Raw genomic sequence first — 288,358 nt, 5'->3', positions numbered from 1 at the left:
AAGCATTTCAAAGCAAAGTCTGATTTTGAAGCTGACTTAGTTGTAATAAACTGATGTCTTACTGGCTCGTTTTTAAGGCTAGCTTTAATACCAAGTATCTCTTTAAAAAGAAGGCATTTTACAAGCTTGGTAGCATATAATGTGCTCCTGGGCCCTGATGCTATGAACTGACTACAGTTGACTTTCCTTCCCCTGGTGCCTGGAATAGAGATCATTAGAATTAAGGTCACACCATCACAGAAGCTGCAAGCAACCACGAAGGGCCTTCCAATCCTTACCTGTGCAAATGAAGGAACTGAGGCCCAGGACCAGAGTGAACATTTTTGTTTTCCAGGACACACAGCACCCTGGGGAGGGTTACAACCACATGGGGAGCACCCAGGATCCTTGAAGATATTTAGGCCGGGGCTCCTTTCCCCCCTACAGAGCCTTTGGTCTTCAGACTAGCAAGTCTGAGGCCCAGCAACTTGGCATTATTTAGAAACTTCTCACAGATGCAGAATCTCAGGTTCTGGCCCAGTCCAGAATCAAAATCTGCATTTGGCCTCATTGGCCACTTCCATGATACTAAAAAAGAGACAAAAACCAGTGACGCCAACTTCTAATTTGTTTCCAGTTTAATTTTGTGAAATTAATTGTTTGTCTTTAACTCTACACAAAGTAACCCTCCCCTTCCCCCACCATACACATCCATTCATACAGCCATGCCTTGGAGACACTGCATGTGTGGGTCTAGACCACTGCAGCAAAATGAATATTGCAGTAAAGGGAGTTACATACATGTTTTGGTTTGAGTGTATATAAAAGTTGTTTTCACCATATTGTATTCTATTAAACACGCAGTAACATCACATCTAGAAAAAAGGACATATCTTTTTTTTTTTTTTGAGATGGAGTCTCACTCTGTTAGCGTGATCTTTGCTCACTGTAGCCTCTGCCTCCCTGGTTCAAGCAATTCTCCTGCCTCAGACTCCTGGGTAGCTGGGATTACAGGTGTGTGCCACCACATCTGGCTAATATTTGTATTTTTAGTAGAGACAGGGTTTTGACATGTTGGCTAGGCTGGTCTCAAACTCCTGGCCTCAAGTGATTCACCTGTTTCAGCTTCCCAGAGTGCTGGGATTACAGGCGTGAGCCACCATGCCCGGCCAAAAATGGGCATATCTTAATTAAATAAATACTTTATTGCTAAGTATTGCTACTAAATCTGTGCCTTAAGTGAGCTGTAATTTTTTGCTGGTGGAGGGTTTTGCCTCAATATTAGTGGCTGCTAGTTGACCAGTATGGCAGCTGCTGAAGGTAGGGGTAATTTCTTAAAATGACAATTTCTTTAAATAAGACAATAATAAAGTTTAACACATCAATAGTTTTTTTCCCCCCTTTTCATACAAAAGTTCTCTGGAGCAGGTGATGCTGTTTGATAGCATTTCATCCACAGTAGAATCTTCTTTCAGAACTGGAGTCCATCCCCTCAAACCTAAAATGTAGCGTATTAACTACATTTATGTAATATTCTAAAACCTTTGTTGTCATTTTAGTGATGTTGACAGAATCTTCATTAGGAGTATTTTCCATCCCAAGAAACCACTTTCTTTACTCATCCATAAGAAACAACTCCTAATTTATTCACGTTTTATCAAGAGATTGCAGCAATTGAGTCATGTCTCAAGCTCCACTTCTAATTCTCTTGCTGCTCCTACCACATCTGCAGTTACCTTGTCCACTGAAGTCTCGAACTCCTCGAAGTCATCCATGAGGGTTAGAATAAACTTCTTGCAAACTCCTACTAATCTTGATGTTTTGACTTTCTCTCATGAATAACAAATGTTCTCCATGGTATCTAGAGTGATAACTCTTTTCCTGAAGGTTTTCAATTTACTTAGTCCATATTCATCATGGGAATCACTATGGCAGCTATAGCCTTACAAAATATAATCCTTGAATAATAAGACGTGGAAGTCGAAATTACTTCTTGACTCATGGGCTACAGAATGGATATTGTGTTAGCAGGCAGGAAAACAACATTAATCGCTTTGTAAGTTTCCATCAGAGCTCTTGGGTGTCCAAATACATTATCAATGCCCAGTCATATTTGGAAAGGAATCTTTTTTTTTTCCCTTCTGAGCAGTACATCTCAACAGTGGGCTGAAAATATTCAGTAAACCATGCTGAAAACAGAGGTGTTCTCATCAGAACTTCAGAGTTCCATTTCTAGAGCACAGGTGGAGTTGATTTATTACAATTCTTAAAGGCCCCAGGATTTTTGGATTGATAAATGATCATTGGCTTCAAACTGAAAGTCACCAGCTGCAATAGCTCTTTTCTCATAGCTCATTGATCAACTTGAACGCATTAGCATTTAACAAGAGTCAGCTTATCCTGTGAAGCTTTGAAGCCGGGCATTGACTTCTCTTGCCTAGCTATAGAAGGTCTAAATGGCATCTTCTTCTAATAGAAGGATATTTTGTCTACGTTAAACATCTGTTGTTAGGTGTAGCCACCTTCTCCAGTGATCTCAGCTAGATCTTCTGGATAACTTGCTGCAGCTTCTCCATCATCATTTGCTGCTTTGCCTTTCACTTTTATGTTCTGGAGATGGCTTCTTTCCTTAAACCTCACGAACCAACCTCTGTTAGCACCAAGCTTTCCTTCTGCAGCTTCTTCGGCTTTCTCAGATTGTATGGAATTGAAGAGAGTTAGGGCCTTGCTCTGGATTAGGCTGTGGCATAAGGGAATTCTGTGGCTCCTTTGATCTTCCTTCCAGACCACTAAAACTTTCTTCATATCAGCAATAAGCTTGTTTTGCTATCTTATTGTGTGTTCACTGGAGTAGCATTTTAATTTCCCTCAAAAACTTTTCCTTTCTATACAGAACTTGGCTAAGTGTTTAGTGAAAGAGCCTAGCTTTGAGCCTATCTCAGCTTTGAACATACCTTCCTCACTAAGCTTAATCATTTCTAGTTTTTTGTTTTAAGTGAGATATGTGCAACTCTTTCTTTTGCTTGGACACTTAAAGGCCATTTTTGGCTTATTGATTGGTCTAAATTCAATACTATTGTGTCTCAGGGAATAGGGAGGTATGGGGACAGGGAGAGAGAAGGGGAAACAGCCAGTCTGTGGAGCAGGTGAGAACACACACAACACAACATTTATTAAGTTATCTGTCTTACAAAGGCCTGATTTGTGGTCCCCTCAAAAATAGGAACATCGAAGATCACTGATCACAGATCGCTATAACAGAGATACTAATCATCAAAAATTGTAAAATATTGTGAGCGTTGCCAAAATGTGATGCAGAGACATAAAGTGAGTCATGCTATTGGAAAACGTGGCTTCAACAGACTGGCTCAATGCAGGGTTGCCACAAAACTTCAATTTGTAAAAAATGCAGCATCTGTGAAATGCAATAAAGGTAAATGCAACAAAATACTGTATGCTTGTAACACATCAACTAAACTTTTTTTTTTTTTTTTGCAATGGAATCTTGCTCTGTCACCAGGCTGGAGTGCAGTGGTGTGATCTCAGTTCACTGCAACCTCTGCCTCCCGGGTTCAAGCGATTCTCTTGCCTTAGCCTCCTGAGTAGCTGGGATTACAGGTGTGTGCCACCACACCCAGCTAATTTTTGTATTTTTAGAGATGGAGTTTCACCATGTTAACCAGTATGGTCTCAATCTCTTGACCTCGTGATCTGCCCACCTCAGCCTCCCAAAGTGCTGGGATTACAGGCGTGAGCCACCACACCTGGTGACACCAAACTTTTAATTGACTACTAAGTGCTTTGGATATTTTCCCTTAAAGATTCCTGTGCTGTGCAACCTGCTCCTACTCCTCAGCCCCATACCTAAAGTTCCTTTGCCTCTGGTCTTCTTATTAACATTATTCCCCACAGACACTAGAGTGGCTTTTACAAAACCTGATCTGCTCTACTTAAATCTCAACTTAAATCTTCCATGGGGTCCTCTATGGACTGAATTACATCCCCCAAAGTTGCTATGTTGAAGTCTTCACCCTCAATGTGATGAAATTTGGAAGTAGAGCCTTTAGGAGATAATCAGGTATACATGAAATCATGAGGACTGTGCCCACATTATGGGATTTGTGTCCTTCTAAGAAGAGACACCAGAGAACTTGCCTCCTTTCTCTCTGCCATGTGAGGACATAGCAAGAAGGCAGCTGCCTGCAAACCAGGAAGAGAACCTTCACCAGAACCAGTCCATGCTGGCATCCTGATCTCGGTTTTTCAGCTTCCAGAACTGTGATAAATAAATGTCTCTTATTTAACCATGATATTTTGCTATGGTAGCCCAAGCAGACTAAGATAGGTTCTATTGTTTTCAAAATGGAATGTACTGTACAAACTCCCTAAAATGATGTCAGGATCATTTGTAATTTGGGCACCTTGTAAGTGTCCAGCAGATGTTTTCTGATTGTAACTAAATTGCTCAGTTCTGTGTGTTAGAAATTGATCCAAAGGTTGAAATGGTGGTGGAGGAGGGAGAGCTTGTTCTGGGAATTATACAAAGCAGTGTTTGATGTCATGCTGCTTCACTGTCTGTACGGGCTGTACTGGTTAATTTCATATATCATCTTGACTGAGACAGGCTGCCCAAACATTTGGTCAATCATTATTCTGGCTGTGTCTGTGAAGGTGTTTTGGATGACATTAACATTTAAGTTGCTAGACTAAGTAAAGAAATTTGACCTTCCTAAAGTGAGTGGGCCTCATCCAATCTATTGAAGACCCGAATAGAACAAAAAGGCTGAGTAAACAAGAACTCCTGCCTGACTGCTTGAGCTGGGACACCAGTCTTTTCTCTCTTTGGACTTGAATTGAAATGTTGGCCCTTTCTGGGTCCCAAGGCTGCTGCTTTCCAGAATAAAACTTACACCACTGGTCTTTGTCAGTTGGAGCTGCTATAACAAAAAAATATGGTAGACTGGAAGGCTCAAACAATAGACACTTATTTCTCACAGTTCTGGAGGCTGGGAAGTCCAAGAGCAAGGTGCTGGCAGATGCAGTGTGTGGCGAGGGCCTGCTTCTTGGCTTGTAGACAGCCGCCTTCTCACTGCATCCTCAAGTGACAGAGAGAGCTGCAGTCTCTTTCTCTTCTTATAAGGACACTAATTCCATCATGGGGACTCTGTCTTCATGAACTCGCCTAAACCTAATGATGGCCCAGAGGCCCCACCTCCTGATACCATCCTATTGGGAGTTAGGGTTTCAGCATGGGAATTTGGGGGCAATACAAACGTGTAATTTTGTGAAAGCATTCAGTTTTTCTCCTTCTTTCCTCCTTCCTAAGCAGACTCAGACTCAGACTAGAATGATCAGATTTCATGGTTCTCCAGCTTGTCAACTGCAGATCTTGGGAACTCCAAAGCTTCATCATCACATGAGCAAATTCCTTATGATAAATCTATTTGGTTCTGCTTGTTCTGCTTCTGTTGGTTCTGTTTCTCAGTGGAACCCTGACTAACGAATACAGTGGCTTTAAGACAGCAGCACCAGGGCAGCAGGCAGTAACATGGTGTAGCCTCAGCCCTCTCAGCACTTCTGCTCCTCTACTTGGCCCAGCTGAAAACAATGCCCCTGGGAGAGGGGTCTGGTGATGCTATGGGATTCCAGGAGCAGATCAAGCAATAATTAGACAGAGGCAAAACACGGCCTTCCCCAGAGACACACTGGAGCTGAGCAGGAGGCATCTTTGCTCCTGCTGAGAGTAACAGCCATGCCCAAAGTGTGGGAGGCGGCATTGCCGGGGACACCCTGATGTCTGGTGCCCACTCTTGCCCTCCTGAGCCCCCAGACTCTACTCTCTTGAGAGTCTGATGGAAGGCAGCCACCCTCCTCAGACCCTGCATGCCTCCACTACAGAGTGACCACTGAAGAGTCTTCACTAGGATTTAATCTCTTCGAATTTTCTCACTGAATTTTGATATTAAAGAGGATAGCATCACCATCTAGAAAATGAGTTCCTGCAAAATTTGGGCCAGAAGTTAGTAACTCCTTGAACAATTTTGCATTTATCTTTATTTAGTTATTTGCCATTTTTAAATTTGGATGTTATAGAATCTTGAGTTGAATAGTGGAGGCCAGGGGAGGGCCAGCTTTTGTAAACTGAAGCATATGCCATTTTGGGGCTCTCTTTAAGAAAAATAATAAAAATTATCGCACAAAATGATACTTACTTAGTATGAGAAAAGAAACCAAATTTTAAAAAGCTGTGACGTAGCACAAATACAAAAAAATCTAGAAAAATAGCATATTACTTTTGATAATTAACTGCTTGATACAGATGTATAATACTTTCATTCCTATGATTTTGGCTGCATAGCTTACCTCTTCTCTGGATAATGGTATTTTTGAAATTCTATTTTGCAATAACGAATATTTACCTTCAGAAAAGACCTCCATGTGTTGACACCCAGGGAAAGGGAGCTGAGTCTGAGACTCCAGGAAGAAGGGCTGAACAATAGTTAGTAATATTTTCATAGAGAAAGGAGAAGAATAACTTGATCTTCTTTTAGCATCATTGATTAGCATTATTTTAGTTATTGATAGTTGAGATATGTAAAATTTGCAACTCTATACACAGATCTCCTTGATGTCTATACTCTAGTTGCATACATGGCTATTTAGATAAAGTTCATTTTGTTGCATTTACATGAACAAATGCATGGTATATGCACTACTGCATTTGCTGAATTGTTGATTGTATTCTTAGAGGAGAGAGCTTCTATTTTTCCATAAGCATTGATGGAAACTGATCTCTCTGTGAAATTTTACATGACTGATAATTAGAAGAATTTTCCACAGACTAGCTTCTGACTCTGTACATGTCAAACCTTATTTCTGTTCCATGATCCACATACTTTTGGTACCAGATGACATAAGATGCATTTATATTGCCATAGGATCTCTGGGCCCGGACTTTCATGTTACCATACCATGAGAGTTGGGCAGCAGGAATTCTCCTGGAAGCCTTCACTACACTGGGACAGAAGACAATAACTTGCTTACACTTAATTACATAAATATATCCCAATAAGCCCAAACTAAGTGCATCCCTAATTGTTCTTCTTTTTATCCAAAACTCAAGTATGTACAAACCATGCCAAGAGAACCTGAGAGCAGAGGACATAAGATGTAGAGGATCTGGGAGTGGAGAGATGGAGCAAGCTGGCTCAACAGACTGCAGACAAAGTCATAGAAATATGAGCATCAACCATATCAATGCATTGTGGGGTTCCCTTCCAAGGGTCTTAGAAAAAACCCGTGGAGAACAGAAGTCCTAAAACTTCAGCTTTTTGGTGAATCTGTCTCTCATGGAGACTTTGAAAATACACTATAGAAAAGTTGGATTGGGAGGAGGGACCAAGATGGCCAAAAGGGAGCTTCTCCACAGTGCAGCTCCCACTGAGTGAGACACAGAACCAGAGTGATATCCATGTCTCCGAGTGAGGTACCCGGTTCATTCCAAAGGGACTGGTTGAACAGCGAGATTAACCCAAAAAAAGGTGGTGAAAGCAGCCCAAAGCGGGCAAGATGAGGCAAGGAGGGGCACTGCTCCACCTGGGAACCATATCTGGCATGGAGGATTGAAGGGGACATCACCTCCTTAGTACTCAGAAAAAGATACAGTGCTTCACTCCAAGACTTTGGCAGCACACAGCCAAGGAAAACACCGTCTGGCTGAGAACTGCCCCAAGTTGCAGACCCGGGTGACAGCCCAGGCCAGCAGACCCAGCCAGACTGGTGCCTTGTCTGTGCAGACCAGGGTGAAGACTTGGACTAATACAGAGAGGCCTTGCAAGAAGGAACTGCCCATCCCACAGAAGGGAGAGTTGAAAGCGGGGAGGAGGATATGGCCAGACAGGTCCCACCTCCACAAGATCCAGCAACCAGAATCCCTCTCCCAGGAGAGTTTTGCAGTTAACACATCAGACAGAGCTCCATCAGGAGCAGCGGGAAAGAAGTCTTCCATTTGGAAGGCAGGGCTAATCTCACCAGGATAAGCAGAAACCAGGCAAAGAATAAACAGCAGCCTGGCTGAGAAGAGGGCAGCCCAGCAGTGCCTCCACAGGCAGACAACAGACAGACTGTCTCAAGTAGCACACTGATACCTGCATTAAAAAAAAACAAAAGGCTTATACAGGAGAAATAACCACAACTTTAACAGAAAGGACATCCACTCAGAGATCCCACCCGAAATCACCAACTTCAAAGATCAAAGATAGATAAAGCCATGAAGATGGGAAGAAACCAGCACAAAAAGGATGAAAACATAAAAGTCCAGAATGCCTCCCCTCCCCAGAGAGATCACAGCAACTCACCAGCAAGGCAACAAAACAGGTCAGAGAATTATTTCGATGAGCTGACAAAAGCAGGCTTCAGAAGATGGATAATAAACTTCTCTTAGCTAAAAGAACATATTCTAACCCAATGCAAAGAAACTAAGAACATTGAAAAAAAATTAGACGAAATGCTAACTAAAATAACCAGCCTAGAGAAGAACATAAACAACTTGATGGAGCTGAAAAACACAGCACAAGAACTTTGTGAAGCATACGCAAGTTTCAATAGCCAAATTGATTAAGCAAAGAAAGGATATCAGAGATTGATGGTCAACTCAACAAAATAAAAAGAGAAGGCAAGAAAAGAGAAAAAAGAGTGAAAAGAAATGAACAAAGCCTCCAAGAAATATGGGATTATGTGAAAAGACCTAATCTATGTTTGATCGGTGTACCTGAAGAGGACGGGGAAAATGAATCCAAGCTGGAAAATACTCTTCAAAATATTATCCAGGAGAACTTCCCCAACCTAGCAAAGCAGGTGAACATTCAAATAGAGGAAAGACAAAGAACACTACAGAGATACTCCTCAAGAAGAGCAACCCCAAGGAACATAATTGTCTGATTCATCAGGGTTGAAATGAAGGAAAAAATGCTAAGGGTAGCCAGACAGAAAGGTCATACCACCCACAAAGGAAAGCCCAGCAGACTCACAGTGTATCTCTTGGCAGAAACCCTACAAGCCAGAAGACAGTGGGGGCCAATATCCTTACAGAAAAGAACTTTCAACCCAGAATCTAATATCCAACCAAACTAAGCTTCATAAGTGAAGGAGAAATAAAATCCTTTATGGACAAGCAATTACTGAGAGATTTCATTGCCCCAAGACCTGCCATACAAGAGTTCCTGAAGGAAGCACTAAACACAGAAAAAACATCCAGCACAGCAACTGCAAAAATGAACCAAATGGTAAAGACCAATGATGCAATGAGGAAACTGCATTGACCAACAGGCAAAACAACCAGTAACAACATGACGGATCAAGTTCACACATAACGATATTAACATTAAATGTAAGTGACCTAAATGCCCCAATCAAAAGACACAGACTGGCAAATTGGGTAAAAAGTCAAGACCCATTGGTGTGCTGTATTCAGGAGACCCATTTCACAAGCAAAGACACACATAGTCTCAAAATAAAGGGATGGACGAATATCTACCAGGCAAATGGAGTGCAAAAAAAAAAAAAAAAGCAAGTGTTGCAATTTTAGTCTCTGATAAAATGGACTTTAAACCAACAAAGATCAAAAGAGACAAAGAAGGGCATTACATAATGGTGAAAGGCTCAATACAACAAGAAGAGCTAACTATCCTAAATATATATGCACCCAACAGAGGAGCACCCAGATACATAAAGCAAGTTCTTTATGACTTACAAAGAGATTTAGACTCCTGCACAATAATGTGAGACTTTAACACTCATTTGTCAATATTAGACAGATCAACGAGACAGAAAATCAACAAGGATATCCAGGACTTGAACACAACTGGAACAAGCAGACCTAATACACATCTACAGAACTCTCCACCCCAAAGCCACAGAATATACATTCTTCTCAGCACCACATCACACTTACTCTAAAACTGACTATGTAATTGGAAGTAAATCACTCCACAGCAAATGCAAAAGAACAGAAATCATAACAAACAGTCTCTCAGACCACAGTGCAATCAAATTAGATCTCAGGATTAAGAAACTGACTCAAAACTGCACAACTTCATGGAAACTGAAAAACTGGCTCCTGAATGTTGACTGGATAAACAATGAAATGAAGGCAGAAATAAAGATGTTCTTCAAATCCAGCAAAAATGATGACACAATGTACCAGAATCTCTGGAACACATTCAAAGCAGTGTCTAGAGGGAAATTTATAGCAATAAATGCCCACATGAGAAGTGAGGAAAGATCTAAAATAAATACCCTATCATCAAAGTTGAAAGATCTAGAGGAGCAAGATAAAAAAAAAAAAAAAAAAAAAAAAAACTCAAAAGCTAGCAGAAGACAAGAAATAACTGAGATCAGAGCAGAAATGAAGGAGATAGAGACACAAGACATCATTCAAAATGTCAATAAATCCAGGAGCTGGTTTTTTGAAAAGATCAACAAAATAGACAGAATGCTAGCCAGATGAATAAAAAGGAAAAGAGAGAAGAATTAAATAGATGCAATAAAAAATGATAAAGGGGATATCACCACCAATCCCACAGAAATACGAACTACCATCAGAGATTACTACAAACAACTCTATGAACATACACCAGTAAACCTGGAAGAAATGGATAAATTCCTGGACACTTGCACCCCCCAAGACTAAACCAGGAAGAAGTTGAAACCCTGAATAGACCAATAACAATGGCTGAAGTTGAGGCAGCAATTAATAGCCTACCAACCAAAAAAAGCCCAGGTCCAGACAGGTTTACAGCCGAATTCTACCAGACATACAAAGAGGAGCTGGTACCATTCTTTCTGAAACCATTCCAAACAACACAAAAAGAGGAAATCCTCCCCAACTCATTTTATGAGACCAACATCATCCTGATACCAAAATCTGGCAGATACTCAACAAAAAAAGAAAACTTCTGGCCTATCTCCGTGATGAACATAGATGCAAAAATCTTCAATAAAATACTGGCAAACCAATTGCAACAGCACATCAAAGCTTATCCATCGTGATCAAATAGGCTTCATCCCGGGGATGCAAGTCTGGTTCAACATATGCAAGCAAGTCCATAAACATAATCCACCACATAAATAGAACCAAAGACAAAAACCACATGATTATCTCAATAGATGCAGAGAAGGACTTTGACAAAATTCAACAGCCCTTTATGTTAACAACTCTCAATAAACTAGGTATCGATGAAACATATCACAAATTAATAAAGGCTATGACAAATCCACTGCCAATATCTTACTGAATGGGCAAAAACTGGAAGCATTCCCTTTGAAATCTGGCACTAGACAAGGATGCCCTCTCTCACCACTCTTATTCAATATAGTATTGGAAGTTCTAGCCAGAGCAATCAGGCAAGAAAAAGAAATAAAGGACATTCAGTTAGGAAAGGAGGAAGTCAAATTGTCTCTATTTGCAGACAACATGATTGTATATTTAGAAGATCCCATCGTCTCAGCCCAAATTCTCCTTAAGCTGATAAGCAACTTCAGCAAAGTCTCTGGATACAAAATCAATGTGCAGAATCACAAGCATTCCTATACACCAATAACAGACAGAGAGCCAAATCAAGAGTGAACTCCCATTCACAATTGCTACAAGGAGAATAAAATATCTAATAATTAAACTAACAAAGGAGGTAAAGGACCTTCTCAAGGAGAACTACAAACCACTGCTCAAGGAAATAAGAGAAGACTCAAACAGGTGGAAAAACATTCCTTGCTCATGGTTAGGAAGAATCAATATCATGAAAATGGCCATATTGCCCAAAATAATTTATAGATTTAATGCTATCCCCATCAAACCACTGTTGACCTTCTTCACAGAACTGGAAAAAACCACTTTAAACTTCATATGGAACCAAAAAAGAGCCCGCATAGCCAAGACAATCCTAAACAAACAAAAAAAATACCAACAAAGCTGGTGGCATCACACTGCTGGACTTCAAGTTATACTACAAGGCAACAGTAATCAAAACAGAATGGTACTGTTGGGGTTCAGGGGTTTAGGGGAGCCCTTAGCTCCCCTGAGAGGATGTTTCTCCAAGGTTCTTGGTCTTCTGCTCTCTCAAAAATGAGAGAAAGGACCAAAATGCACTTGCAAAGTAAATACCAGACCCCAAACAGTGTTTTTGCAGAAAGTGAATTTATTTGTAGAGAAAGAGAAACAAAAAAGGAGAGGAAGAGGGTGTGTGTGGAAGGGGTTCCAAACATGGAGTCCAAAGGGGTGTGGAAGAAGGGGACTTTTAAGCTGGAAGGAATTCCCTCCTTCTCCAGCCTCCCTGGCCAATGAAAGGAGTTCTTTAGAACTTCCACTGGAGTGATTGATTTTTGGATTTTTTCCGTGCCCTAAAAAATTAAAACAGAGACCATTAAATCTCCCAGATGGAGAGAGATGGGAGAGGGGCATGGCTCTGGGAAATTCTTGCCCTTAAACCTATGCCCCCTCAAGGACCTGGAAAGAGAACACCTTCCCTCAGTACTGGTACCAAAACAGAGACATGGACCAATGAAACAGATCAGAGGTCTCCAGGGCAACACCATACATCTACAACCATCTAATCTTTGACAAACCTGACAAAAACAAGCAATGGGGAAAAGATCCCCTGTTTAATAAATGGTGTTGGGAAAATTGGCTACCAGTGTGCAGAAAGCAGAAACTGGACCCCTTCCTGACACCTTACACTAAAATTAACTCCAGATGGATTAAGGACCTAAACATAAGATTTAACACTATAAAAACCCTGGAAGAAAACATAGGCAAAACCATCCAGGACATAGGCATAGGCAAGGACTTTATGACTAAAACACCAAAAGCAATGGCAACAAAAGCCAAAATAGACAAATAGGAGCTAATTAATTCAGAGCTTCTATACAGCAAAAGAAACAATCATTAGAGTGAACTGGCAACCAACAGAATGGGAAACATTTTTGCAATCTACCTATCAGGCAAAGGGCTAATATCCAGAATCTACAAAGAATGAAAACAGATTTACAAGAAAAAAACAAACAAACCCATCTAAAAGTGGGCGAAGGATATGAACAGACACTTTTCAAAAGAAGACATATATGAAGCCAACAAACATATGAAAAAATGCTCATCATCACTGGTCATTAGAGAAATGCAAATCAAAACCACATTAAGATACTATCTCATGCCAGTTAGAATGGCGATCATTAAAAAATCTGGAGACAACAGATGCTGGAGAGGATGTGAAGAAATAGGAACACTTTTACACTGTTGGTGGAAGTGTAAATTAGTTCAACCATTGTGAAAGACAGTGTGACAATTCCTCAAGGATCTAGAAATAGAAATTCCATTTGACCCAGCAATTCCATTACTGAGTGTACACCCAAAGGACCATTAAGCATTCTATTATAAAGACACATGCACACACATGTTCGTCATGGCCCTGTTTACAATAGAAAAGATCTGGTAACAATCCAAATTCCCATTAATGATAGACTGGACAAAGAAAATGTGGCACATATACACTATGGAATACTATGCAGCTATAAAAAATTATGAGTTAGTGTCATTTGTAGGGACATGGATGAACCTGGAAACCATCATTCTCAGCAAACTGGTAGAAGAACAGAAAATCAAACACTGCATGTTTTCACTCATAGGCAGATATTTAACAGCGAGAACATGTGGAAACAGAGAGGGGAGCATCACACACTGGGGTCCATTGTGGGGGGCAGGGGAGGGATATTGGGAGAGAAGATGTGGAGGGATAATGTGGGAAAAATATCAGGTATAGGTGATGGGGGTATGGAGGCAGCAAACCACCTTGCCATGAATGTACCTGTGCAACAATCTTGCATGATCTGCACATGTACCCCAGAATCTAAAGTTCTATAAAAATTAATAATAACTATTTGTGTCCTCTCTTATTTAGTTGAGCAGTGGTTTGTAGTTCTCCTTGAAGAGGTCCTTTACGTTCCTTGTTAGTTGTATTCCTAGGTATTTTATTCTCTTTGTAGTAATTGTGAATGGCAGTTTGTTCTTGATTTGGCTCTCTTTAAGTCTGTTATTGGTGTATAGGAATGCTTGTGATTTTTGCACATTGATTTTGTATCCTGAGACTTTGCTGAAGTTGCTTATCAGTTTCAGAAGATTTTGGGCTGAGACGATGGGGTCTTCTAGATATACAATCATGTCATCTGCATATAGAGACAATTTGACTTCCTCCTTTCCTATTTGAATACCCTTTATTTCTTTTTCTTGCCTGATTGCTTTGGCTAGAACTTCCAGTACTATATTGAATAAGAGTGGTGAGAGAGGGCATCCTTGTCTAGTGCCAGATTTCAAAGAGAATGCTTCCAGTTTTTGCCCATTCAGTATGATGTTGGTTTGTCGTAAATAGCTTTTATTATTTTGAGATACGTTCTGTCAATACCTAGTTCATTGAGGGTTTTTAGCATAAAGGGCTGTTGAATCAAGTCAATTCTAAGCAAAAAGAACAAAGCGGGGCGCATCACACTACTGGACATCAAACTATACTACAAGGCTACAGTAATCAAAGCAGTATGGTACTGGTACCAAAAACAGAGATATAGACCAATGGAACAGAACAGAGGCCTCAGAGGCAACATAACATATCTACAACCATCCGATCTTTGACAAAACTGACAAAAACAAGCAATGGGGAAAGGATTCCCTTTTTAATAAATGGTGTTGAGAAAACTGGCTAGCCATATGAAGAAAGCAGAAACTGGACCCCTTCCTGACACCTTACACTAAAATTAACTCCAGATGGATTAAAGACTTAAACATAAGACCTAACACCATTAAAACCCTAGAAGAAAATCTAGGCAAAACCATTCAGGAGATAGGCGTAGGCAAGGACTTCATGACCAAAACACCAAAAGCATTGGCAACAAAAGCCAAAATAGACAAATGGGACCTAATCAAACTCCACAGCTTCTGCACAGCAAAAGAAACAATCATTAGAGTGAATTGGCAACCAACAGAATGGGAAAAAATTTTTGCAGCTTACCCATCTGACAAAGGGCTGATATCCAGAATTTACAACGAACTAAAACAGATTTACAAGAAAAAAACAAACAAGCCCATTCAAAAGTGGGCGAAGGATATGAACAGATACTTTACAAAAGAAGACATATATGAGGCCAACAAACATATGAAAAAATACTCATCATCACTGGTCATTAGAGAAATGCAAATCAAAACTACATTGAGATACCATCTCATGCCAGTTAGAATGGCGATCATTAAAAAATCTGGAGACAACAGATGCTGAAGAGGATGTGGAGAAATAGCAACACTTTTACACTGTTGTTGGGAGTGTAAATTAGTTCAACCATTGTCGAAGATAGTGTGGTGATTCCTCAAGGACCTAGAAATAGAAATTCCATTTGACCCAGAAATCCCATTATTGGGTATATATCCAAAGGATTATAAATTGTTCTACTATAAGGACACATGCACATGAATGTTCATTGCAGCACAGTTTACAATAGCAAAGACCTGGAACTAACCCAAATGCCCATCGATGATAGACTGGACAGGGAAAATGTGGCACATATACACCATGGAATATTATGCAACCGTCAAAAACGATGAGTTCGCGTCCTTTGTAGGGACATGGATGAACCTGGAAACCATCATTCTCAGCAAACTGAGAGAAGAACATAAAATCAAACACCGCATGTTCTCACTCATAGGTGGGTGTTAAACAATGGGAACACATGGACACAGGGAAGGGAGCACTACACACTGGGGTCTGTTGCGGGGAAATAGGGTAGGGACAGTGGGGGGTGGGGAGTTGGGGAGGGATAGCATGAGGAGAAATGCCAGATATGGGTGACGGGGAGGAAGGCAGCAAATCACACTGCCACGTGTGCACCTATGCAACAATCTTGCATGTTCTTCACATGTACCCCAAAACCTAAAATGCAACAAAAAAAATTAAAAAAATTAAAAAAAGTAATAAAAAAATAAAAAAAAAAATAACTAAATAAAGTTGGATTGAAGTTGATGTTTGCTCAGTAGAAGTTTTCTATGTGGGAAAGTTGATAATTCAGAAAAATATGTAAATTATCTGGTCAAAGCAAACTTTTAAAGCTCTTTAGGAGTTCTATTTATGTAACAATAGTTGATATGCTAATTTCAACTCATTCTCCACCAGCCTTTGGAGCAAGCCCTTCGCAGATTTCTGCATTCACCTAAAAATGAATGTGAGTGCATACCATAGCAGAAAGGTTTGTTTAAAAGGTTTGTTTAAATAGAAACACAGGATGTTGGTACTGAAAATGTCCTGAGAAGGAACAACCCACAGGAAAAAAGATTGAGGCCCATGTATTTTTGAAGATCTATTTTGAAACAATAAATATTTATCTTCAGAAAACAGCTCCACTCTGCTGATACCTAGGGAAAGGAGGCTGGGTCTCAGGCAGGAGGAAGAAGAGCTGCTGCATGCACAGGTGCCCTGAACCTCCCAGGCAGAAATTGCTTTTACCAGCACAGTTGGCTGTGTTTACGAGGGGAAAACCACCACCATGAAACCAGATCCTGTATGATTTGTAGTGCCTTTGTGGTTAGGTGTATAGGAACCAGGTGGGTGGTGGATGACACTCTCCATCTTAGCACATTGGCTCTTGCCGAATGCAGTGAGTCAGCGGGGGGTGGGGGGTGGGGGGTGGGGCACGTCCTGAGGCCACGGGGACACAATGCTGAGGCTCAGCCGGATTCCAGTGCCAAAGTAACACAGTTATGTCCCTTCTGGATGTGTGCACGCATGTGTGCCTGGGTCAGATGGGGCAGTTACTGAGAAGTCTGAGATTTCCTTCCTCCTTATGTAGACTGTCTTCCTCTTGACTCCTCTTTCTCTTTATTTTCTCTCCTCTTTATTCTTTCTGGAGTAATTGGGACAAGGACAAGGTCCTGGACATACGGTTGTTACCAGAAGAGGAGTCCCAATCCAGACCCCAAGAGAGGGTTATTGGATCTTGCACAAGAAAGAATTCAAGACAAGTCCATACAGTAAAGTGAAATCAAGTGTATTAAGAAAGTGAAGGAATAACGGAATAGCTACTCCATAGGTAGAGCAGTGGCTTCAGCTGCTGGCCTGAGAATATTTACAGTTATTTATCCATCACATGCCAAACAAGGGGTGGATTATTCATGAGTTTTCTGAGAAGGGGGTGGGCAATTCCTGGAGCTGAGGGTTTCTCCCTTTTAGGGCATATAGGGCAACTTTCTGACGTTGCTATGGCATCTGTCAACTGTCATGGCACTGGTAGGAGTGTCTCTTAGCATGCTAATGGATTATAAGTAGCTCTCCTTGGTTTTGGTGGGTTTTGGCTTCTTTACTGCAACCTGTTGTATCAGCCAGGTCTTTATGAGCTGTATCATGGGTTGATCTCCCATCTCATCCTGTGGCTTAGAATGCTTGACCTCCTGGGAATGCAGTACGGCTGGTCTCAGCACTGTTTTATCCAGCACCTATCCAAATGGAGTTGCTCTGCTTTAAATGCCTCAGACCCGGGACATGGTCTTTTCTGGCCTCTTCACAGTGTGCTTCTAGCTTTGACAACAAAATTCCTCCTGGCAGTAGAGACCTTGTAAGCTTCCATTTTGTTCATGGAAATGTCATTCTGTCTGGGAAATTCAAGCACCTCAGCACTTAACACTACTAAGTAGTGTATGCTAATTTCAACTTATTTATATAATACTAATAGTCAGAAGTAGTGTATGCTAATTTTAACTTACTCTCAAACTAAGAAAACCTAATTTATACTAAGTATAACTGTTGAAAAGGAAAGCATAAAAATGACATGTTAATGATTTTTAAGGCTCTTTCCTTCTGACAGGAATTATACCTGGCAGTTTGGATATTATAGATAAGGTATTTGTAGAAAATGAAGAGGGGGAAGCTAACAGTCTTTGAGTTCCTCACACATCCAGATGCTGTGTTGGGTGGCCTCCCTGTGAGATCTTACTTGTTTCAACTATCCTTGCTGGATGTGGTATGTCCTCTGCCTTTGCAAAAGAAGAACATAAAAGGTGAAATAATTAGTCATGTAATTTTGGAAATATCCTTAAGTTTCCTCGAAGAATTAGTAGTTTGAGTATTATGAAGTCAACGTAAAGGAAAGCTAATATAGACAGGTTTGCAACTTACACATCATTGTGAATATAAGGCATTACTTTTATAATACGGGCCATTAACACCATAAAACATATAAATAACTTTCCTTTTCATGCATAAGCATGTGTTCACAGTAGGGACAGTCTCTCTTTGACAGAGGCACTTGCCTGGGGTGATGTGTGCAGCCCTTATCTTTAAGCACCTGATGCTCTTCCATTGCACCCCACAGATAAGGTGACCATATATTCTGGTCTGCCCAAAATATACAGGTTCATTTTTATGATCCCATTGAAATTGTGATAGCACTGCCTGTCACTCTCAGAAATGTCCTGGCCTAAGACAGTAAGTTATATAGTCCCTCAATGTATTGTCCTGCCAGCATTTGTGTTTCATTTTAAACCCTGAGTTAGAGCTTGAAGTTAAAAGATTATCTTTGCAACCCACATATCTTACAGATGAGGGATCAAGAGATGTTATCCAGTCAATCTATGCAGTTCAAAGGGTAGAAAAAGGAAGACCCAGCCAAGGCTTTTGGATTGGCAGTCCCCAGGTGGGATCTGTTTTTTCTGTCCCCTGAAGGTAGAACAGCATTGGAATATAGGTGTCAGGGTGCCTGACAGATAACGTGTGGCAAAGTGTGCTGAAATATGATAGTTTCGGTTCTGGGAAGTGCTGATTCCTGTTCTATTTATTTTAGAAATTTTAAATCAGAGAAAAAATAGCAATCCTCACGGGGGAGAGAAAGAGGGGGAAAAGGAGGAAGGAAAAAAGAACAGAATAGGAGGAAAGGATGGAAGGAGAAGTGAACAAATGAAGATGTTGGGCAGATGTAGCCAGTGTCATACTGCCAAGGAGTGATTCTTATTTGGACATTGCGTTACATAATTGCAGATCCTCAGAAAGACACTACAGTGGACCATGTCTGAGATATCAAAATACCAACAAGGGTGAGCAATCTGAGAACAAAGTTTTGCAAAACTGTGACACCTCAGTGTGAATTAAGAAGTTCCCATAGGCAGGTGAGCCAACCAAATGTTTTCCTGGTAGGGGTAGCATGATTACACACAGATCACATTGCTTTATCTGCAAAGATTTACCTAGAAGCTCAACATTTGCATTTGGACAATATTTCTCTCTTGAAAAATGGACAATTCCACATGTTCACGAAACAAATAGAACACAAGTGATGTATTACTATGATCTGGATTTCACACCATTGCAGCTAATCATTTTTTTGTTAAGTTTATGGGCAGTGTTATTTTGTTTGTTCTGTCTTGTTTCTGTGGGCCTGGGATCTCTTATGCTTTTTGTCTATGCTTTTTCTGGCCTCTATGAACCATTCATTTCTAAGCAGCCATGTGCTTTAAGAAAAATGAATCTCAACATTACGGTTATGTCATTGGAACAGCGGTCTCTGTCTGCCTCAAAGTTTGCTCACAGAGGAACACACCCCTCCAACCAGGGATTAGCCAGATTGATCAGACCACTTCTGTTTGGGACAATTACAGAGAAGCGGATTCTGAGCAGTGGGGTAGAACAGGTCTTAGCATGGCAACAGAGGACAAAAGAGGAGAAGAGAGGTAGAGGGAAAATATGTGAGGTCTGTGGGACCCATCTCTATTTCTGCAGACACGAAAGAGCCAAGCAGAGCATTTCACTTCTGGAAATAAATGAAGACAATCCAAATGAGAAGAAGCAAAGTATATATATCCTGAGCTTGCTCTTGCAAGGGAGTCAACCACCATCACTTTCATTTTGGCAGAGATTCAAAGGCAGGCAGAGGAGCGGAAAAACTTCCCGTTAGAATAGAGAGGCTTCAGGTGTGCCCTGACTGGAGGCTGTTGGCAGGAAGAAGCCAGAGGTGGCTCACTAGAGGCAGGGCCTCCTATGGGATTGGTCTGGGGGCACATAATTGGTTTCCTCTGGTTGGTGTTAAATTGAAAGAAGGGACAAAAATTAAGGAAGCTGTCAGTTCTTTAATCAAGTCTTGGCCATTTGGGGCCAACTGTTATGAAAGTTATTATTTAGATCCCTGGATTGTTCCTAGGAATAGCTATCTGGCTTCCTGTAAGTCTGACTTCCAACAGGCTGGCTTCTTGGGCTCTTTACTGTTGAGAAGGGGCTGCTTTCTTGTTTCTTGGGCTGGCCACTGCAGGCTGTAGTCAGAGTTCTGTTTTTGTATATGCTTTGGCCGTTGTCTGTGTTTCAGTTCCCCCGCTCTTCTGCAGTGGCCTCTCTTGTCTATAAAGAGCCACTCCCTTTGCTTGCTGGAAACTGCCCATTGGGAAAGTTAGTTTGCCTTTTTGTTTTTCCTGAAGCCTACATTGCTTGCAAATGTGCTTCTGAATAACTTGACAGTATTTCTTCTCTGGAGTCAATTGGCTGGGTGGCCTTATGGGGAGCAGGTGTTTTGCATCAGGATATACTTCTTAGTATGGAGGAAAATAGCAAAAAAAAAAAGCTTCATAAAATAGCAAATATGGAAGCATAATGACTGTTTAATTTGGAAGAATCTCTATTTGTAAGTTTTAGGCCAGTCTTGGAGATACAGGGTAAGAAGCCAAATTACGGAGTCTCTAGCTTTTATCTATGTTATATAACACAGAATTCCCTTCTCCATGCTCCTGGCCTCACAGCACAGGCAGGTGAAGTACATCTTCATGAAATTAGGGAAAATCACGTTGTTACTTAAAATGTAAACTGTGCAAGAAATAAATTATTTCTGATCGGGTCCTATTAAAGAGCTCAAACTTGATTCATTCCTGGCTTGGATAAGCACTTACCTCTACCAATTACATGCCACTATTACAGTGATTATTTTATAAATGCTAATAAACACTATCTCGAGTTAATATTTGCTCCTGAGGAAAGTTTGCCAAGAGCTTAGAATATGCTTATGGAAGATTTTTGCCTGCTAGGTTTGTGTACAAAGCTTGAAACATCAAAATCCTTTTAGCATCATTAATTAAAACAAAATCAGTGTACAAATAGTTGTAGCCAGTAAAGCTGAAATCTGATACAGAAATAGAAAAACCTTAGGAATTTTGCATAATCAGGCAAATACTGTTCATCCCTAATGAATTTCCGCCAACTAACTTTGCTGTTGATTTAGTCTCTGAGATGACCTCTACTTAAATCTGTACCACGTGCCCTTGTGCATAGTGGTGCATTGGATCCAACTGTCATCACCACTGCCTAACACAGCACTAGAGGTGATGGTTAATGCTATTGGTAAGAAAAATAAGGCGTATAAGGAAAAGGAAAGCTGTCGTTATTTGTAGTTGGTATTATCATAGACACAGAAAAACAAAGAACAAGAGAACCAAACAATTGCAAAAACTAATAAGAGTTCTTAGCAAGATGTCCAGATACAAGATAGAAAATCAACACTATTTTTAATTTGCTAGCAATTACCAAGTGGAAAACTTCATCAATAAAAGCTACCAGCTTTAGTCACAATAGCAAAACCACTGATGATTAAACAAGAGTATTCCAGGCAGATTATAGAGTCCAAAAATATTATTTGGATAAGTAGGAAGGCATTATATGCATTTAATGGGACTTTTTTTTTTTTTTTTTGAAACAGAGTCTCTCGCTCTGTCAGGCTGGAGTGCAGTGGTGCGATCTCGGCTTACTGCAACCTCTGCCTCCCAGTTTCAAGCATTCCCCTGCCTCAGTCTCCCGAGTAGCTGGGACTACAAGCACATGCCACCACACTCAACTAATTTTTGTATTTTTTGTGGAAATGGGATTTCACTATGCTGGCCAGGATGATCTCGATCTCTTGACTTTGTGATCCACCTGTCTTAGCCTCCGAAAGTGCTGGGATTACAGGTGTGAGCCACCTCACCCAACCTTTGATGGGACATTTATATCTACCAGCCCTTAAAAGGCCATGTAGAGACTTGAAAACCTCCTATTCTGTTCTTTTCCAGAAAGAAATTGCATTGTGTCTCCAAAAAAACAGGCTGGGGCGTGGAGCATGGTTGTGCTGTGTTTACCATACTTCTAAAAATTCATTGCTGGGAGCTAGGGTTCAGAGAGTTATTAAAGTGTCCTTGCTAGAGTAGAAAGACCAAACTTGTTTTCTTGTTTTCTCTCTGCTCAAATGTCACCTCTTTTTGAAGGCTTTTTCTACACACGTGGCTCTCAATCTGTGCTCACACTGCTGTGCACCTCCATCCAGTCACCCTCACCCAATCGTGTTTAGATTGTGTGTTTGTGTGTGTGTGTGTGCACCCATGCCTGTGTTTCTTCTGCTAGACTGTGAGCTCTTTAAGGTCACGTCCCATGTCTTCATTCAATTTTGGATCTTCATGGCAAAGCACAAAATCTGAGATAGGGCAAGTAATTAACAAACTGTTGTTGAATTGAATTCATAGAAAAAAGTATTGTTTTCTTTTAATTTGGCTAACTGGGCAATAGATTTCTATTATTTTTATGGATATAAGTTTAACAGTTTCATTTAAAAATGTCACATGAGCGATCCAAAAATCGAGGTTGTCATGGTCGTTGCCATCGTTATCAGTCCCAGAGCTGAAAGGGACTTAGAAATCCTACATCAAATCTGGCTGTGGATAGAGCCTGTAGCTCTCCTTAGCACATGACGGCTACGTAGGCATTTCTAGCAGGATGGGAGCATGTTCCAGGAGGATGGACTTGGAATGGCACACAGCCTGAGAAGTGTTCTTTCCTGGAGGTTGTTGCTTTCCCGGAGGGATTTTTGACTGCTTAGCCTCCGCCTCCTAGTCACAAATTCACTGCTCTCCTGTCTACCTGGGAACCTCCCATCTCCATGCTGATGGGAGGTCTTAGGTGAGAATCAACAGGACTCAGTCATGAGCAAGACTCCACCTGTGGATAGACTCATGGTCTGCTTTATGTGCACAACGTGGACCCACATTTTGGTGTAGGAAACACAAACGTCAGTCATGGGCTTGGAGTTAGAAGACTGAGAATCAGCCCGTTCATTCCCTGATGGCTGTGTGACTGGAGCCAAGCGGCGTAACTCATCTGAAATGATGGTTAATGAGCAGCTTTGCAGTGGCTGAAAGAGCAGAGGAGACTCACTTTTCCACTTTGTTTATGACAGTGAGAGTGTTTTGCAATTTCTATTGCTGTGAACATGCGTTTTTATTAATATGTGTAACCGAGAATGGAGGAGAAGCTCAGGTTGTTGACCGGGGCCCAGGAGGAAAATGATGAGAGTTGGCAAGCGGGCTCTTGCCTGGATCCTGTGTGACTTGGCAGACCCAGTGCAAACTTGCTCAGTCCTCACAGATGCCTGGCTCTCTGTGGAAACCCATGAACTAGAAGATGCTAAAGAGGTGGGAGGCAGCCCGTGAAGGGCAGGGCATGCTGTGCCTGTACTTCAGACCTTTGGTCTGTTCCCACTTGGATAAAAAGTGCATGATGGATGGGGAATTTGGAGCCCTGGATAAATGTTTTTACTGAACAGAAATGAAGGAACAGCCCCAGAGATGAGAGGCCCAGGCATAAGAATCCTGCTTAAGGGAAATCTTTAGATGGAAATATTCTCTGGAAAATAGTAAATTATGGAGCAGTTACTCCCGACCCGCCCTCATCCCAACTTGCCCTGCAGTACAGCAGAGGTGGCCACAACCTGAACACAAATGCTGGAGAAACCAGAATGTCCATCCACTCTTTGCTGACAAACTTGGTGCACATTTCAGGAGCCCTGGCATGGGTCAAGAGGATGTGGAGGTGAGGAGGCAGAGCTCTGGGGTGAGTTTTCACTCTGCTACTGCAAGCGAGGGACCACAGAAAAGGAAGTTCCTTATGCTGGGCTTTGGTCTTTTCATCTAGAAAATGCCTGGGCTGATGGAGAGGGTTCTCCACCCTGGAATCTTGTGATCCTGGGCAGGATAAAACAATCTCTCTCTCTCTTTGGATGGTTTTAATAGTCTACAAATATGTCTTAATCCAGGAGACCTCACTGGCTGGAGAGGCAAGAATGCATTTTCTTGTCACAGATATTCTCCTCCGAGATGGTATGGTTATAAAATTTGTGTGTTCTCTAGGGACATTGTTATTGTTTACCAGGAAATTTATACTTCATCTAAATATTTGAATTTCAGATTTGGTGCACTGGGTATTTTCCGATGGGAACACCTGCCCAGTTTCTTGGACACTAGGATTAAACTATCAGAAAAGTTGTTTAGGGCCTTGTTTTCAGAATCTGTCCTATCGTATTTTCTCCAAAGATCAGAGCGTTGCAACGTTTGAAAAATACCTTCTTTAGTTTTTTCTCTTCTGTGGTTTTCGGATTATCTTTTTTGATTAATGGTTTTTTGAAATATAATTCACATGCCATACAATTTTCCCATTTAAAGTATATAGTTTCTTTGTTTTTAGTATATTTATAGACTCATGGACTATCAAAATCAGTATTAGAAAATGTTTATCACCCCCAAATTAAACTGGTGCCCTTTAGCAATCTCATCAAGAAACCCCACCCCCTCTTCCAATCTCTGAAAACAACTAATAGGCTTTCTGTCTCTATAGATTTGCCTGTTTTACATGCTACATAGAATGGAATCTATGTGGCCTTTGGTGTTTAGCTTCTTTCATTTAGCATAGTGCTTTCAAGGTTCATTCATATCGTAGCATGTATTAGTATTACATCTCTTTTACACCCATATAATATTCTGTCTTTTTATATACCACATTCTGTTTGTCTATTCATCAGTTGGTGGTCAGTTGGAATTATTTCTACCTTTTGGCTGTTATAAAGAATGCTGCTATCAATATTTGTGTATAAGTGCTTTTTTTAGTGGACATATTTTCATTTCTCTTGGATATCTACCCAAGAGTGAAATTGCTAGATTAAATGGTAACTCTCTGTGTAATCATTTAAAGAAATGCCCAGCTGCACCATATTACATTCTCACAGCAGTGCAGGGAATCAAATTACCTCTGATTTCCCCATATCCTTGTCAACACTTGTTATTATCTGTCTTTTGATTACAGCCATCCAAGTGGGTTGTGAAGTGGTAGCTAATTGAGGTTTTCATTTGCATTCCACTGATGACTAGTGATGTTGAGCATCTTTATATGTGGTCATTGACACTTTATGTATCTTCTTTGGAGAAATCTGGCTATTCTTTAAGCTTGTGCTATTGGGACATCATTGTTCCTTCGTCTTCAGCTGTCTCGTGGCCTTCTAGAATATAGGGAAATTGACAAATAATTTGTAATCTCAAGATTTGGGGAACTACAAAATAGGATGGTTAATAACACATCAGAATTGTACTGTTATTACTCCCCACCTTTATTTTAAGCTACTTTTATGTAGTATCATAGCTACTTTCATGATACAATATAATCTGTTATTACATATACTCAATGCAACATGATACAATTCAGCTTTGAACGTTAATGTCTTTATTTTATGTACTTGCTTGGGATAATTTTGGTTTTCATAACATTGTCTTTATATATAATGACATCCTACTGGTTCAGGATAAATAAGCTTTAAGTATAAACACTCTAGTTTATCTTAGAAATACTAGCACTCAAATTAGAGAATTACAGTCAAACAAATGATCAAGATTATGTTTCTTCTGCTTCAAGGGACAACATTTCTATTCTCTTTCTTTGCATCTCCTACCAAAAGTTCTCTGCAAATATGCCATGTGTTTTTCATATAAGGAGAGCTCATGGTGGTACCTCAGGCTGAGTTCTCACCTCTGTAGACTGATCTCTTTTAAAAGCGTGTCACCACCTGCTCTCACTCATAAGTGGTTGTTGAACAATGAGAACACATGGTCACAGGGAGGGGAATATCACACACTGGGGCCTGGGGATGGGGGGCTAGGGAAGGAATAGCAGAAGGTGGGGATATTGGGGAGGGACAGCATTAGGAGAAATATCTAATGTAGATGACAGGGTGATGGATGCAGCAAACCACTACCATGGCACATGTATACCTATGTAACAAACCTGTATGATCTGCATATGTACCCCAGAACTTATAATAAAAAAAAGTGTGTCATTAGTCATATCTTAACACCTTTTCTAAGGGTGAAGCTTCTAGCTTGGTTCTTACTCCTGATTTGGTTTACATCTCTGAGGTGTAAGTAAATTAGCTATGGCTCCTAGACTAATTCTTTTTCTATATCTCTTTCTTTATTTCTCTCTGCATTTCCTAAGGTTCTGTTTGGTGCTAGGTATAAGGAAATCAGTAAGGCCTAGTTGTACCTCAGTGAATGAAGCAGGAGTGTGCACAGTTGTTCACCTACCAGGGGAGGTGGCTGTGATGAAGTCTGTGGGGCCTGGGGGTACACAGAGGATGACACCTCAGTGGCAGTCTTCGTGTTGTAGGTGTTGGTGCCAAGATTTCACAGAGGAGGAGAGAATCAAGCCCTCAATACCGTGTAGATGTCAGCCAGGTAGACAGATAAGAGAGCCTATTCCAGTAGAAGGGCCAGGGTGGCGAGGGCCTGGAGGAAGGAGCCCTCACAGATGACTTATCTGTGAGATGGGAACAGGGCATGTGCAGGGAGCACCGTCACAAAGGTGAGGTGGGGAGCACAGGTCAGCACTGCTCTCAGTTGCGTTACGGTTTATATTATTATCCCCATCAACCTCAGTTTTACTCTTTGGAACAACAAAGAGTGAATTGAATTATTCTTTCATGAGTGCTTTTCATAGATTTGACAGCAGCTAATTTATCTCCCAACTCCTCTATTTTCCAGGCTAAAGATTCCTCATTCCTTCACTTTTCCTCATAGGAAATGGTTTTCAAGGCCTTTACCATCAAAATTTTCACTATTGGATGAGTCTCAATTTGAAATTTTTTTCTTAAAATGTGGCTCTCAACACAGAGTCCAGCACTCCAGGTGTGGAGTGCACAGCCTGATGTATTGGGGCCATTCTTTTTTCTGTCATGAGCACTAAATGCTGGCATGCAATCCTATCTGTCTAGGTGACTTAATTTCAAACTTCTGGGCCTTGTTTACCTGCTAAAGCAGGTGCTTTCATCCTTGAGCATGCCACTATTTGACTTACAATACAGAACTGGATATTTATACATATTTATTTTTATCTGGTTAGCTTTGATCTGCTGTTTCCAATATGCCAGAACCTTTTAAATTCCTGATTCTGCCATTTGATGTTTTGGTTATCTCATTCTGCCTGGGGCATCTGAAGATTTCAGTCATAATATCTAGTTTTCTCCATCCAACTCTTTAATAAAAATATTGATGGCAATACGTTCAATTTAGAACCAGCAACATCAGCTTTATTAAGAACTGGTGTTAGTTCCTCATATTTGTGAAACTGATAATAATTTAAAAAGTTTTGTTCACTGATTAAGTGATAAACAGATAGCCCAGAGCAGCATTTCTTAGTTCAATCTCTGGATTTCCTCTATCCTAATGAATGGAGATGCTTATTAAAATGAAAATTCCTGGGCCTCTTTTGGGGTCTACAGCTCAGACACTAAAGGATAGGCATCAATCAGGTTGTTTCTCACGAGGACTAGAATTTGAATGAGTGAAGTAGTTATGCTGTCTTTAGCATGAATGATGAACAGTGGTTGAGAACAGGCAGTTGGCATCTCGCTTAGTGTAATGGTCTGTGGCTTTATATATGGACAAACATGTTTAAAGTGATGTGTTGGTGAAATGATGCCAGAGAGATTTTTTGTGCATCTTATAAAAAAATCCTACATCTATAACACCCTCCCCTCTGATGCAGCCTTAAGCCTGGACCAAGGAGCATGTTGGCGTTCTCCCAGAGGTGCCAGCATCTTCCCGGCATTATCACCGCGTTAGTCAGTCCCTGCTATATTGGGAGAGTGACTGTTCTGCACTGGCTGCATGAAGTGGCTGATCTCATCCGTGAGCGGCACCACCTACAGCCGCGTCAGACTCTGGGGCCTCGAGACTGAGGGAGACTGACTCGCAGTTCCTTCCGCCACGCTGCGGCTCTGAATTCACACCAGGGTAGACAGTGTGGGTTTGGCGGTGTGCTGTGCTAGGGAAGAGCCTCCTGAAACACACACTTACTGAATCACAACTCTTTAGACGCTCGCTCTATATTCTCCCATGTAAACGTGGCTGCCAAGGCTCCACCTATTCTCATGTGACTGTGATGCTACTCAGGATTTAAAGATCACTATTTTTAAAGCTAGTCGTGAATGTCACATTTCCCCTCTCCTTAGAAGATTCTAATTATCTGTTTGTCAGACATCCCTCTGTTTTCTGCAACTTTATTCAGTTCTGCAGTCTCTCTCTTTATTTTAGGAGTCAGTGCAAATTGATGTTCAGGATTTCTTTGGGAATGTCATACAGTTGAGATTCTTCTCTCTCCTGGCAACTGGAAGGGTGTCTGCAGGTCATTCTAGAATTTTCAAACATCTGACCACGCAGATTGAACTATTGCTTGCTACTTAACTTTCTTACGTCAACATGTCTTTTGAGATATGTCTCAAAGTCTTTCTTTTGCTTCTGATTTATAAAGCTAATATCTTTCAATTTCTACTATTCTCTTTTGTCTATAATATCAGCAAGGAAAAGCTCTTTAAACAATAAAGTTTTTTTCTGAGTATAAAAACAAACATCGTCATTGTTTAAAAAATTTTAGATGTAGAAATGTAGAAAACAATCTATTATTTATCATACCACCCTAACACTTCTACATTTTGATGTAGTTTAATTAAATCTTCCCCAGTGCATACTAATTTTCAGTTTTCATAATCCACCTACAATTTTTTATCCTTCTTTTGTCACTTACCACCAAAAGTTACCTGCTTCGTGTCGTTATACAAACTTTGAAATAAACATTTCTATCTGGAGGTAACCTTTTGTTCATCATTTACAATGTTTTTATAAATAATCCATGATGAGTATTTTTGATATGAAGGTGTTATCTCCCTATCTCTCTTGGGTAATTTTCTCAGGATAAAGTCAAAGAAGTGTTATTATTGTACCAAAGTGACATTTTTAAAGTTCTTGATACATATTTCCAATTTGCCTTCCAAAATGGTTGAATCCATTTATACTCCTACCAGCAATATGTGAAAGTATTTATTGGCATGATTTAGTCTATGAAAACCATAGTTACACATTCTAAGGGGAAAAATAGCAACTTATATTAGGATAAAGGTGAAAGCATTTTCGTAGTTGAAGCAAATCTTAAGACAGGTTCTATGAGCACATGAAGGCTCAGCAAATCCCTTATCCATCGGGCATGATACGGTGAGCTTCCCAAAGAGAGTGAGGGGCACCAGCAACAGGTGAAAAGGCTATTGTGTAGACTTTGTGCTTTTCTTTTGACTTTTTGAGTGTTAAACCAGACATTCTCACCAATTGCCTATAAAGCGAGAGAGAAAGTCAAATGTTGTATGACTACTTTACTTCATATATACTACCCAGGAACCAGTTCATGTACACAAATCCCTAAAAATTCAACAGAGAACAATCCAAAAACTTTACTCCTTGGTCCATGGAATGAAAAATGGTCTAATTGTAACTATTCAAGGCTAGGAGCCATGGCTCTTGCCTGTAATCCCAGCACTTTGGGAGGCCAAGGTGGGTGGATTATCTGAGGTTAGAAATTTGAGACCAGCCTGGGCAACATGGTGAAACCCCATCTACAAAAATACACACGCAAAAAAATTAGCTGGATATGGTGGCATGCACCTGTAATCCCACCTACTCTGGAGGCTGACGCAAGTGAATTGCTTGAACTCAGGAGGCGGAGGTTACAGTGAGCTGAGGTCACACCACTGCACTCCAGTCTGGGTGACAGAGTGAAACACCATCTCAAAAAAAAAAAAAAAAAAAAATTCGTGACTATTCAGAGGACTCAGATATTGTTCTCAAGCCATTAAAGTGGAAATGGGAATCAGATGGGGGAAAATGGCCATAACAGAGGCCATTTTCTCCAGTATGGGCTCCCCAGCTGTGATTCAACGTTAACTCCCACCATCATCCCATACAAAATCTTTGCCAGTCTAGGCTTTCACCTGCTAGAAGAAAGGAATAAACTTGGAGTCAAAGGAGTTGGGGTTGAAATCCTAGTCCTGCAACTTTTGGAGGCTCCTGTGAAATTTACTGAACTTCTCAGAGCTTCATTTTTTTTTATTTGTCAAAACAGGGCAATTTTTAGAATATATAACATTTCTTTTTAATCTAGTGCATTAAATTAAACAATGTGAGTAATTCGCATGAAATTGTAATGTGCACATAGGCATTATTCAAAAATGTCTATTTTTTCTCTTTTCCTTCTCTGTACAGCCCCCAAATGTGTGACACTTATTCCTGCCTTGTCTTGCTGTTTCCAAAACGTGGCTTCCTAATCCTAGAATATATTTCAATGCAAACTGATTTCTTTTCACTCCAGTCTGCTAACTACTGTCATGTCTTGGAGAATTTATCCCTTTTCTTCCCCTTCCCCTTCCCTTTCTTTTCCTCTCCTGCTTTTTTTTTTTTTTTTTTTTTTTTTTTTTTGAGACAGAGTCTCACTCTATCACCAGGCTGGAGTGCAGTGGGGCGATCCCAGCTCACTGCAACTTCCGTTTTCCGGTTTCAAGCAATTCTCCTGCCTCAGCCGCTGGAGTAGCTGGGACTACAGGCATGCACCACCACGCCTGGCTATTATTATTATTATTATTTTGTATTTTTAGTAGAGACAGGGTTTCACCATGTTGGCCAGGATGGCCTCGATCTCTTGACCTCGTGATCTGCCAGCCTCGGCCTCCCAAAGTGCTGGGATTATGGGCATGAGCCACCGTGCATGACCCTTCCTTTCTTTCTTTCCTTCCTTCCTCCCTCCTTCCCTCCCTCTCTCCCTCCCTCTCTCCTTCCTTCCTTCCTTGCTTCTTTCCTTCCTTCCTTCCTTCAACACAGGACTCTGTTGCACAGGCTAATGTGCAGTGGCATGATCTTGGCTCACTGCACCCTCTGCCTCCTGGGCAACTATGACTACAGGTGTGCTCCACTACACCTGACTAATTTTTGTACTTTTTTGGTAGAGACAGGTTTTTGTCATGTTGCCCTGGCCGGTCTTGAGCTCCAGAGAGCAAGTACTCTATCTACCTCAGCCTTCCAAAATGCTGGAATTACAAGCAAGAGCCACTGAGCCTGGCCACTTTTTTTTTCTTTTTGAATTTTCAAGCACCAAGCAAGTCTTTCTTACAGATTCTCTGGGACAATGTTCTGCACTACAGTAATATTCTTTTTATGTGTTTCTGTGTCTTCTCAATCTGATCCTACCCTTCTCATGGATGGGGAATGTCTTTGTATTCCCCTAGGATCTTAACACCATTTCTGAAATGTTACAGGTCCTTGATAAGTGTCTGTTCATTAGTCAAGTGTGTAATATTCATTCAATGTCCTATACATATTCCTTAAGTAGTACAGATGGGTCTCAAGGTGTGAGAGAATTGCCTTGACTCAGTGCATCACAGAGCACTTAGTGTTAGACTGAAAATTTATTAATCACTTGCATCAAAGGAAAAGGCTCACATGAAAGTTACTTGATGATCAACATCTCCAAACACACACATTATCCTGATCCTTCATCTAATGGTTAAGTTATGGTTCTCAGAGTGGTAGAAAAGACCTATTACCAGAAAACTATAATCACGTGATAAGTGCTATCATTCCTGTGTAAGAGGAAGTGTAGGAAGCACATGTGAGAGGCCCCAACCCAGTGGGCAGGGGAGGCTTCTTATAGGAGGTGATAGATCCCCTGAGCCAAGGGGCATGCAGGCTGTATAGGCAGAATGAGGGAGGGTGTTTCACAATGAAAGAGCCATATGTGAGTCAGCCTGGAGCCCCAGACAACAGCCTGTCTTTGAAGAGCTGAAAGCGGTTTAACACGATTGGGGATTATGGGGACAGAAGGCAGTGAGTTATCAGGTTCAAGGCTGAGTGGTGAAGGATCAGGAAGGGCACCGTAAACTTTTTAAAAGAGTTTGGCCTTTAGCCAGAGGACACTGGAAAACAACTGAAGGGTTTTAATCACTGGGGTGAGCTCATTGTGAAATAGGAGCCTGGCTGGTGGGTGGACAGTAGATTTGAGCAGGAAAAATGCAAGCAGTGAGACCAGGAGACAACGGAAATCACCCAGGAGAGCCAGAGTTGTTTCCCAGGCTAGAGTAATGCCAGTGCATTTAGAGGGAGCCTGGTATAGCATGAGATATTTATAAGGTAGACATACTAGGGCTGGATAGGTGGACATTTGAAGGTTGGAGTAATAAGGATTGCACTTATAGAAATGATTCCTTTCATTGATAAACGAAACACAGATAACTGAGTTATAGAAGAAAGTTCATGAATTTGGGACATTCTGAGTTTTAAGTGTCTGTGGAACATCCACATGGGGATATACAACTATGAAAGTGCACGTTTGAGTCTGAAACTCATGAGCTCGTTCCCTGGAAATAGAGATTATTAGAGGTGAGAACCCATAGGAGACCATGAATGCAAAGAAGTGGATGAAGCTGCCCAGGGTTAATTCAGGCAGTGAGAAGAAGCCCAAGGCTGCAGTATTTACATGCAACAGAAAACCAGCCACAGAGCTGGCTAAAGGGCTGTGCTGTGCTGTCACTCAGTTTTCACTTCCTCATTCCTTTGCCCAGTTACTTATTCATACATTGTTATATTCATTCTTTTCTTTCTCTATTCATCTATGCACCCGGTAATCATTTATTGAGCCAGACACTGGGCTAAGCTCTGAGTAGTCACAGATGAATGAGATACAATTTCTGATCTAAAAGGGGCAAGTGTCCGGTTTAATAACAGCCAAGGCAGTCAATAAGATTCATACTGACAACACAAGGTAATAAGTACTTTAATGTTAGTAGAGAATTATTTGAATGTAGATTCCCCTACTCTGGGAATGCTTTCACAAGGAGAAAATGCTTGAGTGGAGACTTGAAGGACAGACAGAGCCCTGAGAAGTAGGTGTACAGGTGGTGGAGTGTTGCAGAGCAAGAACTGTTGTATAAAATGCATGGACCTCAAGAAATTCCTAATTGGTCAACGTGACTCAGCCAACGGGTGTTGAGATAAGAAGTGTCTCTAGGAGCTCATGATGAAGGACCTTGTGCATTGTGATAAGTAATTTAAACAAATCTTGGAAGCAGTGGGAAGCAACAGCTTGACTTTAATCTACACGGTTTTAAGAAGCATGATGGATTGGAGGTTTGGTTGATGAATCACTCAGTGCAGAAGTAGACGAAAAGGCAAGATGGGGTTGTGCTCAAAACTTCACTGGAATGATGAGGGTGTGACTGCAGTCACAGGAGTGATGGAGAGATGTAACACCATCTGAGAGATGCGAAGTGGTAAGAATTCGTAAGGCTTGGGGGGCACTGTTTTGAGGGGCTGAGGAAGAAGGAAGGAAGGAAGAATCAAAGATCATGATTAAATCTGGATTTCTGATTCGTGTTAGAGGACAGCAGATGGTGAGGCCATTCATAGCCTCAGGTCATAGAAAGAGGAGGTGTTTAGTTCTGTTTTGGAGCCAGAGCAGATCCTTTCATTACATGTAATTTCAGCCTTGAGAGTGATTTAGTACCATGGAATTACAGTCGCTCTGGCTACAGTGTACCCTACATCTACATGGGTCAGCCAACCCATAGGCCTTCTTGAGAACATACAGTGTGTTTTGAACTGTTCCCATTGCTGAGGAAGAGAGAAAGGTACTCTTCTGTAGCTGGCAATCCTTTTGTAACAGGGCTTTCTCCTCTAGAACAATTAGAACAGCCTAAAACAGAATTCACCAAGTGCTGAATTGTAAGACACACCTCAAGAGTGTTAGGATTTGAAAAGAGGAGGGATCAGAAAAGCATCTAGGAACAATAAGGGGTAGTTTTCTGAAGAGGCAGGATTTGAGCTAGGTTTGGCGAAGTATAGGTTATAAACCCTGGGTCTCATGGGCATACGACGGTGAAACCAAATATCAAACCAGGCAGTGGGCTCTGAGATTCTGCATGTCTTCCCAAACCTTCATGCTGGTTTAGGAGTTTGGACTTTGGGTGAGATTATCATAATTAGAGAGTCTGTTTTGTGCATCATGAGTACCACTGAAAATCTCTCCCACCTCATTCTTCACTCTGTATACATGTTTATGGCATTATTGGATGGTGCTTAAAGAGTTTCTGTCTCTCAAGGGATTAGGTGCTAGGGACACCTGCCTCCTTCCCTATGGAATGCTAGGGCCTGATAGCTAAAGAAACTCTATAGACCAAAGTCTGGGCCAGTGGACGCTTCTTCATACCATGCCCAAACCTGGCCATGCTGACAGCCTCCCCTTGCTTGGGGGCCCATGGTCCACAAAACCTCCATCTGGAGCTACATATGTGGTTAGAGCAGCCCAACCCTGAGCAGTCACCCATACTGCATCTTCATCTGAGGCGTTTCTAGACTGAAGACTAATGGTTTGATTATCACCTGGAGAAACCAGCCTCTACATTTTTGGTGTGATATTTATTTCTTGCATTGACAGGGAAGCTAAAAACTTTGTAAAGGAAGGCTGGATGCTCACCCCAAAGTTGTGGCAATACAAGGAGACACTGTAGGTGGCCACCCTGTAAGCTGCATGGGGGTTGTTAGCCAGGGAACCCAGTGAAGCCCATGTAAACCCATGTCCCTCCACTGCAGATCATATTTTTGTTGAAAACACCCCTGGTTTAGTGCTCTGTCTTCATATCTGTCTCCAGTCCCTTGATGTTAGCAACTCATTAAGACTTTCTTCTTGGGTAAAGTGAATTTAGCTTTTCCCTGGGGGCTCAGTTCTTAGCTCTGCTCACTCCCTGCCCCCACTGACTCTGCTTTTTTGGTATCTTCATGAATCTCCATGTGATGCTCTTTTTCTTCACCCCACATTCAGGTCCTACCAGGTGGACCACCTCCTCAGTAGCACACCAGACCCATCTTAGATAGTCTGAATAGAGATGATAGTAAAAGCTCTGATTTTCCCTTCCTAGAGACCAGTTAGATGCTCATACTTAACATATAGGAAGGAACACCAGCAGCTGGGTGGCAGTGTTGGAAGGTGTTGGCTGGAGCATGGGCGTCCAGAGCTGGGGCAGAGTTGTCCTACCCAGATTCTTGTCTGGTCATCCTATTCAGCCTGGGGAGCTTTCAGAGCCAGTCACCCCCTGCTGGGAAGGGAGTGGCAGCAGACCCGTCATTTCTCTTCTTCTCTAGGGCCTGAATAATTGTACTGGGAGAGCAGAGCCAGCTAAATGACTTTGGAACGCTTCTTGGCAAGAGCTGGGCTCCAAGGTGCAGAGGACATTTCCCATTTCTCCCCTGACTGCTTAGAGAATTCTGAAAAGCCCGATGAGTATTTTCCCCAGCAGAGGAGTCTTGTGGAAGCTCTCAAACTTGGTGTGCATGGACGCGTCGGCCGTGAGTCTTGCCTTTGCAAAAGGAAGTGAAGGCTCTCTGCTGGCTGGGTCTTCAGCGTGGCGTGTCTGCTTGTTACCTGTCACTAGATTGCCAGGCATTTCTGCTGTCCAGTGGGCAGGGAAGAGTTAGCAGACCCTCGGGAATGGTGAGCTGTGGTCTATGGCTTCATGCATACTTAGGTTCCTGCAATTCTGTGACTCACCATGGGCTATACACCAAGTACACCAAGAAGTCACGAAGTCATACTTTACATAGTAATTTTAGAGCTGTCTTCTTTTTCCTTATTTTTAAAAATTACATATGTTACATGCATGGTGAGAAAAACAATAAATAACTAAGTCAGATACAGTTTCTTAACCTAGACATAAGATCTATGGAGACAGCCATTACAGATTCACTGAAAAATAATCAAATAATTGTGTGTGTGTGTGTGTGTGTGTGTGTGAGAGAGAGAGAGAGAGAGAGAGAGACAGAGAGACAGAGAGACAGAGACACAAAGCAGAGTGGTGTTGCCAGTAATGGCAGCAGAACCTCCCAGGGGCTGGTAGTGGCTGGAGAAAGTTGCCTTGTGGAGTGCCACTGAAGACAGGCAAAGAGCCTCCCACTGCATCTGAGATGAGGGGCCTGGACATCCTATCATGACATTCAAGGACTCCATGGCATGGGCCCAACATGCCTCTCCTAGGGCCTGTCCCCATTGCTGCCTCTTTCTCACCCCTCCAGCCTCTTCTCCTCCCCACCCTCTCCCCAACCCACCCATTAATCACACAGAGCATCCAAGGACTCACCATTCTCCGAGTCAGGGTCTTCTGGCCCTAGTTCCTGTTTATGCTTTTACTCCCCCTGAGTGTTGTCATGGTGTCTATCATATCTGGGGCCAGATGGCATTTCTGTTCTTCCAATAGCAATGGGCTAGCACTTCCGGGACTTAAGAGACACAAGTCATTTGAAAGGTTTCAGTATACCCCTCTTCCCTCTCAAAATGTAGTGTCCCAATGATGTCCAGACATGACCCACATGGTGTCAGCAGGGTTGTGAAGCTGCAAAGACTGACAGCCTCTTTAGGACTCCATCCTAAGCTTCAGGAATCCCATGCTTTTCTTTCCACTTGGTAAAATACATCATTCATCAAAGTTGAGGTTTACCATATGACACAGTGATTTCACTTCTGGGTACATTTCCAAAAGAATTGAAATCAGGATCCCAAAGAGATATCTGCATTTCCATGTTCATCATCTACAAATGAGTGGGTAAAGAAGATGTGCTGCATCTATGCAATAGAATATTACTCAGCCTTTGAAAAGAAAGAGATCTTGCCATTTACAACAGCATGGATGAAACTGTGAAACAATTTGTTAAGTAAAATAAGCCAAGAACAGAAGGACAAACACTGCATGATTACACTTATATGAGGAATCTAAACAGTCAAACTCTAGGACCAGGCACAGGGGCTCATACCTGTCATCCTAGCACTTTGAGAGGCCAAAGTGGAAGGATAGCTTGAGCCCAGGAGTTCAAGACAAGACTGGGCAACATAGTAAGATTCTGTCTTCACAAAAAAATAATTTTAAAAAATTAGCCTGGCATGGTGGCATGTGCCTGTAGTCCCAGCTACTTGGGAGGCTGAGGTGGGAGGATCACTTAAGCCCAGGAGGTGGAGGCTGCAGTGAGCTGTGATTGCCCTACGGCACACCATCCTGGGCAAGAGAGTGAGACCCTATCTCAAAAAAAAAAGTAAAACAAAACAAAGACAAAACAGTCAAATTCATAGAAATAGAGAATACAGTAGTGGTTGCCAGGAGCTGGGGTGGGGGGCTGGGTGGAGAAAATGAATTGTTTCATGAGTATAAAGTTTTAGTTATAGAAGATGAGTAAGTTCTACAGATCTGTGCTGCTCTACACAGTACAATGCCTTTAGTTAACATAGTATTGTGAACTCAAAATTTGTTAAGAGAGCAGATATCATGTTACATGTCCTTACCATAAACACAAAAGGGACACAGGCACCTTTGGGATGTGTTGGCTATGTCTATTACCTCAATTTTGGTGATGGTATTACAGGTGTTTACATATATTCAAACTCATTTGATTTAAATTGTCCACATTAAATACATGCAGCTTTTGTACATAAATCACACTTCAAAAAAGCTGTTATAAAAGTTACTTTCTGTGTGAAGTCTCCCTGATCCTGCCTCCTCTCCCCTGTCATGGGGTAGACTTACTCATACCCTTCGGAGTTCCTGCAGTCTGAGGTCAAGCATTTTAATAATGTTTTCTCAAATGTCACTGCAGTCACTTGGGTGCACATCCTTTCATCCCTCACAGGACTGCATGTACGTTTGAGGGGAGGGTCTAAGCTTTGTTCATCTCAGAGTCTTTATCAGGGCACCTAGCTCAGTGGACACTAGTAGAAGGTGCCCCCTCCATGAATGAATGAGTTCCCCAGGGCTGGGAGGCTGGGAGTGAAGGAAGAATGACACAGCTGGAAGATTCTCTGTCCAGAGATCAAGAATGGAGAGTGAGGTGAAAATGGGCAGACAGGGCGGTGATCACAGACTCCACACTTTCTCCATTTCTACAAGTCATAAGGAGGGGAGAGAGCAAAAGAATCTGATGTCAGTATTAGCCCTTGTGGCCAGGCGTGGTGGCTCATGCCTGTAATCCTAGCACTTTGGGAGGGTGAGGCCAACATGGTAAAAACAGCCTGGCCAACATGGTGAAACCCCATCTCTACTAATAATACAATTAGCCAGGCATGGTGGCACATGCCTGTAATCTCAGCTACTCGGGAGGCTGAGGCAGGAGAATCACTTGAACCCAGGAAGTGGAGTTTGCAGTGAGCTGATATTGTGCCACTGCACTCCAAACTCCAGCCTAGGTGACAGAGCAAGACTCCGTCTTAAAAACAAAACAAAACAAAACAAGAAAACTTAGCCCTTCCATAGTGGCATAAGAAAAATACATGGCACTTTATTCAGATGGTATGTGTGTGTGTTGGAATTGGGTGGGGAAGCCAACTGGGTGGGAAGGAATTGGGTGAAGGGAACCCTGCCTTCACCTTAGGACCAGGGCGAAGAGCCAAGTGCAGAGCAGGGCTGCTCCAGGCCCCTGTGTGCTCCTGCCAATCAGACCACCAGGACCAGGGCGAAGAGGCGAGTGCAGAGCAGGGCCGCTTTGAGGATAAAATGTGCTGACTCACGTTCACCCTCCACTTTCATTGCAGCCCCTGAGATCCTGACCCTGAAATAGGGGCTGTCTGGCTTGCTCCGTTTGAGAAGGCTGTGTTGTTGCTGCTGATGCTGAAAGGCAGAGACTGAAAACCCACTAAGGTCCACGGGGATAAGCGTGTGAGAAGGTGGCTGTGGCCTCAGCCCGGGCCGTCTGTGCATCTGCAGGGTGCAGGCACAACAGTGCGCTGAAGCCAGCGGACAGGTCCCTGAGCCCACCCAGTCCTGAACATGTTCATCAGCTGTGTGTTCTCTCTGACCCTTGGTTCCTCACCAGCCACATGAATATTTCAAGATGCACACCATGGGGTTGTTATGATGGTTAACTAGGATGGGCTCATGGAAGCATCCAAGGACATAGCTGGTGTTTGGTCAATGTTTGCAATTGATTGATACTGACACTGTATCATTCTTGGGGGAGGGCAGTAAGACTTTCAATTTATCAAGTGCCTACCTTGTTCCAGGCACTATACTAGTCCCGTGTATGCATTATATTCAATACTTCCAACAAATGGACAAGGACAATACCTTGCTGCTACAAAGACCAAGGCTCAGATATTAACAGAATTGCTCCAGAAGGAACAGTCTGAGTGATGGGATTGGTAGAGAAGAGTGTGAGCTTAAATCCTGCCCTGCACTACAGGGAAACAATTCATTTTACTGCATGGTGGCTTGGCTCTCTTACCCCATTTCACCTCCTCTGTTGGGAGAAGTCAGGAAGCTGCAAAGGATACTTGTGAGTAGCTGGAGATTTGACTGAGAATTGCCTGCCACAGTCAGAAAATCCTGTGGAAGATTTGGAAGGCAGATCTGGAGTAGCAGCTGTGGGCCACCTCCTTCAGCTTCTGAAAGCAAGGAGGTGGGTCTCATGGGAGTGCTTTTTGAGTCCAGACGCTGAGTTCCAGGGAGCCAGCAGAGCCAGTGGAGTCAGCGGCAGCCTCCTCTCCTCTGTCTCCTTCTCTATAGTCCTGTGAATAGCTCAGCAGCAGCCCCCTCACGCCCGTTCCTTGATCTGTCCAGTGTTTTATGAGCATCTACTTCCTTGTGTATTAAACCTATTTGTGTTCCAAATACCTGGAGCAGTTCTTCTCTCTTGCACTGGATCCTCACACACAATCACAGAGCAGAGGTAGATTGGAACTCTTGAGTAATGAGTTCCAAGAATATGATTATGACATAATCATAACATCATTTGAATATAGTTACTCTCTCATCACCCTACCTCCTCTTTTTACCCTTAACAGAATAGACTTTTAAAAATAGATAATAGATGTTATCTATTTTTTTTCCTTCTCTGGTACATGTTTTTTGAAACATAAGAATAAATGAAGGGTTGCGCTAGGATGTTGAGGAAAAGCCTCACCTACGTGAATGTGTGTGGTCTGTCATATCTGAGCGTGTGTTACAGATGGATGTGAGCTCTAGGACCACGAATATAAGCACAGTTCATTGAACGGACTCTTCTAGCTATGAAATTAATAATATAATGATTGTGATTGTGAATGACATAAGACAGAACATGGCAGCTTGAACTCCTTGGTTTGTTTCAGGCCAGGAAAGGATGATGGAAAAGGTAATCTTTAAAGACATTAAAGTTGGACTTGCAGACTAATTTATATTTATAAATATGGTCTATCCCTGGACATAATATGAATGCATGATAATGTTACAGAACCACAGCAGCAAGAGTGTATTCACGTGAGGGTCTCCTCCCCTCCCCACCACAGCTCTGATCACAGCAGAGCATTGAAGGGTCATCTATTTCATTTGGTTTCCTCCCTGGAATTTCAAAGCAAGAAAGCACAGTCAAGGCTGGGAACATTCTCTCCGTAAAAGCAGCCAGGCAGAATAAGAACTAAACTCTCAGGGAATCTGTACCTCGAGTGACCTAGGAAAACTGAAGGCTTTGGACAAAGAGAAAGGTGAGGTTCAGATGTCTTGTGGCAGAGGAGAAATGAAGAGGCAGACAAGACGCCGAGACGCCCATGCCCGGTTGGTGTAGGTGAGGGATACATTGTACCTGGGTCGGGGGAATTTTAAGGAGGATAAGAGAGTCCCTGACATTTATGGGTTTAGATAATAAAACAAAAAGAAAATTAGTAAGAATTGTGCCATCCTCTTCACTGAAACAGGCATGAATCATTATTTGGGCTTTTTCTTTTTTAAAAAAACTATAATGTCTCTAGACTGGACATCGTGAAGTTTTATAAGGGTTACAGACAAAAGTAACTTTCTTATAAGAATTTTTCCATGGGGGGATTTTTAAAATTTGGTTTATTTTTCTTTTCTTTTTTTTCGGATTAGAAAAAAAAAAAGAAGAAAAGGAAAAAAGAAGGAAGACATTCACACAACATAGATATCTTGAACACCTGTTCTGTTCTAGGCCTGGCCCCAGATCCTGGTAAAAGAGATGACTAATATAATAGTTCTTGCTCTCAGACAGCACACAGACAACAGAGACATGAATCTGTTCATATAAGAAACTGCTAGGCATAAGTGTTATAAAATCACTGTTAGCAAAGTGCTTAGGGATTCTTAAGATTACAGCATTCGCTCCCATCACAGGCACAGCTGAGTAAGATGTCTTTATGGAGATGCTAAGGGGGAGTGGCCAAGTGAATCCCGACCTTAATATTTGGGGAATAACAGGATGCTCAATTTGGCTGAACTAATACATATGTATATAAGCCTTCAGTTTTCGTAGGTCACTCAAGTACAGATTTTCTCTCTCTCAACAAGTTTCACTCTTGTTGCCCAGGCTGGAGTGCAATGGCGTGATCTCAGCTTACCACAACTTCCTCCTCCTGGATTCAAGCAACTCTCCTGCCTCAGCCTCACAAGTAGCTGGGATTACAGGCATGTACCACCACGCCTGGCTAATTTCTTTCTTTCTTTCTTTTTCTCCTTCTTTTTTTTTTTCAGTAGAGATTCGGTTTCTTCATGTCGGTCAGGTTGGTCTCGAGCTCCCGACCTCAGGTGATCCACCCGCCTTGGCCTCCCAAAGTGCTGGGTTTATAGGCGTGAGCCACTGTGTCTGGCCTGAAGTGCAGTAGGCACAAGAAAACAACAAACATTTATTGACTGTTACTTTGCAGACATTGTACTGAACATTGAAAAAACATTACTTCACTTCATCCCCCCATGGACCCTGTATGCCTTTGAGATAGTCACTGGCATTGTCCTTCTTTTATGGAAGGAAAAAAACAAGCTTTCATCAGGGTATGTGATTGACTTACATGTCATGCATCTTCCAAGTGCTCAGGCTGGGACAGTTACGGATGTCAAAGCTCAGGCCCTGAGGCTCCATGCTTATGGGAGGCAGGAGCAGGGATGCCTGGGAAGGAAGGCCAGGGCGGGGCAGGACTGAGGCATTGTGACTTCATTTGTACTAGTAGATAATGAAGAGGGGAGTCTGGGATCAGTGCACAGGCTGCACTGAGAAAGAAAGAGACTGGAAGCAGGAGCCCACTGGAAATCAGCAAAGGTGTTGGTGAGGGGCAACAGGGTGGTGTCAGTGGGATCGGTCAAGGTGAGTGTTATACTGTCATTCATTTTAGGCATATATATGTAAACATACTATACAAATTAAACCAATTAACTATAGCCAAGGGGCACTTAGCTAACTGTTTACTAGACACCAACTGGGGATATGAACTCAACGCAGGCTGGTATTACCGGGGAGGCCACTGTAAGCCCTTCTGTTTTGCTTAAACTCCCGTGATAGTCAGATGGTTTGTTAAATAATGTAATGGCTACTATGAAAATGTGGATTTTTTTTATTGGTGAAATTAATAGTGTTTAAGTTATACAGAGTCATGTCAAACATGTATAAAGCTCTTTAAAATTATTAAGAACCTAGCCCAAGAGAAAAATAGTCAAAAGTTAAAAACATATTTTATAGTCTATAATAAATACTTGATTTGTATAGGATCATAGTAATGCAAATCAAGACAACACTGAGATGTTATTTCATACCATACGCTTGGCAATAATTTAAAAATGGACAGCACCAAGTGATGTAGAAATATGTGTCACAAAACAACTCTTTTACATTGCTGGAAAAAGAGTCCATGTTTACAACCATGATGGAGGACAATCTGACATTTTCTCTTAAACCTTTATTTACCCTGTTGGCCCAGTATTTCTACAACTCAATTTGTACTCAAGAAAAACTTTCATATATTTTAACAAAAGACTTGTACAAGAATGTTTGTAGCAATATCAAGAGTAACCTAAATTTGTCCATTAACTAGAAAGTGAATGAATACATAGATATAAAATAGAGCAAACTACTGCCATATGCAACAATGTGGAGAAATATTAGTAACTTACTATAGGTAAAAACAGTAAGTCCCAGAGACCACATTCAACATATCTTTAAGTTAAAAATAATTAAAACTAAAATATGCATGGTAGGTATATATATTTGTGGGATACATGACATTTGATACAGGCATAGTATCTACACTCATAAATATACACATATATGTACTCACAAAAATTAAAAGTTAAAAGAAGGTGTTTCAATACTCTCAAATAATCTCCTTTAAGACATATATTAGTTACAAAACAAAGTAATTTTAAATGGGAGAAACAGGGCAGATACCACCTCAACCAAGTAATTGAGGTCAACAGCACCAGTAGTATGACATTTAGATATCTTGAACTCCTTGATGTAATACACCTAAATGATTATGTTACTTGCATGATATCCTTACTATATATATCCATATATATGTGTGCGTGTGTGTGTGTATGTGTATATGTGTGTGTATGTGTGTTTACGTGTGTGTGTGTATGTGTCTGTGTTCTCAATATCAGACCAAACTATATCAAAGTAAATTTTGTAAAATGACTTGACAAGTACTCTTTAAAAAGCCATACTCATGAGATACAAGGGAAAACTGAGGAATGGTCTTGGAGCATTTTAGAGGTGACTAGGAGACATGAAAATTGAATGCAAAATAAAAAACCCAGATTAGATCCTGGAACAGAAAAAAAAAATTTAGGAAAACCAGGAAAAATCAGAACAAAGTGTGTAGTAGAGTTAACACAATGGCACTGATGAAATTAGTTCTGTTCATTTATTATGTGTTTAGGGTGAAATATTAGGGAAAACTGATTGAAAGATGTATGGAAACTCTGTATGATTTTTGTAACTTTTATGTAACTCTAAAATTATTACAAAATACAAAATTCTAAAAAGCAATATGCATACATGCTGTTTTTTGGGAACACATGCGGGTACGAATGTCAACAGGAAAGCAAAGGAACGTTGATCCCACAGGGCCGGGTATTCTGGGTGAAATTGGTTTGAAATGGAAGCACCATTGATGTGGCTTACTTTCAAGGTATTAGCCTGTTTATTGTTTATTAGCCTTTTTATTGTTCGGCTGGTGGCTCATCAGTCCTTAATACATTATTAAAATACTTCCTATATAAAACTAATGAAGAAATATATGTAGACTGGCTTGAAATATTATGCAGTCAATCCTGCTCTTCTGTGAACAAGGGAGAAAAATCCAGTGAGCCTAATTGCTGGCATCCTCTGAAATAGGCTCCTCAGCTTAGGGTTCCAAGCCTGACTGTTTTTAGCTGATTCTGGAAGGATTTTTGTCACCTGACTTGAACTAGAATGTCAGCTGAATGGTGCTGCTAGAATATTGTCACGTCAGCACCAAGTGAATATTTCACACAAAACAGTGTTGGAAAGGACGGAGAGCTGAGCTTCATGACTCCAACACAACAGGTTGTCGGATGCCACTTGCGCCTACTTACTGATAAGTGTGTATGTGTCAGAATTCAGTCCAAGGCTTATTTTCCTTATGATATGCCATCTGAGGTTATGAGAGAAAAACCTTAGAGCCTTTGCTAACTCCAACCGCTGGAGGCTCAGACGTAACCAGAAAGCAGGATGTAGCTGTGGATGCAATGAACCTGGCTTTGGGAGGTTTGCAACAATGGGCTTTTTATAAGAGTTAATGTATGCTGACTAAAGAATAGATTGGATGAGAGAAGTAACCATCAGAAATATTTCAGAAATCATACTGAAGTGTGGGTCTCATATACAATGACAGTTTCACTGATCAAAGAAAGAAATCTGTAGAAAGCACCAGTTTAACGAGGGCAGTGATGAGTAGGATCTTCTATCTGCTGAGTTCGATTTGCTGGGGAGAGTTGAGTTTAAGCAAAGCAGCACCGGGAACTTTAGGGTTAACGTGGTGGAGAGAAAAGTTGTGGAAAACACAATTTTTAAAAAAGTCAGTCACATTGAGGTGAGAGATGCAGCTTTCGGAGTAGTGTGAACTACAAAAAGAGAACAAAGAGAAAGAAAAGGCCAGTATGGAAGCATGGGACTGCCTTAGGGCAAAACTAGGCAAAGCAAAGGAGAGGGATGCGGGGCAGCAGTGCTGTGGGAGTTAGAGGAGATCTGTGATGCCAAACTGTTCCAGAAGGAGAACAGAGAAACAAACGGAACACAACAGCGGCAAAGGAGGCTCAGGAGCAGTGGCTGACCGCGTGAGTATTCCAGAGACTTGCCAGCAAAGAACCCAAGACAGGGACAGCCAGGTGGGGAATCGTGACCAGCCCGGAAGTGGGTGATGGCTCTAGACTAGTGGGCAAGTTTGAGTACAGGGCAAAACAAAAATTTGTAGGACTTTTTAGATGGTGACAGCCAAGTGAGTATTAAACTAAGCCCAGGACCCTCCTAGGTACAGAGCCTTGTGTGATGGTAGAGCTCCTATGTCTACAAGCCAGCCTCACACACAGCTGACATCCAGCCAGGATACCGCTACATTCCAGGGTTCCAAGAGAGGATATTAATATGTGAACTATGAAAAGAGAGAATCAGAATGGCAGGTATAGGAGCATCTGAGCAAGTAAGAATTCCTTTTTGAGACGGGGCTTTTGGAGAATGGTTTCGTTGTTTATTTGTTTTCCGAAAAGAAAGCAGGCATGATACAAAGCTTGGAAATGCTGGAGAAAGAGCCTGATATGGTTTGGCTGTGTCCCCACCCAAATCTCACCTTGAATTATAGCTTCCACAATTTCCACGTGTTGTGGGAGGGGCCTGGTGGGAGGTAATGGAATCATAGATGTGGGTCTTTCCCATGCTGTTCTGGTGATAGTGAATAAGTCTCATGAGATCTGATGGTTTTAAAAAGGGGAATTTTTCTGTACAAGCTCTCTTCTCTTGTCTGCCACCATGTGTGATGTGCCTTTTGCCTTCTGCCATGATTGTGAGGTCTCCCAGCTATGTGGAACTGTGAGTCAATTAAACCTCTTTTTCCTTATAAATTAGTCTCACATAAGTCTTTATCAGCAGCATGAAAATGGACTAACACAGAGCCATAGTCCATTCAAATCCAGAACTAGCATGCAAACCTAGGTAGTTTCATTTCAGGAAAACTACCTGATGTCTCCAGACAGGGCAAGAGGCTTAGACATGCTTTGATCTGGGAAGCCCAGGGACTGTGCTCCAGGCCCACACATGGTAAAAGACAGTAAACTTGAATGTCTGTGTTCAAGTGTGCCAAATCCCAGACATCAGCAATCAGAAAACACACCTTTAAACAAAAGGGATGCGAGTTTAATGAAACTGAAAGGAAGGAGCTCTTCATGCAGTGGTTAGAAATCTTAAGGAAGAATATACCCACTGGCTGGGGCAATCTGATGTTGAGTAAGTCTGATCTTTTAAACTGGTTTGGTGTTATTTTATTTTTCTTTTCTACTTCATAATACATTTAACTGTTTAAGTTATGAAAGCTGATTGTGGAAGTAGGCTGAGAGGATTAGGTAAATTGATGGGTGACTGATACGCATTGGGTTGTATTTGAACTTGGGAAACATGCTCTGTTTGCTGAAGTTCACACCAATGTCCCCCTACAGTGGGTCTTTTAAGTCCAATATCAGAGACACAACATGGAAAACATGGGAGAAGAATTGATTCACTTAGTCAGCTGGGATTTAGACAGACAGATCTGAAATCTAAATTTCTACTATGTCCCTAATAGCAGGTTAGCTTTGGACAAACTCCCTTTGCCTTTATCTGTTCATCCTTTTCTTTTTTCTGAGGCAGGATCTCACTGTGTTGCCCAGGTTGGAGTGCAGTGGTACCATCATGGCTCATTGCAGCCTCAGCCTCCTGGGCTCGGGCACCATCATGGCTCATTGCAGCCTCAGCCTCCTGGGCTCGGGCACCATCATGGCTCATTGCAGCCTCAGCTTCCTGGGCTTGGGCACAATCATGGTTCATTGCAGCCTCAGCCTCCTGAGGTCAAGCATTTCTCTTGTCTCAGCCTCCTGAGTAGCTGTGAGTACAGGCATGTGCTACAACACTTAGCTAATGTTTTATATTTTTTGTAGCGATGGGGTCTCACCATGTTGCCCAGGCTGGCATCGGACTCCTAGGCTCAAGAGATCCTTGTGCCCCAGCCTCCCAAAGTGCTGGGATTACAAGTGTGAGCAACCACTCTGGGACTTCTGCTCACCTTTAAAATGGGCTTATGATAACAATTCCTCATGAATGGAGTGAAGATGGAAAGATTTCACAAGACTGAATGTCACTGGGCACATTGAAGGAACTCAATAGAGTTCCGTTCTCCCTCTTTCATTACACATTATGGAGCGATAAAGGCCTAAGGAGCAGATGTGGAGGCTTGGAGGAAAATAAGAAACATACACACATACACAGACCAGGAGAAAGACTCAAGCAAAAGAGAGACAAACTGTGTTGAAACAGCACAGGCTGCACCAGAGCCAGGGGCGTCTCTGTTAGTACTCTCTTCTTCTTTTTGTCTTTTGAGACAGAGTCTCACTCTGTCATCCAGGCTGGAGCGCAATGGGGCGATCTCGGCTCACTGCAACCTCCATCTCCCAGCTTCAAGTGATTCCCCTGCCTCAGCCTCCCGAGTAGCTGGGATTACAGGTGTGCGCCACCGCACTCAGCCTTATCTTCCTTTTCTTAAAGAACAAATATAGTTAGACTTGGGACACAGGCTTTAAACCTTGGAATCCTCCCATGCGTATTTTAGCAGACTGGTAGAAAGTGGACCAGAGACACAGCTAAACTTTCGTCATAGAAAATGTTTGGTTACTTGAGTCAGTTGTCAGAAAGCAAGATGCCAGCCATCCACAATAGAGCTAAGCAACTCCAATTGTGTCGTTATGAGGGACATTGAGATTGGTTATAGTTTTAAAAATACCCTTTATTGAACCTGAAATTTGTACATGTTTATTATAGAAAATTTGGAAAATACATTTAACTAACAAGAATAAAATGAAATCTATCTATATCCTTTTCCCTAATTTAATCACTTTAAATATTTTGATGTATTTCCTCTGATCAATTATACTTTCATATATATGCAGTTGAGATTTTATTGTGTCATTCATCCCACTTTTATTCATTAATATTGTATAGTAAACATTCCTCCAAATCATTATAAACTTTTAGACAACAAATATATTACGGCTGTCAGATATTCCACTGAATATGCCTGCCATAAATTATTTCACCATTTCCCTATAGCTGGACATTTGAGGACCTTCCATTTTTATTTTATGACAATAGTAAACAATATTATAAATCTCTTGCTGGATTAAAGTTATTTTATCGATGCTTTTTGAGTTTTCTTTGTAATTATTTGTACTATTGGAATTACCAGGTCAAAGGGCATTACTATTATTAGACTTGCTCTTTTATTCTGTGTGTGTGTGTGTTTCAAATTAAGATCATTTTCTAAAGCATTGCAGCACTGCATACTCTCAGGAGCAGTATATGAGCTGTACATATATCTTCTAAAACAAAGTGCTGTTTGATATATATGACCCTTTCTGTGCCAAGGCTGAATCTTAGCAAACAATGTTTTTTTTTCCTATCCAGTGTTTGGGATTTCATGACTTCTGGATGGTCAAGAAGATTTAAAAACATTTTCTGCAAATGACAGCTTTGAAGCATTGAGATGGGAGAAGGATTTCAGGTAAGAGTTACGGGAATTTTTGAGAGCAAAGATTGGCCTTCTTGGGAAATGTCCAAGGGTTTAGGCAGATTTTACTGGAACATGAGAAATTCCTTTTTCTGCTGTGATAAGTGTTGTAGGTTTCTTTTTGTCTGCCAGCAACTTCTATAGTACCGTCAGATGATCTCTACTATCTACTAATTTGATCTGTCACACTCTGTGTCCCCATACACTGCTGCTTATATTTAGAATCAGCTCTCTCCAAATCCCAGGCATGTTTTAAACCCTACTAAGCCACAGAATGTATGTTATAACCCTGTTGTTATATAAAACACATACACACATACATTTTAAGAACCCATCCTGAAAAATATGGCCTTTGCTTAAAAAAATAGGAAAAGAAGACAGTTTACACTGCTGTGTAGCAAAGACCATATTTTCTCGTATTTAGGAACAAAGACATGTCAGGCTTTATTGAGCACATCACTAACTATATAACTAGCGTTAAACACTCTATTTGCAACTGTTGCTGTGTATTTTGTGTGTGATTATCACCCCTAGATCTGCATCCTATAAAAAGATATTTCTGTTTGCTTAATTATAAAGCTCTTTATGAACAGGCTCATCTGTAAATAGCTTGGTGCAGCTGAAATAGAAATATAATTATAATGAAGGCAGATGTTTGTGAGATACTGGCTCATGAAACTTGTTCAGAATCTACAAAGGAGAAACGCTGTGAGCGTGTGTTTACTGGTGGGCCAAGGCTGAGATCAAGGAGTGTTTGCCTCCGTACTTATTTTAGAGTCTTCTTGTTTCCTCTCCACCTTTGCCTTGCTAGGCCTCTGTAATTTGGAAAAGATATGGCTTACCTCATCTCATTACTGAGTTGTAGGGAAAATTGATCCATAGAAGAGACTGAGACAAGGCTCTGTATATATCGGACACTAAGCTGAGTTTTCGGGGAGGAAGCAGAGTTGATGGCCATTGTTGCCTCGTTTCTATAACCTGGGTCATGTTTGAATGACTTGGGATTTGGAGTGAAAGATTTTGGTATGGTTAAGAGGGTGTTTCTCCAAGTGATTAAAATTTCCTTTCTCTAAATGCAAATTTTCTATAAGACACACACAAGAAAGGCCTAATGTGTAGAAAGGAGAAGGTTAAAAAAATGCTGATGTAACAGCTTCCCCCCGCCGACCTCGCCCCCCATTCTGGAAAGTGGATAGATATACTGATAAATGACTCTGGTAAACACAGGATAACATTGTAGTTCATATGAGGTTTTAAAATGAAAAACATTTGATCAAAGCATTATTTTCATTCTGGTAGTCAGTTGTTTGATTTAAATCTTTTTGAATCAAATTAAATTCTTTCTGAATTCCTTTGTAAATGGCTATGGTTTTAAAGTCACTGTATTTATTTGTCCAAGCTTTCTGAGTTATTATTGTGTTGGGGCCTTTTTAGCACTTGAAAATTTTAGTACTGAATTTTTAAGATTCTAATAACTGAATAAATTGAAAAAGCATGTTAATCTCCCTAAGATAATCCGCCTATGGGCACATTCTTTGTGGTCACACTTTCAGGCTATCTACGGCTAGGTGTTGGTATTTCAGAATTTGTGTAGGGAGATTAGCAGGCATTAATAACTATGACTTTCAAATTTAAATAAACGTGTCATGTCTACTTCACGTATTGAAATATATGTGTCCCTGAGATACTGAATATGAATTGTACCTTTAAAAGTCCAATTAATTACATTTTAGCTATTAGGTAAGATTTGGAGTCTTACAGGGGACCATGAATTCTTTCATAAAGTGACTAATTGTCTTCATTTCTGTCTACATCTTTATATGCAATTAATTAGATATAATATATATCTGTATAAATCTATGTATTTATATATCTCATATATATTTTCACCCTGTATGTCTGTGTGTGTGTGTGTGTATATATATATATTATATTTATCTTGTATCTTTATGTTTCTCACACTTGAGCACACATCATCCCCCAAAATTATTTTGCCACATGTACTGGCAATCGGAAATCAGTGATTATGAATGTAAATATCTATTATAAAAATAGCATTCCTCAATTATCTACCATCTTAAGGGAATAGTCTCAATAAGTGAATTTGTTATATATGTATGTATTCCTTCAAATCCCTCTGCTTTCAAAATTGTCAATGTTTGAGTGGAAACAGTTCTCTTGTGGCCTGCTGGGAGCTGCGAGTGTCCTACATCTATCAGGTGCTACTTAGCAGGAGACTCACGGTGAGATAGCAGCCAGAAATTGCTGTCAGAATTTTGCTGGAACAGCAAAAGATGGTAAAAACAGTTATGCACTGGGCTGGATGCAGTGGCTCATGCCTGTAATTCCAGCACTTTGAAAGGCTGAGGCGGGTGCATCACCTGAAGTCGGGAGTTCGAGACCAGCCTGATCAACATGGTGAAACCCTGTCTCTACTACAGGTGTATGCCCGTAATACCAGTTACTCCGAAGGCTGAGGCAGGAGAACTGCTTAAACACAGGAGGTGGAGGTTGCAGTGAGCTGAGATTGTGCCACTGCATTCTGGCCTGGGCATCACATTGAGACTTTCTTCTCAAACAAACAAACAAACAAACAAGAATTATTAAGTGCCCGCTCTATGCCAAGCTCTAGTTCAAGTGCTTTCCATATATAATATATACACAAGTGGGTTACTATTCCTGGTGTTCACTGGAGGAATTGAGACTGGGAGATACTAAGCATTGTCTAGGTTTGCAATGATAATGCTGTGGGGCGCATTCCTGCACGTAATAAACTTAGCTTCTCTATCTGATTAACAATGTTTTTTTTTGAATTCTAAGTCTTCATAAAGATTCTTGATGTGTACTTCCAGATTTGCCTCATGAAGGAAAATATAGGGTGCTCTTTTTAATGTATTCTTGCTAGCACTGGAAGCTGCCATCCACAGATCCTTAGTGCACGGATGGGTAAAACATGCTTTCTTATTTTACCGATCGGTGAGGTTCAACCTGATTTCAGATGTGTTAATCACTTGTATTAGTTCTGTGAATTTTCTGTTTAGTCATTTTCATATTTTAAAAGGATTTTGAGTCTTTCTGGATTTCACTCTTGAACAGGTGGTCTTTATCTATGAAGACACTTTACCTTATATCATGCTTACTATGAATGTTGCCAGTTTTTTGCCTTATTTTTTGCTATATAACGTGGCTATTATATTATGTTTCAACATTCAAACTTAACAATATTTTTTCTTTTATTTTTTGTTGTTTAAATGTTTAGAAAGTCCTTTTCTGTAAGGATTGAGTAAAGATTCACACATACTTTCTTTTGTGTTTTATTTAAAAAATATTTAACTATCCAGTACATATAGAACTTATCTTTGGTGTAAAGTGTAAGGTAAAGTTCTAACTTTAGTTAACATTGAAATGTTTTAAACACTAGTCACACTGAATCATCTTTACCTTTTGGTTTGCGGTGTATTCTGTGTTGAAAATATCATGTACATTTCCATGAGTGGTGTGGAGGGGTATGTGTCTTCTATAACTCTTTTCTATTAACTTATCTGTCAATTCTTCTCACAAAAATACCAACTGTCCTTTTCCTTAATTTTGTTTTAAAACAAGTTTTACTACTTAGGTAACCTTCTCTGCATTATTCTCCTAAGAAGATTTAAGGATAGGGCCAGGCACAGTGGCTCACCCACGTAATCTCAGGGCTTTGGGAGGCTGAGGGAGATTAGCTTGAGGCCACGAGTTTGTGACCAGCTTGAGCAACACAGCACGACACCAGCTCTTGAAAAATAAAAGTAAAAGAAATTAGCCAAGAGGGGGTTGTATGCTCCTTTAGTCCTAGCTACTCGGGAGGCTGAGGCAGGAAGATCACTTGAGCCCAGAAGATCAAGGCTGCAGTGAGCTATGATTGTGCCACTGCGCTCCAGCCTGGGCAACACTGTAAGACCCTGTTGCTAAACAACAAGAATATTTAAAAGCTTTATTATTTAAATATATTCCTCATCATGAATTTAGAATTAGTTTGTACAGATACAGAAATTGTCAGTTGGAATTTGATTAGAATTTAGATAATAATTAAGTAGAAAAATAAGTTTACTGACATTTTCAGTGAAATCTTGCTGAAGTGAACTAATTTGTAAGAGAGCTGGTGGCAGCTTGGGGAAATTGAATATAGTTTGTGTTAATTAATGACAAATGGCTGTCTCAGAAGAAAAATGGTGACTTCACCACCCATCCACTCTCCCTTCGGGCTTGATGCATGGATTTTCTAAAAGCTGTTTCACCATGCTTGGAGGCAAAAAAAAAAAAAAAAAAAAAAAAAAAAAAAAAGAAAGAAAACAAAAATACTCTTCCTAGTTCAGGACTATTGGAAGTAGTGGAGATAATAGCTGGGCGTCTGAGTCTTTAATAAGAGTGTATATTCTCAAGCCTTCTTCCTGTGCGTCTTCTTCCTAATAATTGGTTTTGCTGTAGCCTGTTGGGGTGTTAGCTCTTCATTAATGTGGCCGTTCTGATGTTCTCTAAACCTTCGCTTTTTGGGATTGTGGAGCTTGAGTGGGTTCTGTCTAGAGGCAGAGACAAGGGTCCCCTCCCACCTCTGAACACACATTTGTCACTTGGAGTCCTCCCAAATCTCTCTAGGGTGAAGAGATTCTCCAACTCTCTGGAAGCAGGAACTTCTCACACTCTTGACAATTATTATGGTCCCCACAGGACTTTTGTTTATTTGGGTTGCATATACTGATATTGACTGTGCTAATTAAAAGAGAGGATGTGCAATTTTTTGCACGAGGATGACATGAGAATTAGTGAAATATTTTATATATATATATATATATTTTAAGAGATGTTTTTAGTTGCTGAAGAATGTACCGCTTTTACATGCTGTCAGAACAGTGAGGCCATGAGGTTCCTGCAGGCTCGGAAACTGCACTGAGAGAATGAAAATGGAAACAGCGAAAGCATGTCTTAGTATCACTATGAAAAAAGCTTTCAATCCTCGGACCCCTCGCAAAGGTCTCTGGGATCCCAAGGCCTCGAACTCGCCTTTGATAGCTGCTGCCCTGGAGGAGCCTGGCCACTTTTGCCTCCAGTTTCTCTCTGTCTGGGTATTTAAAATCAATCTAAGGGATGAAGAGTGGGAAGGTGCTTTTTCATCTCTTTCTCTTTTCTCTGTTTAAAAATAAAAGCTCTTGTGCTTGTCAAGCAACACAAAGAGAGGTTTGGTGTGTTGGGAGCAAGAGAAGGGCCCTGGGCATGCGGGCACCACCCTCTCACCCGCAGCAGGCCCCACACAACGCTGGCCTGAAGGAAACTCAGCCTGGTGGGGCTTAAGCCTAAGCGGGTGCCAGGAGAGCCACCCAGATGTCACTGCAGAAGGGAGCCAGGAAAGGATGGGAGCAGGGAGAAGGAAGCCCTGAGCTGGTCTCAGAAAGTGCTCAGGGAAAGTCTTCTGGAAGTGGCCACACTTCAACTTAGTTCTGGAGATGTGGTGAGCATTTTCTAGGAAACATGCCTGTTTGCAAAGGGGGAAGGGCCATCAGGAGCCTCGGGACACACAAAGAACGTGAAGAGAATGAAACATTGTGAGACCTCAGATGTTCATTATGGTGAGAGGCTAGAGTGCAGGCAGGGAGTGAGAGAGCAGGGAGGGATAGGCAAAGAAGCCAGATTCTATGTCTAGCAAGCTCACTGGGCCAGGAGCACGTGCTCCTGCGGATGGGAGCACAGGCAGCCAGTGGCCAGGACGGGTCGGTGCTGTGTGCCAGCCTCTCATTTTTGAATATTTGGATTGGGTTCTCCCCCCCAGATTGGTCATAAGCTTTCTTGAAGAATAACACTGAGTCTTTGAACGTCTATAAATGCCTGGGAACAGTGTTGAGTAGGTCACGGGTTGATAGATAGGGCTCCGTCAGGTTCAACGTATTTTGTGTTCCTGGGTTCACTTGCTAGGGCTGCAAAATACCTGGACAGGGTGACTGAAACAACGGAAACATGTTGGCCCAGTTTTGGAGGCCAGGAATTCGAGATCATGGCATGGGCAGGGTGGGGCAGGTGGTGGCTGAGGGTCTGCTCCAGGCCTCTCTGTGGCTTGTCTTCTCCCAGGGTCTTCCTGGCATTTTCTCTCTGCATATCCACATTTCTCCTCCTCCTCCTCCTCCTCCTCCTCATTTTTCTTTCTTTTCTTTTTCTATTTCTTGAGACAAAGTGTTGCTTTGTACCCCATGCTGGAGTGCAGTGCCACAGTCTTGGCTCACTGCAACCTCCACCTCCCAGGTCCCGGTTCAAGCAATTCTCCTGCTTCAGCCTCCCAACTAGCTGGGATTACAGAAACGTGCCACCACGTCCAGCTAATTTTTGTATCTTTAGTAGAGATGGTGTTTTACCATGTTGGCCGGGCTGGTTCTGAACTCCAGATCTTGTGATCTGCCTGCCTCGGCCTCCCAAGGTGCTGGGATTACAGGCGTGAGCCACCGAGCCCAGCCATTTCTTCTTCTTATAGGGACACTAGTTATATTGAATTAGGGCCCACCCTAATGACCTCATCTTACCTTAATTACCTCTTTAAGGACTCTCTCTCCTCATATGATCGTGTTCTAAGGTAAGGGGAGTTAGGTCTTTACCATAGGAAGTTTGGGGTGTGGGGCGGAGGTCCGGCAGCTCAGCACAACATTGCCCTACCAGTTTGCTGCCATTGTTGACAGAGATTCAATTTAATTTTTATAAGCTTGCGAGTCTTGATTTTAAAGGCTTCGGTTGGGTGGCTTTTTTCTATTCTCATTCAACATGGCTTTTTGACTTGAGTGTGTGCTTGTTACTACAATTCTCTTGTTTTCAAGTAACAGGGTCCAGTTGAACCCTAGTTCTGGAGTTGCCTTACATATCCTCCTCATTTGCAAAGAAGTGAGTTCAATGCAATTCACTCTGGTTTTTATTTATGGACAGAATGTGGCCTTATCAGTTTAGTTGTGAGAAAAACACCAGAGCCAATGTGGTATGGCAGATAGACTGCAGGGTCTAGGGTGAGAGTCTTGGGTTGACATGGGGCTTGCACTGTTTCTTACTGGGATGTCTCCAGGCTGATCTTACTTCTGTGGGTCTCAGTTTTCTCATTTGCAATATGTGGATATTTGTGGAGTACTTGAAAAATTAACACAGATTAATATCAGTGACTGTAAGTTAAAACTAAAAAAGCACTATATATTTTTTTATTGCATTTTAGGTTTTGGGGTACATGTGAAGAACATGCAAGATTGTTGCATAGGTGCATATGTGGCAGTGTGATTTCCTGCCTTCCTCCCCTACACCTGTATGTGGCATTTCTCCCCATGTTATCTCTCCCCAACTCCCCACCCCCCACTGTCCCTTCCCTATTTCCCCCCAACAGACCCCAGTGTGTAGTGCTCCCCTCCCTGTGTCCATGTGTTCTCATTGTTCAACGCCCACCTATGAGTGAGAACATGCGGTGTTTGATTTTGTGTTCTTCTGTCAGTTTGCTGAGAATGATGGTTTCCAGGTTCAACCATGTCCCTACAAAGGACATGAACTCATTGTTTTTGATGGCTGCATACTATTCCATGGTGTATATGTGCCACATTTTCCCTGTCCAGTCTATCATCGATGGGCATTTGGGTTGGTTCCAGGTCTTTGCTATTGTAAACAGTGCTGCAATGAAAATTCATGTGCATGTGTCCTTATAGTAGAACGATTTATAATCCTTTGGATATATACCCAGTAATGGGACCACTGGGTCAAATGGAATTTCTATTTCTAGGTCCTTGAGGAATCGCCATACTGTCTTCCACAATGGTTGAACTAAGATATACTCCCACCAACAGTGTAAAAGTGTTCCTATTTCTCCACATCCTCTCCAGCATCTGTTGTGTTGAGAAAACTGGCTAGCCATATGCAGAAAGCAGAAACTGGACCCCTTCCTGACACCTTACACTAAAATTAACTCCAGATGGATTAAAGACTTAAACGTAAGACCTAACACCATAAAAACCCTAGAAGAAAATCTAGGCAAAACCATTCAGGACATAGGCATAGGCAAGGACTTCCTGACCAAAACACCAAAAGCATTGGCAACAAAAGCCAAAATAGACAAATGGGACCTAATCAAACTTCACAGCTTCTGCACGGCAAAAGAAACAGTCATTAGAGTGAATCGGCAACCAACAGGATGGGAAAAAATTTTTGCAGCTTACCCATCTGACAAAGGGCTGATATCCAGAATTTACAAAGAACTAAAACAGATTTACAAGAAAAAAACAAACAAGCCCATTCAAAAGTAGGCAAAGGATATGAACAGATACTTTACAAAAGAAGACATACATGAGGCCAACAAACATATGAAAAAATGCTCATCATCACTGGTCATTAGAGAAATGCAAATCAAAACTACATTGAGATACCATCTCACACCAGTTAGAATGGTGATCATTAAAAAGTCTGGAGCACTATACATTTTTAAGTCATTATAATTATTACCATTATTTTATCTGAATGAATCCTTTCATATATTTCTTTTTGTTTTGTTGTTTTTTCTTTTAGCGACAGGGTCTCACTCTATTGCTCAGGCTGGAGTGCCGTGGTATGATCATAGCTCACTGCAGCCTCGAACTCCTGGGCTCCAGCCATCCTCCTGCCCCAACCTTCCTAGTAGCTGGGGCTTAGGTGCACGCCACTCTGCCTGGCTATTTTTAATATTTTTTTGTAGAGATGAGATCTCACTGTGTTGGACAGGCTGGCCTCAAACTCCTGGCCTTAAGCAATACTTCTGTGACTGAATTGCAGATGATGGGCTCAGGTTGTTCTTCCAGGCCCTTGGTCCCTCACTCACCCAAGAATAGGGGAGAGGACCCCACCAGGCACATTGAGCTTGTTCAAGTAAATATCAGACTCCAAAGAGTTCTGCAGAAAGTGATTTACTTAGGCAGAGAAAGAAAAAAAGAAATAGATGGAGTGAGTGAGTGAGCTCCCATGCTGTTGTGGGAGGGGATCCAGAGATAGAGTCTGCACAGATGAGAAAGAAGGGGACTTTTAACCTGGGAGTTATTCCCACCCCATTTAAGTTTTTTATCCTATGAAAGGAGTTTCTTTTAACTTCTGCTGGAGTGAATGGTCTTTGATTTCTGACATCTGATTTATTGTTTGGCCCACAGTCCTCCCATAGCTTTTCATGGGATTTTCTAAACAAAGGAGGCCTACCTGGGCAGTCTATCTTCCCAAGCACGTGAAGGTTAAACAGAGACCTCTAAGCTCCCAGATGGAGACATGAAAGAAGGCAGGTCAGGTATGTCGCTAGGAAGTTCTTGCCTTTGAAACCACGCCCCTTGAGGATCCGGGAAGAGAAGTTAATTACATTCCCTCACTTCCACCTCAGCCTCTCAAAATACTGGGATTATAGGTGTGAACCAGTACACCTAGCTCAAATGTTTGTTTTAACAGAAGCAGGATTATAGACACCTTAGTCTCACTAGAAACTGGCCTGGACTTTAGAGTTAAGTACCTAACCAAAGAAAAAGTTAGGATGGCATGAAAATATTGATTCCATTTCTAACTTTGCTGATATTTCTTTATGTTTTTTTGAGGGGGATGAGGAGGAGGATGTGGTGGTATCAGGGGAATGTATCCATGAAGAAATAGAAGTATTTTCAAAATAAAGGCAGAAGAGGTAAGATTAATTTCGGTCCTTCTGTTTATAGGCAAATTGAACACTCACGTTTGCTTCAGATTACTCCAAGAATTCCATGAACACATCAGCAAAAACAACTTTTAAGGCATTAACCCATAAAAATAAAGATAATAAGAGTTCTCTAAGTTCCACAGCAAGAACTTAGGAAGCTAGAAAGCAGAAAAATAGGTAGTTGCTGACTTAGCAGTAAGAAAAGTCATGTCTAAATCGTCTGTGACAAAAAGATTTTACAGCTTTACCAAAGTCTCAGGATTTGGCTAATCCAGTGCCTCCAAAAGTTGGAGTACAGAGGGAGTGGAAGCTGGAGGGGTCTCTGAAAGGCTGTCTGAGAGGTATCAAAGCCCTCATTTCCATTACCCTGAAAGATAGGGAAACTCCTCTTAACCTCAAGAAGAGACCATAATTTTATTTTCTGAAGAGATAAAGACAGAGTTTCTGAATTGACAGACATGAGTCAAATTAGATCACAAGGAGACCCCATGGAACACAGGAAATAAAGGCAATTTTATGTGCTGCATATTGAGACTGTTCCAGCCCTCCTAACCCCAGAGGGCAGGTAGACAGATCTGTAGCTTTCAGGTAGATTCAAGGATTCTTCTCTGGGAAATCTGATCAGCCCAAGAGAAGACACCTGATATGGTTTGGCTGTGTCCCCACGCAAATCTTATCCTGAATTGTAGCTCCCATAATTCCTGAGTGTTGTGGGAGGGACACAGTGGGAGATAGTTGAGTCATGATTTTCCCCTATACTGTATATATATATAGGCTTCCCTTATATACACATACTGTTCTCATGGTAGTGACTAAGTCTCACAAGATCTGATGATTTTACAAAGAGAAACCTCTCTGCTCATCTCTCATTCTCTCTTGTCTGCCACCATGTAAGACATGCCTTTCACCTGCCGTGATTGTGAGCCCCCACCCAGCCACATGGAACTGTGAGTCCATTAAGCCTTTTTTGTTCTTTTATAAATTATCCAGTATTGGGTATGTCTTTATCAGCAGTGTGAAAATGGACTAATACAACACCTAAAGCCACTGATATGAAGATATTCCTCCAAAATGATCCAATCATTTACTCCGCCAGCAAACCCACACTTGAAAATTTCCATACACAGCAAAGCTTCCAAAAATCTTTTAATGTCCCGTTCTTAAATATGAGCAGCTACAAAAGTCCACCAGTTAACTTAGGAAATCCTCTGCCATAAAAACAAGAGATAAAACAAAACAAAAAGAAAAAAAATAACTAAAAGGACACAGAGTGTATGCAGGAAGATGATAACTGAAAATACACATTACTAACATCATCAAAGAGCTTACCAAATTCTTTTTTTCTTTGTGTGATAAGAACAGAATTTTTAGAAAGAGAAAAGAAATTGAGAATATGAGATAAATTTGGGGAATTAAGTATATGATAGGAGAAATGGATAACTTATTAGCAAGACTAAAAGATAAAGTTGCAGGAATCTCTAAGATAGTGAAGCAAAAAGATAAAGAACTGAAAATTAAGAGGGGAACATAATAAATATAGACAAACATTTTAGGAAGTCTAACATTCAAAGAGAAATTGAACTCCATATGAAACAAGAAAATAAAAGAAAATAATAAATAAATAATTTGAGAAACTGTCCTAGGATTGAGGATCTTTTGTTTTTGTTTAAGTGATCACACCACTGCATGCTAGCCTGGGCAACAGAATGAGACCCTATAGCTAAAAGAAAAAAAAAAAAAAACGCAAAACAAAAACAAATATATGGAAGGATTCATTCAGATAAAACAACAGTAATAATGATAACAAACATGTCTAGTGCTTTTTCGGATTTCACTTAGAGTCACTGATATTAATGTTTTAATTTTTCGAGTACCATAAATATCATCCACATTTTGCAAACAAGAAATCTGAGAGCCATAGAAGTAGGATCGTCCTTTCCTGGAGACATCCAGGTGAGAAACTGGTGGGAGGAAAACATTTTATTGAGGATCTTGTATTTTCAAGAGTAGGGGATACAAATTATCCTGTATCTGATGGGGCCATTGTGAAATTTCAGAACTCTAGGGTTAAATATAAGATCCTAAATGCCCCCCCGCAAAAAAGTATTTTACTAAAGATAAAAATTAGTATGGCTTCAGATTTCTCTAGAGCACACTGTAAGATGAGAGTCAAGAAGAAATTCCTTCAAGTATCTGAGCAAAATTATGTCCAACTTAGAATTCTATATCCCACCAAACTACAATGTCATATCATATTTTATAAATTATATGAAGGTAGACAAAATACAGTTTCAGGCATGTAAAGTCTGAAAAACTTATTTTCTATGACTGCTTTTTCAGGAGGGTATGAGGGAATTATTTTGTCAAAATAAGTGAGAAACTTGGAATCCAGGGAACAGAGGACTCAATCCTAGAAAGAATCCTCAGCGTGACACTGCACTGGGATCTCAGGCTAACAACACAAGGCCTAAGGGACCCATTAGAAGGCTCTGAAAGAAAGGCCTTTAAGACAATGACAGAGATAAATACCTGGTGTGCGTCTGTGTATGAGAAGGGAATTTAAACAATTGGGAGACAATCTGGGAGTGAATAAATGAAAACTGCTTTTAACATAGCAGACAAACAATACAATTCTTAATTTCAGAGCTTAAAAATTGTTCAAGAATGGAAAAGTAATCATAGTGTATTATATGGCTCAGCTATGAACAGAGTTTACATGGTCATAATTAAGTAAACATTGACTATGATGTAACTATATTGGGAAGATGGAGATACAGGAAGTGATAGTTTAAATCTTCGTCTCCTGCTGTAGGACACTAATAGATACAGTCTAAAACAGAAAAGCAAAAGTTGCACTCTAAGCGACTTACAGAGAGAAATAATTGTACGTACCAACAGAGTCAGCTGACGGGGCTAAAAGTGCTTTTGAACAGTTGAAGAGAGTCGGAGATTATATTCCATAATAAGTATTACAGAATGATCTGCCCTTTTGAAAGGTGTTAGCACATATTTGATAAATACATAAAGACCAAATTAAAAACAAAAGCAAAAACGGACCCAAGCAGTGTAACTAAAAGACCATCTATCCCAGGGGGAAATGTCTGAGTCCAGGAAAGTGACCTGGGAAAAGAGCTGGGAGTCTGAGAGCCCAGTGGGAGCTGGGGAGCCTTCTGAAGTCCAGCACACGTGAAGTCACCAGCAGGGTGATGCCGAGAGGCCCAGCACGCGGCAAGGTGGCAATTACTCTGAAGGTTTTCACCTTTTCTGTGAAAGTTTGGACAATGATGAGATGGCACTACTGATGATAAAAAGAAAGCCAACAGATTATAGCACTTACTTTGTAAAAGCACATTTTTGAAAATCTTTCTAGAGCTCTGCAGTTGGGAAGGTTTAAAAAGGAAAGCTCATAGAGTATGAATGTGGGCATGCCGCCTTCAGCTACATGGGTGCTTGTCCCCGGACCCAGGCTGCTGTAGAAGAGACTAGGAGCCAGGCACTATCCTTCTCAGAGCACAGCAGGCCTGGTCCCAGGCTCTCCGCTCCTGCTGTTTCCCTGAGAGAAAGTATTTCAGACAGAGGATCTAACATCGCCCTTTATTCTCTAAAGTTAAACTGTCATATTTGGAATCTTCTTGCTGGAGCAGAGTGTATACTTAATCACACTTAACCCATGCTAGCAGATCCCTAAACATCTACCCAACTAACAACCTAGAGGAAAAATTGAAATAGTCGCAGTTGAGGGCTGGAACTCACTTGCACCAGCTCACAAGCGTGGACTGCAAAGTTTTCGGAAATTTTGTGACCCAGTTGTTATACACAGATATTAGTTAAAAATTAACTAACAAACTAATATTAACTAACATGTAAAAAGTTATATTTAAAAAGAGAATATTCGAAATTCACCACTTGCTAATTATCTGACTGCATGTTCCCCTGTCCCACAATCTAGTGGTTGCTCCTGTTTCTGTATGGTGAAAATACTACCCAGTGTGTGCCACTGTTCATTTCTTCCCAACTTGCAGTCTGTGATGACATATTTCGGGTTTTGAATCCATCACGGTCATTGTATTTACACCATGGAAACTGGCAAATACCACAAATCAGGACCTGTTTTTCTCCAAAGACCTGGCTGTTAGACATTTAGCGGCACACTACCATGTATTGGTGACATCTTCTGACAAGTTGCACAGGCCGTTTAGACTTTTTCTGTGGACATTCTTGTGGTTGGAGTAACCACAAAAAACAGAGATGTGTCCTGTCTCTCGTGTTCATGAAGGAGTTATGGTAGTCTGAAAATACCCAAGAGAAAACTTCGGGTACGCAGAACACGTTACCTAAATCTGTAAACTTTCCCTCTCCTGCCAGTTTCCACCAATGGTTAGCTACTCATGTCTTAATATTTTCTTTATCTCTGATGAATTTATCTGACATGTTTTATACTAGTTGGACCAAAGCCACTATGTGTTAGAGACTGGTTAATATCCTGAAAACTTCGGGAAGTGAATATACAGAAAAATATGAATTTCCTTTAGAATTTAATAATGTCACTACCAAACATTGTAAACTTACTGAATATTTCTTTGGTGTGGCTGACAAAGAGGTAAAAGAGCAAGTCCATAAGCTTTGGGATCACATATGGATTCAAATCTCAGCACTGACATGGTTCTTCATTTAGCTTATTTGTTGAACTCAGGAAAGTCACATAGCTCTCCTGAGCTTGTTTCATCTTTGAAATGAAGGTAATAATGGCGTCCTCGCATACCAGTGGGTAAAGGTAAATGCAGTAAGGTTTGTGAAAGAAATGAAGGCATATGTGTCATAGAAATAATTGCAATATATTAGGTATGAGTGTGAGTAAACATTCCCCCTTCTTTCATTTTTTGTTTGTTTGTCATGCTCATCAGAGAATTTTCAGATAATTCAAGTCTATTATAAAATATCTTGGTAATTTGGAACAAATTATAAAATTAAAAAATAACAGGGTTGGCTTAAATGAAACATTTTTCCAGTGCGAAAATTTATATGAATTTAAGTGAATCCTTGCATTTTATTTCCAATATATTCTACCTTAGAAACAAAGAAGTGAATAGCTTAGGGAGGGAGGATAGAAGAGTTTCACAAAACATGTACATTGACTTTAAAATCTCACTGTTTCCTTGGTTTAGATTTTGTGAACAATTTGGCATGGGGAGAGAAAGGAACCTGAAATTTTTAGCAAGGAGGATCAGTTTCAGTGGGTTTGATTTCAGTGGGGGGCCACTGGCAGCTTGGTGGGGTGGTTCACTTTCATTTTGACTTCTTCCAGGTGAACTCCCAACTCAGAGAACATTTTAGAAGGCATAAATATGTGTGAACTGAAACTAGAAAGCAGTCTCAAGAACACAATGAAAAATAATATTGAGGGTGTTTAATGAAAAAGCCATCTGGAAAAGAGTGGTGAAGTTTTCCACAGTAAAAAACAAATTATTATTATTGATTCTGAAACTACATACATCCTCAGCCCTCCAAATCTTTACTCTGATTGTAAGGACTCTAGAGTTCTTTCCAAACGCATCACACCTTTCTAAGAACTTTTGAAATCACCTACTCCAGCAGCTTCTTTTCATGCATGAGCAAACTGAGGCTGAGAATTGGAAGTGATTTCCTCTTAGGGTCCAGAGGAAAATTAGGATTACAACTAGGGGCTTCTGTTTCTTAGTCCAGGGCTCTTTCCATTGAACCATACCTCTGCACCTCAGGTAGACCTGTATGCCTTAAATTTACTGGTGTTTACTTGCCTACTTGGTTCTGGATTGAAGGAGGAATAGAAAGAAGAAAAAAGAAAGAAAGGGAAAAAAGACAGATTTCAGATGTCCCCCTCCCACCCTTTTTTTTACCCACCTCTCAAAGGCCAAAGTTGTTTACTCATATTTTAGTATTTTGTTTAAGCAATTTAAAAAAGTGTTTTTATTAAAGGTCAGGTAAATAGAATTTTAAAAATATCAGTCTCATTGTATAGGCGTCTTTTATTTCTGCACTTTGTATAGTGCTGGCTGGATCAGTACATTCAGAGGTGCTGGGCACATGTTCTAGCCTCTGGACCGTTCACTCCTTTTGAACTGACTGAGGGATGTGCATGGGTGGGAGGAGTCCTTGATGTTGACACAGGTGTTGTCTTTCTGGATCAGTATTTTTTTTGTTTTTTTAAAATCTAGAGAGTTTCTGAAAAGAAGAGGGATTTAATTCATTGTGTACCTACAGACTGTGTGTCAATATCTGTTTATCAACTGCTTACTTTGGATTTAGAGTTAATCTTTGTATTTGCATGCGTTAGCTTAGGGACCTGAGTAACTAATTGAACATGTGACATCTTTTTCAGTCATTGAGTTGATGTTGATTCTTATTGGTTTATTTGATCTAAATATATTACACATGTGGAATGTATAAAATGATACAAAAATTCATGCATACCCTCAAGAGAGGATTTAGTTTTCCAAGTACAATCTAATCATTCATTTATTTATTCATCCAATCAGTGACATTAACTGAGAGTCTACTATATGCCAGGTTCTCTTCTAGGTGTTATAGGTTGCCAGAGAGGAATAAAACATCCTTCATTCACTTCCAGCAAATCTTAGGAATGACAAGGCAGATGTACAAAGAGCTTAAGAAAAGGCAGATAATGGTAACAACTCTGGAAGAGGCATTGATGTTGCACAACCGGATCAGAGGAGAGAAAGAGCACTTCCTCTCAAAAGGCAGGACATAAGCATATGACAAAGTTAATGTTGGACACGCTGTGTTAAGTGCCAAAGCAGTGTAACAACAATAACAATAGCAAAAACAAATGGCTAATTTTAGCATTGTTTCATTGAATTGTCAGTGGGGGGAAAGGCCATTACACTTGGGAGTGAAATAAGAAATACTTGTTGTCTGTGTTTAGACTTCTCTATCAGAAAGTCTAGTCTTTTGCTAGGACAGTTGTTGGTTTTCTACTGTCTGAATCTTCCCCAGAGAAGCACAGGAGGGCCTACATGACAATACTCCAACAGTGATATCTTTTCTAATTTACATGTTAAATATTTTCTAATGCTTCTTACCAAGAGAGTTTCAAAGAAAGAGTTTAAATGCTGTGGCAGACAGGCCTTAGAGTGGCCCTATGGTCTTGCCACTTAATCTTGTCCTGTGATCAGGTTATTTTATATGGTAACAGTGATGGGATGTTACAACACAGACAAACACACATGCATGCACACACACACACACCCCATCTTTATAGCACACATAAGAAGACTTCTCTCCCTTGGAGGCTGGAACAAGGAAGCTGCCATATTGCAAGAGATAATGGTAGTGCCATGCAACGAGGAGCCACAAGATACCTCTAGAGTTGAGAGCTGCCTTAGCCAATAGCCAATAAGAAGTTGGGAATGTCAGTCCTGCAAATGCAAAAACATGAATTATTTCAACAATTCATTGTGAGGGGCTAAGCAGAGGATAGAGTAAGCCATGCCAAGACTCTTAACCCACAGAAACAGTAAGATAATAAAGGAGCTGTTTTAATCCACTGTTTTGTGGCAATTTGTTATGTAGCATAGAAAATGAATACAAATGTGAGAGCCAGATACATGAGGAATATTTCTGTGAAATCAATAAAAGCGGTTGATCCCTTCCTACCTGTAAAAAAAGAATACAAATATGACTCATTTGAAAGAAGCCCAGAGACAACTGAGAAACCAATTGATCACTCATGATTCATTATCATTCTAAAAAACTGAAGAGAAAGGAATACTTTCAAAATCATTTTAAGAGGTCAGCATTAACAATAATAATTAATTAATATTGTTAAAACATCCATACTATGCAAATTATTTTACAGACTCAATGCCATCTCTATCAAAATTCTAAGTTCATTTTTTGTAGAAATAGAAAAAAAGATCCAAAATTTGTATCAAACCACAAAAGATCCTGAACAGCCAAAAGAATCTTGAGAAGGAACAGAGATGGAGGCATCACATTACCTAATTTTAAAATATATTACAAAGCTATGCTAATAAAAACAGTATGACTGGCACAAAAAAACAGACACACCAACAGAACAGAATAGAGAGTCTAGAAATAAACCTGCACATATACAATCAATAATCTTTGACAAAGGCACCAAGAATACACAATGGGAAAATGATAGTCTCTTTAATAAATATATTGGAAAAATTACCTGAAACTATAAAACTCTTAGACAAAACACTTTGGGAAAAGACTCTCTGACATTGGTCTTGCCAATGACTTTTTAGAAATGATACCAAAAGCACAAGCAACAAAAGCAACAATAAACAATTGGGACAAATAAAACAAAATACTGCTGCATGACAAATGAAACAATCACCAAAATTAAAAGACAACTCTATGGAATGGGAGAAAATATTTGCAAACCATCTCTCTGATAAGGGGTTAATATCCAAAACACTACTCCATAGAAAAGGCCCAAACAATCCAATGAAAAAGTGGTCAAAAGACCTGAATAGATATCTCTCCAAAGAAGATATACAAATAGCCAACAGATACATGGAAAGTGTTCAACATCACTAATCATCAGGGAAATCCATGTCAAAACCACAGTGAGATATCATCTACCTCTTAGAATGCTATTATTGAGAAGACAGAAGATTATAAGTATTGGCAAGGATATGGAGAAAAGGAAATGCTTGTACGCTGTTGGTGGGGATGCAAATTGGTACAGATATTCATTAAAACAGTATGAAGACTCCATAAAAAATTAAAATAGAATTACCACGACCCATCAATCCCACTTTTGGGTCTATATCAGAAGGAAGCACAAAAATCAGTAGCTAGAAGAGGTATCTGCACTTCCATGTTTATTGTGGCATTATTCACAATAACCAAAACATGGAAATAACTGACATGTTCATTAATAAGTGAATGGATAAATACATTGTGGTATACATGTACAGTAGAATACTATGCAGCCTTATTAAAGGAATGAAAGCTTGCCCTCTGCAACAACTTAGATAAACCTTGAGGACTTTATACTAAGTAACATAAGCCAGTTACAAAAAGGACAAATAATGCATGATTATACTTGTATGAGGTATCAAAAATAAACTCACAGAAGTGAATAATGCAATCATGGTTTCCAGGGGCTGGTAGTGGTAGAAATAGATGTTGATCAAAGGGTACAAATTTTTAGTCACATGATGAACAAGTTCTGGGGATCTAATAGCCAGTATGGATGGTGATAGATGTGTCTGATATAGGTATTTATAATAAATACATAGATGTATAGGAATATATAATACATAGATGTATAGGTATATATAATACATAGATGTATAGGTATATATAATACATCTATTATATATACCTATATCAGATCATCACATTATATGCCTTTATGTATACCATCTTTATTCTTTGTTTAAATATTAATGAAAAAAAAGAATTCCGACCTCATTTTGTCTGTTGCCCAGGCTGGAGTGCAGTGGCCCGATCTTGGCTCACTGCAACCTCTACCTCCCGGGTTTAAGCTATTCTCCCACCTTAGCCTCCTGAGTAGCTGAAATTACATGTGTGAGCCACCATGCCTGGCTAATTTTTTTTTTTTTGTATTTTATTAGAGATAAGATTTTGCCATGTTGGCCAGGCTGGTCTCGAACTCCTGACCTCAAGTGATCCACCCACCTCAGCTCCTCAAAGTGCTAGGATTACAGGCGTGAGCTACCATGCCCAGTCTTAAATCTTAGGAGCATATAAAAATGAAATGATGCCTTGAATTAGGGGTGGCAGCTCTTTCTAATTGAAGGAAATAAAGACATGAAGTGTGGCAGTCTGAGGGGGAAGATGTTACAATCCTACAGCAGTTATTCTCTTATAATGTGAACATTCAAATATACATTAAATAAATTATTTTTATAAATAAGTATGATATATATTTTTAAAGTAGGAAATCATCTCAGAGAGATTATCTCTTGCATTAAAAAATATTAATAAGGAATGAGGACGAGGCTTATGTTCTTTTTAAAAACACAACAAATGGTGTTGCTCAGAAGAAACCTTAAGAATTTTTTAGTTTGCTTTAAATGCCAAATGTGTGTGTGTCCAACAATAACACATAGAAACACCTGCACAGGTGCCATGTTCCGCCTGGAGACCGCCCTCTTCTTGGGTGCTCACAGATACAGCCTGAAGCCAGCAGAGAGACTCAGGGGGCCTTGACTTTCTCATTTGATTAAGAAAAGGCACAACTGTAAAACCAAACTAATCCCACCTGCCAAACAAATTACTTGCCAGCCGTCCTTTTCCTGAAATTGGAAGCAAACACAGTGTTAATCATGGAAAGAGGTACCCTGTTGCTGAAAGGTGACTGCTGGCTTTTGTCAGCACATGGGTGCAGGTCCACTGGACTGGAAAGTGCACTAGCAAACACTCTTGGCAGAGTGTTTTGAAGAGAACAGAGAGGGTGTGATAGTGATATATTAACTGTTTGTCTTCATTTAAAAAGATAAATATATTTGTCAAGTTTTGGAAGAACTGTAGGTATATTTTCACTTGTCTGTCCCAAATATGTCAATATCAGAGTCAGTTAATATGTCCAAATGCCTTAATATATGGAAATGCAGCCTCTTCATTTATTATGCACACATCATTATCTCTAAAAATGGTAATCTCACAATTACTTTTAATTTTCATCCTTGTAGCCTCTGGGTTCTTTGGCAAAGGGAAACGATTGCTATTAAATTGCCCTTGCATTTCCCAAAACTTGACTACACTGACAGATTTTGCAATGTATATAGATCATGGTCAAAAATTGTATATCCTTTCAGGTGCTGTAGGAATTTTGACCTTTCTCATATTTCTTTCTATATCATACCCTTTCTGTCACATACCCTTTCTTTGAAGAGGGTTATTAAGCTGGCTTTAGAATCATGATCTGAAAAACAAAAGTCAGACACAGAAGAGTGACAGAGTCAATTCTAATGTAATTTGAATGTCCTTAAATGTCGATAAGAAGACAGGGAGGAATCGGGCAGTAGATAGGTCAGGGGATCTAAAGGGCTAGTGAAAAGAGGGTGTGTGCATGTGCACGTGTGTGTGTGTGTGAATGTGTGTAGGAACACACGCAGGTTTGTGCAGAATGAGGTAATGTGTGACTTGAACCTAGATAATTTGGGCTTTCCCACTTGTAGGGAGTAGATTTGGGGTCTCTGTTACCGTAACGGTTTCAGAAGGGGTCAATGTGTCTTTTTGTTGTGAGATACACTGCTACAGGTGTGTGCATATTAAAGTCCCATATTCTGGCTAGAATATGAGCCCCCTAAGAGGGGAACCTCGCTTAGCTTTGGATGGTGGCCTCAGTTTGCGTGTCATGGTGTAATCATTTTCTTAGTGAGCAAACATCTTAATCCAAAACGATGTAGAATTAAGCATAGAGATGGTAAAGAAAATTATAATAGTATTAATATTATAGCAATAAGTATAGGAATATTATTTGTATAGTTGATATTTGAATTTGTAAAAGTTTTCTTAGTTTGTCACAGTGGATCTGACATATGGGATTGAAAATGTGCAAGTGATGTTATATTTGTTGCTTTATTTCTTAAAAATAATGTTTCTTGTGAAAAAGTCCCAAACTTACTGAAAAACTTGCCAACACAGTACAATTTCTTTTTCTCCGGTGCCATTTAAGAGTAAGTAGCTAACCTAATGCCCTGTTATACATGGACACTTCAGTGTGAATTTTCTACAAACGAGCATTTTCTCCAAAACCATAGTACAGCTATCAAAACTAAAAAATTAACATTCTCACCCAGCTAGTCCTCAGACCCTATTTGTTTTTGTTAACCATCTCAACAGTGTCCAAAGGAACTGGTTCAGAATTGTGTGCTGAATTTAGTTGCCGCGCATAGCTAGTCTCTTTCTTCCTGAGTCAGTTTCTCAGTCTTTCTTTGATTTGTGTTCTTAATGCTTGAAGATTACAGGCCAGATTGTAGAAACTTACCCAATGTTGGCTAATCTGCCATTTCCTTAAGGTTAGATTCAGGTAACATATTTTTGACAGAAGAACATTTGTCTCATTGCCTTCTACAAAGTTTCAAAGTTCCCCTTTATTAATGATGTATGGTTTGATTAACACTTTATGGAGTAACATTTTTAGAATATATTGTATCTCATCACATTTTCAATTTATTGATTTATTGATATATATAATTAAGGACTTACGGTTTCCTATTTAATTCGATGGATTATAATCTGTTATGATCTTTATTTTGCTGCTTAAATTATTCCAAATGTTACTAGTGGAAAGACTTCAAGCTGGCTTCTGCGTCCATTGACATGTCCTCATCATTCTTGGAGCAGGTCCTTAAATTTTGGCATGAGATGGCCCAGACCCATCTACTTTTTTGTCTCCAGCCTGGAACTAGCCTCTTCCCCCGGTGGAATGTGGCACTTAGAAAACAAGATTTGAGCTGTGATTGTGGTATGCTACCCCAGAACTTCCCAGATGACAGGGAAAGGAAATCTATTCTGTGTATTCATGTATATACAAATATACACAGGCAAACGCGACCATAAACATGCACACCTACAGTTATTTCTCTATACATACAAGTCTATATTGTTGAAATATAGACTTGAAAAACATCTGGTAATTGAATTAATATCTCTGATTCCATCCCAACACAAAGGGTTCATGTTAGTTTCCTCTCTTTTCTATATTTGTAACCCTTACTGTTAAGGTGAGAAACCTGGTGTCCATCATCCTGAGGCTATTTGTTTGTTTCATCAACCTCCCTGTAGGAGCCAACCTCCCACCATGGCCTCAGCCTCTGTGCACACCCTCCTCAGCCTGCTTGGTCTCTGATATCTGTGAAGTCACCGTCATGTCTAATTTTATGAGTCACCTTGACTAGGCCAAGGGATACTTAGATAGCTGGTAAAATATTGGTCCTGGATGTGTCTGGGAGGGAGTTTATGGAAGAGATCAGCATTCGAATCAGTGGAGTGAGTAAGAAAGGTCCACCCTCACCAGCATGGGCAGGCATCACATCTCTGGAGGACCCCCATAGAACAGAAAGGTGGCAGAGGGGTGAGTCCCCCACCTCTGAGTTGGGAAATCTGTCTTCTTCTGCCCTCAGACATCAAAGGTCCTGGTTGTTGGGCCTTTGTACTCAAACCCTGACTCATATCCTGGGCTCCACTGGTTCTCCTTTCAGGATTGGACTGAAACTCCACCAATGGCTTTCCTAAGACTAGCTTGCAGGAGGCAGATCTTGGGATTTCTCAGCCTCCACAATCAAGTGAGTCGATTCCTCATGAGAAATCTATTTCTATTTATCTCTATCCCTTGGTGTATTTCTTTGAAGAAATCTGATTAACACAATTACCCCTCCACAGAGACCCCTTCTCATTCATTCTGGCTCCAACACTACAAACCACACTGGCTTGCTCCCATGAGGGTGTCCTCCTCACTACCACCTGCCTCCCTGAGCCCCCATGGCAGACCACCTTTGCACGGAGTCACTGTCCTAACCCTCCTGCAGGGCCCTTACATCCTGTGCTAGGACCCCTCCTGCACCCTCTCACCACACATAGATACCCTCATCACCAGCTTGGCCTCAGACCCTGCTCTGAAGCCCCTATCCCAGCTTGTCCCAGTGCAGACCCGTGCCACATTTGTGCCACCAAGTAACTTTAGTACTGAATTGTTTAGGAAGGGAAGGAAAAAGAAAAGGGATGTGTGATTCTGAAATTGAAAAAGACATGAAAATTTTACCAAGTTTGCATTTGGTGTTAGAATTATTAGTTTTTGTCAGAATTATTGAAATAATGAAATTTTCACAATCGAAATCCTATAAAAATATCTAATATTAAAATTATAAATAAATTTGAAAATGTTTAAGAAAATATAATTAGAATAGGACTAAACATTCATCAAAATCTCTCTTGAAAGTGATATAATAGAGAAGATTAGTGAGACAGATAATAAGATATTCAAGTTGAAATTAATAGCTTTAGAAAGACCAGTTTTTTTGACTTTGTCAATCAACAGACTTACTTATGTAAAATTCTGAAGTGACAGTAAGACTTACATTCCCTTTGGGAATTCCATCCCCAGGGACATGAAAAAGGACGAGGGAGAGGAGGGGAGGGGTCGTCCTCCTGCCTGCTGTATTAGTTCATTCTCACACTGCTATAAAGAACTACCTGAGACCGGGTAATTTATAAAGAAAAGAGGTTTCATTGACTCACAGTTCTGCAGGCTTAATAGGAAGCATGACTGGGAGGTCTCAGGAAACTTACAACCATGGCAGAAGGTGAAGGGAGGCAAGCACGTCTTACCATGGCAGAGCAGAAGGAAGAGAGTGAAGGAAGAGGTGCTACACACTTAAACCAGCAGAGCTCCTGAGAGTTCTATCAAGAGAACAGCAAGGGAGAAGTCTGCTCCCATGATTCAGTCGCCTCCCACCGGGAGCCTCCTTCAACATGTGGGAATTACAATTCGACATGAGATTTGGGTGGGGATGCAGCCAAACCATATAACCTGCCTCTCCCTGCCAGGTGAGCCTTGGGATGCCAGATCCATCTTCACAGTTGGTCAAGGTCTCAGCCCTGGAGCTGCTGAGGATCCAGAGGCACTGGGCTCTGGAGGGTGTCACTAATGTGCCACCTGCCTGCATTTTCTTTTCCCTCCCACACTGGTGAAGATGAATCTTCTTTACTCAGTCCACTGATTCAAATGCTGATCTCTTCCAGAAACTCCCTCCCAGACACACCCAGGAACAATGTTTTACCAGCTCTCTGGGTATCATTTAGCCTAGTCAAGGTGACTCATAAAATTAGCTATCATTGTGACCTCACAGGCATCAGAGCCCAAGAGGACTGAGGAGGGTGTGTGTGAGGTTGAGGCCATGGTGGTGGCTGGCTAATACAGTCAGGTTGCTGAAACAAGTAAACAGCCTCAGGATGATGGATGCCAAGTTTCTCACTGTAACAGTAAGGGTTACAAATACAGAAGGGGAGGAAACTAAAATGAACACTTTTGTGTTGGGTTGAAATCACAAATGTATGTATGAACTAATGTTTTTCAACCTGTTAGATGTGCATGTATATAGAAATAACTCTAGGTGTGCATGCTTGTGGTTGAGTTTGTGTATTCATGTGTGTGTGTGTGTACATGATTGTTGGACACTGCTGTGTGGAGGTTGGTCAAGGCCACAGTGGTCAGGAAGCACCATCTCACCATGGCTGGGAGGTCCCGCCACCTCTTGTTCTGTGGCACTCTTCTTTAGCTCAAAATCTAGATTAAAAGTCATTATCTTTTTGATGTCTTCTCTAACAATCATGAGCAGTATGTTTTTTCTCAGCTTTAACTCCTCTTGGGCTGGGCTTGATTTTATTATAAAACTTAAAACACTTTTATTACCAATTTACTGATTATATCATTCCCTTTGGATGAATGTTCCCAAGGGAAGGCTCTGAGCTTCACTTGTTTGTATATGTTCTCAGTGCCTAGAATAGGGGAGGATGTGCAGAAGTAGTTTACTACAAGACGAGATGGATGAAGGAAGAAAGGAAAGTGTTAATGCATTGAGAGAAGACTATAGCCTAATGCCTTTGACTGAGAGTGAGTTTTGAAATTATCCTACACTTTACAATAAAGAATTCTCTACTTTCCGAAGTTATAAGAATAAAGATTCAAGGCTGTGTGTTCATGGATTTATGCACTGGAAGGGTGTCATCAGAGTCCCTGGGCTTCAGCCAGAGCATTGCAATGAGAGTCTAGAGGCAACACTGGGGAGACCAATTTGAGCACTGAAACTCTGGAAAGTAGATGTATTTGCATGTGTGCAAATCGGGCTGCAGCTGTGTGTATATGTGTGTGTGTTGTGCACATCCCTCCTTAAGCAGGCCGTGTGGGGGCCCAGGGGCTGCTGTTAGCCTCCAGCTTGACAGACTCCAGAGGAAGCTCTGGAATGTGCAGTTCTGGGGCTCCATTTTGCTATTATGCAGGATTCTTGTAGGGGCCCCGGTGCTCCAGCTGCATATGGGAATTTGTCACCCAGGCACCCCATCCAGATTTGCAGCATAGCACAGCCTCAGTCTGTAAATTTCACGCCCAAAGGTGACTGGGCATCCATTCTCTCCTCTTGTGCTTATGGCGTGGGGCCTTGTGCAGGGACCCTGTCCCTGTGGCTCTACTACACCAAACGAGTGAGCAGAGGCACTGCTCTCCTGCCACGCAGCTCAACACATCTCTGTGTTGGAATCCATCTTCCAAGTGGAGAAGATGGAGGGGGCATGGAGATGCTCCTGTTGTTTGGCCCTCCCCAGCTTGGGATTCCTGCATCTTCCTCTGCCTCAGAGGTGTCCAGTGTGTCAGTGGCATCTGCTTAGAACTCGCAGCTCTCCTGGCCTTGGATGCTCCCACTCAGAGTAGACTCCAGCATTGGGGGTTTGCACTCAGAGCATACATCCTGTCCACCTCTGGTTCCACCTGCACTGTGACAGGAAGTAGGGGATGGAGAACAGGAAGTGGATCTGATCAACTGGTGCCCAATCAAAAGGAGCTTCCAGTCCTCACCAACCCAGGTATCTGTTTCTCTCCCACTCCAATTAGATTCAAGTCTTCAGCCATCTGAGGACCTGCCCTGAAAGTTGTGAGGTTATGCTTTTGTTCTCCCTTCTAACATACTCAAAATAATTATTTGAGCTAAAAAGCACCTAAACAAATTGCTGTACAACTATAAATGTATATGTGTGTCGGGGGAACAGGGGGAGGTAGAGATAAAAGTAAAAAAAGTCTTATAGTGTTAGCTTGAGCTTGTCTGTGCATTAATGACTAATGACATGGGGGTGTGTTTTCAGAGGCCAAAATTGGACTTTTTTGTTTATGTTGCAAAGCACAATGACTGTCATTGGCCTCAGTTTTCTGCAAGTTTTATAATTCTCATTTCTCTAATCTTTGAAATTCTAGGTTATCTAGGTTAGTTGGAAATTCATATTAAGGTAGTAAAATGAACTCTGCCATTTGACAAATGCCAGACAAACATTCCACATGCTGTAGCTGAAATAAATGTGAGCCACAGACAGTTATACTCCCTTACAAATTAATTTTATTCTTTGGAATCTCCTTCCTATCTGGTCACAGCCTGATCTCAATTATTTATGCTTCATCAAGGCTTAATTTACCCTCTCTTTTCATATGCTCCGGAGTTTCCATTGGATCAAGGAGTGTTGGGCAGGGTAAATATCACCCCTAACATGGGTTTTCATTTTTAGAGTGTTGAATTGCAGGGGTCTGCTGGTCAGTGTGTGTGTGTGTGTGTGTGTGCACGCGCGTTTGTGTATGTGTATTAGTCAGCATTCTCTAGGGGTTCAGGACTAATAGGATAGATGTATATATGAAAGGGAGTTTATTAAGGAGAATTGACTCACGATCACAAGGTGAACTCCTGGAAGAGGCTCTCTGCAAGCTGAGGAGCAAGGAAGCCAGTCCAAGTCCCAAAACCTCAAAAGTAGGGATGCCAACAATGCAGCCTTCAGTCTGTGGCCCAAGAGCCCCTGGTCAACTGCTGGTGTAAAGTCCGAGAGTCCAAAAGCGGAAGAAGTTGGAGTCTGATGTTGGAGGGCAGGAAGCATCCAGCACAGGAGAAAGACGAGGCCAGAACACTCAGCCAGTCTGATCCTTTTATGTTCCTCTGCCTACTTTATCCTAGCTGCACTGGCAGCTGATTAGCCGGTGCCCACCCAGATTGGTGGGGGGTCTGCCTCTCCCAGTCCACCGATTCAAATGTTAATCTCTTTTGGCAGCACCCTCACAGACACACCTAGGAATAATATTTTGCATCCTTCAATCCAATCAAGTTGACACTTAATATTAACCATCACAATATATATGTGTGTGTTTTGCTCATGTTAAACATTAAATATTAAAAATTGGCTTCATTTTACTTATGATCTATAAATGGAGTCTATCACTATTACCTCATTTTTGCTCGTAACTTGCATCAACATAGAAAGGGACTTAGTACTAAGTAGTGAGCCTAGTCTCGGGGAGAGTTGGAGAAGCTCTTTAAGGAAATATCACTAAGAAGCAGGGACTTACAGCTCAGGACTCATCCTTGCTTCCTTCAGAAGTGCAGGAGCCTCCTCACCATCTCCTGGTTCCCCACAGAGAAAACGCTTGGCAGGTGTTTGTTGAATGGACACATGCATGGAGTATGAATGAATGTGTGGTGTGCTTGGGACTCACAGAAGTCAAGACTTATGATTCTCTTCTATAACATTATTGAGACTTACTTTTTACAAGCTGGTTTTCTTGAATGCAGTAACTTAAACAGGGATCAGGGCATCAGCAGATTTAGGAAGATTATCTAGTCACTTCCGTGAAGGTGGAGCCAGGCGTAGGGGATACCCATAATCCCTGTGGATCTGTTATGTGTCAGCCACTTCATACATATCTGCCACATCATTTAGATTGTGCACTATTCAATATCATAGCTACTAGCCACATTTGGCTATTTAAGTTTAATTTAAATTAAATGCAATTAGAATTCAGTTCCTCAGTCCCAGTAGCCACATTTTAAGTGCTAATAGCCACATTGGCCAGGAGCTCCTATTTTGGACAGCACAGATATTCACATTTCCCTTATCATGGAAAGTTCTGTTAGACAGCAGTGGCTTAGATGCACATCCTGGTTTTATACCCTGTTTATCAATGATCTCATTAGTAATTAAAGAAACTGACCCGTGGTTATTCAGTTAATAAACACCTGCTGTTCTTGGATTCACTTGAACATCAGGTTTTCTGGAGATTAGGCTGTAAGTGAAATCAAGGGGGTTAACTGGAAACCAAGAGATAGATTGACAGGCGTGCCTTGTGTGCTGGGCTCCTTTATATGGCATTGAAAAGTTCCATGAGCCACTGGGATTTCAGCTCTTGCAACATTTCACCAAGGTTCCCATGGGTGGTGTTGACTGAAAAGATGATACCCCAGGGCTTTATAAATCCCAGCCTGGAGCATCTTAGAATGCCCTGGCTCTTCTGGTCCAGGTTACCCAACTGTGCATCAAATGCTTTATGTCCATTCTGAGGCAAATCAGGAAATCCCTTAATACCAACTCGACAGAACCTCATGGGTCAGCTGAGCAATAGATTTATGTCATCGACGAGGAAACTGGCAGTGGAAGGGACTCACCTACAGCCACACAGCAAGACACCCAAAGAGTTGAGGCTCGAAGCCACATCTGTTCCTTCCCAACCCATTGTGACTTTTGCAATGCCATGCCAATTGATGTAAAGATATGAAAACTAATCTGTGACATAGCATCATTCACTGGTTCATTTGTTTATTCAGATGTGTTTCTATTAAGCATCTACCACTGTGCCAGGCACTGTGATATGTCAGCAACTTCAGACATAGTCCCTGCCCTGACAGAACATTAGTAAGAGAGAGAATGCCTAATTAAATAGCAGGCAACGAACAGAGAATTGCAAAATGAAAGCCTCATGAAAGAGAAGAACAGAGCTTTTGGGGTGCTCCTAACCAGGTACTCAACAGAAGCATTGTCCCCTAGGAAACTTGTAGAGCTGAGATGTGAAGGGTGGATGGGATTTACCCAGGTGAGGAGGAGGAAGGAGAAGGATTTCTGTCTGAAGAATGAGCATGAGCAGTGCCCACAGGAGAGGTCACACAGTCCTGGATACTGCGAGTGACAGTGTGCTTGGAGTGGGGGAGAGTCAGGGTGGTCTCTTTCAAGATGAGGCTGGGCAGTTGGGGGCCCAGACCTTATAAAGCCTATAGACATGCCAGCTTCATTGTAAGAGCAGTGAGCAGGGAAGGCCGGGAGTGGCAAGATATGGACTTCTGGCAGCAGACTCGGGTGGCCTGTTTTGGGGAGAAGGGGTCTGTGTGAACACATTGGAGGATGATTGCTCAGGTCCACAACACCAACACTGGTGGCTGGGCCTGGGGTGTGAGGTGGAAAGGCAGAGGTGGGTGGTTTTTAAAGATATTTATGAGGTTACATCAGTAGGATTCTGTGAGATGTCGAATATGAGAGTTGAGGAAAAGGAGGGTAGGAAAGATCACTTCTAGGTTTCTGACTTATGTCAAAGGATGACTGGTGATGCTTCAGTGACATGAGAAACACTGGAAGTGGACCAGGTGTGCAGGGAAAGGATTTATGAAGCTGGTGTCTGATGTGTTGATGTGTTGGATTTTAAAACATCCTACTAAATTTCTTCAGTAGGAAACTGGCTTTGTGAATTCAGAGGAGAGATCCAAGTTGGAGCTATGATGTGACGAGCATTTGATGTTATCTAGAATGAAAGGCAAAGGTCTGGGCAAATTATCTAGGGAGAGAATAGAAACTAAAAGGAGGTGAGAAAATGAACACTCAAGTCCAAGCGCCATGGCCACATCAGGGAGAGTGGGCCTGTAGAGCTGGGAGGGAAGACCGGGTTTCATCCTGAAAGCCATGGGAATGGGCTATTTTAAGAAGGAGGGAGCGAGCAGTTTTAAATGCTGCTGAGAGCTCAAATTAGAAGAGGATTGAAATATGTCCACTGGATTTAGCAACGCGGAGGTAATTGATGGCCTTTGTAAAAGTTGGTTTGGTATGAAGATGGGGCAGATGCCAGATTGAAGTGAGCCTCAGAGTGTGGAGCTCAGAGAGTATCTCAACCATCCACTCCCTCGTCTTTCAGGTGGGGACACCCAGGCCCAGGTGGAGAGAAAGCAGAGCTCAAAGTGTGAGGAAACACCCAGGGAGCTGCTCCTCCCTGGGGCAGGATCCACAGATGTGTGCATCAGCCTGCCTGCAGGATGCTGGGGCTCCAGATTCTCACTGGGGGTGTGGGGTGGGAGGGATCTGAGGGGAACCCAGAACGATGCTGGTTTCTGGGCATCTTCAGCATGCATGGGTGCGCCATTGGCTGAGTGGAGGGGCTTTGGGAAGTGGAGCTGGCCTGAGGCTCTCAACAGAGAGGGGAAGGGAGGAAGAGGAAGGGGAATAGAGCCTGTTCTGAGGGGCGCTGAGAGCGCTTCCTCTTCTGCTTCTCCTGCCTGGCCCATGCCTCCAAGGTGAGTGGGGTGCAAGGAGCCTGTGGGCCTGATTTCAACTGCAGCAAGGACAGAGAGCTAGCTAGATGGACATCTCCATCCCAATTGTCTTGGGATGAAGGAATCTGAGATGACAAAAGAGTAGGGTCAGAGTTGCCATTGGGGGTAGAAGTGTGGGGCTGAGCTGCCGTGGAAAAGGGCAGGGTCCCAGGAAGACCCTCTGAGCCTCAGGAGAGACTCCTGTGTGTCTTAGTCCCTTTGGGCTGTTATATATAAAAAAAGCTGTAGACTGAGGAGCTTATAAACAACAGAAATTTATTTCTTACAGTCCTGGAGGCCAGGAAATCTCAGATCAAGGCCCTGGTGGTCTCTTCTGAGGATCCACTTTGTGTTCATGGATGGCACCTTTTCACTGCATCCCGCGGTGATAGTGACAAATGCTCTCCCTTGGGCCTATTTTAAAAGGGCATAAATCTTATTTGTGGGGTTCTACCCTTAGGATCTGATGCCCCCAGAGTCCTCACCTCTTAATGCCATCACACTTGGAGTCAGGATTTCACCATGAATTTTGGGGACCCCCTCCCAGCTTGCAAAAACCACCCTAAAGTATAACTTCTGTAACTTTCCACTGCCTACCCCAAACCTATAAAACAAACTCCTATCCCACCACCCTCCACTGACTCTCTTTTCGGATTCAGCCTGCCCGCACCTGGGTGAATAAACAGCCATGTTGCTCACACAGAAGCCTGTTTAGGGGGTCTCTTCATTCAGAGTGCACTTTTTTTTTTTTTTTGAGACGGAGTTTCGCTCGTTACCCAGGTTGGAGTGCAATGGCGCGATCTCGGCTCATGGCAACCTCCGCCTCCCAGGTTCAGGCAATTCTCCTGCCTCAGCCTCTTGAGTAGCTGGGATTACAGGCATGCATCACCATGCCCAGCTAATTTTTTGTATTTTTAGTAGAGATGGGGTTTCACCATGTTGACCAGGATGGTCTCGATCTCTTGACCTCATGATTCACCCACCTCGGCCTCCCAAAGTGCTGGGATTACAGGCTTGAGCCACCACGCCCGGCCCAGAGTGCACTTTTTAACTGTAAAATATAGCTTTTTGATCACTAATTTCATAAGTGTATAAAGAAGGTTTTATCGACTGCCTACTATTGCCAGCCACTGTTTCAGGTGTCGGGTGTTCAGGGATTTAAAGACAGAATGAAACAACCACAGGTAGACAACAAACCAAAGGAAAAGCAACAACAGCAAAAAACAGACAAGATCCTGGACTTCACAGAGCTTACAGTCCAGAGGGAAAGATGTTCCTCGAGTAAACACAAAACAAACGCATGATTTTAAATTGTGATGCGGTTTATGAAAGAAAAGGGTAGAATGCTAAGAGAAAGGGAAGAAGGGGCCTGCTCTATGTGGGTGGTCAGGAAATCCATCATCAGGAAGGCGATATTTAAACTGTGACCCGAGAGATGAAGAAGGAGAGCAAGAGTATTGTGGACAGATAAACCATGTGTAGGCTTTGGGCTGCGGAAAACACCAGCACGCTTTAGAAACTGCAGGACTGTCAGGGAAGGAAACAGGGGTTGGTGCAAGATGGATTGTGGATTTGTGGATTTAGCAAGGGTGTGCCTTGCAGAGTTCTAAGTAGGAGGCTGATGTCATCTGTTTACATTTTAAAAAGATCATCCCAGAGAAGGACTTTGTATAATTAATTAATAATAATAAAAATATCACTTCAAACATTTTAAATCTGTTTAGCATAAAAGCCTAAACATGATAGGGGGCTTGAAGTCGTGGGTTTGATTTGTCATTGGGCGGGTCACTGCCTGAGTGCATTGCAGGGATCCATGCCCTCTGGTATTACCTTGTGGGTAGGTGGTGGATGCTGTCTCTGATGGCTTTCTCATGTTTGTGTCACACTGGGTGTCCATCTCCTCTTGGATTCTCTCTCCATGCTCTAGATCCTGCCTGGGGAGCCGTCTGTCACTCATGACAGTGGTGGGGGCAGGCAGGTGTTTTCTCTGTCATCCTAGGTCAGCCTCAATTGTGGGCAGGTCCTGTGTCCCTAGTCTCAGGGGTGGGGCCTCTCAGCAATCGTCTCCTCCCCAGCAGTAGGGCATGTCTAATTTTCTAAGCCCTGGGTTTTCTCTTGTACTTCCTTTCAAGTAAGAGCAGGTTTGTTTTTGTTTGTTTGTTTTCTGTGTCTTTCTCTAGCTGCAGTGAATTTTCACCTGGTCAATCAGGTTTGTGTCTTTCTGCCAGTGGCGTTAGCCTTTTATTCCATGAAGGAGAAAGATCTGGGTGGGGCTCTGTGTCTCTTGTGCTGCTGTTTCCCTCTCAGGAGCTGCCAAGGTGGCTTCCTCGGCTTCCTGCTCTTCCCCCAGCTTTCTTGAGCACCCGGAGAGGTTCATAGAGAAGCAAGTGGGATTGACCTCTGAGCTTGTGGCCCCCAGGATTCTAGCCTCATTTTAGTCCTTAGTTTTCAATGATTGCTGAATTCCTCTTATTGGCCTGTCTGGCATTGGTCTCTGCTCCAGGAAGTAAGTACCCACGTCCACTCTCACTTCTAGTTGCCAGGCTTTCCTTTCGTTTTTGATTAATTGATTGTACTGAGATCTCAGGTCTCTAATGAGTTTTAGCAGTATTGTGAACCTGCAGGTTTTCTACCTTTCTGGTTGTACTGAGGAGATGAGCAGTGCTCTTTCCAGCTTTCTGCAACCTAAGTGGTAATAGCCACAAGACCCTCACCTTTTAAATCCAACATTAAATGCAGAGAGTCGATTTTTTTTTCTTTATTCCTTTTTCTGTTAAATCTAATCTGACCATCTCTATCCTTTACTAGTAAACTTAGACCATTTATATTTAATGTAATTATTTATATAATTGGATCATAAAAATTATAGAATTGCAGTTATGATGGAACTAACTGTATGTTGTAAAGAGAAAAATGCTGTACTTGAAGTTTAAGGTCCAAGGTTAACTATTTCATTGTGATAGTTCTTAGCTATGTGGCTTTGATAGTCCCTTATTCTGCATCTCAATTTGTTTGCTCTTAAAAGGATGATCATTGTACTGAATACAGGAAATTACTTTGGGGATTATAAAAATTGGTGATTGTAGCTCATATCACATTGAAAACTCTACATTATATACAAATATTTAATGATTTTGTGACGAATGAGAAAATAATAGGCAAATGTTTTCATAAAACTTAATAATTTTGTAATTTGGTTCTGCCTCATATCTGCACTGATGGTGAAAAGGTGGTACTTTGAAGCATCTCACTTCATTTCTATAATTCTCTTGCAATACTTGTCACATGCTTATACTTATTTGCTTATATTTCTCTTGCTAGACTAGGTTCTCAGGAAATAGAATGTATTTCTTTCTAGATTTCTGTGTCTTGCAGAGCACCTGGCACACAATAGATGCTCAATATGGGTTTGTGGGATAGAATCGTGTTTCAAAAACAGCCCTGAAGTACTCTGCACTGGTCTGAAAACAGAGTATATCCCAGCTAAGCGCGTCGCTAGGTCACTAGGTGTTCGAGCATTTGCCAACCTTGAGGCTCTTCCTGTAGGGCCCCGATGGTGGTTGCCATCAACATTGCCTCAACACTCGACATCCAAGACAGCCCCAGCTTGGCAACTAGAATCATAGGTGGGGAAAATTTTTTCTCAAGCACATGTAAAATTTTGTCTGTCAGGCCACCTTCATCTGCACACAAAGCTAAATGCATTGCTGAGTTTTGCAACTTCATATGACTGGTCTCCAAACTGGAATAACTGTTGCATTTGTCTGTGACTTCTCAGTATTCCTATGGCATTACCACCATAGCATCCAATGTCAAATGGTGAAAGACTTAGGTTGGATTTTGCAAACTTTTAGAGTAACTTTGTTTTTTGGTATCGACATTCAAGAAGGACTCCTTCCCTTCCACTGTAGTAGAACCTTGAGGTCCCTTTCAGATTTCTGTGGGGTGTCTGTGGTCTGCTGGAGCATGGCCAGGTCTGGGCAGCTGTCACTTTCCTTCTGCTTTCCAGTGCAGAAGCCTATCTAGTGCTCAGAAAAGCTTTCTAAGTAAGAATACATGTGTCTCACGTCAAGAAGGTAATGTTCTGTCCATCCCCAGCTTAAATACCAACTTCTCTAGCAGCTCCAAGCCTGTCTTAACCTTATTCATTCTTCCCCACTTTGTTTTCATAATTTGACCACACAACTGAGTGTCAACTATATATGAACCCAAGTTGTTTGTTCTCTTGTGGTTTGTTTTAGTATTGTTCTTTCAGATTATAATATCAGGGTAGGAGTTCTGTCTTAAAATTCTCAGTTGATCTTAAAGAGCCAACTACAGGGAAAGGTGAAAAATGGCTTCTTAGTAAACATTTGCTAGCTCAATACTTGACTCCACTCCTGCCTATAGAAGACATTTCACCTGAAAGTATGCAATGGTTAGAAGCATCTAGAAAGTTGAGGTCTGATGATTTCACATACATATTTTGGGGTGCTAAATTAAGTTATCCTTTGTAAAGTACTGCCTGATGTCCTGGTGCTCCCAGGGTTGAATGGTGAACAGGCTGGCAGAGGCAATTCCAGATCTGACTGAAAAACAGTTTTCACCTGCTGGTAAGGGCAGATGTGTATTGAAACACAACAATCCAGGGCTGTCTTCTTTGTACCACAAGCTTAATAATTTACACCACTTTGCTCTCTTTTTAGCTGCTTGCTGGTGGGAAGCTCAGTTATTTTCACTGGCTGATTGACAGTTAGCCAGCACTAACCCTTCTGAAGACCTGGATTTATTTCTTGGAGGGGGTACCCTTGGTTTTATTTTATTCCTCAAGTGCCCCCACCCTACTTCATGCCTTGCTGGGAATAGGAACAGAGATGTAGACTTAAGAGGCCAAGGAAGAGCTAGTGAAACCTGCTGGTCACTGTAGATTTAAGCCCTCAGGAGGCAGGGTTGTGTTTCTCCTCCTGGCAGAGTTGCAATGAGACAATGCCTATCAAATACAAGAGGAGTGGCTGAATTGAAGGAGGGGTAGAAATCTGTCAATGAAAAATTCTATATCACACTGAAGTTTGGTCATAGAAGGTAGCTTCTGATGTTCTTCACCCTGACTGTGGCATGCCATGATTTAGTTGGTAAAGGGAACGGCTTAGTGGAGTTTGTTTCATCTCCAAACTTCACTCATTGTTTAAAGATACTAGCTCGGCATCAGCACAGCCTGGGCCAGGGAGAGCAGTTGACCCATTAGCCATCATCTGTCATGACCAAGGCATTTACACTCAGAATCACAGAGAGAATTAGCACATTGATGCCATTGTTCCTAACCACTAAGGCCATTCACCTGTCCCCAACCTCACTTTAAGGCCTTTGGGGCTCTCCCAGCCTCACAGTCTTCCCACCGCTTTGTTCTAAGAATCCTACTCAACAGTGGGGTCTTGCATTTTCTGCTTCTAGGTGGCTTTGTGGTTGTGCAGAAATCCAGGGCATAATTTTGCCCTGATTAAAGAGCATCACTTGGCATAAGGCCTGTGTATGCCTATTCCGTTTGAGCTGTGCATATTTCAATAAAGTGGGAGTGTGGTCTCAACTTAATTCAATTTTTTTTTTCTATTGCTTTTACTGCACCATGATGGAGCTAAAGAGAAATGCCTCTTTCATGATTATCAGCTATGCAAGGAGTGCTCCTTGTAATGTCTATGCTAAGCTGAGTTTACAAGGAAAGAGTAAAATTTTCCTCATGATCTCTCCTTCCCCAGCACTTGCATGCTTGGCTGTCAGCTGCATTTCTTGCAACGTGTGAGACTGGCACATCTGGAAAAACCCTCGCTGGCCTCTTAACAACACCTTTATGAAGTATAACATTATCATTCCTCTTTAGAGGTGGAGAAATTGAAATTTAGGTTCAGAGAGGTTGCACGACATACTCAAAGTGCCAGACACAGAAGAAAAGTAAATTTCCCAAGGACATGAAAACTGTAAATGATGGAGCCAGGACCGAACACAGGCCTCTGGGGCTCTACAGTCATAGCCCTTAATACAGAAGGCTGGCTAACTACTGAGGCCATTCACTTTGCAAAATTAAGGAATGAATGATCTATGCCACATGTTAGATGACTTTGCAATATATTTGTAGAGCTAGGATATATAGACCTTAGACATAAACAAGATAGGATAATATATAATTAAGTACTAAAGTTGATCAGGAATAATGGATTTTATGCTACAAGAAGCCTTTGTCATCCAATCCCATTCCATTATCCTCATATAATCAATGAGGATACTAAGGATTATTGAAGTACCAAATCTTGTCCAAAGCCACAAAACCTCTACCAAATGGCCAAGCCACCACACGATTCTAGGTTACCTTACTGCCAATTCATTATTCATTTTGATACAGGCTGCTGCCTTGATGGTTTCTCAGAATCAAACATTATTAGTGTTCTAGTATTCTATGCAAAGATTATGGCCAAAGAATGTGTAGTTAGTTCATCTCAATCTAAGGGAACAAAACTGGCTTACTTACGACAATACAGCAAATTGTCCCTCCATTCATTGTTCAACAAATAATGCAACCATCTGTGTTAGTAGTTGATAGGGTTTGGCTGTGTCCCTACCCAAATCTCACCTTGAATTGTAGCTCCTACAATTCTTATGTGTCATGGGAGGGATTGCAGGGTGGGTAATTGAATCATAGGGACAGGTCTTTCCTGTGCTATTCTCTTGATAGTGAATAAGTCTCATGAGATCTGTTGGTTTTATAAAGAGGTGTTCCTTTGCCTGGTGCCATGTAGGACATCCCTTTGCTCTTCCTTCATCTCCTGCCATGACTGTGAGGCATCCCCAGCCATGTGGAACTGTGAGTCCATTAAACTTCTTTCCTTTATAAATTACTCAGTCTCCAGCATGTCATTATTAGCAGCATGAGAACAGATGATGCAGTAGTAATGCTGAGGCTTAGGTTCACAGTGATGATGAAGACAGCTACAGCCTAGTGAAGAGGTAATGCAGAAACAACAAGTATCCTGAAGGGGATGCAGAAGGAGCCAAATGGATTGGATCCAGAAAGGATTCATAGTGGTTTGATTCCAAAGCCAAATCTTGAAAGATGAAGTTGGACTCACCAGAGGATCCAAAGGAGAAGAGAATGAGAGGCAAGAAGAAAAGGTATTTGCAGCAGAATTGTAAACCATAGCAGTAGGATATGGGAGCACATACACAACAGTGCGTGAATGGAACTGTGGGCCGTTCCATATGGCTGGGCTCTCTGAACAAGTGGGGTGTTGACTCATCATTTCCAGCCTTAGGAGTGGCTCTCATTTCTCCCATTGGCATAGCCGCCACAGTTCCTAGGAGTTCCTGGAAAGAGGTGTTTCTATGTTATTGCTAAATAACTGAATTCTTCATACTTTTGATGATTTGATTAATTCCAGTGTAGCAAACTTTACAAAACAGCTGCAGGTCGGACTTTCCCTCCTTAATTCCTATTTGGAGTTCATCTTATTCCCTTTATATATATGGTCTTGTATTTTTATTTTTCCCTTTAAAGGGGGAACAAATCTCATCATGCTCAAAACACTGTGTCTTTATTGCCTCTGTATCTTCTAGTTGTCTATGGTGATTTTAACGTAACATTTTTAAATGCCAGTATATTTTAATAACATAGTATACCTTTTGCTCTTGCAAAAACATCACATTATTCAATGTATACAACTGCAAAAGGATTTGACTCTTATATAATTTACGTGTCCTTGTGGTGTGTTATTAATGTGTGCACTTCATAAGGGTATAATTTTGGAAGCGATTTTCCATAAAATTGTTATAAGTGTTATCTTATAAATTTGAGATAATTTGGCACAATATTCATTTAACAAAATTGCTCCACTAATAACATCTCTTCATTTATAAATACCAGTTCAGACTGACATTGCAAATTTTAGGTAATATATTGAGCCTTGTAGGCTCATCCACATATCGTTGCATGATTTAGTGAGAGGAACAAGTTGCTCTATTATCAGGAGTAAACCACCTTTGTTACCCTAGATTGAAATGCACTAACCAGACAATCTTCGGCCAAAACCTATACCTTTATATGGAATGCTAGAACACTAATAATATTTGATTCTGAGAAGCCATCAAGGCATGAATGAAGAGTGAATGAGTGAGTGAATGGAAAGTAAAGCAAAAAGCTGAATGAAACCCCAAAGGGCATAAAAGGTATAACTCTCAACATCAGTGCTACCAATGCTGCTCTCAATTCTCTGTGGACATTTGGGTGGGACTATGGTGTTTGTATGTGTGTGAGGTAGATCAGATGTCTTTCTGCCTTCTGGTACCTTCTTACTGCTCCATAATTAAGGCATTTTTCTGATAGGCTTCAATTTTGGATCAGCTGACTTTATTTTTCAGAGTGAATATGGTAACAGCTATAACTGGGTTTTTATTTTGTTATAAAAATTTATAAAAAAGACCTCTGCTCAAATCACACCACTTAAGCAGACATTTTCTATACCTGTGTAAAAAACCAGCTTTGGTTCTACAAAAACAGCCTTCTCTCTCTTCCTCAATCCTTCTGTCCCTCCTTCTCCTTCCTTTCTCCTTCCTCAAAGATTTACTGAGGGCCTACTGTTCAGGTTATAAAGCTAAACTACGTCCAAATATTAACAAAATCAATACAGGCGCAACAACAACAATAATAAAATTCTTTTTCTCTGTAACAGAGAAAGCAAGTGCTCAGCAATATCTATGCGCCTTCCCTTCCTGGGTCCACAGCTAGAAAACATTCCTAGTGCTCTTGCAGCGGTTTTGGGGAAATGATTGGGTTTTGTCCAGTGCAATTGTTGGCAGAAATGATGAATGCCATTTTTCAAGTGTAACTTTTAAATCTCCCTGCAACAGCCTCTGACTACTCTTTTCTGTCTGTGGACTGGATTTAGCAGATCCAAGGAAGAGTTCTGGGGGCCCCAAAGGGTCTTCTTGGGGCTCCGGTTGGAGCACTGTGATGCACACCACCTTCAGTCCTAACAACCAACACTGGACTGTGATGAGAGCCAAGAAAGCAAAGAGAAGCCAGTGAGATTGAGGGATTCTTGTTAAAACACTTAGTCTACTCTGAGTGATGCAGTCTCCTCAATGGATTGAAAACAGACTCTAACATTTACTTTAATAAGCATCGCTATTTTCCCTCCTTTTCCATTATATTTAAGAGCTATCATTCTCCTGGTGTTGTACCATCTCTCCCCACTTACCAGGGAAACTTATTCTCTCTTCAACCTCTCCTTCTATTGGCATTGAAGCTTGTCTAAACTTTCATCATCATAAAAAAAAAAAAAAAAAAAGAAAGAAAAACGAAGAGAGGAGCTGGGCTTGGTGCTGCAGTTCCAGCTACTCAGGAGGCTGAGGAGGCAGGAGGATCACTTGAGCCCAGGAATTTGAGACTGCAGTGAGCTATGATCGCACCACTGCACTTCAGCCTAGGCAATAGAGTGAGACCCAGTTCTAAAACAAGAAAACAAGCAGACAAAAGAGCCCCCAAAACAACAGCAAAAAACAGTCTAACAAACAAACACTCCCTGTTTGTACCCCTTTCACCCTCGGCTCCTGTCCTGCCACTCTCCTCCCCTTCACAGCTCAACTTGCGTTTCTCACCATCCACTAACTTCCATGCCTGCTGTCAGTGGCTTCTCAGAGCCCTCCTCCCTTCCCTGCTGTGAGACTGCTTGCACTCAGCCACCACCAACCTCACTGTTCTTAAAAAAGAAAAAAAACTTGTTCTTTTTGCAAACTCAAAAAAATATGTCTGTACTTACTTCACTTGAGTTTTCTACACATTTGGCTTTGTCAGGCTTTCCTCTTTCCCGACAAAAGTTTATTTCCTTGGCCTCCAAGACACCCTGTTCTTCAGGCTTTCTCCCCAATTCCCTGGTCTTTCTTGGTTTTCTCCGAGGGTCCATCTCCTTTCCCTGTCCCTTTAACGTTGACAGGCTAACCCAGGCAGCCTAGTTCCTCGTGTGCAGTTGAAGCTTGAAAGTATTCTATACGGAGTACACAATGCCAGGTGGCTCTAATTCCTCATTCCCACTAAAGCCAGGTGACACTTTAAAACACATCCATCCATCCCCTCAGCCCCTGCTTAAAAATCTCCAGGGAGTGTGGGTATCTGCCCTCCTTAAAGATATCCCATAGTCCCCTAGGTCAGTGGTACCCAACCTTTATGGCACCTGAGACTGATTTTGCGGAAGACAATTTTTCCATGGTTTAGGGGTTCAGGGATGGTTTGAGGATATTTCAAGTGCATTACATTTATCATTAGATTCTCACAAAGAGGATACAACGTAGATTCCTCACATGCAGAGTTCACAGCAGGACTCTCGTTCCTGTGACTCTAATGCTGCTGCTGACCTGACAGGAGGTGGAGCTCCAGTGGTAAGGCTGGCTCACGGCTCACGGCTCACGGCACACGGCTCACGGCTCACGGCACACGGCTCACGGCACACGGCTCACGGCTCACGGCTCACGGCACACGGCTCACGGCTCATGGCTCACGGCTCATGGGTGCTCACCTCCTGCTGTGTGGCCTGGTTCCTAACAGGCCATGTACAAGTACCAGTCCACAGCCCCAGAGGCTGGGAACCCCTGCACTAGGGTGTTTAAGTATAAAGACTATACTTCCTGCCCCACACCAAATAAATATAGTGTTATATTGCTTTTTCCCCCTGAATATCAAGTTACTGTGTTAAATATAATGTTTTTTTTTTTTTGTATATGAAAACTTAAAAGAAAGAAATAAAAACCAACCCTAAATCTTATTTCATAAATATAACTACCATTAAGCAGACAGTGATCTTTGTTCTAGGTTTTCCATCTGCACTCACACTCACACAAATTGACAAACACACACACGCGCGCGCACACACACACACACCCAGACCCATGCTAAGCATAATCAAAAACCTGATAGATTCAGATCACTTTTGAGCTAGGGCTAGTGACCCTCCCTGTGGAAGTAGATTTGGATAGCAAGGCAGCTCTCACGAGGTGAAGTCACATGAGAGAGGCTTTGCATACGTGTGTGTGCATTTCCCAGAGTTTCCCAGAATGGCTCCATAGCAGATACAGTCCTAATTGTTATGCTCTTTAAGTCAATGATATGTTCTACTGAGACAGAGATGCCTTCCTTTCCACTGCAATTCAATCCCTCCCCTCCCTTTCAATAAGGTGAAGTCACAGTGGAGAGGCAGCCGCCAAGCCAGGGGCTGTTTCTCAGCACCTTGTATCTAGCTGGGCCCGGGGACTGAGCTCTGGTTGATGAATTGTAGGTGAAGATGGTGCATGTTACTTTTATGGCCATTAAATAACAATTGCCCTCATGACCCTCTCCTTTTCCTCTCTTTTCTCTTATTTACTGAGTGGATATCCATTCTGAGTGTCCCAAGAGCCATATGGTGAGGGTGAGGGGCCTCTGGGAAGCTGGGGCCCATGGGGCTGTGTAGAGGGAACCTCCCACTCCTGCCCTCCTGCTGTTGAGTTTGTGTGAGTGAAAAATAAATTTCTATCTTCTTAAATCACGAAAGTGTCGTGCATTAACCTAATTAACACAGTTGAGCTTGTTCCATATCCATGAACACAGATTTATATTATTATTTTTATTAGTTGTTTTCTACTTCCTTTAGGAATATACCATAATTTTTTAATCCCATTATTGATAGACATTTCAGTTATTAATGTTTCTTTTATTTTCTTCTTCTGTAATAGCACTACAGTGAATTTTTGAAATTTTTATTTATATTTTATTTTATTTATTAATTTTTTTTGAGACAGAGTTTCATTCTAATTGCCCAGTCTGGAGTACAATTGTGTCATCTCGGCTCACTGCAACATCCATCTCCCGGGTTCAAGCGATTCTCCTGCCTCAACCTCCTGAGTAGCTGAGATTACAGGCATCTGCCACCACGGCAGGCTAATTTTGTATTTTTAGTAGACATGAGGTTTCACCATTTTGGCCAGGCTGGTCTTGAACTCCCGACCTCAGGTGATCTGCCTGCCTCAACCTCCCAAAGTGCTGAGATCACAGGCATGAGACGTGGTGCCTGGTCTACACTGAATATTTTTAAACAGAACTCTTTTAAAATGTATTCACTATCTTTTTGGATAAATGAACATAATAAAATCACTGGGCCATGTGGTATACATGTTTTAAATGCTGATATAATTTTATCAAACAAACATCCAGACTTGAAGCAATGGTTGGTGAATGTGTTAATGTTTTGAATCATTTCCCAGCATTGTCAAGACTCTCTGATATAGAAAATTCTATTATCTGAATTGTATTTCTTTAATTAGAGGAGGAGTTGAAGATCTTTTTACATATTTATTGTCTATTTAATTTTTATTTTCTTCAGGAATTATTCATCTTTTTGAAAATATCTTGTTATTTTTAAAGCACTCATGGCATATTAAGAATATTATCTTTTTAGACAAATACTTTTTCCAATAGTCATTTTTCTCTAAGCTCTTTTGTTGTGTTTTCTGCTATGTAGATTAAAAATACATATATTCAAGCTTATAAATTTTTTCCTAAAATATGTTTCTAGCTATTTCTAGCTATGATAGCGTTATCATGTCTTTTTATATCACAAGATTATAAGCACATTCACCCACATTTTTAGGAATGATTTTAATGTATTTTTTTTTACATTATTGTTTAGGTCCATATGAAATTTATTTTGGTAAAATGGATTACGAAATGATACAGCTTTTTTTTTTTTCCCAAATGGTTAACCACATTTTTTTTTTTTTTTTTTTTTTTGATATGGGGTTTTGCTTTTGTCACCAAGACTGGAGTGCAGTGGTGTGACCTTGTCTCACTCTGCAACCTCTGCCTCCCGGGTTCAAGCAATTCTTGTTCCTCGGCCTCAAGAGGAGAAGCTGGGGCCACAGGCACACACCACCACACCCGGTTCATTTTTGTGTTTTTAGTGGAGATGGGGTTTTGCTATGTTGGCCATGCTGGTCTCGAACTCCAGACCTCAAGTGATCCACTCACCTTGGCCTCCCAAAGTGCTGGGATTATAGGCATGAGCCACCATACCCCGTCTGGTTAACCGCATTTTCTTTTCTTTTTCTTTTGGTTTTCGTTTTTAGACAGAGTCTCACTCTGTTGCCAGGCTGGAGTGTAGTGGTGCTATCTCAGCTCACTGCAACCTTTGCCTCCCGGGTTCAGGCGATTCTCCTGCCTTAGCCTCCAGAGCAGCTGGGACTACAGGAGAGCGCCACCACACCCAGCTAATTTTTTTTTTTTTTTTTTTTTGTATTTTTAGTAGAGATGGGGTTTCACCATGTTGGCCAGGATGGTCTTGATCTCTTGATTTTGTGATTCACCTACCTCAGCCTCCCAAAGTGGTGGGATTACAGGCGTAAGCCACCATGCTCGGTCCCACCCCATTTTCTTCTTCTTCTTGTTTTTTTTTTTTTTTTTTTTTTTTTTTTTATCATTTTCTAATAATAATTTTCTAGTGACTAAAAGTGGTCAAATGCAATGCAAGTTTCCGGTCAGTGTCCTAACCTGTGCTGCTGAACTAGCAGTTTCCTGAGCTGCTGTCGGGATTTGATAGGCGCCGTGCAGAGGGGCCCTGCTGCCCGGCAGAGGACGGCTGATCTGCTCCGCCCCTCCCCCACCCACCACACCACCCTCTGTCTCTTGCTTGTGAAACTTGGGCTCATCGTTGTGACTCTGGAGCTCACTGCATCATCACAGAAGTCAGAAGATCGGGAGAGGCGGCTTTGGATATTCTTCAGTTCTGTAATTAACAGTGAGCGTGTCTCAGAGTGGGGTGGGTAGGGCTGGAGTGTGCACTGAGACATGTTTTGTGCAGCATAAGGGGGTCCTGGGGGTCAGTGCAGATGCGGCTCTGAGGACGACTCACTTCTGCTACTTACTCTGAGTCATAGGGGCTTCTTTGAGCTTCATTCTCTGAGGGCGGTCATCAGGTGACTAGGGAGGCAGTGTGGAGTGATGAGGTCACAAGCCAAGGAAGGCCTGGGGTACCAGGAGCAGGAGGAGGCTGAAAGGTTCCTGTCTCAGAGGCTTCAGAGGAGGTGCAGCCCTGCCGACACTTGGATTTGGGGCTCGTGGCCTCTGGAGCTGTGAGAAAGTAAGTTCCTGATGTTCAAGCCACTCAGTTTGCCCCACTTTGCTAGGACAGCTCGGAAAGCTCGCAGGACACCTGGCTGGGAGCTGCTCCTTCCCCAGCTCTCTTCCCACTCCCAGTCCATGTTTCCTTCACCTCCCAAATCCATCTTCTGTCCCAGATCTGCTTTGGAAGTAGGTGTAAATAACACAGTAATAGTGACAGGACTTGTTGCTATTTCTGCAGTTGTTCATGTTTGATTATTTTCACCATTGTTGGAATTGCTGGGAGGAATGGGGAATTCTGCCCTTGACATGTAGCTCCTCCTGGAGAATGCCATCTCAGCCATTAGCCACTGGAGGCCTGCTTTCGCCTCCACCGTTCTGGAACATTCTCAGGCAGGCTGATAGCTCAGGGTGGATGTGGCTCTCAGTGCAGCTCAACAGAGAATGTGATTGAGCATTTCTGGTTTCTATTTGAGGCTGTCACAAGCCATGCCAAACCATGCTACAGCCCGGTGGTGGGAGCCCCATCTTGGACCGAGAGTGGCTTGATCCAGGTGGAGCAATGGGTTAGAGGTGGGGCACCAGGCAAGCTGGCAAGATGCAGTTCTGCTTGGGATTGGCAAGTCCTCGAGGCCGTTGGAGCATGCTTTAAGTCATAGCAATGCTTACAGACATAGAGGCAGAAGGAGCCTTTAAATGTAGTCTTTGCAATGAAGAAGGTACCACGTGGGTCTGTGCTGAGCTGGAAGATGATGAATATAGCCTTCCTTACAGGTGTGGGTGTTAGGTGAGCAGACCTCCTTCCCTGGCAGGCAATAACCACCATCCCCCTCCAATTGTCCTGAGGATGAAAACTGTCCCACCGCTGTGACTTCAGGCCAAACACACTGCCTGCCCATAGGAGATGCTCGGGACAGGGAAGGACATGGCCCAATTATTAAATGGGTAAACAAATGAATTGCGAAACAAACTAAAAACAAATGATGCAACAACAAATGTAAATTGTGGATTCCAACACTTAGGTGGCAAGTAAACGATTTCCTCATCACTCTAAAATAGCTGAATAAAATGTGTGCTTTTTTTTTTCTCAGCCCTTTGTGTCCTTTGCCATAGCTGTCTCTCCCCTTCGGTAAGTGACATTCTGCCCATTCATTTGAGCTGGGACTTAGGGAATCTTCCCATGCATACATACATGCTGATCTTTTCACTGAATTTGACAATCCTCCATCATTCTTTCCCCAGGAACGTCAAGGACTCAGTCCCATCATTAACTCCAGTGAGCATATCCTTGGCTCATGACATTACAGGTTCTCCCTGAAAAGACTAGAAGGCATTTGGAATAATGATGTCGAAGGGTTCCCAATATAGAACCTTCGAGTTTAGGGACCCACAGAACAGAAGAAGTGGCTTAGAAAGAGATCTCATGATGAGGCTTTGGGCTAATCAAGCCATTGGTTCCCGTTTGCATTTGGACAGAATTCCGTAACCTCAGTGTGGCCTCATGACTCCCCTCAGAGACAGACGAGGGGTGTCTTTAAGGACCCAGACCTTCTTGACAGCCTTCAACTTGGCACTTGAGTGTCCAGATAGTAGAGGTGATTATTTTTCCTGATTTGAATAAGGATGCTGAGATTCAGGTAGGTTAAGCAAAATTTCCAGATTCAAGCAGCCTGTTAGCAGGTCTGCTCACCTTAATGCCCACAGCTGCAAGGAAGGCTATATTCATCATATATATACATATATATGGGGCTGGAAACTGTAAATGCTCAGGGCTTTATGGAATAGGCTATGCTGCCTCTACCCAGAGCCAATCCTTTGAACGTAGAAGATTCTTTTAAGGTACTTAAACCCTTTTCATTCATAATAACAGGGGTTTGGAAGTGAGAGTTAGGGAAGAGGTGCCAGTCTGAATCAGTAAGAAGTTTTTATCACAAAGCACTTCCTCATTGACAAAATACAACTGTATAGCACTTAGGCAGGTAGACAGGATGTCGAGAAATTCGTAACAAAGAACTGTATGTTCCAAACTGATATGGGACAGTAATGACCACATAATCAATGAGTTCTCACGTGGATAGGTGCTTCTGTGGGGCCTGAGCCACGAGACATCTGCCAGTTTAATCCATACAGAAACTAAACTTGGTTATGTTTTTAGCCTTCTTGTGACAGGCTGGGAGCATAGTAGGTTCTTTGTAAATAAGCACTGGGTGGAATTGTTAAGAATGGTCATCTCCAGACACCTCTGATCTGGACAGCTTCTGCCTTTAGTTCCTCCAGTGACAACTGGCAGCCCCCAGGCCAATCTCCCAAAGCTTTAGAGCTAAATTCAAGGCTCTTGCAAATCAGCCACAGATGCCTTTTCTAGCCTCCTCTTCAGGTTCTGGAGGATCCTCATCCTGTTGTCTAGCCATGCTCACAGCTGCTCCTCACCCTGGGCCACGCCTTCTCTGCTGCTGTGCCTCCAGCCGTGCCGCGGCTCCTTCTGCCTCGCTTGACCTTGGCCAGGGAGGCAGGGAAGGGAAGTGATGCCTCTGAAGTCAAGGCTCTTGGGAGGAAGAGCTGGGGCTCCAGCACCCCCATGAAGGGTTGAGGAGGACAGGTGATTCTGGGTCTGTGAGGCAGTTGTCATGGGCAAGTGGCCTTTTAGTGCAGGGCTCACCCTCAGGCTGTCAGAGTGATTAAATCCAAAAGGCTGTGAGGTGGAACCCAAGCCACTGAGCAGGGTCCTAGCCAGCTAGAGGGATGGTCCTCTTCCCCAAACTCTGCATATCAGAGAGGGTAGCCGGAACAACCCAGGGGGAGCCAGGGCTGTGCTGTCTGGGGTTCAGTGGCTTCTGGCTTAGTGGCTTTCTGCTGTTTCCTGAGCCATGTGGAGTCCATGCTTCCACGTGGAGTCCACCTGAGCTCCAACTCTCATGGGTAGGAACCGGGCTTAGGATGTGCCTGTGAGATATCAGAGCCTGGAGGCAGCATAGGAGACAAAGGTCCTGGGTGCTGCCCGGTTACAGCCCCTTGCTCTGTCCCCTGGAGCCAGCTCCTGCAGCTGTGGCAGAGAAGCTGGGCCTCAACGTGCCTCCCTGGGTCATGACTTCAGCAGTAAGCAGGGACAAGCCCAGTCAGCCCAGAGTGTGATGGCGTGGTGGGGGGACCCAGCCTAGGGTGTGACTGCGTGGCCCAGGGACCCAGCCCAGAATGTGACTATGTGGCCCAGGGTCCCAGCCCAGAATGTGACTACGTGGCTTGGGGAACCAGCCCAGAATGTGATGGCACAGCTGGGGGACCCAGCCCAGTATGTGACAGCGTGGCCTGGGGACCCAGCCCAGAGTGTGATGTTGTGGCCTGGGGCCCTAGCCCAGAGTATGATGGCATGGCCCAGGGACCCAGCCCAGAGTATGTTGGCGCAGCTAGGGGACCTAGCCCAGAGTGTGATGGTGCAGCCGGGGGACCCAGCTTAGGGTATGATGGCGTGGCCAGGGAACCCAGCCCTGAGTGTGATGACACAGCCGGGGAACCCAGCAGGCAGGAGGAATCCTAGACTTCCCATCAGTCCCAGCATGGGAGCACTGGAGAGCCACAATTTGGAACACATTTCCAGACCCTAAAGTGGGACACCCAGTTATACCCGCACATTTATTGATGCATGGGCAGTAGTTACATCCTGCTGCCTAATCTATTATCCTAGCACCCAGTGCCTGAAGGCATCACACACTTACCTCCTCGCAGTTTGTGTGGCTGGGGGTTGGGGAGACTCCAGGGGTGGTTCAGGCTCTGGAGGACGAGGCACACCCTCGTGGTTGACAGGCCTCGGGTCCTCAGGGATGTTGTCGGGGCGGCGGCTCAGTGTCACATGGCCATCTCTGTAGGGATGCTCAGGACGTGGTAGTTTGCTTCTCGTGGAGGGAGGTTTGAGTGAGAAAGAGGGAGGATGAGAGTGCCTCTTCCAAGACAGAGTCATAGTCTTTTTACAACCTTATCTTTGAAGTGACGTCTTATCACTTTGCCATGGTAATAGTCACCGGAAGCTGGTCATGTGGGCCTCCCACACCCAAGGGGAGCAGGTCAGGGGAAGGCACGAAAGCAGGAGGTGGGATCGCAGGGCGTCTACAGCAGCAAGCATTGACTAAGCAGGAATCCTGCCCGGGAAGGACATCTACTTCTAAGGATAAGACATGAAAAGACCTCGTCTCTGCTGACAAGGGGTACTCAGTGTGGACAGGAGAGAGGTGCAAACACACTCTCAGGGTGTCCCAAGGCTCGCTGTGATGAGGGCCTGTCTTGAGTACAGTGAAGGCAACAGAAGCATCTGGGTCTGAACCAGTGGAGGGTCAGGTCTGGACTCCGGAGAAAGCAGCCTGTAAGAGGAGCATTGGCAACGCCACAGTGTTAACCCAGTGGATTGCTCTTGCCTGAAAGGATGGATGAAGATTCACAGCTCCACTTTTCACCAGCTCAACCTGAAAGGCTCTGCCTTTTGAACCAAAGGTGTGACGATTCGTGAGGAGCGTCTCTAGAATTAAATAGTCCCTGATTGTGGCTGGGAGAGGGACCCACAGTAGCACGGACCACCCTGGCTATGGATCTCTAAGGCCAATGTGTCCCCCGTGGTGTACCCCGGGGGCTCTGATCCCACTCTATCTTCACCACTGTCTCCAAATCCAAAGTTTGGGTTTACAAACACAGCAAACTGCACACACAGCTGGTCTGTGCTTGGCTGAGAGCTGACATTTGAAGTCCGGGTCTTCTTAGTAACTGCTTCCATCTGGGCTCCCTTTCCATCCTCACCCTGCATGCGGAGCTGTGCATTCCGAGTTACATAGAGAGGATGGCCTTGGCGAAGGCTAAGGCTTCCAGCACACGTGGTGCAACCCCTTGGACTCAGGGTGAATAATCCACTGACCAGTGCCAGGAGGTGGGTCTCAGGTGCAGTTCTCTGGAGGCAGGTGAAAGCTACGGGAAATTGCAAAGAGGCTCAAAATCGAAGTAGGGATGTAGATGGTGAGAGCGCGGGCTGTGGTTTCCAGGTGGGGCCTGATTGCAACTCTGCTCCGCTGCAGGCCACCCTTGTGCCCACCCTCTGTTCCTCCATGTGCTGTGAAAGGGCGGGATAAGGAAACTCCGCAGACCTGCTGTGGAAGAGGCTGAGGCCGAGGGCACCGGCAACCAGGATGTAGCTGATGCTTTAGTAACACGATTCCTCCTGCCTAGAAGACAGGATCGAGTTTAAATCTGCGTTTTGATTCCACTCTTTTACCTGCAGATTCCTTCCAGGTATCGGAACACAGCTGGGCAAAGAGAGGTCTTCGGTCTGCCGTCATCTCACTGCCTACATTTCCCAGAAGTCCCAAACAGTGTGTGGTTTGCTCATTGTACCAAAAGCTAGTTAGAGTGGTAAACAAACCTTTATCTCCATAGTTCCAGATTTGCAAAGTTTTTTTTTTTTAAAGAAACTTTAATTCTAACAATGAACTCTCCTCAGAGGCCATTCTGTCAGATAATTCTCCCTCCACTCCTTATAAAATACATATTCAGTGAAATTCTAAAATTGTACATATTATTATGGTTTATTTTGGGTGAGTATTCCATTTGTTTTAGCATCAGCTGACATGCAGCTTTCTTGATTGTGGCTGATATGTGTATTATCAAGAAAACCACCACAGGCATTTCTGTCCGGTCTTTTTCAAAATGATGGTACACAGGTAATCACTATGCCTCTGTACTTGAACAAGGACTCTTTTGATCTGGAAGAGCTTGTTTTAAATTGTATTAAATATGCAACAAAAATGGTCATGAATCCGTTGATATTAATATAATCTGGGGTAATTAACTCAGATGGCTTCAGGGCACAGGGAGTGGTGGGAGTGGCGGGATTTCGGGAAATTGCTGCAGGTAGGATGGTGGGGACGGGAACCAGAAAGTGCAAATCCTACCTAGAAACATCCAGATTTGATTTGAAAATAAAATGCAACACCGGTGAAAACATCTGCAAGCCAGGAGCCAGAGGGCTTCTGGTCTGTAAAGACTGTTGGAATCTATCACATGGGAGAGGCTGCTGCTTGCCTTGCGTTACTGCGGATTTGGAGTGACTCAGTTCCACAGACAAGGATACCTCTAGACTACACACATGCATCTCAGTAATGGCTCTGGCCTTAGAGGCACAGCCATGCAGCCAGTTATGAGACCTCAATGAAGTACAGTTGGTATCTGAAGGGAACAGTGGAGGGCTCCTCTCAAAGGCGCAAGAACTAACCGAGTAGCATGCAGAGTGTTAACTAAAGGTCGATTGGGCTCTGGGACAAATTAGGTCTCATTCCTGTGCCTCTGTTAACTGGGGCCCCAGTGAAATTTGTGAATCCCGTGTAGCCTCAGCTTCCTCACTGGAAAGCAGCTAGCTGTACCACCAGTAGCTCCCTCATGGACTTGCCGAGAGGGCTCAGCTGGGCGATGCAGCTGGTGGTCAGCGCTCAGCAAAAGGAAGTCTCTGTGACTGGGGTTCTTCCCTCTGTGCTTCCAGGGGACCTGAGAGGCCAGCGGAAAGTGGAGGTGGTGGGAAGGCATGGAGACGATACCCGGGGGGGTCACTGGATACCCAAGATACCCAGAGGTTCACACCAAAGGCTGTCCGCCATTCTCTAGATGGCTCAAACCCTCTTCCCAGCTGCCTGGGTTTTCTTTCTCAGGGTTGCCCAACCCCTTTGCCTTTCTGCTGTGTCACTCGTTGGTTTCCTGGCTCTGGTCCTCACCCACATTAGCCGCAACCAGCAAATGGCTCGCATGGTATTTGCTGGATGAATCCATGAGCCAAATACAGTCTTCTTGGGGGCCCTTTCTCTCTGCAGCTGCCGAAGACGTGCCATTTCTCCCTGTCTTGTGAGGCGCTCTCAGCCTGGGTGCTGTGTCCTTCCTGCCTTTCCTTGTCGTCCTGAACCTCGAGCTTCAGACAGCTTCAGGCTTACACTACCAGTGCCTCCACTTACCCCTCAGTGCCTGACAGTCACCTCCCATAACTTCTCAAGTGAAGTGGCTCAAACAAGTCACATGCATCTGTCCTCACCTCCACCCAGCCCTTCATTCTCTGGGAGACGTACACTGCCCACCCTGTCCTCACTCCTCAAGGCCATCCGGTCACCCTCTCTGAGCTTTCCAGCCTGCCTGAACTGGGACCTCTGCACATGGCCATTCTGCCTCAAACTCCCCCAGCCTACTAGTCTCATTGCTTCCCACCCTACCTGCACCCCATGTCATCTACATCCCCTCTCAACTGGCCATGGTCTGTGTCTCACCAGGGAGCTGCACACACACTGTCCCTGCGAGACCTTTGCAATTACAGAAAACACACCATGTGACTTCATGGAGAGTCAAATTTACTTTAATTTGGGGGAAATGCAATGCCACTAATTTTAAATTTAAAAATATATATATACGCACACACACACACACACACACACACACACACACATACACCTACCCACACAAGTATATATAGAATACACTGATTCAGACTATTTTTTAAAGTAAAAAAAGATTGAAGTAATGTCATGCTTATAGTTTCCAGTTTGGGCTGTGCACCCCGATTCTTAGAGCTGGACATTTACTCTGCTGTGCTGGGGGTGGGGGAGCTTCAGACACACAAGGTATGGGGTGCCTCATCTTGCAAATTAACACCAAAAATCAAAAAAGTAATGTCCTGCCTATAAGGGAGCCCTCCACCCACTCACCGTCACCTCTAAGGCCACCATGCCTTGAGGCTCACTCTCCCGTGTTTGAGCCGCTTGGACACACTTCCCCTTTTCTGCCCCTAATGTATGACAAATGCTAGTGATCCTTCATCACCTTATTGCTCTAGGATTTGCCCATTTATTTTTCACTCCCCAAACTGCCCAAGTTCAGGCCTTCAGAATCTCACTGTATTAGTCTGTTTCCACACTGCTGATAAAGACATACCTCTGACTGGGCAAATTACAAATGAAAGAGGTTTATTGGGCTCACAGTTCCAAGTGGCTGTGGAGGTCTCACAGTCATGGCAGAAGGTGAAAGGCACGTCTCACATGGCAGCAGACAAGAGAAGAGGGCTCATGCAGGGAAACTCCCATTTTTAAAACCTTCAGATCTCGTGAGGCTTATTCACCATCATGAGAGCAGCATTGGAAAGATCTGCCCCCAAGATTCAATTACCTCCCGCCGGGTCTCTTCCATAACACATGGGAACTCAAGACGAGATTTGGGTGGGGACACAGCCAAACCTCACACATGCATGGATCCCTTCAGCTTCATGCTTTCCAGTCTCTCTGCTCCTTCTCAATCCACGTCACCCTAAAACTTGTTTTATGTTCTGTTCTGGGTTGAAACCAAAAGACACAAAAAGAGCAGATATATATATATATTTTTAGATATCTTGAGGAAAGGGTTAATGAGTTTTATTTCCTCCCTCAAGGTTTTACAATCATACAGGTGAAGCCCAGCTTTTAATAGAAAAAGATGGTAGATTGTAGCAAAGCTGAGAATGCTCTGCTCTCCCAGAGCTTCTGATTCAATTCTAGGCTCCCAGTAGAAGAGGAGTGCTAACTGGAATTTGTGTAAGGACTGAGAAAACAATTTTGGTCAAGATAGTTCCTGTCTTCATGAAGCATCTATGGTTATTATCTTCTCTCTCCCAGTGACACTCTGTGATAGTCATGTCTGATTCCATCCAGAAACTGAGGCTCAGAGAGCTTGAGTCACATGTTCCTGGCCACAAAAACTGTTCAAGCTCCAAGCCCATTCTCTTCCCTTGGAATTGTGTCCTCTCTCCTGTGTGACTAGGATAGTTACCTTAGCACCCAGTCAAGTGTCTATCCCACGTAAGTTGCCAATATTTGTTTACCGAGTGAGTAATTTAGTTCACATAAAGTCCTACATGCACATGGATGTGTATACTGACACATTTCGATCTTTTAAGAATTTTTCTTAACTGGATTGGAAAAGTAGGTAAGTTCAAATCTGTGGCAATTTGAGAAGGCTAAATGTTTTCCTTGTTTCATTTTCTTATAACCAGAAGGATATGAACATGGCCATAGGAACACATTTTTCATAGAATTGTTCACGTTATTCTTTGCTTTGACATTTGCCAAATACTTAAAAAAATCTAGGGTGATTATGCATGTGGACCATTCTGTCTTAATCAAGATCTGTTCATCACTGTTGTGATGGAAAATACAATCTGGCCAAAGAAAAGATTACTAACCAGTTTTGATAAATGGCTTGTGGCTGTCAGCAACATTGATTCCAGCAGATCTCAGACAATAATTTGAGGGTGTTTTATCTTTGTTGGATATTGGAAACTTTAAATTATTTGACCAGGACACTTACGTGGCACACCCTACTGGATGTAATATATCTCTAATTTGGTAGGAAAGAGTCAAGTTTCCAAAAATTTGGAAAATCGAATCTTTGCTACGAAACGTAAATTTCACTTAATCTGCAATTTTTGGAGCTCCGTGGGGCTGAGAAAGCACTTGTGAAGCATATACTACAGACAGTCAAAGCCAAAACAGACAGGACTTCACCTTTCAGGGTCACTGCTTTGCGAAGGAGACGCTCCTGAATGTCTTGCAGGTGGGTTGTGGGGTGAGTGGCCAGAGGCTGCCTGGGTTACACATGTTTCTAATACTGAGTTCTATGCTTGACTTTAAACTGGTTCCCACATTTTAAAATCACAGGCAGATGTAGCAGACATGTTCCAGCAGTAAGGAAAAATGTGGTTTTCTCCACTGCAGACTTTATGGTGGCTTACCTGGCTCCATATTCATTTTTTTCAGAGACCAGTGAATTAATGAAGTGTGATGAGTTTTTCTTAGGTAACCCCATGGCAAGGTCCAAGCCATCCTGAATATTAGAAATGAAGCCCAGATGACACCCAAGAGCATCAGTGTGGTCTTATCTCCCTGTTCCTCACTCAGCAATGTATTCAAATGTTGCTGAGTCTCAAACGCATGGGCAGGCGCATGAGTGCGCTTCTCTATGGAGTTACGGTGACTTCCACACTGCATTAACAGCCTCCTGACAGCCTCTCAGGCACCCTCATTCCATCAGTGTTTATTTCACTTTCTTGCCTTGGCTTTTGCTCTTTGCTGCTCCTGGTTTGAGCAGTACATTCCTTTGGCCCAGGTAAGAGAGTCACCTATTCTGTCTCCTGCATTTAGAGAATCCCACTCCAGCTTCTCCTGCTATGCCCCTCCCCACCTGACAAGACAAACATGTGAACCTGGACCCGCTGGGAGCCCACTCCATCCTCGTCACTTTCTAGACAATGCTCTGAGTACCTGTGACCCCAGAATTCCCTAACCAACCGGCCCCAAATCTCCTCTGAGTCATATGTCAGCTCATCCCAAGGGGGAGCCACAGTATTCGTGCAACTCCATGGTAGTGTATTTCTAAAATTCTACATGCAGGCTGCATGCCCCTCATCACAGGGCAGGGGCAGCTGCAGGGGTGGTTATGGGGAAGGGGAGGCTGCAGCTTGACTCCCAGGCTTGATGGTCCACACTCAGGCTCAGGGGGCCCACCCGGCAGGTGAGAAGCACCAGGACCTCTGGTCCTTGTGCCAGTCACACCTGAGGAGGCTCTGTGGGGCTTGGCCCCTCCCTACGAGGGCATCAGGAAAGTGGAACCTCTGGGCAGGGTCTTCCCTCTGGGGTCAATGCCAGGCTAACTCAGGACTCTCCCACGGTCTCAAACTCTGGACTAGGGAGTGTGATATGCCATCGTTATTCCAGATGTGGCTTATCACAGCATTTGCTGAGGGCTGGCAATAAAGTCACTCCCAGCACCTCCCCTACTTAACCATGTCTCCCTTCATCCCACACTCCCATTGATTCCACAGGGAAGCAGCTGAGAAAGATGGGCACTGCTCCTGACTGTCCAGGCCCCTATCAGCAGAGAACAGGCAGGACAGGGAGTAAGGATGTAAGGACTCTTGCTAAGAGCCAGGAGCCCTCTGCAGACAGAGCTGCTCTCGCTCTGCACAGCTCCCTCGTGGCAGTGCTTTCCTGCTGCTTTACATGTAGGTAAGTGGAGGCCCAGGTAGTTGCCCAGACTTCTCTGGGATCTGCTGTTTGGGAGCAGTTGGAGTTTGAATGCAGCTCTGTTTTGTTCCATATATCTGTTCTTCCTATTGCTTTAAACATGTGCATGACATTGTCCTTCTAAAATTCTACATGTCCCAGGACACAGGCATTCCTTTCTTTCTCCAGACCCTGCTGTGGGTCACACATTAGGCTGGGTGACTCACTCATCGGATAAGGCAATCTTAAGTGGGACAATGGTATGTCGTGTTTATAGGGTAAAGCACAGGAATGCAGAGATGGCACACAGCACAGGCATGCATGCATATAAACACATGAACATGCACACATGCATACACATATACACATACACACACATGCACACACGCACACTCACAAACCCTACTGCTTGATTGACAGAGAGGTCATCGGTTCTGAGTATTGGTTGACAGAGTGGTCATCAGTTCTGAGGTCAGAGATGTTGGTATATATTTGTCCTAATCAATCAATTTGCAAAAATCCCAGACTTTCTGACCAAATGTGGCAGTAAGATCAGGTCTCACCAAATTTTTACTGGATTCCATTTATTAAGATCCAGAATGGTTTCTACAAAGAGTATGATTAAGATGTCAGCCTTCTCTGTCCATGTTCTGGTACTTTCCAGCCACATCGAAGCCAGTAAGCTCCATTGCTGTGACCATGATTTTAGAGAATATCGAACACATTCCTGAGCCGCATCCCCATGAGTGAATGTATGGCAAGCATTTGGGTGGCCCTAATGGAACACAATTGCCGCCCTCCACTCCCACTCCCGCCAAGGCAGGCTCCACCCACCCTGCGGTGCTGTTCGAAATTGCATTCCCAAAGCTATCACCGTCTTGTGGTTGGCAGGACATTGGCGGCTGCCCTTGACTTCCATTTGGGATTTCTCAGAGGTCACCATTGTGAGGAGCCATTAGGATTGCGGTTCCTCTCTCTAGCCACGCCTCTCCCAAGCCCTGGGGTTTGAGCCTTGTGCCCTCAGCCCCCTTTTCGTCCTGCTTTGGCAAAGTCCTCTTTCTTCTCACATAGATCTTTTGAGTTCAACAAAGTGGAAGCTCACATTCTTCTCTCTCCACTTTCCAGTTGCCAATTCCCAAGCCAGCTCTTACCTCATTTGAATAACAGCGTCCCTGGAACGTCTACCTACTCCTTCAGCGCCTCCTTCCTCAAGCAGTGTCTCAATTGCAGGTGGCACCCTCTGGCCTTCAGCTCCTGTCCCAAGTCCACCCCTCTTCCTGGGAGGTGCACACAAGCTGTACAAACTTCAAATAAGAAATTATTATATCTGGTAGGGATCTTATTGACAACCTAAATAACTCTTCCATTTTTACTGGCAAAACTGGGTTCAGGAGAGATGAGATGATCAGTCCAACGCTGCAGGCATCTGGTCACTCAACTGGGAACAGGACAAAAGTGTCTCGGTACCCCACACTCTCCTTCTCATGTCCTGTTTTTGGGTTCCAGTTGCATTTAGAGCACTCATTCCTGCCTTTTATTTTCAAATCTTGCTGGCCTACATGTATGTATTTCTGTCCTGCTTTGTTCCAAAAAATTTTTGATGCAGCTTGTGCGACTATAATACAATAAAATACCAGTATGTAGATGGATGTTTTAAGTCAATATTTGAGAAAATATAGATAAAATGGTATGATAAAACCAGAGGGAGAGTTTGTTATAGGAATTTATCCCATAAGGTGTTACTTGCTTAGTGAAGTGAATTGCATATTAAAGCATGGGCTTCCTGGCAACCAAAGCAAAAAGGGAAAGCCTACAGTTGAAGATTCACATTGTCCATAGAAGAAAAATCAATTACTCAGAAGTAAGCTTTTCCTGGTCACATTTTACCTTATTTCTGACTCTTTTTCTTCTCTCTGAGGACATACATGTCATGTCTATCATTCAACCAAAGGTATGTTTATTTTCCTCCCATTCATTCCATCCAGGCTGCTGAACTATTCCCTGGCATTCTTCCAAAGCAAGGCCAATCTCCGTGGACAATGACTGGTAGCTCTTCTTTGGTAACACGGCCTCCGGAACTTTCCTTGCTGTTCTCCCTCCTCGTTTCTGCCCAAGGTGTGTTCCTTCCTCAGAGACTAGCCAAGGGTGAACTGAGGGATGGCAGCTGCCACATGACATGTTTGTCATGGTGCATTTACATTTGCCTGGTGCCTGAGCAGCTGGACACGCAGGCAAGAACCTCCCATCGCTTGTGTTCATATGCCGTTCCCTGCTCCCTGGCAGCTGGAGAGGAAGACAAGGCAGGGAATCGGGGTCTCCTGTCATATCCACCTCCTGCCGCCATCGCCGTCTGCACACAAGGCTGCAGGGAAGCCCTGTCTCCCCGCCCGTCACCAGGAGCCAAGGACAAACACTCCAGGTGTAAGTGGCAGCTCGGGGGCCTCGAGGCAGGGTGCATCCTGTCCCCAGCAGAAACCAGCTGTTTCTTTACAGTTTTTATACAGCATCTATTTTCATTATCTTTCTGTCTCTTTGCCTCTTTATTATCCATCCATCCATTCATCCATCCCTTGCCTGTTTCAATAAATTATTTGAAGTGACATGCAATTTCAGATAACACAAAAGGATGGAGTAAGGCAGTCAGGGCCAAGCCTGCTTGCCTGGCACCAGGGGCCTCGTGGGTAGGATGACGGAGCCTTTGCGGTAAATTGAGTGCCATTACCCTCTAATGATGAGAAACTACTGTTCTTCCTCTAACGACTTCAACTTTGAACTTCCTTTTCTCTTGGGCATCTTGTGGATTGACAAGCTGTCTCTTAGGACTACCCGTGTTCCTATTAACATACTCAGCTAGCACATGCCGGATGATTGTCCAATAATAGTACAACATTTGTGTAATGCTTTACAACAGTAACTAATTGATTCTCAGGAGAGGATTCCTACTGTGCTTAGGGATTTTGGTGTTCTGTTTTGTTTTCAGACTTCTGCCGAGGTCTCTCAGAAGAGCTGGAGGACTTCAAAGGTTAAACATTGCAGGTCACAGCTGTGCCTTTTTCTCAGACCTTCCCATAGCTTGATCAAGGATGGAGTGGGTGGGGGTAATGTTTGGGAAAGATAGTTGCAGGGGTGGAGAGAGAGACCTAGTACCAGGGAAAGAACACAGAGCTGGAGGTAGGCTTAGACATGAATCCTTGCTCAGCAACTGGCTTGCTGGGTGATCACAGTTCGGCCCCTTTGCCTCTCTGGGCCTCTGTTTCACCAGCTCTGAAAGATGGCATTGAATTAAGTGAATCCCAGATGTTTCTCTAAGGTAAGCATTGGGAGTCTGTGCGCTTCCTCACAAAGGCCTTTCCTGAAGGAACAGTGCATAGTGCCCAGCTTGCAAATCTCAGGATTCTGTCTCATGTCAGGTTCTCAGTTCCTCTCTGCCTCACACTCCTTTATAGCTCATTACAAAAGCTGAAAGGACAAAAATGAAGATAATGAAACACGGTGCAAAGAGTGAATCAGTCACTACGCCCCTCACTCCATACGCAGTAAATTATCACCAGCTGTTGCCCAATTAAATGCAACAATCCAGCAGTGCACCAGCAGTTCACAGGAGATTCCAGTGCACACTGTGCCCAGCTGAGCCACTTCCATGGAAACCCAGAGGATTTCAACATAAAAAACACATTTTTCCATAAACCACATTTGTGTTTTCACTAGAAGCATTCCAACACAAAGACTTAGTGAACAGAAGTGGACTCTGTGAGCAAATTTTGCTCTGGATCTTTGTACACACTCTGCCTTTAGCTTCATGTAGAAGGGAGTCTGCAAGGAGAACTTCTCATTACAAGTGCAGGAAGATTATCTAAAACTCTTAGTAATGCCCTGTAAGATGAGCAGACAAATGCAATGTCATGAGTAGGTGCACTCTTGCATTTAACGTAACTCATCATACATTTATTGTGCATCCTCCGGTGCCAGACATTTTGCCAAGTTTCAGAAGATGAAGATCAGTAAGACAGGGTTCCTGCTATAAGGAAACTCAAAGTCCAGTGCAATTGACAGGTGTGAAAATTATAAGACAATGTTACAACGTTGTAAGGGTGGTATTCGGATCTTGTTTCAAAAAAGCAAGCATTAAGATGCTCAGGAGAGTCAGAGGAAACTTCTAGAAGGAGCTGTGTTAGAGCTGGGACAAAGGCATGGCTGGCTTCTAAATTTAATATACCTCATTATTTTCCTATAATGTAGGGCTTAAGACATGGTTTTCTATCAGCATGGATGTGGTGAAAAGGGAACATTTTTACACTGCTGGTGGGAATGTAATCTAGTATAAATGCTATGAAAAACCGTGTGGAGATTCCTTAAAGAACTAAAAGTAGATCTACTGTTTGATCCAGCAATCCCATTACTGGGTATCTATCCAGAGAAAAAGAAGTCATTATACGAAAAAGCCACATGCATGTTTATAGCAGCACAATTCACAATCGCAAAAATATGGAACCAGCCCAATCGCCCATCAATCAATGAGTGGATAAAGAAATTGTGTGAGATATATATACACACACACACACACATATACACACACATATGCATATACATCACAGTATGTATATGTGTATATATATGCATATATATTACAATTTATGTGTGTGTATATATATGTGTGTATATATATACATACGTGCATATATATACATACACTCATATAAAGAAATATATGTATATACACATACACCATGGAATACTACTCAACCATATATATACACACACATACACACATACATGTAATACATATATACACATATACATGCATATATATGTATATAAATATACACATATACATATATCACAATATGTATATGTATATATGTATATGTATATATATCACAACTTGTATATTCATGTGTGTATATATGTGTGTGTGTATGTATATTTATTTGTATGTGTGTGTGTATATGCATGTGTGTATATGTAAGTGTATATACACACATGCACATACAAATAAATTGTGATATATATATACATATATAAAGATATATATACACACACACCGTTGAATACTACTCAGCCATAAAAGGAGTGAAATAATGGCATTTGCAGCAACCTGATGGAACTGGAGGCCATTATTCTGGGTGAAGTAACTCAGGAATGGAAAACAAAACATTGTATGTTCGCACTCATAAGTGAGAACTAAGCTATGATAGTTTTCTTTTTAAACATATGTATGTTTTCACAAATTCTAATATGTATTTTTTAACTTTTTATTTAAAAATATTTTCTCATATCCATTATGAATTATGATTTCTCCGTAGCCTCATGGATTATTTAGAAATGGAATTCTTAATTTCTAAACAGATACGTATTTTATAGTTATCTTTTCTTCATTCATTTTGACTTCTAGCATAATCGCATTGCCATCAGAGGGCACACTCGCTATAAATTCATTCTTTTAAAAATTGGTCATTTTTTGTTTATGACCCAATATATAGTTAATTTTTGTAACTGTCTTTGGTGTGCTTTAAAAGTCTCTGTATTCTGTAGTTTGGGAGATAACATTCTATGTATTTATGAGTCAAGTTTATTATTCAAGTTCTTTAAATCTCCATATTTTCACTATGTTTATTGTTGTTTTGGTCTGCTCGGACCAATCATTAATGAGAGGGTTGTGCCAACATTTTTAATATGATTGTGAATTTTTCTATTTCTCCTTATAGTGGTAGCAATTTTTGTCTTATGTATTTTGAGGCTATACTATTGACTGCATACACATTTAGAATAGCTTTTTATCTTCTGGGTGATTTTAGTGTTCTGTTGCTGTGCGTCGCTCTCTTTATGAATGAGTTTTGCCTCGTTGTCTAGTATAGCTAACATATTAGGTTTCTTTTGGTTGGTATTTGCATGGTGTGTGCTTTTTCTTTTAACTTTTGACAGTTCTATGCATTTCATTTAAGATATGATTTATATTTATATGTATAGAGTATATTTGGATTTTGGTTTTTTTTCCCAGTCTGTGTCATTTTTTATCTTTCTGCTGGGGCATTTAGTTTGTTTGTATTAAATGAAATTACTAGTATATTTATATTGTTTTATGTTTTCTACCTGTCTATGTTTCTTTTCCTTCTTTCCTGCATTCGTTTAGTGGCTACCGTAAGAATTATAACACTAATACTTAATTGATCTATATTAACAAATGCTTTTCTTCTCCTCTTGAACAACACAGTACACATAAACTAGCTCCATCACTTCACCTCCTGACTCACTGGCTGCCCATCTCTCTTGCCCTTGGGAATGACAGGCTCATTTAAGCATCTCCACAGTTAACTGTGGGCCAGGGTCCCTGGATGCCACTCGGATTCTGCCCGTCATTACAATCATTGTACCTACCTCCCTTCTAATGATCAAGCATTGCAACCTGACTTTTGGTTCTGGGGAATCCTATTGTGTTATGGATATCAGGGGACACAGCTCTGTATCGTCATTCTCTACTGTCAGTCTTGACTTGAAGAGAGCAGCCACATTAAGCTTCCCTGTGAAACTGATGTGCTATTCAGCAGAACACTCCTTGCTTTGGAAAACAGCCTCCAGGCCCTCCTGTGATGCTTAATTGGGTAGCATTCCACTCCTCCCTGTTAAAATCAAGTGGTCTTACATAGCACATTCACTCTAGCAACCCCACTTTTCTGAGACTTTTGATTTCTTTCTTCATATTTGAGGTGTTCTGGGATTTCTGCCTTACTTAGTATGGGCTGGTGCTTTCTCCTGGCTTCGCAGTGCCTCCATAGTATGCTAGCATCCTCCCCCATGTCCCTGGACTGCATGCTCAACCCTTGGTCACAGGAGAGTTTGCCCTTGTCCTCCTATGTCTCACTATCACCTTGATTCCAGGCCTTCAGGCTCCACTCTCCCAGTTCCGGCTGATAGGTGTTGGTAAGGTCCTGCAGCTCTTTTTGGGGACAGTCCTTCTCCTTCCTCAGCAGGCCCGACATGTTCCCAGCCATGTTGTGCTGAGACTTAAGTGTTGACCTGGCAGCTAGGAGAGCTGGTGGGATAGGTCTTAAGCAGAGGTGAGGGGCAGGGAGGAAGTAGCTCTGCCTCTCATTCCCTTATAAGGCAGTGGTCACCTGATCTTAGCAGGGAGGAGTGGGTTACTTCTGCTCACCCAGAGGTTTGGGCAGATCAAGGGTGCTGAAATTTTCAAAAGCATGTATGTCCATGCTCCAGCCCCAAATCTCAGCACCCGGCTTCCCAAAGAGCGATCTAACCCTGGTGTGGTAGTAGCTTTGCTCACTTTGAGATTCTACTCCCGCTGGAGCTCTGCTACACGGGCAATGAACTTCTGAACCTAAATCTCAAACTTTCTGCTCCAAAGTGTCAATAACGTTCAGCAATGGTCACTGGAGTCTCATGTTCTCAGAATTTTCTTATCCCTTGAATTTCTCAAATGCGTGGGATGTCACGCCCTGTGCGTGCCCTGCAGTGTGTCCCTTCCTAGTTCGTGACTGTGAAACTGACAAGCGGTGCAGCATGCTGTGGCTCTTCATGCTTCTGTCCCTGGCTCCCAGTGATGAGGTCTTCACTGCCTGTCAGCCAGAAGGCTGCCCAGTTCTGGAATTCTATTTTAGAGTCAAATTCATGAGACCATGCCTGGCACCAGCTATGCTAAGTCAGGTTCCTTAGGCAGCAGATTCAGATAGAAATCTGAGTCAGGAAGTTGATGGTGGTATGCCTCTATGGAGGACTGAAATAAGGACAATTGAACAAATGAAAGAGTTTAACTGAAATGTAGTTAATGCAAAGGCCTCACGAATCCCAGAGGGAGCTTTGGACTCAGTGTTGTCCTGTCTGGAGGCCAGGAGGCCAGGCCTTTCCGCTCCCTGCACTGGCCCATCACAGGATGGAGGCTGTCCCTGTGAAGGGGAAGGGTCTCCTGCAGAGGTGGCTGTGTGGCATTGCAGGCAATTGGGATAATTCCTGGGGAATAATTTAGCCCTGAGCTGTCAGTGTTGGTGGAGATCCTCTAGGGAGGAATGCAGTGTTTGTGACTGGTTTTCATAGTTGGAGGGGCTTGGGCTGTTTGAGGCCAGGTTCAGAAGAGTTTTTATGGACTAATTTGTTTTTAAACTGGTAACGGCATTTGACCTGCATGGACCAGGAGGTTCCACATTCCAGAGATTCTGCTAGAGAGATGTACACCAAACAGGTTGAGACTTTGAATAAGAAAGAGTCTCTCTGTTCTCCTTCCTATATTCACTATTCTTGTGAATGATCAGTACAAAAAAAAAGTGGGCATTGAATTTCCATTGAAGGGAAACCAAGCTTATATCCAAGAATATCATCCAAGGATATTCTTATGGGGAATGTGAAAAATCAGAGAAGCTTCCCAAATAAATTCAGAGTCTTTGGAAGATGGGCAAGTGTGTCAAGCAGTTCTCCTGTATCTCATGGGCGGTGATTTCATGAAACATTGTTTCATGTTTGCTTACTTATAAATCAGTAAGATTGTAGAGGGTAGAAAAGATTAATAACATGATGCTATGGACTGAATTGTGCCCTTCCAAATTCATATGCTGAAGCCCAAATCCCCAACCTGACAGTTTTAAGAGATGGTTCCTTATGCGATCATAAGGGTGGGACTTTGACCCCACTAGTGTCCTTATGAGAAGAGGAAGAAACAGGGATGCAGGTGCACAGACAAAAAGCCATGCGAGGACACAGCAAGATGGTGCCATATTCCAAGCTAAGGAGAGAAGACTCGGAGGAATCCAACCTTGTGGACACCTTGATCTCAGCCTTCCAGCCTCCAGTACTGTGAGAAAGCAACATCTCTTGTTCACATCCCCAGTTCTTGGTACTTTGTTATGGAGCCCTGGCTGACTAAGGCACTGGGCAGCTTGTGAGGCATTTCTGGCACGCCAGTGTGCCTCAGGACAGTGGTTAGAAAGCTCTCCAGTGTGGAAATATCACTTAGGAGCACATGCATATGTAGGAAAAGTCACAGAACCACACAAGAAAAGATACAAAAACAAATGTGGAAATGATAAAAATCCAATTTAAGCCAGTGGTTACCTCTGGGAGCTTATCCCTGGGGAAGGTGGAAGAGAGAGGTGAAGGAAGAATTGGTTCAAAGTGGGCTTCAGGCCGGGTGTGGTGACTGGCTCCTGTGATCCCAGCATTTTGAGAGGCTGAGGCAGGCGGATCACAAGGTCGGGAGATTGGGACCATTCTGGCCAACATGGTGAAACCCATATCTCCTAAAAAAAAAAAAAAAAAATTCAAAAATTAGCTGGAGGTGGTGACGCGTGCCTGTAGTCCCAGCTACTTTGGAGGCTGAGGCAGAAGAATCTCTTGAACCCAGAAGGTGAAGGTTGCAGTGAGCCAAGACCATGCCACTGCACTCCAGTCTAGTGACAGAGCAGGACTCCGTCTCAAAAAAAGAAAAAAAAGTGGGCTTCAACTATATTTGCAATATTTTGTTTCTTTAGCTGGTTTTAGTTGCCTTGTTATTGTTTATATTTTTCTTTATATCATGTTGCATGCATTTTCTCTTTCATAGAATATTAGAAAAAAGAATAGTAAGATATTTCCAAGAGACACTGATTAATTTAATAAATGTTTATTCAACTTGCTTTTCATGGTACTGATAGAATAGACAGGAAGAAGTAATCAAACACATGCTTGGCCTTATTTTTCAATGAAACTATGTTGCCATTGACCAAGCAATCCTTTCTAATTCTGGTTCTGGACCCAACTTATAATTGGATTTTTGCTTTTGCAAGGTAAATGGACTTATGGCTGCAGGGCTTGCCTATTTAAGGATCATACCTTCCAGTGTGATGTCTTTAGTCATTTGATGCACATTTAACATGAAGGTTTTATTTCTGCCATGAGGCCGGCCATCGCTAAGATTTGCTGCAGATTCCATTCGGTTGTCCTTGTGGAAGTTTTTATGCCCCATGAAGTTCAAAATAATATGAATTGCTGTGGCCTGAATGTTTGTGTCTCTCCCAAAGTCATATATTAAATCCCTGACCCCCAGAGCGATGGCATCAGGAGGTGGGCCTTCAGGGGGTTCTTGCGTTTAGATGAGGTCATAAGGGCAGAGCGCTTGTGAATGGGATTAGTGCCCTTGTAAAAGAGGCTCAGCGAGATTGCCCACCCCTTCCACCCTGTGAGATCACATGAAGAAAGTACCATCTAAGGACCTGAAGGCAGGCCCTCGCTAGACACTGAATCTCAAAGCACCTTGATTTTGGACTTCCCAGCCTTTAGAAGTGTAGGAAATAAATTTCTATTATTTATAAGCCACTCAGTCTATGGTATTTTGTAGAGCAGCTTGAGTGGTCTAAGACACTGATTATACCTGACATTTGTTATTTACTTCACCAGTATCAAAATACTCCCAAAGACCTTAATATAATAACTCACTAGGTCCTACTATTATAAGACAGAGACTATTCCGTCCATCAAAGTTCTAGAATCCTTAAGGCAGGGTGGGCTGCGTGGGCTGCCTGCTAGCCTGGGAAAAGCCCCAGCCTGGGGGATTAGTCATCACTCCCTAGAAGACTTGATTTCGGGAAGACTTAGAGGAAAGGGGTGCCATTAACCAAATGGCAGAGACTGTACTATATAGGATGCGATGCTTCCAAACAGCCCCCACACCGTTAGTAAAATTGTGAGACTGAAATGTCAAAGGGCATTAGATTAAAAGAAACAGGCTGAATAGAGTGAATGAGCACAGAACTGGGGGAGAAGCATCGAGGTGGGGGCACTTGCAGAAATCGTGGAAATGGCACGAAGGTCTCACTGCAGATTTCATAAGCAGAGAAAGTCCCATCCAACATCTGATTCCACAAACAACAGAGATGGGAGGTAAGTGCGGCAGGTGCTGGGACCGTCCCACTGCGGGGGTGCAGAAGCAGAAAGCTTCGCACGGAGGTGAAGGAACAGATCATGGTAGCAAGTGTCAGTGCCAGAGGTTAAGATTGAAGCTTCTCCCTCCACATCATTTCTCCTTCATAAACCAAATCCGCCCCCAAACCCCAGGGACCAAGCGTGACTTATAAGGATTCTCCTCCAGGGTGCAGGTACCATTCTGTCACCAGCAAGGAAGGCTGATAGGAAGGAGGTGAGAGCCACAGATCAGGGGGTCATTTCAGTGGGATCACAGGGTGTAAGCGGATGGTGCTGCAAGGTAGGTTTCTGCTCCCATTTTCTGGGTGTCAGTGACATTTCCTGAGGCTTTGCATGATCTCCGACAATCAGACCTAATGACAGCCTTTGTGGTAACCTGGTCAGGCCTGACTCAGCTCCAGCCCTGTGCTTAGGCAGCAGGAAGTGATCTCATCAACTCTGTGGGAAATTCCTACATTGTACTGGAGAAAACAGAATCCAAATAAATTCGATAGAAGAGAAAGCCCTCATCAGCATGAATGGGAGTTTGAAACATAAGAAGTAACTAAGGTAGGAAGTTAGGAGCATTTTAAGTGGGAAATGTTATTAACTTTGATTTAGGAGAAGATAACTTGGTGTAAAACAAAATAAAAACAGGCAGTCAGGTCAAAGTCTCTAGTTTTGTTCACACTTGCTATGCATGTTACTCAAAACTTATGAAATGATATAACTTTCTCTCAAACAAGGTTTAAAAGCCCTTTGATTAAGGAAGGTGTAAATGCTCCTTAATAAAATAGGGAACTACCAGACCTGAATCTGATTTTTTTAAAGTCTTCTCTTTAGCTTCCTGTTTCCAAGGGGATTTTTTTTTTTTCCCCAGAAATATATTGCTTATTGGATGTTGTCGCTCTAATTTTGGAGACCATATGTTCTAGGTATTCCGGGAGAGATCTGCATTTCAAATCCTGGATCCATTGTTCCCCAAAGCCATGTAAGAATCCCAAGAGAGACAGGCCCTTCCCATGGCTATGTCTTATGTCCTACGGATACCGCTCTGAGCATTTTGTGGCTGAAAACGTTAGTCTTTCATAAAACTCTTGAAGAAGACATTATTGTTATTATAATCATATACGTTTGGAAATGAAGACTTAGAAAGATTCTAACTTGTTCAACATCTCTCAACCAGCATGTGCCAAAGTTCTGAAAGTCTATTGTTCTAACCAACATCCCACCTTGAGGAGCAACGATGTTCATCTGGTTGTCACAATTCGTGTCCTTCTGTGGGCAGCAGAGTTCCAAGACATTCCCCAAGCTCGCCTTCTCTGGAGGCGCATGCCTCCCATGACCCCCTCTTTGGATTGCCTGCAGAGCCTGTGAAGATGGCATTATCACTCCTGTGTTGACTCTACTGATCAGGTCCTTTAAGTCAATCAAAAGATAGATTATCCATGTGTGCCTGATTTTATTAGGTGGTCCCATAAGGAGCCTTAAAATGACCCTTTCTGAAGTAGAGTGATTGGAAAAGTAAGAGGGTCTGTGAGCGGGTTCACCTGGCAAGGACCTGAACTCAGCCTCCAGGGGTTCTGGCTACAACTAACCGTTAGCAAGAAAGCAAATCTTTCCTTGGTCAGAATCCACCACAGGACAAAGCTGGCTGAGCCCTTGCCTTTGGCCCTGTGAGATGCTGACGAGAGTATCCAGAGAACAGGTGCCAGAGTCCTGACCCACAGAAACTGAGTCGATGAGTCTGTGGTTGCTTTAAGCCACTATGTCCACAGTAATTGGTTAGACAGCAACAGAAAACTAATAAGCCTCCCTCTTTTTCATTTACCATCTTTCTTTCCTTATGTCCACAAATATTTATTGAGCATTTATTCATGTATTAGAACATGTGCTAGGAATTGTAGCTGCAATGGCCAGCAAAGCCAGATGAGGTCTCTGGCCTCCCGTAGTTTATAAAAACATCAAGAGGGAGACAGACATAAATCACATAACGTGGATACATGAAAAGCTGCAACTAAGACGACTGAGGAGACCCCACAGCCCACGACAGTAGATAGTAGTTACCTTGGTCTAGCCAGAGAGCACAGGAAACATGGTCCTTGGGGCATTAGCAATTAAGCAAGAGCTGACAGTTGAGCAGTCATGGCCAAGGCCAAATTGAAGGGAAGGACAATGCAAGTAGAGGGAACAGCATGAACAAAATCTCTGTGGAGGCAAAACCATACAAGTGCAAAGGACAAAAAGAAGGTCCTATATGGCTGCACCCTGGCCATTGGGATGGGAGATAAGGCCGGGCTACTGCATACAAAACCTAAAAGCCAAGAAGGGACTTTCCCTTGTAGGAAGAACAGTGATGTCTTAGTCAGTTTGGGCTGCTATAATAAATTACCATATATTGGGTGGCTTGAATGACAGACACTGATTTTTCACAATTTTGGAGGCTGGGAAGGCTAAGATCAAGGTGCTGGCAGACTCAGTGTCTGGTGGGTCTGCTTCCTAGTTTGCAGATGACCTTCTTTTCCTTCTATCCTCTTATGGTAGAGACAGTAAAGAGAAAGAAAGCAAGCTCTTTCCTGTCTCTCCTTATGAGGGCACGCATCCCACCACGAGGGCCCCACCCTCAGAACCCATCATCTTTCAAAGCCCCCCACACCAATACCATCCCATTGGAGCTTGGGGTTTCGACATATGAATTTGTGGAGGAGACACACACACACACACACTGTCTATAGCAAATGGAAAGCCAATTACAGGAGAATATCAAGTAAAAGGAATGCAGAAAGGCAGGTGGAAAGCAATTAGTGTAGACCTCAGGAGAACAGTGAGCCTCCACCTGAGTGATGGCACAGGGAAGGAGAGAGGCGGGTCAGGGGCAGAGAGGAGGTTGGGTGTGTGGTTTGGAAATTGATTAGATAAGTGGTGCAAGAGAGAAGAGTGGCCAGGTTTGGCTCCACTGTCCTCAGAGAATTAGGAGAGGAGGAGAAGGAGTGGGAGGAGGGGGAGGAGGAAAAGAAGGATGCGGGAGAAGAGAGAAGAGGGCAAGGGGAAGTGGGGGAGGAGGATAGGAGAGAGTGACAGTCATTGGAAGGAAGGTGCAGAGCCTGGTTTGCCCCTCTGGGGGTGAAGGGTCCGGGATGCATTCAGGTGGAACTGCCAAACGTATCTACAGCCAAAGGCACAATCAGAAACATTTACTACATAGCAGAGGCAGCTGAAATGATGGCAGTGAATGGAATCTCAGATGATGAGAAAATAGAGAAAAAAGGCCAAGGATAGAACCATCTGGACAGCCTCCTTATCTTTCTCACCTCTTTGGGTGACTCAAGTTTTCTCCTTCTTAGATGAAGGAAAGTGGGTAGCATGCACTTCTTTTCATTAAGTATCTAATTAATAAAAAATGGGGCCGGGCACGGTGGCTCACGCCTGTAATCCCAGCACTTAGGGAGGCCGAGGCGGGTGGATCACGAGGTCAAGAGATCGAGACCATCCTGGTCAACATGGTGAAACCTCGTCTCTACTAATACAAAAAATTAGCTGGGCATGGTGGCGCGTGCCTGTAATCCCAGCTACTCAGGAGGCTGAGGCAGGAGAATTGCCTGAACCCAGGAGGCGGAGGTTGCAGTGAGCCGAGATCGCACCATTGCACTCCAGCCTGGGTAACAAGAGCGAAACTCCGTCTCAAAAAAAAAAAAAAAAAAAAAAATGGAATCATAAATAATAAAAATCATATGTATAAACTATAAAATTTAAATAATTTGAATTTTAGAGACTATGATTGATATAGTAAGAATTGAGGCTCTGTTGTAATGACCTTGACATTAAGACAAAGACTCAGATACATTATGACAGATTTAAATTAGGCGGTTTTATTAAGTTTAAGTCAATGATGTAGACAGTTGTGGTCAGAGGACCTATGACTGTCCTGAATGTATGAGATACTATTGATTTTGTTTGTTTTTAGCTGAGCGTCAATGTATTGTTAGTTTTTCATTCAAGCAAATCTGGCAGGCATAGTTTAATTTTGATCTGAAAATGAGTGCAGAGAAAGATTTTATACATTATGAACTCATCAAATTATAGGAGAAAGTTTATATTTAGAAATACAGGGTGTGTTGGCTTACACCTGTAATCCCAGAGTTTTGGGAGGCTGAGACAGGAGGATCACTTGAGGCCAGGAGTTGAAGACCAGTCTCAGCAACATAGTGAGACCTCGTCTTCACGCACATACAATAAATACAAATAAAGAATAAGTAGCAGGCACAGTGGGTCACACTTGCAGTCCCAGCTACTGAGAAGGCTGAGGTGGGAGGGTTGTTTGAGCCCAGGAGTTGGAGGCTGCAGTGCACTATGATTGTACCACTGCACTCCTGGGAAATAGAGCAACGGCATGTCTCAAAAAAAAAAAAGAACAAAAAAGATATGACATATATTCGATTTCCATTTGGATTCAGGCGGAATGGATTCAAATCCGAGTTCTGTATGTACCATCTCTATGTCTCTGTGGCAACTGTTTATTCTATGATATACTTAACTTCTTGGGCTGCTTGTGAAAATTTTAGGGTATAAAGTAAGTGAAGTGTCTAGAGCGTAGTGGTTAATTGGTCAGTAGTAATTGTTTTCCCTGGCTGTCAGGGGTCACGCTTTTTTTAATCTAAAGGGGATGATCTAGACTCCAGTTCTGGGTCTACTTTTCCCCGAAATAAAATTCTATACTCTCAAGAAGTAAAGTAAGAAAACAGTGAAAGTGTCTATAATATTACCTAAGTGTCTCCTGGGATCCTGTGAATGGAGTGAGGGAGTTCATAAAAAACTCTAGCATTTCATTCATTTTCAGCTGCTATCTCTGACATATGGAAGGCTGTAATTTCACAAGGAAGTGAAACCTTACCTCCTACCAGGTGTTAATATATTTTAAGCAAAGAGAAATTATTGAAAACCTATGTTCTTTCCCTGCAATTGCTTGAGGCAGATTTTGAAAGCCACATTTTGAAATCAGCCTATGATGTCATCAGAACTAGCTGCAATCGAGGTGACACAGTTGATGACTCTCTGGGTGGGGCTGGTGTGAGAGACAGTGGTAAACACTTGGGCTTAAGAAAGCTGGAGGACACATCTATTTTTAGATTTTTATTATGCAGTTTTATCCTTATTCTCTTAAAAATTGTACAACTCTCAACTCTCCAAACAAATGAACATTTCATTGCTCTGTATTCTAAAACAATTTTTTAAAACTTGCTTTCTGTCTTTTTCTCAGCTCTCTATCTCTCAAAAGGTTAAAAATCAGAAGGTAGATTGCTTGTGTCCTCTCCATGCACCCAATTTCAGCTCATTTTAAGTGTTTAGTTTACTTAAATAGCCTTCGATTCATCTTGGAACTATTTTGACTTATCAAGAAGGTGTAAGGACGTATATGATTTACTGCCATAATAGCATCTTGGAGAGGTATGCTGTGTGTGTGCACACGTGTGTGTGTGAATGTGTGTTTGCCTCTCCCAAGGAGCAGCAGCAGCGCCTGGTATTCGCTCTGTTCCTATTTTTGTCTTTTGTCATCACTGCTGTAACTGAGCCCACTGTCATCTGGTAGGAATATTTACCCGCTGGATCTGACTTGGCCGGGTAGCAGTGAACACACATCTGGAGTCTAGACTTGGCGGCTCTGTGGGCAGGCTCGCAGCCCAGGGCTCCATCAGCCCCAGGGCTCCAACACTCCGGCGCCCTGCTCTGTTGACATAGCTGGTGGGCTGCCTCATCAGTTTCAGCTGCCTGACCCCCTGCCCGCCCCCCAGCCTTCCCTATCCCTGCCATATCCCAGCTCTGTCTGTGCACTTTGGAGAGCCACCAGAGGAGTCCCTCCCCTGCTTCCTTCAGTGAGCCCCTCTACTCAGGATGCTCTCCTGGAGGAGAAAGGAAGGAGGAATCCACGTTAATATGAAACCTGCAGACGATGATTCTGCTTCAGAGATGAGGGGTTGCTTTGAATTGGAGAGAAGAGCTCTGATAAATGCACTAAGCACAAGAGAGAAAAAAAAAATCTGATGGGATAAAACAGATATATACATTGAAATATCTGATTTAGGTTTAAATCGTATACTCAGCAGTTACACCAGATGTGTGGCCTGGAAGGTCTTTGAAACTCAAATTCATTATAAATTCAGGGGAAGAGTGATGACCGCATGACGTTGTTGGGCAGGACACAAACCTGAATAAAGATAAAAGGTCTATGTCAGTGTCTGCCTTAAAGTAGCAAATAAAAATTTGTTCCCTTTTTTCTAGTCTATGTTTCCTAGTCTAGTCTTTTACACAAATGAGAGTTATTCTTTGACCCAAGGCAAGAAAAACATCCTTGAGATTTGCTAAAAATAGAGGACGCTTATGGGGAAACCTTCATGTGAGATGAGAAGTTTTTGAAAAAGGTCCAACAGCAATACCTGCTTTTAGATATAAGGTAACAGAGACAGAGGTGACCACATTCTTGTGGTGGCAACATTTCCCATATGAGATCTTGTATTCTCTTGTCTGCTTTTATAAAATGAAACTAGCGTGAGACTTTGATAATGGATTGGTGACTTCTGTAGAATGAGGCTGAGCCCCCCATGAGTTGAGGCTCCCCTGAAACGTCAAGCTTGACATTTGCGAGATCCTTAATATACATGAGTTGGTCTATGCTTTAACTGCAATGGGTTCTTAGTGTATTTCCCTCACAAGGAGGCTAAAACACATGTAACAGTTATTTTCATATGTCTCATCAATTATATCCGCAATAAAATGATACCTAAATCAATTTCTTGCAAAAACAATTATTTGGATGTCTACCCAGCAAACAAAAGTGTTTGAGAAATTATAAGTTTCTTTTGGAAAGCCTATTTTATTATACTGAGGTTGGTAAACCATGGTCTGCAGCCCACAGGCAGAAACTGTAGATCTGCATCCAAGCCTAAAATATGTACTCTCTGGCTCTTCACAGAAATGCTTGTTGATACTTGTAATTATATAAATCAATAAAATTAAAAAGTGTAGTTCTCTTTTAAAATTGGGAATACCTGTTAATATAGTGTGACCATGGTATTTTCTGGTTTATAATCCATCCTGCAGGCTCATTGACTACAGCATTCTGAGCGAGTGAGGGCTGCTGTGACAGAGCACCAGTGGACTACCTGGTGGCTTAAGCAGCAAACATTTATTTCTCACAGTTCTGGAGGCTAGAAACTCCAAGTTCAAGGACAATTTGACTGGAGAGGGCCCTCGTCCTGGCTTACAGATGACTGCCTTCTGATGGTGTCCTCATATGGAGAAGACTAGACCTCCGGTTTCTGTTTCCTTCCTTTTTTCTTTTTCTTAGAGCTTCACTCTTGTTTCCCAGGTTGGAGTGCAATGGAGTGATCTCGGCTCACTGCAACATCCACCTGCCAGGTTCAAGCAATTCGCCTGCCTCAGCCTGCAGAGTAGCTGGGATTACAGGTGCCCCCTACCACGACAGGCTAATTTTTGTATTTTCAGTAGAGATGGGGTTTCACCTTGTTGACCAGGCTGTTCTTGAACTCGTGACCTCAGGTGATCTGCCTGTCTCAGCCTCTCAAAGTGTTGGGATTACAAGCTTGAGCCACCACACCTGGTCTCTGTTTCTTTTGTTATAGATTCTAATCCCATCGTGGAGGCTCCACCCTCGTGACCTCCTCTAACTCTGATTTCCTTCTAAGGGCCTTATCTTCAAATACCATCACATTGGAGGTTAGGGCTTCCACATATACATTTTAGGAAGGAGGGGAATACAAATGTTCAGTCTGTAACAATTGCATGATACATTATTTACCATGGTGTAGAAAGCCTTTCTTTTTCTGACCTTAACATAGCAACTTCATTCCACGGTACTCATTTCTACCCACCTTATGTTCCATACAAATGATGAGTACTCACAATAGTCTATGGGAACATAAATGGGGAAGAGATAATTCTGTCTGAAGCCACCAGAGACATTTAAGTGAAAAAGAGTATATATGACTTGCGCTCTGAAGAATAGCAGAAAAACAGGCCACGGGTGTTCTAGCCAGTCAAAGCAGCCCAGCCCAGCATGGCTAGAGGCATGAAATGCTGTGATGTGGTCCAGGAAACCAAGTCATACCAAAGAGCAATAGATCGGGCAAGTGACGCAAAGCTGCATTCACAGATCCACTCTGCTACTGACCAGAGGAGTATCTTTGGGAAAGTACTTAGGTTCCTAAGTTTCAATATTCTCACCTGTGAACTGAGAAAATTGGTGGCACCTGCCTTCTAAGGCTGCTATCTTTGTCATTACATGTAATATCTCCACCATGATCCTCCCTCATTTAAGCAAACTCAACTCAAAGAAACATAAGCTAAACAAAACACCAGTCCAGACAGAACCCCATGTCCATGCTTGTTGCCTGCTGGTCAAGGCCAAACTCAAGGATGTCTCCTTGCACTTTTTGTGCTAACAGAATTGTACCACCTAAAGTGTCTGAAATCATGGTCAGCAAGCTCTTTGCCTGCTATTACAATACAGACGTATGCTTGTGGCTATAACAGTGACCTAGAATCAGAGTTCTGATTTATGTTTGGTTTGGGTTTAGTTTAACCACCTATCATGTTCCAGTTTGTTGACTAGTAGCAAAAATCTAGCAGGTTAACCAGACTAGTATTTCAGTTTTAGCAACATGAAAGTATATGAAAATATAATCACTTGAAGGGCAAATTTAGTCTTTATTATGTTTTAACATCATTGGCTTGTACAATCAGTTATATAAATAGATTTTAAAAATCAGGTGCCTTCAATATGATTCCATCAATCTTTAGGATTCTATTTTAGATTTATAATATTTTAACTCTGGGGACAGATATATTCTTTAATACTTAGAGTGAAAATTTCTAGCATCAAGATATGTACTTACTTTTATTTTTTTCTGCTTCATATAAGTGAAAAATTAGCCCAAATAAAGAATAAGGTACCTAGTAGACCTTCTTTTTGTAGTCACCAGTCACCAGAATTAATTGGTGCATAAGTCAAAGACTGTGGGTTAAAGGACTTGGTGTGTCATCAAGCAGTCCGGAGACCAGTTAGCATTGTTCAGTGAGTGTGGGCATATGTGTGTGCATGTCGAGTGTGTGTGTGTGTGTGTGTGTGTGTGTGCATAAACCTGTGTGCATGCATGACTGTGTGTACATGTGTTTACATGCCTGAGCATGTGTGTGCATGCATAAACATGCATAAGCCAATAGGCTTAAGCATGATGTAAGCTGATGTTTGCAAATGAGGAAATACCTGTGCCTTAAATAATAGGCAACATTGTCTGGGCACGGTGGCTCATGCATGTAATCCCAGCACTTTGTGAGGCAGAGGAGGGCAGATCACGAGGTCAGGAGTTTGAGATCAGCCTGGCCAACGTGGTGAAAACCCATCTCTACTAAAAATACACACAAAAAATTAGCTGGGCATGGTGGTGCATGCCTGTAGTCCTAGCTACTCAGGAGACTGAGGCAAGAGAATCACTTGAACCTGGGAGGCGGAGGTTGCAGTGAGCTGAGATCACACCACTGCACTCCAGCCTGAGTGACAGAATGAGACTCCATCTAGAGAAAAAAAAATAGGTAGCATTGGCACCATTGAAATTTTCTCAAGGGATAGAAATCATGTGGAAATCTTGTCCCTATTGACTAAGACAAGCTCCAGGGTCCCCTAATGACACTCTTGCCTTTGGATGGAGGTCTTACTGCATTTAGCAGCGGGACGTGATTTTGAGTCATGAGCTGCTCTCCCCAGTAGCTGGGCTCCTTCCGAGCTGATGGGCAGAAGCCAGAATTCTATGGAGAAGCTGGCTCACACCACGCTCTATCTATGACAAGCTGGTTTGGCACATGAAGTGGGAACATCTTCATTGTCACCAGCAGGACCAGCGGCAGAAGCAGATTTCGCTTTTCTGTGGCATGCCCCTCCCTGTACTGTTTTTCTTCTCCTCCTGCTCCTCCTCCTCCTTCTCCTTCTTCTTTCAAGGAGCCAATTTTCAGGAGCTAGTTTTAGAAAAAGTCAGCACTTGGGGCTCTTAAAATGAGTTTACCAGGTCTCATGGTTTTATAAATGAGGGATTCAAGGGCCGGAAAAGGGCCTTTCCCAACGCCAGGCCACACCATCATTGATATAGCCAGAAACATCTCCAGATTTCCATTCAGGGCTCTTTCTACCACCAAATGCTTTCTTGTCTTCTAAAGAGACTAAAAAGAAGTTCACTTTATTATTATTATTATTTCCATAGGTTTTTGGGGGAACAGGTGGCGTTTGGTTACATAAGTTCTTTAGTGGTGATTTGTGACATTCTGGTGCACCCATCACCTGAGCAGTATACACCACACTCAGTTTGTAGTCCTTTATCCCTCACCTGCTTCCCACTCTTTCCCCCTGAATCCCCAAAGTCTATTGTGTCATTCTTATGCCTCTGTAACCTGGTAGTTTAGCTTCCAGTTTGTAGAGCTACATTTTACACTTCGGGACATTTCTCTGCTGTGGTCTCTGGCATATAATACACCTTCAGAAATTATTGTTTGAATTAATGAAATAATGAATTGAATTACATTTCAATGGTCTAGGGAAAGTAACAAGAGAGAACTGTTCATGGTATCTTTCTGTAAGGAGAGATCATTTAGATATTACACTGAACACATTTTCTGGCACATGGTACTCAATTCTAGCTAAATACATCATTGTTGAGATTGGCTGTCTTGTTCTTTTCTACTGCAGTGCTGTTCTGCCTATATCTAGCTTTGCTGCTGATATTAAACTAAGAAGATTCTGAATGAAGTCACTTAAATAATCCAGTTGAAACAAGCCCTAAAATTGTTCCCAAGGTAGGCACTCAGCTTCTGAAGCTTTTGAGAAGGTGCAGCATCCTGCACAAAGCCATGGGTCCACCAACTTTGTAGGTTCCACCGTGTCACCACTTACAAAGGACCTGATGGCACCTGCTGCAAGTAAGGCCAGTGCCCACTGAAGAGCCACTGGCACTGGGCAGGTACTCTCATCAGAAGGTTATCAGCCCTGACATCTCTCCATTGCCATTGCCATTGGCGAACCGCTTCCAACCTGGAGCATTTGACCAATTGTGTTTCAATTAGTAAAATTCTAAAATCTCTATGCTGATTTAGAAGATATTTAATGGATCTCCAAAGCCTATATTTGTGTAATAATAAGTAAAAGTAATGGAAGTGAATAGGTGACTTTCTCTATAGTTAAAAAAAATGCTTTCATCATCTCCTTGATTCTTCACAAATCTTAAGAGATATAACAATCTCATTGTACAGATTTAAAAATGAGGCTCAAAGAAGTTGTGACTAGCCAGCAGAAGAAGCCAATCAATGCTTTTCATTTGTTTTTGATTCTTACTGTATTACATCGTCACAGTGAGCTCTGTTTCTAATCGTGTATAGGCCATTGCTGGGTGAGAACTGGGCTAATGGCACCCAGGGAACCATATCATTATTTCCCCAGGCCCCCACTGTATCACACACCAATACCCTCTGCTACATGCATTACAATACAGGTTTTGTCAATTCACATGGTCTTTCGGTAAAAGGGTGAAGAAAATGGCAGCTTTTGGAGAATATAGATGAAAGAAAAAATATTAATCATATATATTCAGAATAGTTGGTAGACAGAAACTCAATCCTAATCTCACCTCTGTCAGTGTGTGAGGTGTGCACAAGCTGCTTCCATTTCTATAGGAGTCTTCTCATCTACACATTGCAGAAATTGTATTTAATAGTCACTTGGGTTAGTCAGCTCTAAAAGCTCATCTTTATAGATGCTGTACCTTCTATAAAGAACTGGATCCTGGCTGAGCATGGTGGCTCATGCCTGTAATCCCAGCACTTTGTGAGGCTGAGGTGGGTGGATCACTAGATCAGGAATTTGAGACCAGCCTGGCCAACATGGTGAAACCCCGTCTCTACTAAAAGTACAAAAATTAGCCAGGCATAGTGGCACGTGCCTGTAATCCCAGCTACTCAAGAGGCTAAGGCAGGAGAATTGCTTGTACCCAGAAGGCGGAGGTTGCAGTGAGCCAAGATGGCGCCATTGCACTCCAGCCTGGATGATAGATCAAGACTCTACTTCAAAAATAAATAAATAAATAAATAAATAAATAAATAAATAAAAGAACTGGGTCCTATTAAAGTGTTTATACGGTAATCTCAGGTTATGCCTTATCTATCTAGTTTTGGCCTCTCAAAAGCCAAACTATGAGAATCATCATTTCTATAAAAGTCCATGTTGGCACTTCCTTTCACAAAAGTGAATGAATGTATGCAGCAAGACCCGGTGGCGTGTGGTGGTCTGGGTTTCAGTTCCAGCTCAACCACTCTTTAGCTGTGTGGCTTTGGACACATTGTCTAACGTATCCCCTAAATTGAGGGTTAAAATAAAATAACACTTCAGAGAGTTTTTGAGTGGATTAAAAAAATTGGTAAATGCAAATGTTTGTGATCACTTCTAACTAAGTGCCATATACACTTTAATTGGAAATTTTCATCCTCTGCCTGGTATATTCTCATTTTCCTACCAGATGATCACTCACTCTTTAGCCCAGGGGATGAGTTATGGTTGGACTAAGGCAGTCCTGGCTGTCTTGCTCTTTCCCATCCATTCTCATGGTGTGATAGGATTTGGGCCCATGGGATGTAACAAGAGCTCTGCTTAGGGGCTTTGGGGAAAGATTTTGCTCCACGATAACAGAGGAAGGCACTGGAGGAGAAGGCGCTCTGGCTACAGCACTTCTCCATCTTACTCAGAGCAGTTCAGTGAGAATAAGATATTAGAAGCCACAACAGCTGTGACTTTAAGAGGAGACCTTCCTGACAGTACTGGGACAAAGGAGCAGGAAGGAGAAACAACTTCAGTCAAGTTTGTCAAGCTTCAGAACCAACTCGGCAACCAGCCCTATCCAGTCCTTATTTCCCACGAAATAATGAAATGTCTCTGTGTTTAAGTCATAGTTTATCAGTTGTTTTGTTATATGCTCCCCAAAGCATTCTTTTTCTTTTCTTTTCTTTCTTTCTTTTTCTTTTCTTTTTTTTTTTTTTTTTGAGATGAAGTTTCTCTCTTGTTGCCCAGGGTGGAGTGCAATGGCATGTCTTGGCTCACTGCAACCTCCACCTCTTGGGTTCAAACAATTCTGCTTCAGCCTCCCGAGTAGCTGGGATTACAGGCATGTGTCACCATGCCAGGCTAATTTTATATTTTTAATAAAGATGAGGTTTCTCTGTGTTGGTCAGGCTGGTCTCAAACTCCTGACCTCAGGTGATCCACCCACCTCTGCCTCCCAGAGTGCTGGGATTACAGGCATGAGCCACTGTGCCTGGCCCCAAAGCATTCTTAATATGGTCTAGACATGCAGTAACCTTGTCCCTTAATCAAATCAGACCACAGCAAGGAGGAAAGATACAATGAATACTAAATGGTCCTAGCATAGTTGCCACAAACAAACATGAGATTTAGTTCTGGGCTTCCTGGCTGCTGCGGGAAAAACACACACATGAAATTTTGCATAGCATGCAAGATCAGAAGGAAGAAAGCAATCAATTAGAGTAGCCAAAACTGTTTTGGCAATGCATTTGGAAAGCCATCTCTCACATTCAGCATCATAGAGGTGAAACTGAAAGGCTAAATGTGCATCTTCTTGACAATTTTACGTCAAACTTCATTTGTTTTTATAAATGGCTGGTGTTTTTTTTTTTTTTTTAAGTAAGTAATCTATCACTTAAAGTCCAAAGCAAGGACATCATTCTAAAGTGAAACCCTTGCTGTTTTCTGTGTGGCTTCCTGCTCTTTTTCTTGGTTCTAATTTTCTACCCCTACTTCATTAAATTGATCTCCACCTGACTTTGTTTCTTTGATGAAATTGCTTCATATCCTCTCACAACCAGAGAGAAAATTTATTTAGTGGTATGAAAACATCCTAAGTTTGAATTACATGGATTCATGTCAGCACATGTAGATGACAATGTGTATCATGATCTTCTAGGATCCAGACAAAAATAAAGTGAGCTCTGCCCTTAACCAGGTCCCCTCTCTGCTGACAGCTGAGGCAGGGGTTTGGCAGCATCTGTGGGGCTGTCCTGGGTGGAGGGAGCCTTGGAAAGCTCCAGGATAAATGGGGTGGGAGGGGTGCCAGCATGGATGCAGCACACACCCTGGGAATCATTCTGTCCAGAGAGGAGAGTATTGGCAGGAAATGCATATTGATTATTGATGATCAGTTGCTTGGGCAGTGATTGCCTGGTACAATTATACTTATACTTTCTTTTCAAATAATTATCTCAGCTTCTAGCTCAGACTAATTAGTGTATGTTATGGATGCAACAACAATCTCTGTTCCTGCCTGGATAAGATTAGAAATGGCCAAGGAGGCACAGGAGAGACTTCAAGATTTCTGAACTCTAGCTTTGCTAGTACGTGCTAGGGGAATATATAACTTTTATCCCAGAACATGTGAACATTTGCAGATTGCTTAGGAGACAGAGACAAGCTGTTACTTGTAAAATAGGCCCCAGAACTTGGTACCAGAAAACAAACTCTAAGGAAAAGGTAGCTTTGGGCACTGTGGCCTAGGTGTTGTAGAAGCTGGGTAGGCAGGGACAGCCCCATCGCTGACAGGAGGACTCTTAGGACTTTGGTGAGTTTGGAAGGGAGTAAGAGGCCTCCATAGGATTTTGAATTAGGAAATGCTTCAAAAAATCAGCCAGATGAAAGAGCTGATGAAGTGGATGTTTGCGGTCCTGAAGCAGACAGATGGTCAGCCCTCCCAAGGCTGTGTGTGTTAGGATGTGCACTGGCCAGGACAAGCTTGGGGGCTGCTGTGGGAGAGATCTCGTGCCCGGGCAGCCCCAGGGATCAGTCCACCAGGTGGAGCACAGGGAGTGGGGAAGAAGGCACAACTCATTCTGGAAAAACCTTGCTCGTCCAAAAGTAATCAACATCTGACTCAATCGTGTCCCGCACAATTAAAAAGGGGACATATACATTCTTGCTGTTGTTTGTTCAACTGCAGTTAGGACTTAAAGTTTCATGAGAAAACGAGAATGAGGGCAAACTCTGGGAGAGGGGGTAGAGATGGTATCCGACAACATCTGACTGAGAGGGAATGTGGAGGGTCCCAAGGAAGACGTGTGACTGTCCCCCAAAGGTTACCTGTGGAAGATGCTGCTGTGTCTCTGTGCTGCAAGTGAGACAGAAATGCTATGCTGGCAGAAAGCTGACCCTCACTCCCTCACAGGGTGTCCTTGACTAGAACCCCTCTGTCTGAATCCCTTTCTCTCCATTGCTGAAGTCAGGATAACCACCGTCACCCCTCTGATCTGTTGGGAGGATTAGAATAGTTCCTTTGTGACTCACAGCACGGCACCTGGGTATGCAGGTTCCCAGGAAAGGAGCATGATGAGTGATGGCTGTGGCTCAAGTCTCTTGGTTAGCCCATGACAAGGCAGATAAGTGCTCTGTCCTGGGTGACATGGCTCTGCCAGGGCAGGACAGGGTTGAGATTTCTGTGCTGTGGCCTGTCCTGGGTTTCTCTCCATGCTTCATGCGTCAGGCCAGCCTGGACAGAGTCAGCACAGCTTTAAAGCTGAGGCCCTGTGGTTCAATACAAAGTAAGTATTTGGTCTTTTTTCCTGGTTCCTGACACAGAGGTCCTAAAACCCTTGGAATTTACTATCTTGGAGATGCTGGTGAAATGACTTTTGGAGAAATGGAAGGAGGTCAGATAGCTTCAGGATGGGAAATTGAATTCAGTCACCAATGGCAATGGAACCTTCACAAGACCCCTAAACAACAGGGTTTGGGGACCTTCCAGGTTGGGGAGCACACTAAGGTACCAGGCAGGTGGCACCCCTACAGAGAACTAGAAGCTCCGTGCCCTCTGCCAACCTCGTCCTGTGCAGCTGTTCCACCTGGCTGTTTCTGGGTGGTATCCTTTATAATCAACTGGCAAAGATGAGTAAACCTATTTTTCTGAGTTCTGCAAGTTGTTCCAGAAAATTATCAAATCTAAAGAGGGGGTTGTGGGCAATCCTGAATTTGTAGTTGGCTGGCAGAGGGTGGGCAACCTTGACATCCCATTTGTGGCTGGTGTCTGCCGTGGGACTCTGAGCCTAACTTTGGGTATTTAGTGTCAGAATAGGGTTGAACCCAGTTAGTCAGTGAGATGGTTGGCACTGGAAGGAGAAGCCACACCAGTGCCCACGATAGAATGAGCCCCTTGTTATCCAGGGCAGAAGCCTTGGGAATGAAATGAAGTCAGGGAGGGAAGGCATGGATTAAACCAGTCTCCCATGCTTAATGTCTTTTTGTAGTACAATCTTCACTTGGATGAAACCAGAAAGTTCCTTGGGCACTGGCATTAGATCATTTAGAGTTTATAGTAACTCCCTGTCCATAAAGTCTGAAATTAATATGAAGCATTTTAGTCTCGAAAAAGTAAATCTACATTGTTTGTTTTAATAAAGAAAATAAAAATAACAGACGACATTTATTGGGAACTTTCTAAGTTTCAGGTACAACTCAAAGAGTTTCATATGAATAAACTCACGTCGTACTCACAAAAAACACCTTGGGGCAGGTCCTATTATTGTTGGAACAGAAGTTTAAGGAGATTAAGTGACATGGCTCCATCACAAGGCCAGGAAAGGGTGGTTAGAATTGGAGCCAGGAAGACCAACCGACTTCTGTGACTCACCAACAGTATCCTCAGTGACAAGTGCTGAATGTTTAAACAATGAAAGAATATGCAAATGTGGGCAGACATATGATGGGGGCAAAAGCAGTTCTTTACCTTTCGGTACGTTTTAGCTTATTTCTCTTAGACAGGATCTGGGAGATCCAATATTTCAATATGATAAATACCCGATAAGAAAAGTATTAATGCAACTAAAGGGACTAAAATGAGCGGCACAGGGATTCCAAAGGTCTACAGTTTATTAAATGAAATTTTCAGGAGCATGAAGGAAGCAGAGGCAGGAATCCAGTGATCTGGTTTTAGCACTGACATAAACTGAATCTAAGGAAACTGAACATGCAGCTAATCAGTTATCTGAGCATCCCCCACACCGTATCACTATAGAGACATTTGGGAAATCTGGTTTAAGGATATTAGTTTGCTGAGTTGCTATGATTTGAGTGAGTTTATGCCTTTTTTCTTGCCTTTCATGCCTTTATTCACTTGTGCCTCCAGTCAACTCTTGTTTGTCCAGGCAGTCTCAGCCCAAGTTTGGCCGCCTTTGCATATTACTTCCTGACACGTCTGAGCATGTTGGTTGTGTTCCAGTAACCCTGCTAAGTACCTCCATGAATGGAGTGACATGTTGCATTGCAATTATTAGTTACAAGCCATGTCTGCTGGGTCTTCCTTGAGGATTTTATTTTTGCATCTTTGGTACCTGACACACAGTGCAAATTTTAGCAATTGCTTAGTAAATATTTGCAAAAAGAACGAATGACTTTTTCCTGAAGAAATAGTTCTCAAAACGTGGAGAGCGTACATGAGAAACATGACAATTAGGAACGTAACAACTTAGACACATTCTTGGTTTCTGTTGCATATTTCAAAACCCAGTTCTTCTATGTACTGGATTTTTAAATTATGTATTTTGAATTTTTAGTATTTTCAGTCTAATGCTGCAGATTTGGCAAACTCTGGAACATGCATGAGATCATGAACTTGAGAGACTGATAATTTATTAGCTACAGGAATGTATTTTGAGTGAATTGGATTTTGATGAAGAAAAGAAAATAGAACAAAAAATTCTCCTCTCACCTCTTATCCTGCTCAAAAAAGAAATAAGAGCAGTACAAAAGTGCACATCAAATGATCAAAGGAACCACAAAAAACCTTAATAACTGAGTAAGAGAATATGAAGGAAAAGGCAAAATAAGAAAATCAGAAAATAAGAAAGTTGCACATCCAAGAAGACAGAGTTGGTGGTGAACACTGTTTCAGTGGCTTATTTGCAGAAGTGAAGTTGGCTGCAGTGATCAGGTGGAAATTCATAGAACATGCAGGCATTGCCAGTTTCTGAAACCTAGGGTGGGAAAAGACTAGGACTGAGTGACTAACTCCAAATGTGCCTAACACATAAACATTGAAGTGAAGTAGGTGCTCTTGATTGGTTTGGATAAAGGTAGAATTTTGTGTGGCTAAGAAAAAGGGAGAAGAAACCAAGAGTGACAGGATACAATGTGAGAAATCGCTAACTGAGAATTCTGTGGGAAAGTGAGATTAGGGAGAGTGCAGAAATCCATCTCATTCAAATGGAAGTGAAGGGGGCCGAAGGCAAGGCTGAAATATGATCAAAGAAAAGGAAAGCATGAGCTTTTGGAAGCAGTGAATGGAAGACCCTGTATTTATTCATATAAAGATCTGAGAGGGGAAGATGGGAGAGACACAATCTCCCTGCCCAGGTGACTGAGCTATTCTTTCCAAATGACTATTGGAAACTCTCTCTTTCTATGTGCAAAGAAGATGCTATATCCTGTTGCATAAAAGATTCAAGAAATGGACACAGACTTATTGATGAGAATAAGAGTACTGCTGGAGTTGAAGAAATATGTACATAAAATGGTGACCAAAGCTAAGAAAATAATGAGCCCGTATTTACTGTGAAATTAGTCGAGTTGGAGAGAAATTATGATCTTGATTTACCAGCTTCCTACTCTTAAGGATTATATTACATGTTCTGAAAAGTCTAAGAAATGTTAGTTGGATGCAAAGGGATTTGAAGAAATGGAGTAGGTCCCTTCCAACTTTTCCATTAGAGTTATAAAAAAAGTAATTCAAACAAGAATTGGTGCATGCTTGTTTGCGCAAATTAATGAAAACTCCTACAGCTCAGACATTTTGGTGTACTAACTAAAGGGTTTTCCAATTTTAGATTAGGGAAAACTGTATGTCATACAAATTACAGCTTCAAAGTATTGGTTACATGGGAGAAAGCTCACTTAACAGGTAAATATTATTAATTGTTCCATGTGTTCTTGCTTAGGATTTAAAACTGAATAAACTTATTAAGAGTTAGTCTTTGAAAAAGAAATAACAGCAAAGATCTGTTTGTAATTATTCTATTTTGTTAAGGAGGACTTTCCTTGGCAACTAAATATAAACCATCCCAATTTTAGGTAATCTTCAGCTTTTTACTGCAATCCACAGAAACTACAACCAATTTTTAACCCGATCACTAAGTAAATACAAAGAACACAGGCTAGTAATACAGGACACATGGTTTGGCCACTTTGATGTCTGAATTCTTTGTAATTTTGCATTTGAAATACTACCAGGTATTTCTGAAGCAGAAACGGAATGTACTGAACTTGCCACGGCTCTTTTTAGTTGCAATTAGAACTGAACCAGAGAAGCTCGTCTGTTGGAGGCTGAGAAAAGGAAGCATTTACATATTACAGTTTCTGGGTCAAAGCCCCAGGAGAGAAAAATGGAGAGGAATGTCACTAGTCACCAGCAGACTTCTTTGGGAAGATGACCCCATCTTGGGGAGTAGAGCACAGGAAACCAGAGCTGAAGCTGCCTCCTACATCATCCAGGTGGCTTTCACTTTTGATAGATGGGAAGATGGGCCCCCAAAGGTTGAATGATTCCCTGCAAATACACAGGAAGTTGATGGCAGGGCCAGCCCTAGACCCGGAATCTCCCCTGGTCGCTCCTCTTCCTTCCTTCCACAATTAATGGGAATATTGTCATTGTTTACTCCATAGCGTAGACTTGCACAAATGAAAGTTGTGCTGTTCTCTCAAGTGCCTCATAGGAGGGGAAGTGGTGGACTTGAGAACCCTGGATGTCCCCTCAAGAAGTAGAAGGGGCCCCTCTGAAACTGGGGGAGGCAGGCTCTTCCTCCTGGCTTCTGAGACTGTAAGCTCTGGGGCCTTCCATGCCCTCATAGCAAGTCTGCCTTTCTGAGGAGGAGCAGATCACACTCTCACACTCAAGGATGCCCTCTCCTCAGGGACCTGGGCCGGGGTGAGCCCTGATGTGAGCCAGGGTGGAATTTGTCCAAGAGTAACCTTTATTCTTAGGTAGCGGCTCGAGACCCTGGGAAGAAAACCTGCCCAACTCTACCTGCACGGGCCAGTTAAGTCCCAGAGCTCGGCTCAGCCCCTGGCATCTGGCATTGCTTGCCCCTTAGGCATTTACCAGATACCTGCCACATGTCAGATGTTCTGCAAGACTCAGATTCTGGGCCTCTGATGAATACAGCACCAGCCCTTGGGAGGCTCCTTGTCCAATGAGACCATGACCCATGACAGCACACTGTGTAACGTGCCCTGCTGAGGGCTTGACTGCAGACACCACGGCGGCTCTTGATGTTTTCTGGTCTCTCTTCCTTGGCTGATACAGCATCTTGGAAGGAAACAAAACAAAGCAAATTCCTTTTGTTCCCTAGGCTGAGACAGCACCCATCACAAGGAGGGAAGCCAGAGAAGAGCCGGTCTGCGGGCTCCTGCGGCATGCTTCTCCCATTTTCTATCCCCGACCCCACACACAAACCAGCCATGTTTGATATGAGTGGAAATGGGAACTAAATGCCATTATTGACAAAGACAATAAAGTGCATCTGAGCTGGAAATGACCCAGAGACATCAGTAGCACATCCTGTTTATTAAAAGTAACACAAAAGCAAAACATGTTCATGATAAAACATTCAGACAGCAGAAAGCGTTCCATGTTGAGGGCCCCTGATGCCTTCTGGACATTCTGAAAACATGGACACAGATGAGTTTAGAGGTGAGGAAGCACAAGTTGTCCGAGACTGTGAATTAGTGGGATGAGCCTAAAGCCTGTTCGCAGATTCCCTGTGCCTGGGCCAACTCTTGGTATAACATTGGGCTCAGCTGCCTCTCATGTCTTTACAGAAATGTTCTGCTTTTATTAGTTTGGTGCAAAAGTATTGTGGTTTTTGCTGTTTACTTTTGCACCAAGCTAATTTTTGTCATCATGTTTGCCTGAGTACAATTATGCCTTTAATGGGATATCCTACGCCATGTATTCCCCAAAGGTGCCTTCCTACTCCTCCTCCAGGAACTGTCCTACCTGCTATTTTAATTTTAATCAAGCCAATCCTCATAACGATTCCATTCTACATTGTTACTATTATTCCTATTGATATCTTGATGGTATAGATAAGAAAATTGAGGTCCAGAAAGTTAAACAAATTGTCTCAGGTCATAGAGGTAAAAAAGAATAAAGCTGTGTGTGTTCCTCCCATGATTATAAGCTCCGTTACTGCTAGAATGATGGTTTCAATCTTTTTCTTGGGAGCATAGTCACTGGCACATAGAAAATGCTCAATTAATGTTCACTGATTGAATTGATGAATTCCTAATGAGAGGAGGTCTTCCTATATTTTTCTAGTGCTTTGTCACATACTCTTTGCTGGAAGTGACTCATTCATTAAATTGACTATATGCATGCTCCCCAGGGCCCAGTTTCTGTGGATCCAGGAAGAAGAGCAGGCAGTCCGGGACTTGGTTTCTCTGTGTGTGTTCTCCTTTTCCCCAGATGCATGGGAGACAGGATTTAAGAAAGGGACACCACTTCCACCTTGTAGGAAAATAGTAGTTTAGTAATTTTCTGGTTATTGTACCTTGGAATAAGAGCTATGGGAATCAGCTAGGAATGGGAAAGAAAGATTTCAGAAAAAATGACTCCTTTCCAATTTTCTGGCATAGGAAAGTTGGCCACAGGTTTTGAAATGAGGTAGGGATCAGGGATATAGGAACACCCTTGTCCCACCTTCTGTCTTCCAACCATTTCAAATTCCCTTGCCAACCTGCACATTCCAATTGTGCAGCCACCTTGTGCCAAGGCAAATATGGGCTTTGGATTAGCATTTGAACCCATGGGCACTCCTCTGGCCAGTGTTGATAAGGTTATACAGCTGTGTTCTCCCAGCACAATGGGCCCCATGGTGAATGAGGCCATGAATTGGTATTTAGACAAATTGGGCAGTATTTTCTAAACTTTCTGTGCCATATGTCCATTCAAGAATGGGATAATGAGTGCATGTGCAGAGGCAGCAGCACTAGACTTCAACAAAAATAACATTTCCAAACCAGCAAAACTGCAAACACATGAAAGGCAAACGTTTCTAAACCAAATCTTATCCCTCAAATCAGTTGAACTATAATAATAAGAACAGCCATTATTCTCATTATTACATAGATTTCTCATTTGTCTTTTATTACTGAGAAATAAGGAAGCCCTTGTAAAGTACTTTTTCAGATAAATGAGGCTTTCCATTCCAAATATCAGTGAAGATCTTTATAAACAACTTACTGTCTTCTCTGCCTTCTTAAACAAAGTCTCTGAAGAAGAAAAGCTAGTGGAGTTCACCAACTCCAGTTCACCAACTAATACAGTTCACTGCTGTATTAGTTAGGGCTCTTTAGAGGGACAGAGCCAACAGGATAGATGTATATATAAAGGGGACTAACATGATCACGAGGTGAGGGCCCACGATGCATCATCTGCAAGCTGTGGAGCAAGGAAGCCAGTCTGAGTCCCAAATTTGAAGAACCTGGAGTCTGATGTTCTAGGGCAGGAAGCATCCAGCCTGAGAGAAAGATGCAGGTTGAGAAGCTAAGCCAATCTAGTCTTTTCATGTTCTTCTGCCTGCTTTTATTCTGATTAGCAGCTGATTAGATGGTGCCCACCCAGACTGAGGGTGGGTCTGCCTTTCCCAGCCCACTGACTCAAATGTTCATCTTTGGCACACCCTCAGAGACACACCCAGGAACAACACTTTGCATCCTTCAATCCAATCAAGTTGACACTCAGTATTAAACACCACAACTGGGAATCTCAGAATGCAATTGCATTAGTTTGTTCTGTCTGCCATGACAAAATGCCACAAACTGAGTGACTTAAACAAGAGATATTTACTTTTCACAGTTCTGGAGACTGGATGTATAGCACCAGGATTGGGTTCCAGTAAGGGCTCTCTCCTAGGGCTGCAGATGGCCACCTTCTTGCTGCGTCCTTGCATGGCAGAGAGAGAGAGAGAGCTCTGGCATTTCCTCCTCTTCTAGAGGCACCAGTGCTACAGGGTCAAGGCTCCATGTTTATGATCTTATTAAATCTTAATAACCTCCTTGGGCCTTGTCTCCAAATACAGTCACATCAGTGTTAGATATTCAAAATATGACTTTTGGGAGGACACAATTCAGTCCATAGTGGTGATCTTATTTGGAAAAATAGTAATGATTTTGCAGATATATTTAGTTAAGATGAAGAAGATGAAGTCATACTGGATTAGGGTGGGTCCTAATCCAATTACCTGTGTTCTTCTAAGAAGTGAAAACAGAGACAGAGAGAGAGAGAGAACACCAAGTAAAGACAGAGGCAGAGACTGAGGTGATGCCACTACAAGCCAAGGCAATCCAAGAATTGCTGGCAACCACTAGAAGCCAGAAGAGGTGAGGAACAGATTCTCCCCCAAGTTCCCAACTTCCCAACTCGGCCGACACCCTGATTTCAGACTTCTGATCTCCAGAACTGTGAGAGAATGCGTTTCTGTTGTTTTGAGCCAGCCAGTTTGTGATAATTCGTTAGGGCAGCCCTAGGAATCGAATCCACTGATGTATGGTAATGACCATAATGGCCATCACTGCTCTTCAACATGGTGACTTAGCAAGGTGTCTACTGGGCTGTTTCATACAAAAAGTGTAGCTGTATGAAACATAAGCTCTTCCCATCAGTTTTCTTTCTCCACACTACTGTAAGCATTAGCCTGGGGTGATTGGAAGGAAGAGGAGGCTGGAAGTGGAGCAGCCTCCTTGGCACATGTAAGTGTTAGCTATTATTCCATGGACTGAAGGTTGCTGATATTCTTTTCTTCTTTTATTTCTCTAACCAATGCATATCTACCTTTCAAAGCATTTTGAAATTTACAATGCACTTTCACATTATCTCAGTAGATCCCCCTCACATCACTGAGAGGTAGACAGGGTAAGTATTATTGCCCCCATTTTACAGAAGAGGAAACAGAGGCTCAAGGAGTTATTTGATTAAATTCTCTTGGCTTGGATATCATACTGAGACTCAATCCGAGATGCCAAGCTCCTTTCTTTAACCCAAATTTACAAGAGTATTGAATGAGGAGTCTTAAGAGAAGGGCTCTGATTCTATCTCCATCCCAAATTCCCTGGGTTTGCTGGTGGTATACCTTCAAGTTAGATAGCTCATCACATTTTTATGAATGGTACTATACATTTGAAATCCATTCGCTCCTACAGGTAGAAATAGTATGCTGATGGTGAGAAAGCCACAGAGCCTTGTCTCATGGAGCTTTGGGGTCAGTGGGGAAGACAAGCAACCAAACAAGCAATGGCCATCATTTGAGGCAGATGCTGTGACAGGAGGTCCACAGTGTCTCACCTCACTAGAGGAGGGGACAGGGAAGGCTTCCCAGAGAAGGACACCTTAAGTTTACAGCTTGGAAGATGCATCATAGCTGGCTAGGTCTATAGGAAGAGTGGCTAATCCAGGCTGAAGGAAAAGGTGAGAGGCACATTCTATTCTGGAAAAAAAAAGAAGGAAGGAAGGTTGGAGGAAGGGAGATAGGAAGGGAGGAAATGAAGAGAAGGAGAGAGGGAGAAAAGAAAGAAGTTCATTCTGGCTGAAACTTAGAGTTAGAGGGTGGGGTAGTGTGCAGCTTGAAATGACATTTGCAAGGGAGGTAGGGGCCAAGTGAGAAAGAACCTGGGGTCCGTTCTCATGGATTTGATGTGACCTAAGAGCAAGGAGAAGCCACCAAAGAGTTTTCTGCAGGTGCAGTGTGTCCAGATGTGTTTTAGAAGGCTCACTTATGCTGCTACAGGGAGTCTGGATTGGAATAGAAGCAGAGTCCATCAGCTGGCGACATGGGAATTTAAGTGAGGATTAGAGTAGTGACAGTGGAGAGAAGTGGATCCTTGTAGAGGAGTAGAATCAAAAGGTCTGGTATTTAATTCAAGATGGGATGAAGGGCAAGGAATGTCAATGACAACTTCTCTTTCTGGCTCAGGAAGCAGCCAAATCCCATCTTAGTAACCATGGGAGCAAAGTGAAAATGAGTTAGTTTAGAAGTGAGAATGAGGTTCTGTTGGGTTTTGAGTGAAGCAGTATTTATATTTCAATCATATTTCCCATTTTCATTTCTTCACTTGTTTGATTTGCACAATGGTTCTGAATGGACGTTTTAGTTGGAATGTTGACTTGGGATTGTGATTAAAATAATTCCCTCACATACAATAGTTGGTTATATAATAACTTATTCAATGTATTTTCTCAGATTCATATATCATGCTGAGGGCTGATATAAATGCATATGAATGAAAAGTATATTAAAAACATGTAATATGGTACCCAAGAATGTATTGGGAAAAGAACAGTGTTCCTGGGAAGACCCTTGACTACCTCACAGTGTCTTCTGGGGCTTGCTGAAAATATTCATTAGGAAATACACGAGGGAAAAAAAAAAGAAAAAAGGAAAACACAATGTTAATGTGTGTGCATCAAGGTCAGGGCAGGGTGATGGAGTTAGGTGGAAAGAACTCCTTTTTTTCTGTTTTTCAGTTTTATTGAGGTTTAATTGGCAATTAAAATGTATATATTTAAGGTGTACAACATAAAGTTTTGATATATGTATACGTTGTGAAATGATTGCCAGAATCTAGCTAATTATATATGTTGAACCTCACATATTTATCATTTGTTTGTGGTGAGAATACTTAAGATCTACTCCGTTAGCAAATTTCAAGTACATAATACATTATTATTTACTGTAGTTACCTGCTGTATGTTAGAACTCCAGATAGTGCTCCTCTTTTATTTATTTATTTTTGAGATAGAGTTTCTCTCTGTTGAGCAGGCTGGAGTGCAGTGGCATGATCACAGCTCACTGCAGCCTCAAACTCCTGAACTGAAGTGATCCTCCTGCCTCAGTCTCTGGAGCAGCTGGGACTACAGGTGCATACCACCATGACCAGCTGATAAAAATTTTTTTTCTGTGTAGAGATGGGGTCTCATTATGTTGCCCAGGCTGGTCTCCAACTCCTGGACTCAAGGGATCTTCTCATCTCAGCCTCCCAAAGTGTTGGGATTAAAGACCTGCATTGCTGTGCTCGGCCCTTATTCATCTTTTTACCAAAAGTGTGTTCCCTTTTGAAAAATATCTCCCCATTTCTCCTGTCCCCTAACCCCTGGTAACCATCATACTTTCTGTTTCCAAGAAGTCAAGTTGTTTAGTTCTACATAGAAGTGATATGATGCAGTATTTGTCTTCCTGTGTCTGGGTTGTTTCACATAGTACATCTTCCTGGTTCAACAATGTTGTTGCAAAATGTCAGGATTTCCTTCTTTTCTAAGGTTCGATAATATTTCATGACATATATACATGTATGAGTGTATCACATTTTCAATATATTCATCTTTTCAGACACTTAGATTTTCTCCATATCTTGACTGTTGTGAATCATGCTGCAATGAATGTGGAGCTACATACATCTTCTCTAGCTACTGATTTTGTTTCCTTCGTATGCATACTCAAAAGTGGAATTGATGGATCATGGGGTAGTTCTATTTTTTTTTTGAGGACCCTCCATACTGTTTTCCATAATGTCTGTATCAATTTATATTCTTACCAACAATATATAAGGGTTCCTATGACTCCACGCCCTCTCCAACATTTATTACCTTTTGATTTTTTGATAATACCCATCCCAACAGGTGTGACGTGATAGATCACTGTGGCTTTGATTTACATTTCCTGGTAAGTAGTGATGTTGAGCACCTTTCCATATCTCTGCTGGCCATTTGTATGTAATGTTTGGAAAAATGTGTATTCCTGTCCTTTGCCTATTTTTTAATCAGGTTGTTTTTCTTGCTCTTGAGTTGTACGAGTTCCTTATATATTTTGGATATTAACCCCTTATCGGATGTATTGTTTGCAAATACTTTCTCTCATTCTGTGGGTTGCCTTTCCATTTTGCTGATTGTTTCCTTGGCTATGCAGAAACATTTTAGTTTGATGGAGTCCCACTTGTTTATCTGTGCTATTGTTACTTGTGCTTTCAGTGCTGTATCCAAAAAGTCACTGCCAAGACCAGGGTCAAGAAGCTCTTCCCTTATTTTTTCTTCTAAAAAATTTACAATTTCAGGTCTTACATTTAACTCCTTTTTTTCTTTCAGTACCAATAAGTCTTTATTCATTGTATTTTCCCAGAGAAAGGAGAAAGGAAGAAAAGAGAGTCAGCATGCCTTACAAAATTATTAAACATGGAAAAGAAAGTATCTGGTACAGCAAAATCCATCAAATAAGCACACCCAGGTCACAAAAGTGTGGAGGGGCTCATTCTCCTGCAATTCAGGAGTGAGGGAAAAGTATCAGGTAAAGAAAATACAGGTAAGTCTTTAATTTATTTTGTGTCTATTTTTGTGTATGGTATAAAATATAACTTTATTTTTTTCATATGGATATTTAACTTCTCAAGTTCATTTGCTGAAAGATGATCTGTTCTATATTGTTTATTCTTGGTGTCTTTGTGGAATATTAGTGGACTATATATGCATGGGTTTATTTCTGAGCTTTCCATTCTGTTCCATTAGCCTATGCCTCTGCTTTATTCAAATACCATACTGTTTTGATTACAATAGCTTTGTAATATAACTTGAAAGCAGGAAGTGTGATGCCTTCAGCTTTGTTCTTCTTTCTTAAGATTGTTTTACCTACTTGAGGTCTTTTGCAGTTCCATACTGAATTTTAGGATTTTTTTTTCTATTTAAAAATGGCATTGAAGTTTTGATATAGTTTTTATTTAATGTATAGATTCCATTGTATAATATACACATTTTTACAATATTGATTTTTCTGTTCCATGAATACAGAATATCTTTCCATTTCTTTGTGTTTTTTTTTCTTTCAATTTCTTTCATTGTTTTATAGCTTTCAGTGTACAGATGATTTACCTTCTTGGTTAAATGTATTTCTAAGTACTTTATTGATTGATTGATTGATTGATTGATTGATGCTATCTTCTGTGGGCTTATTTTCTTAATTGATTTTTGGGTAGTTTGTTTTTAGTGTATAGAAGATGATTGGCTTTTTTAATGGTGATTCTGTATGCTGCAACTCTACTAAATTCATTTATTAACTCTGACAGTTTTTTGATGTAGTCTTTAAAAGCACACGGGGTATGAAGTAGAAATGTTTTGGTTGTATTGTCGCCTCCATTATGATATGATCTAGTACAAGTTATAAAATTTCTCTGAATCTCAGTTCCTACATCTGTAAAATAGAGATAACAACATTAGAGTTAAAATATTTTAATTGTGTACAACCTGGTGCCTGGCATATAATAAGCTATTCAGTGCCTAATAACTCTCATTATGATTCATTTCTCTAAATTTTTAGATGTCAGCAGCATCTCCAATTTGAGGCAGTGGGATCCCCTGTGTAATGGCTCTTACCAAATGCCTTCTAACATTCACAAAGCAAACAAATCAAAACTCTTCCTAAGGGGTGGAAACTTCTTAAACATGACCCAAGCCAAGAATATTAACTTATTTTGGAAAATTTCTTTAAAAATTCATCAGGCTATTGTTTCTGGTTTTGAGTTTGATTTGGTTTGAATTATGTTAGTACAAAATAAATAAAGTAAATAAATAACAGAGATACCCCTTAATTTCCTTGCTGAGGAAGAAAAGTACACTTTGTGCTGAATTTGCAGCCACCCAGTTTCCAGACAGAGTTTCTGAAGATTGGGCATCTTCCAGTAGTCTGACTGTGTGTAAACTAGTCAGTGTAGGAATAGTCCTACAGCCAGCACCTGGCCAAGCAGTGGTCAAAGAACAAATCAATGCAAGTCCTCATGTGGAGAAGTCATAGTGTCACACACCTAAGGAATTTTAAAAATCACCACCAATGTGCATTTGGATCTATCAGCTGATACAGCTATAAGAAATGGCCTTAGTAACTGTCAGATATGGACCTCTCATTGATACTGAAATGGAAAAGTTCCCTTGTGCCCCAGGCAGGGCCTGCGACAGGGGGAGTGGCTCACTTCTTCAGTGCCCAGCGGCTGAAACCTCTAGGGGAGCATTCAGAGGGTAGGCTGTGGGGCTGACCTCACCCCATGGCAGTGTCCAGTGGTGAATGTTTACATCTCCTGATCCCCCAGTGGGTGTGTGTTAAAGCGTGCTCTTTCAGTTTAGCCATCTGCAGGCAGCTTGTGTTTAACTGTTCAGTTAGACCCTCTACTTTATCCCAAAGACAGGGGCCTTTCTGTATCCTGGGGTTTCTTGCCTTGGTGTACCAGAAGAATTGGATCATATGTGGTCTTGGAAAATGAGTGCAACATTTTATTGAATGGAAGTAGCTCTCAGTAGAGTGGGGAGCCGGAAGGGAGATAGAGTGGGAAGGGGGTTTTCCCCTGGAGTTGGCTGCTCAGCTGCCCAGGTTCTCCCCTACCTGCCCCTGCCAAACCCAGCGTTGTTCCTCTGGTCAGTAGCCTGCCTGCCTGCTGGCATCTGTCAGTGTGCTCTTCCACCGGCATCCTTTTGATGTCCAGCTGCTTGTGTCTTCTTCCACTGATGTGTTCCTCTCAGTGTCCAGCCACTTATGTCTCTGCCTGCTATGGTTTCAGGCACAGAATGTGAGTGCGCTGGGCCATGGAGGTCTTGGGAAATGCAACATTTTGGGCTAGAAAACAGGAGTGCCTGACCTGGCCTATGTCAATGGGCATAGTCCCAGAGGTGGCCCTAGCCAGGGACCATGCCCTTCCCTTCCCAGCAGTTCCCTGCCCCATTTCCATATTAATACTGTTATATATCACAGTGAGTTAGCAGAGATGTCATACTGTCTTTTGCTTGTGTAGCACTTTGCAGTTTTTAAAAGGTTCCCATTTACAGGTTCTCCCTTGAGCTTCAGAGAGATTAAGTCACCTGCCCACATGAAATAGGCTCTCATTGCCCAGCCAAATTTACTTTATATATTTTATGAACACTCATATGCTTTAGATTTGTGGCCCCACCCAAATCTCATGTCAAATTATAATTCCCAACATTGGAGGAGGGGCCCGGTGGGAGGTGACTGGATCAGAGAGGCAGATTTCTCCCTTGCTGTTCTCACATCAGTGACTGAATTCTCATGAGATCTGGTTGTTTAAAAGTGTGTAGCACCTCCCCCTTCTCTCTCTTCCTCCTGTTCCAGCCTGTAGGACATGCCTGCTTCCCCTTTGCCTTCCCCCATAATTGTAAGTTTCCTGAGGCCTCCCACAGCCAGGCCTCCTGTACAGCCTGTGGACCCATAAGTCAATTAAACCTTTCTCTTTACAAATTATCTAATCTCAGGTAGTTCTTTATTGTAATGCGAGAATGGATTAATGCAAACACTTTCTACGTGCCAGGCATGTAATAACTATGCTCATATATATGCCCTCATGTGATCTATTTGACCATTTCTATTTTAAAAACAAAAAAAAATGGAAGCAAAGGACATTGAAGTCACTCACCTGCTGCACACAGTGAGGTGATAACCAAGGCAAGACTTGAACACCACTCTCTTTCTGATTGCAAACGTGGTTGTTTTCTTATTATAATGTTGTAGTAAATAGCAAATGTAGTAAATTGTTATTTACTTACTTTCCTGCTGCTCCCACTGGGCAAAAAGAACAAAGGAGAAATAAGAGGAGGAGGAGAACAAGACACAGAGGCAAGGAAATGTCCTGGAAATCTACAATAACTCACGGAGGAGGAAATGTCTTATAGAAGAGGCATTAGATCTAAAATCCGCTGGTGTCCTCCCCCTTGGTTTCTGGAAAATTATATTCTTCCTTTTTCTCTTTCTTTCTTTCTTCCTTCCTTCCTTCCTTCCCTCCTTCCTTTCTTTCTCTTTCTTTCTTTTTCATTCTTTTTTTTTTTTTTTATGGAGTTTCACTTTTGTTGCCCAGGCTGGAGTGAGGTAGCACCATCTCAGCTCACTGCAACCTCCACCTACTGGGTTAAAGTAGTTCTCCTGCCTCAGCCTCCCAAGTAGCTGGGATTATAGGCATGCCTCACTACTCCTGGCGAAGTTTTTGTATTTTTAGTAGAGACAGGATTTCTCCACATTGGTCAGGCTGGTCTTGAACTCCTGACCTCAGATGATCTGCCCGCCTTGGCCTCCCAAAGTGCTGGGATTGCAGGTGTGAGCCACCACACCCAGCCAACCATATACTTTCATTTATAAACTCTATGCCCAGATCCCAAAGTAGGAATCAGGAGCTCCTTTGAGGAGCTGCAGCTTTTCTCAGAAGTGACTCAACTCACATTACAAGATGAGGTAAGATGAAGGCAGCACTGTGGGTCCAACCATGGCTGAGGATCGGGTCTGGCATCCTTTGATTTCTCCAGCAAACATCCAAGTAGGACAGGAGAGAGAGATGGGGATGAAGTACTTCCTGCCACCTGGGAGACCCACTGGATGGTCAAGCTTGCCTGGACCCTGCCTGGAGTCAGCCACAGCCAAGCAACACAGACGATCCTGAAGAGCTGAGGATGCCTGGTTTGACTGACAGGAAGGTAGTGGGCTCCAGCAGCATCACTGAGGAGCCCAAGGGCAAGGCTTGGGGCACCACAGTATCCAGGCTGATCAGGGAACATCTGGCCAGAACCCAGACCAGGGTAGCAAGGGAGCTGCACTTCCTGTGCCTTGAGGGTCTTTTGATAATCAGCCTTTTGAGTGAAACTGGTTTCTCTAAAGGATGTGGAGCATGTGAGTATGGCGAGCTGCAGTATGGAAGAAAACATCTTGTTTACAAATGTCAGATGGTAATTAGCCTATTTTAAAGAGAGGAGCCACCACTGATGGCTTTTGTTAGCTGAAAACCTCAGTGCTTTCTTGTGGCTGTGCTTGAAGAGGCCGGGTAGACATGGAGTCTCTGAACCCAGTTCATAAATAGTTGATTTAATATTTTAAAATCTTGCACTAAAACTGTCACCCCTTCTCGTGGATCACAGATGGTGAAGAACTAATTTGCTACTGTTTGATAACTGCTTTTATGTATCAAAGCTCTTATTTACTACTCCGTGGGGGAAATGACAGACTAAGAGCAATTGTGTGTTCTGTTTCTGTTTTTCTTTAACCACTAGGCTTCTTGATTTTCCCCTGATGTGTTTCTTCTTTGAAAGATAAAATGGTGACGCTTTGGCTTATGCCAACTTGGCTGAACTCAGTTTTGGGGGGATTGGAAGATGCCTCTCCCAGCACAGACCAAAAGTCTTTTTTTTGGAAACTTTTTAATGTGCCCATACTTCATAATAATATTCAAGCCAGTCTCTCTTCTCTCTTAAGTCACAAAATGTTTCTAATTATCTATGTAAAATGAGGCTTTGCTTGTAAAAACTGTCCGAAAATGTAAGTGCAAGAAGATGGGTAAGATGGATCAAGTTCTTCTGCTCCTAGGATGCAGGCAGACTTTCTTTCCTATAACCACTTCATTCATTCATTCATTCATTCATTCATTCATTCATTCATCCATCCATCCATCCATCCATCCATTCATTCCATATTTGGTTCACTTTTTTATTCAATTAGCCAGTTGTTAATTCTTTTGAACTTTTGGACAGATCGGAACTTAGATTGTGGGCACAGTAGAGGCTGGCCCTGGTATGTACTCACCCTTTCCACTCCTACTTATGTCCTTGGCGTGCCTTGGACATAACACGAAATACCTAGAGAAAAAAATCCAACCATTAGTTAGCTCGGTTTAGCAAACTATAGACTGTGCACTAAGAATAATTTTTATATTTTCAAATAGTTGGAAAAAGTCAAGAGAAAAACAGTAATTCTTGACAGGTGAAAATTATCTGAAATTCAAGGTTCAGCTTTTTGGAACACTGCCCCACCCACCTGTTGACGTATTGTCCATGGTTGCTTCATGCTACAATGGCAGAGTTGAATAGTTGTGACTGGGACCATCGTCTGCCTAAAATATGTATTACCTGGCCACGTGCAGAAAAAGCATACCAGCCCCTGAGCTAGCTAATTCCCTGCCTTCTTTAACAAAACAGGACAGAACTTGAACCAAACCCATGTTTGTGATTCAGGCATATGCAGCCTCATCACTTGCCACTTACCCTGCTCTCACTGTGCCCCAGCCATCCCACCCAATGTCACCTCCTGCCTCGCACCTTTGCACATCCTATTCTGTTTGCATGCATAGATATTCATATTATTTCTCCACATGGACTTGATTAGTTCTTTTATTTCAGATTTTATATCAAATACAACTTTATCAGAGAAGACATCATAAATCCCCAGACCAAATTAGCTCCTTGTCTTCTGTTCTTTTATGGACCTCCATTTTTTCTTTTTTCTTTGATAAGAGCATTTATGAGAGTTTTCGATTATATTTTTCTTAGTGCCATTATTTAGTGAATGTCCTTACACTAGCCTTTAATATTTCTGAAAGCAAAAGCAATGGCTGCTCATTTTGTCACTGCACCCAGGTGCTCAGCAAAGGGCCAGTGTGCAGCAGTGATTGCCAGTTCGAATGAAGGAAGCATGCGTGGCCTGGAGCCTCACCATATTCCAGGCATCCAGTTAAGTGCTCTGCACATAATACCGCACAGTGCCCTCCATAAGAAGGTATTCATCTCATTTTTACAGATGGAGAAAATAAGGATACTTTCTAGAATTTGGCAGAGTTCTGTCTGGCAGATAATACTAGTTCTCTCTGACTCCAAATCTCTCATTCTTATGACTATTTTACAGATAAGGAAATTGTGTGTAAGGCATCATGATTCAAACCAATTCTCACTGGGAAAGAAAAATGCCATAGAAACATTTTATTCTATACACAAAAAGGTTTTCTCAGCATGTTTTATCAACATAATCATCGTCACATTATCATCATTAAGACATGAAAGAGGAACGCACAATGGAGAGGCTCCCTTCCCTCCTCAGTCACTCAAGAACATGATGGTAAATGGGGTTTTAAGCTGTGTTTTGCTCTACTTTTAATCCTGTTTCCTTTCTTGAATAATCACAAGATGCTGCAGTGTTAGAAAGAATATTAGAGAGAATCCAGCTCAGCCAGTTTCCTCCTCACACCCAGAAGTCTGAGATCACTTCCCCTGGTCGTAAAGCGTGGGCTGGCGTAGTTTCCCAGCACAGATCTCCTGCAGCGTTTCTGCTCAGGACCTCTTCTCCACTCTGCTCTTCTTAAAGCACAAAAGAAAATCTCTCCAACATTTTCTATAATTGAGAATAAATTGCCCATTTGCAACTTCATCATGTTGTATTTTGAGATTTGAGATTGTAAATGGATTTTCATGGATGTTAGTTCAATAATGCTCCCCCTCCCCCAACTTATCCTGTTGCCATGTTAGATTTTGGAGCACTGAACATATAAAATCAAGAAAACAAATTTTCGCCTGTCACTCCTTGGAAAATGTCCATGCCTCATAAATATTGGAATGTGGATTTCACAGTAAGTCGATCTATGTCGGGTGCCGACTCTCTTCTTAACTCACACCTCCCTGTTACCCTTTGTTCAAGTCAAGTTTAGAAGGGTTAAATATATTATAACAATCTGATGACATTAAAAATGAATATGAACAAAGATCAATAATTCAGCATGCAGTTTCAGAGTGTCCCTTAGCTTTCGTTAGAGTAGAAGCTGATAATAATGATGACACTTATGATGATTAAAATAATAGACGCTTAGGAGCTATTTTACATGTGGCAAAGCCCCTTCATGATTAATTTTCTCATGAAATATTCACAACTTTTCTTGTTAGTATCATTTAGTATTATTACTGCCTTATGTAAATGAAGAAATAGAAGTACAGAAAGTTTATGGGAATTTCCACAAATCACATAATAAATAAATGATAGAGCCAGGGAAATTATTCTGTTGTCTTCTAAGAAGCAGAGGCAATTTCTCTACCACCAAACATATCTTTTCTCTACTTCCTAAAATTGCAGTAATATGAAGAAAATCTATGAAAGAAATATTCCAGTGAAAGATTAAAACACTGACATCAACTCACAATGGAACAAAAATCAGTGGCTGCATATTTGCCTGAGAGGGTCCAGCTCCTGCTGTGGCCTCACATCATAGTTCACCATTCCTCCCTTGCCACCCCCAGAAGGTCCCAGTTTGGACAACGATCATGCACTCATATGATCACCCCAGAGACAAAGGACTGAGCAGGCTTGCATGAGGGGCTCGAGGAAGGAAAGGACAGGAAAGGAGACCAAGAGCAGGGGCCCTGGGTCACCTTCTCTCCAAAGGCTGGCTCTGAAGGGGCAAAGGCACCAGATGCATTCCGCAGCAGCCACTGACTCAGTGATGCATGTCTTGACAGGACTTGGGGTTTACACAGCATCCAGGAGCTTCCCATCTAAGCCCCCTTTTGCAGCCCCCGTGTGAGCCTCTCCTATCTTCCCAATATCCTGCCAGCCCCTCCACACTGCCCTGTCCATCTCCAGCCATTCTCAGCTTTGCTCACATTTCATGAAAAAAAAAAATATTTCTCTTTGTGCCAAGGTCTTTTTCCTTATTTATACCAGAACACCTCTCAGGTTAACTAGTCTAAGCACATCCTACAGACATCCCATCCTTCTCTCAGTATCACTTGTGGACGGTCTGCGCCAACATTGGTGTCCAACAGAGAACCCTATCTCTGGCCCTGTCAGGCAAGATCACATTCCTCCCTGACTCCCAGGAAAGGCCCCACATGGATCCCAGAGACTTTCAGAATCCCCAGCCCTCACTTCCTGCACTCCAAAGAACCACCATCCCAATCTCCCAGTCTTTTCTCTGCAGCATTGCATATGCAGCTTAGGTGTGTGTTTGTGTGTGTGTGTGCGTGCGTGCGTGCACACCTGTGCATGTGTGTATAGGGGTTGGGAGAGAGAATAGAAACCTCAGATTATGCATTCTGAAGTCATCCCTTCACCACCATCTCTCATGTGTTTTTGTTTGTTGGCTAAAAGTGACAACATGTTTACTATTACTCTGAGCCCCACATGGCAAGAGAAAGGCTCATTTCATACATTCCTCCTTGCACATTCTTCTTAGGAAACACTAATGTGCATACTTTTCACCAAAAAAGAATCAACAGTGCTTTCTAAAGTACAGTTGGTGCCTGCAACTGAATGCATTCAAATCTTAAATACATGGAAGTATAGAAAAGGATTTCTGTATTCTTCTTGAATATGTTTATATTCTAACATGGGAAACAGATGTGAATATAAAGAGCGGGGATGTGTTTCCACAAAGCCAAAAGTATGTGAGAAATGTTTTAAATGGTCACAAAACTGCTTGTATAATCCCCGCCAGAGGAGTTCAGGCCTGCACTTCTCTTCGGTCCACTTTCTGTATTACTCTGGCGGTCGTATTGATTTGATTTTTGGAGTCTTCATGCCCTGACCAAGGTTCTGCCTTCTGAATGGGCATCATTAGGGCTTCTTGGTTTGCTTCTCTGGAGGCAGAGGTTTTATGACCTTGAAGGTATCAGTTTTCATCTAAGTGGAGGATTTGGAGATGTCAGGCGAAGGCATTATTTGCCAGCATTTTAACATAATGCACAAATAAGTTCTGAATTTCTGTTTGGAAACAGGAAAAGGGTCATTTAAACAATTTAAATATTATTAACTTGCTTAGGAAAAGGGGGAACAAAACCTCTCAAGCTATAATGGCATCTACAGCTGACAGGATAGATTTATGGAAGTTTTTATTCCATGGTAGAAATATATCTACAGATGCCCCATGGTAAAATTAGGTAGGCTTATGGCACTTAGAAAACTGAAATCTAGAAACACATGGAATGAGTAAGATGATATTTCCAGCAATCAATGCGTTCTATAAAGTGATTGGAGAAGCTTCCTCTACACAACAATTTTGGACTTAAGGTTCCAATTCAGTCTTTCTTGCCCTAAATTATAGTAAAGGCTAAATCTCATTATGACAAACCGTAATAGATCATCAAAATTCTTGAGTTAGACCTAGAAATCTGTTGCGTTATGCGCCTTGATCTAAATGTGACTGGGACTTGGAAACCTTGTTATACTGAAAAGTCTGGCTATACAGATATTTGGCTGATGTACTCAGTGATTCCCATTCCTAGAACAGGAAAGAGAATAAAGTATGAAAGTTTCAGATTGTTTGGTGAGCCGGATCAGATCACAAAGCTGGTCATGAGTCCAGGATGGGGGCACTGACAGCTCATAGGAGGCTGCTGTAATACCCGTTTACTGCTCATCCAGCAAGCAAGCAAGCTTTGAGAACGCTTAAGGCTGACTGGGTGGATTTGGCCCCTGAGGCTGGCTTTGTTTCTCAAGGAAGTGGGATTCAGGTCTGGATGGTCTCAGCCTAGCCTGAGCAGAGCATAGATTCTGCCGGGTCACCAGAGCTGTGGACTGACAAACTTCCTTAGGCTGGGCAGGTGCAAGTGTCTATTCGGCACGTGGCCAGCCACTTACAGTTATAGAAAAGAGTTCTTCCTGCATGGCTGTTATGTTCAAACCTCAATAGGTCTACTTAAGATTTCAGTGTACAAGGACTAGCTACAAATGAAACTGCTAAAGTAGTCTCCTAAAATAAAAGATTATGCTGATACCTGATGTATTGGTCTGTTTTCACACTGCTAGAAAGAACTTCCTGAGACTGGGTAGTTTCCAGAGGAAAGACGTTTAGTTGACTCACAGTTCCACATGGCTGGGAAGGCCTCAGGTAACTTACAATTATGGGGGAGGGTACAGGGAAAGCAACATACATCTTATATGATGGCAGGGGACAGGGAAAGCGAGGCTGAGATGTGTCACTCTCTTAAGCCGTCAAATCTTGTGAGAACTCACTCACTATTAGGAGAACAGCAAGGGGAAAATCCGCCCCCATGATTCAATCCCCTTCCACCAGGTTCCTCCCCGACATATGGGGATTACAATTCGACATGAGATTTGGATGGAGACAGAGCCAATCCATATCACCTGTGTTTGAGAAAACACTCTCCTCCAAAGGGTAAAATAGTAAAAGAACTTCATCTAAAAAAATTTAAAAAGAAACAGAAGCTAGCATTTTAGAACCCAATACTTTCTTCCTTTTCGATGATAGACTGCCCAATTCCTTTGGGCAAGCACAGAAACAGAAAACAAAAATATATGAGTAGGGCAATTTCCTCTAGATGTGTAGCTTAGCGTACTCATCTTATATGGAAAAAATATCAACTTTACTCTTCATCCACTAGAAAACTAGGAAAAGAATGAGTTCCTATGGGAGTTTGTACTCTAAGAAGTCTTTCCATATGCGACAGAAGGGGAAGAAATATCCTTTTATACACGTGCCACTGAGCAGTCTGTTCTTTTAATTTGGCCAAATGTTGTCTAGGCTCTTCTTGGAGCCTCATTCACTGAGACGTTTATTCCCACATCTTACCCTTATTTTAAGGTCTGTTGAGAAATTAATAGGATCTGTAAACTGCCTTTTGTAGTTCATGCTAATACAGTTTTGTCTGAGAATCCTAAGAGGAGCTGTCTGAGAGCTTTCTAATACCAGAAAAGTTATCTGAAATCAGGAAATAGGCAAAGAAGATTAGTATTTTCTCAGTGCAGAGCTGGTTTTGTATCCCTCCTTGACTTTTTGTTGACTGAGCTATTTTACAGCTTTGTTAGGGGCAAAGTTAACTTACAGATTTTCATCTGGTAGAGATGCAAATAATTGCCATCCACCAGGGGAAAGTCCACCAAATATGGTTTACGACCTCACAAAATATCAATCGTGTCTCTCACCTAAGCAATCTTTTCCTAACGTTCTCATATTAAACTGTCCATAAATATCCAACTCCTCAAATTCTCATTTGAACCCATGTTAACATCTTAGCAGCTTCCTCACTAATCAATGATCTGAATAGAACTTGGACATTATGTTCATATGTGTCTGAGTTGTGTTTTCGAACCTTTTGAAAATTAGACAATAGAACAAGGAAATAACATTGTCCGGGGCCTAGAACTTTTCTTTGACCATTTCCACACTTTTCTGACTAGTATTCAGTTTTTGTACCTATTCTCTACCTGTGGAGTTTTTCTGAGAAGGATTCAATAACTATCACTCTTCCCAAGAAAAATGTACAACTCTATCTATACATGCCAGTGCTATCTGGATGGAGATCGGACTCCACAGCAAACAGGATGAAGCAAAGGAAGTCTAATGGATTTTCCCTAATTTAGAAACTCTGGCAGCAGGATGTGGAGGTGCCAATCAGAGTCAGATGCTGCCCATGACTGGGTTAACAGCTGCCACTCAGAAGTCTTGCGCCCCACCCTGTGAGTCTCTCAGTTTCTCCAATCAGATCCATACGCCCAGAATGACTTGTGTCTGGTCCATTCACAGGGGCAGGTAAAGTCTCTGATGAGCTTTTACCTACCTGCTCCTTGGGCATTGGGAACTTTGCCCTTCCTGTCCAGGTGCTGTCTTGGCTCCAGCCTCATGTCTGTCCCCAGGAGACCCTGCTTTGTCTCGAATGCCACAGGGCTATTAGCACAACTCTTTCTGATCGTTATTCATGATAATTTGCACCTCTGGCTTCACCACTATCTACAAAAATGTGCTTCATGACTCATTATCTGTTTCTGTCTTCTCTGGTTTTCCTTTTCTGGGCATTGTACTCTGTCTTTGGGTACCGAGAGTATTTGGAATCCTGTCTTTTTGTATTGTTGAGTAATTCATCTCTTCTTTTCCAGTGCAAGTCTTGGGGGCTCCAACTTAGAAAACAGGCCACTAAGGTATTTTGTAAGTAAAAGAATTATAGACTCCAAGAAATGTCAGTTCTCTAGGAATTAGAAATGGCTGTAATCAGTGTTTCTCTCAGTCTGAATAGCATGAATTTTAATGTTCACCCTACAGAGCAAAGGAGGCTGGATGGGAGGTGGCACCAGCCGCTGACAAAGTATCCCAGAGAAAGACCGGGTTTAGAGGTACAGTGGGAAATTTGGCTTTGAAACAGTTTCAAGGGAATTTCCCATAGAACATCCACAATATCATGAGATGATTTCCAAAGCTTGGAGAAGTTTGCTTTCACCCTGAAACTTTCTGTCTTTCTGCAGAGATGAGGAAAGTCTTTCCCTCATTTTGGCTCTTAGTCATTGAGAACTATTTGTCTCTTTCTCTCCAGTCCCCTCCCATGAGGCTCTGCCATTCTGAATTACACAGAGGTAGCTCCTTTTGATGCTCAGGGCCTGTAAAACAAGCAGAAGTTACAGACCTGGAGTGTGACCCACGCACCGGAGCCCGGCCCCCGCCCACAGCAGCCCTCCCCAGGTTTTGCAATATGCCCGTTCCAGTTTCGTGTGGTCTTGGCTGCAGTGGCCGAACATAAAGCTTCAGCTGCTGTTTCACAGCTTGGATTTTATAGAGCCCATAAGGAGAGATTGAAAGCTGAATGTCTAATGCTGTCTTCAGATGCAACATCTATCACCCAAACAGTCTGCATATAGCATTAGTTGCTAGAAAACTGTCCCACACATGCTTTTTATATCTCACCCTCAACCAGGATGAACCCCTCAAATGTACTAATCAACCAACCGGAGTGTGCAGATAGAGCTGTGTCAGGCCAGAGCAAATTAAAATTGTTCAAGTTCTAAACTTGCATGTACAGGAAGTGAAATTAACCTAAACTATTACGTTTGGTCTCATAAAAAAGATGTCCCAGAGGATCTTAGAAATTTCCTGGGAAATATTTAATTACCTATTTTAGAGTCTGATAGTTAAATGTAGTTGTTATGGAACAGACTTAATACCATTTTGACCAGCCGTAGTCCAACCTGCCTAGAAATCTATATTGTGCCAAGAATCTTTCAGAGGTAATTTAGAGAGTACATTTAAAAAAGCTAATTAGTAGAAAGATAACTGGATAGAGAGGTGGAGATTTAGGTACCAATCTGGGTTTGACTCCTGACCAGCCCTGTATCCCTGGAGGTATGACCCTAGACTTTCAAGGCACCAGTTTAATCTGTAAGGCCAGGTAGTTGGATGAAATACTTTCTAAGTGTTTTAGAAAGGTTCTTATAATAAATATTTTGTAAAGATTCATCAACAACCTTTGCTTACTTCTTTGTGCATTTCTAGTTAAGTTTCTTTTAAAGAAAAGGAGAAAGATGGAGCCTCCACATTCTCCCTGCTCACTTTTTCTCCCAATCTAAGGGGTTAAGAGGTCTTATCATCAGGTAGACACTGGCGTAGGCCATTGCTAAGAGCTTCCTCCATACTTCCTGCTTTCTCAACAAGGTATTTATCATAATGAATCCATCTCATATTTTTGGATGCCAGCACCTGAGCATCTCTTCTCTGTTTCAAGATCTTTGTTACTTTTTTGAGGGCCCGGGGAGCCTTAATGGGACACAGAAGCCACCTCCCATCACCAAAACTTCAAATGCCAGGTACTCTGCTTTGACAACCTTTCTTGCACCTTGGGTGCAGCCTTGGAACTCACCATCAGACAAACATGCCATGGGCTATAAGTTCTCAGTGGGGCAGAGACCATAGATAGTCCATGGTGTGGCCATGGTGTGACTGTGGTGGTTGCAGCCCAGTTGCTTACTTGGGAAGTGGTGCTGGTTCCAGTATCCAGTGATCAGGTTGGTGGAATTGAGGTGCAAGATACAGCCTGCTGCTGGGCAACGGCCACAAGGCTGTCTTCAGCAGAGCAGTTCTGTGGCCTGATTTAGGGGAATTATTCCTGGTGAACCACCTGTAAATCTGCTGCTCAAACCCTCTCAGTGATTTTGCCGATTAATCTGCAACATTTTAATACAATCCCTGTATGTCTAACTCAGCCACATTTAGTTTATTTGTCTCGCAACTGAGTACTCCGACTTACATAAGTCAGAGTAAAAATAGAGGTTTCCTTATTTCAACTGTTTCCAGAGACCAGAGCTAAATAAAATCATAAATTTAAATTTCTGTCTCCTCCACTAATCTGTTGGTTCTTTGAGAGAAGGGTTGGTGTCTTGTTTGTTTCTACAGCTTTAGAACCCAATGCCCTAGGTCATCTTTCGCAGAACACGTTCTCACATGGGAACCTGAGCAAAGTGTGATGGATGCTCCCAGGAGCCGCCTGTGGGATTCAAGGAAAGGGTATGAGAGGAGTAATGTTTGGGCTGGAAGCTAAAATACAAGTAAATACGTGTCAAATAGGCAAGTATGGAAATTGCATTCCAGTAGAAAAAAAAATAAGTGTAAAAATACAGAATAAGCCATTCAGGGCATAGCAGTTAATTTGGTGCTTGAGGACTACAGCAAGGTGTTTCTTTCCCCAAAAGTCTAGCAGTAGAGTTACAGTCACGCATCACTTAATAACAGGGATACGTTCTGAGAAATGCATTTCTCTATGATTTTATCATAGTGTGCACTGACGTAAACTTAAATGATATAGCCTAGTATATACCTAGGCTATGTGGTATAGTCTGTTGCTCCTGGGCTATAAACTTGTTCAGCATGGTACTGTGCTGAATACTGTCAGCAGCTGTAACACAATGGTAAGTATTTGTGCATCCAAACATAGAAAAGGTACACTAAATGTGCAGCACGATGGACCACTGTCCCATAAGATTGTACTTGATGCATTATTGACCAAAACATGTTATGTGCGGTGCATGACTCTGCACTATAGAGTCAGGAGCAGCAGACAGTCAAGAGCATGCTCACACATCAGAATAGCTCCCACTTTGCCAATCTTAGCTTGAACTTGAGTGAATTCATTAACTGACTGCATTAACATATGCAGAGGCCGAATTGGCACATAAAAGGTGGGATGATCAGCCATGGATTGGCATCTGGTTTATAAAATCAGTCTTGCTTGCTTGGTTCATATGAGACAGATACAACCTTTCTATTTTGATGATAAATTAAGGTTTCTAAACCAATAAGAAGCAAACTAAGGATAGAGGATAATTTACAAAGAAAATGCCACCTTGTGAGAAATAACCAGGTAGCTATTCCATTATGCCATGGTTTGGCCATTTGCAATGTCTGCCTTTACTTTGAGTTTTCGTATTTGGCATGGCTAAAAAGTGGGATTTCTGGCATGCGGGGATGGCATGTATGAATATCAGGGCCAGAAGAAGAGTGTGGAAGGGAGACATCTGAGGAAAAGCAGCCCCTAGTTTGCATGCTTTATATACTGGGCAGGAGAAAAGTTTCCAGGCTGTGAATGGGGATGAAAGACAAATTAGAAAAATCACTTTGCTTCAATAAACATTAATGATTGAACTATGGAGATGTGGGTTTAGCAAGATGACAGAAGCTTTGTCCTGTTCTCCAGGAGGTCACTATACAGTGGGAAACAAATGAGGGTCCCAGAATTGCATGACAAGTCCAACAACAGGTGCCAATGTGAGACATAGCAATCCGACTGATCATCCACATGAGAAGCGAATGGAGGCCAAGTGAACCCACTGTGAAAGCCTCTCCCTGGCAGGTTGGGTGAGGAGGTGAGCTCTGTAATTAATATCCAGTTCCACTTCTCATGCCCCTCGTGGTCCTGTGGCCTCTCAGCCCAGCACCTCCAGGAAGATGTTCTTGGAAGATGACGTTGCATCCCACCATCTCCCTGTGGGTATTCACACCAGTTTCCTCTGATGGTTCAATTGTCAACGGGTGTTCAGCCATGTAGTCTTTCAGAAGTTGATTGAAGTTCTGTACTGGCTGAAAGTCAACCCCTCCTCCTTCCCTTTAAGTACAATTTGGTTTATAGATGTTTTTGAGTGTGAGTTCAATAGTTCTTAAGGAAGAGGAGAGGTAAGAGGGTTTGTCCAGCCCATCATATTTTGTATTGCTCATTTCACCCTCACTCCAGCCCAGAAATGCAGGTGCTATTATTAATTTACAAGATAAGTGTGCCTCTGTGAGTTAGGAAGCTTGCCAAGGTGGCACAGCTATAAAAGGCAGAGCCAGGCTGGAGCCCCTAGCCGCCCCCACTGTGGTTCCTTGTGCAAAGTGGGCCAAGGCCAGGGCGTGTGCAGCTGAGTGCAGCCAGGGTGAGCTTATGGAGGCTGGTGTGGCTGGAGGGCTACCAGAACTTTGCAGGGTCAAGGTGTGTCTTAAAGCAGTGGTTCCCACACTTTGCTGAATATTAGAGCTTTTAAATATTCCCATGTATAGCCACGTGCCAGACCAATTAAATGAGAATTTCTGGCAATGGGATTCAGATATCCAAAATTTCTAAAGCTCCCTGAGTGACTTCACTGCAGCCAGGGTAAAATGCAGATTCAGAATCAGTAATTGTGAGGTGGGACCTGAGAGCCCACATTTCTTTCTCTCCTTCTCTCTCTCTTTCTCACTTTCTTTTTCACTTTCTTTCTTCCTTCTTTCTTTCTTTCTTTTTCTTTCTCCTTCCTTCCTTTCTTTCTTTCTTTCTTTCTTTCTTTCTTTCTTTCTTTCTTTCTTTCTTTCTTTCTTTCTTTCTTTCTTTCTCACTCTCACTCTCTCTCCCTCCCTCCCTCCCTCACTCACTCACTCAGTGAGAAGGAGTCTGACTCTGTTACCCAGGCTGGAGTGCAATGGTGCCATCTTGGCTCACTGCAACCTCCACCTCCCAGGTTCAAACATTTCTCCTGCCTCAGCCTCCCGAGTAGCTGGTATTATAGGCTCCCGTCACCATGCCGGGCACATTTTTGTATTTTTAGTGGAGCTTACAAGCTTTCACCATGTTGGCCAGGCTTGTCTTGAACTTCTGACATGAGGTAATTGGCTCTCCTTGGCTCCCAAAGTGCTGAGATTACTGGTGTGAGCTGCCATGCCCAGTGGAGCCCACATTTCTAACAAGCCCCAGGGGTGTGGATGCACCCAGCCCCGGCCACATGCTGGGAACTAAGACGTTAGATGTATGCAAGACCGTTTACTTCAGAGTTAATTTTCAGAAAAAGAAGGCTGGTTTCCTCGGAGGATGCATTGCTGGGAACGAGTCCGTCCTCAGATGGTGCTGCCTAGAAAGGCCACAGCCCTGGTGTCGCAGCCACCTGCCAGATCGGTGGCAGTTCGAGCAGCACTTCTGCCTGGCCCACCGGTCCTGCCAGCCTCAGCTGAAGGTTTGCCCTGCAGTTCGGGCAAGTGTCAGGCATGTGTACAGTAGGAAAAAATCATTTTATGGGGAAATCTCCTTTGACTGAGAGTTAACAGAATCAGTTGGAAGAGGAGTATTTCAGTTGGAAACTAGGGAACATTTTTCCCCGTGGCAGTTTATTAGACAGTGGAATGAGTTTCCCGGGCAGTAGCGGCCACTTGTTTCATTTAAAAAGACCAATATACAAGAGGTGCTGGCAGAGGGATAGATGAAGTGGCCTAAGAGGGTTTTTATTGCTCCAGCTTCTGCCACCAAATGAAACTCAAACAGCTCTTTCATGACTTAAACAGACCTATGTAGAGCAATTATGAAAATTCCATCCATTATAAATACCTCTTTCAGCGGCACTTTAAAAATAGGCCTCTTGGGTCCCATTCATCCTCAGTAGATGGGATTTGGATGATCAGGTGGGAGAGGACTCATGGCAGAGGAGAAAGAAGGGGAGGTCTTCCCGAGGCATCTCCAGGTCACAGCCCAAGACAGTGGGCCTGGAGCTGCAGAGGTAAACAGGGCAATCACTTTTTCTTCTTTTCTGACAGTGGTTTACAAAATGATGCTGCCATAAACAGCAGACACGGTAAATTCACCAAGTGGAAAATGCAAAGCAGGTTACCATTTGCAAACAGGTTTTCCAGGGGAAGCTGAATTCCTCACAAGGCTTCCAGTTGATCACATACATTTTGTTTCTGATGACCGCGGGCCACGTGGGAGGAGCAGGCAGTGGTGTTTTCTCTCTGGCTAATCCACAGAGCGGGCTGCTGGGAGACAGGCCTGTGTGAAATTGCTTTTCACACTATTAGGGAGCTGGGAGGATCTCTCAACAGAGTAACTGCACACGAACACTGGCTGGAATATTTTCATTTTAGGAAAGATTGGAGCAAAGTTTTCATTTTCATCAGAGATACACTGGAGTGGGCAGAAGCCTTTCTGTTCCCCTTAACCAGGTGACGGAAGAATGTGGGAACAGTGCAAGAAACAGATTAGACTTAAGAAGAAAAACAACTTCCCTAACAGACTCAGATTTATGGCTTTAATTAGGAAGGCCAACCAGGGTCATAGGAAAAGCAGGGGAATGACAGGCCTGGGTTCAAATCCCATTTCCACAACTTTTTAAATGTGATTTTTGGGGCAAGAACCTCAAACAGACTGTTTCCAGTGGGAACAGTCATACCATCAAAACCGGTGGGAGTTCACTGCAGCGGAGCTTGTGACGATGCGTGTTCGCTCTGTACAAGTGAGTCCTTATTCCTCACTGACATGGGTTGGATCTGTGTCCCTGCTCAGATCTCATGTGGAATTGTAATCCCCAGTGTTCACGTTGGGGCCTGGTGGGAGGTGATTGGATCGTGGGGGTGGACTTTCCTGTTGGTGCTGTTCTGGTGATAGTGAGTTCTCATGACATCTGGTTGTTTAAAGCATGTGGCCCCTCCCCACTCTCTCTTGCTCCTGCTCCTCCATGTAAGAAACTTGCTCCTGCTTTGCCTTCTGCCACGATTGGAAGCTCCCTGAGGCCACCCCAGAAGCAGAAGCCGCTATGCTTCCTGTACAGCCTGTAGAACCTCGAGCCGATTAAACTTTTTTTCTTTATAAATTATGCAGTCTCAGGTATGTCTTTGTAACAGTATGAGAACAAATAATACATTCACTAAATATCCTTTCTTAGCTGAATTCCTAGGGAAAAGAGCAGAACTGATGGATTATAAAGCTTGCCACAAGTTTTGATTCCATGACTAATGCTCATCCGATAGTAGCTAGAGAAATAGTTTAAGATACCAACAAGGCACCCCAAGGTGCTGTCAAATTAAGCCTCAGTGAAAATAGTTAAGATGAAGAATAAGAAATGTTAGTTATTATCATTTAATTACTTACTATGTAACATAAAAAGAGTTCTTGGTGGATGTGGTTATGAAGACAAGGTTGCTTTGATTCTGTGGGAGTTTTAATATTCACATCCATTTCATTACCTAAGATAAAAATCACTTTAAATTATTACCAAGAAAAATAAATTATAAAGTAATGTATGCAGCCGAAATCCTCACCTTGTCCTTGACCTTTAACCTCTGGTGAATGGGCTGAGGGCAGGCATTTAGGAATGGCCAAGAATGACATGATAGTGAGGGACTAGGGGAGGAAGTAATTTAAGAACAATTAAATTTACATATAGTTAATGAGTTTACATTTTACAATATCCAAGGAACATCTGTTACTATACTCATGGTATATATACACTGGAAAATTAATTTAAAAATAAATCAGATTGGTTTGTTTTGGGGTTTAAAATAGATACACTTGTCCCAATGCCTATAGTGTTGAACATCCAACAGTCTTTCAAAACGCCGTGGGATCCCAGCAGGGCCACAGAGATGATTCACACATGAACTCTACCTTCAGCTCCTTACAGACCATCGAGGTTGAGAAGATGGGAGCGTGAGTCCACTGTGACATTAGACACATAGTGATCAAGGCCGCAGACAGACAGGTTGAGCCCATTTCTGTGGAAGGGAAGAGGAGAACGGCCCATTTAGAACTGCAGAGGAAAGCCAGTGTTCAAGGATAAGAGGCATTTGAACTGCATCTTCATCTTTTATTAGGATTCGAATCCACAATGGAAAGAAAGGAAACGTTTAGCGTGAGCTAAGGATTGAGGCAAGAGTGTAAGCTTCCAGAAGGGGAAATCGTAGGAACTTGAGTTAGGATGAGCTGTGAACAGGTGTTGGCATTCAATGCCTGGCTGGAAAGCTAGGCTGTTACTTCCTGGGTCCTGGGAAGCAGGTGAACTACACGAGGATAAGGAAGGTGTTGATAGAAATCTGAGTCCGTTAGCATTTAGTGGGGCAGAATGGATGGGAGGGTCCCAAGGCAGGAAGGCCAGGAGAAGTATTATGACTGTCCCCATGAAGTAACACCTCTCTACCCTGACTCAGACAACAGATGCTGAATGACAAGGGTAGTGGGTGGGCTTCTTCTACGGAAATGGAGGAGACCTGCTAGAACCAGATCCTGTTATTGGTGTGGATCATTCAGCACATGCAGAGCCAGTCCCTAGGAAGGGACTCAGACAGTTCTCCACATTGAAAGGGACATCTTTTACCCCCTGAAACTGAACAGGCCATGATTTCTGTAGCAGTGTCTTCCAAAAGATATTTGGTAAAACATGCACTCAGCAGGTTTAGGAAAATTTGTTAACTCTGGAGTTTTTCAGGCACAATATAATCTAAAATCCCCATCAACACATCCAGTAATTAATGTTCCTTTAAGGTCTCATGATGTGAATGATGAGACTAGGTTCGAGTCTTCAGAAAATTCAGAAAACATTAGAAACAAGGAGACTAGTGACTATCAATATACCTACACATAAATGCACTGAATATATTATCTCTAATCTTCATAAAAATGCAAAATTAATTACGATTCATTCTATGGATGTGGAAATTGAAGTTTAGAGTAAACAATTAATCAAAGGCCACAGAACTCACAAATGTTGAAACTGAAGCTTGAGTTTTGGTCCAACTGACTCTTAAATTCTCTCCACTGGAACTCCTTAATTCAAGGAGATTAGAAGTTGAGATTAGAACGTTCCTCAACTTCTGTTTATGGAGATCATTAGAACATGCAAAAATGCAAAATTCATGACAGTGCAGTCTACACAAGTGCATGGGGGTAGTATTTGAAATAAAATTATATGATTTTAAAATTTCTTCTTTCCATGTTTCTCTCCTGCTCCTACTAGCAGGGTTCTTATTAGAGAAAGTCAGAGAGAAAGGCATTAGTCATAGCTTAGTTCTGCATTTCAAAATTTAGCTGTCATTATCAGGAGCCAAAATTTGGAGAAATTAGCATCAAGTTTATCTCCAAATTACAGTATTTCATAGACCATGAGCCGAATTGGTCCCCTTTGCCTTCCATATCCCAATTCTATCCCGGAAAAGGGAAATCCAAAGTCTTCGTGGATTAATTGTGCATGTAAGATTTGTTCCAAAGAGGTGGAGAGAAGCAAGAGTTAGACATGGGTGTGGGTTTCCTGATCCCCAAGCTAATGTCCAGCTTGTCCTAGAAAGGGAGAAGTTGAAGAAGTTAGGGATAGAAACTTCCTTAATGTGAAGGAGTCCAAGAGCAGAAGAACTTATGTCTAGCTTTTTTAAGCACTTAGCCTAGGGATTCTTAGGGACTAATTGAAATTTTGCTGAGATTAGCATCTGCCTTCCCTTTCTTTTAATGCTCGGAGAAATACTTTGATTTCACAGATTCAACCTCTAAATGGATACCATGAGAAATAGAAGAATAGGGCTGGGGGTTTCAGGGACCTTTTTACAAAGTCTAATTGTTGGTCAGGTACCTTTTCTGAGAGGAAGAAGGAAACATTTGCATGTGGTGTGAAGAACATTGTACTAGTAGACCTGGGTTATTAGATTTCTTAGACAAACCTCTTGACTTCTCTGGGTCTCAGGTGACTTATCTATGTGCTGCTGGCCAGCTATGTGAAGATAGGAGTCTTGGTCCAAGCTGTTGTCTGAAGTCATTTCCCTATCTAGGATCCTTTGAGAAGGGTCTAAAAGAAATATAACGATGTACCAGAGTGGAGAGTGAGTATCCCTCTGTTACGGTTTTGTTTTTCAGTTTTCCTGAAAAGAGAACTGTAAGGTCAATCAAGAGATGGTCAAGGGAAAACCTCTCGGTATTTCCCTAAAAAACTCCACATCCAGCTGGGCGCAGTGGCTCCCAGCACTTTGGGAGGCCTGGGCAGGCAGATCATGAGGTCCGGAGATAGAGACCATCCTGGCCAACGTGGTGAAAATCCGTCTCTACTAAGAATACAAAAAAATTAGCTGGGTGTGGTGGTGCATGCCTGTAATCCCAGCTACTCGGGAGGTTGAGGCAGGAGAATCACTTGAACCAGGGAGTTGGAGGTTACAGTGAGCAGAGATCACACCACTGCACTCCAGCCTGGCAACAGAGCAAGACTCCGTTAAAAACAAAAAAAAACCCTCCACATCCTTCAGTAGCATCCTCCCTCATCTGGGAAGCTGGCTCTAACCATGGACCTTAACAGACCCACTTTGAATCTCAGGCCTGTCTTCTCATGCCTTGAGTCTCTCCCCTGCTTTGAATGGCCTCCACATCCATCTCATTTTTGCCCCAAGGCCTCCCCTGGCTGCTTTCTTTCCTCCTTCCGCTTGGCCTGATGCATTGCTGGAAGGTCACTTCCCAGTGCGTCCAAGGTCCTGGCTCTGGCTATCCTTCTTCACAGTGAGACCCACGGCCTGGTTCCAACCAAAGTGGTAGGTTCTCATCTCGTTGAAAAGGGAGTCAGAAATTCAGCTCCAAAGGATGGAGATGAAGTTTGGATTTCTGTAGTCCATGTATTTAGAATAACTTTGTGATTACCTCCAGGGAGTTGTTGGATCTGACTGGAAACAGTGTCATTTCTGGCCTCATCGTGAGCTACTCCCCTCACTAGGTCCTCAATGGTGGACCTTCTTCTGGTTCAGTCCCAGGCTGGATGCCCTGCGTGTGGGCTCTCAGGCTGCCAGACACTTAACGTTCCGCCCAACCTGCTGTTCCTTGTGAGGTCTGACTTTATTATGTCAGTGCAGGCAGTGCTGAAATTTCTCTGAAATTCCCAATCCTTGTCACATGATCACAGAACACAGAGCTCCTGTGCATCTACCTGGAGAGGACATCAGGCGAGGCCAACACCTTCTCCCGTGGGAGACAGCACTGACCTGTGATGGATGGGGAGAGGAGGAGGGCAGTTGAGCAAATGTGCACAGCAGAGCTCCAGGATCCTTTGAGAAATCAGGAACTGAAAGCCCAACCCTTACTCCCAAGGCTCAGTTATTAAAACATATTGATTGTCTTAGAATGGTGCTTGGTACAGTGTAAGTCAGCCCAGGGTGACTCTGACCAAGGCTTCCTGGAAGAGGAGTTTGATGAGTCTCCTGAAAAAAAAGAACCATGGGATATAAAGAGAGGCAACAAGTGGCCCAATCCCATGGAGAATCTGCCATTACAAGGACAATGTGGATTGACATCTAGGAGGAGGCACGTGCTCAAACCTTCTCAGAAGCAGCAACTCTGGGAGCCCAGGCTGGTGTTGGTGTGGCGTGCATGTGGAGGATGCTTCTGTGAGCAAGATTGTTCTGTCTCTACTTGAAGAGAACCACAGTGTCTGGTCCAATAAAGTGAGGCTTAGAGCAGGAGTTTGGGGTTCAGATGCATCCCCCCAGGATGCCTTGGAAGAAACTGGCTTTGGAGGTCTTGTCGATTCTTATAGCTGCAAGGGGCATTTCTCATTTCCAGCACCAACACTGAAATGTGAGCTTCCAGGGTGATCTTTGACACTAAAAATCACCCGGGAGCTTCTGGAGATTTTTCTAGGAAAGGTGGCTTTGCAGAAGGAGTGCTGCATGTCCTGGAGTCTCATAGCATTTAATAACAAATGTTCAAAGAAGCTATGATTTATTTCCATGCTGATTTGGAGCCAGCAGGACACATTGTTTATATGCATGTTGTCCTTGAGCTTCTGAAGTGTCTTTGGGGACAGCCTCATTGCCCTCCGTGAAAAGGAGGCCTGCAAACATGGGGACTAAGCCATTATCATTTTCCCACCTCGTATTCTAGAATGTATCTGATGATCAGAAACACAGATTTCATTCTTCTTGCTCCACGAACACCTTTTTCCTTATCTTTTTCCTTCTGGCATCTTGGAAAAAGCTCATCTGAGATCATCTACACTTTGCCCCTTGATGTCCCAGGCTTTCAGAGACCACCTGGCTTTCCTGTATATCATGTTCTGTCCACACGATTATCAGTGTACATCTCAGATAATCTGCCTTAATTTTAATTTTAAAACCCCACAACTTTCTGTATACAATATGTAATCAATGCAGCACCTCCCCAAGACCTTTGTGCTAAAGTACATTTGCAAGTATTGTACATTTATATGATATATTATACTGCATATGTTCACATGTATAGGATATTTGTATTTTTTTATTGTAAAGATTCCAACATGCTTATTAAACATAGTCACCGTGGATCTTCATTTCAGAAATATCATCTTTGGCCTAAAAGTAAAAATTTAAGGTATTCTGATTTAAAGTACATAGTTCTTTTTATATACGGTGGCTTTGAACCTATAATACTTAGTGAAATGGGTGACAATGATCAAATTTTTAAAATAGGGAAACTGAGGCCTAAAGCAATGAAGTGACTTGTTCAAGGTCGTACCCTTAACACAGTACAGAGCCCAGATTTAAACCCAGCTCTCAGGTTTTTTCATTAGACTATTTCCAAGAAATAACACTCCTAACCTAGTGAGTGAACATTTAGCTGGTAGGCAGCACTTCCCAGTTTGCTCATCTTTTCTGAAATCCTCCTTCAAGCTTAACCACAGAGTAAAGGGTGCTGTTCTTAATTCCGATGAGGAGGAACCTTTTAATGAGGTCCATACAGCCAGAAGCCGGGCAGCCAAGACTAGCATGGATTTATTTTGACCACATGCACTTTGGTTTGGTTTTATGTTTGTTTGTTGCTTTTTTCTTTATTATTTTCCCCACAGTCTCTCTCTTCCCTCCTCACACCCTTCCTTTCTCGAAGATCACTTGTTTGCTTCATCCCAACATCCTCTCATTTTTCCAGAGTTTTCTAATTTTGTGTTCACAGGAGGATATTTTCCAGTAGCGTAAGAATTATGCCGTAATTTATTCTTTCCCAATTGTAAAAGTAATGTGTGCTCATTTTGTAGGAAATTCAGAAAATACCAAAAAGTCTAAAGAAGAAAATACAAATCCAATTATCCCATCATCCCCAAATAACTACTAGTAATTTCTATACATTAGCTTATTTACATATGTCCATGTCTCTTGTCATCTATTTTTCTATCTAGTCATCCCTGTTTAACCACCATGCACACATCCTATCCTCTATTTACAAATCTTTTATTCATGTTTCTACATCTCTATAATTGGTTTTACAAATTTCAGATCATAATAAATATGTGTTTTTATTCATAAATGTGTAATGAGTAGTGGCCTGTGCAAAAATACAGTTTTCAGAATAGCTACTGATATAATCTACTTCATCAATTCCTTATTGTTGGCTGTGTCTGTTGTGTCCAATATTTTTCTTCTGTGATAAATAACATTGCAGTGAACAGCCTTGCAAGATGCCCTTTCTACCCCCTCAAGACTCAGGTGTCTTCTCCGGTTGCTTATGAGTTAGTTTTTCTTTCTAACACGGGGGAAGTTAAATGTGGTCTTGGGGTCTTGCTGAGTGCTTCAAGGACAGCATTGGTGGCAGAGAGACCATTAGATGATCTGCAGCCCACAGCTTTGCTGCTTTTGGTGAGCTCTTGCACCCGTCAATTTCCTAAAAGCAGTTACAGAGTCCCTGTTAGAATATCAGATGGGCAAGGGCTCAGTGTTATGAAGAGTTCCTCTGCTTTCGACTCCAGTTAGAGAAAAGGGCAGGTCCTGATTCCTCCAGGGGCATTAAGGGTCAGAAACTGAATGCTGGCGACCAGAATCCAGAGCCTTTCAGACAGCATCAATTCACCCTTGGGAAGACAATATGGCTGATACTTCAAGTTTCTTTGTTGTGTGCTGGAATTACCTTAGCCTAGTGTGATAAGTCTTGTTCCCTCATTCAACAAATACATTTTTAAGTACCTGCCTCTGCAAGGCACGCAGTTGGTTGCCTGACATTATACTAAGCCCTCCTTGACTTTCATCATGTCCTCTATCCTTCACAGCAATTCTGAGAGAGAAGTCTCCCAACACCCAGTGTTTTCAGGGTAAGAAAACTGAGGCTTAGCAATGTCAAGGTATGTGCTCCCCCAATCACACAACTCGTGAGGAGTAAACCCGGGATCTGAACCAGGCTCATCTTCCTAGAGGCTTCTCAAGTTAGCACTGTTCATTTTGGGCTGGATGATTCTGTGTGTGTGGTGTGTGTGTGTGTGTGTGTGTGTGTGAGAGAGAGAGAGAGAGAGAGGGAGGGAGGGAGCTGTCCTGTGCCTTGTAGGGTAAGTAACAGCCTTCTTGGCCTCTACTCACTGGATTTCTGCAGGAACTTGTCACCATCCCCAGTTGTGACAATCGAAAACTTCCCGGTGGGCACTGAACCTTCCCAGTTGAGAACCACTGTCCAACTTCGTCATCCCTGCTGTAACCACCATGCAGTGTTTCATCTCATGGGAAAATAAATTTTATCTAATAAATGCAGTTTGGTAGAAAATAGTTTCTCGTCTCCTTGGGGGAGGAGCAGCGTAAGGTGAAATCATGTTTACTGGCCTACCTCACCCACAGCAGGGAAGGAGCTTTTCTTCTCAGTGTGGGTAATTCCATTCCACTCTTCAGAGAAAGCACTTTTGTTTTCTCTGATCAAGTAACATACTGGTCAAAACAGGGATCTTTGTATTAACAATCTGATGGTCAGATAATTGTGTGCATTCCCATCTCCACGCACCTGGTTGCTCCCTTTTCCTTTCCCAAGCTGCCTTCATGTTTCCCAGTCACTTCCTACCTGGCACTAGGGGAAGATGGCAGTGTGTGAAAATGCCGACTCTTGCTTCCAAGTTATTGTGAAGAACAAAAAGTTTACAAGAGTTGAAAAAGTCAATCCCTGAAATTAAATGGCAATTGCTTCTCCTTAGTTGTCCAGAGAGGAACCAGAAGTTGCCAAGATTTCTGTCCAAATTAGTCATTAAGGAGGTCTGATGCCACTCGAATATTACCACCAGAAACTGCAAATTTTATTGCTACGTGGGCCTGAAAGCCCCTGTTCTGCATTCAAATATAGCTGCAAGCAGCTGTGATAGAAAATTGGTCATTTACCAGTGCTTAATGACTAATGCCCTACCCAATCTGAATTAGCAAGATTTATGACAGAATTGCATTGTGTGGCTGAACTCTCTGCTGTTCTCAAAGAAATCACAAGCATCTGACGTGAGGGAGAGATGGTGTTGTCTGCACCCGAAGGTCTAAGACAAGCATTTATTCTCCACCTAGAGGGACAGGGCCTGGGCAACCTTCCATCTCCCGACCTGTTTTAGAATCAAGCTGTGCATCTCCAGCACTGACTCAAGCAGTCATTCCTGAGGGTCATCCTAAACAATCCTGGTTGAAAGGTATCTATGGTCAACTCCAACTTTAGCTTGCCAAGGCAAAGAGATTCACTTTCCTTATTCAGGCCAGATTCCAGGTCTTTTCCCCCCTTCCCTCCTTCCCCCGTTCCCCTCTTCCCCGCTTCCCGCTTCCCCACTTCCCCGCTTCCCGCTTCCCCACTTCCTGCTTCCCCCCTTCCCGCTTCCCCACTTCCCACTTCCCGCTTCCCCCCTTCCCCCTTCCCCACTTCCTGCTTCCCCCCTTCCCGCTTCCCCACTTCCCACTTCCCCGCTTCCCACTTTCATGCTTTCTTGCTTTCTTTGTTTTCGGAGTCTTGCCCTGTTACCAAACTGGAGTGCAGTGGCATGATCTCAGCTCATTGCAACCACCACCTCCTGGGTTCAAGTGATTTCCTGCCTCAGTCTCCCAAGTAGCTGGGACTACAGGCATGGACCACCATGCCTGGTTAATTTTTGTATTTTTAGTAGAGATGGGGTTTCACCACATTGGTCAGGCTGGTCTCAAATGCCTGACCTTAGGTGATACACCAATCTAGGCCTCCCAAAGTGCTAGGATTACAGGCGTGAGGCACCGCACCTGGCAGATTCTAGCTCATTTCTTCTTACCCTTAGGGACTACACAGAGAAAGATGACATTAAATGAGAAGCATTGTAAGGGAGTAAGAGCTTTGGTATGGAAATCAGACTGCCTTGGTGCTAACCCTGGCTCTGTCACTTGAGAAGTCTTGAACGTTTCCTCATCTACATGATGAAGACAATGAGAATATTTCTTCATGGAAAGTGAGTAGCACTGAATGACTTAAGCCACATAAAGCTCTTAGAACATTTTCAGGATCCTGATATGGATTCGATAAATGTTTGCACCACCACCACCATCATCATCTTCATCTTCCATAAATGAAAGATATATTTTTTTAATTGCATTTTAGGTTTTGGGGTACATGTGAAGAACATGTAAGATTGTTGCATAGGTACACACATGGCAGTGTGATTTGCTGCCTTCCTCCCTATCATCTATATCTGGCATTTCTCCCCATGCTATCTCTCCCCAACTCCCCACCCCCTGCTGTCCCTCCCCTATTTCCCCCTGACAGACCCCAGTGTGTGATGCTCCCCTCCCTGTGCCCGTGTGTTCTCATTGTTCAGCACCCACCTATCAGTGAGAACATGCGGTGTTTGATTTTCCGTTCTTGTGTCAGTTTGCTGAGAATGATGGTTTCCAGGTTCATCCATGTCCCTACAAAGGACATGAACTCATCGTTTTTTATGGCTGCATAGTATTCCATGGTGTATATGTACCACATTTTCCCTGTCCAGTCTATCGTCGATGGGCATTTGGGTTGGTTCCAGGTCTTTGCTATTGTAAACTGTGCTGCAATGAACATTCGTGTGCATGTGTCCTTATAGTAGAATGATTTATAATCCTTTGGATATATACCCAGTAATAGGATTGCTGGGTTAAATGGAATTTCTATTTCTAGGTCCTTGAGGAATCTCCACACTGTCTTCCACAATGGTTGAACTAATTCACACTCTCACCAACAGTGTAAAAGTGTTCCTATTTCTCCACATCCTCTCCAGCATATTTTTAAAGGAGAGTCATCTTTTAAATATGTAGACCTGAATGTTTTCTTGATTTGCTTGTGTATTTATTTGTCTACTCTTTCAGTCATCCGTTGACATAGTCACTCAGTCTTTATTGATTATTCGTCAATAAATATGTTCCTGACACCGAATTTGGCTCTGCAGAAACAGAAATAAGAAAGAGACACTGCCTCTGCATCTCTCAGGGACTGTGGGAAAATAAGCATGAGCCAGGTGAGCTGCAGTGCATTGTGTGAGGAGCTGACGTGGAGGCTGGTGTGGCCCTCTCTCAACAGTGGGGTGGGGGGCAGGGCGGCAGGGCTTTTGGCAACACTGGTAGAAACACTCTTTGGCACCAGAAAATTGAGCTGTGTTATTTAACTAATGGTAACAGACCTGTGAAGTGCATTTTCTTATCTCCATTTTACTGAGGAGGAAGCTGAGGCTCAAAGTCTACATTCCACCTACTAGTGGTAGAGCTATGGTCAAACCTAGGCTTGCCTCCAAGCCAATGGCACTCCATCTCACAGCATCTCTGGATGAATGGGGAGGGGTAGAAATTCAACACAGAATTTCCCACATCAGGGACTCATATTCCTTTTGCTTCATAATCCTACTCATAATGAGCCAAGCATCCATGACATCATCTAGTAATAATTTTTCAATATGCACATTATACTGGAAACAAAGAATATAGATTGCATAGGAAGAACATGGAGGACCACCATCAGCAACCCTCTTGCTCCCTTTCTTTACCCAGGACTGACCTCTGCTCATACGGCATTGTGTGTTCTTTTAGGTCTTTTTTATGCATTTACAAACCAGACATGAATCTACTTATATATGCACACTTCACTTATGTCTTCTTTAATCCCCCAATAGACCTTTGAGGGCTTTTGAATGGATAGACAGGGCAGTATCTCCCTCCATTTTTCAAAACCAACTTAGCTTTCTCACATGACCAAAAATCATTTTTCTATTTCTATGGCAAAAGCTTCTTCAATCAAAAGAGCAGAGACCATCCTCGTATGAGAGTGTGGCCAGGGTTAGCTGTGAGTGAGGGAGGGCACTCACAGCTAACCCATGGGACAGGCTTATCCATCTTGAGCTCATGTCCCCTGGAGCAAAGGCTGCCCCTTGTGCAACTGTCTGCTCTTGTGGAATTAGTGAATAATGCATTGTTTCTTTTTGATGCCACATACCCCAGAGCCAGGTGGCAAGCTCATGACAGGCAGTTTTTTGCTCCTGGAATGCTTTGGTCCCAAGCCACGGGAGGTGATCCACTGGGGGACCTGCACCTGTCAGATTGCAGGCATTGTCATTGATTAGACCACTCCTCCAGTCTGGCTGGAGCCATACGTGCATCTCAGAGAGGAATGGACAAAGGCTTCCCAGAACAGATGTTGCTGCTGGAAGCGAGGAAATTTCCCTCACTGACTAGCGCTGCTGGTGCCCAGCTGGGCACAAGAGCCAGGCTTCAGCCACACACATGCCCTGGGCTCCAGGGCCCTTGCAGGTAGCCAGACGTGCAGAGGCTGACAGATGAAAGGCTGCTCTCCAGATGTCCCCTGCTGAGGGTGAGGTGGCCTGTCCAGAAATGTCATGTTTGGCAGCTGCTGAAAGCCCCCTCTCCCTGCTGTTGGCTCACGGCTCCTGCAGGGATAGGAAAGAAGCTAGCATTGAAGTCTAAAGAGACAGCATTAAAGAGAATTTAAAGGGAATTTTTGCCCTCACTCATATTGACACAAAACTGACAATGTGATGCACCTTCTTGGTATCTCATTAATGACATTTTATAATGTAATCAGAGCCACAGGAATTCTGCTAACATGTACCTCTGATAATGCTACCTATCCATGGCTTCCCAGTGATGTCAAGACAGAATTCAACTTGCTCAGATGGCTGCAGCTTCAAGATTGACAATTCCACACACCGTCAGCTCACATGTGTAAATAGAATGTGGTTTTTTGATTTTCTGTCGCTTCCATAATCTACCTTATGAGTGCTCACCCTGCTGGGCAGCAGAAAAATGTGGACTTCCCAGATGAAGAGTTTGTAGCCTCTGTTAGTTTGAATGCATACCTTTCATTCAAATATTGACTATGAACAAAACAACTCATTCTTGTTATTTCAGTGGCTGCTTTTAGCTATTTAGTATCTTGCAATTGCTGAGTGACTCTGTGCATCCCTGGGGTCATCCACTCACACATCTGTGCATCCCCGGGGTCACCGACTCACACATCTGTGCATCCCTGTGGTCACCCTCTCACACATCTGTGCATCCCCGGGGTCACCCACTCACACGTCTGTGCATCCCTGGGGTCACCCACTCACACGGTGCTGGCATTGTCCATGTAATGTCCCTGTTGGCTGCATGGATGACTTAGCCTGTTTCCTCCCCATGGGCACGTCTAGGATGGAGTGACCTAAGAGATGGACACATAAACAAAAGAAGAAACAAAAGCTCTGTCCTGAGCCAGGGATCTGTGGAAGCGAGGGGTCGCTGGGCTGTGTGAGTGTCTTGTCTTCAGTGGAGATGTGTAAGGAGCCTGGAGGGGCACCAAGAGAATGGAGATCCCAGACTCTCTCCCGGGTTATAGCCCAAAGACCTTGAACAGCTGCATTATCGGCGCTTTGAGCTCATTTTTTCCTCTTGTTTTATTTCTTTTTCCCTGTGTTTTGTTTGTTTCTAGAAATATGGCCAGAAAGTATGCAGTCACTGTTAGCCACCTCACCCCATCAGGACTGAGTCTCACAGGGCGATTGGCTGCAGCAGGGGAGGCTGCTCTGAGAAGTCTGTGCCGGGCTGAAATCTGGCGGGGAGCAGGGAAGCGGTGGGAGGCGCGGGGCCGAGGTAGTGAAAATGCAGCAGGAGTTCGTGATTTCTTGGTACACGGTGTTGGAAAGTTCAGGACTCTCATCTCCTGCTTTGTGAATCTGCATAGCCAACTTTGGTCCACCCGGACAATTGTTTTTGCAAAGTGTGATTTGGAATCTTAAGATCAGTGTCCACTATTTCCATAGCAATGGGCAACAGGAAGGAGGCCGGGCTGGCTTCTCCTTACAACATTATTCCATGTTGTCATAATCCTTTTCTTAATAAAATATGCTCACATCAACTTGATAAGAAAGAAAAGCTTCAATCTAGGGTTATTTGTCTCTATAGTTTTCTCTAAAATTAAATAAATAACTAAACATGCTAATAGCCAACATTTGCTTTATACTATTTTCTCTCCTAAGTACCTTACATTCATTCATTTGCTTAATTTCCATAACAACAATTTCCTATGAGATAGGTCTTCTTATTTTCCTGTTTACAGGGGAGGACACGGGCAGAGAGGTTAAGCTACATCCCTGAGGTCACAAAGCTAGTACGTGGCAAAATCATGCTTCCAACCTGTTGGTCTGGCTCAGAGTTCGTGCTCCTAACAGCTTTGCTGTATTGTTTCTCAAAAGAAAACTGAATTATGCCATTTTCAGGACAGTGACCATGATGGCAGGTAGCTTTGCTGGCAGTGAGCTGAAGAAGGAACAGGGTGGCCCCCTCTCCCTGCCCTGGGAGGGAAGCAGCCACACCCTCCAGGATTTGCAGGAACCCTGGAGGCTCATGTAGGCAGCCCCTAGGGGAAGCTTTATAAACTGAATTTTACCAGCCCCGTGAAGGGCTTGCTTCCCTAAAAACAGCTCCAGAGAAGGCCTTTCTTTTCTTTTGGGCACAAGTCCCTGCCAGTGACCAGGAAGGATGCTCTACAGCAGGGGTGAGGCCATGTCACTCAGGGGAGGCCAGCCAGAGTCAAGTCTGAAATGTGGTTGAAGGCACACATGGTACAGGCCACATGGCAGGGCTGTGCCCACTGCGCCAGCTGAGCAGTGCTCCCTGTGAGTGGTGTCCACCTGCTCATGGGCCCTGTGGCTCCCTGAGGTGGTCTGTCCTGTCTAGCTATGGCTCCCCTGTTGTCATAAGAGGTCTAAACAGCGCTCAGTCAGCATTCTTGATGGGCAGAGAGCCCATATGCATACCAAGACGTGCCTATGTATTCCACTGCTTCTCTCACACGTGGAAAAAAGGATAAGGAATGTGATACGTGTTCAGTTCCACCCACACAGGGTGTCACGTGGTGCAGGGGATGCTCTTACGTGGGTGGCCACGTTCGTTCTCATCACTGCCCTGGGAGGTGGTGTCCTCAGCTCCATTGTCTCTGAGAAAGACTCTTCAAGACTTAAGATCGCTTGTGAGTGACCCAGCTGATTGATGTGGGAACCAGGATAAGATTTCAGGTTCCACAGACCCCAAAGCCCTGACTTCTCCCTGCTGTCCACTGATGTCCTGGGAACCTTGAGGAACCCCCGGGTACTGAGGGTGATCTAGAGAGGTTTCACCTTCTTCTTTCAACAAGACACCAGAGCCTTCCAAACCAGAACAATAAGGCTGATAAGGCTCCTTCTTCTGTGGGAAAAAATGAAACTTGATTTCCACTGGGCCTATTAATTTTCCACCTCTGCTTTGTAGAGAAATATAACACAATGGAAGAAAAATTAAAAAGAAAATAAGTGCTCACACCCTCTGTGGCTGACTCAAAAATGTCTCCGAGTGCCCTGTATTTATAGCTGGAAAGAGCGCAGAGGAGCAGCTGCTTGCTGTTATTTCGAAGAACTTCAGGCTTCTGACCAAAATAGTCTCTGAACTTTTGAAACTCATTCTAATAGTCTCGAAGAGGAGTGAATCAATATCCTAGAATTTGAGATGATATTTTTAGTTTTGAAATGAACGGTGCCCTCCCCTCCCTCCATCATTCTTTCTCAGGCTGCCTGTTGAGCTATGTGTTTCACCAATTGGGGGGTAGGAGCATGTGGAGGGCCAGTGCCTAGGGAAGATTGGATTAGGGCTCCAGTAAGTAATAATAATAATAATAATAATAATAATAATAATAATAAATAGGGAGAAAGAAAAGAAGACCTCAAAATATGTATAAATTTAAAAAATGCTCCATGAGTAAAGAAATAATTTAAAATATGTTCATCAAACTAAAAAATATATATAGGAAGGCTGTTTTTAAGCTTAATAAAAGTGCTTATTAAAATAGATTTGCAGATGCTATGGCCCATATGCATCGTGCATATCTGTGTTCCCTATATGCATATATTAAGCTCAGCATGTTCTATGCCATATGCATCTATTCTTTCCTTTAATAAGGCAGTCCTGGTAATAGATGAGGATGAATCACAGATCATCCAGCTCATTGATGACATCCTCAACCTGAAAGCTTTACTCTTCCCCTCTCCTCAACCCTCACAGGGAACCCATCAGCAAGTGCTGCTGATTCTACGTCTAAACTCGATTTCAGGTCTCCCCTCGTGTCCTTCCCTTCACTTCTGTCTAGTCCAGGCCACCTTTGGCTCCTGCCTGGATCTCTGCAGCCACTTCCAACTAATCTCATCTCTTCCACTCTTGATTCCCCCAAACTGGTAACTATGGTGGAGTTGGGGTTGCTTTTGTGCCCTCTGAGGATCAAAGTCCTGATTTTGGTGGAGACATCGTAATCGTTCCTTGAGAACAGTTTTCCCGCCATTGCTTTAGCCTTGGTGGGGCTATAGGTTGAGGATCCACCTGGCCTTACACGTCTGTTGAGGGGTTTGCGTGTGATCCAAGCTAAACACTCAGATGCTGACTCCCAAGTTGGAATCTTGAGCAAGGATGACAAGAATTGGGACTACTGGAGGCAGAGGATCAGCTCCTTCCTGCTGTTGAGATGCTCAAAGAACCTTGCTATTGTAGACTTTCGAAGAGCAAGTTTTTCAGAGGTTTTATCCTTTCAGATTTCTTCATTTAGCCAAATTAGATCCTTTTGTTTTTAATCGGAAAGCCTTAACTAATCCAGCAGCCTATTGAGAATGTAGTGAGGAAAGATTACTCGTCTGCTTATAAGTTCAGTGGTGTCCCAGCGTGCTAAGAATAGAATCTAAGCATTGCAGGGTTCTGTACAATCTGGCCCTGTCTATGTATCCAATGTGAGATTTGATGAACTCCTACTAGGTTCATTTTATAGACCAGAAAGGAAATTGAGGCTCAGATGGGTTAAATTACTTACACTAAATAATAAAATTATAAGCAGAGACTGAAATATTTCTAACTATAAAAATCTTTGCTCTTTCCTTTACTTCATAGGATACATGGTTTCTTTTCTCACTAATTTATTCACTACAATCAGGGTACAAGAGCCCATACATCCAGTTTTTCTTATGGCAGAATCATTTTCAGATGCCCTAGAAGAGTGTATAGATCTTTTTTCCATCCAACTCAATGGGTGTCAAATGACCCCAAACTCCAAATTCCTTGAAAGCTTACCCTAATATAAAGTTACTTGTTTAGTTTGTATAATATCTTTGAAGATGCTGTGCAAATCTTTTTAATTACATGGAAAATTATGTTTGCAACAGAACAATTATGGAGGAATTAGTTCAATATGGTAGCATTTGGGGGCATGTAATAGGCATGGCAGGGATCTTGTTGTAGATCCTCAAATATTTGTCCCTTTGAGTGAAAGGGCATTGTGAAATTCTCCCACACTTATAATCCCTAGTTTTCCTTTCTCTGTTACATTATTTGCATAAAATGGAAAGAAGACTTTACAGGAACCAGGGCTGAGAACAAAGTGGGCCATGTCTCACTCGTTTAGCTCCTGCCAAATAATCTGTAAATTATAGTCCACTGCCGTTTTTTCATTAATTGCACATATTCTTTTTCATTTGGCTGCAAATTGCATCACTTTGGCCAAAAATGTGTACTTCTGTGACAGCACAAAGTAAGCACTTTGAAAGGACAGGCAGTTCAGAAAGAGTAAGTAATTATACCAAGAAAACCAAATGCAAGAGGAGAATAAAGCCCCAAGATTGAAATGAGAGGAAAAGATGAAATAAAATGAAGTCACCTTATCGTGTTTTATGTGGATAGATTGACAAACGGTGCACGCATTAAGGCCAGATGTGCTGGCTAGCTCTTGTTCTCCCTTCTTCCGTCACGTGTCCATGTCTGAGTGGTGGGATTCTTTCCTTTCCTCCTTTCCAGAAGCGATGGAGGCATCCTGACTTGAGGATGCAGGATTCAGTCCACCCCTGGTAAACATTGGAGTCACCAGGGATAAGTCCTGAGTGCCAGAGGTACCATTGACTCAATGCCTTCTACATGTGAAATACCTCGCTTGCATCTATTGCTCTCAGTAGCACTGTGTCATAGGCGTCATTGTCCCCATGATGTTTTTCAGAAGAGAAAACTAAGAATTATAACTCCAGCCGGGCACGGTGGTGTGTGCCTATAGTCCCAGCTACTCAGGAGGCTGAGGTGGGAGGATCGCTTGAGCCCAGGAGTTCTGGGCTGCAGTGCACTATGCCGATTGGGTGTCCACACTAAGTTCAGCATCAATACGGTGACCTCCCAGGAGCAGGGGACCACCAGGTTGCCTAAGGAGGGGTGAACTGGCCCAGGTCGGAAACAGCAGGTCAAAACTCCCATGCTGATCGGTAGTGGGATCACGCCTGTGAATAGCCACTGCACTCCAGCCTGGGCAACATAGCAAGACCCCGTCTCTAAAAAAAAAAAAAAAGTAAAAAAGTTTAAAAGATTGTTAAATTAAAAAAAAAAAAAAAGAATTATAACTCCAGTGGATTTTCCCAAGAACCCAATGGGCAATTTGGTAGGATCAGGTGTAGACCCTAGCCTGTGTGGATCTAGGGCTGGGCAGACATACCTGCTGGAATTCCAAATGCCATCTATTTGTCTTCCTCCATTGGAAACCTTGGGAGACTGCTAGACGGGATGGGGAAGTGCTTCAGCACACTCTTCCAAAGACAGCTTTGGATTTATGTTTCAGATCCACCTATTAAAGTACTGGGGTTTATCTGCAAGGATGGGGAGGCCAAATATGGTGGAGATACTGTCTTAATTGTGCTGTGCTGTCCAAATGTACAAACTCTACATTGGGAGGGGGAATTTCACTATACATAAATTATATCTTAATTATGAAAATAGAAATAAGCATCTCATAATTTCTACTCCTTGAGAAATAAAAACCAGAGATTGTGATAATTGGCCTCATGGTTCAGCAGAGTTCTAATTCCCATCAGGGTAAGGCGAATCATCGTTAAAAAAACAGCATCATCAGTTGCTCTGTCTCGCATCCCCCTGAGCTGGGCACCTTTGAAAACCCAATCTTATTGGGAAAAAATCAGACTTAGAGGTGATTGAAAACAAACAAAAATCCTCTGATCTATGATCTTAGTCCATCCTAGAGAGGACGACTATGTTTGTGTGTTTGTTTTTTAAACAAACGATTTGCTTAGGGTTAGCAGACTGTAAATATTTTGCAGGACATTCCTTCCCCATATTTAATCACTTAATTATATGTATTTTAATGGGAAGCTAATTTGTAATTTCTAAATAATCAACATCCTGCTGTGTCAGGGCTTTGGGAACAGTGGAACAGTTTCCTTTACATGGTATACGTTCTCAGTGTATCTCAGAGCCCATTCCAGAGCTTGGACAATACCATTAGAGGGAGTGAAGAGCGACTTTTTTTGTTTGTACTTAACATCTGACTTGTTTTCAGAATGATTAGAGTAGAGAAAGACCAACAAGATCCGAACTTTTCAAGCTTGTTGGATCCTTACACGTTACAAAAACAGAAAACTTGGGGGGGGATAAACGTGTACACAAACTCCCAAAGGCCCCAGTGCTAGTAGACCTGCTGTAATGTGGGGTTTTCACGGAATTCTTTTCTAAGGCAGTAGATTGTTTTGCACCTCACTGGCATTGACCTCTCTGACTATGCCAAGGGTCTTCCCTCCTTAAGACTTACCCATGCCGTATCAGTGGGAGTTTGGGTAGAAAAATTGAGTCACGGTAAGTATTCTGGGAAAAGGTGGCTTACTGTGAGAATTAGGCTTACATAAACATTGGGAGAACGTGAGAGAAAAGGTCAGGTGTGCTCCAGTTGAAAGATGGGAACAGACATTGGGACCTCAGCCTGAAACGTCAATGGTGGTTGTTCCCACGAGCTTGCCAGGAAATTGCTAAATTCTTAAGAGCGCCTTTGAAAGCTGCCACCAACTGCCTCAGTCTGCAGCAGTCAGGCAGTTGTGCCCACACAGCCTGCCCAGGAGCCTCTGTGATGCCCACGTCCACTTCCAGGTCTGGCTGTGTCCAGCTCTAGAGAGCTGTGGAGTCAGTGCCACTTCTGTTTCCAGATCCATGTAGGTTTATCTTGTTGGCAAACCGGGAACCACACGGGAAAAAGGATCCTAAAAAATAACATCATCCCAGCTTCTGCTCCCACTGCAGAGAGGGTGGAGTGGGGCAATGCCTTGACAACAGAACATCATCACACACCTGCTGTTCCTTCCTCTGGGAAAACTGTTCCTCTCCCTCTATCTTTCAGGTCTTCCCGTAAGTGTCACAGACTTGGTGCAGTCTTCCTGGACAACCAAATCTAAAGTCTGAGCTTCTTAATTAATCTTTTGTGATACTCTAATTTTTCCTTCATAGAGCTTATCATGATTTGTGGCATGTACTTGTTGGTTTTATCGCTTATTGTCTAGCTTCATCCTAGAAAGTAAGTTTCCGTGAGGGCAGGTACCCGATCTGCTCGGCTTGCTGCTGTAGGTCTCATTTCTAGCGTAGTACTTAAAAACAAAGATATGCTGATTACATTTCTGAATTTTAATTTTTTTCTCAGATATCCTGAATTTTAAATTTTTTTTCTCAGACATTTCTCAGATATTCTGAATTTAAATTTCTTTTTCTCAGATATTCTGCCACTCTTTATCCTTCACAAGGTACATATGCCGATCTAAGTAATAAAATAAGGGAAATCATGGAACATCAGCTACTTGCAAGGCGGTCTTCTAAAGTCTGAGGGAGGGGCCTACAGGTATTAAATAGAATGAGGTTCATGGCTCTGCTTAATAATTTAGTCTCGAACACATTGGTTCCGACATCGCTAAAAACCTAACCTGAAGAGAGCCTTTACTCATTTCCTACTTAAGTTTGGTGTGGCACTTACAGCTCATAGTAAAAAGACAAGCCTCTTTTATTTATGTAGTTTATACAATGGTTTAGAGTAGAGGAGCTTATATTAGCTTTGAAGGTTGTGAGCAGGATATATGAGCTGACAAATTTGGAATTAGTCTGCGTAGCCAGGGTTTCTGACCAACACAAATACTATTGCCCCCAAACAACAGCAACAAAAACAGCTCATGAAAAGCGGCCTGTGGCACCAGTGCTATGGAACGGGAAGCTCTATATGACTCTTTCAAATCGTTTCAGGCAAGTTCATGGCAAAAATAAAAGTACGTGAATCTCCTTTGGCTTTGGATGACACAGAAATACTATAACTTCAAGATTTCTATTTTTCTTTTTTGTAGGAGGGAGAAGATTTTTTTAAAAAATTGTCTTCATTTGGATGTAGTAACACGGCATCTACCCACCAGGTTAGATGTCTATCTAGTTAAGTGGGGGACTTTAATTAAAGAACATAAAATTTAAATGGTTTGGAAAATGTCAACATGGTTTCCTATTTTGAGCCCAACACAGATGATAGAACAAGAGGGTATAAATGAAAATTAAAGAAAAACAAATTCAGAACAGATGTCAGGAAGTGTTTCTTCTTTTTTTTTTTTTTTTCCGTGCAGAGAATCATGAATATGTGGAATAGCTTACCAGGCAATAGTGTAGGCAAGAAAGAGAGAGGTCATTAAATCAACAAATAGATTTCAAAAACAATGCGATGAGGTGAACCCAATAGTCTCTCTCTTTCCCCGTGTTTATCTGTCTCAGGATGAAATGACATCTTTGTACATCCCTCAAGCCTTCACTATGTAGACCACGCAAAGAGAAGTTGCAGATACTGTAATGTCTGTATGCCTACGTTTCAAATGTGAGCTTGTGGAGTGTCATCTTGGAGATTTTCATGTTGGAAATATTCCACTCAAACACATGTGCTTCAGGAGAAACACGAAGTGTGAAAATGTTAAGTTCCAAGAAAGCACAGACATGCGTCTAATGAATAGATTCAGAAATGATGGGTAGACACGGGCAAGGGTCTCATCTACTGCATTTGCTAAATAATCAGACCTAATCTTAACATTTCAGCACATTATACTCGTGGTTGTCCATGTGACAATGAGTCACAGATTGATAACACATTCTCTGTAGTCAATGGCTATGAAGGGGTGACAGGCATTGGCATGTACAGGATACATCCTGTATTTAATGACTTTTGTCTCATGTCCTATATTGACTTTATCAGGAAGCCCTAAATGTCCTAGACTCAGCCTTTACCAACAAATTACAAAAACTGGCACGGACAGCTATTTTTCTGCCATGGTAATTGGCGCTTCAGTCATTTACCTAGCTGACAATCATACCTCTACATACAAAAATCTGGACAACCTCTTCTGGTCTTTCCCATAGGGTTGGCTGAGGGAAGATCAAGAGAGGGACAGAGAAGAATTTAAAATACATCTTTTCACCCTTAAGAAGGGAAAAATTTGTTCTCTGGCCTGAGTCCCAAGGAGTGAACTAGTTCCCAGTGTTAATGAGAAATAACTTCACATCAGTGCACATGCTCTGAAGATCAGTCGGTCCCTGAGAGCGTCACTTGTGTTGTGCTTCTGAAAAGGAGCCAGTCAGCGTCAGCAACAGCCTCACTTCAGTAACTACACTTCTGAAGATCAGCCAATCAATGACAGTTCCAGCTCCTGAAGGTCAGCCTGTCAATGACAGTCCTCATTTATAGACAACACTCAATCTGCCGGGCTTCACCCTAGTGATGGTGCTTCTGAAAGTCAACTAACTCCAGTGACCAGGAGCACAGCTCATGTCCTCAGTTCCCTACACTCTCAGCTCTGGAACCCCACAAACCTCTTCAGGTTGGGCTTCTCAAACCTCATCCAAGATCAGCTCAGGCTTGATTTGGGAGAGGCTGTTCCTCCCTTACAATTTCACCTCTTCCTTGGAGGAAAATGAGAAGTTTACCTTTTCCATAACAGATATTCAGTTTAATTTATCATCAGTTTACATATTTGCAACCACTGTTACCACTGATGCAGCCCCTGGTCACAGTTCAGACTTGCCAAAGATGGACATTAAGATGCTCAAATTTAATCTTTTCCATTTTTGTGATGGTTGCTCTTGTCCATTTTTATTTGTGTATATTTGAATGCCCCAAATGCTAAAATGCAACTGTGAATGTCATGATAAATTTTATGAGCAGTGGATATTTACCAAACAAGTAATATGTCTTTTTGAAGCTCTTTGTGTAGTATGCAATTGTGTGTTCAATGTGAAAAATAGTGGAAAGTAAGATATAAGCCAGCGAATACTAACAGCTAAGCATGGGAGATGCATGATATCCTTTACCAGTGCCAAAGAAAATAATAATACATTTTTTTGTGTGTAAGGGAAATTCAAATGAAACTGATATATGAGTGGCAGCAGACCTTGTGGTGGCCTTCCACACTGTCTGTCAATCATCCATCTTTCAGCTCGAACCACTCTGTGTCCTTCTATCATTCAGAAGCACTTTCTAATTCCCCATTTTTTTAAGTACCAGGTAAAAATCTACTTGCATAATTTTAAAATGTAATAGTTCCATTAACCATTACAGAGATTTTGAGAGATATAAATGCCTCACCTTTTAGGGCAACTGTGAGTACAAGTAATCAAAATGCAGAACACGTTTCCCCTTGCTTTTGTAATATTTTTTTCTCATGTGAAGACCCTTCCAAAGGCAATTTCAGAAACAAAAGCAAATTTTAGAAAACTTATATGTAGGATCTAAGAAGATGACAAAATCTGATGACAATACTTTGTTTTTCTGTGACAGAAAATAATATTTCAAGAAGTTAATCAGGAAATTCCACAAAATCTTGAAGTGTGAAAAAAATAAGTCATATCATGAAACATGGTATTTTGTGCTTGAAAAAATCAAATCTGAATGGCAATTCTCAGAGTGCCAATATATAGTCAATAAATTGGTCTGTAATGCTAATATTGAGCATAATTTTCAATGAACAAAGAACTGAGTAAGTTAGATGTGGTAAAGAAACAGAGACTCTTAAGTGTAAGGAATTGAGTAAGGAAGTTCTGTAAAGTAAGAAGAGCCAAATTATATAGAACAAATATAAAGAAGTATAAAACGTCATTCTTTCAGATTAGCCACAATTAATGTTTCAGTATTCATATGTCTCATGCAACATTTTCTCAGGCAATTAGAAATAATTCAAATTTAACTTGGTGTTCTGTATTTTTATTTGCTAACTCTGGCAACTCTACCTCACTGATACTTACGGCTTATGAATTTTACTGACATAAAAGACATATTATATGATTTTTCTTTTCTTTATTTGCCGTGAAAGAACATGTCATACTGCTTCTGATAATTCAATTCAGTGCACAACATGCAACTTTAATAATTAGAGAAGTGGAGAGGAGGAATGGTTGATTCAAAATGTATTCTAAGTTTTCCTGGTAATGAGCGAGGTGACTGGGAGGAAGTTAGCTCTCCTTTCTAAGTTTAGAAATATTACAATAAAGATGATGTATTTTTAATACTCTACTGCTTAAGACAACAACCATAAAAAATGGCTATCTGAGCTGTACAGGGAAAGTGACAGGGGACTGACTATCTTCCATCACTTTTAAAAATGATTCATTGGTGCATTTTAATTATTGCACTATCTATTGAATATCACCAAATAAGGGAAATTTTGGGATAAGACAGTTAATTAAAAAATTTAAGCGAATTATAAATAAAAGGGAGAGACAAAGGAAGGGAAGAGAGGAAAGGAGGGAGAAAAAAGGGGAGGGAGGGAGGGAGGAAGGAAGGGAGGGAGAAGAGAGCTAAGGAGGCAGCAAAGCTCTGCATTCTCAGAGCTCATATCTAGTTTTTTGTTTGTGTCTTTCTTTTATGTTATTAATTTCAAAGACATGAAGTTATTTAAACTATATTCCAGTAGAAGTAACCAGGTTAATAGTTAAATCAGAGCAATTTTAGTAAATATACGTCATTTTTAATTATATGAATATTTTAATGCAATTCAAGCTGTTCGTTAAAATACAATATGCTCTTATAGGACTTTGAATGTTTTTTAATCAATATAGTTCTAATAAGTGGTTCTAAAACAATTGTAAATTTCAGCCAGCCCACCTTAGTAGTGGTTCCAATATCATACTTTCTTACATAGAGAAGTCCCAACTGATGATTTTAAAATCATAGACTGTATTTTATCTTGGGTACCAATGAGCATTTTTTTTCTTGCCATATGAATATATTCATTATTTGATAGTAATGCTAATTTTTGTTTTTATTTGTTGCAGAGGAATATCAAATTAATGAAACGGTTACCCTTCTCAAAGACTCTCAACATGTTTCTAACAATTGTCAAAGTCAGTCAGAAAAGTAAAGTTCTTTAGAAGTCACAAGCAAACACCTTCTAGATTTATTTTGTGTATGTGAGTTTAACCCCTTGCTTTAACCTGCCTGTCATCTTGGATGACACTGAGTGAGAATGAGTTCTTTCCCTGGATAGAGTAGTTTTCTGTTTATCTTGCACAGCTTAGGTCTCTATTGGGACCACTAAGGGCTTATAATGGCCTGGCTTTCAGGCACAGAGTGACAGAATAACACATAATTCTGTCAAATAAGAACAAATCCAGATTTAGGTAGGAAAAGATATTTTTCAGAAGGATTTTTGCAATAAGTGGGGTAGAGGCTACTGCTGTAGAGAGAATGGTCCCACATAATATCTGCAAGTCAGAAATGAATTTTGTTTTATAGAAGGATGTAAATAAGGTAGAAAGAACCAGGTACAGGGGTGAGCAGGTGGTGTGGTGGTTCCAGCACTTGGGGGCGGGCCAAATTCAGGGTCCTGTAGGGGAGGAGGGAAGCTTAAATAGTTTGGTTAACGGAAGTTAGCAGGTGTTTTGTCCATATTGGTCAATGGGTACAAATAATTCAGTCAATCATTTATGGGACAATGAATGGATTTGGAGGGTCTCTGTCTGGCTGTGTCACAGGCAAATAAACAGGCACCCATGAGTCTTCTCTAAGTCACAAGAAGAGAAGTGTTTCTTTATAGAAAACCTTTACCAGAAGACAAGACGTGAGGAGATTTCTTTACTCTTTCCTATTTTCTGGTATCACAGGGCTTGGGCAAATTGTCAATCTCATCTTACAGTAAAATAACTAGGTAGTAACCAAGTAATCAATACATCCATGAGCTAGAATGCAGAGATACATAATATACTTCCTATAAAAAAATGAAGCTAAGCTAGTTAATGATCAATAGAATCAAGAGACTAACTGGGATGGTCCAAACTTCAAACATGGAACAGGGCACTTTGGCTGAATTGCCTCTAAGGCAGTATCTTGTCCATCTCCACTTCCTCAAGCCTTAGCATGCTGACTTGCACAGTCCTGCCCATAAGAGGTTGAGTAAGCTCTAACTTCACTCCCTGACCCTCCAAACACTCTCTGCACTCTGGCCACATGAACACACTCGTAAGACTTTTCTCTGCCTCAAGATTTGTCTTCATGCTGTTCTCCATAAGCACCCCTCTCTTATTTCTCTGACTATCCAAATTCCATCCATTCTTCAATATCCAGCTCAAATGCCACTTTTCTGCAAAAATCTTCTTGGTAGCTCATTTTCTCCCTCCTTCCTTAATTTGACCATCTAGCACACTTTTATACTGAGTAGTTGCCATGTATCAGGGTCAAAGCTAGTTGGTTTTTTTATGGCCATTGTTTTACTCATCATTTGAATATTACTCACAGTTCATGATTTATAATTTAACTTTCGTTGTAACATAACCAGGGGCATGCTGATTAATGTTTAGCAATAGCCTCTGAGGGGTGTGCGTGTGTCTTCTGATTTGTAACATTTTCTAATTTCAGTGGTGTAAGGTACTCTAAACTTGGAAAGGAATACATCCAGTTGGTTCTCAAGATCCTGTATGAGCCAGCCCCAGCATGCCACTATACTTGACTATGTAAACCATTTTTAAACAAGAATGCTTTGTTTACCTCACCAAGTAACAAGACCTGTAGGGCAGGAAGTAGTTTACCATTTGACAATAGTAGTAAGGAGACTACTATTTACTGGATGAATATTCATTGAGTAAATGAATGAAGAAATAAGTGAATTGAAACATGTTCAATATCATATATAATTGATCATGTTTTCCCCAGTGGCTTGCAGAGAGTCTTGCATTCCATAGGTTCTGAAGAGTATTTGCTCATTTGCTGAATGAGGCACTGCTCTTACAGGGTTAGTTTTCTGTTCACTGGCTTTAGGCTTCATGACGAAATACAAATGTGGCATAATTCTGTTAAAGTAGGTATGTAGCATCTGGATTTACTCCCTTGCCCTTCTGTCCTTCCTGTAGAGGCTGCCTGTGTTTGATGGCCTCCATTTTAGCCACGTGCTCCATTTTAGCCATGTGTGTTGTGATTGGCCCAAGCCCTTCACAGTAAATATTTTGCCTTCACTGCTGATTGATTGGCCGAGGTATGCCCCTATGCTGATTGACTGAGGCATGCCCATATGCTGATTGGCTGACACATGCCCATGTTGCTGGCAATATGGCCAATGACACTGAAGGAATGCAAGCCAGGGGGCTTGTGGGAAATTAATCTCATTTTAAAATGGAAGGCAAGGAGAGAATTTGCCTCCTCTAACTTTATTTGCTGTATATGAATGTGTGCTGCAGGGCCCATCCTGTGATCACAAAGGAAGTGAGCTTGAGGACAAAAATCAGCACATTAAGTATGGGGAGCAGAGAGGAGGAATGAACCTGAGTTCTTGGCAATGCAGCTGAGCAGGAAAACAGACTAGTTCAGGAATTCTCCTCTCCTGGGAGTATCTTGTTATGCAAATGATGAATGTTTTTATTGCTCAAGCTACTTTTACCTACAATGTATCCTGGTATCCTGGACCTATTAGTATTGCTGTGATAATGCTGATGATGATGATGATCATCAACAGCATCATGATCATTTTATTAAAAGCTAGCCTTGTCGCCTTAGGAACAAGGAATGCAGACAGATGTTTGGGTAGGTGAGAGTTGGTAGTGCCTCCTCAACATGGTTTACAGGTGAGGTGGGAATATTACTGACTGAGAGTTGAATTTGAAACAGACTGGCTCAGCATCATAGAATGGACCCACTAAGTGCAGAGTCTTCGGGGCTGTATTTCAAATTTTCATCTAAGCAGTCTGGTTAAGAGAGAGCAGATCTGCATATATGTAAACAGCAAGGCAGAGTTGCCCCATATAAAATTCTGCCCCATTGATGGAGTTGTGGGGGTGTGATATCAAATCCAGAGCAATTTGACAAACAGATAAAGAACACAATAAGATATCTAGTAAGTCCGCTCTTGGAGGATTTTTCACCAGAAGGAAAGAAATATCCCACTAGTGTAATGCCAAGTGTAAGAATATTTATTTCCGTACCCAAATCAGCATGCCCGCTGTATTAGTCAGAATTCTCTAGAGGAGCAGAACTAATAGGATAGATTGATATATAAAAGGGAATGTATTAAATATTAACTCACAAGGTCCCACAATAAGCTGTCTGCAAACTGAGGAGCAAGGATAGTCAGTCCAAGTCCCTAAAATGAAGAACTTGGAGTTTCATATTCAAAAGAAGGAAGCATCCAGCATGGGAGAATGATGTAGGCTGGGCCCACAAACCCCTGAGCTGTCCCCAGAATTGGTGGGTGGAGAAGTTTTAAGGACTTCTTTTGCACAATCAAAGCATGAATGTAGGAGCAGAGACTCAAATCATCCTTCCTTTGTAAAGTCATCTTGCATTTCTGTTCTACCATTTCAAGCACAAATTTAGCAGCATCATTTGTGGCAGCTCCTGATTTCCAGATCAGGATTATAAAATGACAGGTTCTCCAGGAACATAAAACATAATTTTTAAAAAAACTTGTAAAAGAGCTTACCATTCATATTTAAAGTCAATTAACTTTATCTAGAGATCTTTATGAGTAAGGCCAGCAACAATTAGGAAATGAAAGATTTAAATAAGATGAAGGTAATTGTTCATTCCTGCTCATATCTTCCAAATATTTCAGCATTTTTGAGATTTTTTTTTAAAAATTTTGTTGAGAGTTGGTTTTTAAGGGAATGTTTTAAACATTGATTCTCACGTTATCATTCTCCTGTTGCAGTCTGCCAGGATGTTCCATTCAGCTGCCACAATCTGCTCATCCCTGTCTTATAAAGGAAAACTATTCTCAAATAAAAGTCTCTCTCTCTTTTTTTGCACCAGTATAGTCACAAAAGAATGAAGGTGTCAGATTTCAGAATTTTTTAAAATTTAAACATGTGTGTACTTCCCAAAACTTGTCTTTAGATGATCACATTCAAGGTGTTCATTTATGTATTTGCTACTCTTTTTTGGGTATCACTGAGCCTCACCACATACTGTTTATTAATTCTTCCTATTAATTTATTTAAAAATACAAGGCACTCATTGAGTGTCCAGCAAAGGTAGTATCTAAATACTGGGAGCCAAGATCTACACAACATATGTTCCCTGTCCCATGGAACTCAGGGTCAAGTGGGAAAATGTTTATTTTGTGTATCTCATCAGAAAACAAGTCCAGTGAGAGGGAAATTTAGAAGGGCAGTTTAGCACCAGAGCATGCAAAAACACTACCTTCTACCACCTCAATGCTCACCAAGACTAAGCAAAGGGGTTTTTGAAACATACACGAATTTGAACACTTCTGCAACTTATTAGGCAGCCATGTGCTTATAGTTACATATTAAATTTCTTGCAGCCCAGGATTCTGCAACTATCATGTAGCCACCCTGCTGTATTGTTATAAGAGCTAAGAAAGATGTCATACAGCAGTTACCATGTTAGGTGATCAGTACATGACAGTGGTCTTTCTCCTTCCCTATTCTCCAAGAACTCCAAGCCTATCTCTGTATGCTATTTCATCCTTTTCATACTTCTAATGTGGCTTATCAGCACAATAATTTTGTCATGCTATTAAGTGGGTAAATAACTTCAAAATATTGATCCTCAAAATGGGGAGCAAGAAATATATCATTGGAATAGTTAAGCAATTTGATAGGGTATGAATTAACATCAGTGTACATTCATATGATTAAAAGAACTGTAGGATGCAGTGCTTTTTTCTACCATTAGCAAGTTTTGATCTACTTAAGAAGAGAGTACGTACACAGGAGGTATCTCCACCCATGAAAGTGTCTTAATTTGTTCACTTCTCTATTCAACACACACTCACAGAAAGACTATTTTGGTGTATTTAAAAATATGTTATGAAACTTTACTGGTATAGATATATTTGATAAGTGCTTAAAAAGAGAAGCAGCAATGAATCCTCCCATTCCCCTTTAATAGGGAGGTGCTAGATTTATCCTTGTTGGACCAAAAACACCAGAGCTCAGCTGGCACAGCTGGTACGCCCTCCAATCCGTGTAGTCTGAGCTGGGAGAGCTGATGGATGTTGAAGAAGCAGCATGTGGTAGCCTAGGCTGTGATATGGAGCATCCCCAGGGCTCTGTGGACACCAAAGAAAGTAGCCAAACCTAGGATGCTTTGAGACCAAGACCAAGAGAGCAGCCAGCAACATAAGGCTGTGGGGTGGAGTTCTGGGTGCAGGAGCTGCTAATGAGAGGGAGGGAACTACAAGGAGGTTGACAAGTTCACCATGTGTTTCTTGGAAGCATGCAGTATTCATGTTGCCCATGGCTTCTGAAAAACTTATACATCCACCTCCAAGGAAAATCTCAGTATTTGAATGTCAATCATGAGAAGGGCCTCAGCGACCATCTCTTAACAAAACCAATCCAGTTACAACTTCTGTACATTTTCTTAGGTCTTCTTCCACTTTACCCTTGTGGTGCTAGTCTAGGAGTAAGAGCAGGTGACTACACCAGACAAGAACATGAATATCACAGCACTATTCATGATAATAAGGACATGGAATCCATCTAGATGCCCATCAACAGTGAACCAGATAAAGAAAATGTGGTACAAATACACCATGGAATACTACGCAGCCATGAAAAAGAGTATCATGCCCTTTGCAGCAGCATGGATGGAGCCAGAGGCCATTATTCCAAGTGAACTAGTGCAGAAACAGAAAATGAAATTGCCATGTGATCCCACTTATATGTGGGAGCTAAACACTGAGTAACCATGGACATAAAGAAGGGAACAACAGACACCAGGGCCTAATTGAGGGTGGAAGTTGGGAGGGTGGATAGAGAAACTACCATCAGGTACCATGTTTATTACCTGGGCAATGAAATAATCTGTACACTGAGCCCCCATAGCATGTAATTTATATGTAGAACAAACATGCACATTTACCCCTGGAACTAAAATAAAAGTTAAAAAAAATAATAGAACAGACCGTATTCCCTTCTGCACTGAAGGCTCTCTAGCTATGGGTCAGGCCTGAACTGGGAACGGAGTTAAGGTTTGAATCAGGTGAAATGGACTTTTTTCTAAACCTTAAAGTAAGTCCTAATTGCCAAATGAGAAGCTCATAATAGAGACTGGCCAGAAATTAGTGTAAACATGAACAGGTAGGGTGCTGCTCCAAACCATGTTTGAAAGCAGTGGTTGGTGGAAAAATAAAGCTCTTTTCCTATTGCACCCAACCAAGTTCCAGCCCCCTCCATACACTGCTTAGACAGTCACTGAACTCTGAGTATTCATCATATGGTGTCCAATCTACAGATACTACTGGCTGGAGCCTGATCAAGAGGAAGAAATCTCATGCTCCCAACTCAGTTCACACATTCACTACCTGTGTAGCTCTGGACCAGTCTTTGAACAGCTCTGACTCGAATGCAACGCTTATAGCTTTCTTCAAAGATAATCAGACTCGTATTATTTTTCTACTTCACTTCAGCCCAGACTTGATCTTGCAAGAATCGAGTGATGAAGGGCTACTTAATTGAATAGACACTTCTCATTTAAAAGATGAAGGGGGTAAGAAAAAAAAACAACCACATCTTCTCACTCCTTCCATTCACATTATTCATGGAGCCTTGGATGCCCCTTGAAGATGCTCTGTGGGCTACTTGGTGATATCTGTAATTCAAGGGATCCATTCCCTCCAAGGAGTGACCATTAACATGGATCCATTCATACTCATTGATGTGCAAGTAAAGAATATCTCAGGTAATAGCGAGGACCCAGAGGTGGTAGAAATCTGGGATGAGACTGATAAAATCACTGATTGTATGACCCTACAACATGAGCTTTCACTCAATTCTTTTGAATGAGGGACTCCGGTAATACCAATTGCTTATTATAGCTTTAGTTTCCAGAAGCAACCAATCTAGGTTAGTAGTAATGTATTTTTAAATAATTTACAAATGTACTTTATGAAAGAGTAAAATGGAAGGTAAAAATATTCCTAGTAATAAAACACAGAGAAAAATTCTTTTCCATTTTATTATCATCAACATAGCAGCTATTATGTACAAAATGAACAAATACAGACCTTGCACTTTGCAAGCCTGATTTCACTTCACAAGTATTACGCCCAGGAAGAAGACTCTAAAATTTAGTGTCCTTTATCTAGTTAGTGATAAAGGCTGTTTCCAAAGTGAGTGCTGTTAACCACTGAGTTACGCTGCCTTTCCTTCATGTTTGAGTGGAGCTTGGGACAAGATTTCTTCAATTAAACCTCAGAATGATGCCTTGTCATTATTTCTCAGAACAGTTTGACTGCAATTGACAAACATTTATTGGACACTTACTATTGTAATAATTCACCATCCCTTGCAATCCATTTCCTTAAGAAAAAAGTAATTGGAACTCTTTTTTTGTCCACTGAAGAATGTTGGCTCCTGGTTGCTAGAGTTGCAGATCATCTGTGTTGAGGGTAATTGCAGAAAACAGGGACAAGGATGTCATCAACAGGAAAAAGAAACAGAATGGAGGACAGAAAAAAAATGTGATTTGTGCAATGAGGTCTTGAGAGAAAGAAGAAAGGAAAGATGAAGTATGGCAGCCCAGATGTGGCATTGCATGGCTGGGATTCAGAACTGGACAAGCCACAGGGATCTCATGGCCCGTGCTCTAACGTGGGCTTACGTGGAGAAAGCTAGAAAATCTAGAAAATGGCGAAAAATACTTACGAATCTTTTTATGTCTCACAAATCCACAAAACTTTGCTTGTTATGGCATAACCCAGGGTGCAAAAGGAAGGACATTTTCAGACATAAGACCAAACATTTATTGAGTGTCTTGATGAAGGACCAGATGAAGACAAAATGAATGACCTCTAGTCTGTTCATAATCTACAATGAAGTCAGATGAATTCACAGTCATCTTAATGTCACCACATAAATGATTATTGAGAATATCTAAAGAGTGATAAAAGAAATTTGCAAAACATACTATTACTCAGTTAACATTCTTAGTATGACATTAGTATTGGTTTGTTTTTTGTAGGTAGCTTTAATATTTTATTTATTTTTTTATTCTGGTAAAATATACATATCATATAATTTGTCATTTTAACAATTTTTCTTTCTTTCTTTCTTTTTTTTTTTTTTTTTGAGACAGAGTCTTGCCCTGTTGCCAGGCACCAGGCTGGAGTGCAGTGGTATGATCTCGGCTCACTGCAACCTCCACCTCCTGGGTTCAAGCAATTCTCCTGCCTCAGCCTCCCGAGTAGCTGGGACCACAGGTGTGCGCCACCACATCCAGCTAATTTTTGTATTTTTTTAGTCGAGACGGGGTTTCACCATGGTCTTGATCTCTTCACCTCATGATCCACCTGCCTCGGACTCCCAAAGTGCTGGGATTACAGGTGTGAGCCAACGTGCCAGGCCCATTTTAACAATTTTTAATTGTACAGTTCAGTGCTATTACTGTGCAACCATCACCATAATCAATATTTAGAAGTTTTCATCTTCCCAAAGTGAAATTCTGTATCCATTAAACACTAACTCGTCCTTGCCACTCCCTTCAACCCCTAGTAACCTCTGTTTTGCTTTCTGTCTTTATGAATTTGACTATTCTGGATATCTCACATACAATATTTATCCTTTTGTGTCTGGCTTGTTCCACTCAGCATCATGTCAAGGGTCATTCATGTGGTAGCACATGTCAGATTTTCATCCCATTTTAAGCCTGAATAATATCCCATTATATGTATTTACCACATTTTGTTTATCCATTCATCTGTCAATGGACATTTGGATCATTTTCCCCTTTTGGATATTGTAAATAAAGCTGCTAAGAACACTGGAGTAAAAATCATTGTTCAGGTCCTCACTTTGCATTCTTTTAAGTAAACACTCAGGAGAGGAATTCATGAATTTTATTGTAACTCTATGATTACAATTTTGAGGAGCCACCACACTGTTTTGTACAGAACCTGAATCATTTTACATGTCTACCAGCAATGCACAAGGGTTACTGTATTATATTCTATTGAGTGTAAAAACACTTACTTCCTAAGAGTTTGCCCAACCCCTCCCTACTACATTTTCTCCACATAGATTCAGTTCCAGCCTTTCATATTAGTCTGTTCTCATTCTGCAAATAAAGATGTACCCAAGACTGGGTAATATATAAAGAAAAGGGATTTAATTGACTCACAATTCCACAGGGCTGAGGAGGCCTCAGGAAATTTACAATCATGGTGGAAGGAGAAGCAAACACATCCTTCTTCACATGGTGGCAGGAAGAAGTGCTGATCGAAGTGGGGAAAAGCCCCTTATAAAACCAACAGATCTCGTGAGAACTCACTATCACGAGAATAGCATGAGGGTAACCACCCCCATGATTAAATTACCTCCTACTGGGTCCCTCCCACAACATGTGGTGATTATGGGAACTACAATTCAAAATGAGAATTGGGTGGGACACAGCCAAATTGTATCACTCTTAAACCACAAGTTCACCTCAGCCAGTTGCAGAGTGGAGGGATATTCTGAATGGGATTTCTGTGAGAGTGTAGAAAATAACAGAGCATCTACACATTTTCAAACTTTTTTTTACAAATATCATTTCATTGAATCCTCACAATACTGTGAAGCAGGCATCATTATCATCATGATTCTCAATTGACAGGTAAGTTATTGGAGGCTAATTGGCTTACATGACTTCCAATGTGCTATGGAGGTGCCTAGGGTGTGAGGTTCAACAGATCTGTCTGGCTTTGCCACTCTGAGCTGTCCTTAAGCAAATAATGTGATAATTTGCTAAGGTAAGTACCTGCCTATCCCCTGCAGCTGGGATCCAAGGCTGAGCCCCCCTGCTGTGACAGCTGACTCATTCCTGGGTGGCTCAGAGTGTCTCTGTTTACTGTATATGCAGTGATTTGTATTCAATTATTAAAAATTTAGTTTATCTGTGAAATAATTGTCCATCTCCCCCAAAGAAAAGGCCAACTGCTAGTGCAGATGATGAACATGAAGAAAGAGTGAGACAAGCTAAGGCATGTAGGTTTCTTCGCCAGAATATAAAAGTGAGTAAACTAAAAAGAGAAATGAATTCAGCAGTGGTTCAGATCTGAGGAATGAACAAGTTCACCAATTTCTCCCTACAGAAATGAGAAAAACACATTTGTGAAACTGTTGTAAATGATCCAGCCAGTGAAAAAATTGCTCATCAAGTGAGAGATAAGACTTAAGTGAAAACTGAAAAGGGGGTTAATGTGTGGAGTGAGAACATGCACAGGAAACACACGACTTATGATGGAAACGGGGCTCGGCAGGAAGCCCAGATCCTGTACAAACATTTCCACGAAGCAGCAGATGGGAAGACTCCAGAGTGGCTCCTCAACCAACCTTTGCTGTGAGTGCAATTGATTGGAAAACTTGAAGAAGCATTTCTTTTTCTTGGATGATGCAAAGTAACAAGGAGAAATGGCACCTATAAACCTCTTGGTTGATGTCCAGCTTTCTTCTGCACTCAGAAGGATCCTCAAGAGGAATGTGGTAGACCAGAAGAAGAGTGAAACACTATTTTAGACACCACTGTTGGGGCCAAAGTGTCTTCTGAACACAGGTATTCAGAAGGAAAGTCCACTCTAAGATTAAAGGCAGTCAAACACAGGGTCTTCTAGACTCTGGGAACATAGTGGGCTTTAAGGTTGAGCCAAGGTTACTGAATCATTCCTTAGCCCCCCAGACATTTAGGAGCAAGGATAAGAACTTCATAGCCATATAGTAACAATGTAGGAAAATGACGTTGGGATCATGGCACATTTCCTTTTGCCCAGGACAACTATTTTGTCCAAGTGGAATTTGGATTTCTAATGACCTCAAGCCCCTTATCTCCTGCTGTAGCTGGGAATCCTAAAATCACCCTGTTAAGAGGTGGGTGGACCGTGCTTCAAACACAGATCAATTTGACTCCAAAGTCTAGGCTCTTTTGACTCTTCTCTACTAACTTTCAGAAGTCGGTCAGACGAACTTATTTCCCAAAAATATGGAATTGGGGCTAAGATTTACACAAAGGTCTAGAGTCCTCTTCTGGTCCCTCAGCCCATCCTTCCCTCTACTCTACTGCTGGGGAGTTGTGGGCAGTTTGCTAAATGACACCTCCATCTAGGCACATCATATATAATGGAGCAAACTCCCATAATATGATAAGCTCCATTTTGATTTTATATGTTTTAAAGATATTTTTCTATCAATACCGTTCACAGTTTAATTACAATAATTAACATAGTTTTCCAATATTATTTTTGCATTTGATTATATGCCTAAAAATGTTGCAGCTGTGTTTACCTATATGCCTTTTGTCTTAGGCTTCATTTAAAATGAGAAGTAAATATCATTTTTATATATAGCTTTCCACTTGCTTTGTGAACTATTTTCATAATACCCCAATTTAGCCACAAACATCCTCTGGTGTGCTCAGATCTCTCCAATAAGGGTGAGAGGGGGACAGAAATCAGGGGACATCAGTTCCCTGGCCCTCGCAAGCAACGATTCCAAATGCTAGAAAAATAAATATATTTTTCTTCATAAAAACAATGTAGATAATTTGTAGTCCTATTTGGCTATCCGTATCTTTGCAGGCAAAATGGAACAAAACAAAATCCTTTTTGGCGACTCTGCCTCAGAGGAGGGAAAGAAAGCGAGCTGCTGACCAGAAGCCAATTTCATCTTGACTATTTGAAAAAAAGAGATAAAGAGCCTTTTAAAGACCACATGGCACAATTAAACAACAGATCAGAGCATCAGGCTGCTTCTCCATGTGAAGTCTGGGTTGGGGCTGGAGCACATTGGTGGTGGGTGATGCCACAGGAGGAAGCGATGTCGAATTGTCAACTCAGTGTCCTGTCTAGATCTGGACCATGGGCGTTAGTACCTAGAACTTCTGACAGATTCTGGAGTCCTGAATGCAGAGGGTGCAAGTGGATGATTCAGACACACAAGGGAGGTCTGAGCACATTAATTGCTGACTGGAATTGATGATTTCAGTGAGGATTGAAGAGATGATTGAAACATAAATGCACAAAAGTCAATCATATACCTGGGAAACATATCTAAATCATGCATCTGCCCGGAAGTCCAGGCATTCGAGTGTTTTTGTTCTTAATCTCATTTAGTCTTTCAGAAAGTAAAATGTGTTTACGATGGCAATCTCAGGGTGATTTTCCATAGAACTTTGAGCAAGAGGAGACAGAGCTAAGGCTGGATTGCCTGTATGGGGTATGCAGGCTGGGAAATGAGAGGAAGGAAGGGATGGGAAAGGAAGCCAGTAAGTAGGAAGAGCAGCTCCTCCTTTTGTGCCTCCAGGCTTCTGATGTTGACATTTAACTCGCATGTGCATGTTAGTTAAATGCACATGTGAGTTAAATGTCAACATGAGAAGCGCACACACACACACACACACACACACACCCCTGGCCTTATAGGCAACCTGCTGGCTAACAGCTCACTTAAGGTATGACTGTGGCACTTTCAACTGTGGTGCCAAGTATCCCCATGCCTGCACATTCTAGGGGCCCTGGTGCCTGAGTAGGGATTCCCCTCTTTCCAAGATAAGGCCTCAAGGTGGAGACATGAGACTGCTTGTGCTGAGGACATCAGGGTGTTTAGAAGTTAAGAGGACAATCTGGAATTCAACATTCTTGAGGTTCATATTTTGATTTTTATCCTAATACTGCTATATGATCCCAGGCAGGGCCTTTACCTCTTTGAACCTCAAATTCCTAACTGTATAATGGGAATCCCAGTAATGTAAGGGATTGTGAGAACTATATGGGATAATGTGTGCCTGCTATTTTATAGGATGTCTCAGGGCCAGCAATTGTTATAATTGTTCATCACACAAATGCACCCAGATCCTGGGAGTGAGTCTTCTGATGAAATTCACACATTCAATCAAATATCTAAAACACTATTGTTTACCAACCTGGTTATAAACTCACATAAAGCAACTGAAACAATTTGGAACATCATAAATAGACTATAGAGACTTAATACATGGTATCCATGGGTAGTTCTCCAAGTCACATGGCAACAGTGACTCTTGGACATCACTATTCCTCTTCTTTTGGGATGTTGCCATGCAAACATGTAAACAAGCATAGTCAGTATAAGAACTGACTCTGCAGAGTGTTTCAGAATAACAGATTATTAGACTACTCAATTATTTTAGAATAACAATTCAATCTCGGTATTTGACAATGTCAGAGAATATAATTTACCTTTTCAACCATATGTGAGTAAGTTAACTTGGTGCTGATTAGCTAAAATTAAAGAAATAAATTGTCTTATGGAAATAGATTCCCAAGTGTCCAGCTATATATATCTTTTATATGACTGACCAGAAACAACTCTCTCTTCTTCATTGAGAAATTTATTTTCAGGTGCTCATTTAAAAAAAGTTTAGATTTATTATGTTTGTATTACATAATATATTACAGTATTTAATTGCACAATTTTTTTGTAAACAATAACTTTTTTGCATTTAATACTGTATTTATCTTTGATTTATGTGATGGCATACATGTTTACAAAAAATTTATTTAAGAATAAAAGTGAATCAAAAATATGAATAAATATTGCAAACTTGAGAAGCATGCTATAGTAATGACTAGATTTGGGAACAGCGATCTAGGACATACATATGCAATTGATTCAATAGAATGCTCTGCAAATAGTCTCATTTTAATAAATTTAAGAATGCACATAGCCTAGAATTTTAAGAGCTACTTTGTATCCTTAGAGGTAACATATGATCACTCATACATGTATCGTTTCTTTTTATACAAAAAAGATTGCTCTATGCTCATTTTGTTTTCATTTATACTATAGAAACATCTCTCCATGTCAGTAAATGTGTCTTAATAATGTATTTTTAAATACATAAATGATCTTCCTTAATATGGATGTAATATAATTTACGTTATTATTCATTTTAATGACATTACATTTTTTCTAATTGTGAACTATCCTAAATGATGTTACAAAATGGTATTCAAATATCCATGCACTTGGGTAAATATTTCCTTGGGGGAGGTTGCTAGAGATGAAACTGGTGAGCCAAAGTATTTTTTAAATGAACATATACAACTAAAATGTTCTTTGTAAGCCTATTCTACTTACAGAAAGCAACACTACAAGATATGGTCTGATTTTTCATATTTTGTCTTTATATATTACAATTCTTCAAAAATTTTTACCAATTTAAACAATGAAAATAATCTTAATTTTCATTTGTTTTTGTCATCTGTAAATATGTCAGTTTATATCCTTTATCCATTATTATTTTAAATTTACTAGGTGACTCCTTGTTCTTAATTGATACATATAATTTGTTTTTAAATAGTTTGGATATACATCATATTGTGTGTGTGTGTGTGTGCACGCGCGCGCGTGCACATGTATATGACCATGGTGCTTCTACCACAAAAAAAACTGTTTTTCAAATCTTTAATTTGTTTTTCTTCATAAGAAAAATTTAAATATTATGTGATCATATTTGTCATTGTTTTCTTTAATATCTGTATTTCATACCTTGCATAAAATAGCCTGTCTTACCAAAATGTTACTGAAAATAGGCTCCATATTTTCTTATATTTTTTCTTACAGTTAATCCTTTGTATCCTTGGGTTCCACAGCTGCAGATTCAGCCAGCCATACATAAAATTATTTTTTAAAAATTTACAAAATAAAAATAACAATACAACTAAAAATACAATCAAAAATACAATATAATATTTATTGACATAGCATTTACCCTGTATTAGGTATTGTATGTATTATATGACTTCAGGTATACAGGAGAATGTCCCTGGGTGTTTTGCAAATTCCATGACATTTTATATCAAGAAATTGAGCATCTGTGGATCTTGCATCTTTGATGGTCTGGAGAGCAATTTCCCACAAATATGGACGGATAACTCGAATTTCATTAGGACTTTATTTTTGCATTATATGAAAGAAGTCTAACTTTATCTTTCTCTAACTATAATGACATTTTTTTCAACACTTAGTTTACTCTTATTTGAGATTTAATAAATGATTACTGTATGAGTCTGGATAGTTTAGGATACATTATGGCAATACATTAAATGCAAAATCTCAATGGTTCCACATGGCAATGCTCTTTCTTTTCATGCTTACCAATGTCCTTTGAAGGTAGCATAGGTTCAGCTCAGCACAGGTGCCTGGGGAGCCAGAGTAGTGAAGGTCCCACTATCCTGAGGCTGCTCCAAAGGCAATATGTGTTTTTCCTGAGCACAGCATCACAACACAGGTGAGGCTGAAGGATCACTAGGTTCTATGAAGCTCAACCTGAGAAGGGCTGTCCTGGGTCCCTTCTGCTTACGTTGCCTTGGTCAAAGCTAGTATGAGGGCCTTGCCTAATGCAGTAAAGACATAGAGAACAGGACAGAATGCAAGTTTTTCTCCAAATTCAATCTACTCCATTTCTGAAGTGGGAGAGTGAGAATTCGATAGCAAGTTTAGCTGGTGTGGAGAACTGTGTTCTCCAAATCTCTTTGATCCTGAGTTTTGAATAGCAAACAGAGAGAATTCATGTAGCATGAGATAATCCAAAAATTGGTTAAATCTATTCAGTGTCTGAATTTAGAAAGCAAGAATTGGAAGAGAAATGGATACCTGTATTTGGTGAGTGTTGCTTTTTCTGCCAGAGCTATCTATAAAATTAAGTAAATGTATGCAATGAAAACCAAAGAGAGTGATTTGCAAATATAATCATCAACTGTGTCCACACTAGGTAAACTCTTTTTACTTAAAAACTTTAATTATGAATTTTAAATTTTCGATAGTTTTCAATTACCTATTTGCAAATTCCTAAATTATGCTTGGACCTGTATCTTTTATCCAATTGATAAAGAACTTTAACTGTATGGCAATGTGAAAATTGTTAAACTTCTCTATGTCTTGGTTGCTTTATCTAAAAATTGAGGATAATAATAATATGTCTACATCAAAGGAATGTTGTGCATATTCAATGAGTAAGTATATGCATATATATATATATATATATATATATATATATATACGGACTGGTGTATAGTAAGTGCTATTAAGTATGAGCTATTAGTCTCATCTTTGGTTATTTAAAAAGCTCTAGGTGGAAAATGATGGTTTTCAAAATTAAGCATCATAGAGTTATGCTACTTTGAAGCAAGAGGGCTGCCTTCAATACTCCCATATCAGTCAGTCATTGGCTACAGGCTGTATTCGATGACATAAGTAATACAGAGATGATTTCAAGTATACGGGAGAATGTGCCTGGGTTATATGCAAATACTATGCCATTTTATAGCAGGAACTTTAGCATCTGTGTATCTTGTATCTTTGAGGGTCCAGAAAGCAATCCCCCATGGAAAGACAGCAGAAGCTTCTGGGCATTTCTGAGCAAGTGGACTTTCTTCAGCTGAGCACAGTCCTCAGGAGAAGCAGACAGGTGCAAAGTGTTGGAAGCCAACACTCACAGCAGTTGGGGGTTGGAGTGCTCTGGCTTCCAACAGCATTTGAATCAACAGCATTGACTACAGTGAGTTTCTCAATCTTTAGGATATGTCCCAGGCTTCCTGGGGGCTGCTAAAGCACAGATTGCCATTTCCTACTCTAAGAGTTTCTGATTCAAGAGGTCTGGGGTGGGGCTTGATAACTTGTTTTTCTAACTCTCTAATGCTGTTGGTCCAGGGACCACACTTTGAGAAATGCTGTACTATGCTTTTTCATATATTTAAAAATTCTCATCTCATTTATGGTTAAAAACTTCTAGAACAATTCTGAATAGTTTTTTAATAGTGATCCTCACTTTCCTGTCTCTGCTCGTAGGAGGAATGTCTCTAATGATTCACCTTTCATAAGGGGACTTATTGTGGTTTACTGGGCAATTCCTTTTGGCATGTTAAAAAAATTCCCTCTGTTTCAAGCTAATGCCATTTACCAGGAAAAGATGCTAAATTTTATCAGAGGGTTTTTCCAGTAACTATTGTGATAATCATGTGTTTTTTTTCTATTTAGTAAGATACCAAACATGAAACTTTTTTGAAGTCTTGGTTTAAACACTTCTTGTTTTCTGTTGTTCCTTAAATATAGTGCCAAATTTAAGTTTTTATTTTTTTAGGATTTGGCATACAAGTTCATAAGTGATAATGACTTACTGTTTTGTTTTATTATTTCTTCCTTTCATCCTTTCTCGATATCCTTTTTCTCTCGTGGTTTCAAAATTACACTAGTGTCATAGAATGAGTTGGAAATTAGCTCATTGTTCTCCATGCCACAGAATATTTTGCAAAATGAAGGAATGCTCAGTTCCTTGAATATTTGGTAGAATTTACCTTATAAAACACGGTAGGTTTGGTGTCTCTTCTGGGGGTCCCGATATTGCTATGGACTGAATGTTTGTATCCTTCTAAGATTCATTATGTTTAAATCCTAGCCTTTAGATGGTGGTATTAGGAGGTGGGACCTTTGGGAGGTGATCGGGTCATGGGGGTGGAGCCCTAATGAATGGGATTAGTGCCCTTATCAAGTAAGACAAAAGGAGCTCTTTAACCCCTACAGCATGTGAGGACAAAATGAAAAGACAACATCTATGAACCAGGAAGCAGGCCTCACTAGATGCCAAACCTGCCAGCACCTTGACCTTGGAATTCCAGCCACTAGAACTGTGAAGAATGCATTTCTCTTGCTTATAAACACCCAGTTTATGATATTTTGTTATAGAAGTGCCTAATAGGCTAAAGGTAGATACTATATGGTATTTAGGATTGCTTCTGTATATTTTTAAGATATGCTTTATTTTGGAATAATTATAATTTACAGACAATTTACAAACAGAGAATGTCTCCATATGTCCCTCACCCAGCTTCCCCTATTGTTAACATAACTGCAGTTCATTTGTCAAAACTAAAAAACGAAGATTGGTACAACACTATTGACTAACTAAAGACCTTATTTGGATTTCGTCAATTGTTTTACTAATATTCTGTTTCTGTGTCAGATTCCAATCTAGGTACCACATTGGATTCAATCATCATGTCTCCTTTGTTTTTCCTGGTCTGTGACAGTTTCTCATTATTTTCTTGTATTGCCTGGCTTTGAATTTTTTTTTTTTTTCTCGTTTAGACCAAGTCTCATTCTGTTGCCCAAGCTGGAATGCAGTGGCACGATCTTGGCTCACTGCAACCTCCACTTTCTGGATTCAAGAGATTCTCCTGCCTTAGCCTCCTGACTGGCTGGAACTATAGGCATGTGTCACCATGCCCTGATAATTTTTTTATATTTATTAGTAGAGACAGGGTTTCACTATGTTGCCAGGCTGGTCTTGAACTCCTGACCTCTTGATCCACCTGCCTCACCCCTCAAAGTGCTGGGATTACAGGCGTGAGCCACCATCCCAGCGGCTTTGAACTTTTCAGGAATCCTAGTTAGGTATTTTGTAAATTGTCACTAAATTTTACTTGTCTGATGTTTTCTTACGGTTAGACTGGGCTTACAGGTTTTGGGGAAGAACTCTACAAAAAGTAAGTGTCTTTCTCATCTCATCTAATCACTGGATACAGAATATCAACCTAACTTATTACTAGCAATGCTAATCTTGACAATATGGTTAAGGGAGTATCTGCCAAATTACCACAAGGGAAATTTCTATTTTTCATTCTTATACTCAATTCTTTGGAAGCAAGTCATGAAGTCCAGCTCACACTCAAGAAAAGGGAAATTAAACCTCGCCTTTTTGCATGGGGGATATCAACTTTTAAAAACATTCTTCTGAAAGAAGATTTGTCTCTTGTAGTTCTGTTTTTAATGCTTTCATATATTCGTTTTTATTCATATGAACTCGTAAATACTTGTTTTGTTGGAATAATCCATTATTACATTTTTTGTTGCTCAGAGTATTCGAGCTTTGACCACTGGGTTCTTTCAGGTTGACTTCTGTGTCCTTTTGACATACCTGATCTATCTTTATTATTATTTATCTTTTTTAGCACTTTCTTACTTTTTTCACTTCAATATGCTCCAGGCTTAGTTTGTATTTTTCTTTTGTTTTTTTCCTTTTTTTTTTTTTTTGAGATAGAATCTCGCTCTGTTTCCCAGGCTGGAGTGCGGTCACACAATCTAGCTCACTGCAACCTCCACCTCCTGGGTTCAAGTGCTGAGTAGCTGGGATTACAAGTGCACGACACCACACTCGGCTAATTTTTGTGTTTTTAATACAGACGGTGTTTCACCATGTTGGTCGGGCTGGTCTGGAACTCCTGACCTCGTGATCCACCTGCCTGGGCCTCCCAAAGTGCTAGGGTTACAGGCATGAGCCACTGCACCTGGCCATAGTTTGTATTTTTCTTACTCCATCTTGAGAATCAGCCATTTCTCTAAGGAGCTTTGGATTCTCTTATAGGAAAATGATATTTAGACACCAAGATCTGGGCATTAGGCATGCTCATTACTACCAGGATGTCACTGCTTCTAGGCCATCTCAGTGGACAGAAGTAGGGCATATGTGTGTAAATTAACCTACATGTATCAACATATCTATAATTAGCTCTGTCCTATTCACTATTTAATTTACAACCTCTTTTTTTTGGTAGATGTTTGCAATCCATATTTTATTGAGTGATTAACAGTTTTAATTTTTGTTAACAATTCATAAAATAGAAAATTGCAATTTTAATAAAGCTTTTCCAAGTCTGGAATTATAAAATCTCTCTGGAATATAAGTGATTCATCAACGTCTTTTCTTCTTATATGTTCATTGAACTTACCAAAGGTTTATCTATTTAATCTAATTGTCTCAAATATGGTTTGGTTTTACTGATATAGCCTAATCTTTGTTTTTGTGTATTTACAATGTGTCTTGCTACTTTGCCAAAATAATCATTAGTTCTAGTAATTGTTATAGTCCTTGGGATTTCTGACATACATAATTGTGCCATTTAAAGAAAAAGGATTTTTACTTCTTTCTAAACTTTATGATTTTTGTTTCTTTTCATTTGTTTGTTTTATTGCACTGGCTAGAACCCCCAGCATAATGTTTAAAAAGAAGTAATGAGAGTAAGCATTCTTGTCTTTACTCCAACATAAAACTTCTTACTCCAAAAATAAAAATAAATCTCACTTGGTCATAATGTAGTCATTATATATATATACTTGTGTGTGTGTGTGTGTGTGTGTGTGTGTGTGTGATGTGTATATATGTATATGTGTGTATATGTATGTCTATACATATATATGTATATGTGTATATGTATGTCTATATATGTAGAGTTATATATACACATACATGTATACATATACATATATGACTACATTATATACATGCACACATATGTATACATATGCGTGTGTGTATGTATTTGGATTTAATTTGCCAATATTTTGTTGAAGAGCTTTGAGTCTATGTTTATACAGGATATTTGTCTGTAATGTCTTTTGTAATACCACAGTCAGGTTTTGACACCACATTTACTTATCTCATCCATTTGTCGTTTCTCAGTCTGGATTCTAAAGCACTCACTGGCCTTGAGCACTGAGGAATTTCTTTGCTGTGTGCCTCCCCAAATGCAGACTTTCAGCTGACTCTGGCATTAGTGTACAGCTTCATTGTTCCGTGCGAGTCCTGAAGTATCACTCAGCTCCTACTGTGCATCAGGTGCTGTTCCTGGGCTCTGGACAGGAAGAGCAGAACAATTCTCAAAATGAACATCAAACCCAACCAGCCCTCAAGTTTAAATCTCAATATTTTCAAAGGCTCTTGGCCAGAATACTTGGTGCTGCCCTAACTCAGGCATTTTATGTTCTACTGAAACTTTTATAATCTTTATTCATGTGACCTGTGCAGTTCCAATCTCCAGTTCCATTTGAACTTTCAGCTTGGAAACAAAGATGACTCTCTGCCCACTCAAGACTGTGTGTATTCACCCCTGTTGCCTGCACAACTTCCACACCTCTCTCATCCCAGGACTCAGTGCTAAGATATTACCCAATCATTGTACCTAGAGGGAACCCATACAAGCACTCAGATGAGTTAGGAAAGGATTTCCCCAACCCTGACAGCTGTGTAATTCATAATGATTCATTGATTCATTTAATAAATATTTATTGAGTGACAACTACATGCTAAATATAATACAAGTATATATTATATTAGACCTGTAGAACTGATAAGAAAGAAAATATTCATGCTCTCCTAGAGTCTATATCCCATGGGACAAGATAATGATTGAGAAACAGATTCCAGCTCCTAGTATTTCCCAGTGACATGAAGAAAATACACAGAGTGGTTATGCTGGAGAATGCTAGGTACTGGGGCCCGCATGTGTAGATTCTCATGGAAAGCCTCTAGGAGATATTTTATTTGAGACCTGAACAATCAAAAACATATAAAATTATTCAAGTACTGGGGAAGAGATTCCAGATAAAGTGGAAAGCCTTGATGTGGGAACAAGCATGGCATGTGGGAGGGCTGAAAGAAGGCCAGTGGATCTGGGCACAGTGAATGCAGCAGAGAGTGTGTGAGGTCAGGACAGCGTGGCAATCACACAGAGCTTCAGTCAAGGTGAGGGGCTTGGAACTTATTCTGATTGAAAACCACTGGAAGGTATTAAGCAAGGATCTCAGCTGAGCTCCTCCCTACACATTTAAAAAGATCATTCCGATTAATGTGCAGAGTGAATTAAAGGGGATTCCAGAATTGAAATCAGAGAAATCAGTTAGTAGTAACAACAGTAGTCCAGGTGAGACAGCAACATGGCTTGGTCCAGAATTATTTCAGGGAATATAGAGGTGAACACCCTCTATTTTGGATGTAGAACCAATAGAATCAAATGATGACTATACTTGGGGTATGGAGAATTGTCAATAATTAAAAATGATTCTTAAGTTGTTAGTTTGAGCAACTAGATTGATGGTGGTACCATTTATTGCAATGTGGAAAACTCTGAAAGAAACAGATTTGGTGGTGGTGGGAGGTAGAAATTAGGAGTTCTGCTTTGAAAATGTTAAGTTTTAAGACCAATTAGATACTCAAGTGCATAGTGTATGTCAAGTAGGCAATTACATGTACAAATCTCAAATTCAGGGGACAAGTCAGAGCTGGGATGTAATTTTGAGTTATCCAGGAGGATAATATTAATTACTAGACTTGCCCTTGCACTCCAGAAGTCTAATCAAAATTGTTCTTGAAATTCATTTTGAAAGATGCATTGCATGAGACTACCATACCACCTCTAACTGGTCCAGCACAGCCATATTTTCCTCCAATGATGTTCAAACATTTAACCATTTTTTAGCTGTTTCTTTGATGAAGTCACACTGGCTTATATTTAGCAGTCATAATGAAGGGAATATACATTTTAAGGCATTATAATCACTTCCAGCATAAAAGTGTAGTAGACATTTCAAACTAAATATTTCCAAAACAGATGTCATGATTTCTTTATGAAAACTCTATCAAGTTTATTTCTACCCATTAACTCCATTTCAGTACACAGTATCCTTATTTACTTTGTTGTTCAGACAACCTAATAATTGTCTCTGTGAGAGGTTTACAAAATAGTCAGATTAAAGGAGTGAAAGATTCTATTTCCTCTCCCATTTGCTCTGAGCGTAAACAGGCGAGTGTGGTGTCTGGCTGGCAATGTGGGTCCTGATGCCCCCATCCCAGTCATTCACACCCTCGTGCTGTCCTTTCCCATGCTGCACCAAGGTTGGTCTGTGGAACCAAAGAGATATGGAGAGCTGATGTTGTGTTACTAGATTAGGTATGAAAGGCCTGAGCTTCCATCCAGCGTTCTTTCTCTTGGATCACCTGCTCTGAGGGAACCTGGCTGCCATGTCTTGAAGATACCCAAGAGGCTTCATATGGAGAGGTACACGTGAGGAGGAACTGAGACTCTCCCCACAAAGACTAGAGCCAGGAAGAATTGTAGACTGCAGACACCAGTCGTGTGAGTGCGTCGTTTTGGAAATGGATCCTTGTTCCTTCCAGGATGTCCTTGATACAGATCTGACCAACAGGCTGACTGCAGCCTCATGGGAGACCATGAGCCAGAGCCACCCAGCTAAGCCAGGCTTCTGACCCTCAGAGGCTGTGTAAGATCATAAATGTTTGTGCTTTTAAACTACTAAGTTTTGGAACAATTTGCTATGCAGTCATGCATAACTAATAGAGCAAGGGAATATTTGTCCCTTCTATGTAAGTTGTGATCTCTGGTTCTGAAGGCAGCTTGGTCTCCTGCCTCCTTGTTTCACTCCCTCTTCTTCATTAACAACATTGAATTCACCACATTTCCACTAGTGCCACTGCTCCACTCTAACAGTGCCTCTCTCTCTACATGCATCCTTTTACATCTGCAGAAGAGATAAGCATGATACTGAGCTTCAGTTGAAGGGTACCACATTTGGGCTAGAAAGCAAACCACTCATCATGTCATGTTTACTCACCTGGCTCAATACCTAAGTTGTCGTGTTTACTCACCTGGCTCAATACCTAAGTTGCTTTCTATTATTTTGATAAAAGTGAGAGCAATAAATGAATTCTGTTGACTTTTAAAATTAAAGACTCTGTGGGTTTCTTGAAGTTTTTGGCAATTTCTGAAAATTAGCAAAAAGAAAGAAAGCATAGAATACACCAATTGGAAAGGAAATTGGTGAGTATTTACTCCAGCGTGCTCTTTTTTTTTTTTTTTTTTTTTTCAGGAAGAACCACTGTTGTCCACAATGAGGGAGTGAGAGACCAACATGTCTTCACGGATTGAGTGAGAACTTGGACGAGACCTCTGGTGTTCCAATTCAGTGCCTTCACTATCCCTCCCTGTGTACGGAGCTCCATGGCAATGAATCATTGTCACTCATGACCGAGCTGACACTCCCAGAACTCACCGTGGGCCAGCATCTTTCTACATTTGTTATATTCACATATTCCCTCACTTCTCATAGGCCTGTTAGGTCAGTGCTAGTATTACTCCCATTTTGCAGGCAAGATAATGAGACACAGTGAGGTTAAAGGGCTTGCCAGTGTTTGCTCTTCGTAACTGGTGAGACTGAGATTTGAATTCAGGCAGTCTGATTCCAAAGTCTGTCTTCCTGTCTATATTTTGTTATCTATATACTTTCAGAAAACTGCCTTTTCTTCTCTACATTCATACTACAGCAATATATTACAATCTATTCTCAAATATTCATTGGTGGTAAAGTCCTAAGTCTACAGGCAACTTTTCTCTTCATCATTAACACTATTATATTATTTGAAGTTAGAAACTGCCAAATTTTGCCTCAAACATTTTTCCAGTTAGAATGAGACATTTATACATTTTTTTATTGCAGGAAAAATAGTAAATGTTATAGAAATACTATTAAAATATCTTGTGGGAATTATTTTTAACTTCTTTCGTGTAGATGGGAATAGCTCCTGTTTTTTGGTTCTTTTGTTGAGTATATCTCGAAGTGTGTAGATATGGTTGTGGAACCAGATTAAAGCCAATTATAAATCACCTCTTAGGGCTGGTTCTTAAGCCAAAATCTGGATGTGATTTCATTACTACAACATCATCTCCACTTAAAACTGAGCTCACCCATTGAAACACATTTTTGATACCAAGTGCTAATTATAATATAGTACTAATTGCCTTAAAAGAGGCTGAAATGATATAAATAAACTTGTTTTACTTTAAACTCAGGTCCGGGGGCTCTGAGGCTAGTCCATAAATTCACAAGCCATCTGGCCAGGGTGATCATTTTATTTTTACCTTCAGCTCCTTTGTGTCTCATTTAGTAATGAGTTTGGAGATTATTTTTTTAATACCGACTGAAGAACTGTCTAGTTTCTAGTCCAGAGAGAATAAGGATGATTTCAGATTGCCTGAAGAACAGGAGTGAGTAGAAAGAGGCAACTCAGTTTAACTTATAAACACATGGGAAAGATTAAGCCCTTTCTTTTCAAGGGGACTTGATGTTGTCCCATGACTCCAGCCTGATAAGTCTGGCTCCCAGGGACATAGGATACTGTTGCTCTGAATTTGCCTTTGAAAGAAAGCTCAGATTGAGTGGAGCTTTTCTTATGGAAGTAGTGTTTACTGAGAGCATCTCTGAGCCAGGTAACTTGCCAGGCGCCAGGGAAACAACCTTAAAAGCAAACTACCAAAACAGCATGGTGCCAGTACCAAAACAGAGATATAAACTAATGGAAAAGAACAGCGGCATTGGAGGCAATGTCACACATCTACAACCATCTGATCTTTGGCGAACCTGACAAAAACAAGCCACGGGGAAAGGATTCCCTGTTTAATAAACAGGGAATAACTGGCTAGCCATGTGCAGAAAGCAGAAACTGGACCCCTTCCTGACACCTTACACTAAAATTAACTGCAGATGGATTAAGGACTTAAATGTAAGACGTAATACCATAAAAACTCTAGAAGAAAACCTAGGCAAAACCATTCAGGACATAGGCATAGGCAAGGACTTCATGACTAAAACACCAAAAGCATTGGCAACAAAAGCCAAAGTAGACAAATGGGATCTAACTAAATTCCAGAGTTTCTGTACAGCAAAAGAAACAATGATTAGAGTGAACTGGCAACCAACAGAATGAGAAAAATTTTTGCAATCTACCCATCTGACAAAGGGCTAATACCCAGAATCTATAAAGAACTAAGACAGATTTACAAGAAAAAAACAAACCCATTCAAAAGTACGTGAAGGATATGAACAGATGCTTTTCAAAAGAGACATATATGAGGCCAACAAACATATGAAAAAATGCTCATCATCACTGGTCATTAGTGATGACCAGTGATGATGCAAATGATGACTTGAAATGCAAATCAAAACCACATTGAGATACCATCTCACACCAGTTAGAATGACGATCATCAAAAAATCTGGAGACAACAGATGCTGGAGAGGATGTGGAGAAATAGGAACACTTTTACACTGTTGGTGGGAGTGTAAATTAGTTCAGTCATTGTGGAAGTCAGTGTGGCAATTCCTCAAGGATCTAGAAATAGAAATTCCATTTGACCCAGCAATCCCATTACTGGGTATATATCCAAAGGATTATAAATCTTTCTATTATAAAGACACATGTACATGTATATTCACTGTGGCACTGTTTACAATAGCAAAGACCTGGAATCAACCCAAATGTCTATCGACGATAGACTGGACAAGGAAAATATGGCACATATACACCATAAAATACTATGCAGCCATAAAAAATGATGAGTTCATGTCCTTTGTAGGGACACGATGAATCTGGAAACCATCATTCTCAGCAAACTGACACAAGAACAGAAAATCAAACACCACATGTTCTCACTCATAGTTGGGTATTGAACAATGAGAACACATGGACACAAGAAGGGGAGCATCACACTCTGGGGTCTATTGTGGGGGCTAGGTGAGAGACAGCAGGGGGTGGGGAGGTTGGGAAGGGATAGCATGGGGAGAAATGCCAGATATAGGTGATGGGGGATGGAGGCAGCAAACCACCTTGCCATGTATGTACCTATGCAACAACCTGCATGATCTGCACATGTACCCCAGAACCTAAAAAGTACAATTAAAAAAAAAAAAGATGGAGGGAGAGTCAACCTCTGTATAAACTTCTCAGCTCACTACAATCCCCACCCGCCAAAAAAAAAAAAGCAAACCATTTCCTATATCCTGGAAGAGTCAACAGGGTAATCTCAGTAACTGCCATGGCACTCACTCCCCAGACCTTCTAGGACACTTTCCATAGGTGGGAATCCTGGCTGCATTTCATATGCATGTAAGATGTGGTCCTGCTGTTAGGCAGTTTACAATCTTCTTGGGGAAATGAGCAAATGCAACCAAGTTAAACCCAACAAGAACTTGATTGTCTACATTGTTTGAAAGTAAAACTAGTCAATTTCATCTTCACAGGCATGTATGGGGTGTTGAGCATGGCATGGTGGACCTATGCGAGGCACTGCAGGGAATTAGAGAGGGGATGCAGCCAGTAAATGTGGGAACAAAGGAGATCCCAGTAAAGTGGTGGTAGGGGGGGAGCAGAAGAAGGATGGGCTTTATCTGGGAAATTAGAAAAAGATTTGCACCAGGCTCAACAGTTGCTTCAAGAGTAATCACGGATGAGCAGGATTTGAGGAAAGTATCAGCCAGTGAGCTAACAGGCCAATTTTCTAATTTGCCAAATTTTGCCTCAAACTTTCTTCCAGTTGAATAAATTGCCACGTGTGGTGGTACACGCCTGTAATTCCAGCTACTGGGGAGGCTGAGGTTGGAGAATTGCCTGAGTCTGGGAGGTGGTGGTTGTGGTGAGCCGAGACTGTGCCACTGAACCACAGTCTGGTGACAGAGTGAGACCCTGTTTAAAAAAAAAAAAAAAATGAAGAATGACATTGATACATTTTTTATTGCAGGAAAAATAGTAACTGACTCTGTTTCTTTGATGGAAGGTTAGTATATCACTTCTCAAATATATCTCTTTAATATTTAATGTTTATTTATAAAACTGAAAACTGCTATTCTTATGTCCTCAATAGTTTTATATGAGGCATTTCTGTTTTGACATTCTTAAATTGCAATATTTGTGTGCGTATATCTGCTAACTACAATCATAGCATACCAAAATATCTCCTACTTATTTATTTAGTATAAATCATAATTGCCTTGAAGAACCATATTTTATATGTTATCATTTTTAATGGTACCCTGATAAATATATATTAAATTAAAATGACAATGGAAATAATAAAAATAATGACAATAGCAGCTGGTAAATTATTAGCCTGAAACAGCTGGATGAGATCATTTCCACTAAAAACTTGAGTAGATATTAACCTCCTTGAAAGTTTGATAGCCTCTAGAATGACATACGGAAGTCCAGGAACAAGTTTCTAGGAGTACTGTTTTTGAAAATATTATAAGTTTTCTGCATGGATGTGAGACTCCAACAAGGGAAGCAGAGTAGGGAACGTGGGTAGGAAGGAGAGGGGTCCAGGGCATGAAATATGGGAAGCAGGCAGTGGTTCCTTCGGGTTCTCTAAGGAGCACGGCACTAACGAGACAAGACAAGATTAATGATCCCTAAGCAGAGGTTAAATGTGCCGCTGACAGGCTCTGTCAGGAAAGCTGAGGGTCGCCTGGAGCGGGGATGTTGGAACGCATGTTCCATCCGCCCTGATGACGCTAAAGGAATTACAGTCGAACGTGCAACATTACTGAGGCCCATTACCTAGGACCCGGATTATGACCTGGTCAATTAGAGTTCAGTAACTGGGCAAAGGGAGGAAAAACACCAGAAAAGACAAAGAAGAGACAGACAGAGGTTCAAATTCCAAAATAATAAACCACATTCTTTCTTTGAAATTATCAAGAACTACGTCAATAATGCTATGAATGAGGGGAAGGCACACAATGTTTTTTAGTCATCATTTATTTTATAGTTTAGCCCCTTTTCTTTACTGACCATTTTGCATAGCTGAACAGTCTTGGCGTTTTTCTTTTCTGAGTGGAATAAATGGCTGTCTGAGCAAACCGACAAGAGAGTTAGTGTAATTTCTTCCACTGTCTTTACTGAGCACCAGACTATGCCAGCCTGCAGTGCTAGGCTTGGCAAAGTAGATTCACAATAAACAGAGATGTATCACTATTCATATTTATTCCTACTAATTTTTAATACATTATTTTTTAAGTTATACTACTACAAGAGTGTTTACTGTAAAGCATTTTGAAAATGAATAAAAGTCAAATATAAGCAAAAGCAGAAAGGAAAAGAAATACAAATTATCTATAATCCATCAACCCAGAGATATCACGGCTCATACTTAGAGGATCTTTTTGTAGGCATATGTGTGTCTTTTTTCTTTCTTTAATAAAAAACACAGAAAACAGATTTCGGGTTATATTATGTATTAAGATGGCTTCAAAAATCTGCTCTTATAATCTTACATCATAACTTCTAAGTTTTAGAATCTTCTCAGGTTCAGCAGAACAACTGCTATCCTAAGAAAAACAGAATTGACCTCTCAAGGACTCAAGAAACGTTTTGAGAAGCAAGGCCTAGAGTCCCAGGGAGGCGAGAAGAGCCAAATAAGATAGTAGATTTAGGGAAAGAGTTTTCTTGTTAAATTAAAAGTGTTTTCTTTGCTAAGAATGATCCTACTTCCTTACCTATTTAAGTTTCCCTTCTCCTCTGGGCTTAGCTTAAATTCTATTATCTCAGAGAAAACTTGGCAGACAAGTCATTTCCAAATTGAGTTCTCTCCTTTAAACTCATAGCACCATGGCCAACCAGTAGCTCAGCAGATCTCATCCACGTTTATTGGTGAAGAAGGAGGAAGGCACTGAAATTGACATCTGCTATGGTCAGATGCTGCGCATCCTACTTTATGAATGCTTGCTGTGGCCTGAATCTTTCTGTTCCTCCCAGATTTACATGTTGAAATCTAATCTCCAATGTGATGTTATTCAGAGGTGGGGTTTCCTGAAGAAATTGATTAGGTCATAAACGGGGAGCCCTCAGGAATGGGATAAGTGCCCTTAGCAAACAGGCTCAAGGAAGCTCCTTTGTCCTTCTGCCACTTGAAGACGCAGTGAGAAGATGCAGTCTACGGTGCAGCGAATGGACCCTTGCCAGACTCTGAATCTGCCAGAAACTTGACCTTAGACTTCTCAGCCTCCAGAATCGTAAAAAATGCATTTCTGTTGTCCACCTAGTTCATAGTATTTTGTTCCAGGAGACTGAGCAGACTAAGCCAATCCTAATGATATATCTGTGGAAAATATTTCATAAATAGAAGAATGAAAATTTAGTAATTACATCAGGAAGTAGCTACATTTTTGTATCTTCTCTTGACGAATAAATTCACTTATTCAATAAATGATTTCATCGTTATCTCTTATATCATCATTTTTCAGTGGAATCCCTACGCCAGTCCTAACTTCTTCCATCTCATGCCTTTGTGTCAATTTCTTCATGAGCTCTTTGAGGGGAAGGTCCACGCCTGATTCCCATTCACATTGCCCCTAATAGATTGAAAATAAATGATAGGTGTGGCCCTAAGGCTCCAGTTCAGGTGTTTGACTTATCATTTAACGTTGTCTAACAATTTGGCCTTTGATTTTCTGCCTAGCTGTTGGAAAACATAACTTCATCCTCCTAGGAGTTCCTTTCTTTCCTGGTATTCCCACCTCTTGGTTGTAGGTCACAATTCTAGGATCTTAAGAGGTTGACAAATGTGGGCTGCTCCTCTGGTGTTTCTCCATAGGGCAGAAATTGCCATGGTCCTTATCTACATGGTGCCCATGGTGCCCTTAGGTTTGGTGCCAGGGCTGGCTACAAAACTTGCAGAGCCCTGTGCAAAATAAAAATGTGGACCCTTATTCAAAAAGCACAAAAAATGTGGCCACTAAGGATGCTAAAATATAAAGCTTCTTTCTTTTGGTGTCTCCGTTTCATCTTGTGCTGTTTTTTATTTGCTATTCGATATCTTCCTAAGTAATGAAAAATTTAAAAATCTAAATAAACAGTGTGAATTCTACCACTCATCTTTATATTGTGCAATATCAGTTTTAAATACAAACATAGTAGCATTTAACTTGTATGTAGAATCACCAAAATTATACAATATGTATTTTGTAGTTTGTAGGCGCACATATGTTTTGCTCTTGCCAGAACAGTGGGAAATCCACACAAAAGTCACCCAAATGCTTTTACATCATTCCTGACACAGGCACTGCTACCAGTATCCGCTCCCTTTAGCTTACTGATGAGGAAGAAGGAAAAGAACTGTGAGTGGCCTTATTTTTCCCTTTCCTTGTATGTCATCATTTTCTATAAAACTGGATGTAAGAGAAGTGATGTGAGTAAGAAAGGAAATAATTGGGGCCTTTAATTGTGTTTCTTAGTACACTATTGCCTCTTTTTTTGTTTTTAAAACAAGCTCTGGTTCAGTCGGAAAGCATGGTATCTCTGGGCCACAGGCCTCTTGCTGACTCAGTGGTGGACATAACAGGCTTCCCTGGTATCACCTTGAGTCTCCCTGACCTCCCAGCCATTGTGGAGCCCCCAGCATTCTGTCCTTATGGAGAATTATGGATGCTGTATGTAAATGGCCAGGAAGCGGCACCTTGTGGACAGGCACATTGTGGGTATCATTGTGGGACAGGCACTTCTCCACTGTCCCATCAGATTTTACTTACAAAGCACAAATTCAAAAATAAAAACACTAAGAGTTCCAAGATGGCACCACTGGAGCATCAGCCAAGTGTGACCCCTTCTGAGGGCAGAGCCTGTGTGACTGCACAGACCACATGCCCTCCAAGCTGGCCCTGCCAGCAGCTTTCTGCTAAAGGATCACTATAGGGTGTAGGAATTTTTGTGAACTGTCCTTGATCCTATCTTGCTGGGTAAGCTGTGCTGGGATAAACAGTATCAGAATGCTCCTGCTCTGGGATCCACAGATGTCTCTTTTTCTTTCCCCATGGTGGCCATGAGAAAGGCCTCTCAGACCTCCAGCTGCAGATGGTGTGATTGACCAGGGGCCTCACTGCTGCTATAGTTGAAGGCCCTGCAGTCCCTGCCTTCCATGGGCAGCTCCTGGGCAACGATGCAGCAGGAATATTGCAGGAGACCTGCTCCTGGGGTCTTGGGATTTGCTGACACTGTCACCAGGCACTGTGGCCTCCTTGCGCCAAGAAGAGTCATCAGATGGTAGGGAGAACTGACCCGGCCCAGCAGGATAGGGTAGGATTGTTTCTTTACAGTGTGAGCAGGAAGGAACCTTACACCCATGTTAACTGTGAGCAGCTGTGTGCAGCAACTCTAAATGAGAATGGGTGTAATGGCTAAGGGCTCAATGTTTTCGGTGGCACTACCAGCTAGGTAAGCCTCTGAAACCTTGTGAGGTGAGAGCTGAATGAGAGACAAATTTAGAATGAATCAAGAAAGGCGAGGAGGAGTCCCAGTGTGGAGCTGAGACCACCTGCAGTGACAGAGGCTGGGGTCTGTCCACTCACCTACCTCTTCCTAGTTTGCCCTCAGAGGCCTTGCTCTTCTGAGTCCCTACCTGATCTCTTTTCCTCATCTCTGTATAAGGGTCGTGGGAAAGACGCCTGTGGCAAGCCCTGTGATAAGGTTTGGCTGTGTCCCCACCCAAATCTCACGTTGAATTGTAATTCCCAGTGTTGGAGGAGGGGGCCTGGTGGGAGGTGATTGGATCATGAAGGTGAATTTTTCCCCTTGCTGTTCTCATGATAGTGAGTGAGTTCTCATGAGATCCGGTTGTTTAAAAATGTCTAGCACCTCCCCCTTCTCTCTCTCTCACCTGTCGCCATGTGAACAAGGTACTCACCTCCCCTTTGCCTTCCACCATGACTGTAAGTTTCCTGAGGCCTCCTCAGCCATGACTCCTGTGTAGCCTGCAGAACTGTGAGTCAATTAAACCTCTTCTTTATAAACTACCCTGTCTCAGGTAGTTCTTTATAGCAATGTGAGAATGGACTAATGAACCCCACTAGCTCCAAAGTCCAAGATCCAGTAGGAGAAACAGGGTAGCCTCATTAGCACTTCTGCCTCTAAACCTTCCCTTAAACTTCTCATCTTGGAGGCTGACCCTGGATGCCAGTCTATGAGACAGGAAGAAGGGAAGAACAACCTCCTCTCTGAAATCCAAAGCAATTTTGCTGTGTGTGGCACTTTGAGAGCCCACGGAGGGCACTGGCGAGATGGGTCCTTTCGCTTTCTGCCTGACCTTCACAATTAGGCTCAGTACCTAGTGGGCCAGGCTGGGGCTCTGCACACTGGGGTGCCCTCCCTCCAAGACATCTTTCAGAAACAGGTATTCAACCTACTTTGTCTTGCATAGCAGCAGTGCACCAAGTGTCAGAGCCTCCCACAGGAAAGGATAACATTTATTTACATTCTGGGCTTGAAATTCTCTGGTTGCAGTTGTGTTGTGGAAAGAGTTTTTGTGGTACCTCACTCAGTCACCTCCTCCTTCCTCACTGGAGTTTGTTCTTTTTGGACTTCGCTTGTTGGGAAGGTATAGCCTCTTGTTCAGAAGATTAAAACTGTAGATAAGTAAATGAGGTGTATTAGCCTATCTACCCCTCTCCTTTTCCTTCCTTTACACCTTCTCCTGTCTCCATCTAAGCTCCAGTCTTCATCACCCACACCCTCAGGGTTGTCTGATGACAAATTCCACTCCTGCATCTTCATGTACTCTCTCCATGTCTCATGCTCAGAGCACCTAAATGTGGGCAACATGGCCTGCATCTTTTTTTTTTTTTTTTTGAGACGGAGTTTCACTCTTGTTACCCAGGCTGGAGTGCAATGGCGTGATCTCAGCTCACCACAACCTCCGCCTCCTGGGTTCAGGCAATTCTCCTGCCTCAGCCTCCTGACTAGCTGGGATTACAGGCACACGCCACCATGCCCAGCTAATTTTTTATGTTTTTAGTAGAGACGGGGTTTCACCATGTTGACCAGGATGGTCTCAATCTCTTGACCTCATGATCCACCTGCCTTGGAATCCCAGCACTTTGGGAGGCCAAGGTGGGTGGATCACAATTACACAACCCTTGCTCAGCCTCACCCTATTCTAGCTACTACTCCTGGCTGTACCATACCTTCATGCTCAAACCTCTGAAAGCATTGTTCAAACTCCCTTCTCTCTCTCACTCAACACACAGGTGCAGGCACATAGACACACACACAGAGATAAACAAATAAATAAACCACATATGTGTAAAAGATTTGAATGGTGCACAGGAATCCAGTAAAAAGTGCATGCTTCCTCCAGTATAGGTCACTAGCCACTTAGCTGCCCTCCTAGATGAAACCATCATTATGAACTTTTTTTATATTTCCCAATATATGTAAGTATATATATATACACACACACATACACATAATTTATATATTACATATTTTAAATATTTCCCAATATGCACAAGTATATACAAGTCTGTATATATATATACACACATTTATTATATATTATATTATAATATATATTATATATATGTGTGATTGTAGAGGTCCATGTGAGTGAAATTAACAGCCAAGCTTATGATGATAGCAAAATAGACCGGCAATATGTTATGTGTGTGTGTGTATATACATAGTTTCTTTCTATATATAATATATTATATATTGTTTTCATTTTAGGATATGTTTAAGAGGTTCTGTTTCATTTCAGTATGAATAGAACTTTCCCATTGTTTTTCATGACTGTATAGTATTCCATTATAGAAATGAGACACAATATACTTCACAAGTTAAGTACTGAGAGGCATTTAATTGATCTTTAGTCTTATTTTATTACAATAATATACAGTTTATCTCCGTGTGTGCATTTGTGTGTGTGTGTGTGCACGCAATTATATCTTAAAGATAAATTATCAGGAATAAAGTTGCTGGATCAAAGAATATGTGCATGTAGAGTTGATACATATTATCAAGTTACCAGTTTCTTCTGTTTCCTCTGTTACTGCAATAAAGGGATTTTCCCCTATATCATTACTAGTAAAAGTTCCCCTTTTTGAACTTGCTAATCTGATAAGCAAAAAATTGTATCTTATTTTGTTGTTAATTTGTCTGTCTCTTATTATACATGATACTTAATATATTTTAATGTTTAAGAGCCATTTGTGCTTGTACATTCATTTGTGTGTGTGTGTGTGCAAGTCTGTGTGTGCAAGTCTGTGTGTGCACTTGCCTATCTTGTTCTTTGTCCACTTTTCTATTGAGTTGTTTGACTTTTCTGACTATTTTAGAGTGTCTTTATAGTTTAGGAAAGTCAGTACTTTATTTAGTTTTTCTAAGTGTATATTTTATCTTTTGATTTTGTTTAGGGTGGTCTTGTCATCAGAAATATTTTATTTTTCTATGACCCACTTTATCAATCTTTTCTTTATGGTTTCTGTTTCTGTTCCTGTTCTGAACTTTAAGATATCTTTCTCATTATTTTTAATGGATATTTGACATAATAAGATTTTCATCATGAAAAGATAATTCTAGTTACAGTTCAAAAATTAGATGAAGCGATAACGCCTAATAATCATTAGGCGATACAAAGGTGATTGTAGAAGTCCGTGTGAGTGAAATTAACAGCCAAGCTTATGATAGTGGCAGTGAAAGTGGAAAAACAGGGATGAATTCAAGATCTATTTAGAAGGAAAAATAGACAGGAAATAGAATGGATATGAGAGAGTTTTTTTTTTTTTTTTTTGAGCAAGTGGATAGAGGATGTCATTTACTGAGCTAATATTCCTTTTTGTGGGGGGCGGATCATGAGTGTGGTGTAGGACACATTACCTTTAGATGGATTTGAGACTTCCTAAGGGAATCACTGAGTACAACATCTCAGATTGGCTACCAGAGGATGCATGCGTGAGGAGTGGTGAAATAGTCACGGGTATTTGACGGCATGGGCACACATGAAATTTCTTATGAAGACAACATAAAGAGAGCTGGGAGCCAGGAAGGGCTTTGAAGAAGTTCAGCCTTTCTTGGCTGACTGTAAGAAGGTGATGCTGTTGAAGGCATGGGTCATGAGTGGGCTTTGGTTGCTGCCTGGTTTCTGGGTGTACAAGATGGGATGGACCTTGAGTGCAGGGGGGCTGCTGTGTCACCCGGCGGGCCAGACACAGGCAAGTATCTGCGAGGGTCACTTTGGAGAATTCATTAGGCTGGGCTGCTTTGTCTACCAGGGACTCTGGGATGCCCATATTTTGCTTTGTACGGTTTCCTTTCTGCCTTTGTTACCATTGCCACATTATGAGAGGGGATTCGAGAAGCAGACTTCTCTAACTATACCCCAACATTGACACCAAGTGTCTTCTCTCCACACTGACTCGTTAGTGATGCAAAAAGATTTCTTCAAGGGAAATATGCTTCATTCTTTCCAGGCAAGATGGCGGAATCTATTAAATAAACTACATTTGTACCTCAGAATCAGGAGATGAAAAACATGGAGAAAGGCTTTTTCAGCAGTTCTACCTAAATGCCTGCTACCATCTGCCTCGTTATTAGTGTGGTGTCATAGAAACAGCCTGGATTTTAAACGTATATGGACCTTGGTTCAAATCCCAGCACTGTCTCCTGTTGCAGCTGTGGCTCTGAACAAATGGCTTCACCTTTTTAAACTTCAGTTTTCTCATCTACGAGGTGAGGATAATTGTGTTATTTCCCTGCATTGAATCAAATGAGATGGCGCGAAAGAGGGCCAGGCAGAGGCTCTGTCACACAGCAGGTGCTTAATGATCTCTGGTGGGTCCCTTTTTTCTCCATCCACAGCCCAGATCTTTAGTGAGCTCATTCAGTCCTGTGTAAGTACAGCTCTTTTTAACTCCCGTCAAAAAACCGGCAAAATCCTCTGAATTTCATTATAAGCAACAAAGGATTTCTCAGGTAAAAAGTTCCATTTGTGCTCTAACTAACATTGCCACTGGTTTCTGGGTAACTGTAGTTGGTAAACAAAATAGTCATAGAGACAGTAGAGGACAGGATCCACAATCTTAAAAATTCACCTGTTCAGAGCAAGAAGACAGTCAGTGAGAAGGGTGGTGGCAAAGGGATACGATGATTAGGGAAAAGTGTACACTAATTTTAAGGCTAGAAGCTGGAACTAGGGCTTCTTATGGCATTACAGTCAATCTATTAATCTTTTGAGAGATATAAAAAATCCCTTGTTGACATCACCAAAGCCACCCCGTACAGGAAAGATTGTGACATTTCTAAACCAAAGACTAATTTATGTACATCTCATTTTAAAGCACCTGGGCACGATATTCCATCTGATGCAAACATTCAAAGCTTACCATGTTTTGAGAGAGAAGCGTACACCTGTGACGACAGGTGGAACTATCCTGGCACCGGGCCAGTCTGCAAGTCACACCATGTCCCAGTCTCTAGCACTTGCTTGCTGGTGCATTGGGTTGTGCCAGACATTTGCCTTCTCTGGCCCCAAGAGTCCTCACCTTTAAAACGACAATAGGATGTACCCTTTGACCTCTATGGTCCTTTCCAATCTGACAAACTATGACACAGAAGGCCTGGCGATCTTTGTAACTTCACCAGGGCTAGTATTGGTATTACAATCCCAGGAAGGACTCCGTCTCTCGTATGAGCGAATTTTACACTTTTATTATTTGCATCTCATTGTGCAGCAAAGCATGTATCATTGGTTAATTAATGCTGCCAGCACGGCACTCTGCTAAATGATTGTTTAGCCTAGAGTGGAATAAAATGCTACAATGACCGGTACAGTATCATTATGTAACAGAAAATTAAAAATCTGATAATTTGATTGGAAGTCTCAGGTGAGTTTTTTGTATAAAAATGTTAACCTCAAGTAGCTCTAAGCAGGTAAATGTTTTATTCATCCCACTGATACGAAATAAATGCTTACGATATAAATTATGTATAATTAATGCTCCTGGGATAAAAAAAATGTATGCTAATAGGTTGTCAGTTAATTAAGAAGGCATATGAGGTAAACAAAGGTGTTTATAATTTATCTTGGGACCATAAACAGAAATTGTGCCTTAAATAATCTCTTTAAAGAAATACATTATACGGCAAATCCTTCGTTTTCCTCCAGAGCGGCTGCCTAATGGTATAAAGCAAGTGTTCAGAGGAGATGTTAAATGAGGAAACAGCTCGGGAGAGCAGGCCAGGCTGCGGGCTTCCCAACCACAGCCCAGCGGCGGTGGTCTCCTATGAGCAGTCCTGGTCTCCTTAGGAACATTTTCTGAAATATAGGTCTTTTGGAAGCCAGAGGGTACATTTAAAAAGAGAGGGAAAAATACATCAACTAATGAAAACTTGAAAAAGTTTGCATATTTTAAAGGCAGTCTTTGCCATTCTGGCTAATTTCATCTTCTTTGAAACTGCCTAGCAGATACAATGCACTTTTCCCTGTGACTGGGGAAAGTCACAGTGATGGCAGATAGGGACTGGGAAAAGATATCCTCTGAGTATTTCTGAGCTCAATTGGCCACACATGCATTCATTCGCTTGTTCATTCATTCAACAAACATTTCTCCACTACGTACCGTGCTCAGCATGGAAGGTAGACACATGCATGGGTATTGCCATCTTGTCTCTTTTTTCCTCTTGCACAGAGCCTTTCATTGACCCATGGGATCTGGGTATTCAGGTGAAAATATCCAGCTAAGAGATGGATATAGGAGCTTAAAGGTCTGGGGGAAAATAGCATCTTAGGTTATTTGAGTTGTGTGAGCAGGGGACAGAGGGACGTGGCCGGAGATTATGAATATTCAGGCACAGGAAGTGGCAAAGTTCAGCAGGGAAAGACACTCCACTCCCGTCACTGGGTCAGAAGGGCACTTGGAGGAGCCTCTGGAAAGGCAGAGTCACCCACTGTGTCACTGCAGCAGAGACTCAGCCAGGAGAAAATGAAAAGTTTCAGGTAGATTTTGAAATTATGCAAGTTTGGTGGAAGGAGCTACAGCAAAGTGGAGGGTTCAGGCTCCACCACATCCCCTCAAAAGGGTGTCCAGAAACAGGCAGGAGATCACGGAGATCTTGCCAGAGACCAGTTTTCATGAGAGGTGAGCAGGGGAGAGGTTTTGGATGGTGAAGCCAACATAGGAGGAATCAGTTTGGAGGGTAATTCAGGCTCAAGAGTGAGACATGAAAGAATGGCTCAGTTTTGGGGATTGGAGAGACGCGCTGGAAAGAGCCCTTAAACAAGGAAGGTGGGAGGACTCAGGGTGCAGAGGAATGGTAGTGCATGAAGAACTCAAGGCCATGCTCTGCCCCAAGGCAGGAGAAAAGGGAGTGAGGATGGTGAGGGCCTCTCTGTAGGTGTATGGGCAGAGGGGCTGGGATGACCTATTGGCTTCGGGTTCTTCTGAAGTAGAAGTTCAAGATCGAATGCTGGAACAGGTGAAGGAGGTCCAGTGAGAAACTACAATCATGGTGAAGATTGAGACTTGTCATCAAGAGAAACAGGAGAGGAAGTTCACCAAGGGCAAGAAAAAGCTGAATTGCCTTCTTCAAAGGATGGTTTCCTTCCATCTGCAGTTCATTCTTTCTGTTATGCAGAGGAGATGGGGGACTGTGGGAGATGGAGAACTCTGTGAATGGGAGACTCTGTGGGGAGATGGAAGACTCTGTGGGATGGAGGACCCTGTGAGATGAGGGACTCTGTGAGATGGGGGACTCTGTGAGATGTAGGACCCTGTGAGATGGGGGACTCTGAGATGGAGGACTATGTGAGGTGGAGGATTCTGTGAGATGAGGGACTATGTGAGATGGAGGACTATGTGAGATGGAGGACTATATGAGATGGGGGACTATGTGAGATGGGGACTGTGATGAGATGGGGGACTCTGTGAGGAGATGGAAGACCGTGAGTTGGAGGACTATGTGAGGTGGGGGATCATGTGAGGTGGAGGACTTTGTGAGATGGAGGACTCTGAGGAGATGGGGGACTCTGTGAGGAGATGGGGGACTCTGTGAGGAGATGGGGACTCTGTGAGGAGATGGGGGACTCTGTGAGGAGATGGGGGACTCTGTGAGGAGATGGGGACTCTGTGAGGAGATGGAGGACTCTGGGGAGATGGGGGACTCTGTGAGGTGGAGGATTCTGTGAGGAGATGGAGAACTCTGAATTGGGGGACCCTGAGGAGATGGAGGACTCTTTGAGTTGGGGGACTCTGAGGAGATGGAAGACTCTGTGAGATGCAGGACTCTGTGAGATGGAGGACTCTGTGAGATGGAGGATTCTGTGAGGAGATGGAGGACTCTTTGAGTCGGGGGACTCTGAGGAGATGGAAGACTGAAGAGATGGGGGAATGTGTGAGGAGATGGAGGACTCTGAGGAGATGGGGGACTCTGTGAGGAGATGGGGACTCTGTGAGGAGATGGAGGACTCTGTGAGGAGATGGAGGACTCTGAGGAGATGGGGGACTCTGTGAGGAGATGGGGACTCTGTGAGGAGATGGAGGACTCTGTGAGGAGATGGAGGACTCTGAGGAGATGGGGGACTCTGAGGAGATGGGGACTCTGTGAGGAGATGGGGGACTCTGTGAGGAGATGGAGGACTCTGGGGAGATGGGGGACTCTGTGAGGAGATGGAGGACTCTGGGGAGATGGGGGACTCTGTGAGATGCGGGACTCTGTGAGATGCGGGACTCTGTGAGATGGAGGACTCTTTGAGTCGGGGGACTCTGAGGAGATGGAAGACTGAAGAGATGGGGGAATGTGTGAGGAGATGGAGGACTCTGAGGTGATGGGGGACTCTGTGAGGAGATGGGGACTCTGTGAGGAGATGGAGGACTCTGTGAGGTGGAGGATTCTGTGAGGAGATGGAGGACTCTTTGAGTCGGGGGACTCTGAGGAGATGGAAGCCTCTGTGAGGAGATGGGGAATGTGTGAGGAGACTGAGGATTCTGTGAGATGGAGGACTTCTCTTTCTGCAAGGAGGATTGTCAGTCTTCCTTTCTCTTATGCAGGGGAGATGGAGGATCCTGAAGGGAAATTCTCTTCTCTTGTATTCTGCATACTCTTGAGGTGGGAGTTTAAAATGCTCATTTTACCAAACCCTCTCCTATAGCTTTATGAGACATTAAAGGTTCTCTCTCTCTCTCTTTTTTCAAAATGAGAAAATAACATTTTATCTGATTCCAGAGATTCACAATCTCCATTTTAGCAGGATGTGAAAAAGAGAAGACATTGCTATAGATGAGACCCTGACAGGCAGCTGCCAACTCTGCAGGCTGTTCTCATCCTGGCCCAGTACCAAGGATGTGTGAGAGTTCTTCCTAAGAAAGGAGGTGGGAAGAGCTGCTTAGGATTGGCAGATCCTGCATCTCTTGAGTTATATACTTTGATGAGGGTTGTTACAAAGCCCCACAAATGCATGAGGGACCTACACAGAGGGGGCAGAAATGCCATCAGCCTTGATCTTTGCCTCATTCAAACAGGCAGAACTCACAGCACTTTCACAGATAGGGGCGTCACTTTGAGTGACTCGGCATTTACAAACTGAGAAGGGTTTCTGAGCTACAGCTGAAAAATTATACCATCCTTTCATAAAGCTAGTCGTGTTGTGAAGTGGGAAATCTGCATAGAATCAATAGATTCTGTCTGAGAGTCAAGTTTGACCCTGACAGGAGCTGGGTTACTGAACAAATTAGCTACCTTCAATTACAGCAATTCCAATTCCTGCTTCCCAGGACAGTGTCAGGTTATGAAAAAATCCCCAACATATTGTCTACCGCCTAATAAACAGTAGTACTATTTTCACTGTAGTTGAAGATGTTTGTAATTGTTGTCATAATTGTCACCATCATCTTCGTAACCATGTCCCTGAAACTTATTAACTATAAATTTTAAATAATTTACTCTGTCAGTCAGGAAAATGGAAGACAATCCAGGAATACCCAGTCTAAATGTTTTCTAATGCAACATTTTTATTAAATATAAGATTTATAGAAAAAATGCACAAATATTAACAGTGAATTTCAATGAACTTTTACAAACTGAACATGCCGTGTAACAAGAATCCAGAACAAGAAGTTCGACATTAACAAGAAGTCCCTCTCCTCATAATCATTACCTCCCCAAAAGCAACCACTATTCTAAGTTCTACGGTCACGGATTTTTCTTCTGATTTTTAAGCTTTATGTAAATGGAATTATCCAGGATGTATTCTTTTGTATTTGGGCTATTTTGATTGTGATTCATCAAAATTGCAATTTGTTGGGAATATCTGTAGTTATTACATTCTCATTCCTTTATCGTGTCACATATATGAATACATCACAGTTTAACTATTCTACAGATTGATTGATGGGTTGTTTGTAATATAAACTACTCAAATATTGCTGCTATATTCATATGTCTTTTGTGAACATGTGTGTACATTTCTGTTAGTATATATGTAGAGGTAGAATTGCTAGGATGTAGGATTGATGGATGTTCAGGTTGAGTAGATAATTTCGGTTTTCCAGAGTTTTCCAATGACATACAAGCATAGTTGTACCAATTTACTCTTGAAAGTAGGTGAGTTCTAGTTGCTCCAAACACAATGCTTTGTTTTGTCTGTCATTTAAATTACAGACTTTCTCTTGTGTATATAGCAGTTTTAATTTGCATTTATCTAATAATTACTTAATTTGAGACATTTTTAACATGCTTTTGGCTATTTAGGTACTCTTTTTTAAGGTACCTATTGAAGTCTTTCTCCTACTTTGAGATGTCTGCCTTTTTTATTGATTTGTGTAAATGTTTGTATATTCTGGGTAGTCTTCTCAAATATCTGTTATGCAAATATCCTTTCTTATTTTGTGACTTCACTTCTCCTAATGGTATCTTTTGATATGCAGACATTATTAACTTTAATGCAGTTCTGTTTGTCATTTTGTGTTTCATGGGTAGCAATTTTTTGTGCCTTGTATAAGGTCTACCTACCTTAAGGTTGTGAAGATGCTCTTGTATGTTTTCTTTTAAACATACTGTTTTACTTTTCTTTTCACATGTAGATCTATACTGTCTGGATTTTGTTTTTATGAGGTAGGGGTCAGGATTTATTCTCTACCCCAACTCTGTGTGTTGACCCACATCATGTGTTACTAAGATAACTCTTTTATCACAGGAAGTTTTTAATGACAGGAAATAAAACCTAGCAAAATTTTGAAAAAGCCAGGGCAACGAAGGACAGTGAAGCTATTGCTGAAGTTCTCAGCTTGCAGCACTACAGCAGGAGCTGTGGAGGAGCTTGCCTGGGAACTGCTGAAACAATGGCATCTGCTTCCTCCCCACACTGGTCTGTGAGTCACCTGTGCTTCTTCCCGCCACAGCTGCTGGAGGACACGGACCCCTTCCTTTTCATGGAAGCTGATGGGGAAGGGATTCTAAGAAACGCAGTCCTAGGCTTTGTCTTGGGGACAAAGTTGAAGAGGAGACTCCAGGAGGTGGTGATGATGCCAAAGTGCAAACATAGTTCACATAGTCACTAACATTCTTGTGCCTGTGATGCAGAAGTTAATTTTGAAGTTGGGTTAGATGGTCTCTAAGAACTTTCTACCTCAAACATTCATTAAAACATTAGATATTATAAATGCTTTCTTAATAAATTTTATTCATTTATTCAGGTGTTGAACTAGGCCATGAACAAGAAAAGAAAAAGAAGGAAAAGCGCTTTTATCAGAGGCACTTCGAATACCACTGAAGCAGGTGCATGCAAACAGATGACGCAGTGCAGGAAAATAATGGCTATGAATGTAGGAATACACAGTGCAGCAGGTTATAGGCAAAGGTGTGTCCAGACCACTTGAGGGACGCTCCTGCAGTGTTACTGGAAGGCTGTGTAGAATCCTGCCTGGAGGAGCGGAGCAGGAACTGGGAGCCTCAGAGAAAGAACAGCAGGTGTGCCCAGGGACGCCATTGTGGTACCTGGGAAAATGTAAACTCAAGCTTTGTTTTCTTTTATCTTGAATTTCTTGAGGAAAACCACAGGTGCCTTCAAGGAAACAGATGGAAGTTGTAATCTGTTTAGTGTAACCAAAGCATTAGGCAGCGTTTGTATGGCACCGGGCAAGTTACTTCCTCTCTGTGCTATGATCTCTTCTCTCAGTTAAATCTCCAGGATTTTTTGTGCCTCTTGCAGTTTGGGCTCTTGAGGGTTCTTGAGTTGGTTCTTCCTCTGCACTTTATTTGCAATTGCAAATATTCAGGCACGTCAGGCTGACAAGTTAGAGACAAATGCGTCTAGGCTGGCTTTCTCTTCTCTACAGGTTTCTTTCCAGAATCTTTGGACAATAGGTGGCGTGGTGGCAGAAAGGGGAAGAATGGACGTGGTGGGTGTCAGCCAATCACAGCATATTCAGTGATTCCACATGGATTGGAGAGTGTTGAATCATGAGGAGGCTGGCAAAAGGGTCCTCTCCTCATGAGGTCTGGTTAATATCAGGAATTATTGCCTCAAACGCTGCAGGTGTGGATCGATCTCTTTCAGTCCCAGTAAATGGGGCTGCAACTGCCTTTGACAGCCTCAAAGCTGCACAGTGCTCATGCCCCAGGGCAGACAATGATGTGGGGGAGTTGCTGATTTTAGGATAGAAAATTACAATGCTTATATAGTAAACAGCACCTGGAAGTTTACTAATGATTTTTACAATTAACAGCAGCAGTGCGGCCTGATTATTCATGCGTGCTTTCTGTGAAAGAAAAGAAAGGAAGCAGATGTTGAAAAAAGTCACATGGCTTAGATTTTATTAGGAGGGGAGATGTGGTGGTGAAAGAAGGATGTATGGGTAGGAGCAGGAGGAAGGAAAGTGTGTGAGGTAGAGAATTCTTACTGTGATTTTCTTCAGATTGTAATATGCAAATCACGCTCTTCCAAATTTCAAAATTAACCTCTAGGCATGTTCAATATCACAAGAACTCTTTCTACAGCATGTACATTTAAAACCTTATGTATTTTCCAGTAGCTAGGCAATTTATAGGTGCATTACGTATTCAATAGAAACATAAATGATTGGGCATTTTTTAAAAATTGCATACTGAATATCGGGTTGCTCTGACAAACCTGTAGGTTGCTTGGTGAATTCTTCTAAATCCCACCAGGTGGGCTCACAACTAATTTCCAAGAATTCTATTTTTCAACCATGAAACCATCTGTATTATATTTTAAAGTTTGATGACTGATTCCATTTTTTGTCACCCATCATTGATCAGTATTTTTAATTCCTTGCTCAGTCCATAGTAAATTCTACTTCTTTTGTCTGTTATTCAATCTTGTTTTTTTTTTTTTTTTGATATGGAGTCTTGCTCTGTCACCCAGGCTGGAGTGCAATGGTGCAATCTTGGCTCACTGCAGAATCTACTTATTTTTTATACTGAAAAGATTATGCAGCATTATTAAATAATGTTCTAAATAATTAAATCTCCTCTCATCTCAAAAGCAGATGCAACAGAATTCCTTTTGTGTTATATAGCATCCTGGTTCTTGTCTAGACAAAGAATTATTTTTATATAGTGGAAATCATACAGAAATTGTTATTTTGTATTTTACCTTGCTTTGGAAATTTAATAACACGTTAAAAACCTTTCCTATATTTGTGTAGTCTTTTTTTTCTTTTTTCTTTTTTTTAACAGTCTTGCTTTGTTGCCCAGCCTGGAGTGCAGTGGTGCAATCTCGGCTCACTGCAACCTCCACCTCCCAGGTTGAAGAGATTTTCATACCTCAGCCTTCTGAGTAGCCGGGACTACAGGCACCAGCCACACAGCTCTTTTTTTTTTCTTTTTTTGTATTTTTAGTAGAGATGGGGTTTTGCCATGATGTCCAGGCTGGTCTTGAACTCTTGGCCTCAAGTGACCCACCTGCCTCAGCCTCCCAAAGTACTGGGATTATAGGTGTGAGCCACCACGCTGGCACTTCTATGTAGTCTTTGAATCTACCAACGTTTTCTTGGATGTTGAAAATTTAGTATTTTTTACATATGGTAATAACCAACTGTTGATGGGGAATTTTGTACTATTTTAGATATCACTATAAGAAATGCACTTGAATAGATTTTTGCTTCTGTTAAACTTTTCATTAGGTAAAATTCCAAATGATGGGGTCAACTGGTCACAGGAAAAGAGCCACAACACTCAAAGAAGGCTCTTGTATCCTGTTATGTTATTGGACTGGACAGGAGCTGGTGCCTGCTAATTCAGCCCAGTCTCACCAGTATGAGAGTGCAGGTCTCTGTGTGTTTTGTGTGCACACACAGGTGTGCATGCAAATGTTCCAATCTATGCCTGTATCATGAGATGGTTTTAAATCTATTATTTATTTAATTATAGGCCAAAATATTTTTCTATTTTTAAATTTATTGAAGTTTCTCTCATGTATCAAGGGACCTTTAATATTTCCCTCATTTAACTACCATTAGAATCTTAACATTTTATTGAAAATTTTCTTAGGCAGTAAGTTCTACGAAGGCAGAGATGTGTCTATATACACACAGAGATGAAGAGGGACTTGCCCCTCTTTATGTCTCTCTCACTTTCTTTCACTTCCTTTCTTCCTTCCTTCCTCCTTTCTTTCTCTTTCCTTCTCTTTTTCTTTCTCTTTCTTTCTCTTTCTTCCTTCCCTCCCTCCTTCCCTCTCTTTCCTTCCTTCCTTCTTTCCTTTCTTTCTTTCTTTTTCTTCTTCTCTTTCTTTCTTTCCTCTTTCTTTCTTCTTCTTTCTTCTTTTCTCTCTCCTTCCTTCCTTCATTCATTCCTTTCCTTGTCCTTCCTCCTCTTTCACCTTCTCCTCCTTTCTCTCTCTCTTTCTCTCTCTTCACTCTCTCCTTCTTTCTTCAATGTTTCTGTTGCTGAGGACTTCAGTAGACAATACTGGTTATATTTGGGATATCTAATTAACAAACCAATATGATTTAATTGTTTTTTAAATCTGGGTTCAACCTGGATCAGAAGCCAAGCCTCATGCTATACTAAGGCATGACCAATAGTTTTGTGTTCCTGACCTTCTATCTTACAGTCCTTCTCTTCTATCCCCAGTGAACCATTTGGCTGATAACATCCCTCTATAGTCGAACTTCTGCCACATTTGTAGATCCACATTAAAGACAAAAGTATGTATGAGAAATAGAGCCACTCAGAGCCTGTCTGCTACACACAGTTTCAGCACGAGGGCAAACAGCATGGTGATAATGGCTAATCTCTGCCGTTTACCTTTATCTCTTCCTTAAAAGGTGAGACACGTTAAGCCAGTGTTTACCTACATGCTATATCTCAGACCTGTCACCAAGAAAGCTCAGCGAAGATTTTGTAGGTAAAAAGAGAGAGAAAATAATGTCTTGTATGTCTTTAGCAACATGTGCACAATGCTTCTTAGTACTGTGGGCAGGTAAATGCATCTTGGAGCCTCAGTCCTTCATCAATAGATTGTGGATGATATGAAACACCTGACAAAATTCTTGGGTAGTTAATTGTGAAAATGCGTGCAAAGCATTCAGCACAGTGCTGATCACACATACACATCTCAGTGAGCCTTAGTTCTCTGTCCTTTTCTTCATGGACAGATGGCAAGTGCAGATTTTGCACATTGTAAAGTAATAGAGTTCTTAGACCAACATCCCCTAAGGATCTAAACACCAGCTCTACTAAGTTCTACTTCACCTACTGAACTTCCCAGGTGATGGGAGAAACCTTGTCTTTGTTCATTCAGAGGAGTTAACATCTGGATATTCATATACACATACTTTCATCCTTCCCCAAATGTCAAAGTTTATGCAAATGTAAAGATGATCATTGAAGGGTCTCCAGACTTTTTGGACTTGGCTTCTCACTTGAGATAGAATCAGAAGATTCTGGAAACATTTTCTAATTGATGTGAAATGCCTTGCTCATTTTCACTGTCCTCAATCCTGTGGGTTATAAATCTAGGCACTTCCTATAGAGAAATTCATTGACTTCTTCTGGCAGGTTTCCAAAGTGGACATTCATTTTTGACTGATCCATATATATTAAGTTTCACAGGTTTTACCAGATTATCCACAACACAGGAACAGTATGTGCAAACAGAGAGACCAGCTGATATCATGATAGAACATTTTCTATTTGGTTCAAATTAGCTTGTTAAACCCTGCTTCAGTCTTTTCAGGTAAGGGACAGTGCTTACTTCTGAACTGACAAACAAAATATTTCTCTCTAATCTATCAGATTGGGGAGATAATGGAGAGGCAAGACAACAATATGGGGTTGGCTAGAAAAATGACAGACTGCATATGTACATCAAATAAATTCCAAACACAGCTGTCTATCCCCAAGGTATCTTAACTCCACCAGATATCATATCACTGCTGTCTGTCAGTGATTACTCTGTCTAGCTTTGATACTGAAAGCAAGTTTTCACCTTCAGCACAGCCATGCAATGTGACCAGTATGTGATCTAAGAATTCAAGGCTGCACCAGCCGTTCTCTAGACACTGAGTCCCACCAACCGTGCAGGAAGAGTGGGCCTTGGGTTGATACGGTTGCCAGCTAACCAATCCCTACAAATGTTCCTCATACTGTTTCTTTCTAGGAATCTCTATTCCAGACCCTTTATTCTGACTATCACCACCTGCATCTTGTATCCTAGATTTTTATTTTGAAACTTTTAAATAGTGCACTAGAGGTTGTAGAAGAGATACTTAAGATACGGGTATTTTCACTCTATTCTTGAGAGGACATGCATGATACATGAAGGTCAAGGTACATCAGAACTTTCCAAAGCCTGATACAAAGATTGTGGGAAGCCCTTTGGGGAGAGAAGGTCATTGAGCCCCCATGACTGCAGCAGAAGGTGGAAGAGGAACTGGACAGCGGCTGGGAGCAGGAGAGAATCATCACCCACAGCCAGGGAGGGGTGGGCTTGCTTTGCTTTGGTTGTTTTGTTTTGCTTTTATTCACATGCTTCCATGAATGGATCTCTGTCAGTGCTTTAACATCAACAGAGTAAGAATAAAATATGGGTCAGCCCCATCACAGCTCAAGGTGGGAGGGTGACGTTAACTTGGAGCTAGACCACAGCATGGTTGGAGTCCTCAGAAGATGGCACAGCAGATCTGGCCAGCCTGGCGGAGCCCCTGAGCCCCACTTCCACCAAGTGGGACATGTTAGTGACAGAGAGGCTGATAACTGCAGGGACTGAGCAGTGCCTGGAAAGGAAATCCCAGAAAGTCCTATGGTGGGGGAAGGCAGTAAGGACAGTCCAGACCCTAGAATGTAACATTGGGAACTCTGTTCCCTGGGACAGCCCCAAACTTACCTGGAGGGAGATAAACTAAAGGTGTGCTTTTACTCCGTCATCCAGCACATGTTGCAAACAAAGCAGGTAGCAGTCCCATGAGAATAAAAGATGGTCTCACAGGAAATCTCTCTGGCCAAAGCACTATGAGAACCACTGAATAAACAGAACTGTCAATACTTGAGGAGTCAAAACTAACAGAATGATGTAGAGTAAGAATACAAAACAGGTATATTATCTTTTGAAGGTTTGCTGAAAAATCAACTTGCAGAAAACGGGTTAATTGGAGATAAGGCATACAAATGTATTTAATGTATATACACAGTAGCCTTCATAATGAAGATGCAAACATACAGGGTAAGTGTCTGTTTTTATGCTTAGGTTCAACAAAGTATGAACAGCTGTATAGAAATATGATTGGACCAAAAGTGTATGATCTAATGCTAATAGGCAGCCTGGGGACGCCCAGCAAGGACTGTTTATCGGACTCTTCCGAGCCTCTCTGAACCTGTATTCCTTCCTTCTGAGTATTTGGCAGGACCCTCTTTGGAATGGGGTTATATTAGTCCATTCTCACACTGCTACAAAGAAATACCTGAGACTAGGTAACTTATAAAGAAAAGAGATTTAATTGACTCTCAGTTTCACATGACAGGGGTGGCCTCAGGAAACTTACAATCATGGCAGAAGGCACCTCTTCACAGGGCGGCAGGAGTGAGAATGAGTGCTGAGAGAAGGGGGAAGCCCCTTATAAAACCATCATATCTCATGCAAACAGTAGGGGATGATTCAATTATCTCCATCTGGTCCTGCCTTTGACACGTGAGGATTATTACAGTTTAAAGAGAGATTTGTGTGGTGACACAGAGCCAAAGCATTTTAAGGGTCTTATGATCTACCGTCAAGCAGGGTCAGTCAGGTACTTTCTCTATGGCCAGTTTTTATACAGAAAGGCAGAGAGAGCACTTAGGTAATATTTTCAGGTTTTATGATTGGCTTTGGGGAAAGGGGGTTTTGGTTTCTATGACCCATCTTGGGAAAGAGAGGTTTTTGTTTTTATGACTGGTTAAGGTCTGAGAGACAGAAAGGCAGGAGAAAGAGAAAAACTTTCACTGCTAAGGCTGCTGCTGAGGCCTTCTTTTGGGAGTATTGTTTTCTGAGCCCTAAGTGTGTGTCTGTGTGTGTGTATGTTTGTATATACACACACAAATAATCTCAGAATAAAAAAGATATTGAAAGCAATAACAAGCACACATGAAGTCTTTGGGCATGACAAATGAAACTGATGAAATAAAGAGCTTAATGAATGGAGTTTTACAAAGGAATAGATATAGTTGAAGAATCAATTTGTAAGTTGAATTCAAATAATGTCTTCCAGGATACATTCAAAAGCAATAATGTAATATGATGATTGAGAAAAAAAGTTAAAAGATATGGAAGATAGAAGTAGTAACATTAATTTAATAAAAGTTCCAAAGGGGCCAGGGGAGGGGACTCATGCTTGTAATCCCAGCACTTTAGGAGGTTGAGGTGAGCAGATCACCTGAGGCCAGGAGTTTGAGATTAGCCTGGCCAACATGGCAATACCCCGTCTCTACTAAAAATACAAAAATTTGCCAGGTGTGGTGGCACATGCCTGTAATACAAGCTACCTGGGAGGCTGAGGCACAAGAATCGCTTGAACCTGGGAGGCAGATGTTGCAGTGAGCCAAGATTGGGTCACTGCACTCTAGTCTTGGTGACAGAGTGAGACTCAAAAAAAAAAAAAAAAATTCCAAAGGCAAGAAATGATTGGAAGAAAATATTGTCATTATGTATTAGAATATTTTCTATTAGTTTTCACTTTTCATAGTGAGTAGTTATTTGCATATTTTCTTTTAGCATCTACTTTGTCTATATCTTACTTTCATACAAGTAAAAAAGTCTTTGCTTTGCTTCAAAAAAAAAAGCAGCACACTCATGTGCACACAAAACCGCATACAAGATAATTAACAAATACCTCAGTCCATGCAATGGAAATACTAAAAAGTCAGCCAGATTTCTAACAAAAATGATCCCCAAAGTTAGAGAAAAGATGATAATAAACAAAATGAACTATGAAAAATGAAAAATGATGGTAAATTAAGCAAATTACTACACTTAACATATAGTAACACTAAAAAAGTATCTGCCAATAAAATGGAAATCTCTTTGATAATAGATGGATTTCTGAGAAGCCAAATTCAGTATATATGCATGTATATGTATATATGTGTTCAATACCAATTTATTTATATGTATATATGCATACACAAATATGTATACATATGTACAGACTAGTAACCATGAAATAAAATGAAATATTAACAATGTAATTTTGTATAGGTAGCTATGTAATTTTAAACTTCCAAGAAGCAGGTAATCTCTATCTGATGGAACTTGTCCCATATAATATAAAAAGTGAAGTCATCTTAACACACTTCATGAGGCATCACACTTCACACTTTATAAGATTGATTCTAATATTAGATGAAGATAATATAAGAATAAAAAAACTCAATCAGGTTTTACTTATATATGTATATTTAAGATCCTAAATAAAAATTAGTTTACTAATTTTATGAGAGCATAAAAAATAGTATATCATGATCAAGCAGCATTTATACCAAAGATTCAAGGAGAGTTCAGCCTCAGAAAATATAATATTTAATGTATCATATAATGGAAAATAGAAAAGAATCTAAATAGTTATCTTAATAGAAATGGATGCAGAAAAAAGCATAAGATCAACTTCAATACCAATTTATTATTTTTTAAAAAAACAATGCCATTAGAATATCAGAAAGGGAAGGTAAGTCTTTCAGTTTGTTGAAAGTTATTTATCAAAACCCTACTTCCAATATTATACTGAACTGGCAAATTTTAATCACATTCTCTTTGGGCACAAGATAATGAAAACAACCATTGTACGTGTGAATGTTCAACATCTGTTCTGTGAATGGCAGTCAACTGAATGAGACAAAGCATTAAGAAAAGAAAAAGAAATGCACATATAGATTATAAGAGCAGTGACATTGTCATTAGTTGCAGATAACGTGATTATTTCAACAGAAATCATCAAAAGGGGCGTGGGTAATCCAGTGGCTTAATCAATCAAAAAAGGAGCCATTACTACTATCACGAGGTTTACTGAGATTGCCAGAGAGGTAATCAAGAAGTAAAAACCATCAGTGTTCCTCCACACTAGCTAGAAATTTGACCACCAGAAAATGTTAGACAAAATGGCAGTAGAAATACTATTTATAATAGCAACAAAAATACAGTACTTAAGAATTATAAAACAATAATATAAAACACCATAATTAGAAAAAAAAAAAAAAAAAAAAAAAACGAACTCTAAGAACAAAAAAAGGAGACCTGCACAAGAGTTGACTCATTAGATAAGTTAACTTTCAGCACTTTGAATTTACCTTCAGGTCTCTGTGTTTTCTGAGGAGGAATCAGCTGTGAGTCTTATTGAAGATCCTCATATGTGATGAGTTCTCTGGACTCGAGGCTTTGAAGGAGCTCCAATCCCGTTATGCCTCCTGCCGGGTTTTCATTATGAGTGTGGGATGTTGGTTTTAAGGCTCCTACAGAGATGGAGAAAGAAAGAAAGAAGCAATTGGGCAAGTTCAAATCCCTCGAAGCTTGCTGTTCTTACTGAGATTCTGTCACTTTTCTTGAATAAATGCAACCCGAATTGCTTCAAGCCCCTGGCTAATTTCCAGAGCTCTGAAAAGGTTGATTCTGACCATTTTTCCCCAGGGTTTTCTTTGTTTCCATAGAGAAAAGAATTCTCAAAAGTCCTCACTTGGCCATTTTTGCTGCTGCTACCTGTTGGATGAGTTAATTTTATGAATAATCAGTTTTGCTAAAATCCATTTATCAATTCAATACAATTCTAAGCAGTTTCTTGGTAGCAGGTTTTGGGAAATTGGAAAACTGATTCAAAATACATTCAATAGTTAAGAAACTTTGGAAATGAAGAAAAGAGATGGGTCAATAGCCCTGCCAGACAGAAAGACATGTTTCCAAACATCTGTCAAACAAATAGTATTTTAGAACAGGAATTGACATACAACCAGGAACAGACCGAGAAGCCTGCAAACTTGATTTGTGATGAAGTAGTGAAATCACAGAGGTTTAGCAAATGTATTGGGAAACCTGGCTCTAAAGTTTGAAAATTAAAGGTAGATCCCCAACTCACAACAGATGAACTCCAAAATAAAACTCCAAATGGACTAAAAGCCTACATGTAAAATGTAAAAATTTAAAGTTTATGAAAATGAGGAAGAATATCACTGAGAGGAGCGAAGACCATCAGTAGGATTTCAAAAGCACAAACCCTAAAAGAAAGTGTAATAAAGCAGTAAATGTAAATAAGTGATAGCTGTAAATATGACTACATCTAAATTAAAGATATGTCTTTAACCAGGAATGTCAGAAACAAACATAGAAGAAGGCATACTAATGAAAGATAGTTACAAAATCTTTAAATTTTCAAAAATATTCACATCTAGAATACATAGGAGCTCATGTAAATCAGGAAGAAAAGGAAAACGCAAAAAAATGGGCAATGATTATGAATGGTCAGGTTATAGGCCTTGAAATATTAGTGATTAATAAATATGTAAAAGAAACTCAAATTCATGAACAATGAGAAAAATATTGATTTTGAAAAGCAAATGACGTCATTCATTAAAGCTTTGTGTAAGGTAGACATCATGGCACAGTGTAATATGAGATCCTATTCCTTGACCTGAATATGTAAAGATTGAAAAAACTTAACAATATATCGATTTTTTAAAGAAAACACTTTAATTTTATGTTTTGGGTGAACACAAGTCTTAGTCCCAGTTTTCACCTGTTATCTCAAAGTAAATATTACCAGGTGCCCATTTCAATCTCAACATTCCCTGGAAAATCAGTTGTATGGCCACTGTACGTGCTGCACAATACCATTAATTTAAATTTCAAAACACAAAACCTTGGCAAACATTTTCCAAGGAACACATTGGTTTTATGTACATGAGGCCCAAAGACAAACAAATGGACAAAAAGTGTGCATGGGGGTGGAGGGGAAGGCACAAGAATAATGTACGGAATCTGGGACTTGGCACAGAGGTTAGAATTTAAGAATTTCTTATGACCCCTTCTTTCCACAGTCAACAATTAATTTCCCAATCATGGAAGGGCCACCCATGCTTTCCTGGATAAACTTGAGAAAAGCGATACTTTTGGAGGACATAATGGAGTCCTTCCCAGAGGAGCCAAATAAATCCCTCTGTAATGGTATGCAGCCTGTGTCCAGGATGCAAACCAATCTCAGACGTTAATAAGAAATCTCAGCTGTATAAACCAAAGGTACAAGATGTTAAATTCAGGAAATCTCATTTTACACTAAACAAACAAGGAAAGGGAGTCTAATTGGGCCCCTCTGCAATCAGATCCTATTGCCTTCTTGGGTTCACTAAGTTGTGCTGAGGGATGGTGTGGGGAAGCTCATGTAACCTTGAGCTGTGTGTCTCTTCCCTTAGAGGTTAGGTAAAGAAAAGGAACAAATGTGGAACAGAAGTTTCAGAGACCTCTATGGAAAGATAAAGTTCTCAGAGGTATCAACCTCATATGAAAAGGGTCTTTTAAAAGGTATTTTATTAAGGCTATGGAGAAGAAATAACCTTTGGAAATGGAAGTTTTTCCATTAGTTGGAATATTTATTTTCCCTTGATTTTATACAGTCTACAATGTACTTTCATTCCTTAACTCATTTAATTGTCAGAACAGCCCTATGAGATACGTAGAATTAGCATTTCCACCTTTGTAGGAGAGCTGGTAGGTCAACTCTTGTCTCTGGAACATGAGAATTCATGTTTTTAATCATCATATCAGGATTTGGTTAGGAATACAGAAGCAACTCCATGTATTTTAATTAAGGGAAAGTGAGGCTCAAACCTTTTATTAAAAAAAAAAAAAAACAGAAAATAAAGAAGCATGAATTCCAAGAAAATACCTTGTTACATAGGATCTTCATAAGCATTGCATATCTCCTCTATCTTTACAGGTGTCTGGTCTTTTGCAATAGACCTAAGCAGGGGCAACCTTGTGTTCTCTACATTGTGCCTTTTCCTGGGATCCCAGAAAAACTACATTTCCCAGCCTCCCTTGCAGTTAGTTTGGGGTCACTAGACCCAGTTCTGTCCAGTGGAATGAGAGGGGAAGTGATGTCTACCACTTTCAGGACTGTGCTTCCTCTACCACCTTTTTGTTCTGCCACTGAGCCCTTGGATTCCAGATTTTCCAGACACCATGACTGTAAGATGGAGGAGAGCCACTTGACCTGCAGTGACTTCGAGTAAAAATAAATAAACCTTTATTGTGTTAAACCATACAGATTTAGTGGTTGTCATGGTAGCTAGCTGGTATTGATTACCCTGTTAAAGGGATGTCAAGACATTGATATATCTTATCTTGCTTAAGAACAATAGAAGTTGTCAGTCTATTTCCTCTACTTCCCATAAATGGGAAAAAAATCAACACCTGGTAATATCATTGGGTTCATGACTAGCTTATGAACTCCTTGTGGGTAGGGATGCTGTAAAGCTCCATTTCATATCCTTCTCTTTTTTTATTAGGTTGGTGCAAAAGTAATTGTAGTTTTACTTTTGGCAAAAACCAAAAAACAAAAAACAAAATACTTTTGCACCAACCTAATAGAATAATACCTGACACATTGAGGGTATGCTGTAAATGAATCTACAGGGACTAATGAATGACTTGATGAGTCATAATTTTGATGTATTCTCATTCAATGCAGACCAAAAATTTTTAAAGTATTTGAATGATAAATATGACTTAACTTGTTTTGCTAAAAAATTATAAGCAACTAAAAGGAGGGCTAAAATCTCATTTGTACTAATAACGTAAGTTTATTTGGGTTTGATTATGTTTAAAATTTTTCTTATTGATTACACACAGGGAGCTCTGATCACTGACTGTACTTCTGATAAATCTGAGACATTCTGTGCTCAGCAATGCTCAAGGTTCTGTCGACACAAATATCTCCTTACCCCGTGGAACCAAAGGAAACCAATGATGTTCCTGACTTCTACATGAGTGCCTTTGAAATGGGTTAACTTTAATGAATTTTAAATATATTTCTTCTCTTTTATAATTCAATTGGTGTTTGGATTTAAAGTTAATTATCTAATTTCCTAAACTAACTCTTCTGTGCATTCTTCTCTCTCTTGTTTTGAACATTCCAGAAGATTGGTTGGCCCACGGTGTCTAAGTGGTCTGTAAGTTGGAAGAGTGTGATGCAAAATAGAATTGGAGTGGCCTAATCCCTCCTCCCAGTGACCTAAGCTACTTGGAGGAGATGAAGAAATGCTTGCAACTCTTTTAATTAACCCAATAGCTATTGGAAAGCCATGTATCCCACTGCCTGCCAGAAGCTATCATAGCTCAACCATTTCAGGATTTCTTTCACACAAACAAGACTGATTAAAAGCAACCAACATTATATAATTGCCATTGTCTTGTTCATAACTATAAAAGTTTTCTCAGAGAAGCCACTGAGTCTGCTCATTTCCAGTTATTGGCTGCTTATCCCTGACCCTGGAGATTCACCCCCTCACTGGTGTCTGGAAGGAACAGTCAGGGAAGCTTCTGCTGAATAGTGTGTGCTGTGTTCTGTGTGCTCCTGTTACACTGGCTGGCAGGGAGGTGATGGTAGGAGGGAGATGGGCTTGGGATGAGGAGGACGCAGGGAGGAGATGGGCCTGGGATGTGGAAGGAGGCAGAAGGAGAAAGGGACAAGTGGGTTCATTGATTATCTGCTCTTCTGGAGCAATCGTGAACTCTAAGAAGAAAGTATTAAGTAGCAGGCATTTGACTATCATTTAAATCTCATTTGTACTTGTAAAAATGGTTATGAATAGTAATAATGAAAAATAGAAATGTTTAGAAATATAATAGTTCTAAAGACTGTACTGCTAATCTTGTCCTTTTAGATATTTGTAACCCTATTGATCTACTGCTGGTGGATAACCAAACCACAGTGACTAGGAAATCATTCCATCATTCCATCATTCCATAAAGGTCTGCCGAGACCCTCTAGGTGCTGAGGACTATGGAAAGAGGCCACAGTCAGGGGAGAAGGTCTTTGCCCTTAATTGCTCAAGAACGAAGTGGGTGCAATCCTGGAACTCACAGCTATGCAGTAGTTTTCAGATATGACAGGCCTGCTTTCCTGAGACATGACTCAGCCCAGAGTAAGTATTTGTGCTGCATTGAAGGGTTTTACCATTAGAAGTTGTATTCATTGTTTTTACTGATGCCCAGATGACCAGAAGTGAATATAAGGATTTGACTTGTCTTTTATTAAATCCAGATTTCCCTTTCCAACCAAATAATAGAGCCTTGAAGCTAGTATAATGGGTAGGTGAATATAAAACATGGAGCTACCACAGACAATGATGTCTACTCCTGAACGTTTGTATTTATCAAAGCTTTGAGCCCAAAAGGGAAAAAAAAATCAGAAGCCTCCCACCAGCAAAAATCTGGTGCTGTCTCCTGAGCGCTGTTAGCTACACTAAACCTTCCTAGCTGTGCATCGCTATTTCTCTCCACAGGGCTGGGTACAACTTGAAGACTTCTCTCCCTGAAGTTTGACAATGGAGGAGGGTGCAGCCTCTTGTTCTTCTGAACGTCAGTCCACATGTCTTTTGGGTAAGATTGAAGAACAGTATTTGGGGCCACTGAGTCTGGACTGAAACCGTATTGTATTCCCATCACCCTGGCTGTATGGCATTAGGACCTGAGTATTCTTTTAGCTATTCCACTTTAGCTTTCTAGTCTTTAAAAACACAAATGAAGTCACGCATAGAAGAGCACTTGGCACACCATCCTGTGCAGAGGACACACTCTGTAAAGAGACTTTCCCCTCTTCCTGCCACCCTATGCCCAAACTGCCCCTTTTAGAAGAGGGATGAGGATTTACACTCTGCCACATGCTTTATGTGGATTGTTCCTTCACTACAAAGTTATAAAATAGGTTCTTTTATTATTCAGAATATGGATGAGAAAGCTGAAGGCAAGGAGAGAATGAGAAATGTACTCAATTTTACTCAGCAGCAAGTAGTTATGCCAAGATTTGAACTGCGGCATTTACAATCTAGAACCCTTACTCTGTCTTATTTTTCAAGAGTCTGACATTTGCATGTCTCTATTTTCCTTGGACATTGGACATTGTAGAACAGGACACACAAACACACACACACACTCACATGCACACACAAACACACACACAGATGAGAGAAAATTCTCTATTTTCAGTGGGAGAGCTGTAATTTATATCTTAGGACTTCAACATATAAACTTAAGGGTTGGGGGGAGCTTAGTTCAACCCACAATACACAATCATCTTCACTGTAAAAACTCACATATCTGAGCATGACTTTTCCTCTCTAGTCTTCTGTTTTGCTTAACACCAACACCAACATGGTATCATCATAAGAACTAGCAGAACACGCTCATCTTTCTGTGTAATGCACCAGCTAGTTTTCGAATTCAACCTTCCCACCCTCCCTGAAAGGTAGCAAGATGTGCCCAGACCACACACCTAGAGGATGACCTTGTAGGGCCTTAACCTCAGGTCTTCTCTGAATGTTGTGTTCTTTTCATAACACCCTGCTATTTTGCTGTTAGATATAAGCAAGTGTACTGCTGGGAAACTAGTGACATGGTTGGGGACAGTCTGAATGCACTGTGATTTCATGGTAGCATCCCTTTCTCATGGCATCAAATCATAGATTCACAACCAAAGGGGAAAAGATACTGGATGAGGACTCATTTAGAGCAAGAGTGATGAACCATGCCAAGGACCAAGTCTCTTCTGGTGAATAAAGTTTTATTACAAACACAGCCATAGCTATTCAGCTAGACATTTTCTATGTCTTCTTCCATGCTGCAGTGTAGGCCTGAGTAATTGTGCTGAAGACTCTGTGTTCCTCAAAGCTGAAAAGCAAGTGGGCTCTCAGAGCACTCAATGACTAATGGGATGATGTCAAAGGACACTGAAACTGGAGGGAAAGGCTCTGGATGTCCTAATTTGGAACACTGGAGCATGAAAAAGGAGAAGGATGGCAGTTGACACATTGAATTTGTAAAAAATCCATGAGCTTGGAAATAGGGGAGGGACAGCGGAGGGTGGGGAGTTGGGGAGAGATAGCATGGGGAGAAATGCCAGATATAGATGAAGGAGAGGAAGGCAGCAAATCACACTGCCACGTATGCACCTATGCAACAATCTTGCATGTTCTTCACATGTACCCGAAAACCTAAAATGCAATAAAAAAAAGAAAAAAAAAAATCCATGAACTCATAGCAATATTCAAAATATTAATAAGAGAGACAGGGCAGAAAAATAAAAGGTGTGGAGGGGAAGAAGTTCTTTAACAAAGAAAGCCAGCTAATAGGTGAATAATAGAATTAGAAAACAGCAATTCTTATTGGTACTGTTGCTATTAAAAATACAAAATAAAGGTATCTTGAAAACTTACTGTATAAGTCTGCAATTATTATAGGCAAAAGTATTATAATGCACAGAACAAGAAACCCAGGTTAGGAATCAAGGAAAAAAACAATAAAATCAGGCCCTTCGGCTTCCTGGATGGTATTCACTAGCCTGTGAGAGAGTTGAGCCTCTTCCAATAAGCATGTGGTATGGTCCTAGGCTGGGCAATGGAGGTTACAGATTCTCCCGCAATTCCCTCTCCACCCCCAGGTTCCTGGCTTCCTGATACCACTTCCCAGGTCCTCATGCTCTTTTTAGGCCAGGACAGACCAGAGTTGAATGGCCTCTAGAGGAGACCATCCTGTTCATCTCCCTCTCTTTCTGCAAGAAGTGACAGTGTTTCATTTGTTTGATTATCTCATTTTGTAATTTTTATTTCAAAAGATACTGATTTTGCAACTTCCCTAGTGCTGATGTTTGAGAATCCATATTCACTGAGTTTCTTCTCCCTCACAGTTCACCTCCATCTAAGGGTTTTCATTGCAGATTCACCTCGATTGTTGCGTTAGTTCATTTTCACACTGCTAATAAAGAGATACCTGATACTGGGCAATTAAAAAAAAAAAGGTTTATTTTACTTACAGTACCATGTGGCTGGGGAGGCCTCACAGCAATGGTGGAAGGTGAAAGGCACGTCTTACACGGCAGCAGACAAGAGAAGACAGCTTGTGCAGGGACATTCCCTTTTTAAAACTCAGATCTCATGAGATTTATTCACTATCATGAGAACAGCATGGGAAAGACCTGTCCCCATGATTCAATTACCTTCCACCAGGTTCCTTCCACAACATGTGGGAATTCAAGATGAGATTTGATTGGTGACACAGCCAAAACATATCAGTTGTCGTTACGTATTTCTCAAGTCTCCATAACAACCAAGGGCCTGCAATGTGCGATAGACTGTACAGTCAGTTATCTTAAGTTTGAATCCAGATTCTGCTATTAATTCTCTGTGATGCAGGATGAGTTACTTAGCCTTTTGCACCTCAGTTTACTCATCTGTAAAATAAGGCTATTCAACACTGTACTTAGTTGCTAGAGTTGTTGTTACAAAGAACCCCAGACCACGTGGCTTAAATAACAGAAATTATTGTCTCCCCATTGTGGAGGCCAGAAGTCTGAGATGAAGGTGCGAGCAGGGCTGGTTCCTTCTGAGGCTGCAAGGGAGAATCTGCACCAAGCCCCTCTCCCTGTCTTGTCTTCTCCTGTGTTTTCTTCTCCCTGTGTCTTTTCACATAATCTTCCTTGTGTGCATCTGTCTCCAAATTTCCCCTTTTCATGAAAACATCAGTCACGGTGGATTAGGGCCCATCCTGATGCCCTCATTTCAACTTGGTCATCCCTGTAGAGATCCTATCTCCAAATAAGGTCACACTCTGAGGTCCTGAAGGTTAGGACTCCAGCGTATAAATTTCAAGAGTTGGGGTAAGCTTAGTTCAACTCGCAACACACAATCATCTCTACTATAAAATCCACTGGAGATGAAATGATGTGTAGGATTTAGATGAGAGCCTGCTTCATGGTGAGCCCTGAGTAGGTATTATTTATTACTAATGCATTGACTCTCTCCTTAGTGCTCCTTAAGGAAAGATTTTACTGCCTCCAATCTTTTCTACAGGTCACTTCTGAGCCTCTCATTATCTTTAGAACTCTCTTGTGAACTCACTCTTAAAATCCCTTGACTTTTTATTTGCAAAGTCTAGAAAGGAGAGATGGAAGACAAGAGATTATTTGAGAACAAAACACCTCCAACGAGGATACGATGGCTACTGTGGCCCAGGGGCCCTGGTGGCAGCTTTTGAACTTTCTGCCAGGTGGTCACTCTACATGCCCAAGTTTTACCTGCTCCTTGCAGGCAGGGCCTCCTCCCTTCTCCTGGGACCTCCATCCCACATCTTTCCTGGAGCAGACCTTGCCCTCTCCAGCTTTTACTGGGCAGGTGGAACTTGTCTGCCTGTGGACCAAGTTCCCAGTTTTTCCAGAAGGAATTTTGGATCTGACTCTGGTGGGAATGGACCTCATCTGTCTATCTTAGCTTCAAGCAGTGGAATTAGGTGAACCCTACAGGCCAGGAATGTTCTGGCAATTTCCTCTAGCCTCTTCCTATTTCTCATTTGTTCCTGCAGCAGACACTTTCTGGACACCTACTGGCAAGTCCCTCCTGGCACTGGTTGTGGGATGCCTCAGGTGCACCAGGCATGACCCCTGCCCTCAGGAAGCTCACAGCCTAGTGGTGAAGACAAACAGATGTCTGAAACTTCCCCCCTTACTTCTGAATACCCCTCCTGTTCTGTGGGTTTAAGATTTAGCCTTCTCCTCTCGGAAGCCTTTCCTGACCATGGGAGTGTGAAGGGTTTATGCCTTCTCTTAAACTCCTCCTGCACTTGTCTGTACTGCTCAGCTGTCAACCCTCACTTGTCTTCCCATTTCTAGCACAATGGAACTCTCTGCAATCCTGCCCCACCAGACTCAGTCTCATTTCTGACTGCACATATGTAAAGAACTACAGCTCTGTTCTAGAAGTCACAGAAACCAGAGAGGCTCTTATAACTGCTCCTGGTTGGGCTGGGCTTCATTCCCTGATGCAGCCCTGCTTGTCTGTGACCACTGCTAATGGTGGTGTCAGAGTCCCTGCACAGACCTGCACCAAATGCCCCTGATCTGCTCTGGCACAGAGCTTTTGTACCAAGGCATGAGCCACAGAAAGAAAGAGCTTCAATAATAAATGTGCAAGCGCCCTCAGTGCCTTGTACTTGAGGACTGCCTCTCTGTACCAGCCCAGGAAGTAGCCTGGTGTCTCATTGCCCTAAGAGCACAGTAACCTGCATTGGTCTTGCAATCTAGTAGAACTCCCACAAGGAAAGTCAAGTGGGTGGAATCACAATTTTAGAAAGTCTTTTAGACCTCATCTCTGTGCAGCCGCCTTGCCTCTGCCCTGGCACTCAGGGAGCAGACAGAAACCCTTCTGTTCCTCTCTGGATTGTGACATTCACCCACTAAAGCAATCGAGTCCTTTGAGCTGGATGTGGTGGTGATATTTCACTCAGGCAAACAATACTGACAAGAAATGAACCTGTGGGAGACTACAGTTATTGGAGCTCCATGGTTTCAGAAAAAAATTAAAACTCACCAGGAAGTCAGAAATTCTCTCCCAGCCTCCCAATTCTGCCTGCAATGATTCAGGCCCTTCCCCTTTCTAAGATGCTGGTGAGCCTCATACAAAGAGATCCCCATGTAGACTTCCCAACTTCACAGCTTCATTAGAGTATGAATAACAGAACCTTGGAAACAGACTAAGTTTAAGGAAGTAATTTGTTTAATCATCAGGTTTTTGGCTTGACTCTAGGATATGGATTCCCAGCCACATTCTTTCCATGTGACCAGCCTAACCTAAGCTGGTCTATGGACATGATTTTATCAAGTTGATCATTGTTGTTTAGTCTTTGCATGAGACTATAAGGAAAGCCAAAGAAAGGTGAGGTGCCTGTTAAGACTTTTAGAGGCAACTGAATCCTTTAAAGCCTGCGTTCCATATTTAACCACAGTGCCACACACATACTTCTTTCTCTGCTATTCAAAATGGAAAATATCAGAGAATAATACTCCACAAAAATGCATTTGTATTCTGCTTAGGAATGGCGTTTTCAAATTCTGCACTTGAGAAGGAGTATATTGTTATACCAGTTACCCTCTCATAGAAATGTTATTGTTTTATTGAAATAATTAATTTGCTATATTAGGAAGACAAAACATTAATCTCAAACAAACGCCTAAAACCTGTTTTATTGATATTTAATACAATAGTACTTGAAATCAATTATATACTGTTCTAATGGCTTTCCTCCACCCTCTTCAAAGCCTCTGTTACTGTTTTTAAATACACACACATGAACATACACCCTCAGGAATATGCACACATAAGGAAGAGAAAGAAGCTGTTCCTGCTCTCCAGGTCCCCAAGTCCCCACACCAAAAATTCTTAATTCTTAAATTCAGTATGGATAAAATACCCAAGAACTTGTTAAAATGCAGATTTGGTGCTCAAACCTCCTAGAGATTTTGATTTAACAATACAGTTGATATGATCCACAAGCTGTCCTTGAGAAATACAGTTCTATACCTACAAATTCAGTCTAAATTCACCCTGACCAGTGAAGAGCATTCTGCAGGAGCTTCCATTGCACTAGTGTCTAGCACCTTTTCTTTTTTTTTTATTGCATTTTAGATTTGGGGGTACATGTGAAGAACATGCAAGATTGCTGCATAGGTACACACATGGCAGTGTGATTTGCTGCCTTCCTCCCCATCACCTATATCTGGCATTTCTCCCCATGCTATTTCTCCCCAACTCCCCACCCCCCACTGTCCCTCCCCTATTTCCCCCCAACAGACCCCAGTGTGTAATGCTCCCCTCCCTGTGTCCATGTGTTCTCATTGTTCAACACCCGTCTATGAGTGAGAACATGTGGTGTTTGATTTTGTGTTCTTGTGTCAGTTTGCTGAGAATGATGGTTTCCAGGTTCATCCATGTCCCTACAAAGGACACTAACTCATCGTTTTTGATGGCTGCATAATATTCTGTGGTGTATATGTGCCACATTTTCCCTGTCCAGTCTATCATCGATGGGCATTTGGGTTGGTTCCAGATCTTTACTATTGCAAACAGTACTGCAATGAACATTCATGTGCATGTGTCCTTATAGTAGAACGATTTATAATCCTTTGGATATATACCCAGTAATGGGATTGCTGGGTCAAATGGAATTTCTATTTCTAGGTCCTTGAGGAATCGTCACACTGACTTCCACAATGGTTGAACTAATTTACACTCCCACCAACAGTGTAAAAGTGTTCCTATTTCTCCACATCCTCTCCAGTATCTGTTGTCTCCAGATTTTTTAATGATTGCCATTCTAACTGGTGTGAGATGGTATCTCAATGTAGTTTTGATTTGCATTTCTCTAATGACCAGTGATAATGAGCATTTTTTCATATGTTTGTTGGCCTTATGTATGTCTTCTTTTTTAAAGTGTCTGTTCATATCCTTTGCCCACTTTTGAATGGGCTTGTTTGTTTTTTTCTTGTAAATGTGTTTTAGTTCTTTGTAGATTCTGGATATCAGCCCTTTGTCAGATGGGTAGATTGCAAAAATTTTTTCCCATGCTGTTGGTTGCCAATTCACTCTAACGACTGTTTCTTTTGCTGTGCAGAAGCTGTGGAGTTTGATTAAGTCCCATTTGTCTATTTTGGCTTTTGTTACCAATGCTTTCGGTGTTTTGGTCATGAAGACCTTGCCTACGCCTATTTCCTGAATGGCTTTGACTAGATTTTCTTCTAGGGTTTTTATGGTGTTAGGTCTTATGTTTAAGTCTTTAATCCATCTGGAGTTAATTTTAGTGTAAGGTGTCAGGAAGGGGTCCAGTTTCTGCTTTCTGCACATGGCTAGCCAGTTTTCCCAACACCATTTATTAAACAGGGACTCCTTTCCCTATTGCTTGTTTTTGTCAGGTTTGTCAAAGATCAGATGGTTGTAGATGTGTTGTGTTGCCTTTGAGGGCTCTGAACATAGATGCAAAAATCTTCAATAAAATACTGGCAAACCAATTGCAACAGCACATCAAAAAGCTTATTCACCATGACCAAGTAGGCTTCATCCTGGGGATGCAAGGCTGGTTCAACATATGCAAGTCTATAAACATAATTCACCACATAAACAGAACCAAAGACAAAAACCACATGATTATCTCAATTGATGCAGAGAAGGCTTTTGACAAAACTCAACAGTTCTTTATGCTAAAAACCCTCAATAAACTAGGTATTGATGGAACATATCTCAAAATAATAAAAGCTATTTACAACAAACCAACAGCCAATATCATACTGAATGGGAAAAAAACTAGAAGCATTCCCTTTGAAATCTGGCACTAGACAAGGATGCCCTTTCTTATTGCTCCTATTCGATATAGTATTGGAAGTTCTAGCCAGAGAAATCAGGCAAGAAAAAGAAATAAAGGTATTCAAATAGGAAAAGAGGAAGTCAAATTGTCTCTATTTGCAGACAATATGATTGTATATCTAGAAGACCCCATCGTCTCAGCCCAAAATCTCCTGAAACTGATAAGCAACTTCAGCAAAGTCTCAGGATACAAAATCGATGTGCAAAAATCACAAGCATTCCTATACACCAATAACAGACATAAGGAGAGCCAAATCAAGAACAAACTGCCATTCACAATTGCTACAAAGAGAATAAAACACCTAGGAATACAACTAACAAGGAACATAAAGGACCTCTTCATAAGGACCTCAACATAAAGGAACTACAAACCACTGCTCAATGAAATAAGAGAGGACACAAACAGATGAAGAAGCATTCCGTATTCATGGTTAGAAAGAATTAATATAGTGAAAATGGCCATACTGCCCAAGGTAATTTACAGATTCAACGCTATCCCCATCAAGCTACCAATGACCTTCTTCACAGAACTGGAAAAAACTACCTTAAACTTCATATGGAACCAAGAGAGAGCCCACATAACCAAGTCAATTCTAAGCAAAAAGAATAAAGTGGGAAGCATTACACTACCAGACTTCAAACTATAGTACAAGGCTACAGTAATCAAAACAGCATGGTACTGGTACAAAAACAGAGATATAGACCAATGGAACAGAACAGAGGCCTCAATAGAACCTTTTATTAGCTAAGCTTTAAATGTCTTGGCAAATGCCTGTTAGCTATTCAGGGATTACCTGAGATGAGTTACAGTGCTGATCTGACAACCTCTAATGCAAGACACTGCACAATATTTACCAATGAGAGACTCTCAGTCTGAATCCTGCATTGCAAGGGATGGCTGGCCTGGTTCCTATTTTAAGCCTTGGACAGGATTGTCACTTGCCTGATGAGATCTCTCAGTTTATAAACTTTCATATGTTCTTCCCCTGTGGTACTTATTCCTCAGCATTGTGTATTGCAATTTATTTAGTTCATGCTCACAGGGGCTTAAATAAGTTTAGTTTTCACCTTACATGAAACTTAGCACAATGCCTGGCATCACCATTAAAATCAATAACAGAATCAATAAATTCATTCAAATAAAAATTGACCATACTTTCAACCTCTCTGGCTTCTAAAAAGATAGACCAATGATTCATGCTCTCACTCAACCAAAGCTAAATCTCCATTTACATGACTTTCTCATTATTGAGGATTTTATGAATCCTTCAAGTCCAATTGATTAGTCAATGAATTTATCTGCCTAAAGAGACAGCAGAGTTCTGCTCAGTCCTTCTAAGCTGCATGGCTTTTACCTCCCAAGGCTTGAACTCTTTCAGTTGGAGGCTCATTCGTTCATTTAATTAGGTGACAAATATTTATTGAACAGTTATTCTGTGATAGGCATTAGTCTCAGCACAAGGGATACAGAGAAGAAAATAAGTAGTTTATGTCCTGAAGAAATGTAATATAGGAAAGGCTGAAAAGCGGGCAATCAAATGATTACCTGCAGTGTGTACAGAGTGCAGCTGTGCACAAGGAGCGTGTACCCAACTCTTTCTAGAGGGAATAGGAAAGAATTGAGAAGATCCTTAAAGAAAACAGGCAAGAGTAGGAGAAGGGCATCCCAGATAAAAATCATCTGGAAACACAGAAGTGAAAAGATGCAGTATGTAATATAGAAACCTTAAGTGACTTCAGCTGGGTTTCCCGGGGCACACTCTTTGAAATGGAGATTTGCATGCAGTACATTTCTTGAGCACTTTCCCCCAGGATGACACAGAGGGAGCCTGTGAACCATGATCAGTTGCGATACAAGCCAGTCACAACAGGAAGCTCTGGGGCTGGGGCAGCCTGCAACACTGTTCTGTTTAGAGCAAATATCAGGCTTTCGCACAGGGAGCCTTCATAAGGCTCCATCCCTACCCCTCCCCTCCTTCTGCCACCAAAGGGTATTGCTTTAAGCCAGGTAGGTCTCTTCCTTTGGCTGGGGACAATTCTTGGGGAAGGATTTTACTGTAAACCATCCACTACCAACACTCCCAGCATCTGGGGAATAAATGTGTCAGTCCTAAAAGTACATCTGGGCCACAGGGCAGCATCCACTCCAGTAAGCCCAGGAAGTATGAAGTGTAACAGTGCAGATATCTTGTAAAGGGGACAGGAAATAAGGCTGGGAAAGTGGTCAGGAGTCAGATTGTAAAAGACACTTGTACATCAGAGGCTTGGATTTATCCCAAGAACAATGGAAGCCATTCAAAGGTTTTTAAGAAAACAAACAAATAAACAAAAACCATGACCAGTTTTGAATTTTAGAAGGATCTATGAGTATAGTATGATGAAGATGGTTTGAAATCACTGAAGAAACTTCTGAAAACTTTCAGGAAACGGGTAGAAGGGAGGTAAGAGATTTTTAGAAGATAAAATAATTAAAGATGAGTGGCTGATTATTTGTGATTAATGAAGGAGAGAGACAGAGTTATAAAACTGATGAACAAAGAAACCTTTGTCTTCTACAGTAAAGAGATTTGAAACTACACACAGAACTTCTTGGTTCCTACAGTGTAACTCGCCTAGGAGGGCCGGCAGTGTAAAAGATGTCCCTGGAGTTGTGAGGGAATAAAGAATGTGATGGTTTGAAAAAGGGAGATATTGCTTTCACGTTTCAGTAATTCATGTATGATGAGAAAACCATTGGAGGAGACTGGTGGGCACTTGCTGAACAAATTGCATATTTTTCAAGATAGCAGACTCAAACTCAATTAGAATTATTACTAATTAAGAACATGTGAATAAATTTGAATGCCTAAGTGTGTGTGAAGCTCCGTATTTATGATCCTCGTGGTCTCAGACTAATAGATTCCTCAACCCTACAGCAGTTCTGTGTGGGGTTATCTGGCAAAGGGAGAAGCAGCAGAGGAATTGAGGAGAGAAGACAGGCAATTAATTAAAAGGGTATTAATTCTTGCTCGTAATTAAAATCAACTAAAAATAGGAATTTGACAGGTGTTTGGCCAGAAAGAGCATATTAAACAATATTCAATCTTTAGGGAAAGAGCAGAAAAAACCCACAGAAGCATCCAGAGGCCATTTCCTAAAGGCTCCTCTTTTGCAATATAATGCCTTCCACATATTTTAGGAGCCCTCTCCTGGCTTTTCCCCAGAAGCAATAGACATCTATCTTACGCTACACAACTGAGTTATATGCACTCACACCTACGCATACATTCTCATAAAATTTGTTAAATTATCTTATTTGATTATTCCTAAAAAGCAAAGTTTGTCAACTACATCGAATATAAACTCCATAAGGACATGAATTTTTCCCTCTCATTTGTTCCAGTGTTCAGAACAGCCCTGGGGCCATATTTTCTCTGAAACCTATAGGGAAAGATACTTTCTGGCCCCTTCCAGCTTTTGGTAAGGGTCAGCCGTGCTCTATGTCCATTGACTTGCAGACACAATGCTCCAATCATTGCTCCCTTGTTCATGGGCATTCTCCCCATGCCTGTCTCTGTGTCTCTTCTACAAATACCAGCCATGTTGGTGTAAGGCTCGCTGTACTCCAGCATGGTCCCATTTTAACTTCATTACATCTGCAAAGACCCGGCTTCCAAATAAGCTCTTGTTCGTCAGTTAGGACTTGAATATTTTTTATTTTCAGAAGACATAATTCAGCCAGCAAAATGTTCTTCCAAGATTGTTTATTCGTACGTATCATACTCTTGGGGTGTGACTTCAAGGAAAGCAAGTGTCTATTGATATTGCCAAATACTTTCTTAACTCTCTCCTGGGTTTCTCTCTGCCCATTTTCCCAAGGTCAAATATGATACATAAAATAACTCCACTCCCCTGAGATGTGACACCTACTGGGAGTTTTCTGAAGATAGTTCAGGTAAAGAGGTGGCAAAACAAAAGACACAAAAGAATGGTTGATGTACAGGGATGAGGACAGGTTGAAAACAAGTACCTTTATGAAGGATAAAAGGATTTTAGTAAGAGGAGATTTGGGATAAATTTCACCAGTTTTCTTTTTCTAGTCAGCTGTGTTTCTGATGATAACATGAATTGTTACTTTATTTGCATTTTACTGCATTCTTTATTTGTAGAAAAAATTACATACTTATATGTGTGTGTATACACACACATATAATACATTCATAGGGAAATTTTTCTAATGTCAGATTTTTATTCAACAGATCCTTATAAAATATGATTTGTTATGCACTGTATTAAGCACTGGAGGAACGAAGGACACAGCACTGACATGGCAAGGGCTGCATTTGAGGAAGATTAAATGTGGCATTGTAAGGGGAATGGAATGGAGGAAGAGACAGACAGGCTGGATGAGGAGACTGGTTTAGATAATTTTACAGTAGCTCAGGTGAGAGGCAATGAGAGATCTAATTGCAGCATGACCACAGGTCTGGGAGGTGGCAGCTAAGTCAAGATCTTGTACAAAAGTGGACACGGAATCTTGTGAGACATCAGTCATCAGATGTGGGTAAATAAATGTGATTCATATGACCCTTGGGATTTATTTGTCCTACAGAGATACAGATCATCCTGACCTGACATTCCCAATGTGAAAAATTAGTTAGTTCAACACCTTCTCTGTAACACTCCTCGATCACCTGTCTTCCGGATATTTAGGTTTCTTCTTTGCTGACCTAGATATTTTAATATATCTCTTGATTCATGCCACCATAAAGGCATCCATATTAAGATCTTTGCAACTTTGTGGATGAGTTTTGGGTCACGCAGCAAGGTAGTCTTATCAGAGCACACATGGTTGACCATGGTTTTGTAGGAATGCTCTGATATCTCTCTCTCTTGACCACCCTTCTCAAGCTCTCAGCATCTCATATTTGCCAAATTCTCCTGGCATGTGATCATTTCTTGATCATTTATGTACAGTTTGATAAGAGAAGCAGAATCATTGTGGGTAATATGAAGTCTTTCTCATACTTTATTTAAATATAAATATAGGCCTTGTTATTGACCTCACGGGTTACACAGTCTGCTCAAGATAGTTATGTATCTGCTTGCCTTTGAGTTTGAAGGCATCAAGACTGGTGGTTAAGAAGGAAAGATGAATGTGACATGGGAGAGAAAGGGCAAATGGAAATTTGTGGGAACAAACTTGATCCCACATCTCTCTCACCCCTTCCAATCTCAGTGATAGGGTACAGGTAGTTGAGTACCCCTCACCATTGGAGCTGCACATGCACCTGAACCAGGGCTCAAAGAAGCTGAAGGGGAAGTAGGTCAGGTGGGAACTGAGAGCCTTGGTCCCAGCCACCGCCCACAATCCCCCAGGGGAATCCACAGATGAGCACCTGGCTGCACACCAACCCTCCAGGTGGCAATACTGCTTCTCTTCTGGCTTCCAAATTACATACAGAGTTCCTCTGTAGTAAGAATTGAAAATCCAGAGAAGTGGGAAAGAATTTCCAGCTTAGCTAAGTCATCTGGGTCAGTGGGGCACGATCCCCAAATCCACCATTACTATGGAAAGATGGCCCCACTCTGTTGTGTTTTCAGGAAAAACAAAAAGGCTCCCAGGCCTGCTTGATGCTTCCAGATGCCTGGTGACAGGAATTGAGGACAAGAGAAGGGTCTCAGGATGCTGCATTCAGAAACTGTGAAAAGTGAGAGATGAGAAATTTAGAGCAGGTGAGAGATCAGCAGCACCTTTGAGAGATCAGCAGCAACACCTCCCACTTAGTAACCTCGTTGGAGCTGTCTCTGCTCCTCTCTACATTGACATATCTGGAGAGGGTCATGGCTGAAAAGCATTGTCAACAGAGAATAGAAATGCAGAAAGAGAAGGGAGAACTCAAGATCATGGGGGCAAAACTTACTTGCATTTCTGGAGTATATACGAATTAAAAGTTTGACTTTATGTAAATGTCACATACCATTAATACAGGGCACAAACTTTTCATGTTTATAGGAGAGAAGGGGGATTTAAGAAATTCTTATACATATTTTAGAAAGAATTATATAAGGAAGGCTGAATTCAAAGAAGGTGAGTCTTTGGATTCAATCCTATCCCTTAAGGCCTGTTGGCTCATGTCTGCTTTTTGACTTATGGCTTAGAGCTGCTGTAAGCATGAACCCAACTACAGGAGACTTTAATTAAAATAGGCACAGTTTTTGAAACATGGTTTATAGGTCAAATTGAAGAGTTCTTTGCATACATAATTTCAAGCCCCCACAACAACATTGTATAATCTCTATTATTATTATTTTCTCTATTATCAGACTTTCCTAACCTCTATTTTATAGATGAGGAAGCTGGTTCTCATCAAGATTAAGTGACTTGCCCCAGATTCCACAACATGAACATGATAAAGGAGGAACCACATCAATTATCTGCCTCTGAGACACACATTTAAAACGTTTCCTCTGCCGCTTTCATTTCCTAAGGTCCTTGGACCAACCTGAGACTCAACTGAGGGAAATGTCTGAGCTTCATGCAAGAGAGTAAGAAATACTAAGTTGGCTGTAATTTACTATGTGCATATGTGCGTGCACACGCACGCTTACATACCCACACACAAGACACATACATGTATTTGTGTTTACACACACACACACTCACACACACACACCCCCCATAAATATAATGTGTTTTCTCAGCCTTGATGTGTTCTGATGGCTAATGCAGAGTCTTTGCTTACATGTCCACAGGCCTAGTACTGTGCTAGGTGCTGGGTTAAGTCATGAAAAACAGAGATGGTCACTACCGCATGAAGCTGGTAATCAAATGGAGGAGGAAAAAATTAATCAAATGCTCACACTAATAAACGTGTCATTATATTTGATCTTATTGTAATCTCAGTGCACCAGAGATCTGTGAGAGTTTGTGACACAGGAATGTCTGGCCTGGGGAAGCTGAGCAAGTTTTCTTTAGAGTGAAGGTGAGTTTATCTGGAAGAAGAGTCAGGAGAAGGATGGGGTGGAATACTGAAGACAGAAGACACAGAACACGTAAAAGCCCTGGAGCAGGCAGAATGAATGGTGGTATAATTAACTAATTAATTAAACACTTGCAAACGTCAATACCAATTTCTTTTTGGTAGAGGGCACCTACCATTTTCTGTAATTTGCTGGACAACCCCACCAGGGTTTTGCAGATATTGGGATGAATGATACGTAGACACCAATGGACGTGTGATAAAGTTTACTATTCACTTGGCAGGCAGCAAAGGGTTTCTCCAAGGAGGAGGTCAAGAGTGAAAGAAGAAAGAGGGAGTGTTTGGTATTTTCACTGTGGACGAGGGTTCGAGTCAGGGTAGGAATACCTTCCCAGGCAGATGCTCGTGTTGTATGATATACCCATTGGCCTGATGATGAAGGGCATAAGCACCAGCGCTTATGGGGTTTTGTCCAGATGTGTGCAAACAGGAAAGGAGGGGCAGGACTTGAAATTTGTCATTGGTCAGCAAAATTAGTCTTTCTCTTTATTACATAAGTGGAAGTTACTGCAGAGTGACTTTTCATAATTTCCATGAAATGCATGAAAACACCAGTAAATTTTTGCATGGGGTGAATGCTTCCAGAAGCCAAAGTCAAATAGTCAAAACAGAAAAAAAAAAAATCAATGTTTTTCCTGCTGTCAAAGCTATTACCTGAAATGTAAGGAATACACCATGGGTGGTTTACAGAGTGTGTACATTTTTGTGCCTGTGTGTGGGCATATGTGTATTTTGCTGTGTGGGAACTACAGAAAGATTAAATAGATTATCAGAGAAGGGTGCTGATGGAAGTATTCTTTATTAAATTTTATTTACATCAATACTTCTGGCACCCTACAAGGTATAGGATTATAGAAGTAAAGGCAAAAGAAGTGAAGAAAAGAGAGATCAATGAAAAAGAGTTAAATCAGCAGTTTTCAGTCCCTGCAACGGGGTGTCCAAACTTTTGGCTTCCCTGGGCCACATTGGAAGAAGAATGATTGTCTTGGGCCACACATAAAATACACAAACACTAACAATAGCTGATGAACAACAACAACAAAAAAGCAAAAAATAAATAAATAAAAATAAACCTCATAGTGTTTTAAGAAAGCTTACTAATTTGTGTTGGGCTTCATTCAAAACTGTCCTGAGCCACATGCAGCCTGAGACCTGTGGGTTAGATAGACTCGCCCTACAGTATAGCACCATCTGCCAGATGCGTTATGTAGGTTAGCTCTTCAAACCTTATAAATATGTATTATGTTAGTGTTCATCCTATTTTGCAAATCAGTGACCTGAAGTTCAAAGAGTTATGAAAGATCATTCAATTAATAAGTGGTAGAGTTGAGATTTGAGTTTACATTGGATAATTGTGTCTAGTTTCTTAGTATAGTTTACCTGTTGTTTCAAGTTTAGTGTGTTGACTCTATTTAAATTTTTTTCTAAAAAAAATCATTAAAAGTTTGAGAAATTCCCTTCAGGTTACTCTTGCTATTGATTAATTCAAAAAAGCTTTCCTGAATAAAACTTTGTATTTCCCAACTTGTCCATTAACTCAGTTATTTTGAAACAAAATCTCCTTAAAACTCAATAAACACTTTTAAAATTTATTCCACAAAACCATATTATACAATTTTTCTCCCTCTTGGAAATGATCATAAAATGCTAATTTGGTCATTTTTACTCAGTAACTTTTTTTCAAAGCTGTAGCTGGGAAATGTATTGGCACTACATCTAATTGTATAATATTCCATTTAGAATAATGATACAAAAAAATCACCTAGCCCTGAAGTCTCAACACATTTTCTCTCTTTTTAGATTTTTATTGTGTTTATAATTCCATTCCAATCACTCTTTCTCTTCTTTTCACCTATATTTTTATATTCCCTGTCAGAAGAGATGAAGTTGAGACCTCAGGAAACACATAACATTTTTCTGTTTTAGAAATCTCTTAAAAAGAATCTTCTTTCAAAACTTCTTTGAAGATGTTTGACAATCGGAGACTCATAACTGGGAAGTCCTTAGCTTCATTAAGACAAATCCTAAAACAAAATTTTTTTGAGAGAGAAAATATAGCCACATCCATCCATCTATCTATTCATCCATCCATTTGTCTGTCTATTCATCCATCTGTCCATCCATTCACCATCCGTCCATCACCCACCCACCCATCACTGTGAAATACTTACTGAGCTATGCCAGAGTAGAGCATGTGAATCCACCTGTGCTCGCATCTACATACTTCCCTTTTACAATGAATGAACAGACCCTGCTTGTGTGTATAGATTTCATCCTGTTCTGTAAATTTTGACTCTGCTCTTGAAATTGTGCCCTATCTTCTACATCACTATTATTACCTCTTCTACTGGGTCATTCCTATTAGTAGAAAACATTTTAAATATTTTTCTTTCTTTTTTTTTTTTGAGGCAGAGTCTTTCTCTGGCACTCAGGCTGGAGTGCAGTGGCACGATCACAACTCACTGCAGCCTCGACCTCCTGGGCTCAATCTTCCCACCTCAGTCTCCTGAGTAGCTGGAACTATAGTTGCACACCACCATGCCTGGACAATTTTTGTATTCTTTAGACAGATAGGGTCTTGCTGTTTTGCCCACATATCCCTCTGAGTACCACTTTATTTCTCTTTTCTCTTAGATAGAATAATTCCTTGAGAATAGTTCTTCTATTTTTCTCAAACTCCACATTTGTACGTCTTACTGACTCTACCTCCAAAACACAGCTTGAATGAAGCCACTTTTCACCACCGCTGTCATCTTCTGCTCCCAATCTTGCTTCCCCTTATCATCAGCTCTCCACACAGCAGGATAATCATTGGGAATATATCAATCAGCTAATTAAACCGGAGCCCATCAGTGCCCTCTGCAGCTTCTAGTTACACGTAGGTTGTGACCTCACATGGAATCTGTAGCCCAGCAGTCTTCATTCTTCTTTCTACACTTGAGTCTACACTGGCTTCTCTGCTGCCTTGCCTTTCATTTTCATCTCAAATCATTTCTGCTGGGATTTGGTCCTCATCACTCCACTGAACAGGAGCTCCTTCCTAAGGAGCTGATGATCAATTCTCAATCCTCATCTCTTTCACCATAAAAAGGAATTTATTTTATGATTCCCAAAGTGCTTTCTTCACTGGTCTTCCCAACACTGTACTCAAGCGTTTTCTTTTTACCCTCGCTCTGCTGCTTCTCTCTCAGATATCTGGTTTTCCATAACACATGACTCACCTTATCCTTCCCTCCTCTGAGGCTCTCAACACTATTTTTAAGGCCTAATTGAATTTTCTTTAGTAGATTTTATTCTTTAGGCAGTTTTGGCTCACAGCAAAATTGAATCAAAGTAGAGTTCCTAAATGTCCCAGCTCCCACCCAGGCACAGCCCCCCTGCCGACCTCAAGTCAACATTCCCCATCAGCATGGTCTATTTGTTACATTTAATAGACCTACACTGACACATCATTATCACTCAGGGTCCACAGTTTATGTGAGTGTTCATAATACTAACTCTTTAGGTGACCTCATCCAGTCCCTGTCTGTATGGCTGAAGACTCCCAAATTCCATCTTCAGCCCCAAACTGTTTCCTAGTCTCTGATTTCCTGATATTTTCATTCGAGTATCGAGTTAATATCTCAAATTCAGCAGGTCCAAAATAACTTTTAATTTCTTGATTTCCTCTACATCTGAGAAAATGTCACCAACATTCACTGAAGAGGTCAGATCAAAATCTGAGCATCACCCCTGATGCCTCTGTTTTTCTCAAACTCCACAGTAGTAGGTCTTATTGACTCTACCTCCAAAATGCAGCTCGAAGGAGGTCACTTTTCACCTCCTCTGTCGTGTTCTGCTCCCAATCTTGCTTCCCCTGGTCATCAGTTTTCCACACAGCAGGATAATCATTGTGAAAATATATATCAGCTAATTAGACCACAGCCCATCAATACCCTCCCCTGCTTCTAATTACACATAGATTGTGACCCTGCATGGACTCCGTAGCCCAGCAGCCTGCATTCGTCTTTCTGATGTCATCTCTCCCTGGCTCTACCTCAGGCTTTGCTCTCTAGAGTTTTGTCCTTCTTACTCTTCCTGGAACAGAGGTTGGCATCAAGCCATTTGCACTGATGCTCCCAAAGGCAGATACAGAGCTCACTCCCTGCCTTCAAGTGTCTCTGCTCCAAAATTCCTCCTGTCACCCTTCTCCTGTCACTCTCCCCTTCTTATCCTTCTTATTTTTTATGCAACATTTATTAACACTTAATTTACATTTGATTTTTTTTCTCAAGACAGAGTCTTGGTCTGTCACCCAGACTGGAGTGCAGTGGCATGGTCTCGGCTCACTGCAACCTCTGCCTCCCAGGTTCAAGTGATTCTCCTGCCTCAGCTTCCCAAGTAGCTGGGAGTACAGGCGCCTGCCACCACACCCGGCTAATTGTTTGTATTTTTAGTAGAGACGGGTTTCACCATGTTGGCCAGGCTGGTTTCCAACTCCTAACCTTGTGATCCACCTGCCTTGGCCTCCCAAAGTGCTGGGATTCCAGGAGTGAGCCACTGCACCATTTGATTTACTGTGTTACACATTGACAAACAGGATAGTGCACTGTCTATCTCCTCTCTAGAGTATAAACTCCATGAGGGTAGGAACTTGGTCCGGTTCACTGCCCCAAGAATTAACACATGTCTATTGAATAAGTGTTCAATAATCATTTCTTCAATAAAAGGTGCTAATCCTTTTATCAGTGGGGAAAGTATGTGACTGCAAGTAACTGAAAACTCAACAAACACTAGTTTAAGCCTACAATGGTATATTTTTAATATAAAATAAAAATATGTGGAGGTAAAAGGCCAAGCTGAGTGCAGGAGAGACAGGGACCCTGATTCTCGTCCTCCTGTGGCTTTTATCCTCTGCATGGAGTTCAGTGCCGTTTTTCCAGGAAGGGCACCACATTCCAGGCTAAAGGGAAAAGGGCCGTCTGCTGGGAAGACGTTGCCTTTTTATTTGGCAAAGGGTTTCTGTCTCTCTTTCCTTAGCCAGAACTCGAGCTGGGCATGTTTGCAGCTGAAGCTCAGTTCTGCTCTGACAAAGCTGAGCTCTGTTAGGAGGGAGGGAAGGGAGAATGTGGAGTTGCAGGCAACGAGCCACAAAGAGCCCTGTCTGCTACAAGCTCCGTGGGTGCCAGGCCCTGTGCTACGACACACTGTGGACATATCTTCTCTCACGGAATGTGTGCTGTAGAGAAGATGGAGGGTAAAAATAATCATCATAAGGAAACCAAAACTCTTGTGAGACCTCAGAAGGAGCTATTGGATACTTGGGTTGTCAATCAGAAAACACTTCCCAAGGCTTGTGATTGCATCTTGAAGGAGGCTTGCTAACTGGAAAATTGTCTCCCAAGCACAGGGAAGACTATTTGCAAAGGCATGCAGTTGTGAATGTCTAGAGCATGCTTGAAAAAGGAAATTTGTTTAGAATATCTGAAGCATAGATTAACAGTGCCTGGGGGTGGGCAGGGAAGTCGAAACTGTGTGTTACAGAGAACTTTCAGAAGACTTTAAGTAGAGGAGTAATTGAATCAATACATTCATTTCTGAAAGTTCAATCACTTTCCATGAGGAGGAGGCACTAAAGAAATGGCGACTTGAAGGAGGGAGATAAATTTGTAGATGACTGTCTTGGTATTAAATCAACCCTCTCCCAAACTCATATGTTAGCCTCTTGTGTTACAGGTAGGTGTGACTAAATGTGGGCATTGTTTAGAGGAGTGGTCATAATTTCTAATGGCCTACAGAAGCTGGCAGGTAATATCTTATGGGAATCAAACCAGATCAGAGGCACAGGGAATAGCGGGACTGTAGCAAAATGAAAATTGCACCTCCTCTCCCCAACAAAGACGGCAAATTTAATTTTAAACAACATATTAAATGCTGTGCCTATGAGAAAGATCATCAGGACAAATTTTGTCCAATGTTACTGCCTCCAAGCACAAATAGTAAAGTAACCTTTCACTTAAACAGATACAGTGGCATACATCATGCAGGAATGTGGAGGTTTGTAATTCCACAGGTTGAACTGGAAACAGAGAAAATTGGATATTCTTAACTCATTTATAGGCTCCCATAACTGGCATTGAATTGAGCCAACCAGAGGAAGATATATTCTCAATTAGGGGATTTAATGATGGAGGCCAGAGTTTGTGTCACTGAGTATGATTTTTTGCAGCACCCACAAATAATGGGAAAGAGAAATGGAAAAAGTCCAGTTTCCCTCAAAACAAACCTGATTTTTAAACCACAATAACAATACAAGACTTAAAAAAATAAAAATGGTTGCTGGTGACTTACGATATGCCAGAAATTCTTTGACATGTAATTTCACTATTATAATATCCCTGTAAAAGAAGCATTATTACACCCATTTTATAGATAATAAAACTGAGCGTGGAGGGGGTGTGTAATGTACTTGAGGTCACAAAGCAGGTATATGCAGGATATCAGATTTCAGTTAACCCAAGTCCAACAACTGTCCCGATATGACATCGTTTCCTGTTTAAATCCCAGGAGAATAAAACAGTGTTAATCTGAATTCCCTGGCGTTATGCCTCAATTAGTAAGAACTCTGGTTTGAACTTGCTTTTCTTTTGCAAACATTAATGTGTACTTCTCAGCTGGCAAGAAACACTGCCCACTTCCCTGCAGAGTCAAGCCAAGGGGTGAATTGAGATGTGCAATGTGGTCTCAATCTCGGTTTCATCATGAGCTGAAGAAAAGATAGATCTAGGTCAGATTGAGGCACATTCATTTCATGTTTATTGAGAACCTACTCCTTACGAGGTATAGTGTCAGCAGAAGGGAATCCATAGCTGTTTTCTGACTGATAATTGACATTTCCACTAAATTCAGATATTATTAACAACTAGACAGTGTCTCTTCTGGCCCCCAGTTGCTATTTATTTTACTGATTTGGCATTGACTGTATTTTACTTGAATTCAGGTGTGTACCTGCTTCTACACAGGAGGCTCCGAGTATCCACATTTCCTAATCCCTGTTTTCCTTAGCATGGGTTCTGGCTCAGAGTAGAGACTTCATTTTTAAAATCAATAAATAAAAACAAGACAAATAAGCATTCTGTTGGGCACCTATCCCCTTCTCTAGACATTATCTAAGCCACTACCTCACGGCAGAATGAAGAAATTTATTTTCACGTGGAAGGAACGACCACCCGTGTGGCTCTTTCCCTTCTCCTACCAGGGTGGGGGAAATAGGGAGAAATAAATAATATACTTTCACAGCCTTCTCATTATTATTTCTGGGAAAACATAATAAAGCTACAGCTGGCAGGCACTTATTTTTTTCTTAGCATTTAATAATAGAATTAATTGCTAAGTGGAGAGCTTGCAACCCCCTTTCTGTTGCGAGTTGCCCTCTGCTATCATTATGAATAGATGGAAAAATCAAAGCTAATTATCATTCAGAATGTTTGAAGAAATACGCTGAACCACACACACAAAACTCATTTTACCTTCTACCCTGGCCCCAGGTTATAAAGTTGAAATAGACACACACACACACACACACACACACACAGCACACACAGCACACACACAGTCTAGGGTAGTAACAATTCCCATGGATAATTAACTATTCCAAGAATTTAGGTTTTTGTGCTGTAGCCATTGACTGTAGTTTGGCCCTTTCGCATAGAGCGAGACCAGAGCCAGCTGGAAGGCAAGGACTTGGGTTACCTCAAGAAACGCACTGTCACGCAGGCTTGCAGCTTATCTTCCCCAAACACGGAATGACTGACCTCTGAACTACCAATGCCACCTGGCCATGTGTAGTGTCAAAAAGCAAGAGTGGAGGCCACAAAAGTGGAAATACAACCCATTTCCCACATGTGGACATCCATCCACTTTCTTTTACAAAGGAAGGGGCCATAGGTAGGGAATAAATACAGGTAAAAGGGGAATTAAGAAAGGTAAGACCTTTCATGGTACGGAGTAATATGCAAACATGACCAAGAAAAGAGCAGGGTAATGACAAAGAGATGATTTTCCTCCCTTAGCTATGGAATCCCTGAAGGCCTTCCAAAAGAGATCTGAAATCAGTGAGGGCTACTTGCGAAAACAATACCTGTTGAGGAAATAGATTGTCAGAATGGAGGTGGTAAGACTAATTTCCTAAAGGGTTTTTGATGTTATGTAAGGACATCAATATTTAATCTTCAAAAAGTTAGTCGCTATTGTCAAGTAAATAGAGATTAAGCACATGTCAAAGATTCTCTTTAACCCATTAATGAATGGGAGAACCAGTGAGCTGCTATACTTAATTCAAAGAGCATTAAGAAGCTCAAAATGAACGGAGACAAGCTGGAGCACAGAGCTCGCTAATGTCCGACACGGACACCAGCCTAAAAGGTGACAGTACATGTTCCTCCACATAAGAATTATTTATACATCTAACAGGAAAACACTTGCAGGTTAATATGCAACCTCACAAAGTCGAGGCATCTGATAGAAAATAGTTACACTCACTGCATCCTTCTAGTTCACGTTGAGGTGGCCTCTGCCCGCATGTGACATGGAGATGCCCCGGTCTCCACCTCTTAGACTTATTTCCAGGTTTTGGATCATTTTTCTGACCATCCATGGGGGTATCCAGTGAAGTGGAAGAAGCACGGAGGGGTAGGAATGGAGTGGAGGGGTGCTTTAAGGATGAGCTGCTGGCCGCTGGGTGGAGAATGGTGTGGTGGAGACATGGAAAAGTTTTGCTGCATGTCATATTAAGCTTCTTTTTAAAACTCTGTTTGGGAAATCTTTAAGCAATTTACATTACCTGTTAATGCATTATAGAGTTGGGTCAAGATGCAAGACAGGTACACAGGGGCCAGCTGGGGTCTGCTGGCGGGAACCATACAAGCTCCCTGTCCCTGCATTACATCATCCATCCTCAGAAGAGGCCTCTCAGGTGGATCCCATTTCCACCACTTTAGAGATGCAGTAACTGAAATACAGAGAGATTACGCAAGTCGCCCAAGTTCATCCACAGAGCAAGTATTAACCAGGAGTTGAGCCAGTTCTACTAAGCTCTACCTGGTGCTTCATTTTTTCCGTGAGCTTTCCAGATGACAAGAGTCAGAAAAAGGAAGGCAAACTGTGTCATTCTTCAGCTTTAAAGTAAGGCAGGCTAAGGGTATGTTGTGGAATATATTCCCAGAAAGCATGCTCATTTGAAATATCACTCCATAATTTTCCCTTTTTCTGTATTTAATTTCCGGTCCCCAACCCTCACACGCCTGTAGCCATTTCACTAGGAGAGCTAAGCTGAAAGACTTGACTTCCTGCTCCAAATAACCAAGGCCACCTAGAACCAGGAACCTTTGCTCAGCTTGAATTTCATACTAGATTTTCAGAATTCTGTAGCAAGGCAATAGTTATTTTGGGAGGAAAAGGGGTTTAGCTAGGAACTCTCAATGCTTGGATTTTTCTTATCAGGACTTGAGGCTGTTAAAACTTAAAACAAATGCCAGGCGCGGGGGCTCACGCCGGTAATCCCAGCACTTTAGGAGGCCGAGGCAGAAGCATCACAAGGTCAGGAGTTCGAGACCAGCCTGGCAAATATGGCGAAACCCCGTCTCTACTAAAGATACAGAAAAAATTAGGTGAATGTGGTGGTGCATGCCTGTAGTCCCAGCTACTTAGGAGGCTGAGGCAGAAGAATTGCTTGAACCTGGGAGGCAGAGGTTCCAGTGAGCAGATATCGTGCTACTGCACTCCAGCCTGAGTGACAGAGCTAGACTCCATCTCAAAAAAAAAAAAAAAAAAAAAAAAAAAAATCAGAGTAACTTGCAGGAATGGAGGTGAGAGAGGAAGGTGAGGAAGGCAGAGATGAGACCCTTTGGTCTATATTTCCATTTGGGAGCCAGACCTCTTCTGAGAGGCAGACACTATCTAATAAATGTGGGAAGGAGATGCCTCTAGGACCATTGGGGTGGGCCCTGGACCTCTGAGAACAGCCTGTGAGACTGCAAGCTTAGCTCCCTGGGATGCCAGCAGGAGGTAGAAGGGGCAGGCTTAGCCATGGCTGAGGGTGAAGTCCAATCAGCTGGTGGGAAGTCATCTTCCCAGAGTCTTGCAAGACAGGTGCACAGAAAGCTGCTAGGAGTAAGTGGGACTCCCAATGGGTCACAGGCTGCTAAGGAGGACAGGTCAACTAGAAGAGTCTAAACAAGAAGGTTCCCAAGCACAGGAAACTTGTAACCAGAACAGTGAAAGATTTTAAATTGCCATGAGTGGGCACCTACCTGTACAATATCTGTGCTAACAGGAGCAGGTGGGACCAGCCACACCCACTGGTCCCACAACCAATTGTCTATCGCATGGTCTTTTCTTACCAACATGTAAGAATTATCTACATATAATGGGTATGAATATTTTGATGATTGTACATATGAAGCAAATATCTTAAAAATGTTTTTTTGGATTTCTTTTGGTTAATATAAAATTTTAATTTTAATGTAGGCTAATGTATCATCCTTATCTTTTAGATTAGGGCCTTTTGCATTCTAGTTAAGGAAGCCCTTTCTACCTCAAGGACATGAAGATATTATCCTACCAACTGTGTCAACTTCTAGAAGACTGTTTTGTTTTTTACTTTTCACTGGCTACTTTAATATGGTATGAAATAGAATCAAGTTTCATCTATTTTTATAAATGGTCCCAACTTTGTTTATTGAAAAGACCTTTTTATTTTCTTCTCCCTTCTCTATAGTTTCACCTCTAACGTAAATCAGTGTCCATATAAGTAGATGTTAATTTTGGTACATTATTCGGTCCCGTTGGTCTCTTGTCTATCCATGTGCCCATTGGCACCCTGGCTTCAGGACTGTAAATGTTTACTAAATTGTGACAGCCATTAGTGTAAGGTTTTCTGTGTAGTAATTTCTTCAAGAATACCTTATTCTTGGTCCAATGCATTGCCATATATATTTTAGAATCAACTTTTCAAGTTCCACTCAAGAATTTTTTTCGGATTTTGGTTGAAATTGAATTACTTTTTTAGATATTTTGAGAAGACCCGTCATATTTAATTAAAACTTTGAATCTTTCCATCCGTGAGCATGGTATATCTCCCCATTAGAATTTCTTTGCCATATCTTTTCTTTACATTTTAGTGTGCAGATAGATATTACATATGTATTTGTTATTTTTCCTATGTATTTAATTTTTAATCTATTATAAATTGTAACTTTTCTCTTAAAAATTTATTTTAAACTCCTGATTGCTGATACACCAAAGTAGAATTGATTTTATGTTTGCGGTTTATATCTAATATTTCACTGTTTATTTGCAGTAATACTCTATCTATAGATTCTTTTGAATTTCTTATGTAGACAGGGAATCAAATCATCTCTGAAAAAATGTTTTTTTTTTTTTTCCAAATAATACAACTTTAATTTCTTGCCTTTCCTTTTGACATAGACCAGAACCTACGGTAAAAAGGTCAATAGGTTAGAAAAGAAGGCTTTCAATCAAGAATGAATGAGGGCAATATTCACTATTAGTGTTTTCCCATAAGCCATTTATCAGGATTTCTCCTGGGTTGCTCAGTGAATTTTTTCCCCTTCCTTCCTTCATTTTCTCTCTCTCTTTCCTTCCCATCCTTCCTTCTCTTTCTCTCTTTCTCTCTCTGTTTCCTTCCCCTCCCTCCCTCCCTTCCTTCTTTTCTTCCTTCCTTCCCTCTCTTTCTTTCTCTCTTTCTTTCTTTCTCTCTCTTTCTTTCTTTGTCAAATTTTATCCATTTTTTTACATCTCTTGAGAAGATCATGATTTTTCTCCTAGATTATCTTAATTTGATCACTTATAATAATTTCTTATATTAAACCAATCTTGCAGGTTGAATAAAGATAACTTAGCCCAGCACTTTGGGAGGCCGAGGCGGGTGGATCACGAGGTCAAGAGATCGAGACCATCCTGGTCAACATGGTGAAACCCCGTCTCTACTAATACAAAAAATTAGCTGGGCACGGTGGCGCGTGCCTGTAATCCCAGCTACTCAGGAGGCTGAGGCAGGAGAATTGCCTGAACCCAGGAGGCGGAGATTGCGGTGAGCCGAGATCGCGCCATTGCGCTCCAGCCTGGGTATCAAGAGTGAAACTCCGTCTCAAAAAAAAAAAAAAAAAAAAAAAAAGATAACTTAGTAGTAATATAGTATAATTTTTGTACATTCCTGGATTTATTTCATATTATTTATTCAGGATTTTTACATCTATAATTGACCTACAATTTTTTCTTTCTTGCTATGTCATTTCAGAACTAAAACTATGGTGGCTCCTAAGACACTTTGAGGTGACCTCTCCCTTTGTCTTTTCTTTAGAAAAGTGTCTTTCAATTTTTTGTCACTTTTTTGTGTATACACATTTATCTATATATTTATAACGTTTGTGCTTCTTCATGCCTATCTGCATCATGATCTCTCCACTTAGGATTGTCTTTTCCCTTAAGACACTTTTACCACTTACTTCATTTCAGGTTTGCTAGTGATAAATTCTTTCAGATGCAGTTTGAATGAAAATCTCTTCATTCTCCCTTCATTCTAGAAGGATAATTCTTACGTGATATAAAGTTTCATGACTGTAGTTATTTCTTGCAGTACCTTGAAGATATCACTCTAGTCACTTCTGGTTTCCTTTATTTAACTGAAAAGTCAAGTGTAAGTCCATTTTTTAAGTCGTTTGAAAGTAATCTCTCTTTGTAAATCTGTTTTTAAGAATTCCTCTTTGGCTTTTATTTTTACCAGTTTTGCTGTGAAAGCCTTCAAGGTGCATTATTTTTACTCATTCTGCTTGAGGTTCTTAGGGATTCTTGAATATTTGTTTAATGTCTTTTTTCACTTGTTTTTAAATTTTTTCATCCATTATCTCCTCAAATATTGAGTTTGTCACTTGCTCTCTCTTGCCTTCCGGGATTCCTACTTCATGAATTTATTTTAATTTCATTTTGTCTAATTTGTTGCTTATTATCTTTTCTGTGTTGACTAATTCTCTGTTCAGTATGTCTAATCAGCTGTTAATCAGATACATTGAGTTTGTAATTTTGGTTATAATATTTTTGATTTTTAAACTTTCTATTTGTTTCTTTTTAACAAATCTGCTATGTCATCTTTATAGTATTTCAGTTTCTCTACCAAAACTCTCAGTCCTTTTTTGTGTGTATGTATTTGTTTGTTTGTTTTAGCATTTTGTAACACAGTAATCATAATTATTTTAAAATATGTGTCTGATTAATACTTGGAAGCACTGCAGTTTTCTAATTGGCCTGTATTCTCTTTAGTTCTTGTACATGTCTCTTCACTTGCTTTTTTTAAATCAAAATATTGTTTGTATAAATTTTTTTAGACTAGGACGATATTCTCTTCCCACAAAGAGGGTCTCTGTGCAGTGCCTTACTCTCGTGAAAAGTTCATTGGGTTCTAATGCAATTCATCTGCATATTAGCTATGGTCCCAATGATCATATATGAACTGGTCAAAAGTACTGTTCAATCTCTTGCCCTCAGAGCCACATTTTTCCATATTGATCAAACTCCTAAAGGAGAAGTGACTCAAGAAGATGAGTTTACCCCTTTGTATATCTGTTTTCTCCATAATCTAGACCCAGTCCTTTTTTACTTTCTTACAAATTTCTAATGTTACCAAGCCACTTTAAAATATATATATATCTTCCCAGTTTTTCTAGTTTTTTTTTTTTTTTTTTAACAGTAAATGGGTCACTTTGAATTGCCAAATCTGCCCTTACTGGAAAAAAAGTCAAAAATTGTTTTTATTGGTGAAATTTGTTGTATTCAAGATAAATGAATTGTCTAAGCTGTTTTAGAGACATTCCCCCTCCTTATATGGACACAGTTAAGTAGCCGAGGAGCCCTGTGGTTTCACCATTAGGAATGGCAACTCAAAGAGGAATTCTTCATCATTAGAAGCAGCAACTTAGGAAGCTTACTTCCTAAGTGTCTATGTTCAGGTATTAATTAAACAAGCTCTTTGTCACTCGGTTCATCTTTATGCCAGGTCATTCCTGTGGCTAGACTATTGCTGTGTTTGCCTCACATACACTTTTAATGCAGGGTATTACTGGGGCACAAAATAGACAGAGTTGGAATTCCATTGAGTCCTGAATGCAGGTAGCAATGCTGCTCTGTGTTTGCATACAGTAAAAGCCAATCTATATGCTGATGTACTTCCATGAAAACTGATATGGAGGTTATGGCTGCAGGGAAAACTCACTTGTCTGGCCATATCTACCGAAAAGGACCTCATACTTGTGTGCAACCAAATTGGCAAGCTTGAAACAGGACTTGGAAGTACCTTTATGTAGCACATAAACAATAATCAAAGATTAGCTGGGACTAGTAAGATGAGGCCTAAAACATGAAGAAGCCTTCTCCATAAGGTGTATCTGGGTAAGAGTAATGCAGGAATTACAGTGGGAATCAGGAGAATTGTGTGACAGAGGAATCCTGCCAGGGTCAGGTGAGACATGTTCTTTGCTCTTTTGGTATGGGCTAAGGATTTTCATCCACATTTAAGGAAATGTATGGGACCTATAAAACTGGTATAAAATGCCAAAGGAAGACGCAAAGCTGACATTAAATGAGAGACATATTACAAAGGAAATGGGCAAAGTAAGGAATGAAGTAGGCAGAATTCTAGAATGGCCTCCAGGTTCCTGCTCCCTTATGTAATCCCCTGACCTCCTGCCCCAGATGTGTGAGTTGGAGGGGGGCAGGCTGTGACTATGATGAGATGTCACTCACAGGATTCTATCGTTAGATAGCAAAGGGGAAGGAATTTTGCAGATATAATGTTCCAAAAAAGTTTTGAGTTAATAGAGATTATTGTGTGGGGCTGACTTAATTAGGTGCAGATCCTTGAAAGGAGGGCTTGCCCTTTCTAGAATTTCTCCTGCTGGATTTTAAAAAAGCAAGCCACCAAGATTTCTACAGCTATAAGGAAACAAATCCTGGCAACAGCCATGGGAAATGGAGAGGACCACCCGCCCTGGAAGAGACCCAGGCCCTCCAGGCGCCTTGACTGCAGCCTTGTGAGACCCTGGGTAGAGGACCTGGCTGAGCCATGCTTCTGGGACCCCTAACCCACAGAAACTAGATGATGAATGTTTCTCCTTTGATGCTGCTAAATTAGTGGTAATTTCTCTTTCTATTGGCAATAACAGAAAACCAGTATAAGGGATTACAAATGCAGTAACAGAAATTAAAAATAGTAAGAAACAAGATTATTCACAAATTATTTTTGAAAACTAAACAATATCATAGTCAACTAACAGATAAACAGAAATGAACAATTCAAAAATGGATAAATGAAAATATTAATAACAAAAGGGTGAACAAAAGTCTTCATCATTAGACATTGTAAAAATATGGAAATAGCCCCTGGAATCACTCCTGGATCAAAGAAGGATTTAAAAAAATTAATGCAGACTATTTAAAAAATAATAGCCTTGAGGCTATTACGTATAAATATTGGAGAAGCATAAATATTCTACTCCAAGTTACAGTTATAATCCTAAGTGTTTTTACTATTAAGCCTTAATGGTAAATGAAACATTTAATCAGACATTTGATAAGAGAACAATATTAAATTAAGGATAAAGAAATAGAAGAATATATTTAGGACAAAAGCAGGCATTAACAAATTAGAAAAAAATGTGAAATGTGTAAATATCAATAGTTGTCTCTTTAAGGAAAATAACAAAGCATATAAATACTGACAGATCTCACTAAGCAAAAGAAATAGAAAGAAAACATGAATACATTCAAATAGGCCTAAGACCAGAGGATGCAGAAACTGAAACATGTAAAAAAAATCAAAAATTGAATGATTTTAATATTCTTTAAAATCTATCTTAATAAGCCGTGTAATATCTATATCTTTATATGTCACTCAGTAATCTGTCTCTTAACATTTTTTTTACTTCTTTTATGCTTTCCAGAGTTTATGTTTAGTCTGTGTTGTGTTTAAAGTCAGAAGAAAATTGTAGCTGTCATTTTGGTCCCATCTTCCTCTCCCAAATCCTAAAGAATCTCAGGGACTAGAATTCATTTTTTTCTCTTTCTATAAAAACTTGGGCGAGCCTCTCACCTTCCTGGGCCTCCATATAAAAAGTGAGTAATCTCAGGAATCCACAGGTTGGAAGGCAGTTCTTCTGCTCACTGCCTCCCGGTGCAGTCAGAATAATCAGGGCTCACTGCCAGGTGTCTTAGAAACCATATCCCTGACGGGTTTCTTGATTAGCTGGGAACTAAGCAGAAGCCCTTTGCACTGGCCCTGATAATAAAAAATCTCCCAGAAATTAGAAATGGAAAAATATTTCCAATTATGGATTTGAGAGATGAAATCACACATCTAGAGAAAATGAGCCCTTACCTGGGAAGAACACTGCCCGGAACTAATGGAGGGGAGGCTGCCGAGGAGGACAGCGTCCCTTAGGACAGCCCCAGGGCTCTTTGTCCTATGGCCTTTTACCTGATGGGAGACACAGTGGCAAGTGTAGGAAGCCGAGTATTCTCATCTGTACTTGAAGGCCTGTTTCACATAGCGCCTGTCTCTGCGAGGACGTGCAACTCTCCAGAAGGATGCTTTGAAGAAGCAACAGGATGGAGCACATGTCCACCATACCTCTTGCCTGTGGCAGTGGTAGAAAATGCACAGGCTCCCAAGCCCCTCAGAATAAGGTTAGGTTCAAGAGTGATGTTCAAAATATCTAACAGCCACTGAGGTCAGGAACCAAATAATCAGAACAGACCACAGTCTTTGTCCTGGTGTGGGGTCAGGGAGGCCTGTGCAGCACCAGGAACGTATCCTTTAGTTGGTGGATTTGGGTGCAGTTTGGGATTTCCAAGGCTCACAGACGAGAGGGACAAGGGAGAGAAGGGGTTCTAGGAGCTTGGAGAAGTGATTTGCTGAGCTGTGTAAAGCATGCATTTCAAGATCTTAGCAGCCAGTGTGTCCGACGGGACTTTCATCCTGGTCAGTGCCCTCCTAGATCTCCCCAGAGTAGCCCACGTTTATAATCCTCACAATGTGCAGCACAGTCTACTATAACGATCTGATCATGTGTCGAGTGTCCCAACCAAGTAAAAACATTTTAAAGGCGGGAGTTATGTCCTTTTAATAAGTGCACCCAATGTCAAGGGTGATGCCTGCCTGGTTTCTGTTTCATGGCTGAAGAATTTGAGTTGCGGAGAGCTGCCCAGGTGTCAGGGCAGGAATGGTGGACACAGTGGGCAGCCTGTGGCTGGTGTGTTGCCATGGTGAGGCAGCATGAGTCTCCATCAGGAAGCAGGACTATAGGAGGTGGCCAGCTCAGGCCTGGATCCCACCCTCAACCCTCAGAGTAGCTCTCAGGCTCCACCCAGGGTGGCAAGAGAAGGCAGCCAGAGCCAGCAGTCAGTCAGCACTCTGCCTCCATTGCTCTGTTTGTCCAGCTTTCTGTGCAGATCCTGGAGCATCCAGAGGAAGCATAAAGCTGGGGAGGGAGGAGAAGGAGGAGGAGAGATGGAAGAGACCACACTCCTCCTTCCTCCAAGGCTCCAGGAGAAGAACAGCTCCCTGGACTGGAAGGTTCCATTCAGGCAGTACTAGTCTTTTAAAATAGCTGACGATGACTCTTAATTATCTAATATAATTATATATAATTGAGATCTGGCACAGGCTGGAGAAAGAAATCAAGCTTTTTATATTTGTCCCTTCACTGAGTTTAGCTCACATAATCCACTGGATATGCATCTACCCTTACAACAAATACTTATTAAGAAACTATTACAGATAAGAAAGTGTCCCGAGGAGGAAGATCCTGTGCATACAAATTTGTAAAGGATCTCTAACCTCGGGGGTCTCAGTCCAACAGTGGGAATGGTGGCTCAGCAACCCAATACAGCATAACACCAAGAGGGCTGTCATAAAAGCACAAGCACGTTAGAAATTACCGTGGAGAAGGATGAGGTAATTGCCTAGGTGGCTGACAGCTGTGGCCTCTGCACTTGCATGCCCAGGTCACCGCGTGATGTGAAATGCCCAGGTAGACTGATCCTGCCCGTCGGTAGGGGGCGCTTTTGAAGGAAGTGAGATGGGAACAGACTAGCCAGGAGGCCACTGGACGTGAGGCAGGATGGCGTGTAGGGACAGAAAGAAAAGACAAGAACCCATTTTGATAGAATTGCTCACTGGGAACATCATTTTTATGAATATCAAACTAATTCTCAAGTCAGCGTGGACTGGAGAGTGGCCAGTGGGAATGCAAGCCGCTGAAATTGCTTAATTAAAGGCATGATAGCTGGTATTTGTTTAGTGCTTTAGTTCATGGTCGCTCTTTCTTATCTCATAGCGAGGTCCAGTCCTCAGCATCATGCAGAGAACACTGCATCACGCAGAGAACATTCAGAGGCCGGCATCAGAGCCTTCAGCATAACTGCAGGAAGTGATTCTTGTCTTGGTGGCCCCAAGTGGAACACCTTTCCAATGAATGCCCCACCTATAGGGTGAGCGTATGGAGGGTGAAGGAGAAGCCATCACGCTTGCGGTTTAGGACCCAGAGAAGATGAAAAGGCAGAGGTGACTGAGCGTCTGGGGAAGAAGGTGATAAACAGCTTCTCAGAGCTTGCAGCACAGACGGCTCCATTCATAACTTGTTAAATGGAAGCTCAGGAATGCTTTCAACAAGCGGGGACATCTTATCTGCAGCACGGATGAGAAATTTCACTCACAACAAAGCTCAGCATAGAAAGGGCTCTTATCTCGAAGTCCAGAATGAGGATATTAGTAACAGTGCCTGCTTCTTTCTCAAACCCTATTAGCGTCAGGTAATAGGTTTCACCAGTGGCTTTTAGCATTTACTCAGCTGCAGAGAGCTACTGAAAAAGAAAGTTTCTTTGGAAACAAGAAGATTTATACTGAGAAACATTACCCAATCATTGAGGTTGCTATTGATTCAGGTATTTCTCAATAGCTGCCTGGAAAGCATTTCTGTAGAGTGAGTCAGGCTTTTTCCCCTTCACTTTTGTTGTGAAGATGAGAGTAGTCGCTTCTGGGCAAGGTTTCAGGAAGCCTCACAAAAACAAACAAACAAACAACAACAACAAAAAAAAAACCCCTCTGTGTGTGTGTGCACACACGTGTGTGTGTTTCTGTGAATGTACGTGTCTTTATGATTTCATGCTTTACTGAAATCGTTTGAAACTAAGGGAATACATGAGAAAGCTTCTAGGGAAATTCATGAATTTGTATACAAGACATCTGTGGCTTTTTAAAATTTGTACTGGAGAGCAGGGTCATGCTGTAATCAATGACACAAGTACATATACGCGTCACTTCTGCCTACATGATTGGAGAAAAGGCATGAAACAGATAGGTGAGAGCTATGCTTTCTATGAGGTCAGAGCAAACAGCAAATGCGAAAGCCCGAAGTCAGGCATGTTCCTGAGATGCTCCAGAAAGAGCCAGGAGGGCAGTGTGGATCGAGCAGTATGAGTGAGGAGGGGAATTGTAGGCAATGAGGCCAGAAGAGAATTGATGTGTGATGGTGTGGGTCCGGCTTACACACCATCACACATCAATTCTGGTGGCCAGTGCAGTGGCTCCAGCCTGTGATCCCAGCTACTGGGGATGCCAAGGCAGGAAGTATGGCTTGAGGCCAAGAATTCCAGACCTGCCTAGGCAACATCGTGAGGCCTTGACTCTACAAAACCATAAAAAAAAAAAAAATGCCCAAAGAACCATTCTAAGGATTTCAGCTTCTGTGTCTGTGTGAGATGAAAAGCTAAAGGAAGCTTTTGAGCCCAGGAGTGTTGTGATGGGATTTTCATTCTGAATGAATTCCACAGGTTGTCCTGTTGAGAACAGAATTAAGGAGGTGGGAGGATAGAGAGGCTCAGGGTTGATCAATGGGTGATTGCAATCACTCAGGTAAGAAATTAGGGAATTTCACGTAAGCTAGAGGCCATGGAGGAGGTTAGATGAAGTCATTTTCTGGATGTGTTCTGTGGAGCCACTAGGACTGTTGATGGATAGGTTATAAGTGTCATAGAAAGAACAGAACCAAGGATGACACTGATTTCCAAGGCAATCACTCCATCTCCTTTTATTTAGAAATCCTGGTGCCCCAGGGGCATTGGTGTTGGAAGCTGGTGAACAACAGTTGGCCTCATATTCGTGGCCCATGCCCATAAGGAGCTGTTCCCCGCAGAGGAAGGGCCAGGCCCTGGCGGTCACATTCTGCAGGGGTCATGAGGGAAAGGGCCCACTTGGGGGAAATCCCATACCCACTGATCCATCCTGATAACCAAATCTTGAACAGACTCTACTAGAGAAATGAGCACCCCTCACACCTTTTCACTAAAGGCAGGACTAGAAAGAAGTGGGTGGGGGCAGGGAAGAGCTGACATCTCAGAGCACCGGAAATCCAATAGCGGCAGATGCTCTGTTTGCCTTTCAGACCCCTCTACCTCCTCTGGAGTCCAGCCCATGCCCCAGGACACACCCTTAGGGACTACATCTGGGGCCTCTGGCTTCAGGTTGAACCTGGGTATTGAGAAGCACCCTCATAAAGAGAGTTAGAGAAGGGTCAAGTGTGTATCTATTTGTTTATTCATCGTATTTGTTTCTCTGTTTCTCCTTTAACATCTTCTTTTATGTAAAATAAATTATTTTCAGTATACTGTTAGGCCATGTATTCAATTTTATATCTATATATACTGGCTCCTTAAGGGAATGCAATACACATCTTTAACTCAAAGTAATCTAAATTAATAGTGACTTAAATTTTGTAATACGTAATAATTTTGCACATATATCTTTCTATGCCCTTGTCCTTTCTCTGCTGGGCTCAGGGTCTGGCTGCATCTCTTGACTCCCCTGAGGCCTCCACCCCTGCTTAGTGGCCTTCCCACACTGCTGACCTCTCCTGGGGCACAGCTGATCCCCCCGCCTACCGCCCCAGGCTGGAAGAGTTGGCAGCTCTAGAATGTTATTAGCCCAGGAAAGTGGACTGTTCTCATGCTCACCCTACACCTTGCCTGCTTTTTTAAATAAACAGTACCTTTAGTGAATTATACTAAAATTATTTACTTTGGATGTGCCATCTACTTTCTGCAGAAATATTAACTGATACAGAGGCATACCTTTTGGATTTTCAAAGCCAGTACAGAACTATAGCCTAGGAATTATAACTTTGAAGACTGTTTTTAATAAATTTTATTGAAGCATAATTTTTGTGTACAATCTGATTAGTTTCGACACACGTGTAAATAGTCCTGTAACCAAGATCAAGATTAAATTGTAGAGTATTTGTATCAAGATGTTTTGAAATTTTCCAATTCCCCTTTGCAGTTCAATCCCTCACTCCACACCCTGGTCCCTGGAGATCCTTACTCTGGTTTCTGAGGTTTTATCACCGTTCTGACTTCAGCTGGCATGTCCTCTGCAAGATGTCCCAGCCTCATGGAAGTGATTAAGCGTACAATCTTTTAAACAGAAAGACCTTGCATGCCTCAGAAGAGCTTGGGATATTTGAATTCATTTCAAAGCCAGACTCTACGAGTAATAGGATGCTGTCAGCTGCTGAAAGGCAGAGAGGCAGGATGACAATCGAAAGGAAAGATCGGCATTGCCTAGACACAGATCTCACTCTGAGATGGAGTTCCCAGGGGAGATATGGATGTCCTTGACAGTTCAGAAGGAAGGAATGGGCTCTGGAGTCCAACAGATGCCAAGTTCAGATTCTGGCACTAACTAGCCTGTTGTTTCAACTCTGTAGACTTCTACTAATCTTTTTCTATGTAAAATAGAAATAATCATATGTTACTTATGTATCATTGTGAAAATTGAAGTGTATTATTGTATAGAATGAGCCAGAACAGTGTAACAATATATTTGTACAGTACATATGATATATAAGGTACCTAGGCTTACAAGTTAATAAAATATTATTAAGATCATTACTATCTATGTTCCCGAAAAGTTTACCAGAATATACGATTTGTAACCTCTTTATGATTCTTAATGTTAATCTTAGCTTTTCTCAGCCTAAGAGTTTGCTTTGTTTGATGTAAAAATCCCAGTACTAATTTCTAGAAATTTGAACAAGGCTGACAAAATTTTGAAATTTATTGTTGTTGGGATGCCTGGCGTGAAATGCTGGCTTGGCTGCTTCCTAGCTGTGACGGGAGGGGACAGATTATCCCTGCCCTCTGCTTTGTTCCTTCCTCCTTATAATGATCTGGTTGGGCTGAGTGATTTCTACTATCTGTGCCAGTTCTAGAAGATGAGGACTCGGATTCAAAACAGGAATGCGATCTCCAAGGAAAGATGCTTTGGATGTCTGTCTCCAAACCTGTTGTGGGCAGAGCACGCAGAGCAGATTGATGCAGCTGTATTCCTAGGTGCCTGCTGAACCTCAGCAGGAAGAGTCAGGAGAAGTTGGGTTGGATAATACTATGCTATCCTGCCATTAAAATTTCTGGATGAAAGAAGGTATTCTCTGCCTTCTCAAATAAATAGAGCAAGCCTTCTTGACTTCTCATAGGCAAATCTCTCCTTTCATAATGCTAGTGAACAAAGTGATTATTGATGCTCACAGGTGTCAGTGCTCAGACACAAAGAGGTATCAGCCAGGCCCTCAGCAAGGAACTCTTTTCTATAGCTTTATACGTGGAAAGTTAATGACCACACAGGAATAAAGCTGGGCAACTTAAATCCTACAATGGGATCTAGCATTCAGGTTTCAGAAGCAACTAGGGGCTATTCTAATTTCATTCTTCAGAGAAGTATTCTCCTGAGTCCCTCAAAAGAAGATACTCTAGTATATATTTTTGCCATAGTAAGAAGCTTATTTTAATGTAGCCAGCTTCTCTACTAGCTTATTTTTAAATGAGCAATCCCAGTTGTCACAATTCTCGAGTTAGATACTATTATCCTCATCTTACACAGGAGGAAACTGAAGATCCATCGTTGGCCAATGCCACAGTGTAAACAGTGAGTGAGCTGGGACTTGGTCTGAGCTGTCTGATATCCACATGGAGGCAGGACCTCTCTCCGGGACCTTAAAAAGCCTTTGATCATCTTATTCAGCCAGTGAGCCAGAAACAGTGTTAGTATTAGAGCAATGCCTTTGTGCTCAGCAATTATTAAAAGGCACAGAGAGAAAGAGAGCCAAGAAAACAAAAGCAGAGACAGCTTTACTGGGAAGAACTGGCATTGAGATGAGCACTGTGAAGGCTGGCATGGACATCCCTGATGATTCAGTTACATTTCAATGCTACGATGAAGATGTATAGGCCACATCAACAGATATGACTGCTCTTTCCATGTCCCTGTCCACACTGTGCAGAAAGCGAACTCCCCAGCAACCCAAGCTGGAGACCCTCCAGTTTTTATTTTCCTTCCCTTTTTCAAGAAAGCGTGCATTACCAAGCTCAAAAATATATCCTAGTCAGACAACAGCTTCCTTTCTAGGTGAAGTAAGAGAGAATTTAAGGTGTCTAAGCTAGAAAGCCAGCACCTGTTTGAACCCTTCACACGTATATTAAAGAGTTATGCAGCAATGATGGTTTTGTTTAATCAACAGTGTGTGAGTGAATATTTAGCAACTGGCTGTCTTTGGAGGTAGTAGGAGAACCCTGATATTATAGCGTTTGCTGATTTACATGCTATAAACATCCTGCTTCGGCTGATTTCAACCTATCAAGGTGATGTCACTGAATAGGGAATTGGGAAGAGATGCTCAGAAAAAAATCTCTTATGTGGCATTTACATAAAAATACTCTTATGTGTTATTTACACTGTACAGACGTAATGGAAGTAAATAACCTTCATGACAGCATAGCTGGTTATGATACCTAAAGCAAAGAGCATGCACATTTCCGTGAGAAGTGGTTTTCAGTGTGTAATCCCAGATCAGTGGCACCAGCCTCACCTGAGAGCTTATTGAAGATGCAAACTCTCATGTGCAACAATTACTCAATCTAAAACTTTGATGGAGTGGGACTCAAAATCTGTGTTAATAAGCTCCCCACCATGATTCTGGGGCACATTGAAGTTTGGGAACCACAGCTATAGAAGCTCAGATGAGTCCTAGAAACAATATTTTGAGGAACAGTGTCGTGTCATAGAAAGCAAAACTTATTTTGAGGTCCTTATTTTTACAGTCTTGTGTATGGGAGAAAAAAGAGAAAAAGGCAATAAAAAAAGAAAAGAAAAATGCCCCATTTATGTCTCCGCAAAGGATATGATCTTGTTTCGTTTTATGGCTGCATAGTATTCCATGGTGCATATGTACCACATTTTCTTAATTCAGTCTATCATTGATGGGCATTTGGGTTAATTCCATGGCATTGCTATTGTGAATAGTGCTGCAATGAACATACACATGCATATATCTTTGTAATAGAATGATTTCTATTTCTTTGGGTATATACCCAGTAATGGGATTACTGAGTCAAATGGTATTTCTGGTTCTAGATCTTTGAGGAATCTCCACACCGTTTTTCACAATAGCTGAACTAGTTTACATTCTTACCAACAGAGTAAAAGTATTCTTATTTCTCCACAACCTCACCAAGATCTGTTTTTTTCTTGAGAGCATTAGGAAATGCAGCTAATGCATGCTGGCCTTAATACCTAGGTGATGGGTTGATAGATGCAGCAAACCACCACGGCACATGTTTACCTATGCAACAAATCTGCACATCCTGCACATGTACCCTAGAACTTAAAATAAAAATTTAATTAAAAAACAAAAAAAAAGAAAAAGAAAAAAATCCACATATCGCTTCCCAATGGCCCAAAATTGCCCTAAAATCAGAGCTGTAGAACAGCATCTTCATTTTCAACTTTATTTTTTACTATATTAGTAATAAACAAATACACTTATTTTATTAAAACTATTCAAACATGACTTCCAAGCTCATACTCTTCTTTTCCCTTTGACCACAATCTGAATCCCAACACAGTCTCTGAGACACCTTCTGCTACCCATTAGGGCAGGGGTCCCCAAGCCTCAGGCCACAGAGCAGTACCAGTCTGTTGCCCATTAGGAACTGGGCTGGCCAGCAGGAGGAACTGCAGGAAAACAAGCTGAGGACTTCCAATGCTTCTACATTATGGTGAGCTGTATAATTATTTCATTATATATCACAGTATGATAATAATAGGAATAAAGTGCACAATAAATGTAATGCACTGGAATGATCCCAAGACGATCCTCCAACCCCAGTCCAAAAACATTTCTCCAACCCAATAAATGGAAAAATTGTCTTCCATGAAATCAGTTCCTGGGGCCAAAACAGTTGGGGACCACTGCCTTAGAGTACGTCCTGACTCACTACGTCCTATGCATTCAGGTATCTCTAAATGAATATGATAATGTTGTGGTTGTTTTGCAATAAATGGCTTCATTTTCTTTACTTCTGCATTTTCATCTTTATTTCTGACGTGAAAGAATACACATACATTCACCTCAATCTCTGTGTATGGAACATTGTCATACAGTTAGACGTTTCTCTCCTGTTAGACATTGAGGCACAGATAGCTGAGAGTTCACCAAACCTTACTTTCCTTGGCCATGGACACATTTCCCAGCATGATTTGTAGGTGGATGGAGGTGATTGAATTCTAGCCAGTGGAGTGCCAGGAGGACTTGTAGATGCCTCTTCTAGGCCTGGCCCCTTGGGCTTTTGTTCCATGGCCTTTCCTCTCCCCCAGCTGGATATAGACTCAGAAAACTCCACAGGTTGGCTGAGCCTTGAAATAAAGGGAACCAAACAAAAAAAGCAGGAATGCAGCCCATTGAACAAACATCTATCAGGACAATCACTGAACAAGAATTGAACTGTCTCTTGCGTCATTACCATCCAGTTTTATTTACTATAGCAGTTAGCCTATTCTACCTAAGGCCAATACTTAGGTTGTTTACAACTCTTCACTTGACAAATACTGCAAACGCAGGCTTGTGCTACGGTATCTTTGCATTAAAATGTTAATGCAATCTACCTGAAAGTTCTCTAAAGATCAGTTTACATTCCCTCCCGTGCTGCGTGAGCGTAACAGTGGTTGTTTTCATTTTAGTCAACATTAAGCTTTATCAACCCTTTGAAATGGTCAATTCTATGGATCTAAAATTGTTTTTTAGATTAGATTTATACATAAATTTTCTGTTTACTTCTTAGATGGGTTCTTTTTCTATACATTTTCTATCCATTTGTATGTCTTTTTTCTTCTTTTTTGGACAATTGCCTATTCATTCCTTTTGCTGATTTTTTTCCTGTTGAGTCTCTCATGTATTTTATTATTAATAAGCAAGATTTATTTTTATTTTCTCCTCTTACTCTCTCCTTTGTACTTAAATATTTCATGATATCTTTGGTCATATAATAATTCTACCTTTTAATACAGATAAAGTGATTAGTTGTTATTCTACAGATATTGTCTTCTTGCTTCAATTATGAATCCCTTTTCTAAACCAACATAATAAGCATGTTTGTATATTTTTATATTTGTTGAATGTTTCTATAGTTCTAATTTATGTATTTGATTTCTTACAAACTTTTTTGTGAATGGCATAATGTAGAAATATTACTCAATATTTTTTTCTGAATTAATAATTACCCTTTTAAAACATTATTTATAGAATAGCTTCTACTTTCCCTATAGATTATCACCTATGTAAAACCTATGGAGTATTCTGGAATCTGTCATGATCATTGACCTATCTTTTATTAATGTGCTATTACAGTCCTTTTTTAAATACTAGTTAAATACAAGTTAAAAACATTTCAACTTGACTTTTGTGAAAATATGTTTGGAACTGAAAAACTGAATTATATTCATTTTATTTTCTTTGTGCAATGTAATAAAAAACAAAAAACTTTCACTCTTACTACCAAAACGGGTTCTAATAAGTCAATCCTCTTTTTGAAATTTGAAACTTTTAAACAAATTATTGATGTTTGGTTTTAACCCTGTTTATTCTCACATTCAAAGGCAAGATAACAAACAGGGTGCAAGGAAATCTTCCCCACACTCCCTCAGACACAGGGCACCAGAAGACCTCGCCAGGTGTCTGGGGAGCATGAGGAGAACTTACAACTCCATGAGAAGTTTAAGTTCACCCAATTACACATACTTTCCTGAATGGGCAAGTCCTGAAATTTCCTTCCTGACAATTTATCTTAATTGATGATTTTCTAACAGTCCAAAGCAACTTCCTTAGACATATAGCTCTTTCCTTGGACTTAAAGGGGATTGAAAGAAACAAGTGTGCGTTTATGTCACACACATGAATTTTGACTGGATTGTTAAAAACGTCTTAGGTCCTTGGAGCAACACCACCTGAAGTTTGTTACATGATTTTTTAGGTAGAAAAAGAGAAAATGTGAAGGTCAATTATCAGAACATGCTACTCTTCTGTTTCAGGGATGGTAAAGCCATGGCATTTGCTAAGATGATGTTCAATAGGCTTTAGGTGTGTAAGTAGGAGGACCATATTTCCCAGTCTACCCAGGAGAGTCACTATTTATATCTGCTGTCCTAGTGTTGGGATTTGTAGTAGTTCTCCATTCTCTTTTCCAAAAGATCTTGTTTTGGATCATGAATCGTGTGGTCACTCTGTGCTTAAGGTTAGTAAGCATGTTTGTGCCCAGTCAGGCCTAGGGATTCCTCCATGGTGAAGAGGTGGGGCCCCTCTCTTATGGTCAGAGGTGTTTGAGGATTTATGAGTAAGAGATGGACACATGCTCAGGGAAAATGCAGATACTGAGAAGGCAAATCAATCATTCTTGATGCGAAGGGGTGTGTGTTTCTAAAGGAGATGCCTGGGGAGAGTGCAGTTGTTGGATGGTAGACATTTGCCTTCAGGGAACTTTATGTTTGTACCAGGTTTGCAGAAAGTCACATGGTCTGGACACTTTACGGTAGAGGGGCTGGGGCTTTGAAATGGCAGCTGCAGTGAAATGGAAAAAGCCCTGAATTTGAATACCAGATGTAGCTTGCTAGCTACATGACTTTTGGGTGTTATAAAGCCTTTCTGAGCCCTTTAGAATGGGACGAATAATACCACTGTATTAGTTAGTGTTCTCCAGAGAAACAGAACCAATAGGGGACACACACACACACACACACACACTTATATGTATGAATATGTATATGGAATTGGCTTGTGCGGTTGACAAACTGGAGGTTCAGGAGAGTCCAATGATGTAGCCCCTATTAGAGTCCAAAGACCTGAGAGCCAGGAGAGCCTTTTGATGGTGTGAGTTCTAGTCCAAAAGCTGGCAGATCTGAGATCCAAGGAGAGCCATTTTTTCAATTAGAATTTGAGAGCAGGAAAAGACCAACATCCCAATCAGCCAGTGAGGCAGGGGAATTCCTTCTTACTTAGATACTCTGTTCTGTTCAGGTCTTCAGTTGACTGATGAAGCCCATCTACCATAGGGAGGGTAATCTTCTCTACCCAGTCTGCCAAATCACATGTCAATCTCACCCCAAAACACCCTCACAGATGCACCCAGAATAATGCTTACCCAAATGTCTAGGCAGTCTGTGGTCCAGTCAAGTGGACACATAAAATTAATCATTACAGCCAGCTAGCAGGATTGTTGTAGGAATTAAAAGACATAAATATGTGTGTGTAGATATATACTAAATTTACTTATTGGAACTGTGTGTAAAGAAATGGGAATGAAGTATCATGGACTGAGGTCAGTGCAGTGACTTGAACTTCAAAGCCTGCTTTTATAGAAACTAGTGTAAGACTCTCTAGCAATTTTAATGTTGCTTCTCACTAAGTGTGGTCTCTGTGTGTGTCTAGGAGAAAAAAAAGAGATCTTTGTTACCATGTCTAGTTGCTTTGAAGAAAATAAATTAGAACACCAAAGTTTGACCTTCATTTTTTTGTTTCTAAACACACTTGCTGTTATAGAATTCAATTTCTTACTGTCTTGGTTTGACAAATTCAATAAGCCTTGGACAGAACCCCATTGTTTGTGGACTGGGTGGGAAGCTGGATGCAAAGATGGCTCTCCAAACAGGGAAGTCTATGCAGGGCAAGTGCCTGTCCTC

The 288,358-nt window shown here is 41.5% G+C and overlaps 1 long non-coding RNA gene across 1 annotated transcript; it reads left to right on the top strand.

The window, feature by feature from the left end:
• The first annotated feature begins 48,652 nt into the window (after window positions 1-48,652).
• On the top strand, window positions 48,653-211,515 carry LOC135269650 (uncharacterized). The gene is made up of 3 exons (XR_010337883.1): window positions 48,653-48,743; window positions 142,821-143,000; window positions 210,628-211,515. It is a non-coding gene; the product is annotated as an uncharacterized LOC135269650 (long non-coding RNA).
• Window positions 211,516-288,358: the final 76,843 nt, after the last annotated feature.

Source organism: Aotus nancymaae, unplaced genomic scaffold, assembly GCF_030222135.1.
Source record: "Aotus nancymaae isolate 86718 unplaced genomic scaffold, 86718_ANA_hifiasm-v0.15.2.pri h1tg000057l, whole genome shotgun sequence".
Lineage (NCBI taxonomy): Eukaryota > Metazoa > Chordata > Mammalia > Primates > Aotidae > Aotus > Aotus nancymaae.
The sequence above is the reverse complement of the archived record's forward strand: the minus strand, read 5'-3'. Positions and strand labels throughout refer to the sequence as shown.